Here is a 288,358-nt window from a genome sequence, read left to right on the forward strand (position 1 = left end):
TAAAAAGGCATAGACTGTACCCACTACATCACCAAAGGAGGGGTTACAAATAAAGGGGCACTATGCCAGCCAACAAGTGTGAAAGCTACTGTTGGGATTACAAGAAGAGTTGGAGTCAGTGTTAGGGTTAAAGGGAAGGATAGTGTAATAGTTAGTGTTATGATTACAAGGAGAGCTAGTTCAAAATAAATGTACAGTAAATGTATGTTAGTGTTCAATATCTGTGTTCCTTTATAATTACGAAGTTCCGTTCTGTTTTGTTTTCACCTTTTATTATAGTTTAATTAGTTCTGCTTAGAAGTATATTATCAGTTCTTTTTATGATGTACATTACCTACATTTTTACCCCATATTTGAGGATAGCTCAGATATCATTTTTTCCTTTCTCACATCTACCATTCTCTGTCACACATATCAAGATTGTATATATTAGTGTAAACTCCGAGAGCCTTTCCTGGAGCTGTGCTTGGAGCAGGCAGACTCTGCAGTTTCAATCAGCACTACATATTTTTTTTGGTCTGTTTTTATAGTTTTCTAAAGCCTTGATTTGTGAGCTGATCTGCAGGACATCTATAAATCTTATAGATAATAATAATGATGATAAATCCAAACTAGCATAGCCAGTAAGCTGAAAATAGCTTCTCGGCCCTTGTGTTCAGAAGACGTAGATCTATTTGTTATTGTTCTATGGCTGCAGACCATTCACAGAGCGTGGGGCTTGGAACACATGCCTGTTATTGTCAAGGTTTTCCTGGAAAGTAAGAGAGACTCACTATTTTCCTGTTACAGGAAGATAACATTGAGTGTTTTTTTCTTTTAGAATGGGGTGCAGTTTTCTAGAAATCTGGTTTTCATAATTTTATACTACATTTTGCATTGACCTACAAGCAATTGTTATTACAGATGCACCTTTTTTTTTTATACATTGTCTTATTTTTTTAGCCTTCAAGTTTTAGCCATGTTAAAAGGAATAGCTACTTATGAGTTTTTATGTTGTAGCGGCCATAACTTTTGCTGTGCGGTCTTGACTTGTTGGGCTTACCAGTTACCTTCTCTTGGCCTGCTCTTCCACGTCTAGGGGTTCCCAGGGTTGATACCTAACAACTTGAACACTGACACAGATGAAGTTCTCTTTAAAGGGTTTTATTTTGCAATAATAACTTCCAAACAACACAGTCTCTTAGGGAACAGAGGGCACGGGTGAAGAACTCAGGTACCTTGAACTGCAGGTCTAGCAAAGTCTCTAATTCCATCCAGAGAGTAGCCACTCACAGCTGGGTACTTCAAGGCTGAACAGATCTCTAGCCAGAGATCATGGCAGTCAGCACGTTGACTCAAAACTTGAAACAGTCCTGTGAATGTCGACAAGTTGTAACCAAAGGCGAACAGGAACCTTTTCCTCAGTACCTGGAACGTTTCCCGTCTCCTCAATGGTACTAGAAAAGTGTGAATTCGTCAATGTCCTTCCCAACTCAGTAACCAGGAACTTCCCAGGATGCCACTTGCTGGTCCTCCTCCGAAGAGTCCTCCCCCGGTTACTTCGAGGAGCTGTGGTGCCCCTCCAAGCCAAGAGCACACCCGGACACCTTGAATCCTCCCTCATTTACTGCGCCTCGGACCAGCCGAGTCCGAGACTTGGGAACAGGCGGATCCCTGCCCCAGACCAGACGGGGCCTTCAACAGGAACATGTTGTGGGATGTCGAAAACCCCATGACTGGGACCCCTCACGGGGCTACCCCGGTCCTGGAACCAGAACAGACCACACGGGTCTCACAAACTCTTCTCCTCAAAACACATGACCCACACCTCTTAACCAGTTGCCGACCGCCGCACGACGATGTACGTCGACAGCATGGCACGGGCAGGCATATTGGCGTACATGTACGTCCCTTGCCTCCCGCGGGTCGGGGGCCCGATCGGGCCCCCGCCCGGTGCCTGCGGCGGTCGGTTTTCGTCCGGGAGCGATCCGGGACGAGGGGGCAGCCATTCATTCATGGCCACCCCCACGCGATCGCTCCCGACGAATAGGAATCCCCCGTGACATCACTTCCTCTCCTGTAATGTAAACACAGGAGAGGAAGTGATGTATTCTCTCCTCCGTGTCGGTATTTTTCGTTCCGACACGGAGGAGAGCGGATCGGTGAGTTGCACCAACACTCTACACACACAGTAGAACATGCCAGGCACACTCACACCCCCCCTTTACCCCCCGATCACCCCCCCCAATTACCCCTGCCCCCCAGTCACAGTGACACCAATGTCATTTTTTTTTTTTTTTTTGTTTTTTTGCATTGGTGTCATTTGTGACTGTAATAACTGTTAGGGCAGTTAGGGTTAGCCCCCTTTAGTTCTAATGTACCCCCCTAACCCCCCCAATAAAGGTTTAACCCCGTGATCACCCCCCGTCGCCAGTGTCACTAAGGCTGGGTTCACATTGCAGCGGTTTATGAGAACGAATGTGATTCGCACCGCACTGCAGTGCAAATCACATCCGATCTCTGTGCGATTCGAGTTCAGCCATTCGCCGCACCCGCCACACCCGCCGCAAATTCGCACGGGACCCTTTTTTTGGCCCGCAGCAGAATCGGATCGCATGGGTGTTCACACCATGCGATCCGAGTTTGCAGATCGCACTGCGATATGCGAACTGATCTGGGGGTGTCAGTAACATTTCACTGACACTCCCAGCAGTCCGCATAGGGCAGTGTGAACTGCCGCCGGGAGGCATGCGATGCGGGAACCTGCCGCGGATTCGCGGCGTTTCCGCATCGCTCCAGTGTGAACCCAGCCTAATAAGCGATCATTTTTCTGATCGCCGTATTAGTGTCACAGGTGACGCTAGTTAGGCAGGTAGGTATTTAGGTTCGCCGCAGCTTTTTATAGCGCCAGGGACCCCCATATACTACCGCATAAAGCCCCCTGATTGCCCCCTAGTTAACCCTTTCACCAGTGATCACCATATAACTGTTACAGGTGACGCTGGTTGGTTAGTTATTTTTTTATAGTTTCAGGGCACCCGCCATTTATTACCTAATAAAGGTTTAACCCCCTGATCACCCGGCGGGTGTCATTTGTGACTAATAACTGTTAGGGCAGTTAGGGTTAGCCCCCTTTAGTTCTAAGGTACCCCCCTAACCCCCCCAATAAAGGTTTAACCCCGTGATCACCCCCCGTCGCCAGTGTCACTAAGGCTGGGTTCACATTGCAGCGGTTTATGAGAACGGATGTGATTCGCACCGCACTGCAGTGCAAATCACATCCGATCTCTGTGCGATTCGAGTTCAGCTATACAGATAGTATGGCTGAATTCGTGTCGCACCCGCCGCACCCGCCGCAAACTCGCACGGGACCCTTTTTTTGGTCCGCAGCAGAATCGGATCGCATGGGTGTTCACACCATGCGATCCAAGTTTGCAGATCGCACTGCGATATGCGAACTGATCTGGGGGTGTCATTAACATTTCACTGACACTCCCAGCAGTTCGCATAGGGCAGTGTGAACTGCCGCCGGGAGGCATGCGATGCGGGAACCCGCCGCGCATTCGTGGCGTTCCCGCATCGCTCCAGTGTGAACCCAGCCTAATAAGCGATCGTTTTTCTGATCGCTGTATTAGTGTCACAGGTGACGCTAGTTAGGCAGGTAGGTATTTAGGTTCGCCGCAGCTTTTTATAGCGCCAGGGACCCCCATATACTACCGCATAAAGCCCCCTGATTGCCCCCTAGTTAACCCTTTCACCAGTGATCACCATATAACTGTTACAGGTGACGCTGGTTGGTTAGTTATTTTTTTATAGTTTCAGGGCACCCGCCATTTATTACCTAGTCTCACTAGTGTACCCCTAAATTTAGGGGTGTCTACTTTCCAAAATGGGGTCATTTGGGGGGGGTTTGTGCCATCTTGGCATTTTATGGCCTTCAAAACTGTAACGCCCTTAGAAAGCCTGAAGGCGGTGCTTGGTTTTCGGGGCCCCGTACGCGGCTAGGCTCCCAAAAAGTCCCACATATGTGGTATCCCCGTACTCAGGAGAAGCAGCAGAATTTATTTTGGGGTGTCATTTCACATATGCCCATGGCATGCGTGAGCAATATATCATTTAGTGACAACTTTGTGGAAAAAAAAAAAAAAAAAGTTTGTAATTTTCCCGCAACTTGTGGCAAAATATAAAATATTCCATGGACTCAACATGCCTCTCAGCAAATAGCTTGGGGTGTCTACTTTCTAAAATGGGGTCATTTGTGGGGGTTTTGTGCCATCTTGGCATTTTATGGCCTTCAAAACTGTAATAGGTAGTGAGAAGTGAACTCAAAAATTTACGCCCTTAGAAAGCCTGAAGGCGGTGCTTGGTTTTCGGGGCCCCGTACGCGGCTAGGCTCCCAGAAAGTCCCACATATGTGGTATCCCCGTACTCAGGAGAAGCAGCAGAATTTATTTTGGGGTGTCATTTCACATATGCCCATGGCATGCATGAGCAATATATCATTTAGTGACAACTTTGTGAAAAAAAAAAAAAAAAAAAAAAAGTTTGTAATTTTCCCGCAACTTGTGGCAAAATATAAAATATTCCATGAACTCAACATGCCTCTCAGCAAATAGCTTGGGGTGTCTACTTTCTAAAATGGGGTCATTTGTGGGGGTTTTGTGCCATCTTGGCATTTTATGGCCTTCAAAACTGTAATAGGTAGTGAGAAGTGAACTCAAAAATTTACGCCCTTAGAAAGCCTGAAGGCGGTGCTTGGTTTTCGGGGCCCCGTACGCGGCTAGGCTCCCAAAAAGTCCCACATATGTGGTATCCCCGTACTCAGGAGAAGCAGCAGAATTTATTTTGGGGTGTCATTTCACATATGCCCATAGCATGTGTGAGCAATATATCATTTAGTGACAACTTTGTGTAAAAAAAAAAAAAAAAATTTTTTTTTGTCATTATTCAATCGCTTGAGGCAAAAAAATAAAATATTCAATGGGCTCAACATGCCTCTTATCAATTTCCTTAGGGGGTCTACTTTCCAAAATGGGGTCATTTGGGGGGGTTTTGTACTGCCCTGCCAATTTAGCACCTCAAGAAATGAGATAGGCAGTCGTAAACTAAAAGCTGTGTAAATTCCAGAAAACGTACCTTAGTTTGTAGATGTGACAACTTTTGCGCAAACCAATAAATATACAATTATTGACTTTTTTTTTACCAAAGACATGTGGCTGAATACATTTTGGCCTAAATGTATGACTAAAATTGAGTTTATTGGATTTTTCTAATAACAAAAAGTAGAAAATATCATTTTTTTTCAAAATTTCCGGTCTTTTTACGTTTATATCGCAAAAAATAAAAATCGCAGAGGCAATCAAATACCATCAAAAGAAAGCTCTATTTGTGGGAAGAAAAGGACGCAAATTTTGTTTGGGTACAACATTGCATGACCGCGCAATTACCAGTTAAAGCAGCGCAGTGCCAAAGTGTAAAAAGACCTCTGGTCATTTACCAGCAAAATGGTCCGGTCTGAAAGTGGTTAAGTACCCCTTCCCAGACCCCTCAGCGGGCCCCGGCACTCCCACTGATTTGTTCCGAGAAGGCTGATACCTAAACATCCAACCAGGCCTCACCATACACATGACCAGGCAGAACTTCCAAACACAGCCTGGCCAGACTGGTGTCAAGGCCTACCTACACAATTAACCCTCAGAACCCCTAATGTTCTGAGGCAAAAACTAAATTTACATGCGTATGACATTTTGTCCAAAATGTCATCCGCTACAATATGTACCACTTGGAGCCAGTAGATGGTGAGCTCCAATAAGAACAGCAGATTAATGAATGACCATAAAAAGCTACATTTGTGAAATGGACTTGAATGTAAGAAGGGAGAAAACTACATACCTTTACCTCTTTCTCCTATGAGAGATAGATCTTCCTATATTGGTTATACAGTGCCTTGAAAAAGTATTCATAACCCTTGACATTTTCCACATTTTGTTTCAACCAAAAACTTAAATGTATTTTTTGGGGATTTTATGTGATAGACCAACACAAAGTAGCACATAATTGTGAATTGGAAGGAAAATGATATACAATGATTATTACAAATAAATATCTGAAAAATGTGGTGTGCGTTTGTATTCAACCCCCTTTACTCTAATACCCCTAACTAAAATCTAGTGGAACCAGTTGCCTTCAGAAATTATGAAATGGTAAATAAAGTCGACCTGTATGTAATATAATATCAGTATAAATACAGCTGTTCTGTGAAGCCCTCAGAGGTTTGTTAGAGAACCTTATTGAACAAACAGCATCATGAAGGCCAAGGAACACACCAGGCAGGTCAGGGATAGCGTTCTGAAGACGTTTAACTGCTTCCCTACCTTTCTATTGTCATTTGACATGATTTGACATCCGCAGGAACATTCTGTTCCTCTGGGCAGGCGTCATATGACGTCCTTGGCTTCCCGGAGGTATAGAGCCACGTCACTTGGGGGCCAATGCGTGTGCCCGTTGGCTGCGATGTCCACCGGACACCTGTGATTGCTGGTGACAGAACAGAAACATGGATCTGTGTATGTAAACACACAGATCCATGCCCTGTCAGGGGAGAGGAGACAGATCGTGTGTTCCTAGTATATAGGAACACCGATCGGTCTCCTTCCCTAGTCAGTTCCCTCCGCCCACAGTTAGGCCGCGTACACACGAGAGGATTGTCCGTCCAACTTAGTCCGCTGAAACGTGTTTCAGCGGACAATCCGCTCGTGTGTGGGCTTCAGCTGACTTTTTCAGCGGACAGTCTGGCGGACTAAGTTTTTCGGAATTTCCGTAATATTGTCCGTCCAAACTTGGTTTCAGCGGACAATCCGCTCGTGAGTAGGCTAGTTCGACGGACTAAGTATGGCGCATGCTCAGAAAGGATTTACACGGCCGAAGGTTGCATTGCAGTGTATTGGACGTCGAATTTCTAGTCCCGTCGTACGTGCCGTACACGTCATCGCGCAAGCTTTCAGCGGACTGTCTGTTCGTCGTGTGTGGTCAAGTCCGTTCATTCAAAAGTAGGACGGACTGTCTGTCGGATTGTCTGATGAACTTAGTTGGCCAGACAATCCGCCCGTGTGTACGCGGCCTTAGAATCACTCCCTAGGTAACACATTTAACCCCTTGATCGCCCCTAGTGTTAACTCCATCCCTGCCAGTGACATACAGTAATCTGTGCATATGATCGCTGTATAAGTGTCACTGGTCCAAAAATAGTGTTAAAAGTGTCTGATCTGTCTGCCGCAATGTTGAAGTCACGATAAAAATTGCAGATCGCTGCCATTACTAGTAAAAAAAAAAATTATAAAAATGGCATTCATTTTTTGTAGGCGCTATATTGATTGGTATATTGGTATATTGGTATATTGGTATATATTGGTATATATTGGTATATTGGTATATTGATTGGTTTGCGCTATTTTGCGCAAACCAATCAATATACGCTTATTGCGATATTTTTTTTTACCAAAAATATGTAGAAGAATACATATTGGCCTAAACTGAGGAAAAAATGTGTATATATATATATATATATATTTATTATAGCAAAAGGAAAAAAATATAGTGTTTTCTTTCAAAATTGACACTATTTTTTTGTTTATAGCGCAAAAAATAAAAACCGCAGAGGTAATCAAATACCACCAAAAGAAAGCTCTATTTGTGGGGAAAATTAAAAAAAAATGTCATTTGGGTATAGCATTGAATGACCACGCAATTGTCATTCAAAATGTTACAGCGCTGAAAGCTGAAAATTGGCCTGGGCAGGAAGGGGGTGAAAATGCCCAGTGGTTAAAGCAGGGTTAGGTTAGCTTTGAACATCTCACAGAGCACTACTCAATTAATCTTCCAAAAATGGAAAGCGTATGGTACAACTGCAAACCTACTAAGACATGGCCATCCACCTAAACTGACAGGCTGGGCAAGTAGAGCATTAATCAGAGAAGCAGCCAAGAGGCCCATGGTAACTGTGGAGGAGCTGCAGAGATCCACAGCTCAGGTGGGAGAATCTGTCCACAGGACAACTATACACACGGTTGGACTTTCCAACGGAAAATGTGCGATTGGATCTTGTTGTTGGAAAATCCAATCATGTGTGGGCTCCATCTGACTTTTTCCCTCGGAATTTCTGATACACAAAGTTTGAGAGCTGGATCTAAAATTTTACGACAACAAAATCCGATCATTTAAATTCCGATTGTGTGTAAATAATTCAGACGGACAAAGTGCTCAGAATAAATTACCAGAAAGCTATTGGCCTGTTTATAGTCCCGTTGTACGTGTTCTACGTCACCGCGTTCAGAATGACCAGATTTTCCGACAACTTTTTGAGAGCACGTGTATGGACCAAAATCCGTCGGAAAAAATCAGATGGATTTTGTCATCGGAAAGTCCGACTGTGTGTACAGGGCATTAGTCTTGCACTCCACAAATCTGGCCTTTATGGAAGAGTGGCAAGAAGAAAGCCATAGTTAAAAGAAGGCCCATTTGCAGTTTGCAAGAAGCCATCTGGGGGACACAGCAACCATGTGGAAGAAGGTGCTCTGGTCAGATGAGACTAAAATGAACTTTTTGGCCTAAAAGCAAAACGCTATGTGTGGTGGAAAGCTAATACTGCATATAACCCTGAACACATCATCCCCAGCTTGAAGCATGGCAGTGGCAACATCATGTTGTGGGGATGTTTTTCTTCATCAGGGACAGGGAAGCTGGTCAGAGTTGATGGGAAGATGGATGGAGCCAAATGTACACACGGTCGGACATTCCGACAACAAAATCCGTCAGATTTTGTCCGATGCATTTTGTCCAAAACTGGTGTTGCATACACACGGTCGGACAAAGTTGTCAGAAAATCTGATTGTTCGTAACGTGATGACGTTATTTCGTTACGACAGGACTACGTTCAGGCTAGTAGCCAATAGCTTTGATCTAGGAATGTGACCTGAGCATGCATGGCACTTTGTCCGATCGGAATTCTCTACAAATGTTCGGACAAAGTTCGATCGGATCATGTTGTCGGAAAATTTTATAGCCCAGCTCTAAAACGTTGTCGGTCGGATATTCCGACGGAAACAGTCGGAATGTCCAACCGTGTGTACAAGAGAACCTGTTAGAGCAGGGGTAGGCACGTGAAGCCCTTTTTGTCGGCACTCGACCCCCCCCCCCCCCCATCAGCAGAGCAACGCAGGGAAGTGTCAGTATACCTTCCACATGACCATTAAGTATACATTCGCATACATACATATTATATGTGTTCTTCACGTGTGTACATATGTATGCAATTTCCACGAGTATATACATATCAGTAATCCGACATGAGCTTGGATGTATGTATATGTTGCTCATATGCCCATGCATTTGCTATACATGTGCACGCGCATACTATCTCGATCCCCTCTACCTTTCCTATTCTTCATCTGCCTACATCACAACTTCACATGTCCATAGAACTACCCTTTCTTTCTTTCTATCCGGTCCATTTATCATATTTCCTTCTATCAATTAATATTATGAATTCTCTCCACTAATTTCCATTCATTCAACTAATGAACCTTTCCCCATAATAATGTACTATAATTAATTAGCATTATTATACATTTCCATGCCACCTAACATGCACCATGTGCATTGCAGTGATCAGCACACCATCTGCTTTTCCCCCATTTCCCCTACACAAGCCGCGTTGTATTCCAGTGATGTCATCCTCCTTCGCCTGTACAACATCTTGCACCTCAAGCCTCATATTGATGCACACTCCACCGCGGCCGGCAGAGAACCATCTAGCGGTGTGCAAGAAGACTGCAGATCGCACACTAACAGGAGAAAAAGGGACTCCGTTGAAGACACCCCCATTGTTGGGACTATACAATGCCTGTTTTTAACTCCTAAAATGTAAGTTGCCATTACTACTCTTTACTTTATATTAAACATGTAAAAAATCTGCACCCAGAGGCACCTCTCCTACCCTTCTTGTTTTCTAAGTGTCAGTGAGACACTAATGCCTTCCAATTTCAGAATTCCCCACGCTGCACCTGAGGGGGAGGCACTGTTCCCCCACACATTGTAAAAGATGGGAAACATTGTTTGGTTCTCTAACTTTACTGTAGCTGTGATCGTCAGCTTTTGTGATGGGGAAGAGATTGGGTGCAGTGTCGCCTGGGGGGGGGGGGGGGGGGGTGGTCCCTGTTTCCAGGAGGAGGAAGACTATCATTGGCCATTGCTGAAGCCAATCACAGTCCTGCTAGCCCTGTCGACCACCTGGAGGCAGATGGCTCGCTTGGTTGCCACCACCAATGTCAGAAAGAAGGGATTTCACTGTGATGGAGAAAAACACAATCAGGTGACAGTTTGTGGAATTATTGTTGAGCTTCTGGGATCTTTGTTGAAATTATTCCTGAACCTTTGCATCACTTACTACTGGACCCCTGCACTCTGTGTAACTTTAAAGGAGAAGTCCAGCCTGAGCTTTTTAGGCTGGGCTTCTCCTAAGGGTCACAGGAGTGCAATTAGTTTTGCACTCCTGTGACCTGTTTTCAGCGGAGAGAGGTCTGAAATCCGCTCTCTACTGATGTCACTGCCATGGGTCGAGGCAGCGCGTCATCATGACTTCCCAAGTTTGGATCCACCGGCTGCCTTGATTGAGGCAGTCTCAGCGAGCCACTGAGATGGCCTTTTGCCGCCCCTCCACAGCTCATCGCTCCAATGAGGGTGGAGAAGCAGAACAGGAGCAATGATGACAGTCAGTATCGCTGTGCTCGGGGAGGAGTGAGAACAGAGCCATCGGCGGTGTTCGGTGGCTGGGTTCCCAATGCAGAGACGACGAAGGACAGCTTCAGCATCAGTCTGATGCTCCATCCACCGAGGTAAGTATGATTAGCAGAAAAAAAAAAACATACTTCTCTTTTAAGCCACAGCCAGTGTTCAGCGCAATCAAAATCCCACCCAACCACTTTTTCTCAGCTGCGGGGGCCCAACTTATGATCCTGCACACAGGCCCAATGCTTTCAGAAAATTCCCCTGATCTGAGCTCATCATTGCGCATCCATTCCATATGCTTGTATGTGACATCACATACATCACATAAAAGCACGTGGGCTGGATACGAGAGGTGGATCAGCAGGATGAGTGTGCCAGGAAAGGTAGATGTGTCTCATCTCTGCTTCCTTTCATCACTCTGCATATCATAGATGAGAAGAGGGTACAGCGGTGGGGAAAATGAGCAGGAGGGGTTCAGAGGTGGAACAGAAGAGCAGGAGCGTACTGCGGTGGGGAAGATGTGCAGGGAGGTACAGTGGTGGAAGAGATGAGAAGGGGGTTCAGCAGGGAGGTACAGTGATGGGACAGGTGAGCAGGTGGTTACAGTGGTGGGACAGATGAGCAGGGGGGTTCAGTGTTGGGGCAGAGGAGAAAGGAGGTACATTTGTGGGACAGATGAGTGTGTTGCATGTAAACCCTAGGGTATGCATATAAGGTATACTCGGTGGGAACTAATATATATGCCCATATCATAGGTAGCACCACTGACCCCACATTTTGTAAGTTTTTTTATGTCTAGAGCTCCTCTAGGGGCGCTTTATCTTTGGGGAGGCAGCCACCGCGATTGTTGACCTAAGCGCTGCTTTGTGTTTTGGTAGATGTGCAAAGGTGTGAAGAGGAGAAAGGAGGTACATCGGTGGAAGCAGAGGGTTACAGTGGTGGGGCAGAAGAGCAGGAGGAACAGAGTTGGGACAGATGTGCAGGAGTTACAATCATGGGGCAGATGAGAAAGGGGGTTACAGTGGTGGAGCAGATGAGCAGGGGGGAACAGTGGTGGGGCAGATGGGCAGGGGGTTACAGTGGTAAAACAGATTTGCAGGGGTGACAGTGATCTGAGCTGTGGAGTTGCAGGAATTGGGGCTAATCTGAGTCGTGAGAGTGTACAGGATGTTCATTTTTCACTGCTAAAGTAGTTTACAGCATTTACTTTATAAAAAATCCTTTTCGTGATTGAGAATGTGAAGTTTTTTTTTGTTATAAAAATCGGAACACTCAATTTCTTTTGAAACATTTTTCAGCACACTGTGCTCAAAAGGTTGCCTACCCCTGGGTTAGAGTCTGCAAAGGACTTGAGACTGGGGTGGAGGTTCACCTTTGAGCAGGACAATGACCCTAAACATACAGCCAGAGCTACAATGGAATGGTTTAGATCAAAGCATATTCATGTGTTAGAATGACCCAGTCAAAGTCCAGACCTAAATCCAACTGAGAATCTGTGGCAAGACTGGAAAATTGCTGTTAATAGAGGCTCTCCATCCAAGCTGACAGAGCTTGAGCTATTATTCAATGAAGAATGGGCAAAAATGTCCCTCTCTAGATGTGCAAAGCTGGTAGAGACATCCCCAAAAAGACTTGTAGCTGTAATTGCAGTGAAAGGTGGTTCTACAAAGTATTGACTCGGGGGGTAAGGATGAGCCGAACACCCCCCCTGTTTGGTTCGCACCAGAACCTGTGAACAGACCTAAACTTCGTGTGAACTTTAGAACCCTATTAAAGTATATGGGACTCGAACGTTCAAAATCGAAAGTGCTAATTTTAAAGGCTAATATGCAAGTTACTGTCCTAAAAAGTGTTTGGGGACCTGGGTCCTGCCCTAGGGGACATTGATCAATGCAAAAAAAAGTTTTAAAAACTGCAGTTTTTTCGGGAGCAGTGATTTTAATAATGATTAAAGTGAAACAACAAAAGTGTAATATTCCTTTAAATTTCGTACCTGGGGGGTGTCTATAGTATGCCTGTGAAGGGGCGCATGTTTCCTGTGCTTAGAACTGTCCCTGCACAAAGTGTAATTTCTGCAGAAAAAAGGTCCTTTAAAATCACTCGTGGCTATAATGAATTGTCGGCTTCCGTAATACAGAGAACACTCATTGAAAGTCATTGATCAAATTTTTTTTTTAAAAGTGCGGGGTTCCCCCAAATTCAATTACCAGGCCCTTCAGGTCTGGTATGGATATTAAGGGGAACCCCGTGTCAAATTAAAACAAAATTGACGTGGGGTTCCCCCTAAATATCCATATCAGACCCTTTATCCGAGCATGCAATCTGGCAAGCCGCAGGAAAAGAGGGGGGAGACGAGAGAGTGCCCCCCCTCCTGAACCGTACCAGGCCACATGCCCTCAACATTTGGAGGATGCTTTGGGGGTCTGTGACCCCTCAAAGCACCATATCCCCATGTTGATGGGGACAAGGGCCTCATCCCCACAACCCTGGCCGGTGGTTGTGGGGGTCTGCGGGCAGAGGGCTTATCAGAATCTGGAAGCCCCCTTTAACAAGGGGACCCCAGATCCCGACCCCCCCTGTTTGAAATGGTAAGGGGTACAAAAGTACCCCTACCCTTTCACAAAGAAAGTGTAAAAAATTGTTAAATAATACAAACACACTTTTGAAAAATTCCTTTATAAAAAAGAAAAAAAAAGAAAAAAAAGGATTCCAGCGGCGGTAATCCACTCTTGCTATCCAGCGACGGTTGATCATCTCTCGGGGGTCCAGCCATGGCTGATCTGATCCAGCGACGGGTGATTTCTTAATCCAGCGCAGCGAAACCATCCATCCATCTTCTGTCTCCACTGAGGAGACACTGCGGGGATCCCGGCGGCTGACGTTTCTTATATGAGGAGGGTGGGGCCACCTGTCACCTGACCCCGCCCCTCTCTGACGCTAGTGAGGGGCTTCCCCAATGACATATGGGTGACCCCGCCCCCCTTTGATGTAACGGAAACCTGCGTTACATCAGAGGGGGCGGGGTCACAAGGACACAGCGATCACAGATGCCTGCGGATGCATGCCACAGAGGGTACACGATCACGGAAGGACATCACATGACGCCCTCCCAGCAATGCACGACCACGCTGTAGCCTTCATTTGGTTATAGTGTGGTCGTGAAGAGGTTAAAGTGAATGTGAAGGTAAAAATTTTTTTTTTTAATAACAAACATGTCTATACTTATCTGCTCTGTGCAATGGAATTGCACAGAATGACCATGGTCCTCCTCTTCTCGGGTTCCTCATGGGCGGTCCTGGCCCCTCCTCTTTGTCCAGTACCCCCATAGGAAGTCACTTCTCATTGGAGCACTCATGCATGCTTGCACCCCAGCCCTGCTGCTGTTCATTGGAACAGACAACGAGACTCAGCCCAGCCCCCCACTCCCTCGTCACTGGCTTTGATTGACAGCACTGGAAGCCAAAGCCTTCCAGTGCCCCAGCAAAGCCAGCGAGACCTGGAAGTCAGGGGAGAGAAGAGCTGCAGAAGTGCACAGCGCTGGATGGAATGAGGGCTCAGGTACATAAAAGTGGCTTTGAGGGGGGATGCTAATGCCTAAACATGTTTTACTTTAATGCAAGGAATGAACCACTTTAAGCTTCCAGTGTGCATGAGGCCTAAGGTATCCCCCAAGCATATTATTTAACCATCTCCCGCCCACTGTATAGTAAAATGACGGAGGGCGGGCTCCCCTCTCGTTCTGGGACAACGTTATATGACGTCGTCCCAGTCTGACCGTTCTTGCATGCCCACGGGGGTGCGCAGCACGGCAATTGTGGGCACGCAGCATGATGATAGCGGGCGCACCTTGTCCGAGGGACCCCGATCCCGGTAAAGAGACGATGACACGGCTCATTACCCATGTTATCGGCTGAGCCAAATCACAGCTGATCACTTGTAAACACAGAAGTGCTGGTAATCGGCACTCCTCACCTCACACTGAATGAGGGTGTGGAGGGGAGAGCCGATCAGCGGCATCTCCTCGCAGGGGAGACCTGTACAGGTAATCCAGGTAATCAGGGATATAATACAATAAGTACCACCAAAGGAAAGCTCTATTTGTGTGAAAAAATTGATAAAAAATTTGGGTACAGTGTTGCATGATGGCGCAATTGTCATTCAAAGTGTGACAGTGCTAGAAGCTGAAAATTGACCTTGGCAGGAAGGGGGTAAAAGTGCCCAGTACTGAAGCAGTTAACCAGTTCCTGACCAGCGCACGACCATGTACATTGTCAGAATGGCACGGGCAGGCAAACTGGCATACAGGTATGTCCAGTTGAAATTGCCGCTCTGCCATCGTGTGCACGCCGGTCGGGGCCCCTGTGAGTCCGGTCGCGGGTCCCGCGGACTCGATCACCGTGGGGATACCCACAATCGTCTCGCGGGGAGGCTGAACGGGGAGATGCCGATGTAAACAGCATCTCCCTATTCTGCCTAGCAACAAGTGACACTGATCTCTGCTCCCTGTGATTGGAGCAGAGATCAGTGTTCACTAAGACATAGCCCAGCCCCCCACAGTTAGTGACACGCCCCTAGGACACACTTAACCCCTACACTGCCACCCCTGGTTAACCCCTTCCCTGCCAGTTTCATTTACATAGGAATCAGTGCATTTGTACTGATTGCTGTATAAACAACAATGGTCCCAAAAATGTGTCAAAAATGTCCGATGTGTCTGCCATAATGTCGCAGTCACAACAAAAATCGATGATCGCCGCCATTACTAGTAAAAAAAAAAAATATGAATAAAAATGCCATAAAACTATACCCTATTTTGTAAACGCTATAAATTTTGTGCAAACCAATCAATAATCGCTTATTGCATATTTTTTTACCAAAAATATGTAGAAGAATACATATCGGCCTAAAGTGAGGGAAAAAAACGTTTTTTTTTATATATTTTTGGGGGATATTTATTATAGCAAAAAGTAAAAAAATAATGTGTTTTTTTTTCAAAATTGACTCTCTTTTTTTGTTTATATCGCAAAAAATAAAAAACGCAGGGGTGATCAAATACCACCAAAAGAAAGCTCTATTTGTGGGAAAAAAAGAACGTCAATTTAGTTTGGGAGCCACGTCGCACGACCACGCAATTGTCAGTTAAAGCGACGCAGTGCCGAATCGCAAAAAGTGGTCTGGTCTTAAGCCAGCAAAATGGTCCGGTCTGAAAGTGGTTAAAGCAAGGGTCTCCAAACTTTTCAAACAAAGGGCCAGTTTATTGTCCTTCAGACTTTAGGAGGGCCATATTGTGCCCACTGGGGGTACAAAATGCCTCGGGGCCAGACATCAGTGAAAATAAATCAGCCCTCGTGATTGGTGGTCAATAGGAGGAGTAGTGGTGCCCCTATTAGTAGGAGAAATAGTATTCCATCATTGGTATCGGTGGAAGAAATAGTGCCCCATTGTTGGTCAGTGGGAGGATTAGTGCCCCAAGGGCTGGATAAAGGCTAGCAAAGGGCCACATCTGGCCCTTGGGCTGCAGTTTGGAGTCCCCTGAGTTAAAGGAATTATATATTTTCAATGCTGCCCTTGAAGCCGCATGGAAAGGCCATCTCCCTGCTATACACGGTCCAGTCCAAAGTGGCAGGTAACAACAAAATCGTGTGATATGAGGAACAATTGCAGGTAAAAAAATTAAGTTGTCTCTGTCACCATTGTCTGCAGCTAACAACTTGTACTCATCATGCAAATTGACTACCCATTGTTTTAATTCTGTTGAGCATGTGTCAAGTTTTTCATTGGGTTCTGGAATGTCAGTTTCATCCTCAAACTCTTCAGCGGCAGAGTCACACATCTACAATTCTTTTCTTTAGTTTATCGGCTTTTCCTCACTCGCGTCTGACAGATGTCTGACAGATGTCTGACAGATGTCCTCTGACAGTGGGGGTCTGTGCTGTTTATCAGTGCAGCCCCCCTCGGATGCCCACTAAGGGCCACCAGGACCACCAGGGATGGCCACCACTGATGACCATCAGGATGGCATCCCTGGTGGCAATGTGTGCCCACACATGATGCCAATCAATGCCCACCAGCAATACCTGCCAGTGCCTCCTAATCAGTGCCATCTATCAGTGTCAATCTGTGCCACTCATCAGTGCCCATCCACGCCCATCTGTGTCACCTATGAGTGCCCGTCTGTGTCACCTATGAGTGCCCATCTGTACCACCTATGAGTGCCCATCGGTGCTGGCTATGAGTGCCCATCAGTGCTGCATATCAGAGCCACCTATCAGTGCCACATATCAGTGCCCATCATCAGTGCCCCCTCATCCGTGCTCATCAGTGCCATCTTATCAGTGTCCAGCAGTTCAGCCTCATCAGTGCCCATCAGTGGAGGAGAAAATGTACTTATTTACAAAATTTTATAACAGAAACTAAGAAAAACGTTTTTTTTTTCACAATTTTCTGTCTTTTTTTATTTGTTTTAGCAAAAAATAAAAACTGCAGAGGTGATCAAATACTACCAAAATAAAGCTTTATTTGTGGGAAGAAAATGATAAAAAAATTGTTTGGTTACAGCGTAGCATGACCGCGCAATTGCCATTTAAACAGCGACAGCGCTGAAAGCTGAAAATTGGCTTGGGTGCGAAGGGGGGAAGTGCCCTGTATTGAAGTGGTTAAACAACAAGGCACCAATTGTTCTTTGCCCTCTATATATTTTATCCAGAAAACCAATAGATAAGTACGACTTGGAATTCTCCATTACATTTTTTCAAGCATACATGAAAATCATAGTTCTTTTTTTCACATGCACTCTCATTTTGTATGTGAAAAAATTGTTTTAGACTGTTGAAGAAGTGCTGTGTGTGAAAGAGAAATGGTTAGCACGTGATTCTCACATGTGGAGGGGGTTTGATCAAATATAATGTACAATATCTCCAAAACCAAACCAGCACAAATGTTATTTTTTTCACAAATTAGCACAAATGAATTGTGTATTTTATTAACCACTTGGGATCCGCGCTATTGCAAAATGACGGCAATAGCGCGGACCCACATTTTCGGGACTACGTCTATTGACGTAGTCCCGGTTACGAGCGGCCTGCGCGCCCCCTGAGGGGCGCGCGCGGCGCGCTCTGTGATCGGCGAGTCCGTGAGACTCGCCTGATCACCGATCCGTGTAAGGGGTCGATCCCGACCCCTTATCACGTGATCAGCTGTCAGCCAATGACAGCTGATCATGTGATAAAACGGAGCCGGTAATCGGCTAGTATTCCTCCTCGCGCTGACAGCGCGAGGAGAAAAAAAAAAAGCCGATCGCCGGCGGCCGTGTTCGGGACATCAGTCCCGATCACGGCCAGCAATTTAAAAGGACACCTGCCCCCTGCCAGTGCCCACCTGCCACCCGCAGTGCCATCCTGAAATAAAGTAAGTGCCCCCTGTCAGTGCCACCCAGCAGTGCCCATAGTGCCCACAGTGCCACCCAGCAGTGCCCACAGTGCCACCCAGCAGTGCCCACAGTGCCACCCACAGTGCCACCCACAGTGCCACCCAAAATCTGCCTCAGGTGCTGCACCCCAGTGCCGCCCATCAGTGCCCAGCAGTGCCGCCCATCAGTGCCCAGCAGTGCCGCCCATCAGTGCCCAGCAGTGCCACCTATCAGAGCCACCTATCAGTGCCACCTATCAGTGCCCATCAGTCCCATCTATCTGTGGTACCTATCAGTGCCCATCCGTGCCACCCATCCGTGCCACTTATCCGTGCCACCCATCCGTGCCATCTTATCTGTGCCCATCTTTGCCCATCAGTGCCGCCTTATCTGTGCCCATCGGTGCCGCCTTATCTGTGCCTATTAGTGCCGCCTTAACTATGCCTATCAGTGCCCACCAGTGCAGCCTATCAGTGCCCACCAATGCAGCCCATCAGTGCCCACCAATGCAGCCCATCAGTGCCCACCAATGCAGCCTATCAGTGCCCACCAATGCAGCCTATCAGTGCCGCCTAATCAGCGCACTTCAATGAAGGAGAAAAATGACCCGTTTGCAAAATTTTATAACAAACTATTAAAACATGATTTTTTTTTTTTTTTTTTTGCATCTTTTTTTGTTTGTTTAGCAAAAAATAAAACTCCGAGCTGTAACTAAATACCACCAAAAGAAAGCTCTATTTGTGGGAAAAAAATGATAAAAAATTCATTTGGGTACAGTGTTGTATGACCGCGTAATTGTCACTCAAAGTGCATCAGCGCTGAAAGCTGAAAATTGGTCTGGGACTGAGGGGGGTTTAAGTGCCCAGTAAGCAAGTGGTTAAGGCCCGTACACACGATCGGACTTTTTGAGAAAAAACATGCAAATTAGCTGTTTTAAGGAAACATCCGACTGTGTGTACGCTCCATCGGACAAACTTTTTCGGTTTTCATCGGACAAATGTTGGCCTTTGCGAACAGACAAACTTTTCAACAACATAAGTCCGATGGAGCAAAGTCCAATCATGTGTACAGAAAACCATCGGACTTTACAAACACGCATTCTCAGAACCAATGCAAAAGATCAGACAACAATACAGAAGTTGACCAAAGGTGGTGGTAAAGAGCAGAAAAAACAAGTGATTTGGTGAAAGTTGGCTGAAAAAGTTTGATCACGTGTATGCTTAACAAGTTCACGGCCAACGCCCTTTGTACAGAAATCCACTGGAAAGTTTGTTTAACCACTTGCTTACTGGGCACTTAAACCCCCCTCAGTCCCAGAGCAATTTTCAGCTTTCAGCGCTGATGCACTTTGAATGACAATTGCGCGGTCATACAACACTGTACCCAAATGAAATTTTTATCATTTTTTCCCCACAAATAGAGCTTTCTTTTGGTGGTATTTAGTTACAGCTCGGAGTTTTATTTTTTGCTAAACAAACAAAAAAAGATGCAAAAAAAAATAAAAATAAAATCATGTTTAAAAGTTTGTGATAAAATTTTGCAAACGGGTCATTTTTCTCCTTCATTGAAGTGCGCTGATGAGGTGGCACTGATAGGCTGCACTGGTGGGCACTGATGGGCTGCATTGGTGGGCACTGATAGGCTGCATTGGTGGGCACTTATAGGCTGCACTGGTGGGCACTGATAGGCATAGTTAAGCGGGCACAAATAGGCACAGATAAGGTAGCACCGATGGGCACAGATAAGGCAGCACTGATGGGCAAAGATGGGCACATAAGATGGCACGGATGGGTGGCACAGATGGGTGGCACGGATGGGTGGCACGGATGGGTGGCATGGATGGGCACTGATAGGTACCACTGATAGATGGGACTGATGGGCACTGATAGGTGGCACTGATAGGTGGCTCTGATAGGTGGCACTGCTGGGCACTGGTAGATGACACTGATGGGCACGGATATGTGGCACGGGTGCAAGCACCTTTGTTAAGGCAGATTGTGGGCACTGCTGGGTGGCACTGTGGGCACTGCTGGGTGGCACTGCTGGGTGGCACTGTGGGCACTGCTGGGTGGCACTGACGGGGGGCACTTACTTTTTTTTATTGTTGCACTGGCAGGGGGCAGGTGGGCACTGACAGGGTTGCAGGTGGGCACTAGCAGTGCTGGCCATGATCGGGACTGATGTCCCGATCACGGCCGCCGGTGATCGGCTTTTTTTTTTCTCCTCGCGCTGACAGCGCGAGGAGGAATAATAGCCGATTACCGGCTCTGTTATATCACATGATCAGCTGTCATTGGCTGACAGCTGATCACGTGATAAGGGGTCGGGATCGACCCCTTGCACGGATCGGTGATCAGGCGAGTCTCGTAGACTCGCCGATCACAGAGCGCGCCCCTCAGGGGGCACGCAGGCCGCTCGTGCACGGGACGACGTCAATAGACGTAGTCCCGGAAAAGGAGATCCGCGCTGTAGCCGTCAATTGACTATAGCGCGGATCTCAAGTGGTTAAAGTCCGATCATGTGTATAAGACAATTAAAAAATCAAAGCAGCACACATAATCATTTTAACAGCACAAACTGGTACAAACGCAGCACTAACCAACTGACCCAGTTTCATGTGTAGGGGAACTGAGTGACCTTTAATAAATAGTAAATAACTTAAAGTGACACTAAGGCCGCGTACACAAGCGGGGACTGTTCGCTCAACTTTGTCCGTCAAACAGTTTCAGCGGACAGTCCGCTCAAAATTAGCATGGACGGACTTGCCCACACACGACGAACGAACAGTCCGCTGAAACCGTGCGCGATGACGTGAACAGCACGTACGACGGGACTAGAAAACGACGTCCTATACACTGCAATGCAAACTTCGGCGTGTAAATCCTTTCTGAGCATGCGCGGAACTTAGTTTGACGAACAAGCCTACACACGGGGGGACTGTTCGCTGAAACAAAGTTTCAGCGGACAGTTTTTCGGAATTTCCGAAAAACTTTGTTCAGCAGACTGTCCGCTGAAACTGTCCGCTGAAAGCCCACACACGAGCGGACTGTCCGCCGAAACACTGTTCAGCGGACAAAGTTGAGCGAACAGTCCCCGCGTGTGTACGCGGCCTTAGGCTCGGTTCACACAGGGGCGACTTGTCCAGGCGAGTTCGCCGCCTGACAAGTCGCCCCCGTTCTGTACTACTGAACCGTTCTAATAGGAGCGTCTCGAGTCGCTCCGACTTAGAAAAAAGGTTCCTGTACTACTTTTGCGGCGACTTCGGGCGACTTGCATTGACTTCTATACAGAAGTCGTTTTGCAAGTCGCCGCTGAGGTCGCGGCAGGTCGCGGCGCTGCAAGTCGTGCCGCGTCCTGTGTGAACCGAGCCTAAAGGTTTTTTTTTTTTTTTTTAAATAACAAACATATGCTTACCTCCACTGTGCAGCTCATTTTGCACATTTTGGCCTCGAGCATCCTCTTCTAGGGTCCCTCAGTGGCTCTCTCGGCTCCTCCCTGCATCAGATAACCCACTGGGAGAAGTGCTCTCCTGGGGGGTTACCTTGCGGGCACGCTCCCGAGTCCAGCATTCGGCGTCCATAGACGCCAAATGCAGGACTCTGCTCCACGTCATTGGATTTGATTGAAAGCAGTGGGAGGCTGGAGCCAATGGCTGCGCTGCTATCAATTTATCCAATCAACAGCCGAGAACCCCCTAGCAGAGAGCTGGCACTTTCCCGTGGGACAGGTTCGAGAGTTTAGGTAAGCAAAATGGGGGGAAGGGGGTCTGGGGGCCGGTCACTGACAGGTGTTTTTTCACCTTAATGCATACTATGCATTAAGGTGAAAAAAACACAAACCTTTACAACCCTTTTAAAAATAAAAAGCGATATAACTGAGATTTAAACAGCACAAACCAGCACAAAGGAGGCACCAACCAGCCCGGTTTCATGTCTTTTGTCTCTTGTAGGTGGATTGGGTGACCTTTGGTGACCTCTATTAACCACTTCAGCCCGGAAGATTTTACCCCCTTTCTGTCGATTTAACTGGCAATTGCGTAGTCGTGCAACGTTGCACCCAAACAAAATTGATGTCCCTTTTTTGCGCTATAAACAAGCGACAATTTTGAAAAAAATATTTTTTTTTTACTTTTTGTTATAATAAATATCCCCCAAAAATATTTAAAAAAAAACAATTTTTTTCCTCAGTTTAGGCTGATATTTATTCATCTACAATATAGGGGATAGTTTTATGGCATTTGAATTGATTTTTTTTTACTAGTAATAGTGGTGATCTGCAATTTTTTTTTGGGACTGCAACATTATGGCGGACACGTCGGACAATTTTGACACATTTTTGGGACCATTGCCAGTGCTATGAAAATGCATTGATTACTGTAAAAATGTCACTGGCAGTGAAGGGGTTAACACTAGGGGGCGATCAAGGGGTTAATGTGTTCCCTAGTGTGTGTTATAACTGAAGGGGGGAGTAGACTATGTAGGGGAGATGACAGATTGCTGTTCATACTCTGTATGAACAGACGATCTGTCTGTTCTCCCCCTCAGAGAACCGGAAACTGTGTGATTACACACACAGATCCTGGTTCTCGGGGTGTGCCCCGAGCGATCCCGATAGCCCGGCAGTGATCGTGACCGCCAGGCACTCGCATCGGCTCTGTGGGCAAGCAGGTGGTGTGCATGCGCCCCCTAGTGGCCAAATATGTTGCCGACATAAAATGATGGTGTTTCGCGCAGCCGAGCCATGTTGCCGCAGTACAACTGCGGTGGCTGGTCGACAAGCGGTTAAATTAACAATAACTGAAAAACAAAAGGAGATAGAATGGAGAGTAAAATGGCACAAACCAGCACAAACGTGGCACTAACCAACCAGCAAATTTTGTAGGGGTTGTCAGGGAAGGCTTGCCTATTGCACAAATGATGTCTCCCGGGGCATACATAAGCCAAGCTTTGTGCCAGCTCATCTGCCACCAGCTGGTTCTGCTGCCACATCCACCTGCTGACTGCTGCCACCACACAGTCTAATGGACTGATCACAGGCACTCATACCTCGATGTGCTCCCATGGCTGCTGTCTCACTATCTGTGTGGGGTGATATCATTGTCTAGAAAAAAAACAGCTGCTATTATCTTAAAAATTAAAGCAGCGCAAATTTTAATTTTTATGACACAAAAAAGCACAAATGTAACACTAACAAATGGTAAGTTTGTTTTTAAAGCAGAGGTCCACCCTAAAGTGGACCTTCCGCTCATTGGAACCCTCCCCCCCTCCGGCGCCACAATTGGCACCTTTCAGGGGGGAGGGGGGTGCAGGTACCTGTACAGTACAGGTATCTGCACCCACTTGCGGCGTAGATTCTGCAGAAGGTACGCCCCTTTCCGCAGAATCTACGCCCCTTTCCGAAGGTCCCCCGCTGCCTGCTGGGAAACACACAGATCCCAGAGACAGCAGGGACCATCCTTATTGCGCGGCGTGACTCGCGCATGCGCAGCAGGGAACCGGGAAATGAAGCCGAAAGGCTCCACTTCCTGATTCCCATACCCAAGATGGCGGCGGCAGCACCCGAGAGACGATCGAGAGATCGGCTTCGGGTGCCGACATCGCCGGCGTGCTGGGCGGGTAAGTGTCATTATTTTAAAATTTGTAGCTGCTGGCTTTTAAAAAAAAAAAAAACGGCGGACTCCCGGCGGACTCCTGCTTTAAGATTTAATACCATGGGGTGCAAAGTGGGTGGGTGTTTTATCAAATAAAAACAAGCTGTTATAACTAAAAAACCATAACAGCACAAATAAAAATTTTAGCAGCACAAACCACACAAATGCGGCACTAACCAATCAGCACGATTTCATGTCTTTTAGGTGTTCTAGGGGGACTGAGTGACCTTTGGTGACCTTTAATAAATCATTAATAACACGAAAATGATAAAGGATAGAACAGAGATTTAAATGGCACAAACCAGCCCAAATGTAGCACTAACCAACCAGCCTGGTTTTGTGTCATTTGGCTGTTGTAGGGGGGCTGGGTGATGTCATAGTCTACAAAAAAACAATTGCTAATATTGTAAAAATAAAAGTAGCTCAAATGTAAATTTTTATGGCAAAAAACAACACAAATGTAGCACTAAAGAAACACACTTGAGTTTTTATTTGTGCTGATTGTAGGGGGGGGCAAAATCGGTGGGGTTTGATTTAAAAAAAAACTGGTATAACTTAAAAGCCATACCAGTACATAACAGAGCTAGAATGGTCTGTGCAGTGTCTCCTCCTCCACACTCCAGTGATTTACACACCAAGGGACTGCTCAAGCATGTGGGAGCACCATCTGTTGGGGGAGTGGAGGATCAGGTAAGTACAACTGTTTCTCCTCTCCCCTACACACATTGAGCAACTGAAGTGGTTGTAAAGCATCTAGGTTTTTCACCTTAATGCATTAAGGTAAAAAAACCTTCTGTGATGCAGCTCCCCCACAGATCCCCTCTTTTTTCTTACCTGAGCCCGATCTGATCCAATTTAGCAATGTGCATGAGCACAGCGGTTCCAGCCACTGTCTCTCTCCTTATTGGACAGATTGATAGCACCGGGAGCTAATCAAGTCCAGTGATGTGGGGGGCAAAAGCAGGACTCGGGAGTGTGCCCGCACGGGTGCCCCTCTGGAAATTTCTGTGGGGGCACCCGATGAAGAGAAGGAGCTCTGGTGGGGCACCCCAGAAGAGGAAACGATTGCACAGAGCAGGTAATTATAGTGTAGCACTTACCCCTGAAGGAGCGGCTGAATTTTTCTGGGCTTACCGATTACCTCCACCAGCTCGTACTCGTTGTCCTTGTCTAGGAGTTCCCAAGGTTGATGACCCAGTAATTGTAGAGACCGACACTTGAATTCCTTGTCAGGATTTTTATTTGCATAAAACAGTTGAACAAACTCAGTCTGTAAGTTGGGAATAGAGGGTATCAGGATAAGGTTTAGCTCAGGTGCTTGGAACTGCTGATAAAAGTCTCCCTCTGTATATAATCCAGGGAACAGCCACTCGCAACTGGACTCTAACTGTCGGATAAATCCTTGAGCTTGGATTTAGCAGCCAACAGGTAATTCTAGCTTTGCAAAGTCTCTCACACAGACTTGGTTGAAGAACTTAGTTGTAACCGGAAGGATAGAAGTAGGAACTTTTCTTACTGTACCAGAATCTTTCAGCCGCTCCGGCGATACCGTAAGAAATGCGGATTCAATCAATGTCCATGGCAGTTCAGCTTCCAGGCTCTTACTGAGCAGCCAGCCTTGTGCGTGGCTCTCCTACTGAAGAGTCCTCCCCTGGTCGCATATAGAATTGCTGGGCCTCTCCAAACCCGAGACGGCACCGGAACACCTTAGAATCCTCCTTCCAGTTACTGCGCCTTCGGACTAGCCAGTTCCGAGGCTTGGAAACGGATGGATCCGCACCCTAGGCCATGAGGTCCCCCTTGGGCTGGTCAGGAGGACCAGGACCACGGAGTCAGCAACAACTTCTGGACCAGAACACAGAATCCCGTGACTTCAGCACCTTAAGTACCCTCTCCCGGAATACACAGCGAGACAAACACCCACTGATTGGCTCAGAGAGAGAGAGATTGGTACCCAATGCGTCCAACCAGACTGCATTCTAAGGCCTCTCACAGGTGCGAACTCCACCTATGACCAGGCAGAACCTTAATACAGCCCATCCAAACAAATGCAAAAGCATAATTTAGAACAATTAGCCTCAAAACTTAACTATAGTTTTGGGCAAAAACTGAATTTACAGACATAGTGCGTACTCATTAGGAGTACCGGCGCTACAATAGGTATGTTTGTTATTTTTATGTAAAAAAATAAATAAAAGGGGTTTACAACCCCTTTAACCCTTGCAGTGTGGCCGCAGCCACACTGTAAGGGAATTTTTTTTGTTTCCCAGCATTAGGCTTTAAAGAGGAAGTAAACCCTGATGGGTTTACTTCCTCTTTTTTTCCCTGCAAAGGTAAAGCATAATGGACTACTATGCATCGCATAGTAGCTCATTATGTGTCACTTACCTGACACAGGAGCTAGCGAAGTCGCCGCTGATCCCTGTAGTCCGCCGCGTCCATCTTGCTGGTGGCGTCTCGCAGCTCCGACCAATGACAGCGGCGAAGCCGCGATGACGTCACTCCCGCGCATGCGCACGGGAGTCGCGCCTCGCAGCTCCGCCGCTGTCATACGGCGAGGCCGCGATGACGTCACTCCCGCGCATGCGCACGGGAGTCGACAAATTTGGCAAATCCATTCTTGGACTTGCCGCATTTAGTGCGCATGCGCGCCGCTGTCTACGGCGCATGCGCCGTAGACAGCGGTGCCCATTTTCGGGCAAATATCTCCTAAACCATATAGGTTTAGGAGATATTACTTGGACCTACAGGTAAGCCTTAATCTAGGCTTACCTGTAGGTCAAAGTTGTTTGGAAGGGTTTACTTCCATTTTAAATTTAAAGCTCTTTGAACATTATAACCAACACTATGCAATGAGAGATAGTCTTACTGAAGTAAATTTATTGGCTGTTGACATTCCCTACTCTCTCTAACAAGCGGCAGAAAGCTTTTCTTGCAGCAGTGCTGCCTCTGAGGACACATGGCAGGGAGAATATGATGTAATCTCTGCTATAGACTGCAAGCATTTCATCTCACAGTCTGTAGTGTTAGTAAGAACGCCAGGCCACCAGATTTCATTAAAGGACATGGTAAGTGTCCTTATGTTCTTATACAGCTTTGCTACTGAGCAAACATAGTGGTAGTCTGCTAGCAGCTTGATAAATCTGAAATTCAAAATGCTAATTGAGATTTTCCAATCCAAATAAGTCTGCAATACATAATAGCACATTATAACATTGCCTTTTAAAGTGGAGGGCCACCCTAAAAAAAAAAAAAAAAAAAAAGAGCATTAATATTCTTAAAATTTTTTGAAAAAAAAACATTTGAAAAAAAAAAGTTTTACCTTGCCAGAAATCCCTGTTGCTAGGCAGTCTTCCTAATCTGCCTTCTTCCTGCTCCTCGTGATCTTCGGTCTTCTCTCCTCCTCCGCATTGTCTTCTGGGTAATGGGGCACGCTGTGTTCTGGGAACTGTATGTTCCCTAACACAGCGCGTCTAGGGTTGCCACCTTTTCTTCAAGCCAAACCCGAACACTTTAGCAGCACCATTTTTTTTTAGTGGAGTATTCACTATAGGATTGGACGGTGTCAGTAGGGCAGTGGACGGTGTCAGTAGGGCAGTGGACTGTGTCAGTAGGGCAGTGGACGGTGTCAGTAGGGCAGTGGACGGTGTCAGCAGAGCAGAGAACGGTGTCAGCAGAGCAGAGAACGGTGTCAGTAAGGCAGTGAAAGGTGTCAGTAGAGCAGTGGACGGTGTCAGTAGAGCAGTGGACGGTGTCAGTAGAGCAGTGGACGGTGTCAGTAGAGAAGAGGACAGTGTCAATAGAGCAGAGGACGGTGTCAATAGAGCAGAGGACGGTGTCAGTAGAGCAGAGGACGGTGTCAGTGGAGCAGTGGACGGTGTCAGTGTAGCAGTGGACGGTGTCAGTGTAGCAGTGGACGGTGTCAGTAGAGAAGAGGACGGTGTCAATAGAGCAGAGGACGGTGTCAATAGAGCAGAGGACGGTGTCAGTGGAGCAGTGGACGGTGTCAGTGGAGCAGAGGACGGTGTCAGTGGAGCAGAGGACGGTGTCAGTGGAGCAGAGGACGGTGTCAGTAGAGCAGTGGACGGTGTCAGTAGAGCAGAGGACGGTGTCAGTAGAGCAGTGGACCGTGTCAGTAGAGCAGTGGACCATGTCAGTAGAGCAGTGGACGGTGTCAGTAGAGCAGAGGACGGTGTCAGTAGAGCAGAGGACGGTGTGAGCAGAGCAGTGGACGGTGTCAGTAGAGCAGTGGACGGTGTCAGTAGGGCAGTGGACGGTGTCAGTAGGGCAGTGGAAGGTGTCAGTAGAGCAGAGGACGGTGTCAGTAGAGCAGAGGACGGTGTCAGTAGGGCAAGGGACGGTGTCAGTAGGGCAGAGGATGGTGTCAGTAGGGCAGAGGATGGTGTCAGTAGGGCAGAGGATGGTGTCAGTAGGGGAGAGGATGGTGTCAGTAGGGGAGAGGATGGTGTCAGTAGAGCAGAGGACGGTGTCAGTAGGGGAGAGGACGGTGTCAGTAGGGGAGAGGACGGTGTCAGTAGAGCAGAGGACGGTGTCAGTAGAGCAGAGGACGGTGTCAGTAGAGCAGAGGACGGTGTCAGTAGAGCAGAGGACGGTGTCAGTAGGGGAGAGGACGGTGTCAGTAGGGGAGAGGATGGTGTCAGTAGAGCAGAGGACGGTGTCAGTAGGGGAGAGGACGGTGTCAGTAGGGGAGAGGACGGTGTCAGTAGAGCAGAGGACGGTGTCAGTAGAGCAGAGGACGGTGTCAGTAGGGGAGAGGACGGTGTCAGTAGGGGAGAGGACGGTGTCAGTAGGGGAGAGGACGGTGTCAGTAGGGGAGAGGACGGTGTCAGTAGAGCAGAGGACGGTGTCAGTAGAGCAGAGGACGGTGTCAGTAGGGGAGAGGATGGTGTCAGTAGAGCAGTGGACGGTGTCAGTTTTCTTTTTTTTTTTTTACAAATTTATTTATTTTTACCTTTTTTAACAGTCTTGTTGGGGGGGGCTGCTTTGGTGAAATATAAGGAGACTAAACAGACCCCTGATAGCTCACTTTTGAAACAGAGAAAGGGACAGAGGGTGGATTCTCAGTTCCTTTCTCTGAAGCACAATACACATAGTAAATTGGAACAAATCGACTTTTTCTGATTCCCTCAATCTCTGTGATTGGTCCCCTGCAGCTTCCGTGAAAGTTGTGACAGGCTGACAGATACTCCATCATCCTCATTGTACCATACAGGGTTAATGTTCCTGTATTGTATGCAGTGATGCTGAGGCTTAGGGAGGAGGAGGAGAGCAGTGCAGCTGGGACATGGAAACATAGAAGTAAAAGTGGTCATTTATGCTGTTTATGCTCGTGACAATGTCAGGAATAAACTGGGACTTTTCAGCTTCTACATAGAAGTATTCCACATTATCAAAAAGAATCATTTTTAATCAGATATAGTGTGTGTGTGTGTGTGTGTAATACGGGGAGCCTGAAAAGTCCCAATATATTCCTGACATAGCCAAGATTTTTACTTTCTCATTCAGTAAAGCGGCACTGCAAGGATTACAGCACCGGATCACACAGTTTGGAGGGCAAAACAGGTTGGGACTCACGGGAGGAGAATATGCAGTCCTCTGTTCTCTTCAGTCTGCCCCCCCAGGATGAGCCCGATGTCTGTTGGGCAGGAGGAAGCAGTGATCAGGCTGCAGTCGGTGTAGGGTCGCTTGCTCCGCCCACCTGTAGAGGAGCTCTGTTAAAGCCGATCCAGCCTGAGAGGAGCCTGTGCCCTGGAGAAAGGGTGTGCTGCTGCCATAGAAAGGAAACTGGCAGTAGACATGGGGTAGCCTCGTTCCTGCTTTCGAATTCTTCAGCTGCCACCCCTTGTCTGGGACCTTCCACCGGCTCCCTCCTGCATGCAATCAGCAGCAGGCAGTGTGGGCTGACTGAAGTTCTTCGGATCCGCCCTGCACTCAGCATTAGTGAGAAGGCGGGGGAGGGGAGACACATCACCCACAGAGCAGTATCATCACTCTCGGGCAGTCCGGTCTGAATGATGTGTACGGGTCTGGAGCAGATAAAAACCCGTACACATCATTTAAAAACTGGACTGTCCGGGTGAAACCCGTACAGGTGGCAACCCTAAGCGTGTCCCATTCACAAAGCGCAGCGTAACTCGCGCATGCGCAGTAGGAAACGGGCAGTAAAGCCGCAAGGCTCCACTGCCTGTTTCCCTTAGTGAGGATGGCAGCGCTGGGACCCGAGAGCCGAGGGACATGTAAGCCTTGGTGGCCGACATCGCAGGCACCCTGGAAAGGTAAGTCTCCTTATTAAAAGTCAGCAGCTACTTTTGTGTTAGCTGCTGACTTTTAAAAAAAATTTTTACGGCTGAAACACGGCTTTAACCAAAAATTATACTTATCAATGGGATACCTGAGTCTGGGATAAGATGCATAACCATCTTCATGAAATAAAAGTGATTGTAAACCTTTATTTTTATTTTTTAACCACTTACAGACCGGAAGGATTTTCCCACAGGCCATTTTTTGCGATACGGCACTGCGCTGATTAACTCACAATTGCATGTTCATGCGACGCTCTACATAAACAAAATGTATGTCCTTTTTTTCCCACAAATAGAGCTTTCTTTTGGGGGTATTTTATCACCTCTGAGGTGTTTATTTTTTGTGCTATAAACAAAAAAAGAACAACAACTTTAAAAAAAAAACAATATCCAAAAAAAAATATATATATATTTCTTCATCAGTTTAGGCCAATATGTATTCTTCTACATATTTTGAAGAAAATTGCAATAAGCGTATATTGATTGGTTTGCGCAAAAGTTATAGTGTCTACAAAATAGGGGATATATTTATGGCATTTTTATTATTTATTTTTTTAACCAGTAATGGCGGCGATCTGCAATTTTTAGCAGGACTGCAACATTGAGGCGGATAGATCGGACACTTTTATGGGACCAGTGACAGTTATACAGCAATCAGAGCTAAAAATAGCCACTGATTACTGTGTAAATTTCACTGGCGGGTAAGGGGTTAACGCTAGGGGGCAATCAAGGGTTTAAGTGTTCCCTAGGGAGGTATTTCTAACTGTGAGGGAGTGTACTGACTGGAGGAGGAGAGAGATCACTGTTTCTGATCACTTGATATCTCCAGAACGGGGATTTGTTTGTTTACATACACAGATCCCCATTCTGGCTCACTGTGGAGTGATCGTGGGTGGCTGGCGGACAATTTGCCCACCGGCCACCCGCCATGCGCATCGGCTCTGGCAGGGCGCCCCTTATAGCTTCTTAAAGCGGCCGACGTATTATGATGGTGATTCGTGCAGCCGTGTCAACCTGCCACAGTACAACTGGGGTGGCTGGTCAGCAAGTAGTTAAATAACATATTATACTTAGGTCAAGCCCCATTAGTGCCCAGCAGTGCTACCTATCAATGCTGCCCATCGGTGCCGCCTATCAGTTTTCATCAGTGCCCATCAGTGTTGCATATCAGTGCCCATCAGAGCAGCCTATCAGTGCTGTACATCAGTATAACCCCATCATATTTGCAAAATTTTATAACAAAAACTAAGGAAAACTTTATTTGTTATTTTTTATGCAGCGATACCCCCGAAGGAGCTTCTTTTGTTTGTTCAGTCCGTTACACTGCCTCTCAACCCCAATAACAGCCTCAGCCCCCTCTGGCAATAGTGTAAGTGCAATGACCAATGGGAAACATTATGATAAAACACAGAAATTGTCTTTACTGCAGTATTTCTGTGGAAGAATAACATACAGTAACTGTATATATTCAAGTAATCAACTAGAGAGCAATAACTGAGATTTAGTAATAATGGACTACTATGCATCGCATAGTAGCCCATTATTTGTCACTTACCTGACACAGGAGCCAGCGATGTCACTGCTGTCCCCTGTAGCACGAAGTGTCCATCTTCTTCCGGGTTTACCAACCTGGCGGAATGTGCGGAATTTACCTGGCGGAATTTACCAAAATTACCAACCTGGCGGAATGTGCAATCTGCATCACTTCCTGTGATGTGGAATCAGCTGTATCTCCAAACCGAGTGCACTGCTCATGCGCAACGCGTCATTGGCTGACGTCGGTGCACAGAGGAATTTTCTTTGCTTATATTACTTGGCAGAGTAGAGGACTAGATTCTTAGTAACATAAATGTTGTAAGTGTTAGTTGCTTTCTGCCGTGCGAATGCGCAGTAGTCCATCAAGCATTTTGCCAGGCAAATTTTTCAGTGCACCGGCCACTGAAGGGATATATGACGCGTTGCGTGTGCGCAGTGCATTCGGTTTGGGGATACAGCTGATTCCACATCACAGGAAGTGATGCAGGTTGCACATTCTGCCAGGTTGGTAATTTTGTCATAACACAGGCAGAAAGAAGAAGAGCAGAGGAATGACCCTCTTTGTGTCAGGCCTCTCTCTCCTGTCCCCTGACACCACAGGCCCAAACACTTTATTCAAATGAAATCAACATGCAATGGCTTAATCCTAGATAAGCTGTCCCACACACACCCACTGCATATACAGAGTTCTGAACATGTGTGTGCAGGTCCATATGGCTCTGGCACCTTCAGTCCTTTTTGAAGAAAAGATAACGTTAGTGCACTTAACCTCCTGGATAGCAGGGCCAAACAACACAACTGGCCCAGATTATCAAGTGAAGCAGGCAGGATCTTTTGAAGCAAGGTGAGAGGACAATGATGTCTGTATAAAATGTCCCCAGAAATGGATAGTCTTATGTTTTATCCCTGTGGCGCTACAAGTGTCAGCAAGATGTCTGCCAGCAATGATGTCTGTATACAGTGTTTGTTTAACTCTTTCTGTGGTGCAGTGTCCCTGTTTCCTGTGAATGGGCAAAAGCCCTCTCGACAATCCTGTGATCAAGGCCCAAACAAAACATCCTAGAACAGGCATGCTCTCCTGGCGACCCAACTGGTCACCTCACATTGGAACGCTTCACCGTTGGTGCAGGTGTGCCTGGATGTGCACCTGGGATCCCCTTCCCTCAGTCTGGATGTCCTGACTGGCGGTGGAAGCCTGAATTGTGTGGTGAAATCTCCTGAGAGACAGCATATCTCCCTCAAGTCTGATCTCTTCCTCCACCTCGTGCTGACTGACTTCTCCTCAGGAAATCAAAATCAAAATGGAGTCTCTCCTTTCCTGCCAGCAGAGCATGCTGGAATTTGTAGTCCTGCCTCTTTAAAAGTCAGTGAGGCCACTCTGTTCTGAGTCCTTCTTAGCTGCTGCGGCTTGTTAAGGTCTCATTCATTGGCATCTGTAACTGTGCCTTTAATTGGCTCTCTTCCTCCTGCCAATAGGAACACAGGGCAGGGTGCAGAGTGAGCAGATGCCTGTGTTAAAGTGGTTGTAAACCCTTACAACCAACTTTGACCTACAGGTAAGCCTAGATTAAGGCTTACCTGTAGGTCCAAGAAATATCTCCTAAACCTACACGGTTTAGAAGATATTTGCCGAAAGACTGAGCGCGCCGCAATCAACGATGATATGCCGCGAGTGACGTCATCGCGGCTTCACCGAATGACAGCAGCGGAGCAGCGAGACCCACCGAGAAGATGGATGCGCCGGAATACAGGGGACAGCTGTGACTTTGCTGGCTCCTGTGTCAGGTAAGTGACACATAATGGACTACTATGCGATGCATAGTAGTCCATTATGCTTTACCTTTGCAGGGAATGAAAGAGGAAGTAAACCCATCAGGGTTTACTTCCTCTTTAACCTCCTCGCGCCCGCCCTATGGCCGAATTACGGCCGTAGAGCAGGCGCATTCGTCTGGGCGGTCGTCCCTGGACGGCCCGATGTTTACTTCCGCAATGCGCGCCCCCGCGGGCGCGCATCGCGGAAGCTCTGTGTTCGCCGTGTCCCCCGGGGACAGGCAAACACAGATCGCTGTAAACGGCCAATCACAGCGGCCGTTTACAGCGTGATCGGCGTGTCCAATGGGAGATGATCTCATATGTAAACATATGAGATCATCTCTCGGCGCCGCTCTCCTTCCTCGCACTGTCTGTGCGAGGAGGGGAGAGGGGAGAGATGAACGGCTGCAGCGGCAGCCGTTCTGCCTGTGGGGGGAAAAAAAAAAAGTAAAAAAAATAAAATAAAGTGCCATCCGCCCCCAGCAGTGCCATCCGCCCCAATGCCATCTGCCCCAATGCCATCTGCCCCAGTGCCATCTGCCCCAGTGCCATCTGCCCCAGTGCCATCCGCCCCAGTGCCATCCACCTCAGTGCTACCTGCCCCCAGTGCCATCCACCCCAGTGCTACCTGCCCCCAGTGCCATCCACCCCAGTGCTACCTGCCCCCAGTGCCATCCACCCCAGTGCTACCTGCCCCCAGTGCTACCTGCCCCCAGTGCCCCCTGCCCCCAGTGCCACCTGCCCCCAGTGCCACGTGTCGTCAGTGCCACGTGTCGTCAGTGCCACATAGTGCCATCCGTCATCAGTGCCACGTATCAGTGCCATTTGTCATCAGTGCCACGTATCAGTGCCATTTGTCATCAGTGCCACCTGTCAGTGTCACGTGCCATCTGTTGTCAGTGTCACGTGTCATCAATGCCACTTATCAGTGCCATCTGTCATCAGTGTCACGCGTCATCGGTGCCATGTATTAGTGCCATCTGTCATCGGTGGCACATATTAGTGCCACGTATTAGTGCCATCTGTCATCAGTGCCACGTTTCAGTGCCACGTATTAGTGCCACGTGTCATCAGTGCCACGTATAAGTGCCACCCGTCATCAGTGCCACATATTAGTGCCATCTGTCATCAGTGCCACATATTAGTGCCATCTGTCAGTGCCACCTGTCATCAGTGCCACGTATAAGTGCCATCATTGCCACGTATCAGTGCCATCTGTCATCAGTGTCACGTGTCATTGTCCTGGTGCTTCAAAAGTGTAATAAATAGTCAACAAGTTAGATGTGTAATTTATGTTCCTAGAACACATGATGGCGCTACCTGCATGTTGGGCCTCTCTATGTGGCCAGGCTGTGAAAAAGTCCCACACATGTGGTATTGTAATACTCAGGAGGAGTAGCAGAATTTTTTGGGGGGTGTCATTTGTGGTATACACATGCCACATGAGAGAAATAACCTATTACAATGACAATTTTGTGGAGAAAAAAAAAAAATGAAAAATCTTAATTTTGCAAAGAATTGTGGGAAAAAAATGACAACATCAAAAAGCTCACTATACCTCTTACTAAATACCTTGGAATGTCTACTTTCCAAAAAGGGGTCATTTGGGGGGTATTTGCACTTTCCTGACTTGTTCGGGTCACAAGAAGCGAGATAGGCCACCAGTACATCAGATGTGATCAATTTTGTGCGATTCGCACCACAGCTTGTAGACTCTCTAACTTTCACAAAGACCAAATAATATCCACTAATTTGGGTTATTTTTACCAAAGACATGTAGCAGTATAAATTGTGACCAAAATTTATGAAGAAAAATTAATAATTTGCATAATTCTGTCACAGAAACAAAGAAATATGCGTTTTTTTTCCAAATTTTCGGTCTTTTTTCATTTATAGCGCAAAAAATAAAAACCCCAGAGGTGATAAAATACCACCAAAAGAAAGCTCTATTTGTGGGAAAAAAAGGACAAAAAATTCATTTGGGTACAGTGCTGCATGACTGAGTAATTGTCATTCAAAGTGTGAGAGCACCGAAAGCTGAAAATTGGTCTGGGCAGGAAGGTGTTTAAGTGCCCTGTAAGCAAGTGGTTAATATGCAGTGAGTGAAGTGAAAAGGGAGGGGTAAATCCCTCTCTCTCAGAAACTGACAGGCAGTTCTCCCTCTGGGAAAAGCTTGTGTACGCACGACGGCCAGCTTGGCGGGGTCGTGGGAGAAACGAGACACCCGCTACATTTAATTTTCAATATTTTTTTGTTTGTTTAGCAAAAAATAAGAAACCCAGTGGTTATTAGATACCAACAAATGAAAGCTCTATTTGTGTGGAAAAAATGATAAAAATGTAATTTGGGTACAGTGTTGCATGACCGCATAGCTCCCAACTGTCCCTGATTTCGAGGGACTGTCCCTCTTTCCTCCTCATTTGTCCCTCATTTTGGTCTGAGCCATATAGTTCTATATAAAATTCACTATTTATCTTTCAAAAAGTGTTCCCCATTGCAAAACCTTTCACCCAATTTCTAAATTACTGCATTTTGTGAATTTCAAAAGCCAATATAAAGGAATGATAGTGGTATAAAAAAAAAAGCACTTGTGGGTTTAACTAATTAAAAATAATTCTCCTTTAACTAGATGCTGACCGCCAGCCGTCAAATGACGGCCAGGCGGCGCACCTATTGTGGCGGGAGGCCGTCATATGACGGCCTCCCGTTTAAACAGGGAATGCGCGCGATCGTGCACGCGCTTTCCTGTTTCTTCGGTGTCGGCGTGTCACGGAGACACCGCTCGCCACCGAAGGGGGTGAATAGCCATTGGTTATGGCTGTTTACCACATGATCGCCCGTGATGAAGTCACGGCCGATCACAGATGGTCACACCCCGACTGTGCACGGCGCATGCGTGCGATCGTGAGCGCGCTGCGCGTGCACGTCGGTGGCGGCGTGTTCCCCGGGAACACTGCTCGTCACCGACGCTGGTAAACAGCCATTGGTCGGCTGTGATCCTTTCACAGCCGATCACTAAAATGTAAACAAACCGCAGTAACGAGATGTTACCGGGTTGTTCTCCTCCTCACACACCGATCGTGTGTGAGGAGGAGATTGCGGTAACATCTTGTTAACGCCTAATGTACACCAATCACACTGATTGCCTGCCTGCCCCCCCCCCAATAAAGAGGACCTGTCACCACCCCTCATAGTACCTGTCAATCACAGTCCATCAGAGTACCTGTCACAGTCCATCAGAGTATTTGAGTACCTGTCACAGTCCATCAGAGTATTTGAGTACCTGTCCCAGCCCATCAGAGTACCCAAGTACCTGTCACAGCCCATCAGAGTACCCAAGTACCTGTCCCAGCCCATCAGAGTACCCGAGTACCTGTCACAGCCCATCAGAGTACCCGAGTACCTGTCCCAGCCCATCTGAGTACCCGAGTACCTGTCACAGCCCATCAGAGTACCCGAGTACCTGTCACAGCCCATTAGAGTACCGAGTACCTGTCCCAGCCCATCTGAGTACCCGATTACCTGTCCCAGCCCATCTGAGTACCAGAGTACCTGTCACAGCCCATCTGAGTACCCGAGTACCTGTCACAGCCCATCAGAGTACCAGAGTACCTGTCACAGCCCATCTGAGTACCCGAGTACCTGTCACAGCCCATCAGAGTACCCGAGTACCTGTCACAGCCCATCAGAGTACCCGAGTACCTGTCACGGCACATCAGAGTACCCGAGTACCTGTCACGGCCCATCAGGGAACCCGAGTACCTGTCATGGCCCATTAGGGAACCCGAGTACCTGTCACGGCCCATCAGGGAACCCGAGTACCTGTCACGGCCCATCAGGGTACCGAGTACCTGTCACAGTCCATTAGAGTACCGAGTACCTGTCACAGTCCATCAGGGTACCCGAGTACCTGTCACGGCACATCAGAGTACCCGAGTACCTGTCACGGCCCATCAGGGAACCCGAGTACCTGTCATGGCCCATTAGGGAACCCGAGTACCTGTCACGGCCCATCAGGGAACCCGAGTACCTGTCACGGCCCATCAGGGTACCGAGTACCTGTCACAGTCCATTAGAGTACCGAGTACCTGTCACAGTCCATCAGGGTACCCGAGTACCTGTCACAGCCCATCTGAGTACCCGAGTACCTGTCACAGTCCATCAGGGTACCCGAGTACCTGTCACAGTCCATTAGAGTACGAGTACCTGTCACAGTCCATTAGAGTACTGAGTACCTGTCACAGTCCATCAGGGTACCCGAGTACCTGTCACAGCCCATCTGAGTACACGAGTACCTGTTCCAGTCCATCTGAGTACCCGATTACCTGTCCCAGCCCATCTGAGTACCAGAGTACCTGTCACAGCCCATCTGAGTACCCGAGTACCTGTCACAGCCCATCAGAGTACCAGAGTACCTGTCACAGCCCATCTGAGTACCCGAGTACCTGTCACAGCCCATCAGAGTACCCGAGTACCTGTCACAGCCCATCAGAGTACCCGAGTACCTGTCACGGCACATCAGAGTACCCGAGTACCTGTCACGGCCCATCAGGGAACCCGAGTACCTGTCATGGCCCATTAGGGAACCCGAGTACCTGTCACGGCCCATCAGGGAACCCGAGTACCTGTCACGGCCCATCAGGGTACCGAGTACCTGTCACAGTCCATTAGAGTACCGAGTACCTGTCACAGTCCATCAGGGTACCCGAGTACCTGTCACGGCACATCAGAGTACCCGAGTACCTGTCACGGCCCATCAGGGAACCCGAGTACCTGTCATGGCCCATTAGGGAACCCGAGTACCTGTCACGGCCCATCAGGGAACCCGAGTACCTGTCACGGCCCATCAGGGTACCGAGTACCTGTCACAGTCCATTAGAGTACCGAGTACCTGTCACAGTCCATCAGGGTACCCGAGTACCTGTCACAGCCCATCTGAGTACCCGAGTACCTGTCACAGTCCATCAGGGTACCCGAGTACCTGTCACAGTCCATTAGAGTACGAGTACCTGTCACAGTCCATTAGAGTACTGAGTACCTGTCACAGTCCATCAGGGTACCCGAGTACCTGTCACAGCCCATCTGAGTACACGAGTACCTGTTCCAGTCCATCTGAGTACCCGAGTACCTGTCACAGTCCATCTGTGTACCAGAGTACCTGTCACAGTCCATCTGAGTACCCGATAACCTGTCACAGTTCATCTGAGTACCCGAGTACCTGTCACAGTCCATATGAGTACCTGTCACCACCCTTCAGAGTACCCAAATACCAGTCACCAAACCATCAGAGTACCTGTCACCAGGCCATCAGAGTACCCGAGTACCTGTCACCAGGCCATCAGAGTACCTGAGTACCTGTCACCAGGCCATCAGAGTACCCGAGTACCTGTCACCAGGCCATCAGAGTACCCGAGTACCTGTCACCAGGCCATCAGAGTACCCGAGTACCTGTCACCAGGCCATCAGAGTACCCGAGTACCTGTCACCAGGCCATCAGAGTACCCGAGTACCTGTCACCAGGCCATCAGAGTACCCGAGTACCTGTCACCAGGCCACAAGAGTACCTGTCAGGAATCCGCCCGTTCCGTGCGATCGGCTCTCCGTGCGAGCACGCGCGCTCGTACCGCGGGTCGTCGTGGGCACGAGCGTCTTCCGACGCGCGCGGGTGCACGTCATTCGTATGTGCGCGCGGTACACGCACGCACGGGCGAGCGTTAGCACGATTGGCGCCAGTGGCCCTTTTTAAAGGCACAGCTGCTGGGGTTCTGTGCTGTCTCGTCTGCAGCTTGTACCCGAGTTACCTGCTATTCTGTTTGAACCTTATCTGATACCTGACCCGGCTCCGTCTGACCTTGCTGATCTCTCCTGCTCCGACCCCGGCTTGTTTGACCCTTCTTGGACTGATTCTTGTTGCCGAACCTCTGCTTGTACCTGATTCCTCTGCTGGCTCCTGCTTGTTCCTGTGTCTGTTACTTCTCATCCTGAGATCCAGCCATCCTGATCCCACAGTCCGTGGTCTTCTTCCAGCTGCCTTCTTGCTACAGAGAGCTCCGCTCCAAGAGGATCCTCATCTACCTGGCATCTGCTGCTGCACCTGGCTGGACTCTCCTACCCCGCTGCGCTCCGGTCTCCCTGTTCCCATTCCAGTGAGACCAGAACCAGAGCTGTAAGAGAGGTCCCCTTCCACTAAGTCAGACTCTCCATCTGAAGATCCTAACAGTACGAGACAGCCATGTCTGAGTCTGCAGAAGGGGCCTCTGCTTTGAAGGAGATCTGCTCCCACCTTGCGGCCCTCACCCAGGCCGTGAAGTCTCTGCAGGATGGCTACACCAGGTTGGAAGAGCGTGTCCAGCATCTCTCTACCCCGGGTTCACCAGACGGCACACCTCAGCCTCCTCCTGTTCAGCCAGCCGCCCATTCGGCAATTGTGATGCTTCCACCTGAGCCTAGGGTTCCCATTCCGGAGAGGTTTTCGGGGGACCGCTCCAAGTTCCGGGCTTTCCGCAACGGCTGCCAGCTATACTTTGCCCTCCAACCCAGGACTTTCTCTCTGGAGGCAACTAAGGTGGGGTTTGTTGTCTCTCTCCTGCAAGAGGAACCTCAATCCTGGGCCCACCACCTTCTGGAGAATGACAGTCCCCTTATTCAGACCCTCTCCACCTTCTTCGAAGGGATGGCGCAACTCTACGACGACCCGCAGCGGGCTGCCACCGCCGAATCTGCATTAACTGCGCTCCAGCAGGGCCGTAGGACGGCCGAGGACTATGTCTCGGACTTTAGACGCTGGAGCGCAGATACTCAGTGGAACGAGTCGGCCCTAAGACACCAATTTCGCATGGGCCTGTCTGAGGCCCTCAAGGATGAGTTGGCCCGTGTTGGAACCCCTGACGCCTTAGAGGACTTAATTGCTCTGGCCATTCAAATCGACCAAAGGCTTCGCGAGCGCAGGGCCGAACGCTCTTCCCAACCTCTGAGACCTGCCTGGATGACCGCCAGAACCCCGTCTTCCACACCTTTCTTCTCTCCTCCCCCCCAAAGGGGGCCTGCCAGCGTTTCTCCTGCTCCTGAGGAACCTATGCAGCTTGGATTACTCTGACCCACCCTGTCTCTGGAGGAGCGAGCCCGCCGCCGACAGATGAACTTGTGTCTATACTGTGGCGGCTCCGGACATTATGTGGCCAACTGTCCCGTTAAGTCACGTAAGTGCCTCTCTTCCGTGTCTCGCAGTTCCTTAAACCTGCCTTCCAACTCTCTCCATGTTGCCCTTCTGCTCTCGTTTCAGCTTCCGGAAAGAACGATCCGCGTCAACGCCATCCTTGACTCCGGAGCCTGCGGTTGCTTCATTGACGCTGCTTTCACCAACCAACATTCCATCCCACTCCAGAAAAAGTCTCATGGACTCTCTATCTTTTTGGCCGATGGTTCCCAGATTAAGTCCGGTCGAGTCACCCAGGAGACCCTTCCACTACCCACCTCCACCTCCTGCCGACATACAGAACTGTTAATTCTTGATGTCATTTCATCCCCACTCTTTCCTGTGATTCTGGGCATCCCATGGCTGCAGGCCCACAATCCCTCCATTGACTGGACCTCTGGGGAGGTGAGGTTCCTCTCCCCTTACTGCCAGGACCACTGCCTTCCTGGGTCTTCTGTACAATCCGGAACACTTCGCTGCCTAGACCCAGACCTGGACTTATGTCAATCAGTCCCCGAGCCTTACCATGAGTTTCTGGATGTTTTCAGTAAACGGGGGGCTGATTCCTTACCCCCGCATCGCCCCTACGACTGTCCCATTGAGCTCCTTCCTGGGGCAGAGATCCCGTTTGGACGTGTCTACCCTCTATCCGAGAAGGAACAAGAGGCTCTGAAGGCATACATCTCCGAGAACCTCAAGAAGGGGTTCATCCGTCACTCCACGTCTCCTGCCGGGGCTGGAATATTTTTTGTTACTAAAAAAGATCAGACCCTTCGACCTTGTGTGGACTATCGGGAGCTGAACAGAGTCACGATTAAAAACCGCTATCCCCTACCTCTGATTCCAGAACTCTTCCAAAAACTGAGGTCAGCTACTATTTTTACTAAGTAGGATTTGAGAGGAGCCTATAACTTGGTCCGCATACGAGCAGGTGACGAGTGGAAAACTGCGTTCCGGACTCGCTTTGGGCACTACGAGTACCTGGTGATGCCTTTCGGGTTGTGTAACGCCCCAGCCACCTTCCAGCACTTAATTAATGATGTCTTCCGGGACTTCTTGGACATCTTCGTCATCGTATACCTTGATGACATCCTGATCTTCTCCAGGTCCCTGGAACAGCACCGGGGACACGTCGGCAGAGTACTGCTTCGGCTCCGGCAACATGAACTCTACGCCAAAGCCGAGAAATGTAAATTCGAGCAACAGGAGATCCAATTCCTCGGCCTTGAAATCTCTCCAGCAGGCATCAGGATGGACCCGTAAAAGGTCACCGCTGTCCTTGAATGGCCAGCCCCCACTGACAAAAAAGGCATCCAACGCTTTGTGGGGTTCGCTAACTTTTATAGAAAATTCATTAAAGGATTCTCTGCCATTATCTCCCCCATTACCCAGCTCACCAAGCAAAATACGCGCTTCCTTTGGGGTCCTGAAGCCCAGGCCGCCTTCAGGAGACTCAAGGACTTGTTCACCTCTGCTCCTATCCTCAGTCACCCGGATCCATCTAGACCTTATATTCTGGAGGTAGATGCCTCTGAGGTAGCAGTAGGGGCGGTGGTCTCCCAGCGCTTAGGTAAAGATGACCTGATGCACCCCGTGGGGTTCTTTTCCCGAAAACTCTCTCCGGCGGAGAGGAATTATGATGTGGGCGACCGGGAATTACTTGCCATTAAGTCTGCTTTGGAGGAGTGGAGATACTTACTCGAGGGGGCGGCACACCCCGTGCTCATCTACACGGACCACAAGAACCTCGAGTACCTCCGTACCGCTAAACGCCTAAAACCTCGACAGGCTCGCTGGGCCCTCTTTTTCTCCCGGTTCTGTTTTCACATAACCTATCGCCCTGGATCAAGAAACGTTAAGCCAGATGCACTCTCCCGTATGTTTGACAGCCCCAAGGACACCGCACCCCCGGATACCATCCTCCCTGCTAACACCTTTCTACTCATCCAACCAGACCTAGTGTCTCTGCTAAAGAGTGCTTCCTCCACATCTTCCTGTCCCCCGGGAATCTCACTTGCATCCAGAGAAGGCCTGCTTTGGAAGGACAACCTGATCTTCGTCCCTGAAGATGTGAGAGTTAAGGTCTTGGGTCTCCTCCATGACCATCCGCTCGCTGGGCACTTTGGTGTCCGCAAGACCTTGGAACTGGTACAGCGCTCCTTCTGGTGGCCAGGCATGAGGGAGTTCTGCAAGCAGTATGTAAATTCTTGCCCCGTATGCAGTCGGAATAAGGTCCCCAGAAATCGGGCTTGGGGGCTGCTTAAACCTCTTCCCGCACCCGACCGCCCTTGGCGGATGATTACTATGGATTTTATTGTGGAACTTCCCCCTTCTGAGAACTGCACTGCCATCTTTGTAGTTTGTGACCGTCTGTCTAAGATGGCCCACTTCCTACCCTTAAAGGGAACCCCTTCCGCGACCGAGACTGCCCATATTTTTATCAAAGAAATAATCAGGCTCCACGGGGTACCCACCAATATTGTATCTGATAGAGGGGTTCAGTTCACCTCCCGTTTCTGGCGAGCCCTATGTGAAGCTTTGAAAATAGAATTGGCCCTGTCCTCTGCCTATCACCCACAGACCAATGGGCAAACGGAACGCACCAACCAAACCCTCAAGCAATATATTAGATGTTTCTCTTCCTTTGTCCAGGACGATTGGGTCTCCCTGTTACCACTGGCGGAATTCGCCTACAACAATGCCAGCCATGCTACCACTGGGCAGTCCCCGTTTTTTGCCAATTACGGTTTTAACCTGTCTTTTCTCCCCGATATCCTTACAGAGTCTCATGTTCCAGCAGTACAGGACACGGTATCCTTTCTCCAGCAGAATAACCGGACCCTGCAGGAGGTCATAACCAAGGCTCAGGCTGACAGCAAGAGGAGCTTTGATCGAGGAAGAAGGGGAGAATTGATCCTTCAAGTCGGGGACCAGGTATGGCTGTCTTCTTCTAATTTAAAATTAGCATGTCCCTCCAGGAAGTTGGCACCCAAGTTTCTGGGCCCGTTTCCTGTTAAGAGGAAAATTAACGAGGTGTCTTATGAATTGTCTCTACCTGATTCCATGAGAATACATCCAGTCTTTCATGTAGCTTTACTCAAGCCTGCTGTACCTGATCCCTTCCCTGGTAGGGAGACAAGGCCACCTGACCCTGTGCTGATTGATGGCAGTGAGGAATTTGAAGTGGAGGCCATTCTGGATTTCAGAAGACGACGGGGACAAGGTCAGTTTCTAATTAAATGGAAGGGCTATGGCCCGGAGAATAACTCTTGGGAACCTGCTTCTAACGTACATGCTGATAGACTAATCCAGGCCTTCTTTGCTGCACACCCGGAGAAAAGAGCCACTAGGGGCACCCGGAGGTTGCCCCTTGTGGGGGGGCAATGTCAGGAATCCGCCCGTTCCGTGCGATCGGCTCTCCGTGCGCGCACGCGCGCTCGTACCGCGGGTCGTCGTGGGCACGAGCGTCTTCCGACGCGCGCGGGTGCACGTCGTTCGTATGTGCGCGCGGTACACGCACGCACGGGCGAGCGTTAGCACGATTGGCGCCAGTGGCCCTTTTTAAAGGCACAGCTGCTGGGGTTCTGTGCTGTCTCGTCTGCAGCTTGTACCCGAGTTACCTGCTATTCTGTTTGAACCTTATCTGATACCTGACCCGGCTCCGTCTGACCTTGCTGATCTCTCCTGCTCCGACCCCGGCTTGTTTGACCCTTCTTGGACTGATTCTTGTTGCCGAACCTCTGCTTGTACCTGATTCCTCTGCTGGCTCCTGCTTGTTCCTGTGTCTGTTACTTCTCATCCTGAGATCCAGCCATCCTGATCCCACAGTCCGTGGTCTTCTTCCAGCTGCCTTCTTGCTACAGAGAGCTCCGCTCCAAGAGGATCCTCATCTACCTGGCATCTGCTGCTGCACCTGGCTGGACTCTCCTACCCCGCTGTGCTCCGGTCTCCCTGTTCCCATTCCAGTGAGACCAGAACCAGAGCTGTAAGAGAGGTCCCCTTCCACTAAGTCAGACTCTCCCTCTGAAGATCCTAACAGTACCCGAGTACCTGTCACCAGGCCATCAGAGTACCAGAGTACCTATCTCCAGCCCATCAGAGTACCCAAGTACCTATTTGCAGCCCATGTCTCATAGAATATACGTTGGGGTGTTTGCTTTCCAAAATGGGGTCATTTTGTGGGTAATTTCACTGTCGTGGTGGTCCAGGACCTTTAAAAGTGTAATAGGTAGGAATGAAATGAGATGTGTCATTTATGCTCCTAGAACGCCTGAACGTACTACTTCAATGTTCGGCCTCTCTATGTGGCCAGGCTGTGTAAAAGTCCTACACATGTAGTATTGCCATACTCGGGAGGAGTAGTAGAATGTATTTTGGGGTGTAATTTTTGCTATATACATGCTATGTGTTAGAAATATCTTATAAATTGACAATTTTGTGTAAAAAAAAATGCGTTTTAATTTTTTTCCACATATTCCAAAAACTTCTGGAAAAAAAATAACCATTCAAAAGACTCATTATGCCTCACAGATTATATGTTGGGGTGTTTGCTTTCCAAAATGGGGTCATTTTATGGGAAATTCCATTGTCCTGGTACTCCAGGGCCTTCAAAAGTGTAATAGGTGGTTGAGAAATGAGATGCGTCATTTTTGCTCGTAGAACGTCTGAAGGTACTACATCAATGTTAGTGCTCTGTATGTGGCCAGGCTGTGTAAAAGTCTCACACATGTGGTATTGCCGTACTTGGGAAGAGTAGCAGAATGTATTTGGGGGTGTAATTTGTTGTATGCATATGCTGTGTGTGAGAAATAACCTGATATGGCAATTTTGTAAAAAAAAATAATAATAATAAAAAAATCTTAATTTTGCAAAGAATTGTGGGAAAAAATTACAACTTAAAAAAACTCACCATGCTACTTACTTAATACCTTGGAATGTATACTTTGTAAAAAGGGGTCATTTGGGGGGTATTTGTACTTTCCTGACTTGTTAGTGTCTCAAGAAATGAGACTCACCTGATGTACTGAAGGCCTGATCAGAAGTTATCAATTTTCAGCGATTGGCACCATAGTTTGTAGACTCTATAACTTTCACAAAGACCAAATAATATATACTAATGTGGGTTATTTTTACCAAAGATATGTAGCAGAATACATTTTGGCCAAAATTTATGAAGAAAAATTACTAATTAGCAAAAATGTATGACAGAAACAAAGAAAAAGGCATTTTTTTCACAAAATTTACGTTTTATTTTATTTATAGCACAAAAAATAAAAAACCCACTAGTGATTAAATACCACTAAAAGAAAATGGTGTTGCGCTACCTGAAAAGGTTAAGCTAAACTATACTAAACTAAAAATAAAGTGCCTTATGCTTATATAAATAATACCAGTGTTACTAAATGGCACACTCCCGAGAGCGATGTCTCCTTCTATTAGGTGGTATCTCCTCCTTTTAGGTGAATGTAATAAAAAACTCCCAATATTATACAATTAGGTATTATACACGGAAAATGTAAAACTGATCCAAATATGTGAAGTGTCTCCAGCAGATTAACCCGTGAATAATCAATGAAATAAAGTGTCCAATATGTTACAAATAGTCAAACAATAAAGTGTCATGTGCTTTAAATATTCAAGTGAATATCTCCAAGATAATAAACTCAAAGAATTCTTCTTATATTAAAACGTGCAAAACACAATGCATGCTTAAACCAAAAAACTAAATAATAAAGTCTTTATGTGAAATTAAATGGAATAAAGTGACCAGTGGCTATTTATTCAGTGCTCCTCTTAGTAAGAAGGATAAAATGGTAAAGTCTTTATGTGAGCTGAAATGGGTAAAGTGACCAGTGGCTTATTCAGTGCTTCTCAAAAACAGGTGCCAGCAACCGTGTCTTTAATTCTTATATCTCCAGTGTTCACGGCACACCAGGTAAAGTGGCCCCTTACCTTACTGCTGTAAGGTAAACAGCAAAACAACCAAGCAGCAAGGTCCAGGGGTTGTGACCTAATTCCTGGCAGGTGAGTACTGGCCCCATCGGCTGGAATTTTGCACCTCAAATAGTTTCCACATGGATCTTAAGCCTCAATATTATCCACAAAGGTCTCATAGAAAAGAGAGAGGTATGCTCCGATGGTGAAGTATGTACATAAATTTATTTAAAAATGTATTGAAAAGGTACTCACAAACAGGTAGTAAAACACAGCTTTAAAAACGAACGAGCGTTCCGCTCGTGTTGTGAACGTCACTTCCGGTATCCTACTTCCTCCTATTCCGACGCGTATCGTCACCAGTCACGTGACTTCCTCAGGGACGTCACATGTGTTTTTCACATCTGTTCACTAGTATTAATTCTGGCTTAGTACTGCAAGCCTGTAACAGGAAGTGCTGCTACTGTCAGGTTTTCCAGGTAAAAAACAGCAATAGATTCACAAAAAAATATGTTTTGAAAAAGTGTATACACAGTGAGGCTGATGCCAAACATACTTAAAAATACATGCACTTTTATGTTATATAGACAAATCTAAGCGAGTGATTTTATATTCAAAAAAGCAAAAGCCTTGAAGCTGCATCTGCTCTAAGCTCTTCAATAAATGAAAGCCCCAACGAGGAGTCAGACTTGCCTTGTGACTAATGTGAAATTCATGCCAGTTCCTTCTTACATAAGAGATCTGCACACACTGATATAACAGATGGATGACATAATAAACACACCAAGAAATAACATTGTAATACTGCTAACGCAATTCTGAGGGAAATGTCACTTTTACAATTTGATGCTTTATCTAGCATTGTCTGAACCAGGCTTTCTCAACCTTTTAACCCTAGAGGAACCCCAAAAATTATTTTCAAGTCTTGAGGAACCCTTACTAAAACCAATACATCAGGGGTCAATAGAACAATGCCCCTTATACTGGTGGCCAATAGGAAGATTGTCCCCTTAAAATGGTGCTGAGAATGCCATCCTTAAAGACAGCTAAAAATATATTTTGTGTCATGCTGCTGGCTTTGCTAAGTGATGGTGAACCTTGATCTCTGTAGGCATCATCAAAAAGGTGGTTCATCAGTCACAGCTCAAGGAACCCCTAGCAACCTCTGGAGGAACCCCAGGGTTCCACGGAAGCCTGGTTGAGAATGGATGGTCTGGACGATGCAAGACTTGTTTTTGACACTTGATATATAAGGAGGATTGTCATTGTAAGATCTCAAATGTCTATATTTGTACATCTACATGCTCGCAACCTCGTCTGGACTAGGTTGTTGTGCCTCTTGCAAGCACAATATGCAAGAGTGGGCCAGTGAAAATCATAAGAAGCACACAATGAAAAATGCATATTAATTCCAAATTTGCATGATGCCTTTAACAACATTAGCATGATGATTTCATTTGTACTGTAAACATGATAACATCATCACACTATCCCCCTTGTCTACTTGCCAGTGTCACTGGTCTTCTGGACTTCAGAAAAAGCCACTATTTTTAGTTATACATAATTTTATTATTGCACACCAGTCATACATCACTGAATTCACAGGCGTTGTCTCCTGATTATTGATAGTATCAGGTGACCCTGATCAAGACATACTTTTAGTGCTACACATTTATTCTACATGTCGTTTTACAATTAGTCTTATTGTTGTGTTGGCTGCTCATGATTGAGGTTGGCACAGTCATTTTACCATTTTTTATATACTAACTGTGGAACCTAAGGGGTTGATCCTCTGCATTGTGTAAAATGGCTGTTTGATCCTGTCTTCTCTGATCCTCCCCTTCTTGCATTGCCCCCAGAACATGTCCGGATAAGACAGAGTTACTGGAGTCAGGCTGCACATGCTCTGTTTGTTGTGTTTTGCTAGAGAGTTTTTTTATTCTTGGGAGAGTGCATGTGATCAGCACAGGGCAATCAGCACTGTCCAGACAGAGGGTCTGGGGTCCTGCATCCTGATTGGACAGCCAGTGCAGTATGAAAACTCCTCCTACAAGCTTTAACCATGCACTGATAGAAGTAACAAGATTGCTATATACTGCTGATGAAAAAATATTGCATTTCCATGTTCTGTGTAGTGGGAGCCGGGATATAGTAAATGCCAGGGTCCTCGGTTTTGTAACACTTTAAGTAAAGTGACACTCCCTGGGCTGCATATCTGTCAATTTCTCCTTCTCAAACTTAAATATGGCAGTGGGTGGAGTCACAGGGAGGTAGGTGTTCCTCGGAGACAACCCTGAAGGGGACTCACATCACTATGGATTTGTGAGAGAGACACGAAAAAGTAATTGACACCCCTCGAGCTGCATACCTGTCAATGTTTCCTTCTTAAACTTTGGGTATATAAGGCAGTGGGTGGAGTTACAGCGAGTGAGATGCACCACAAGGACACCCCTGGAGGGGACTCCCATCACTGTGGATAAACTGTCAGAGGGACATTGCGTTTTTGAAGTACCAAGCTCCTTATGCTGGGATACCCTATTGTATGGGCAAGTGAAAGGAAGTGAGGATTCTGTGGTTGTCTCCCTGTGTTATTCATAGTGATGAGGTAGGTGATCAATAACACTCTGACTATTTCTGCTCTCGGGTTAGGAGAGACTTCAGGTCCGAGGGTCTGGTGATTTAGAGTCATCAGTAGGGACCATGCTCTGTGCATAGTGGGTGGAAATTGTCTGTGTCTGTTCCTGCAGAATTCCTGGCCGGGGGTCAAAGCTCCCCCTTAGACCGTGCCTGGTTAAGGAGGAGAATCCTTTGTACTAAGCTGACCTCTTTATTCTGAACCTTAAAAGGGTTGCCTCAAGTTTCGTTAAGGGCCGGTTCACACAGCGATGCGCGGCGAGGCGTCTCCGACTTGCCTCGCCGCGACCTGCACGGACCTCAGCGGCGACTTGCAGAGGACTTCTGCATAGAAGTCAATGCAAGTCGCCCCCGAAGTCGCCCCGAAGTAGTACAGGAACCTTTTTTCTGAGTCGGGGCGACTCGAGTCGCTCCTCTCAGAACGGTTCCATAGCACTGAATGGGGGCGACTTGCGGGAGCGAGGCGAGGCGAGCCGTGTCGCCTCGCCTCGCGTCGCAGTGTGAACCGGCCCTAACAGTGCTCCAAAGAAGATCTGCTTTTATGTACTAGATATAATTCTTAAGAAACCCAACAGGATAAACATAAAAGATGCTAATGTTGACTTGTTTTCCAAAGTACAGACTCCTGGACTGTCATCCTCATCTTCCATCCTTCACTATTTGGTTAGCTTGACTTGGAAAAGGTATATGAATATAAGATGTTGTAAAAGCTGGCCATAGATGTTCGAATCTTGGTTCAGCAGGAAAATTGGGCAGGCTGAATGTACCCAAGTTGATCGATCAACTTGGGTACAACCAGCCTGTGGGATTTTACATGAGATTATTGCTAGCGGCTGCTATCACAATGGCTTCACGGGAGGGATTCCTCTGTCAACACTGTCTGTGTTGATGGGTGAATTGAGCAAATTTCTTTCCTGCAACCTGTCTATGGCCGGTCTTATCAAGTACCAAAGCAATGATGAGGATTATAAATTCTAAATGTTGCACCTTCAAATACAATTCAGCAATAGTGGGTACTATATTTCTTTCCTGAACGATTCCTTTATTTAGGTTTGATCTCCTAAGTAAGATACATTTTGAAGTGAATTTGTAAAGTTAAATCTAATCAATACAAATAACCAAAAGAGAAAATGGTAAAGGTTGTGATATCAAATAACACAAAAAAGGCGTGCTCATAACTCAGGATCTCAGCAAAGGTGAGGTAACTTGGGCTAGCTGACATGTAGATTTCTCTTGTTGAGCCCATGGTTTGAATGAGAGAAATTGCTTACAATAATTCCTCCATCCAAGTTAAAGTGGAGGGCCACCCTAAAAAAAAAAAAACAACATTAATATTCGTAAAAAAAAAAAAAAAAACATTTGAAAATAAAAAAATGTTTTCCCTTACCAGAAATCCCTGTTGCCAGGCAGTCTACCTAATCTGCCTCTTCCTACTCCGCAGTGATCTTTGGTCTTCTCTCTTCCTTACGTTGTCTTCTGGGTAATGGGGCGCGCTTTGTTATGGGAACCGTGTGTTTCCTAACACAGCGCATCCCATTCACAAAGCACCGCACGACTCGCGCATGCGCAGTGGGAAACAGGCAGTGAAGCTGCAAGGCTCCACTGCCTGTTTCCCTTACTGAGGAATGTGGCGCCTGGACCCGAGAGCCGAGGGACAGGTCGGTCTCGGGCAGCTGACATCGCAGGCGCACTGGAAGGGTAAGTGTCCTTATTAAAAGTCAGCAGCTACTTTTTTTTAGCTGCTGACTTTTAACAAAAAATTCCCAGCTGGAACACCCCTTTAAACAACGTGGATGGACGAATCTCCCTTGCTGGCTATTGTATCCTGACAGTCACTGCTCCAGCAGCTGTCAGAATACCCAAATAGTGACTGCGGCTGATAATTTTCCACCCAACGCCTTTGATTTTCAAATTGATTGCCGAGCAGGGTGTTGTCGAGAGAACCACCCACTGCTTGGATTTTGGCCAATTCAACAAAAACCAACTGCAATTCAAGCCATGTATGGCTGGCATGAGCGTGCCACAGACAGATAAATGTCTTTCGGAGAACAATGGACAGGCATGCTGGATTTTTACATGCAATTATTGGCAGCAACTATAGCTGCTAGCAATTCTCCTGCCAGGGACAGCTTCCCAAGTCACCCCACTAGGAGGACACAATAGCTCTGTGGGAGTCAGTGTTGATGGGGAAATCAAACAATTTTCTGGGTTTCAGGAAAGAAAATCACATCATCTATGGCCAGCATTAGGGTTTACAAAAGAACAGCACGATTTTAGGTCCAAATATTTCTTTTTAATCAGAACAACTAAATGTGTTTAGTTACACTAAGCAATGATTCACAAAATAAATCACACACCTGTGTAGCCCCCAAATCATTACAACTCATGGTTCTCTTACCTTTAGCAAGTCTTTCCTTCTATGTGCTCCCTCCAAAAAAATGAACTGACCCTCTAGTAATTTGTACTTTACAGAAACATACCTCCCAACTTTTTGAGATAGGAATGAGGGACACCTATTAGCAAAAGTATGTAGGCATTGGACACACCCCTTAAAGGAGAATTATACAAAAAAAAATGACAGTCCCTCAAAATCAAGGACAGTTGGGAACTATGCAGAAAGACCCCCGTGTTAATAATACTAGGACCCACCCAGGTAGCTATAGCTTAAAACTAGGCTCCTTTGGTAGCTCCCCTTCCCCTATAGTAAGACTCTAATGCTTGTTTATTCTAAAGCCAAACATCGATGGAGCGAAATTCGGCCAGTTCTGCCATTAACAAATTTTCAGCAATCTATTGGCAGTCTGGTTGTACTGAAATTGATCTATTGATCGACTTTAGTACAACCAGCCTGTTATTTTTTTTAATGCTTCTGATTTTTTTGAGTACTACTGATTTTAGGCACAATACGGATAATAGAGAACAACTGAGCATGTGCAGGCAGGGTGAGTGTCAGGATGGGCATGCCAGTGGACAAGATGTGCATCGTCACAGGCTAATCCACGTTCCCTCTCATAGATGTAGGAATTTGGCACATGCTAATACTTATGCGCATGTGCACATAAATGCACGCATCCTTGTGCATACACGTGCACGTTGGCGCACTCACATACGCCCATGACAGATAAAGGTGTCAAATGGGCTATTTAAACAGAGCCAGTGCTCAGGTTAAGTGCTGCATTGTCTTCAGCCTTCTGTGTCCTGAGAACTTTTGACCCTGTTTCCAGTTACTGAACTGATTCGTCTGACTACTCCCTGAACTGTACTGACCACAGCATGCCTCCTGACCACCGCTTCTGCCTGCTCCATTTGCTACTGTTCCACTGATCAGCTCCTGACTCAGTTTGTAACTTGAGCACACTCTTGCCTGGGTCACTGTACCTGATCAGTATTGCCTGTGTATGACCCGGCTTGCCTGACTCTGCTATTCCTCCTGCTGTCACCAGGAGGACCTACCTCTCTACTGGCTGTGCCTGCTTACTGATTGTCTTTTACCAGTATATGTCTGGCCTGCCTACTATTGCCAGTATCAGCCTGCTTTGGTGCTGCTCACCAACTGCCACCCTGCCTGCTTTATTGAAGACCTCTGGCGACTACTCTGCCTGGTGTAGACACCTGCTCTGCGAGCAAGACATACGGGCACACCGCGCATTCAAATGCTCAGTTTTAACATGGGGGCTACTGTCACTGTCAGTTCAGGGGCAGTGAGGCTGCAACACTGTTTAACTTTTTTTTTTAATCTTTATTTGAAGTGTTACAAGTGTTACAAAGTATAGATCTCTAACATATACAGGTCCCACAAGCTTGTTAGTAACGATCTCACTCGCTTTGGACTATCTTGAGCACATGGTATGCTGTGGATGCCATTTTCTCTATAGGAACATATAAATAAGGGCCCCTCTCGGAGCTTTAAGACTCCTTGGTGTACTCTAGGACCATCTGTATATAATATCTGCAGCCTGGGAAATCTGTACTCTGTAGGACTTTTTAGTGTTTGGATAATCTTAAGCACATGACATGCTGTGGACACCATTTTTTTTGTAGGAACATATTAACAAAGACCCCTCTCAGAGTTGTAAAGTTCTTTGGTGTATTCTAGGACCATCTGTATATACTATCTACAGCCGGAGGAATCTGTATCCTTGAGGCTTCTTGTATTGGTCCTTTCTTTCACTATCCTGGCCTCCTTATCCCTGTGGTCCTCCCACGGGTCAGGCAGGGGGACCTGGTAGAAGTGTAATTTCGTGTCCCAGTCAGGGAATGTATGTGCACGTTTCTGGTCCTAGACATTTATACAGCTCATATTAATGTCCTAGGAAGGGGAAAACTCGCGAAACATGTAGACAGGAGCGATTTTGTCTAGTATAGAATAAAATCCTTTCTGATGTTGTCCATTTGAAATTGGGTTTTATATGACTTATAGACTAGAGTATGTTTTTATGGACCATAATGTGTTGATCCTATCAATTTGTCACGGATTAGGTACCTTTTAAAGTCCCATTTTTCTTATTTATATTTTGATTAATTATACTTACTCCGGGATGATACCAACCAGTGCCCTTTACTGCAAATGAGCATTGAATTGTGGATCTTTATTATTTTGATAAATATCGAACTTCACACTCTCTTCTAGCTTCTGAGGATACTAAATAAATTATATCCATGCAGGCCATTGAAAGAAAAAGTCTACTCAACATCAAATGAGATTTTCCTCTGTAAACTGAAAACAGACCTGTTTATCACACCCTGCGCTTCAAAACAAAAAGTTTCTGCCACTTGTCACTATCTCATATGGTTGCTTGGGTTTTCATTTAATGGCACTCTTTACATTCTCCTGGCTGATCGGTCAGTCCATTACAATCTAACGGTGATCATAGATCACTGTTCTGTAGCTCATTTCTATAAAGCAAATTGCATTTTAACCTCATTAGCTACTTAATGACTCCCCGCTGCCATGAATATATAAAATACGAAATGAATTAAGGCAAGCTACTATTGTTATTTACATAGCATCATCCTCTCCTATGCTGTTGTAATTAGTAAGAGGTACAAACAAGGAGAGTAATACAAGTAATATAAGTGATTAAAAATGCTCCAAATGACAATTAATTAGCAAGGCATCTACGTCAATATGATACAATATAAACATACATAATATGAGTGTTGAAGTAGTCTTTAAATTTGTAGCTAGGGTATAGCCATAGGTGGTCCAGAGAGTAAAACTGCCTCTGGGCCTATTTGATCCTGGGATCAATGCAGATGTTCAAGTAGTCTATTTAAATGTATCTAGGGTATAGTTGTACAGACTGCAGAGAGTACAATTGCCCCTGGGCCCATTAAATCCTTGGATCAGTACAAGTCTTCAAGCATTCTTTAGAATTTAATCTAGGGAATAACTTTAGAGCAGGGGTATTAAATTAATATTCAAGGAGGTCCAGTCGGTAAAAAAAATCTTCTTCCAGCAGCAGTCTGAGTCTCATGACCGAGATCCTTTACATCACAGCCTGTACTTAGAAGGATTTGTGAACACATGTCAGACTGACTACAGGAGATACATGCATGCTGTGCGAGAGCACGGCATCCTGCATCTCCAAGAAGAAAACTCCAATACACAAACTGACAACACCAGCATGGATCTGCTTCCCTGCTTGGTGTGGTCAGATTGCTAAAGCGGGAAGCAGCAATTGGCAGGATCACAGCAATCAAAGACATGAAAACAGCAGATGGTTTATTTACTGATAGTCACAAGAAAGAACAGATACTTACTGTATAAAAAACAACATTTTGGGTTAACAGACACTTTAAAATCACATTCATTTTCATTCATCCCATCATTGAGTGGCGTGACACGCTGACTTGCCTCATGTGAAATGGTACCAGAAGGGATATCGATTGGTGTTCGCGATCGGCCGACGCTTGCCCAGTTTGATGATATGCCCGATGTTCTTTCATGTTTCTAAGTGCATCTCTTGTTTTATATTTTTGTTTTAATAAATGATTTTACACTATTTGGAGCATCTTTTCCTCCCTATGGTGAACCTTCCTTGATCCTACAATGCTACACATCTGAGTCCCGCTTCAAACAGCGTTTTCCCCTGCTGGATGGTTTATGACTGGCGTATCTCCTAACCTGTCCTACGTAAAAGTGTTCCATTTGGAGGGCTCAAGTTTGATCCATTTTCAGACCCATTTTGCGATTAAGCGCTCCCTACCGGGACGTCTGGTAAGGGGCTATTATTACTTGTCTGGTGGAGGTGCACCTGGTTTTACTTCACGTTGATTGAAAAGTTTTACGATTGAATAGATCCCTTCTACACAGGGTGTTTCTCCAGTTGGACTTTTAATGGACTTTATGTTATCACATACATTTTCAGTACTGTTTGATTCTACTTTATATGTTTCTTGTTTTTGAATCGCTGACTTAGAATTGTACATTTTTTCCTTTTGGTTCACAACCTATGAGGGGCAATATATATGTTTACTGTATTTAGTTATAAGTAATGCCTTATGGTTTATTTAGTCATTAGTTTGGTGTGTTAGAATAATAGATCACAAGATACACTTCTTTAAGGTAGAGTGGTTTACATCCTAATAGAAGTATTAGGGATTGCGCAGTTCTCTTCTTTTTCTTTGTCTTTATATGTATATTTCACTTTGGGTATATATTAGAATTGCTGCATCACACATTTTCGTTAAGTATACACTGTAGCGCAGATTTCCTCTTCCTTTTTTCACTTTAAAATCACAGTCCACTCCCATGTCAAATTCTTAAGTTTACATCAGTGAGCTCAGTCCCCCCTTACATCACAGCCCCTCTCACATCATAGTTCCCCCACTTTACATTACAACCCCCTGTCATATCACAGCACCCCTCCTTTACATCACAGTCCCCCCCTTTACATCACATCCCCCCCTCACATCCCAGTCCCCCTTTACATCAGTGTCTTCTCCTTCACATCACAGCCTCCCCCTCCCATACCAATCCTCTTTTCACACCACAGACAACCATTCACATCTTCACATCACAGCCCCCCCCCCCCCCCCACACACACATCACAGCCCCCTTCACATGAATGAAAAACATTTTTTTTTTATTAATCTGCATTACTTATGTAGCAGCGGGCTCCTGAAGAGCACGCGCTATGTTTTTCAAAGTTAAAACTTTGCCCAAGCTACAGTTTGGTTTGGGTCTATTTGCCTAAATTAGACTTCTGTGTCAGTTTGACTGGGCTGTGAGATGTTCAGCAAGGCCACAGGGGACACTGTCTCTTGTGGCAGGCGTGGAACTATGGTCTGGTCAGGTGCTTAGGTTATTCTCTTTCGGAGCCAGGTCAGTGGGAGTAGCCCTCTCGATGTGCCCTCTGAGAAAGGGTATTTAAGATACGGACGTCACGTGGTTTGGGGTTTTCCGGTCCAGTATGATGTGCTGACTACTTGGTCCTGGTCCTCCTGACCAGCCCCAAGGAAGGATATGGCCTGAGGTCTGGATCCACCCGACTTTAATTCCTTGGGGCTGGCTAGCAGGAGGCAGGGAAACTAAAGGAGGATTCTAAGGTGGCCCGGTTCGGGAGAGACCCATTGTACTTCAAGCATTCCAGGGGAGGACTCTTTAGAAGAACACCACGTGTGAGTTTGGTTTTCTTAACAAGAGCCTGGAAGGGCTGAAGTAACTGAGAGAATCCGGTCTTGAGGATATCACCAAGTAGGCTGAAAGATCCAGGTATCCTACGGGTGTTCTACAGCTTAGTTTCCTACGTGTTCTGCAACAACATCTGTGATAGAGACTTTGTTCCTGAGTAAGCACCTTGTTGGCTGCTAGGCCTTGTGAGAGAGGGACTGTCCAACCTGAGTGTTCATCCAGCTGCGAATGGCTATTCTCTGGATGCAGTCAAAGTAAGCAAGTTCCTTAACATTCATAGACTTTGACATTGAGAGTACCTGAATTCCTTTCCGACTCTCTAATCCTAAGTTAAAGACTGTTCAATGGTTGAAGTTTGCAAATAAAATCCATTCAACTGGATCTATTGTCAGTCTCAAGTTACTGGGCCATCTACCACCGGACATCCCCTAGACATGTCACAAGGAGAACGGAAGGTAATGGTAAGCCCAAAAATAACCAGCAGTTCCTTCGGGGGTTAGTGCTACACTTATATGTCCGCCTCTTTTCCTAATATCCTGGCATTTGTGTTTTTTACTAGAATTATGTTTCATATACTCCACACCTACCCCTGATGAAGGAGTGTACAATTTCTCCGAAACGCGTAGGGTAATGAGTGTTTGCGTTCACCTTATTGTGTATGGGTGCTCAACTCAGCATTACAGACATAGTTTTCTTATTTATTTTTAATTGTTTTGTACTATACCGCTCTCATTCTTTTTGTGATTATTTATATACAGATTTTGTATAAATAAAAATACAGTTTTGTACTCTATTATATGGTTGTACGTGCCTCCAAAGTCCACCAGTAGGGATTTTCTTCTTTTTTTGTACTTCACATGACAGTCCTTCTTTTAAATCAGTGACCTCAGCCCCCAAATCACATAATTTTCCTCTTTACATCATAGCCCCCCATTTAAATCAATGATCTCAGTCCTCCCCTTCACATCACAGTCCCCCCCCCCCCCCCCCCAAAGACACATCACTGTCTCCCCTGCACACAGTCACCAGGTCACATCACAACCCTCCTTCACATCACATCCCCCCCCTCATCAGTGTTCTACGTACCCTGTCACAAAGTCCCTCGTTCATAGCAGCATGGCAGAGGGTGGGAGGAGGAGCAGGTCTCAACAGAGCAAAGGGGCTACCCAACTGAGTATGTTGAGAAGCGCTTCATTGGTTGCTAGATTGGGAGGCAATCTTAGGAAGCAGAGAGTGACGGTGGTGGTAGAGGGATGCTAGTTGCCAGGCTGTTTTTGGAATTTAATACTTTCTGAAAAACTGACCCAGAATAAGCTTTCAGATCAAGATGTCAGAGCGAATAATGAACACCTAATTTACATATTTGTTTGGGGTCAGCAACTCCGTGAGTATGAAGTCACTGGACCAAAATGATTGCCATGGGCCTGGTATTTGCTAAAGCGGAGTGTTAGCCTCCATACTTCCTCTGACTTTTTTCTACCACGACATTTAACACGACAGTAAGTGCTCATGCACACGGACGTTTTAAAAAACTGGCTGCAAAGCTAGCTCCGATGCCTGGAAAAATCGTTGTTAAAAACGTGATTTTTACCACGTTTTGCATTGGCGTTTTTGCACGTTTTTTAGCGTTAGCGTTAAGTAGCGTTTTTTAAGAAACACATCTCTTGGCTATAGCACTCAGAAAACAAAGAAAATATGTTGCGCGTTTATGCGCGTTTTTGCGCGTTTTTGCGCGTTTTCCCGCGATTCGCATTTTTACAGCTCTAGCTCCACGCCACGGAACGCACTGGTCCTGGGTTTTTTTTACAGCTTAAAAACGCCTATGCCATTTGCAGCTCAAAAACGCCTAGGTGGGCATGAAGCCATAGACTAACATGGACAGCCGTTTTTAAGCTGCAAAAAAAGCTCAAAAAAGTGGCTGTAAAAACGTCCGTGTGCATGATTCCAAAAGGCTTGTGTCTCTATTATGTATAATAAATGAATTGTTTCACAAAAGTGGAGGTACCATTTAACTTTAACAAATAGGCTTCTAAGAGGAAATACAAGGAAAACACGAGGCAGGTAGAATATTTCCATGGGTCTTTGTGTAAGTATTTGTTATCTTACTGACATGTAGAGTAGTCTGATTCGCTTTGTTGACAGATGGCTCTTTCGTGCATTATGTCTACAGCATTGTAAGTGTATGAAAAGACGCCCTTAACTTTTCTAGGAAGTATTTGGAAAATGCTTAGTAAGCAGGATACATTTCTCATGTCTAGACACGTCAGATGTTAAACAACGTCATAAGTAATAAAGTCTTTCTGAATAAAGTTCATGTTATATATGTACAAAAAACAGTCTGATCTGGACAATCAAAGAATGAAGCGTATAGGCAGAGAATGAATAAGTAATGTCAGGGATTAGAGCATTAGCTTGAAAACAGGCAAATATTTACTCTCTGAAATATATACATGCAGATTTGTCTAGCCTGCAGACAGATACACAATTCATAAATCAGGATTGCCAGCTGATTAAAGAGATTATAAAGTGTATGTAAAGTCAAAACTTTTAGATAAATTTGGATAGCGTAGAAAACCTCCATCAGGTTTTATTGCTGTCTGTGCTCCTGCTTGCCGCTGCTAACGGCAATAGCGCCTGTAAAATGCCTCTCCTGTCCCTCCCAGCGCTGCGCTGGCAGGATGCTAAAAAAAAGTCTTGCAAGCAGCTTCTTTGAGGTGCTTTAGGAGCAGTGAATACACCACTCTTAAAGTGCCCCTGCCCATTGAAATCAATGGGCAGTACTGCCGAAGTGCCGGCAAGGCACTGCTGCAGTGAGCGCCTTTAACCCTTTTTTGGCCGTGGGAGTTAAAAGTGCCCCGCTAGCGGCCGAAAAGCGTCGCTAAAACTACGGTAAAGCGCTGCTAAAAATAGTGGCGCGTTACCGCTGATGCCCCAGTGTGAAAGTATCCTTTGTATAAACTTGTGTGCATGTTATCAGGCCAAAATCACCAGGGTATGTAAACTTTTAATTTAGGGTCGAAGAGACATGTCGGAAAAGTTTTGGATGATCAGCAGCTGCTACCATCAGTTCGCCCACGCAACAGTTTGCACAGCGCTGTACAACGTTAGGGCAAAAACAGTACAGTTAAAATACAATTCAATGCAGGAGGAATCATTGGGCCCTGCTCATTAGAGCTTACAATCTAAAAGATTCTGACAGTGGCAGGAAGCGATTGGCGGAAGCGATTCCTCCATCTTTTTATTTTTTTACAAGAACAGAATGTTCCTTTATTGAAGCATTGAGGCATGGTATAAGCAATTCCTCCATCTATTTCCAGGCCATAGTGTCCCTCTCTGAATACACAGTTGTTCTTGTAAGTATTAAAGCGGTTGTATACCCGCTGAATTTTTTATTTTTTTTGTTTACCTGCAAAGGAAAAGGCATAATGAGCTAGTATGCACCGCATACTAGCTCATTATGAAATACTTACCTTAGAACGAGGCTCTGACATCTGTTCCGATCCACGCCGAGGGAGCTGACATGTTCCCTTGGCCTTTCTTCCAGGTATCATGACTCCGGCGCTGTGAGTGGCCAGAGCCGCGATATCGTCACTCCCGCGCATGCGTGCGGGAGATTTCTCTCCGGCAGTGTCTGGCGTCTGCCGGGCTTCCGGCCGGGAATCCCATGTGTGCATGCGCCGCTGCAGTCAGTGACGCATTGCAAGGGGAATATCTCCTAAACCGTACAGGTTTAGGAGATATTTTTTTTACCTACAGGTAAGCCTTATTGTAGGCTTTCCTGTAGGTAAAAGTCCCCAATTTGGCTATACAACCACTTTAAGTTAGTGTATGCCACTAATATATACCAAACTTCTTAGGACAACTGCCAGACCTTATAGCAAATTACTTATATCATTACAGATCTAGTTCATGTGCCTGCTCCTAAAGAGTGAATTAATTCACAAAACCCGTCAAGCTTTCCTCCTGCCGTGTTTCTCCCTCTCAATACATGTGAATCAGCATTTTCTGGTTATCTGTTTTTCTTTATTTTATGGTTTAAGATCCCATTTTATGTAACTGTACCCAATTACTACATTTATTGATTCTGATGCCCTACAGAGAGGGTGGTGGGTTACCTACCCACCTCTCCCTCCACTGTTCTGTAACACCTAGGTTTCATATGATTGTATATATATTAACTTTATTGGGATTTGAACCGTTGTTATCACTAACATGCTCTAATAATAATTTTTCTTGTAAAATACTGTTATATAATAAACTCTGAGCTTTTTATTATAACTGCATGCTTCATGTAAAGTCCCACCTGCTCTGTCCTCTTTTCCTCCATCTACCTAGTTTATGTGACTGGAGGAATTTGTTCCCACTTGCTGAACAATAAAAAATGAACCTTGTACTGTCAGCTTTATATATTTCATTTATTCAGCTTGCAGACTGAACAAAATGAATGCAACAGAGTCACTTTTCCACATTTTACAGCGTGGATGGATGAAGCTCCAGCTGCGGCTATTGTCCTGCCGGCATGCGCAACTGTCAGATCATGCAATTGGATGCAGCCACTGTTCAGCTGACAATTTTTTAATTGAAGAATCTAGGTGGGAGGGGACTGACAGGATAAACCACTGAACACATTTTTACTTTTTCCTGATGAATTTGAACAGCGTATGGCCAGCTTTAGAGAGGATTTCCTTTCACTTCGTGAAGTTTTCCTCTTAATGTTTGTTATTGTGTCTTTGGAACAGGAAGTGAAGTAAAACGGCAAAAAAAAAAAAATGTCTGACTGGTCTTAAACATTCCTTTTTTCTCCAAAGCTAAGAGAGTTTTGGCTTTACATACAATATAAGCAAATGTTCAGCAGAATCAGTTAGCTATTCTTCTGAGTTCATCTGCATCAAAAATAAAATAATAATTAGGTTGTAAAATTCAACAATCTGAAACCATCTATTGGATCCCAAAATAAAACTGAACAAAAAAAAGTAGATTTCTCTCTCCAAAGCTGTAATGGTTGCAAAATGTTATATTATTATAACTATTATCCACTTGCTTACTGGGCACTTAAAAACCCTTCCTGCCCAGCCCAATTTTCAGCTTTCGGTGCTCTCACACTTTGAATGACAATTACTCAGTCATGCAACACTGTACCCAAATTAATTTTTTGTCCTTTTTTCCCACAAATAGAGCTTTCTTTTGGTGGTATTTGATCACCTCTGGGGTTTTTATTTTTTGCGCTATAAATGAAAAAAGACCAAACATTTTGAAAAGAAACGCATGTTTCTTTGTTTCTGTGACAAAATTATGCAAATTATAAATTTTTCTTCATAAATTTTGGCCACAATTTATACTGCTATATGTCTTTGGTAAAAATAACCTAAATTAGTGGATATTATTTGGTCGTTGTGAAAGTTAGAGAGTCCACAAGCTGTGGTGCGAATCATACAAAATTGATCACATCTGATGTACTGGTGGCCTATCTAATTTCTTCCGACACGAACAAGTCAAGAAAGTACAAATACCCCCCAAATGACCCCTTTTTGGAAAGTAGATATTCCAAGGTATTTTGTAAGAGGCATTGTGAGCTTTTTGATGTTGTCATTTTTTTCCCACAATTCTTTGCAAAATTAAGATTTTTTTGATTTTTTTTTCCACAAAATTGTCATTGTAATAGGTTATTTTTCTCACATGGCATGTGTATACCACAAATGACACCCCCAAAAAAATTCTGCTACTCCTCCTGAGTATTACAATACCACATGTGTGGGACTTTTTCACAGCCTGGCCCAACATGCAGGGAGCACCGTCACATGTTCTAGGAGCATAAATTACACATCTAACTTGTTGACTACCTATTACACTTTTGAAGGCCCTGGAGCACCAGGACAATGACACGTGACACTGATGGCAGATGGCACTGATACGTGGCAATGATGACACTTATACGTGGCACTGATGACACGTGGCACTGATGACAGATGGCACTAATATGTGGCACTGATGACAGATGGCACTTATACGTGGCACTGATGACACGTGGCACTAATACGTGGCACCGATGACAGATGGCTCTAATATGTGGCACCGATGACAGATGGCACTAATACGTGGCACCGATGACGTGTGACACTGATGACAGATGGCACTGATAAGTGGCATTGATGACACGTGACACTGACAACAGATGTACGTGACACTGACAGGTGGCACTGATGACAAATGGCACTGATACGTGGCACTGATGACAGATGGCACTAATATGTGGCACTGATGACAGATGGCACTAATATGCAGGCACTGATGACAGATGGCACTTATACGCGGCACTGATGACAGATGGCACTGAGGACAAATGGCACTGACAACAGGTGGCACTGGGGACAGATAGCACTAACAGGTGGCACTGGGGACAGATAGCACTAACAGGTGGCACTGGGGGCAGGTAGCACTGGGGTGGATGGCACTTTTTTTAACTTTTTTTTTTTTACTTACGGCCGCTGCAGCCGTTCATCTCTCCCTTCTCACACGCTGTCTGTGTGAGGAGGGAGAGCGGTACTGAGAGATGATCATCTCTCAATGGATAGGCCGATCGCGCTGTAAACGGCCGCTGTGATTGGCCGTTTACAGCGATCTGTGACTGGCTGTGTCCGGGGGACACGGCCAGCACAGAACTTCCCATTGCGGAAGTAAACAGGAGGACGTCCAGGGACGGCCTCCCGGCAGATAGCATCCGCTCTGTAGCCGTCTTTTGGCTATAGGGCGTGCACGAAGAGGTTATAATTGGGCTTTATCTGTCTCACACGATTGAAAGTCATAGGGGAGCCATGCTACAATTGTACCTGCTTTTGCTATTGCTTTATTTTTAGGGGTTGACATATAAAGCACAGGAAGGGTTATGAAAACTGAGCTGTTTTTAGATTAACTTTTGAGCCACGGAGAACATCTAAGCTGTAACTGTAATTTGTTTCTTAAATTGCATTAAAGTATTCTAACACTGGCAGCTGGTGAAGTTTTAGGATGGGTGGGCGCCAGACCCCGCACTTCCTTTTTGACCCCTTCCACTTCTCATAAGCCCCACCCCTTATGGAATCCACCCACTCCGCCACCTGTATTCCACTTGCTTCCACCCATAGTGTCATGAGTATACAGCTCAGCATCACAGGGCAGAGTATACAGCCCCAGCATTACAGGACAGAGTATACAGCCCCAGCATCACAGGACAGAGTATACAGCTCAGCATTAGAGATCAGGGTATACAGCTCAGCATTACAGATCAAGGTATACAGCTCAGCCTCACAGATTGGAGTATATAGCGCAGCATTACAGATCAAGGTATATAGCTAAGCCTCACAGATCAGGGTATATAGCTCAGCATTACAGATCAGGGTTACACCTCAGCATTACAGATCAGGGTGCTACGAAGGCTGTTACAGCAGCACGTAGACTAGGCCACCAGAATTGTTGGGAAATGGCCCAAAAGAGTTGATTCTTCCCAGGGTGGCCAGCAGCCTTGGGAGAATGGTAAGTCTGGAGCAGGCCAGTACGGAGACTCTCTGAGACAAAGCAGCAGTCACAAGGTTTCTCATGAGGAGCATGAACCTGGGCAGCAAGAAATTTGTCACCCAAAGTGAGACTGGTGTAAACCGTAGCCAGAACACGACCAGGAGGAATCACAGGAACCGGAACCGACTCCATCTTGGAAGTGGAGGAAAATTGTCATGACAAAGCATCAGCCTTTACATTCTTAGTACTGGGTAAGAATGAGACAATGTAATTGAAACTAGACAAGAAAAGAGCCCATTGCGCCCTTCTGGGAGAGAGGCATTTAGCCTCAGACAAGAATGTAAGATTCTTATGGTCATTAAGAATAAGAACCAGCACAGTGGTACCTTTGAGGAGATGTCTCCACTCTTTCAGGGCTAAAATGATTGCTAACAGCTCTCTGTCACCAATCTCGTAATTGCACTCCGCAGGTGATCATTTCTTGGAAAAGTAGCCACAATGATGCATAGCGCTCTCAAAAGTAGGACGTTAGGACAGAAGGGCACCAACTCCAGTCTCAGAAGCATCAACCTCAAGGACAAAAAGGTAACGTAGGATCAGGATGTGCCAACACAGGAGCAGAAACAAAGGCAGCCTTGAGACTCTCAAAAGCCTTAATGGACTCCGGAGACCAACTCTGTGGGTTACGGTCCTTTCTGGTCATATCAGTCAGGGGCTTGACCAGAGACGAGAAGTTACGTATACATTTCCGATAATAGTTTGCAAAGCCAAGAAAGTGCTGCAGAAGCCGTAAACCCATGGGTCGGGGCCACTGTAGGACTGTTGAAAGTTTCTCTGGGTCCATTGAAAAACCAGCAGTGGAAATTACATAACCCAGTAATTTAACCTGTTCACGATGGAATTCACACTTCTCCAATTTACAATAGAGATTGTTTTCTATTAGTTTCTGAAGCACACAACAGACATCTGTGTGGTGGCTCTCCAGGGAAAATATGAGGATATCGTCGAGTTAAACCACCACACATAACTGCAACAAATCTCGACGAAGGCATTCTTAATTGTGAAACGATTGAGACCCCTATAATCAATACAAGGTCTTAGTTCACCACTCTTCTTCTTCACAAAGAAGAAACCAGCACCAGCAGGACTGACAAAGGGTAAACCCGGCCACGAGGGGGTATGGCACCAGGTTGAAGGTCAATAGCGCAATCATACGAAGGTGTGGAGGCAAACTCCCGGCTTGACCTTTGTCAAAGAAATCGCTAAAATCGTGGTACTCCTCCAGCAGGGATGAGAGTGGAGAGGTGCACAGGACCTTGGCTACCTTCTGGAAGCATGTCTGCATTGTGGCGACCAGGAGAGAACCTCAGCACGGAGCCAATCAAAAGAAGGGTTGTGCCTCTGTAACTGTCACGTACCTAGTAGTTGAGCCCGGAATGCAGGGAGCGGCCCCTCGTATCCCCTGGCTAATGAACCCCTGGAGATGGAGACAGGTATTCAAAAGTTCAGAGGGCACAAGTGCCTGACGGATGGAGACCGGTCCGGATAAGCAGCAGGACACCGACAGCGAGTAGGTAGAGCTGGCGGTACTTGACTAAAGTATGCAGGCACAAGTGGATAGACTGGCAGGCAGGTGGACGTCAGGAAGTACAGGAAACCCAACGGGTAAGCAGGAACAGCAGGGTCAGGTGCAGGCTGGGTCAGCAGGGATCGATCAGCGAGGTACAAGAGGATGAGGCAGAGACGTGGTCAGACAAGCAGAGGTCGTAGGCAGGCAGCAACGGATCAGGGTCAAGGAACAAGCCGGGTATCAGGAACCAAAGTAACGGGTGCAGGTACAGAAAGCAAGGTCACGGACACGCTGTAGACTGGACAGCACAGATGGGATGGAGCAAGTGCCTTAAGAAGTCCTTAGGGCGCCAAAACGGTCGTACGACGGGTCAGCGTGCCCCCGCGAGTAGACGTGCGCCCGTTCGTGACCCCACGTGCACGCGTGCGCTCATTCATGTTGACGCGAGTGCGTTCGTTCGCTTTAGCGCGTGTCAAGGGGAAACGACGGGTTCTCAACGGCAGGCTTCTGCGGGTAAGTCTCCTGTGTACGACCGGAACGCCAGGGTGATCGTGACATGACAGTAACCAAGGATAACCAGCAGTAACTTAGGTGAGGAAATAATTGGAATTGGATTATCTCATGGTGAAGAGCCCCTACGGCCATGGACAACGGAACAATCTCATGAGTCACATGGGCAGGCCGTCAAGAGCCTCAAGTGGAGTGTCACGCAACTGCAGTGGAATTGAGTGCTTCGATACAAAGGCAGCATCAATGAACAGGCCTGCAGCTCCAGAGTTGATTAGAGCCTGTATCTCGATGCACGACTCAGCCCAAGAAGGGGTAACCGAAACCAGGATCTTATCCTTCTGGATAACTGGGGACGAACAGGGCCACCTAAGGTCTGTCCGTGACAGAACCTCAAGGTTCGGGCGTTCCCTGTATGGGTAGGACAAGACTTCAAAAAGGGACCTGCCTGGCCACAATCTCTCCCTCCTCCTCAGGGTTCTCTCATCCGCAGAAAGACGCATGAAGCCCAAGTGCATGGGTTCAACTTCACAGACCGCCGTGGTACCAGGAGGCATGGGAGGTGAGGGAGGCAAGGGTGGGACTGCAAAGTTCGGGGACAAATGTACAGAGGATTCTGCAAGTGCTCCTTAAAAGGGAGTTTTTCTTTGAGTCTGAAGTCAATGAGGATGGCAAATGTGATCAACTTCTCCAGTTCAGTGGGTATATCTCAGGCTGCTATCTCATCCTTGCTGGTATCTAAGAGACCATGAGAAAAAGCAACCACGTTGTTCCAAGCAACCTCTACTGTCAGAGTACGGAATTCAATGACGTAATCGGCAACAGTTCTCTTACTCTGATGGACATGAGGCACTTGGCAGCAGAAGCGGAACGTGCGGGAACGTCAAATACCCTTTTAATAGAAGCCACAAACTCAAAGTAACTTAAGACAACAGGTTTTTGCGCCTCCCATAGAGGGTTTGCCTAGGCCAAGGCTCTCTCAGAAAGAAAAGATATCACAAAACCTATTTTGCTTCTGTCCGTGGGAAACACCTGGGCAGCATCTCAAAGTATATCTCAACCTGGTTGAGAAACCCTCTGCATTGAACTGAAGCAGAGCGGAACCAGACACACCTCTTATAGAGGTAATACTCAAGGCTGATGCCTGCACAGAGACTGGAGCAGCAGAGATGGCCTGCAACACAGGTACCGGAGCAGCCACAGTGGGAGATTCCAGGTGAGCCCTGCAACTAAGGAGCGTTTGTAACACCATGGCAAACTGATCAATGTGGTGATCCTGCTCATCCAATCTGTAAAAAATATTACCAACAATTGGTATTGACTGCATCTTCTGAATTCATGGCCTTTGCCTACTGTCAGGAACCATGAATCAGACTGAGACAGAAGTACAGTTAAATCACACTTGTTTATTAATAATAATAATAAGAAGAAGAAAAAAGGTAAACAGAGTAAACGTAGTCAAAACATAGCCAGAGTTCAGGAACCAGAACGGATAGTCTGACAAGCCAAAACTTCAGGGAGCCAGAGATGAGAGCAGTAGAACAGCAAGCAGGATCAGGAGCCAGAAGGAATGTCAGCCAAGCAAGTCTTTAACAGGAACACAGGAGAGCATCTCTAGAGATGTGACCACAGTTACTGGTCTTGTATCCACCTTCCTGAATAGGCTATGTACAGCACAGTGATGATATCACTGCTACCTTTACAAAGTAATAACTGTATTTGAAAAGGCATTTGATACACACAAAGTGGATTTACAGTGGGTATAGAAAAGAATCACGCCACTTAAATAATCACATTTTGTTGCTTTGCAGGCTCAAATGAAGACAGACAGTTTTTGTTTTATCCAGCTGTATTTACTAGTTCAGCTTATAACATCCAAGTGAAAGATATAACACCAATATGTCAGAAAAAAATGAATAAATCAAAAACAGAATCACTCTCACATCACATCACCTTTTGCGTTAATTCCAGCCTTTAGTCTGTTGGGATTTGTCTCTACTAACTTTGCACATCTAGCTTTTGCAATGTTTGCCCACTTTTCTTTGCAGAACTGCTCAAGTTCAGTTAAATTTGATGGTGATCATTTGTGGACTGCAGTCTTCAAGTTATTTCACAGATTTTCAATGTAGTTTAAGTCTGGAATCTGACTAGGCCATGCAAGGGCATTCACTTTTTTCTCCTTCAACCGCTGTGTGGTCATTTTTGCTGTGTGCTGTGGGTCATTGCCATGTTGGTAAAGGTAAACCTTCCCATTGACAACTTTCCAGCAGAAGGCAGCAGATTGCCCTTAAGAATTTGACAGTATCCATTTTTTCTTCTATCCTGACAAGTGCCTGCTGCAGAAAAACACCCCCATAACAGGATATTACCAACTCCATGCTTTACTGTAGGAATTGTGTTATTTGGATGGCGAGCTGTATTGGATTTCTGCCAAACATATTGTTTGCTGTTGAGGCCAAATAGTTAAATTTTAGTCTCATCTGACCACCTTAAAACGCACCTTGAAGATTCTGAGGCCACATGGAAAAAGGTGTTATGGTCAGAGCCTATAGGAGAGAAGCAGCCAGGTGCAATAGCCAGGTAGCTATCTAAAAGGGACAACTTAGAGCCATTCAAGCCACCAAAGCTGGCTTACACCTCTCTTTGGGGACTCTAGTAAGGAGCCAGGTCACATGCTTTGGCATTACTTTGGCATTTAGATGAGACTAAAATTTTATTATTTGGCCTCAACACCAAACGATATGTCTGTCAGAAAGCCAGAGAAGAGAGAGAGAGAGTGGTTGAGGAAGCCTCACACCCCTTCAGCCTTAGGAAGGCCGGGTTTACGCATATGTGAATTGGATGCGGGTTTTCACCCCCCCCCCCCCCCACATCCAATTCACATGATAGGCAAATGTGACTGACTCTCAATGGAGCCAGTTCACACATGTCTGAGGCGGCCATGGTCCGGATTGAAAAAGGGTCTGATGAGTGTTTGGGTCTGATTCAGGTGCAAATTCAGGCAAAAATTCAGACCTGAATTTCATCTGATCCATTGAAGAGACACGCACTCGACCCCAGGCATGACCCCGTGGCCGCCCATATGTCAACCTAGCCTTAACTAGGCTTAGCTGAGTCACCCTGGGAGCCATTGGGATCTGTCCAGCAGAAGGCCTGTTCAGCAGTCACCACATGAGCTACAGGGACTGAGTGAGTAGCTTCAAACTTATACCCCAGAGCCTATAGGAGAGAAGCAGCCAGGTGCAATAGCCAGGTAGCTATCTAAAAGGGACAGCTTAGAGCCATTCAAGCCACCAAAGCTGGCTTACACCTCTCTTTGGGGACTCTAGTAAGGAGCCAGGTCACATGCTTTGGCATTACTGTGAGGAGGGGGAGTACCTGCAGTCAGAAGAAAGAATTGTCTTTTACCAGTTGGGCTGTACGGTTGTCCCACAGGAACACATCCTTGTGATATTTTCTGGAAGCAAGAGACAGTTTGTTGCATGTCTTCAAGTTCTACTATATTACAGTTCTGGGCATCCCATACCACCCTTTCCCCATCCAAGTCGGTTCCCCTAATAGAAAAACAAAACAAAGCCCTTGAACTGGTTTCTGTCTGCAGAGTACATGCTGAAAATACCTGTTGCCTGGCTGTGCATGCAAAGGGGGATCCAAAATCCAGCAGCCCCAAGAGGGTAACACTACACATTATTTTCTCGTTTGATTTCCCCAGGTTTGTGAAAGGTTTGCTCTAAAGTGAGCCATTGCTTTGTCAGAGGAAAACAGTGGATTTACCTAAATCCCCCCCCTCCCCAACCACCCATACTCACTTTTCTTTCATTAACCCCCTAATCCATTTGACTGCTGAGAACAAAGAAAGAAAGCCCTGTTCAAGCTTTAGGCTGGACATAAGGCTGGTACACACAGGCTGAATATTGAGCAGTTCCACAAAAAAAAATCAGCCAACATTCGGCCACTGTGTACAGTACCTTCCCATCAAAAGCTGGCCTAACATCCAGCTTTTGTCGAACAGGCAAACTGGAAAACTAGCAGCCAGTTGGCATCTGATCAGTGCTGACAGCCAATGGCATCCCCCCCCCCCCCCCCATCAGAACACAATAACACAGTGGGGAGATCGCTGTACTAACATTGCTTAGTTTGTACAGCGACCTCCTCCGTTTTTTTTTTTTAATTCAGCCCACTGGGCTGAACAAAAAGTAAAGCTCACAGTATGTACCAGGCATAATACTAGTAGATTATTCATTAAAAAATATTTGTTTTAAAAACATTTGTTCCATGTTCGTTTTCGACCACAGTGACGAGAAAATTTGAAGGAGCAGGATAGAAAAATTTTCTTGAATGAGCAAATTTCTAATCGTGTATGTGGTCTTCATTAGGGAAACTAAATTCACTGAAAAATCAACTGTTAAAAGCAAAACAAGCTTTGAAGTACTCCAGTCATCGAATGTACAAAGAATTTTCATACCAATATTCTTTCAAAAATCTACTAGTGTATAGCCAGCTTAAGTTGGCAAGATATGGACTCTCTTCAGATCCCCAAGTCAAAGCACTGGGTGCCTGAGCAGCCAATAGCTAAATTCAGTGCTGTCACATGCTCCCATGCCTTGAAATTCCAGGTATTTCTTTTTGCTCCTGGCAGCCTAACAGAGTGACAGTGGAGTAAGGTAAGGAAGGTAGGTGCAGCCAGAGTCTGGACAAGGGCTGGGCACAAGGGTGGCAGCCCTGGGCACTGCTGTACCATGTGAGGTGGGGGAGCGCTGCAAGGAGATTTGGGGGGGAGGGGATTTGTGTTGGAAGGGGGGATTTGGGAGGGATAAGTATTGTTTTAGGAAGGGAAAATCAAGGGGTAAGTGTGCTAAGAGTGGTTATTTAGGGGATTTGTGTTGGGAGGAGGGATGAAGAAGAAGAAGATTTGTGCTGGGGGGGATTGGGGGGAAATTTGTGCTGGGAGGGAGGATTGGAGTGAGTGGGGGGGGGGAGAGGTGTACTCAGAGGGGAACACGTTTTAGAGGTAGAGATTTTGTGCTAGGAGGGGTGATTTTTTTGGGGTGGGGGGCATTTATGATGGGGGATTTGGGAGATGGGGGGAAAAAGATTTGTTCTTTGAAGGGGGATACAGCAGGGGGGAAGATTTGTACTGCGGCATGGAGGGGGGAATTTATGCTTAGGGGTGTAAGCATGCAGATTAGTGCCCTGGGCTCTAGATGACCTTGTCCCAGCACTGGCTGCAGCTGAGAAGGGTGGTAGGTAAAGCTAAACTGTGCAAAGGAAATTAAACACTGTGGACCTATTCATACCAGCCCGGTCCAGTGCCATACATTTAATGTATGCTTGTAACATGTGTTACATTCAATTCTTATGAATGGGTTACCTAATGCACCCCAATGGACCAAAAATTGTGAACAGACAGCATCATGAAGGCCAAGGAACACACCAGACAGGTCAGGGATAAAGTTGTGGAGAAGTTTAAAGCAGGGTTTGGTTATAAAAAAAATATACCAAGCTTTGAACATCTCACGGAGCACTGTTAAATCCATCATCTGAAAATGGAAAGAGAATGGCACAACTGCAAACCTACCAAGACATGGCCATCCACCTAAACTGACAGGCCGGGCAAGGAGAGCATTAATTAGAGAAGCAGCCAAGAGGCCCATGGTAACTCTGGAGGAGCTGCAGAGATCCACAGCTCAGGTGGGAGAATCTGTCCACAGGATAACTATTAGTCATGCACTCCACAAATCTGGCCTTTATGGAAGAGTGGTAAGAAGAAAGTCATTGTTGAAAGAACGCCATAAGAAGTCCTTTTTGTAATTTGTTAGAAGCCATGTGGGGGACACAGCAAACATGTGGAAGAAAGTGCTCTGTTCAAATGAGACCAAAATCTTTTTGGCCTAAAAACTGTGTGGCAGAAAACTAACACTGCGCATCACCCTGAACAGACCACTATGAAACATGGCGGTGGCAGCATGATATTGTGGGGATGCTTTTCTTCAGCAGGGACAGGGAAGCTGGTCAGAGTTGATGTGAAGATGGGTGGAGCCAAATACAGGACAATCTTAGAAGAAAACCTGTAAAGCCTCATACACACTATCAGATTTTCTGCTGGTTTTTGTCTTCAGATTTACCAAAACCATATAATATGAGGTCAAACCTTAGGAGTTTCAATTTGTATGCAATCAGGCAGGCCCTTGCACTACATGGTTTTGGTAAATCTGAAGAAAAAAAACAGCAAAAAATCTGATAGTGTGTCTGGGGCTTTAGAGTTTACAAGAGACTTGAGACTGGGGTGGAGGTTCACCTTCCAGCAGGACAACGACCCTAAACATACAGCCAGAGCTACAATGGAATGGTTTAGATCAAATACATACATAGATTTATATGTTAGAATGGCCCAGTCTAGACCTAAATCCAATTGAAAATCTGTGGCAAGACCTGAAAATTGCTGTTCACAGATGCTCTCCATCCAATCAGACTTGCAGCTGTAATTGCAGTGAACGGTGGTTCTACAAAATATTGACTGAGGGGGGCTGAATACAGTTGCAGGCCACACTTTTCACATATTTATTTGTAAAAAAAACTTTGAAAATCATTTATCATTTTACTTCCACTTCACACTTATGTGCCACTTTGTGTTGGTCTATCACATAAAATCACAATAAAATATATTAAAGTTTTTTGGTTGTAACATGACAAAATGTGGACAATTTCAAGGTGTGTGAATACTTTTCAAGGCACTGTAGGTGGCACTCACTACATGAAAGGAGATTTTTCAAGTAAGCTCATGGTGGATTGTCAAAAATAACTATTTGTATTGCTATTACATTGCTCATGTTTTAAAAAAAGAAAGTGTATACCGTGACTATAACTCTGCAAGCTATAATGGCACCCAAATGCGATGTGATGCATTTCTGACATAATTGTTGCACAGTAGAGCGGCACGATTAATGGTGGAGAATCATTATCGCCATTCTCCACCCCCCACAATCTCAATCCTGGATTTGAACGATTCTTATAGGGTTAAAATAAGAAATTGTCATCTTACATGAGGTTGCCTGTATTGGAGCGGAGGGGAAGTCGTTGGCTGCAACGGAGCCAGCGTGGAATGCAAATGGCGGAGAGTCTCTCTCTCTCTCTCTCTCTCTCTCTCTCTCTCTCTCTCTCTCTCTCTCTCTCTCTCTCTCTCTCTCTCTCTCTCTCTCTCTCTCTCTCTCTCTCTCTCTCTCTCTATATATATATATATATATATATATATATATATATATATATATATATATATATATATATATATATATATATATATTCTGGATCTAAAAAAAAATTGTTAAAGTGTAATAAAACAATAAAAAATTAATTTAACTGCCCCCATCCCAGCGGGCTATGCAAGTCTCGCCTGCATATGTAAATGACGTCCAAACCACACATGTGAGATATAACCGCAAAGGTTAGAGCAAGAACAATAATTCTAGCACTAGACATCCTGTCTAACTCTAAACAGGTAACCTGTAAAATAAAGAAATAAATAAAATTGAACCAGTCGCCTATGGAGATTTTGAAGTACTGAAGTTTGGCGCCATACCACGAGTGTCACAATATTAAAGCACGACATGTGAGGTATCTATTTACTCAGCGACGGCGTAAAATCATCTGTTACATTATACAAAAAAAAAAACAGACTAACTTTACTGTTTTGTTTTTTTATTTTTTTATTAATGAAAATGTTGTCCCCACCCCCCCAAAAAAAAATAGCATTTGAAAAATTACCACGCAAATACCTTGTGACATAAAAAAAAAAGTTCCAACAGGCAGCATATTATTCCCTAGAATGTCAGCTAAATATATATATATATATATATATATATATATATATATATATATATATATATATATATATATATATATATATAATGTTTGGGGATTCTGAGTAATTTTCTAGCAAAAAAAAAATTATGATTTTTAAATGTTTTACAGTTTCTTTTCTAAAAAAAAAAAATCGTGATTCTCATTTTTTCCAGACTCATGCAACTCTATCGTAAAAATTGTGAAATGCTTGTCGTCCAAAAAGGAGCAGAAGCTTCTTTTTGGACGACAAACGCGCATAGGACAGGCCATTGAAGTGAATGTGCTGGCCTATGTGACACACAGAATTGCAGGAAAAATCATTCCCGCTACAATGATATGTGAGCGGAGCCTAAGAATCTGCAATTTAACTAGTTTGAGCCCTGTAAGATTTTACCCCCTTTATGGCCAGGCCATATTTTGCTATTCAGTACTGTGCTACTTTAACTGGCAATTTCTCAGTCATGCAATGCTGTACCCAAATTAAATGAATATAAAAATTTTTTCACACAAATGGAGTTTTCTTTTGGTGGTATTTGATCACCACTGAATTTTTTTATTGTATAAATGAAAAAAAAAAAAACTTTTTTTACTTTCTGTTATAAAACATATCCAATAAAAAAAAATTGCCTAAAATCTATTCTGCTACATGTCCTTGGTAAGAAAAAAAAAAGTGTATATTAATTGGTTTGCGTGAAAGTTATATGCCTACAAACTATGGAATAGATACTGGAATTTTCTTCTTATTATTATTTTTATTTGATTATTATTCACGATTTATATAGCGCCAACAGTTTACACAGCGCTTTACAATGTAAATTATTTTTATACTAGTAATTGTGGTGATCAGCGACTATACTAATGACATTGGCTGAGAAGGGATTAACATCTCAGATGATCAAAAGGTTAATTGCGTGCCTAACAAGTGTTAATGTGTACTGTGTGCTGCTTTTGACTACACATCGATTTGTTTATTTTCCCTGATTTGCAGGGGAAAACAACATAGCGATCATTCCCTCTGTTTAGAGCCCTGTGTTGTTTATCAACACATGGCTCTAAGCTGTCATTCGACAAAGCCGATCAGCAGGTCCCAGCAATGAATCACTGTGTGGGATCTGTTGATAAACTCGCACTGTGTCAAATCACAGGGGAATAGATGAGCTGTACACCCAAAACCTGGTAACAGGCAGCAATGTAAAGGTACATCACTGTGCCTGTAGCTGCCGCCCCTCCGCAGTATATGTACTGTGGTGGTTTGAAGGAATAATAAATGTTTGCTATTTGGGTTTAACCACCTGTCGATCGTGATATAGCCAAATGACAGCTACAGTGTGATCATTCAGTTCTAAGAGGGGGTCTATTGACGTCATCCCAGAACCATACCCTCTGCAGGCGCACTGCACTGCGCATCCAGCACACTCTGTGATCACTGTGTCCTTTGGAGAGGAGAGCCGTTAACCAGCCAGTGTGAAAGAGAACATCTACCCTGATAATCAGGGCACTAATTATCCTGATGTCCTCCTGATTATCAGTACCAATCAGCCTATCAGTGCCTCCTCATCAGTGCAGCCTCATCAGCGCACATCAGTGTAGGAGAAAAATAATTTCTTGGCAAAATTAAGAAATGTTTTTTTTTTTACATTTTCTGTCTTTTTTCGTTTGTTTAGCAAAAAATGAAAAACCTTAGTGGTGATTAAATACCACCAAAAGAAAGCTCTATTTGTGTGGAAAAAAAATTATAAAATCATAAAAATGTACAGCACCGTGTACAGAGCATGACCGCAAAATTGTCATTCAAAGTGCGACAGCACTGAAAGATGAAAACTAGCCTGGGCAGGAAAGGTGTGAAAGTGCCAAGTAGGCAAATGGTTAAAGTGTTTTTTACCCCAACATTTCATATGCCTGATATGTGACTGCTGTTCAATACATGCCAACAATCCTGATTTTCCCGGGACATTCCCGGTATTCGGATCCTTGTCCCGGTCTTACCGTGTCCCGGGAAAAATCATGGGAAATTGGCTTTGTCCCAACTCCCGGTGTATCGCCAGAGCTGCCGCTAGAGGTCCAGGGCCGGCACTGGTGATTTTCTCTGCCTCCATTTTACAGAAGACCAGCTCTTGTAAAGACCGAGGGGAAGAAACAAGAGGCGGAGCCCAGGCGGCTGCCAAAAGAAATGGAGCTGCTGCCAACCCACCACCCTGCAGCTTGCAACCCTGACCTGAGTTGGGGAAAGGCTGCAGGGCGGGGGGTTGGTGGCAGCTCCATTTCTATTGGCAGCCGCTTTCATTGCCACAGGGGCTTCGCCTCTTGCTTCTTCCCCTCGGCCTCCATGAAAGCTGGTCTTCTCTGTAAAATGGCGGTAGACATCAAATCACCAGTGCCAGCCCCTGGTGACATGCTGCATCTGGTGACATGCTGATCTGGTGACAAGCTGCATCTGGTGACAAGTGATGTGCTTCATCTGGTGGCAAGTGATATGGCAGGTGACAAGCTGCATCTGGTGGCAGGCGATATGACAGGTACCAAGTTGCATTTGGTGGCAGGCGACATGGCAAGTGACAATCCACATCTCATGGCAGACAAAGTGGCAAGTTGCATATGGTGGCAGACGACATGGAAAGTGACAAGCTGCATCTGGGGGCAAGTGACGCGCTCAGGGCTCCCACTGATTCTGCATTATGGTGACTTGAGTTGAACTATTTCATTTTATATTACAATGTAATAATAGAAATAATGTGCTTAAATCATCCTGACACCATAACAACCATGGTGCCGTGATGATTGAAGCGTTAACACCAGGTATTTGGAGTATCTTATCTGCCTATTGTTAAACTTTCTGGAATACACATATTGCTATTGTGGTGTAAGATCTGGGCCTGCTGTCCCTCCATCTCTCCTTCTATCCTTCCTTCTCTCTCCTTCCCTCCCTATCTCTTTCTCTCTCTCCCTCTCTTTCTTTCTGCCTTTCTCCCTCCATCCCTCATTCATCTCAGACTCTAACCACACCACCTTTAATTACTTATGGACCAGGTCTATTTTTCAGACTTGGTGTTTACAAGTTAAAAATCTGTTGTTTTTTTTTTGCTAGAAAATGACTTAGAACCACCAAACATTATATATATATATTTTTTTTCAGACACCCTAGAGAATAAAATGGCGGTCGTTGCAATACTTTATGTCACACCATAATTGCGCAGCAGTCTTACACATTTTTAAATTAAAAAATAAGACAGCAGTAAAATTAGCCCAGTATTTTTTTATATTGTGAAAGATAATGTTAAGCTGAGTAAATTGATACCCAACATGTCACACTTCAAAATTGCGCCTGCTGGTGGAATGGCGACAAACTTTTACCCTTAAAAAATCTCTATAGAGTACGTTTAAAAATATCTACAGGTTACAAGTTTTGAGTTACAGAGGAGGTCTAGTGCTAGAATTATTGCTCTCACTCTAGCGATCATGGCGATGCCTCACATGTGTAGTTTTAACACAATTTTTCATATGCGGGCACAACTTACGTATGCGTTTGCTTCTGCATGTGAGTTCGGCGGGACAGGGTGCTTTAATTTTTATTTTTTATTAGTTATTTTACTTTTTATTTTTTATTTTGACACTGTCCTTTTAAAAAAAATATATATATTTGGGTCACTTTCATTCCTATTACGATGAATGTAAGCATCCTTTATAATAAAAAAAAAGCATGACAGGACCTCTTAAATGTGAGATCTGGGGTCAAAAGACCTCCGATCTAACATTTGCACTAAAATGCAATAAAAAAAAAAAAAATTTTAAAATTGAAATGTCATTTAGTTTAAGATCATTGGGCGGCAGTGACATTTGACGTTCTGCCATCCAATGGTGTGGAGCCGAGTGGGGGCCATCTTTCCCTCACTCAGCTCCATGCCTGTCAGATCATCCCTGTCACTACCAACAACGGGTCTGGTAAGTGGCTGAGACCACCAGAGCGCGTTGGGGGGGGCCCTTTCCCGCCCTTGATAAAAGTAATCTTGAGGCGAATCTGCTGCACAGGCCACTTTTATCTGAAAGAGGACTGCCCGTCATTTAAGAAGCTCTCTGCTGCCAGATCAACGGTATTCCTCTTCAAACAGCCAATGTAAAATGACCGTGGGCGGTCCGTAAGTTGCCACGCCCAATATTTAGCTTAAACCACACCTACAAATGAATGCCCCGTCCCCTAATTATAATAAGACCCCGCCTACAGACAAAAGAGTGCTCCTAGAAATTGTTGGATAATGGCAACTATGCTGTTCCATGTATTTGTATGAAACGGTATTCTGTTCTCTTTGTATTACTTCCTTTGTGTGAAAACCCTGTTCTTGCCAGTCCTTCTGCTTTCCTATTTAAAACTGACCACACTAAGCAGGAGAGCACAGTGTTCTCAGTTCTCTACCTGTGTTGGGAACTCAGTCTGCTCTCCTTCAACAATCAGACTTGTCCTGACATGTCCCCATTATAGCCTTTCACTGGGAAGCTCAGTGTGCTGCTGGTTCTCCTCCTCCCCAGCTCTTATAAAGCTGAGAACAGAGGGAACGGAGGGAATGTGATCACTTATAAACAATGTAATAAAAAATGGAAAAACAGGTACTTATAATATATTTTATATCTATACACAAATGTTTTGCCTTCCATTTCTATTTTAAACTGAATAGGTTGTTTTACAACAGGCATCACTAAATGGTGGACCGCGCTCCGACTCTGGACCGAGTCAATGTCCTATCCGGACCACCACGGTGCTAATGGTTCTCCCCAAAGCTGTCCCTGTCATCTCTGTCATTCTCATTCTGAAAGAACCATCAGTGGAAGTTGGGACAGCTCTTGATGGAGGAAGGGGGCCGTCCCAGTTAACAAGCAGTTGATTGGTTGCTAGGATGCAGGGCAGTCGTAGCAGCCAATCACTAGCTTGCAGTTCCCACCCTCTGGCCAAACCTGCTGTGCCTCCTCCATGTCTGTGTAAGGTAGGACACAAGGAAGAGGCCCCAACCCCCCCCCCCCCTTTTTTTTTTTGCACTGCATCAAGCTGCATGGTGCTGCAGCAGCATGTGGATAGGTGCAATGAAAATGTACTGTGGGGGTGCTATTAAGATTTAATGGCACCCCCACGCATCTGCTAAAGTGCAGCGCATTTCTCTGTGATTCAGAAACGCATGCGATTTCGCACCCATTACCCAGTCGCAAAGACATGAACCTAGCCTGAAGAGAGAGGAGGGCTGGGATAGGAAGAATCTGACTCATAGCACACACATGCCATTCGGATCTCTGCTGGGAGAACATTTTACTGACTGGACCTCGTGAATTTTAATTCAATACCCCCGTTTTACAAGTTGATCGTTTACAATCACTTTAATACCACTTTAAGCCATTCACTTAGTTATGAGTATCTAAAACAAACGTGATTGGTATGAGTTTCAATGTTGCTGTTTGTAAATTTTGTAGCACTTGTATTTGTGTGTTTATACAAACTTTGTGACTATTTTGATAACATCATTGTGCTAACTGTGTCATTTCAGAGGTGTTTTTGTATTGGTTACACAACATCATGATTACAGTGCTTATCCTAAACGCAGCATCTGGGGGAGATAAGGAGGAACAAAGCCATGCAAAGTGTTTGGCAAAGCAGCATCTGCTGTGTGTGTGTCTTATCCCCAGTGATCCCTCTGCTGTGTGTCTTATCCCCAGTGATCCCTCTGCTGTGTCTTATCCCCAGTGATCCCTCTGCTGTGTGTCTTATCCCCAATGATCCCTCTGCTGTGTCTTATCCCCAGTGATCCCTCTGCTGTGTGTCTTATCCCCAATGATCCCTCTGCTGTGTCTTATCCCCAGTGATCCCTCTGCTGTGTGTCTTATCCCCAGTGATCCCTCTGATGTGTCTTATCCCCAGTGATCCCTCTGCTGTGTGTCTTATCCCCAGTGATCCCTCTGCTGTGTGTCTTACCCCCAGTGATCCCTCTGCTGTGTGTCTTATCCCCAGTGATCCCTCTACTGTGTGTCGTATCCCCAGTGATCCCTCTGCTGTGTGTCTTATCCCCAGTGATCCCTCTGCTGTGTGTCTTATCCCCAGTGATCCCTCTGCTGTGTGTCTTATCCCCAGTGATCCCTCTACTGTGTGTTGTATCCCCAGTGATCCCTCTGCTGTGTCTTATCCCCGGTGATCCCTCTGTTGTGTTTTATCCCCGGTGATCCCTCTGCTGTGTGTCTTACCCCCAGTGATCCCTCTGCTGTGTCTTATCCCCAGTATTCTCTCTGCTGTGTCTTATCCCCGGAGATCCCTCTGCTGTGTCTCTTATCCCCAGTGATCCCTCTGCTGTGTCTTATCCCCAGAGATCCCTCTGCTGTGTCCTATCCCCAGAGATCCCTCTGCTGTGTCTCTTATCCCCAGTGATCGCCCTGCTGTGTCTCTTATCCCCGGTGATCCCTCTGCTGTGTCTCTTATCCTCAGTGACCCCTCTGCTGTGTCTCTTATCCCCGGTGATCCCTCTGCTGTGTCTCTTATCCCCGGTGATCTCTCTGCTGTGTCTATTATCCCTGGTGATCCCTCTGCTGTGTGTTTTAGCCCCGGTGATCTCTCTGCTGTGTGTCTTATCCCTGGTGATCCCTCTGCTGTGTCTCTTATCCCCGGTGATCCCTCTGCTGTGTCTCTTATCCCCGGTGATCCCTCTGCTGTGTGTCTTATCCCGGTGATCCCTCTGCTGCAGGCATGTACTGGCTATTGGGACTACCGGGAGTTTCCCGGTGGGCCGATGGCTCAGTGGGCCACTCTGATGTAAGGGGGCTGCTCATGGGACACTCTGATGTAAGGGGGTGCTGATGGGACATTCTGATGTAAGGGGGTGCTGATGGGACATTCTGATGTAAGGGGGCTGGTAATGGGACACTCTGATGTAAGGGGTGCTGATGGGACACTCTGATGTAAGGGGTGCTGATGGGACACTCTGTTGTCAGGGGGCTGGTGATGGGACACTCTGATGTAAGGGGTGCTGCTGGGACACTCTGATGTAAGGGGGCTGGTAATGGGACACTCTGATGTAAGGGGTGTTCTGATGGGACACTCTGTTGTAAGTTGTCTGGTGATGGGACACTCTGATGTAAGGGGGTGCTGATGGGACACTCAAAATGTAAGTGGGCCAGTCTGGATGAAGTCCAGGGCCAAATTTCTGTCCCAGTCCAGCCCTGCTCTGCTGTGTGTCTTATCCCCGGTGATCCCTCTGCTGTGTCTTATCCCGGTAATCCCTCTGCTGTGTGTCTTATCCCCAGTGATCCCTCTGCTGCACAACTGGGCTGCTCATCTAATCACATTAAAGCATAACACAGGCTAGCCAGCCCCCTCGCATCTCTATACATGTACAGGCAGCCCCATGTCACCTCTCTGCCCCAGGGTGGCAAATCGCCCTGGCAGGGATTCATTGTTCCCAGTGTGACCAGCACTCATTGTCATTGCTGATGAATAAATGAATAGAGAACTCAAGTCTGGTGCGATTCCCCCCTTTCTCATGTTGCCTGCCACTTCCCAAGTTGCAAGAAATCCAAGGGGCCAATGGGCTCAGCATAAACAAGGCTGCGATTGGCTGCAGGGGTCAGCTAGCCCCCTGATTGGTTGCCAGGTTTGTCTGGTTGGCAGGCTGTGCTTCCTTCGCACACCCCAAGCTCTGCAGATCTTGCTCGCTGGGAGCCAGGAGGGAGAGGGTGACTTGTAGACTCATCGAGCCAGGATGTGGCTTCTCGGTGACGTCACTCACAGATGTTCCCGCAGGCCACGCCCCCACGTGGGACTGAGCCTCAGTCACATAGTGCAATAGGAGGGAGAGCCGGGCACCGCTCACCGGCCATCGGGGGACTGGAGCTGTCAATGTCAGGGCTGTCCCTCTCTCACTGTCACTCAGATGGATTTCTCTTTCTATGCAAGTTGGGTGTGATCTGTATGGAGCAAGTGCAATCCGGAGTCAGCTAATCCGGAGCCGATCTGTGTGTGGTGGGGCTGGAGGAGCGAGGGAATAGAAAGGAAGAGCCGGGAAAACATCCACTCCTCTTCCATCATGTCCTCCGTGGCTTTCGTGGATCACTTCGCAGCAGAGTGCCTTGTATCGATGTCCAGCCGGGCCATTGTCCACAGTGCTGGGCATGGGGGGCACGGGAGTGAGCCCCCCGCCCCCGGAGACCCCCCACCCGAGGACAAGGCTGGCAAGGAGAACGCCTCCCTCTTCGTGGTGGCCCGGATCCTGGCCGATCTCAACCAACAAGTCCCCGGGGGGCCCACCGAGGAGAAGGGGAGCCCGGAGACCGACACCCCACCAATACAACCGGAGAGCAGACAAAGGGGGAGACGGGGCAAGAGCAGAGCTGACCCCGAATCACCCCTCAAGAGGCACCGATGTCCTTATCCCGGCTGTGACAAGGTCTATGGCAAGTCCTCCCATCTCAAGGCTCATCTCAGGACACACACAGGTCAGTGCCGGGACACCCCCACAAAACACGGGGCTATCCCCATATATACAGGGGGGGGGCTATCCCCATATATACAGGGGGGGGGGCTATCCCCATATATACAGGGAGGGGGGCTATCCCCATATATACAGGGGGGGGCTATCCCCATATATACAGGGGGGGGGCTATCCCCATATATACAGGGGGGGGCTATCCCCATATATACAGGGGGGGCTATCCCCATATATACAGGGGGGGCTGCCCCCGTATATACAGGGGGGGGCTATCCCCATATATACAGGGGGGGGGCTATCCCCATATATACAGGGAGGGGGGCTATCCCCATATATACAGGGAGGGAGGCTATCCCCATATATACAGGGGGGGGCTATCCCCATATATACAGGGGGGGGCTATCCCCATATATACAGGGGGGGCTATCCCCATATATACAGGGGGGGGCTATCCCCATATATACAGGGGGGGGCTATCCCCATATATACAGGGGGGGGGCTGCCCCGTATATACAGGGGGGGGGGGCTGCCCCCGTATATACAGGGGGGGGCTGCCCCCGTATATACAGGGAGGGGGGCTATCCCCATATATACAGGGAGGGGGGCTATCCCCATATATACAGGGAGGGGGGCTATCCCCATATATACAGGGAGGGGGGCTATCCCCATATATACAGGGGGGGGCTATCCCCATATATACAGGAGGGGGGCTATCCCCATATATACAGGAGGGGGGCTATCCCCATATATACAGGAGGGGGGCTATCCCCATATATACAGGAGGGGGGCTATCCCCATATATACAGGAGGGGGGCTATCCCCATATATATAGGAGGGAGGCTATCCCCATATATACAGGAGGGAGGCTATCCCCATATATATAGGAGGATGGCTATCCCCATATATACAGGGAGGGGGGGCTATCCCCGTATATATGGGAGGGCTATCCCCATATATACAGGGGGTGCTATCCCGTATACAGGGGGGCTATCCTCATCTTTATTATATACAGGGGGGCTATCATTATAAACTGTCATTATATACAGAGGGCTATCCTCATCATTATTATATACAGGACTTTCCCCATCATTTATATATTATATTATAGGACTAGCCTCATCAATATATATATATATATATATATATATATATATATATATATATATATATATATATATATATATATATAGGGATATGCTCCCCATTCCATACAATGAACATACCTCTGAGCCATGAAACACAGGACTATCCTCATCATTGTATATATGGGACTATTAGGACTATCTTCATTTAGTAGACCATACTGTCCTCTGAGCCAGGCACCAAACAGGGCTATCCTCATGAGTTTATACACAGGATTATCCTGGGATATGCTCCCCATTCCATACAATGAACATACCTCTGAGCTATGCAACCCCCGGGGCTGCCCTCATCATTATATTTAGGGGGCTATTCTCACCTTGTGCTGTCTCCTGAGCCAGGCACTAAACAGGACTATCCTCATCGCTATATACGCACACGGGACTATCCTCATCGCTATATACGCACACAGGACTATCCTATTCACTATATGCACACACGGGACTATCCTCTTCGCTATATACGCACACGGGGCTATCCTCTTCGCTATATACGCACACGGGGCTATCCTCAGCGCTATATACGCACACGGGGCTATCCTCAGCGCTATATACGCACACGGGGCTATCCTCAGCGCTATATACGCACACGGGGCTATCCTCAGCGCTATATACGCACACGGGGCTATCCTCAGCGCTATATACGCACACGGGGCTATCCTCAGCGCTATATACGCACACAGGACTATCCTATTCGCTATATGCACACACGGGACTATCCTCTTCGCTATATACGCACACGGGGCTATCCTCAGCGCTATATACGCACACGGGGCTATCCTCAGCGCTATATACGCACACGGGGCTATCCTCAGCGATATATACGCACACGGGGCTATCCTCAGCGCTATATACGCACACGGGGCTATCCTCAGCGCTATATACGCACACGGGGCTATCCTCAGCGCTATATACGCACACGGGGCTATCCTCAGGGCTATATACGCACACGGGGCTATCCTCAGGGCTATACACACACCCATTCTATAGACAGTCCAGTGATGTATCCCCCGTCCATGCGGCACACCTGGCTGTCCTCATTACACACACGAGGTTTTTCTCCCATTACATGACACAGACGGAGCCATGCGGTGCTCTGGGCTCTGCTCATTCATCATCAATGCATGGACTGTATACCGTCCTCCCTCCTATAGACAAAGAATCAGCCAGAGCAAGACTGATCACACCCCTCCCCCTCCTCTGCCAGGCAGGTGTGATCTCCGGCACTGATCGGGGGATGTAGTGCGGACCCCTCAGATATGGGGGGGGGGGGGGCTGTACTGCGGGCTCCTCCGAGCAAGGGGTGCAATGATTCGGGGGGGGGGATTAATGTAGGTAGGTGCAATGAGTGGGGTGGGTGCAGTGCTTGGGGGGGATCAGATGACTCGGGTGGGTGTAATGATTGTTGGGGGTGACATGGCTGGGTGCAATGATTGGGGTGTGTTGGGTGGGCAATGACTGGGGGCCTCAGTGAGTGGGGTGTGTGCAGAGCCATGGGGGATTCAGTGACGGGGGGGTGCAATGAGTGGGATTCAGTGACCTGGCTGGGTGAATTCGGGGGCTCAGTGTGTGTGCAATCACTGGGGGGAGGTGTGTGGGCGTCTTGAGGGATTCAGTGACCTGGCCGGGCGCAGTGTCTTTTGGGGGCGAGGGGTCCCCGATGATGAGCGTCACGGGCGGTTGATCGGGTGTCGGTGGGCGTGTCCGGTGACATTAGTACATAGCTGGCTGTAGAAGTTGATGAGCCGGTGGGAGGAGCCGTGCGGTCCCGGGTGGGTGGGGGCCCGAGCCCACCTCAGATGACCCCTGTGTGTGCTCTCCGCTCGGTGTATGTAGCGGGAGGATTGCGGGGGTCCCGCTGGCGGAGGACCCCCCGGCTCCCATACACATGGACACACCGGGGATGACAGCACATAACATTGCACAAGAACCTTTTCTGAGCTCTTTGTTATAGCCGACACGCCCCTCTGTGCCACGCCCACACCCTGGCATGCTCCTCCTTACCGACACGCCCACTCCACTCTAGACAGGCTCACACCCCCCCCAGTCACACGACCTCGCCCTGTGCAGGGCAGCCCACTCTTCTGGCCAGCAACAGACATCACTAACGGATCGCAGACTGATCTGTGTGTGACAGCTGCCCTGCCTCCCCCATAATAGAGAGCATGGTAGGGCCAGGTACACAGGTCATGTCACCTGTGCTGCTCACAGGCACTACAGCAATTCTCACACTGATCAGTACAGATAATATGTACTTCTGTTGGCTTGTAAGGCTCACCTACACACATTACAATCTGATTGTACAACCTCCTTTAGATTGGCCATCAATTATAATGTAACACCTGATTTAATTAAATATGCATGATATACATTTTTTTCAGGTGTGTCCTTATATATAGCCTTGGTAACTCTGAAGGAGATTGTACAATCAGATTGCATGGTGTATGGCCAGATAATACATATTACAGTGATCAATGAAATCCTACCTGTGTCATTGTGTAGCTGCACTCCATTGTACTGGAAATAATATGTGTCTGATGATCTCAGAGGACCTGTATGATGTAATCATTTCTATAGGAGGGGGACATATGGAAGTGGTTTTGTTATTACTGTCAGATCTGACGACACACCTAAACATAACAAAGATTTCACTCACAGCACTTAAAAATAATTGAATTAAGATAAATACTTCTGGAGGTCCCAGGACACTGAAAAACGAGCGAGGAACCGAAATCCAGGATGGGGGACCTTAAATAACCGACCGGCATTCCATAGTAAAATACAAGTGGCCTTTATTATGGCGTCTTGTACAGCAACGCAATCCTTTACTGATGTCTATACTCAGGAGTGTTATGACAGCAAGATCCTGATTCAGGCCTCATGCACACCGGACCTTTCTCTGACTCTCCTAGACGCCTTTCTTCCTGGCTGCTGTGTGTTGTCAGGATAAACGTGTAATGCGTTTAGGCACATCGAGCGATTGGGCAAAATAATAATTTATTATGGCCATTTGAAATGAATTAATGAAGTGCTAAACACACCTTTAGACCCGTTAACATGAGTTTACACGTGTCTAAGCATGTTTGTGCCAAGTGCCGCTGTTCCTGCTGAGGGTACACGCTGGCTGTGGGTTCTGCCAGTAAACACAGATGAGTGTAAGGACACATAGGCTAACATGAAGGTGTTTATCCTCCCTGGCGGTATGATTATGTCAGATTTTTGCGTCTCAAAGCGGTACAATTATTTTGCATAGAAATTTGGCATTTTATATTGTAGGCCTGTAATTCATAGCAATAATACACTTAAATCTGTCCAAACAGAGTCTAGTAGACATTCCTGGTATGATAAAGTTTGAAACACAAAATCATAAATGATAATATAATAGATATAAAAAAAATAATAAAATGAATTTCCCCACAAATCGCTATCGCTCAGTTCTGCAAGTGTTCTAATTTATTATCGCTGTTTTCTAGCTGGTATAAAACCACTTTTGATGTAAAGGGACGGTTTTGGTTGCTATGGACAATCTCCAGTTTCCAGGCAGAAAGAACAACTATTCATAATATAAAACGACATGCAGGGCACTGGACAAAGCATGAGGGACAAAAGGGATGTGAAATAATTTCATTTAGCAATGCAGATTACAGTGTATTGTATGTGCTATGATTTAAAAAAAAAAATTGAATTTGCCGCTGGGCTCCGCCCTCACGTTTCATGACACTCGCAGGGAACGGAGCCCGGCACACAGAGGCATTGGGCGGAGGACAGATCCTGCAGACACAGCAGGGACAAGGTAAGTAGTTTCATAGTTAGTACGGTTGAATAAAGACACCAGTCCATCCAGTTCAACCTGAGTGAGTGTCTACAATTGTCCCTATCCCTGTACATTGCACACTCGCATCACTCCCTACCCTCAAGGAGCCACAATCCAAGGTCCCCATTCATATACTAGGGCCAATTTTGGACAGAAGCCAATTAACCTACCTGCATGTCTTTGGATTGTGGGAGGAAACCAGAGTACCTGGAGGAAACCCACGCAGGCACAGGGAGAACATGCAAACTCCAGGCAGGTAGCGTCATGGTTGGGATTTGAACCAGCGACCCTTCTTACTGCTAGGTGAGAGTGCTAACCACTACACCACTGTGTCTCTCCTCCCTGAAGTACACTGCACCAGGATCCTGCAATGCAATCCTGAGTCTGGCTCGGGATTACCGCTAATGGTACTGAAATTTCACCCCAAGCCGCACTCGGGAAAACCACCAGGGAGGTTAAAGGCAGAAAAAAAACCTCCCAGACTCCCCTAAGAGCAGCAACAACAATGTCCTGTGTGTATGAGGCCTTATGTTCTGTAAAGACTTTGACCCCTTTCACACTGAGGTAGTTATCAGGTGTTTTAGCGCTAGAAATGGCGCCTGTAAAGCACCCTGAAAACCGCCTACCATTCATTTCAGTGTGACTTTTCACACTGGGGCTGTGCACTTTCCGGACGTTAGGAAAAGTCTTGCAAGCAGCATCTTTGGGGCAGTTTGGGATCACTGTATTTAGCACTGTTGAAATGAATGGGTAGTGCTTCCAATTTGGGGTTAAGAGCACCCCACTAGCAGCCAAAAAGAGCCGCTTAAAACAAGCAGCGCTTTAGGGCCAATGCGGCCACGGCCCCAATGTAAAAGGGCTCTTTGTGTATACAGGGCCAAGCCACGCTGTCTGTCTCTATAGACACACACAGCTCAGCTTGGGATCAATTAATTGAACTGATGTCCAAAAGCTAAACTCGCCCAGCATTAATGCACGTTTACACACGTCAAGAGGTTTTTATTTTTCTGCTAAAACAGCTCTTTTATTTTGTAAGATGCAGAATTCCTTAAAGTGTAAGTTCATAAAGGTATACACCCTCCCTATCACCCCACTCCCCGCTGCACCTAACTCTGTGGATGATTGCCTTTCCCTACCACCTGGGGGAGGGGTCAGAGGATTTGAAAGCTGTGGTCTTCTTCCCCTTCTTTCTTTAGGGACGCCGGGGCATTTTAGAGCAATTGTGATCGGTCAGAGCTGGCACATGACCGAGAACCGAGAGGTTGGAGAAGGTGTAGCGTGTTAGTTCACCTTTTCATTTTTTGTGAAAAGGATGAGCTTACATTTTAAGGGCTTGTTTACATTTTTTACTGCCCCCTTCTAGCTGCAGGGGACGACAGGGGAGTAGGCTTCCAAAAATGACCCCTGCAACCGTCCTGCAAGCAATGCACGTGGTTGCAGTACAGAGTGTTGGCATTTTGAGGATAAAGCGAGTGGCACATTGCCTCCTCACTGCCTGTCAGAGGCCCCCGAAAAGCAGTCTATGGTGAATCACTTTTCAGAGGAGCAGCCTGCTCTGCTACTGGTGTAGATCCAGATTTATCCAACTGGCCTTTGTATAAATCACAGCCAGTGTGTAGCAGAAGTCTTGGAACCCTGGTTCACTTTGCAGTGATTTGGCATGTTAAATCGGCGGCTATTGCCGGCAACGGCCCTCTCCGAATCAGTGCGGCGCTGCACCGATCCCCAAAAGTAGTTTCTGTACTACTTTTGGAGACTTCGGGATGCGATTTCAGTAGAAATCTGTGCTGAAACCCGCACAGATGTCTCTGAAATCGCCCCGAAGTCGCGACTAAAATGTGGGAATGAAATCGTGCAAATTCAGCGGAACTCACATGATTTCATTCCTGCTGTCAGTGTGAACCTAGGCTAAAGATACTAGATGCTTCTTCATATGAGTAATTTATTGGTGACAAAATAGTTGATGCCGAATCCACAAAGATCTAACGCGTTTTCGGCTGAAGTCTTCCTCAGCTTGTAGCATGATGCCATTGTGCACTTTTATTTATTACATTCAGTACATTGCCATAGTACATTGGGAGCTCTATACAAGATCTGAGTCTTTGGTGTGTTCAAAGATAACGTAGGAAGACAGACTGTACTAATATGAACGCTTTATGGGTGAACCACCCACACCTTATAAGCAGGGGCACCATGCTACGTTCCAATGACAGTGTGATCTCACACTCCCTCCATCCTCATTCATGCCAATGCTTTGGACCCATATCATCGTCTTACCCTTACCACCATACCCCTCTAATTGTTGTCCTATCTCCCTCCCACAGCCAAGTTTCATCAACTCTGCAACTACATTGCCACAACCTTAATGCTGCCTAAGGTGGTCATGATTGCAACTCCCCCACCTGGGGCCAAAGATGGGATGTCTGATAGGTGGAGTGGCCAGGCAGAGCTGAGATACTGAGGTGCACTGAGAACAGTGGGGTTGATTTACTAAAGAAAATCCACTTTGCACTACCAGTGCAGTCACTGTAGATCTGAGGGGAAGATCTGAAATGAGGGGAAGCTCTGCTGATTTCTATTATCCAATCATGTACAAGCAACAATGCTTTTTAATTTCCTTGCATGCCCCTATCAGATATACAGCGGCTGCACTTTCATGTGCATTAGCAGTGCACTTGTAGTACATGGTGGATTTGCCTTTAGTAAATAAACCCCACTGTGTCCTAATTGCCCTCACCCACCATACGGGCCACCTCAGTTTGTCCCATTGGGGGCACAGTTCTGACAACAGCCTTGTCTAATTAATAGAGAAGGGTAAGAACCTCCTTCAGATCGAATTGCCAAAGAAAGCCTTCCTATGGAGATTTCCCTTCATTTACTCTACCAGTGGCCTCATTGTCCTCAGGGACAGGAAGTGAGGGAAAGCTCTCCAACGTGGCCACAGAGTAAAAATAGAAAAAAAAGACCTTTCCCACTAAAAACAAAAAAGAAAACATTGGGGGTTATTTACAAAAGGCAAGTGCACTTGGAAGTAAAGTCGCTGTAGATCCGAGGGGGAAGTGCAAGGAAAATAAAAAACAGCATTTTAGCTTGCACATGATTGGATGATAAAATCAGCAGAGCTTCCCCTCATGTCAGATCTACCCCTTAGATTTACAGCAATTGCACTTGCAGTGCAAAGTAGATTTGCCTTTAGTAAACAACCCCCATTGTCTGGAGATACACTTTAAAAGTTAAAATGCATCATCTTCTTTTTTTTTTTTTATGAAAGCGTTACGCTTCATGTAACAGACCTTATCAAAATGTGTTAACGTGGTAATAAACCCCAAAACTATCATGTCATTTATTGCAGTTCACCAATTCTTAAATGTGATGGCTGCATTTGTTTTCTTCTTAAGGTCCCCTTTCACATTGGCTTTTCGATCAGGTCCGCCTGTAAGTTTTTCAGATGGAAATGATCGGACGCTCCATTCACTCCTATGGAGCGGCGAATGTCAGCGGTGACCTGTCTGACCTAGTATGCCCGTGTGAATGATGCCTACTCGCACTAGTGTACGCTGTAGTATGCCCGTGTGAATGATGCCTACTCGCACTAGTGTACGCTGTAGTATGCCCGTGTGAATGATGCCTACTCGCACTAGTGTACGCTGTAGTATGCCCGTGTGAATGATGCCTACTCGCACTCGCGTACGCTGTAGTATGCCCGTGTGAATGATGCCTACTCGCACTAGTGTACGCTGTAGTATGCCCATGTGAATGATGCCTACTCGCACTAGCGTACGCTGTAGTATGCCCGTGTGAATGATGCCTACTCGCACTAGTGTACGCTGTAGTATGCCCATGTGAATGATGCCTACTCGCACTCGCGTACGCTGTAGTATGCCCGTGTGAATGATGCCTACTCGCACTAGTGTACGCTGTAGTATGCCCGTGTGAATGATGCCTACTCGCACTAGTGTACGCTGTAGTATGCCCGTGTGAATGATGCCTACTCGCACTAGCGTACGCTGTAGTATGCCCGTGTGAATGATGCCTACTCGCACTAGCGTACGCTGTAGTATGCCCGTGTGAATGATGCCTAATCGCACTAGTGTACGCTGTAGTATGCCCGTGTGGTAAACACTACATTAATAATAAAAAAATACATGTGCTGACTTAAATATACTTAAACATACTATATGTGCTGACTGCTATATTTATATAACTTTCTTTGTTGGGCCGAGACAGCATTTTGTCCGGCTTCACGTATTGCGACCAATGCAATGTGTTTAGAAAGCGGTTGTTATGTGTTGCTTTGCATATTTGGTTTATGGAGTGAAAGTTTTATGTGGTAGCGGAGTTATGCTTTGCTGTGCAGTGGCATCAATACATCTTTTATAGTCGGGTCATCACATAAAAACGCGACTAACATTATGTCAGGCTTGGTTCATCCCGGCGACCTCACACCGTGCACTGGCATGCCTAGGTGGAACCTCACTAAAAGGAATTCTGTTTGCTTGGTTAATACTGTTGTCCAAACCCAACTGCCAGACTTCCCAAGTGGTGCAAAAATAGACTTTGAATGTAGCGTAGTTAATAAAGGTGACCTCAACAAGAAAATAGCTCTATATTTGGCCTAAATACGACTTGGCACATGGCCCGCTTGAGGGTGCTGGCCCCACCGGCATTAGAATTGTTCAGGCACCACCTTCTCTATTCTCAAATTACTTCTTTCTACCATAGTCAAAATGAAGCAGAACAGGGCCGCGCATTGTTGGAAGCTTTAACCTCATTTGATTCTTTTTGTGACATTCCATTCGCCCGGCTGTACAAAAATAAACAGGATTACAGTACAACAGGCTTAAGTAATTCCAGCACGAGTGGCAGGTTAAATACGTTTATTGTATTCGTCCTTTTTTTCTGCCGGCAATATAAATCTTGATGCTTTCTACCAATTTAAATTTGATGCAACCGTCAGTAATAGCGTAGAGTAATAAATGCTGATTTCTTGTTGAATGGCGGGGATTATTGTAAATGCATTCTCAAACTCATGAATTAGCGAGTGCTGGTATTGATTACTGTCAGCAATGAATGCCTTCTAGTGAACTGTGCTGAAAGTATACCTGTCACTATGATAAAAGGTACTTGGCAGGCTCCACAATTATGTTGCAGGAACTGAGAGGTGCCTTTACATAAGTTTACCTGCTGCCCGATGTGCCCCAAAACCAGAAGTGCTACAATGGGCAAGTTTTAATACTTTCTAGTAGTGGCCTGCCCCCTCCACCTTCCATATAGTGCTACTGACCAGTAAGGCCACCCAACATAGTGATAGGCCAATGGCAAACGCCTACAGGAAAGAGGTGACAGGCCAGTTCAAGTACCAGTGAGTGTCAAAAGTCTTAGTTCAAAGGTATGTGTTGGCACTGGTCATTGCATTTATTACAGTTTAGGAGCCTGGTTAATGCGAATGCGTTTATGGTATGGACAGGCTTATGTTAAGGGCTTATTCACAATAGGTGAGTGGAGTGGAGTCCAGGGTCGGGACAAGGAGTGGGCAAGAGGGTAGGATGCCCCAGGCACAGAACTGACGGGAGTAGTGACAGTGGCTTCATTGCTCCTGTCAGCCCAGCACTGGAAGCAGCAAAGTGAGGAGGAGAGATCCGGGAGATGGTGCGGGCTTTGTTCTGTATTCAGAAGGCAGCAGTGGTGTCCACTGGAATACAGGATCCGTGCTCTGGTGGGAAAGAGGAGGGGGAGATAGATCACCCACACAAGCGAGTGCTAGAGGAGGAGAGAGCCAGAGATGGTGGGGAAAAGTTCTATCTCCCCCCTCCAGCTCCTCCTTCCTACCAGTGCAGCACCATTGTACACAGCTTTTCTAAATGCATTGTTTTTTTTGCTATGCATTTTCGCTGAGATCTATTATTATTATTTGCAATACCTGCCACTTCATAGAGATCCAAATGCCTCTTAGGCTTCATTTACACAGGTAGGAGCGGTTTTCCAGATGCTTTAACTGTGGTTTTACTGCCCCCAGGGCTGGTGCAAAGATTTTTGATACCCTAGACAAAACCTAATTTTGCCGCCCCCATTGGCTCTACCCCTGACTCCACCCCCTTTGCCCTGCCTATGTGACAGCGCTATACAGGAAGCTTTGACTCTGCTTCCTCTGGCGCTGGGACTCCATTGCTGTGATGCGCTTCTAATTACACCACCAGTGGGACGGAGCAGCCGACTGGGACTGAGTTAGTCACATGCTGCAGCCTGCAGAGCATGCAGACGTGGAGGAAATTCAGCAGCCGGGTGCCCCTAGGCAGCAGTGCGTCCTGGGCAGCTGTCTAGTTTGCCAAGTGGTAGCACGGGCCCTGACTGCCCCTACCCCCCAAACGCCACCTGAACCTAACCTGGGCATGCAGCCGCTCAGGGCTGTACATACCATTGGCACAATGCTGTGCTTCCTGGGTGCAGTAAAAATGAAACAGCATGTTGCATTTGGCAGGCGTTACCGCTACCAAGCGCAACTAATGCAAATCTACAGGACCACACCACAACCACCCCATAGCTGAGAGCAATGCAGGTGATTGCGGCACTGTAGTGCAACATTTACAGGGTTGATTCAGGTGGTGGGGAGGACACGGGAGGACACATAATGCCAGTAAAATGCCCCTCTTGAAGAGGGATCCAGTGCAACCACAGCTACTTAATGCATTGAAAATGAATTATTTCTTGTGCCTAGTGGGTTTGGATCTGTCTGCTGTTTGGATGCATTTTTAGAAGTACAGTCAGATACATGTAAAATGCTCAGGAACCATATTCCTACGTACTTACCCTTCAATTACCTAGAGAAGAGTTATTTCTTTTTAATTTTATTTTTATTTTTTTTTGAACCACACAATGTGCTGTATAAAAAAGTGAGGATTACAGTATATTATTATTTGCCTTGGGTGAAAATCCAAAGAAAGTCCAAGGATTCAAACAATAAACTTGGACGCTGAATATATTTGACATGTGGTTTTTGTTCTGTTTTAGAATTAAATCATATGTTTTATTTCTTCCAATTCTACATCAGCTGTTTTGGAAAAGTGAAAAGGCCTGGCAGAGCCGGGAGAAAAATGAAATCCCTCTCCGCATTTAGATACATGTGTTAAAAATAAAATATCATAGGTTGCTCTCTATTATTACCACTTTTTTTTTTTTTAACAGTTGTGTTATGTTTGATGCGATGACGTGACTTTCCAGATAAAGATCTTGTATTGTTAGGATACAATGAGGGTCATTTGAGTGCAAAATCGTATGCAGACACTTACATCCTGCTCTGCAGACTCAGCAAGTCCCCATGAGCCTCCATTAGGAGTAAAAGCATAAAAAGTTCAATGTCCTTCCTATGCTAGCTGAAATGGAAAAGTGATCTCATGTATTTACTGCCACAAAACGTAACAGACAAACGTGTATCGACAGTTGGGCGAACATAGTAGTGCAGAAATGCTAAATATCCTTATTGAACCCAAGCATGCAAAAATATCTTTCTTGTATGCAGGTGTGACCAGAAAATAACATATTTTTTTTTTTTTATAAGAATAACATTATATATATCATACAGCCATAAGATTATGCCCAATAATCTTTAATGTGATACTAAAGTCTTGTTTTTTTATCTTTAAAAATAATAAACATGCTATACCTACCTGGTTTGCACAGAGCAGCCCAGATCCTCCTCTTCTCAGGTCCCACTACGGTGCTCCTGGCCCCTTCCTCCTGTCGAGTGCCCCCACAGCAAGCAGCTTGCTATGGGGCATCGGAGCCGAGCCACTGCTCCCAGTGTCCATTCTCTCTCTCTCTCTCTCTCTCTCTCTCTCTCTCTCTCTCTCTCTCTCTCTCTCTCTCTCTCTCTCTCTCTCTCTCTCTCTCTCTCTCTCTCTCTCTCTCTCTCTCTCTCTCTCTCTTCTCTCTCTCTCTCTCTCTCTCTCTCTCTCTCTCTCTCTCTCTCTCTCTCTCTCTCTCTCCTCTCTCTCTCTCTCTCTCTCTCTCTCTCTCTCTCTCTCTCCCCTTCCTAAATGGCTAACCGACATTGACAGCAGCGGGAGCCAATGGCGCTACTGCTGGGTTCTCAAACAATCAGGAGGGAGAGTCCCAGACTGCCAAGGCATTGGTGCCCATCGCTGATTGAGATGGGGCTCAGGTAAGTATTAGGGGGGCTGCTACACACAGAAGGTTATTTTTATTTTTTATCTTGATGCATAGAATGCATTAAGATAAAAAGCCTTCTGCTTTTACAACCACTTTAAGCCCCATACACATGGGCCGAATATCGGGCAGTATCGGACGGTAAACAGAAACCCGGCTGACATTCGGCCCGTAGATGCAGCAGCCTGTCCAACAGTGGCTGGCCAAATGTTCGGCTCCTGAAAAAGGCACCAAAGTTTATTGTGTTGAAAGCGGAAAAAAATGTACAAGCATAAGGATTTGAGCAACTTTGATAATTTTGTATTGTATTGACTAGACGACTGGGTCAGAGCAACACCAAAATTGCATCTCTTGTGGGATGTTCACAGTCTGCAGTGGTGATAACTGACCAAAAGTGGTCCAAGGCTCATTGATGCACATGGGGGGGGGGGGGGGGGTGGGGCAAGGCTGGCCCATGTAGTCTAATCCAATATAAGAGCTACATTAGCTTAACAAAAAAAAAATGAAAGAAAATACTGGTTCCGATAGATGTCAGAACACAGAGTACATTGCAGTTTGTTTTGTATGGGGCTGCACAGCCATAGATTAGCCAGGGTGTCCATGATGACCCGGGTCCACAGCCAAAAGTGCCTGCAATGGGCAAAACTGGTCTATGGAGCAATGGAAGAAGGTGGCCTGCTCAGATGGAATTAAGAATGGTTTGAGCAACACAGCATTTAGTTCAAGGTGTTGACTTAGCTTCTAAATTCTCCAGATGTCAATCCAATGGAGAATCTGTGGGATATGCTGGAAAAACAGTTCTGATCTATGGAGGCCTAACCTTGTAATATATAGGCCTTAAAGTATCTGCTACTAACGGCTTGGTGCCAAATACCACATCATACATTCACAGTGGTCTAGTGGCATCCATGGCTCAACGGGTCATGGCAGCAAAAGGAAAGGGGAGACCTACTCAATATAAAAAAAAAATAAAAAAAAAAAAAATATATATATATATATATATATATAATATATATATATATATAATATATATAGTGTATAATACAACCACAGCCAATACTTTTTTTTTTTTTTATTTTTTTTTAGCTTTATATGCATATGATTTTTAAAGAGAAGTAAGACCTCTTTCAACTGAGCCGTCCCGGGCATTTTAGCGATGCTATTCAGCCACTAGTGGGGTGGTTTTAACCCCCCACTAGCGGCTAAAAAAGGGGTTAAATCCGCCCGCAAAACATTGCTGCAGCGGCGCTTTGCCGGCAGTATAATGGCGCCGCCCCATTGTTTTCAATGGGCAAGAGTGGTGGAGGAGCAGTGTTTTTAGCACCGCTGCAAAGAAGCTGCTGGCAGGACTATTAGTACTTGCCTAGATGGATGCATCATGGGTTCAATGGTGCATCTGTCCCCCCCCCCCCCCCCCCCCCGCGCCTCTGCACTGAGAAATTAGCGATCGAACATGGCCGATGGCTCGGTTTTCACAGCTCCGTGAGCAGAGAGCAGCTGACTGTCAGTCACCGCTGTCTGCTCCGCCCGCTGCTCGCTCATTGGAGTGCTGGGCTGTGGTGGGGGCGGGGCGGATAGCTCAGGGTCGTTTAGAATACACTTTCTTGTCACATGTGAAATTCCATTAAGGTAATTTCCCAACAGCAGCAAAGAACAATAATTCAATATTGAAAAGAGAAAATGGCTGGAGTTAGGATTTTAAGTGGAACACCAGTAAACATTGCACAGGATTTTGACTGGTCCAGAGAAGTTATGTGTAATGATTTGCCATCTTTGCCTAGATGGTTGCTGGGAATGCTAAAAATGTCAGCTGTATTCTGCCCAATACGAGCGTTAGACATGAGCTTCGGCTGCTTAGACTTACAGCTCCCGCTATGTGATGATAGTGGGTCACTCACTCTTCACTATGTCCATTCACAAAATGTCTTGTATTAGTTTCATTGAATACAAGGCATTCTGTGAATGGATGAGAGAAGGGGCAAGTAAACCTTGATAGAATTGGGGGAAAAAAGGCAAGATTACCATGTAATTTCTTTAATAATACTTGCACTAAGAAAATTTAGTACTGTACATTGGGGTTGAGCACTTACAAAAGAATGTTTTTATAATTCATTTTTAAAATTTTTGTCTGGAGGGTGGAGAAACACTACGTTTTGTCTATAAGGGCACACATTGCACTTGCAATTGTGAAAACCTTTTAAAGACAAGTATTATGTATACTGCAATCCACCATATCTGGGGCACTATCAGCGTTACAGTTGTGCTCATAAGTTTACATACCCTGGCAGAATTTGATTTCTTGGGCATTTTTCAGAGAATATGAACGATAACACAAAAACTTTTCTTTCACTCATGGTTAGTGTTTGGCTGAAGCCATTTATTATCAATCAACTGTGCATACTCCCTTTTTTTTATATTTTTTTTTAAATCCTAATGACAACAGAAACTACCCAAATTACCCTGATCAAAAGTTTACATACCCTGGTGATTTTGCCCTGATAACATACACACACGTTGACACAAAGGAGTTTTGATTGGCTATTAAAGGTAACCAGTGTGAAAGAAAAGTTTTTGTGCTATCATTCATATTTTCTGAAAAATGGCCAAGAAATCATAAATTCTGCCAGGGTATGTAAACTTTTATGAGCACAACTGTACCTCTTTTACCCTCCATATCAATATCTCACACTTAGCCCAATGCTCCAGATGCCAACAGTGTTTTCTTTTTCATTTGTTTTTGTACCATATACTGGTTGATCCATATCGCTCACCATATGCAATGTTATCTGCTCCTGTATGCTGTTCTATAGCAATGATGCATTTTTTTTTAATTAGACAATAAAATTATCACTGACAGGTTGACAGCTTGCACTCTGTGAAAAGAAAAAAGAAAGATCAATCAGACTCCTGAAGGATTCACTGATGTTGATTTACTAACTTGACATTTACTTATTTTTTTTATTTGTATTTTAATGAGAAGCACGTTATATATTGTGCAGAACGACACAAAGAAATTCCACACACAGTCACCCTTGCATAGATTACATGCCTATCTATACAAGTGGTATAATTCAGTAGAAACGCAGCCAAATGTCTGCAGTGCATGTTTTCTACAGCACATAGCCACGTGGCTAAAATAGCAGCCACATCCTCACTATCAACCTATGGAAGGCGTAATATACATTAAGTACATTTCTAGTTAACAGGAATGTACTGTATAGCCTTTCCAATAGGTGTAAAATAGATCATCATCAGGCATATAACAAGATCAATTTGTGTTAATTTAATATATACTGTTTCCATGTATAGTCTGTAATTCATATGAACATGGAGGAAGCCATATTTGCTCATTGCATATATCGGCTTTGCTTCTTGCTTGCCGTTCTATGCAATAGTTGTTCTGTCATGCTCTTTCTTGCAGTGCAAATCCACTGAGTCTACAGACATACTGAAAACAATGTACTCCCTGTGTGGCTGATATTTTATCTTAAAGCGGAGGTCCACCCTAAAGTGGACCTTCCGCTCATCGGAACCCTCCGCCCCTCCGGCGCCACAATTGGCACCTTTCAGGGGGGAGGGGGGTGCAGATACCCTGTACAGTACAGGTATCTGCACCCACTTCCGGGATAGCTCTCTGCGGAAAGGGGCGTAGATTACGCCCCTTTCCGCAAGTGCCCGCCCCTTTCCGCAAGTGCCTCGCTGCCTGCTGGGAAACACACAGATCCCAGAGGCAGCGGGGACCGTCCTTATTGCGCAGCGCGACTCGCGCATGCGCAGTAGGGAACCGGGAAATGAAGCCGAAAGGCTCCATTTCCTGATTCCCATACCCAAGATGGCGGCGGCAGCACCCGAGAGACGATCTAGAGATCGGCTTCGGGTGCCGACATCGCGGGCGCGCTGGACAGGTAAGTGTCACTATTTTAAAAGTCAGCAGCTGCAGTATTTGTAGCTGCTGGCTTTTAAAAAAAAAAAAAAACGTGGAGTCCCGGCGGACTCCCGCTTTAAAAGAGAAGTAAGGCATTTAAAATAAACCAATCATTTATAATCAATTAGATGGATGCAGCATTGATCCGATTCGGAATCTGTCCCCCACCGGCTCTGCAATGAGAACTGAGCGATCAAACACCACTGATCGCTCAGTTCTCTTTCTGCTCTGAGAAGAGAGCTGGGACAGTCAGTCAGCATCTCTCTGCTCTGCCCCTCCAGCGCTCAATGGAGCTCTGGGCTGTGGAGGGGCTGACTCAGGCTTTCGGCGGATCGCTGATAGTCTGAGCTGGGTGCCAGTCCAAGCATCTGGGTGGATTCCGACCATATGGTCAGGATCTCGCCCGAGCCTGAACCGGCTGAGTGACATGTGTAGACGCACACAGTCCAGCTCAGGAGCAAGTACACAGGTTTGCATTTAGAGGCTATCTATGGTGGCGCACCAAGAAGAGGAAGAACTTGGAAAGCTAGTGGAGGACCACAAAAGAGGAGGTTTGGGGTGCTCTGTGCAATACCACTGCACAGAGCAGGTAAGTGTAACATGTTTGTTTGATCGTGTGTACGCCGCATAAAATAACAATCGGGTGGAAAAGTCCGGCAAACTCAAGTCCGCCGGACAATCCCCCCGTGTGTAGCCTCCGGAGGACTTTTTTTACCCCGCCACCTGGTATGGACTTAAAGGGGAACCCCAACGCCGAAAAAAACAGCGTGGGGGTCCCCCCCAGGTCCACATCAGACCCTTGTCTGAGCACGCTACCCAGCCGGCCAAGAAAGGGGGGACGAGCGAGCGCCCCCCCTCCTGAGCCGTACCAGGCCGCGCGGCCCCCTCCACCCCAAAGCACCTTGTCCCCATGTTGATGAGGACAAGGGCCTCTTCCCGAAAACAACCCTGGCCGTTGGTTGTCGGGGTCTGCGGGTGGGGGGCTTATTGGAATCCAAGAACCCCCTTTAATAAGGGGGCCCCTGGATACCGGCCCCCCACCCTATGTGAATGAGTATGGGGTACAATGTACCCCTACCCATTCACCTGTAAAAAAAAAAGTTAAAAAAAAAACACAACACACAAGGGTTAAAATAGTTTATTGCACAGCTCCGGGGGTCTTCCGTCTTCGGGGGTCTTCGCCGCCGCCCTCTTCTTCCGACTTTTTAAACTATTTTAACCCTTGTGTGTTGTGTTTTATTTTTACTTTTTTCCACAGGTGAATGGGTAGGGGTACATTGTACCCCATACTCATTCACATAGGGTGGGGGGCCGGTATCCGGGGGCCCCCTTCTTAAAGGGGGCTCCCAGATTCCGATAAGCCCCCCGCCCGCAGACTCCGACAACCAACGGCCAGGGTTGTCGGGAAGAGGCCCTTGTCCTCATCAACATGGGGACAAGGTGCTTTGGGGTGGGGGGGGCGCGCGGCCTCCCCTTCCCCAAGGCACCCCCCATGTTGAGGGCACGCGGCCTGGTACGGCTCAGGAGGGGGGCGCTCGCTCGTCTCCCCCTTTCCTGGCCGGCCGGGTAGCGTGCTCGGACAAGGGTCTGATGTGGACCGGGGGGGACCCCCACGCCATTTTTTTTCGGCGTTGGGGTTCCCCTTTAAGTCCATACCAGGTGGTGGGGCCAGCGGCGTCTCCTTCACGGGCCCCGCCTACCTGGAGACGCGCTCAAAATGAGCGGACTTTCCTCCGCGTGTGTGGGCGAGTCCGTTCATTTCAAAAGTACAGCGGATAGTCCGGCGGACTTAGTGTGCCGTATTAGTCCGCTGAAAAGGTACCGTGTGCGGGCAAGTAGCCCGTTTGGACAGTCCGCCGGACTAAGTCCGCCGGATAGTCCGCTACGTGTGTACGCAGCATTAGAAAACATGAGGCTCTACAACCACTTTAACATATGTATTATGAAAAATATATTTCAATATTCTTATTCTTATATCTAGCTTTATCTGGTGATCTGCCTTGAAGGTTCTTTTAGGCTGGGTTCACACTGCTGCGATGCGGGAACGCTGCAAATCCGCTGCGGGTTCCCGCATCGCATGCCTCCCGGCAGCAGTTCACACTGCCCTATGCAAACTGCTGGGAGTGTCAGTGAAAAGTTAATGACACCCCCAGATCAGTTCGCATATCGCAGTGCGATCTGCAAACTCGGACAGGAATCGGATGCATGGTGTGAACACCCATGTGATCCGATTCTGCTGCGGACCAAAAATAGGGTCCTGTGCGAGTTTGGGCCGGATGCGATGCAAATTCAGCCATACTATCTGTATGGCTGAACTCGCATCGCACAGGGATCGGATGTGATTTGCACTGCAGCGCGGTGCGAATCACATCTGATCTCGTCACCGCAGCAGTGGGAACCCAGCCTTAAAGCCGATATCCAGGTTTCTAATCACTTTAAATAACTGGCCCAAACAAACTATTTCCATCACTAACATGTGAGCCTGCTGGGTGTGCTGTATAAAACGGTATGTAGCTGAGGCTACATACAGTATACAGCACTGTGTTCTAGGTGCGAGAGGAGGCCTTCCTGCCTCATACCCCGAACGAAATAGCATTGGTCTGAGAGGGACTCAACCATTCATAGGCAGCTTTGTATTCCATCAGTGAATAAAAAGCTTCCTTTGACTGGCTGAGTCGGAGATTGTGAATTCCAGGGATTAAAAGAGGCATGGTATAAAGTCAGATCAAAGTAGTTTTTAATTCTATATTTCAGTATTTGTAATAAATATATAATTGAATTAAGTGGAGTCTGTTATATTTGCATTATAATTGAACCTCAAATGGTTTGTAGATCATTTATAATATATATTGCTCCCACCACTAGAAATTGGAAATATTATGATTCCCTTTTATAACGCCATCTCACTGTACATTCAAAACCGCATTTTAAACTAATTGATTTTACATTTTCCTGAGCTTCATATGTTTTCAGTCCCCAATGAATACAATTTTCCCTCCATTTTATGGCTTCTTAGATTTGACACCAATTTTCCCGTTCCCTCGAGAAAGCTAAAATGGTGGTGTGACGGTATTTAGTAGTGTCCGTGGTTGCACTTACTGATGGCCTTGAATATGGCAAAATGATTATGTCGTGTGAGCTACGGTAATGTGAAGGTATTATCGTACATCTTCATGAGCTGAACAATTCTGATCATGTGGAAGATCCCTAAGGAGGGAAACCTACAAATGGCTGCTTTCTTTTACACATAATTGTTTTGCCAGCTCCATTGACAGTGATATGGGTCAAGTGAAGACACTTGTTCTCTGCCAAGTTTAGGCGCTGCCAACTTTACTTCCTCCGTTCCTATTATTTGTAGAGTCTTACTGAAAGCAGACCTCATCTTAGATTAAACGGAGGATTAGGTTTTACTCCAGCCTGGCGCAGTATCAAGTCGTCTGCCAGATATATTATACTGGAGACGCCGTCATTGTGTCTCCATCCTCCTGATCGCCATGTTCAGCAGGTGGACGTGTGAAGGGTCTTTGCCATTTTAATGCTGCTCCTTTTTTGTATTTATTCTTGAATAAAGGACCACAGAGACATAATCCTTTTAGTGCCAGTATATCGGTTGACTCATAAATCAGATCATAATAGAACTGCTTCTTCCTTTCCAAAGGAAAACCACAGCCAAGTCTGAAAATCGCATGCTGTTCCATTGGGAGCGATTCATCAACCCCCATTACATGTTAATGCGGTCTTAAATCCTATTGACATGAATGGCAGTTTCAGGCAAAATGGCAGCATTGCGTCTTAATGGAATTTGAAGAAATCCTCCCTAGATTCAACACAATAGTTCTGCCATTTGCTAGTCTCCCATGGCGGACAAGCTGGTGTGATAGACAGATGCAATGGGCAGATGCCATCCTTCTGACATTAAATATTGCATCGGTTAGATCTTTCTGCAAAATGAGAAAACAACATTAACAATTGAATTTGTTGTATAAAGAGGAGTTCTAAACTCTTTGACATTTATCCAAATATGGACCAAAAATTACAAAATTATGAACAAACTGAACCTCAAAGTGATATTACAGGCTTTCTTTTTGGAAAAAAATATAATAATAACTAGAAAAGCTAAAATTTCTGGGGAATTTGTGTGAAGTGTTGTTGCCTCCACCTACTGGAGTGGGCGGAGTAACTGGGGGGGGTCATAATGTTTTGGCTGGTCATGGGGTTGTCCGCTTTTGTCACCTCCCACTCTAGTTTTGAAAATTTCGCCATTCATTCCTATAGGACAAATTTTGCCGCAAAAACGCCAATATTTCGTGAACCATTTGGTGAAACGTTCCACAAAGTAATTCTACACCAATCGGGAACAATTCGCACATTTTGGTATATTGCTGTCTATTTAGTGTAAAAGCTCTGGGAGGAGTTAGGGTGGTAAATTTGGCTATAATAATATATATGTGAGATAACAGTAAGTGCTCTTGCTATGCAAGAACACTTAATAAACATGTCACTCATCTGCTCTGTGCAGTGGTTTTGGAATGGGATCCCCCCTATTCTCAGGTCCTTTGTCGGTGTTCTTGGCCCATCCCTCCTGCCGAGTGCCCCCAGAGCAAGAAGCTTGCAATGGGGGCACCCAAGCAGGCTCGTTCCCGAGCCGTGGCTTTGCGTGTCTATTCACACACAGAGCTGCTACTCAGCCCTGCCCCCTCTCTCTCCTCATTAGATAACTGCCTGCTGTTGACTCGTGTGCACATCGCTGGATCAAGAGGGGGCTCAGATGAGTACGGGGGGGGGGTGCTGTACACGGGGAAGGTTTCTTACCTTCATGCATAGAAGGTAAAAAAAAAAAAAAAGTGAGCCTTTAGAACTACTTTTAACTGCTTCAGCCCCAGAAGATTTTACCCCCTTCTTAACCAGAGCACTTTTTGCGCTGCACTGCATCGCTTTAACTGACAATTGCGCGGTCTTGCAACGTTGCACCCAAACAAAATTGATGTCCTTTTTTTTTCCCCCACAAATAGAGCTTTTGGTGGTATTTGATCACCTCTGCATTTTTTTTATTTTTTGCGCTATAAAAAAAAACGTAAATTTTGAAAAATAAGCTATTTTTTTTACTTTTTGCTATAATAAATATCTCCCAAAAAAACACATTTTTCCTTAGTTTAGGCCGATATGTATTCTTCTACATATTTTTGGTAAAAAAAATAAATAAATCGCAATAAGCGCATATTGATTGGTTTGCGCAAAAGATATATCTTCTACAAATAAGGAGATTTTATGGAATTTTTATTAGAATTTTTTTGGCGCCGATCTGCGTTTTTTTTTTTTTTTTTTTTTTTTATCGTGACTGTGACATTATGGCAGACACATCGGACACTTTTAACACTATTTATAGACCATTGTCATTCATACAGCAATCAGTGCTATAAAAATACACTGAATACTGTGTGTAACTGACACTGGCAGAGAAGGGGTTAAACACTAGGGGGCAATGAAGGGATTAAGTGTGTCCTAGGGAGTGATTCTAACTGCGGGGGGGATGGGTTACAACCCACATGACAGCGATCACTGCTTCCGATGACAGGGAGCAGTGGTCTCAGTCATGTCACAAGGCAGAACGGGGAAATGCCTTGTTTACATAGGCATCTCCCTGTTCTGCGACTCTTTGAAATGATTGCCGTGAGAGTGGTGGACATTGAGTCCGCCAGTCACGCTTTATGCTAGCCCAGCCAATTAAAGGGGACATACAGGTACACCCATTTGCCCACCACTGCCATTGTGCCGACGTATATCGGTGTGCAGCGGTCGGCAAGCGTTAAAAGCTGAAGTTAACCTGCTTATCTTATACCTTTCCTGGTTCCTTCTTTTCCCCCTCATCAGCATACTAATACATTTAAAAAAAAATACATTTTCCATTTTCATTACATTTATTTTGAACCCATAATGATATCACTGGTTCTATGTACTTCTCAGTGCAATGCAGGCGGATGATGGCTGGTGGGAGAGGCTGGGTGCTGTATGTATGTTTCTGAAAACATCACAGCTCCCTGCCTTAGTAAGAGCTGATAACATGCAAAGGACTGGCTCTTGGGAGGAGTTGTACATATAAAATCATGCCTTGATAGGTGGATGCCAGTCTGGAGGGGTGGGCATTCCTAAGCAGGCAGTATTTGCATGCAGACTGCCCTAGGTAATGCTCTCATGTGCTGCTGAGCCTCCATGATTGAAAAAAACCTGAAATTGAATATATGAAAGGTGCAGGCCGGATAGTAAGGCTGGTTAGGAATGGGGCAGGTACTAACTGACTTCATGATTTAAATGCTCAGTTACTTACCTTATCCCTCACTTCCCTGCAAGCTACCACTCTTCTCTATTCTCCAGCATTGTGGGTTGTAGGTGGGTCCTTGGCATCCTCGCCTACAATGTGGAGCTTCTGGCCCTGCATTGCATGTGATGACATCAGAGGACAACCAACGGACGGAGCACCGAAGTACACAGAGAGCAGGAGCCTGTGGGAGCGAAGGATAAGGTAAGTAAAAGTGCTTTCTAATGGTACCCTAGGCCAAAACAAACATTTACCTTTGCTGTGCGAAGTGAGCCCCACTTCAAGGGTGGTTCTTTTATCTCCCCGGGTTTTTGCTTTAAGTGAGAATTATATAATTCAAACATCTTAATTGGACATCCTCTTATAATGGCCTTAGTCATGTCCCTGTGCTATAAAGCTTCTCTCTCTGGAGAATAATTAGAACAGACAACCCCAGGACATGCTTATTACCACAGTACGTCTGTATAATTGCACTGCAACAATGCTCTTTTCCTTGACACATATACAAAAGTGTAAATATATTTTCAGTTCTTCATCTCTGTGCTGCCTATGGTGTTAATGTGAGGTGGTCTATATAGTAACCAGAAAATTCTGACCATCTGTACTCACTGGGAAGAAAGAATCTGCAATTTTGTCTAACTGTATTAGAACTACAAGTCCCAGTAAAATTAGCCTTCTAATTTTAAAACTGAAAAAACCGAACTACGGTGCATCTCGGCATCACAAACCAAAACCTTTTTATACAATTAATTTTTAGTATTCAGAGCAAACCCCCCATCCATCCATGTCTCTATGCTTTCATTTGCAGAGAAATCACTTTGAAAAATACCCTCCATAGCATTTCTGGCAGTGGCCATCTTGAATAAGATGATTCAGATGGCAGATAATTCATGTAGCATTTACAGCACTTCCTGGAATCCATCTGCACTTAACTGAGGCAGGAGAGTGTGCTTGGCTGATAAAGCCCCTCCTCTCCCCCTGAAGATGGGATGGGATATATGACATCATTTGCCTAGGGCGGAAACTAGAAAGTAACATGTAAAAAAAAAAGTTTTAAAACATGATATAGTTTCCTAGCTATTTACTAATATTAGCAGTGTAAGGCCCCTTTCACACATGCGGATGGTATGTCCGTATTTCATCCATCCGTTTGCGGATGAAATACGGGCCATACATTCATCCCTATGGGATAGCGGGTGTCTGCGGATGAGCATCCGGAGACACCCGCTATTGTCCGCCTCCGCTATGGTCCGATTCTGCAGACGGAGGAAAATCCTATTTTTCTGTCCGTCTGCAGAGCGGATCGGATGAACACGGACACACGGTCCGTGCTCGTCCGATCCCCATAGAGGAAAGCGGAGAGCTGACAGGGCGGTCCCTGCACAGTGTGCGGAGACCGCCCTGTCCGCAGCCGGCTCAGCGGGGACAACGGAGCGATCCCCGCTGAGCGAGCGGATCATCACGGGGCGGATCTTTACTGATCCGCCCCGTGTGAAAGAGGCCTAAGGATTAAAAATAGTCAGTGTTGATTGAAAAAGTGAAGTTCCACTTTAAACAAAGTAGAGCAATGCTGGAGCGGTTACCAATGGCAGCCCATAACATTCCCAGCATTATTTGCTGCGTTTGATATATGAAGCTTAATTGGATGAATTCCAGATATGGATTTTATAGTATAGTTACACTGGTCCAGCTTGTACATATACATATGCCACACCTGTGGGATTCCGGGAAAGCTGGAAATCACTGTAGTAGCCTCCACTACTGTAGTCATTGTTGCTATTTTTTAGGTCCCATGCCAAACGGCTGCTCTGCTGCATTTTGAGTAGTCTCTTGCTCAGCACGGGCTAATTGCATTTTTCTCAATGAGCACAAGGCATTCTCTGGAGTGGGTGGAGATCACGACAGTACCGCCTCGCCTCTGCACCTTGTCCAATCAGAGAATGCCCTGCATTCATAGAGGAAAAATTCAAGACGTTCTGTGGATGGTGCCTGTGCTGAGCCGGCAATCCCCTGTAGTAAATAAACAGCAGAGATTTCCAGCTTCCAAAGGGATCCCGCAGGTATGGTATATGCATAATTTCATTGGTCCAAGCTGGACCAATGTAACTATGCTATAAAATCCCTAACTGTAACTCAGCATTAAATAAACAGTTACATTCCCGGCATGCCAGGAATGTAACTGTCACATTGGTTGTGCTCTCAACCAAACTGTTAAACCATCCAATGGCTGGTGTCATAACTGATCACATGTGCAACAACATGGCAGTTGAAGATTAAACAGAGGTCAAGATGGCAGCTTCCTTGGCTGAAAATGATAGGAGGGTTTACTTCCACTTTAAGTTTCCATTTCCCTATTAGTAAATCACCTGCTCTAAGCTAAAACAGTATTACAATATTACATATTTGGTTTTGGGTTACATACTGTACCTCTTAATGTGTAGCTGAAACACATATATAGGATTTTTTTTTTTTTTAGCTGTAAAAGGATTTGTAATCCAGCTAGACAGCACAGCTTGGTCAAGAACAAACCCCTAGCCTGCTGATTGGACAATGTCCTTATGGACCTTGCTTTGTGCACTGGTGCTCATTCATGTTGGAACAGGAAGGTGCCATCCCCAAACTGTTCCCACAAAGTTGGGAGCATTAAATTGTCCAAAATGTTTTGGTATGCTGACACCTCAAGAGTTTCCTTCACTGGAACTATGGGGCCAAGCTCAACCCCTGGAAAAACAACCCCACACTATAATCCCCCCTCCACCAAATAATTTGGGCCAGTGCACGAAGCAAGGTCCATAAAGACATGGATGAGCAAGTTTAGGGTGGAGGAATTTGACTGGCCTGACCTCAACCCAATAGAACACCTTTTGGGATAAATTAGAGCGCACACTGCGAGCCAGGCCTTCTCAGCCAATAGCAGTACCTGAGCTCACAAATGCACTTCTGGAAGAATGGTCAAACATTCCCATAGACACCCTCCTAAACCTTGTGGACAGCCTTCCCAGAAGAGTTGAAGCTGTTATCGCTGCACAGGGTGGGCCAACTCAATATTGAACGTTAATGACACCCCAGTCTTAGTCCGTAGAGTTCATGTGTGTGTAAAGGCAGGTGTCACAATACTTATGACAATATAGCGTATTTTATTAATATATTTGATCAATTTTGTATATCTGCTGGCCTATGCCTATTAATTCTTCCAATAGAATCCTTTATGAGTCAACTTGTTATGATATTTTTGCATCTTATAATTTAGGTGTAAAAATGACCAACAGTATGCTTGGTTCACGTCAACTACAATTCAAGGATTTTTTTGAATCTTTGTTAAATGAAACTGAAACAATATTTAATCCTTCTATTAAACATTAATCGTTTTCTTTCAGTCTTTATTCCATTGCGTATTCCATTGTAATTCCTTTTTTCATTGATATATATATATATATACACACAAAAAAATGCATTAAAAATGAATCTGTTCAACCCTCATTATTCATCTGCTCGATTGTTACTGCTGTGTAAAAAAATTAGAACAAGTATGATGCAAACTACAACATATTTCACTTTTTTAAATATGAAAAAATACAAAGGAAATAAAATATAATGCTAATGTCCATGTGGATATGCAAACAAAAATAGGATATTGCAGTTTTCCTGCTATTTGAAAGAAAAAAGGATTACAAATGAATTAAAGACTGAAGTAAAAGGGTCTTTTAACATGCTTGGAGGTAATAAATCTTTTTCCTAATATTATAAAGTGCTTTCCACTTTTCAAAGGTGAAGTAGAAGAATGGGGTCCTTACTTCTGCACCCATACTTTTCAAGCTGTTTAGAGACCATCTTGCAACCTTCTAACTATTCCTGAGTTTTCTATATTTTATATATTGCTACACTGTGCAGAATGGACTCTCCAAGGCTAACCATATATACACACAATAGGATACTTTCACACCAAGCCGCCCATAGCGTCGGATTTGCAGCACATTTCGGCCGCTAGCGGGGAGATTTTACCCCCCGCTAGCGGCCGAGAAAGGGTTAAAACCACCTGCAATATGCCACAATAGCAGCGTTTTGCCGGTGGTATTGCAGTGCTGCCCCATTGATTTCAATGGGGAGCAGCGGTAAACGCACCGCCCCTTCACCGCTCCAAAGAAGCTGCTGGCAGGACTTTTCCTGCTGTCCTGCCAGCGCACCGCTCCAGTGTGAAAGCCCTCAGGCTTTCACACTGGAGACAACGGAGCAGCAGTTTAAGGGCGGATTGCAGGTGCTATTTCTAACGCTATAATGCCTGCAAAAACGCCCTCGGTATGAAAGGGGTCTTAAAGTACAGCTAAAGACAAAACTTTTTTGGATAGTGTGGAGAGGGATTAGAACACCTGTCAGTTTTTATTGCTGTGTGTGTCCGTTACTCTCTCCATTTGTCCTGTTTACCATTATCCTTAACCGGTTCTCGACCGGCACACGCCGATGTACGTTGGCAGAATGGCACGGCTGGACAAATGGGCGTACCTGTACATCCCTTTAAATTTGCCGCCGTGCCATCATGTGCACGTCGCCGGCCGGGACCTCCGTGAGTCGAGTCGTGGGTCCCCCGGACTGCCTCATGGAGAGGAGGAACAGGGAGATGCTAATGTAAACAAGCATCTCCCTGTTCTGCCTAGTGACAGTGTCACTGATCTCTGCTTCCTGTGACTGGGAGCAGACATCAGTGACATATCACACATAGCCACGCCCCCCCAGTTAGAATCACTCCCCAGGACATGGTTAACCCCTCCACTGCCAGTGTAATTTACACAGGAATCAGTGCATTTGTATAGCACTGATTGGTGTATAAATGACAATGGTCCCAAAAATGGCCGATGTGTTCACCATAATGTTGCAGTCACGATAAAAATCGCTGATCGCCGCCATTACTAGTAAAAAAAAATTTTTTTTATAAAAATGCCATGCAACGATCCTCTATTTTTTAACCGCTATAACATTTGTGCAAACCAATCAATAAACGCTTATTGATATGTAGAAGAATACAGATCGGCCTTAACTGAGAATTTTTTTTTTTATATATATATTTTTGGGGGATATTTCATATAGCAAAATATAAAAAAAAATGCTTTTTTTTTTTTTCAAAATTGTAGTTCTTTTTGTTTATAGCGCAAAAATAAAAAACACAGAGTTGATTAAATACCACCAAAAGAAAGCTCTATTTGGGGGGAAAAAAGGACGCTAATTTTGTTTGGGAGCCACGTCGCACGACTGCGCAATTGTCAGTTAAAGCGATGCAGTGCCGAAACGCAAAAAGTGCGCTGGTCTTTGGCCAGCAAAATGGTCTGGGGGTTAAGTGGTTAAAAGTGAGAGGAAAACAAAATTTTCGGTTGCCCTCAGAAAAGTAATAGAGGAGGAAGTCTTCCACTACTTCTGGTGGCCTGGGGGTCCCCAAGGAATTCCCCTAATTTGCAGAAATTTCCTCTTTCCTGTTTTGGCTATGGGACAGGAAGCGATGGAAAATCGCCACAATGGGACACAGATGGCGAAAAAAATCTGAAGGGTCATAAACCTCCCTTACTCTATCCAAAATGAACAAAATAAAGTTTTGCCTATAGTTCTACTTTAAGATGTCCACAATTTGAAATTGTGTGAACTGTTACAAAAGTGTTCCTCGCAACTTACATGAATGTGTAGTACCGTGAGTTGTCTGCTTTCGTAAAAGTGATGTTTTTGCAACTACAGGATCCGACTACCGCCATGGACACTTTAGTGGTTGATTTGGGGCCTGGGGGCAGAGTTTTAGGGGCTCGACTCTGGGCTTGAACTCTGCTGTTGGCATCATTCTAGTGCAGTCACATTTACGTACAGTGGTGTGAAAAAGTGTTTGCCCCCGTCCTCATTTCCTGTTCCTTTGCATGTTTGTCACACTTAAGTGTTTCGGAACATCAAACCAATTTAAACAATAGTCAAGGACAACACAAGTAAACACAAAATGCAATTTGTAAATGAAGGTGTTTATTATTAAAGGTGAAAAAAAATCCAAACCATCATGGCCCTGTGTGAAAAAGTGATTGCCCCCTAAACCTAATAACTGGTTGGGCCACCCTTAGCAGCAACAACTGCAACCAAGCGTTTGCGATAACGTGCAATGAGGCTTTTACAGCGTCCTGGAGGAATTTTGGCCCACTCATCTTTGCAGAATTGTCCTAATTCAGTTACATTAGAGGGTTTTCGAGCATGAACGGCCTTTTTAAGGTCATACCACAACATCTCAATAGGATTCAGGTCAGGACTTTGGCTAGGCCACTCCAAAGTCTTCATTTTGTTTTTCTTCAGCCATTCGGTGGTGGACTTGCTGGTGTGTTTAGGATCATTGTCCTGCTGCAGAACCCAAGTTCGTTTCAGCTTGAGTACACGAACAGATGGTCGGACATTCTCCTTCAGGATCTCTTGGTAGACAGCAGAATTCATAGTTCTTTTTATCACGGCAAGTCTTCCAGGTCCTGAAGCAGCAAAACAGCCCCAGACCATCACACTACCACCACCATATTTTACTGTTGGTATAATGTTCTTTTTATGAAATGCAGTGTTCCTTCTACGCCAGATATACTTGGACACACACCTTCCAAAGAGTTCCACTTTTGTCTCATCGGTCCACAGAATGTTGTCCCAAAAGTCTTGGGGATCATCAAGATGTGTTGTGGAGAAATTGAGACGAGCTTTGATGTTCTTTTTGCTCAGCAGTGGTTTTCTCCTTGGAACTCTGCCATGCAGGCCATTTTTGCCCAGTCTTTTCCTGATGGTGGAGGCATGAACGCTGACCTTAACTGAGGCAAGTGAGGCCTGCAGTTCCTTGGACGTTGTTGTGGGGTCTTTTGTGACCTCTTGGATGAGTCGTCGCTGCGCTCTTGGGGTAATTTTGGGCGGCCGGCCACTCCTGGGAAGGTTCACCACTGTTCCATGTCTTCGCCATTTGTGGATAATGGCTCTCACTGTGGTTCGCTGGATTCCCAAAGCTTTGGAAATGGCTTTATAACCCTTTCCAGACTGATAGATCTCAATTACTTTCTTTCTCAATTGTTCCTGAATTTCTTTGGGTCTCGGCATGATGTGTAGCTTTTAAGGATCTTCTGGTGGACCTTACTGTGTCAAGCAGCTCCTATTTAAGTGATGCCTTGATTGTGAACAGGTGTGGCAATAATCAGGCCTGGGTGTGGCTAGAGAGATTGAACTCAGGTGTGGACAACCACAGTTATAGTATGTTTTAACAAGGGGGGCAATCACTTTTTCACACAGGGCCATGATGGTTTGGATTTTTTTTCACCTTTAATAATAAACACCTTCATTTACAAATTGCATTTTGTGTTTACTTGTGTTGTCCTTGACTATTGTTTAAATTGGTTTGATGTTCCGAAACACTTAAGTGTGACAAACATGCAAAGGAACAGGAAATGAGGAAGGGGGCAAACACTTTTTCACACCACTGTATAAGGATGTCTAACCACACACAAACAAGACATGGGATTGCACTCTGTACCCTTGCCATAAATTGGCTGTGGCCAAATCAAATTATCATTCGCAAAATTGCTTAGCCTTAATGACTCAAGCAAATTACATTTCATCAACTTTATAATAACTAGTCCCCCTTAGATGCTAGGTGATATTCCACATAAATTGCACGCAATCGGGGCGGGGGGTATGGGGGTTCTCCTCTTAATCCGAACCTTTGACTGGGTGCCAGAATTCTCGGACAGTGGGTCCTTTATATAATGAGCCCCACTGCTTCCAGAGAAATCCAAATCTCATTGACCCATTCCTACCTGCCCTCAGGTGAGCAGGAACATTTAAAGGGCCATCATCCCTTAAATTACATTGTATATTACAATCAATTCTAACCCGTTTAAACACCCGAGGAAAGGTAGAGGCAACCCCATGAAGGTGTGCTCAAAATAATTGTGCCCCCCTTTTACATTCTTCTCCTACATACCACCAAAGTAAACGGGCCATTTTTTCTCCTGCCGACTATTAACATAAGTTAGCCGTCCACTTACACTAACCACTAATGTCAGAATGGCTTTTCTTCTGCCACCGGTTGGTCACCAATACAAAGGGGCTCGTCTTCTCCACTTACCCCCAATATAAGCGGTATGTCTTCTGCCCTGACCAAAAACATAAGGGGGAATGTCATCGGTGACCATGAATGTAGGGGGCCTTTCTCCTCTGACCAATGTAAAGGGGACTTTTATTAGGGGTGGGGGGGTCTATCCTCTCATTCTCAGTGTAAAGAAGTGAAAAAACAGTGGGTACAGAAAAGAATCGCCCGCTTTAAAAAGATTTTTTGCTTTGCAGTCTGAAATAAAGACAGTTTTTGTTTTGCCCAGCTATATTTACTACTGTAACTTATAACATCCTAGTGAAAGATATGACACCAACTTAAAAAAAAAATCAAAAACAGAATCACTGAGTTGGAAAAAGGATCGCCTCCCTTATGTCAGTATTTCGTTGAACCGTGCTTTGCTTTAACGACAGCCTTTAGTCTGTTGGGATATGTCTCTACTAACTTTGCACATCTAGACTTTGCAATATTTGCCCAGTCTTCTTTGTAGAACTGCTGAAGCTCAGTTAAATTTGATGGTGACTGTTTGTGGACTGCAGTCTTCAAGTCGTTCCACAGATTTTCAATGGGGTTTAGGTCTGGGCTCTGACTAGGCCATGCCAGGACTCAGGCGATCACAGCGCGCGCCCCTTGCAGGCGGCCAGCTTGCAAAGTGGGTGACATCTATTGACACCCTGGAAGGAGTTAACCGAAAGTAGGCCCTATCACAACACAGTCACGTTTACAAAATGGCCATCTTGTAAAAGAATTTATATACTTTTCCTGTTCACCAGCCTGTGTATTGAAAATGTTTGCTACCATTATGGTTCTTCCTGCTGTCTTGTACATCAGTACAGTGGCTTCAGTAGGGATCAAGTACCTAATTCATACAACACTCAAATACTTCCATCGGCCTGAGGAGCAGCAGCTGGAAAGGTAAGTATATTCATACTTCTTTTACAGGTGTGCAGATTGGCACAAGTGATTCTGTGGTGACAAGGCCACTTTAAAGCGGGGTTCCACCCTAAAGTGGAACTTCCGCTGATCGGAACCCTCCCCCCCCCCCTCCGGTGTCACAATTGGCACCTTACAGGGGGGAGGGGGGTGGAGATACCTGTCAAAGACAGGTATTTACATCCACTTCCGGGCATAGACTCCTGTGGGAGTCTATGCCATTTCCTGTCCTGCCGCGCTGTCTGCTGGGACACACACGGGTCCCAGTGACAGCGCGGACAATTCCTATTGCGCTGCGCGACTCGCGCATGCGCAGTAGGGAGCCAGGAAGTGAGGCCGATTCGCTTCACTTCCTGATTCCCTCACCTAGAATGGTGGCGGCAGCAGCCGAGAGCCGAGCGATCGATCGGCCTCGGCTGCCGGCATCGCTGGAACCCGGGACAGGTGAGTGTCCATTTTATTAAAAGTCAGCAGCTGTAGTATTTATAGCTGCTGGCTTTTAATATTTTTTTTTTTTTTTTTAGGTGGAATCCCTCTTTAAAATTATTTACTTTTACCTTGTGCGATAAATATTGGAATCTATGCACGTGTATCCAGCAAGCATATGATTTTTGCAATTGAGAAACAATTATTCTTACAATGCTCTGACAGAGGAACTGAGAATTGCTTTATGTCTGCAGGAAGCCTAGAATGCAATTAAAAAAGGCGTAGAAGGTTGGTAGAACACAGCTGGTTTGCAAACACTGACTATCATAGTAGACGGGGGTTATTAGCAGCTAGATGCATAGATATTGCTGAAGATCTTAATAACCTGTCATTGGCACAGCAGCTTTGATTTGGACATTGAGACATTTGCAAGATGCGGCATCAGTTGGTTAGTAATACAGGTGATGGACCACAGTAAAATACATGTTAAACCATTAGATTGTAAGCTCTAACGAGCAAGGCCCTCTGATTCCTCTTGTACCAAATTGTAATGTAACTGTAATGTCTGCCCTCATGTTGTAAAGCGCTGAGCAAACTGTTGGCGCTATATAAAACCTGTATAATATAATAATAATAATTCCTGGGGTAAATGACTATCCGGTTTCTATAGAACAGCATGCACACTGTCCACATCGCATGCGTTGTACATTGTCTTACATTTCTAAGGGGTTTCATTTTTCTTCATCCGTTACACTGTACAAAGGGGACACAACTTTGAAATGTACGAGACTTCCTAAAATATTTCCTGGCACAAATGTTCTCACGTGTTGGTTCCTCTTTCTAGTGTTTGCAAATGTTCTACTTTTCTGTCAGAACCTACGCAATCCTTATTGCACAATTTCTTTTGCTGACCAATCTTTTAGATACCATTCAGAGTACTTTAATGGACATGTACTGAAAGTAAACTGCCATTGCTACTTTACCTGGCTGTCTGTGGTTTCAGTACTTTGAAGAAAACTTTTAATAAAGGTTGTAAATCCCCTCCTCCCCCCATTCCCCAATAAGCCTTTTCAAATCTCATATTTACCTGTACCTGACCTGAGGGGGTCTTCCCAGCACAGCCAACTGGGATTTGCAAAGCCTTCAGACTCTACACATCCTGCTCATGCATGCCTTCATCTCTATTCATATCTCAATTCAAGCCTCCACCTGGCTCTGTAAATAACTTAATTATTATGTTCAGCCCTCATTAAAGGGACCACAATCCTATACCCACAGCTGATCCAGAGGAAGGCAAAAAAAAACAATAAGTGTCGATTCACACTGAGGCAGTACGACTTGCAGCGCGACTGCCTCAGGCGACCTGGCCACGACAGCTGCGGCGACTTGCAAAACAACTTCTCTATAGAAGTCAATGCAAGTCACCCCCAAAGTCGTACAGCAACCTTTTTCTAAGTCGGAGCAACTTGTGTCGCTCTGATTAGAACGGTTCCATTGTACAAAATGGGACGCGACTTGTCAGGCGGCTAAAGTCGCCCCAGTGTAAACAGGCACTCAAGCATGATCCAATTTTCTCCAGTGGGCAAAAAAAATAACTTCCTGATCCCCAGGAGGCAATCGGATATACCTGCATCAATTACCCCTAGTATTTATACCTTTTTAAATGTAAGACCCCTTGCACACTGAGGTGCTTTTCAGGCGCTTTCACATGAAAAAAAGCGCCTGAGCTCGCGAAAACCTATTTCCATTAAAACCAATGAATACTTTCAAATTGTGGCAGTGCGCTGGCAGGGCGGTGAAAAAACACCCCTCTCCATTGAAATGAATTGAAAGCTCTTCAAAAGTGCCTGAAAAGCTCTTTAGAAGCGCTCTTTGTTTTACTGGCAGTTTACAAGCGCCTCAGTGTGAATGGTGCCTTTAGCATTCTATTATATTTTTAATGCATTCAGGAATGCATCCAGCTCTTTTTCAGTCATCTACTAAGCTGGCCAGAACTAGATTTCAAAGCAGTCTATTCTACATTTTTACAGCTCTTAGGCCCCTTTCACACTGAGGTGCTTCTAAACTGCCCCTTTTCAGGCGCTTTGGAAGAGCGTTCCATTCATTTCAGTGCACTGCCCCAGTGTGAAAGTATTCATTGATTTTAATTGAAATAGTTTTTCGTGAGCTTTTCAGGCGCTTTTTTTTTTTTTGCGTGGAAGCGCCTGAAAAGCACCTCAGTGTGAAAGAGAGGTCTAAGGCTCCATAGCTTAACCACTTTCAGACCGGACCATTTTGCTGGCTTAAGACCAGACCACTTTTTGCAATTCGGCACTGCGTCGCTTTAACTGACAATTGCACGGTCGTGCGCTGTGGCTCACAAACAAAATTGATGTCCTTTTCCACCCACAAATAGAGCTTTCTTTTGGTGGTATTCGATCACCCCTGGGGTTTTTATTTTTTGCGCTATAAACAAAAAAAAACAACCATTTTGAAAAAAACGCATTATTTTTTACTTTTTGCTATAATATCCCCCAAAAATATATAAAAATTTTTTTTTTTTTTCCTCAGTTTAGGCCGATACGTATTCTTCTACATATTTTTGGTAAAAAAAATCGCAATAAGCGATTATTGATTGGTTTGCACAAAATTTATAGCGTTTACAAAATAGGGGATAGTTTTATGGCATTTTTATTAATTTATTTTTTCTAGTAATGGCGGCGATCAGCAATTTTTATTGTGATTGCGTCATTATGGCGGACACATCGGACATTTTTGACACTTTTTTGGGACCATTGTCAGTTATACAGCAATCAGTGCTATACAAATGCAGTGATTCCTGTGTAAATGACACTGGCAGTGAAGGGGTTAACCAGGGGGTGGCAGTGTAGGGGTTAAGTGTGTCCTAGGGGCGTGTTACTAATTTTGGGGGTCGTGGCTGTGTGTTAGTGAACACTGATCTCTGTTCCAATCACAGGGAGCAGAGATCAGTGTCACTTGTTGCTAGGCAGAACGGGGCGGTGCTGTTTACTTCCACATCTCCCCGTTCAGCCTCCTGTGAGACGATCGCGGGTATCCCCGTGGTGATCGAGTCTGCGGGGCCCACGACCGGACTCATGGGGTCGCGATGGCACGGCGGCAATTTTAAATGAAAGTACCTGTATGCCAATTTGCCTCTCCATGCCATTCTGCCGACGTACATCGTCGTGTGCTGGTCGTGAAGCGGATACAAATCACTGCTTCTACAGGAGCTTTGTGTTTTTTGACTATGGAAGCAACTCAATGTTATTCTATGTATCCACACACATTAGGAGGATTACAGGCATATTTTAGGCTCACTGATAAGACCCCTTTCACACTGGAGGTGTTTTTCAGGCACTTTAGCACTAAAAATGGTGCCTGTAAAGCGTTTGAAAAATGCCTCATCTGCAATCCCAGTGTGAAAGCCTGAGTGCTTTAACACTGGGGCGCTGCGCTGGCAAGACGTTAAAAAGTTAAAGTCCTGCACGCAGCATCTTTGAGTTGCTTTAAAAGTGGTGTATACACCGCTTTTAAAGCACCCCTGCCCATTGAAATCAGTGGGCAGCGGCACTTTTGCGGGTGCTTTAACCCTTTATTCAGGCAATAGTGGGGGTTAGAAGCTCCCCACTAGCTCCTCTGAAACAGTAAAGCACCACTAAAACTAGCGGCGTTTTACTAGTTTCCCCGAAAATAAGACCCAGCGTGATTGACGGTGTTGGCTGCAATATAAGCCCTACCCCCCAAATAAGCCCTACCTTGTTTTTCCGAAAATAAGCTCTACCCTAAAAATAAGACCTACAAGGACTTTAACTAGGGCTTATTTGGGAGATAGGGCTTATATTGCAGCCAGCACCGACAATCACGCTAGGTCTTATTTTCGGGGAAACAGGGTATCAGCGTGAAAGTGCCCTTAGGGGCAGCAAAAATAATCCTTCTGGTTTGCGTTTCTGAGTGGAGCTTTCTGGCAAAAGCAAACACAAAATTCTCCTAAACTTGCCTAAACTCTGTACAGAAACGCTCTATGAGTGAGTGTTTTTTTCTGACAAGGGAACTGGCGTTTTTTTAAGCCCAGTGTGCATGGAGCCTAACTGTGAAGAAGCCTTTCCATATGGAGAGTTTAAATCTCTTTTCCTCTAGACGTAAAGAGTGCCCCCTTGTCCTCTGTAATGACCTGAAAGTGAATAACTCAACACCCACTATATGGACCACTTATGTATTTATACATTTTGATCATATATCATATCCCCCCTTTATCACCTCTACTGGAGAGAATAAATCCAGTTCCTCTAATCTTCCCTCATAGCTGAGCTCCTCCATGCCTCTTATCAGTGTGGTTGCCCTTCTCTACCCTTGTCTTTTCTCCAGTTCTCAGATATCCTTTTTGCAAACAGGTGCGAAACCTGAACTGCATATTATAGAGGAGGTCTTATTGATTTGTAGAGGGGCAAAAAGAGGTCTCTCTCGCTGTCTGGAGTCTATAACTCTCTTAATACAGGAAAGGATTTTGCTAGCTTTAGAAACTGCAGCTTGGCATTGCATGCTATCAGTGTTACTAGACCCACAACAGTAAAAATCAGTCAGTATATGCAGTAAAGCATGCTTGTTATACTCACTGTGGAACCTAAGGTGATAATCCTCTGCATTGTGTAAAAAGGCTGTTTGATCCTGTCTTCTCTGATCCTCCCCTTATTTTATTGTCCCTAATCCATCTGCTGATTTAACAGTGCCTTGGAGGCAACTGCACATGCTGAGTTTAGTGTGTATTGCTAGAGAGTTTTTCTGGGGTCATGCAGCCTCATATGACAGAGGCGAATGAAAACTCCTCCTATAAGCTTTAACCAAACACTCATAGAAGTCACAAGACTGCTATGTACAGCTGATGAAAAGGTATTTATCAGTTTATATTTACTAAAATAATTGCATTTACATGTTCTGTGTACTGTGGGAGACCAGATATAGTGAATGCAGGGTCCTGAGTTTAGTAACACTTTACATCTCCAATGTACCAGAGCACCCAAGACTGTAGAGCTGCTTCTTGTTGCATGAAAAAGTACATTATGCTGGGTTGAACGAAAAAAATAAAACTTAATGTGTGTACCAGGCTTTTGCGTGTGTTTTTCTTTTTTTTTTTTTGCATGTTTTTGTACCTTACAACATCCTCCTCTCAGTAACCTCAGGCCTCTGAAAACAATAGAGGATTTAAAGTGTTACTAAACCCAGGACCCTGCATTTCCTATATCTGGTCTTCCACAGTACACAGAATGTGGAAATGCAATGTTTTCATTATCCCCTGATTGTCATATGAGGCTGCAGGACCCCTGACCCTCTGCCTGGACAGTGCTGATTGGCCCTGTGTTGATCACATGCACACTCTCCCAAGAAAAGAAAAAACCTCTGTAGTAATACACACCAAACTGACCATGTGCAGCTTGTCCCCTAGGCTTTATTTAATCATGAGATGGTTTGGGGACTGCAGAAGAAGAGGATCAGAGAAGACAGGATCAAACAGCCATTTCACACAATGCAGAGGACTAACCCCTTATGTTCTACAGTGAGTATAACAAGCATGCTTCGCTGCATATGCACACTGATTTTACTATTGTGGGTTTAGTAACACTTTTTAAAGCGAACCTTCAGTAATTTTTCATCTTTCCATCTATTAATTCCTCTGACCTTGTTGTTTTAACTTAAGATAGTAAAACCTTTATCTTTTCTGCCAGTAAATACTTTATACGGCCCACTTTATTTCTTGTCTGGTAAAAAGCCTAGGCTTATGACGTCATGCACAGCTCGCTCTCTCACTCGTGAGAGTTTTCCAGGAGGGGGAGTCATAAGAGCGCCAATGAGGACTGCAGAGCTGGAGGTGTGTCTCTGTGTAAATCCAGGAAGTGAACAGGCAGCAGCTTCATCTGCCCACAGATAAAATGGCTGCAGCCAGACTCAATGAAGTGAGCTTTCTGCAGCAGGTTCGGCAAGCACAGAATTCCTGTGTGTGTGTGTGTGTATGTATGTATGTGTATATATAATATATTAATAATATGCAAAGTGGCTGGAGGGAAACTTCAGAATGGCAAAGATGTTTTTATTACAAATTATATGAGCAGACTGCAGTTACTCCTTAAGACTGACTGTGTGGGATGTGGAGACTTTTATCTGCCCATTGAACCTTTATGACCCCAGTGATGCCTATTAAAAGAACCACAGCAAGCGATAGAGGGTTTGGAAGTTGGCATAATGGGCATGGCACAAAAGTTCCAATAGCACAAGACGCCACAAAAAAAACAACAACATATGATATCACAGATGAAACCGCTTTCCATTGTTCAAAAAATAAATAAATGCCCAAGCACGCAAACCTTTTCAAAATGATCAGAAAACCCTTGTGAAAACTCATGTAATGGCATATAAAGTTAATGTAGGCAGTTCAGGGAGGGGGGCATGGATGGCTATAATTGAGGCCTAGCACATTCTTATGTAATTACATCATTTTTATATTTACTTAATTTTTTAAATAAAAATAACATTGAAAAGAATATACATTCCATTCAGTAAACACCTCAGCAATTTATATGGAATAGTATAGTGTTTATGGAATCCAGACGTAGATGAATCCTTATTATTTAGTATACATACAGCACTGACTTATAACCATGCAAAGGAGACAAAGAAAATCAAAGTCAAAAAGAAAGGAAATGTTAGGAGGTTTTTTCTCAAAGCAATGTAGGCCAGTTTTCTTTGCACACACTCTTATCTGGGCAGTATGTACCATCTCAGTGGTGTATTGTGCTGTTGGAGGTTAAGCCGTGAACCACACCCTTCACCCAGTGATATGAGGAGAACTGGAGTAAACAGCTGTTTTCAGTTACATGTGGTAAGCATGTGAAACCTTATACACGTCAGTATTTGTTAAGCTATACACTGAGTACAGCATGGGGCCTGTTTCAATGTATCAACAAAAGATGCCGTCTGTACAGAATGAGGCCTCACTTAGAAAAACGAGTGTAAAGGATACAAGAGTTGTAGGCCTCGTGCAGGTTAGAGCATGTGAAAATAACAAGGATACCAAAGGCAGGATAAAAAGTGAGTGAGGATTTATCAGTTGTGGCATATAGGGGCCTCCTTCCCAGCTCTTATGTAAGCACCTGTTTGAAAATATAACTATAACCCAGGGGTCTGCAAACCCCTCAATACAAGAGCCCCACCTTATATTTTATAAATGAATTCATAGAATGAAAAATCACCCATAATAGCCATCCTTGGGCCTCATGCACACTGGATGTTTTTTTCAGCTACTCCTAGGGGCAGCTTGTGTTTTTCTAGGGGCATCTTGCCCCCACATGGTAGCCTTTCTATCCACACGGGGCCATCTTTGATATTGATTGGACCCTGGGCAAAGGTTTTCTTGCCCCCTTCCCACATGCAATTTTGCCCTTCACCCCAACATCCCAAAAAACAAAGGTACACATAGACTTAACTAAAAAAACTTGAATAATGTAAAGATAAACAACTTGTCCACACTCACTGATTGGTTCTCAGAGGTTACTGCACATCCTTACTGCTCACTGATCCATTGCCAGAGGTTACTGCACTTCCTTGCCACTCGCCCATTGGTTGCAAGAGGTTACAGCCCATCCTTGCTGCTCACTGGTTACTAGAGGTTACTGCACATGCCTACTGCTCACCTATTTGTTTCTAGAGGTTACTACACAATCCTTACAGCTCACAGATTGGTTGCTAGAGGTTACTGCATATCCTTACTGCTCCCTTTTTAATAGAGGTTACTGCACATCATTGCCGCTCACTGATTGGTTGCTAGAGGTTACTGTGCACCAATACCGTTCACCGATTTGGTTTGCTAGAGGTTACGGTGCATCATTACTGCTCAGTCATTGGTTGCTAACTACACACTTTTATTGTTCACTGATTGCTTGCAACTCCGTGTCCCCGTCTGCAAGCCACTCCGGTCCTGCCGCTGCTTCATTAATCCCCCTGCAGCTGCTGACAGGAGAAGGAGGAGGGAGAAGAATCCATCAGCTCTGTGTTTTTGATCTCCTTGCTGCTTACTGGAGAAGGGTGGTGAGCAGGGGAACACAGAGAGCCAATCTGCTACACTCCCTGTCACATCCGCTTTGTTCCTGCCACTCCTGACAGAGAGAAGCGAGATGAGCGGGCTCTAGCACATGCAGCTCACAGCTGTGCTTCTGCTGTATTAATCCAGCTGGAAAAGAAATTCGGGGGTCGGCTGCACCAGGAAAACAACGCAGGCTCAAGGGGCAGCTGCTTTGGGCCACACAACAATGACTGGGCACGATGGCCATAATAAACTTCTATTCCGTCCAATTAAATGAATTAAAGCCGAAGTGCTTGACTCCTAAAAATGCTTTAAACATCCCTAAATGTGTTACACACCTTTACAAGCGTCAGGCAATTTTTCTCCTGTAACAGTGATGCCAGGAGGAAAGGCTTTTCGGGGACGTCCTGTGTGCATGAGGCCTTACATGATCTGTGTCCCTATCAGAACCCCCCTTTCGTCAGAGTTATCATTAGAATCCCCACTTATATCAGGATCCAAATCAGAATTCCCCCTTACATCAGGGTCTCATCAGATTCCCCCTTACATTAGGGTCCACATAGTCCTGTGCTGGCACCTGAAGAGGGTTGGAGAATGGGGGGGGAGTTTGGAGCAAAGACCATAGGCAGCCTCTGATGACCATAATCCTTAATCTGTACACACTGAGGATTTACACACAGATTGAAGGGGCAGGGTAAAAAAATCGGTGGCCAAACAGTGACTGCATACTATCGGGTGCTGGCACTGTGTGGGTATTCAGATGGCCATGGACACTGCAACTGTCTGAAGGCAATGGCAAGCAGGGCAGATCATTCCATTCTCATTGTTTGGTGTGGATGTGCGGCTGGCCATACATTATACAACTTTCCTTTTTAGATTTACCAAACCATATAATATGAGGTCAAACCTAAACACTTTCAGTTTGTATACAATCAAGCAGGCCCTTGCACTACATAGTTGAAGGTAAATCTCTAAAGGAAATTGAATAAGAAAATTGTATAATGTATGGCCAGCTTAATAGTCTATTAGGAATCTATGTACTGTATGTATGGCTAGCATTAGAAATTGATTTGACAGTCTGTATTTTTGGATTGACGTGCTGAATATAATAAGACCAAATAAATTGGCAGAATCCCCCGGAGAGGAGTCATTATATCACATTCGCTTTTTATAGGCTTCAGTGCAGTAAGGTTTGTGCAGTTCTGTCGGGTCATCATCAATTTCTTTGCATCCAATGTGGCATTATGGCAAAATCAATGTACTGAGTTAACCACAAACCGCAATTGTGCTTGTGAGACCATAATATTTGTCACAGAGAATGATTTCTGACCCATTTAGGAATTGTTAAAAATGATCTATACTATTTTGGACTTGGCACCTGTCGTGTATCACATGAAAAATTCGCCAAGAGTCTGAACATCAAACAGTCCCTGAGGTTGAAGATGAAAGCAATGCATTCCTCTTCATTCTCTGAACTCTAGTCATAATGACCCAAGGTGCGGTCAAAAAAGATTTCTTGCAGTGGTCAGAATTTATTTGGACAGAAACATAGCGCACAGTGTTGGAAAACATTTCATTTGGCTTGTCCATCAAACAACCTACATCACAATGATGGTGATGGAGTTAAGAGCAATTTATTTTGTTTTTGGCTGGGTAGAAATTCACACAAAACGAATATAGCTTTGAAGGACCCTTTTGTATGTGTAAACTGGTAAACTTCAGGGTGACTTAGACTCCTTTCACACTTTTCAGGCACTTTCACACAAAAAAAAAGCGCCTGAAAAGCTCACGAAAACCTATTTTCATTAAAATCGATGAATGCTTTCACACAGGGGCAGTGCGCTGGCAGGGTGGTGAAAAAAATGCCCCTATCCTGTCGAATAGTACACAGGACAACCACAGTACACAGGACAACCACATTCCGAAAATAGCAGAAGATGAACGGCGCCTGCGCCGTGAGTCCAGGTTCTAGCCCCACCATCCAAGTGGACATAGAGTTAGAATAAAAAGAGCCGAGCGCAGCGAGCCCGCGAGAGGCCCTCTAATATGTGCAGCCCTATGTCCACTTGGATGGTGGGGCTTGCACCTCGACTCACGGCGCAGGCGCCGTTCATCTTCAGAGATTTTCTGAATCTCCTTCTGCTCCGTACTGCGCAAGCGCTGTGCCTGCGCAGTACGGGGCGGACACTTTTAGATGGACAGATACTATATGTCAGAACACATTGAAATGAATGGAAAGCGCTTCAAAAGCGCCTGCAAAGCTCTTCAAATGTGCTTAGTGTTTTTACTGGCAGTTTACAAGTGCCTCAGTGTGAAAGGGGCCTTAAGCCTAGTATGAGCTGACTATCAGCCCGTGTGTACGGCAGCTGGTGCGACAAAGGGGCATGACCGAAAAAGGTCTGCCAACCAGCTCCCAATCGGCGCTGTCAGCCAGTGACCTGACACATCTGGGTAGAGGGTGCGTGTGCGCTGCCGGCGATCCGGTCGTGCTGTGATTAAACACAGCAAATGTCGATCACCAGGTGCTGGCCAATGGATTACTGCTGGGCACCCGGTGATCACCATGAATTTATGCAGGACAGGGCTTTGCCTGTCGGCGAGGAAGTAACATTTTCTTTCCCCACAAAGCAGGGAATAAGACCTATTACTATGCCTAGTGAAAGCACCACTGGCTAGGCACACATTCAACTCTTTGATTGCCTTAGATGTTTAAAGAGGAAGTAAACCCTGATGGGTTTACTTCCTCTTTCATTCCCTGCAAAGGTAAAGCATAATGGACTACTATGCATTGCATAGTAGCCCATTATGTGTCACTTACCTGACACAGGAGCCAGCAAAGTCACCGCTGTCCCCTGTAGTCCGAAGCATCAATCTTCTCGGTGGGTCTTGCAGCTCCGCCGCTGTCATTCGGCGAAGCCGCGATGACGTCACCCCCGCGCATGCGCACGGGAGCCGAGACGCGCGGCATTGCGCGGCATCTTCGTTATCGAAGATGCCACGCTCAGTGCGCCTGCGCGCCGCTGTCTACGGCGCATGCGCCGTAGAGAGCGGTGCCCGTCTTCGGGCAAATATCTCCCAAATCTATACGGTTTAGGAGATATTTCTTAGACCTACAGGTAAGCCTTAATCTAGGCTTACCTGTAGGTCAAAGTGCTTTGTAAGGGTTTACAACCACTTTAACTCCTTCCCAGTCAGTGTCATTAGTTCTGTAATAGTGCATATTTTTAGCACTGATCACTGTATTCATGTCACTGGTTCCCAAAGAGTGTCAGTTAGTGTCTGAATGTCCGCTGCAATATCACAGTCCTGCTGGAAGTCGCTGATTGCCACCATTACTAGTTAAGAAAAAAAAGATTAATAAATATAAATTCCAGTATATATCCCAGAGTTAGTAGACGCTATAACTTTTGTGCAAACCAAAAAAAAAAACCTTCTGACTTTACAATCCCTTTTAATATTACTTTAAATTCTATTGGCGGTTGATTGCTTCTCACCATATTGTGCTTAAAAATATGCCGCATCCTGTACTTTTTTTCAGCGCACACCATTGCAGTTGTGTGGTGTGACCAGTTATAATGGGGAATAAAGATTTTTGCTGGTCGCAGCCCAACCTATCTGGTGTGAAGGGCCCCCAGGATGTACATTCTCACTGAAGCTGCTTGTGGGCTAAATTCATTGGCTTACAAACAGCTGACATAAGGTAAATCAATTGAAATGTATGACTTGAGCGCTGCTGCAGGGTTTCCTTGATGGCATTTCTAACTCGCTGATTGGTTTCATTTCTTGCCTGGAATTACTTTTTAACCTTGTGAAAAAGGTGAAGAAAATACAGTTGCAGTTTATATAACGTGTGCACTTCAATACACAAAATAATATCCACCCAAATAAATGGCCAAATGCGTAGATATCCCAGACATTGAGAACCCTGTGCAACCTACACAGAGGAAATCCCGTGTTTGCATTGAAGGGAATTCTAGCGCATTCTAGGTTTTTACTACAGGCAGGTTATTCAAGGACACCTTTTATGAATCCTTGCCGAGTGCTTACTTCAAATTTCCCCAGAGAACTTATTTGGAAACAATGAAAGCTACTCACACCGAGCTCTGGTTCCTAGCAAACATTCCATTGTGTTTGTTGCTGAAATAACTTTTATTCCTAGTGTGACATCACTTTGTGACCCGTAAAAGACCCGTAAAATCGCTGCGTGCTGATTTATTTAGGCTTTCTCTGCAAAGCTGCTAGAGTTCATATGGTGGTCGGGACTATGCTTACCTTTTTGTTTTGTTTTTTAGTAAAATTGCTACTGTGCCTATCACCAAACAATAACGTGGAAAACACGGCAAAACTCTTCAACATATTGTGTTGCTTTTCCTGGCACATGTTACTGTATTGTTAATGTTAAAACTAATGTTAAATGCACACTGGATCTGCATTTTAAAGCAGAAAACAGCTAGATACACCCTTAAAATATGTATATGTAAACGGTTTTATCTGCCAGTAGATTTGTTATTCTGCTCAACCAGTCCTGAGATTGAGGTACCCCTGCCAGACAGCACACCTCCGTTCTGCATTCTTTAAAATCTTTCTGCAGACTACATTACAACTGAGCATGACCCACTTGACCCATACCACTCTATAAATGGAGAGTGAAATGAAAACAGTGTTTTTTTATTTTAGTTTTTTTGTTTGTTGTTACTTTACTACCTTGTCCTCTCAGGAAACTCTGTTGGATACACAGCACAGTGCATTACAGTATAGCCTGATTGGCTGCTTGTGCTGCAGCTTCCTCTCCTTGTATGTTATGCAAAGGATTGCAAAAATTATTCATACTGGTTCTATGTGAAAATAATGTGTTTTTATTTTTTTAACTGCTTCAGCCCCAGAAGATTTGACCCTCTTCCTGACCAGAACACTTTTTGTGATTCGGGACTGTGTCGCTTTAACTGACAATTGCGTGGTCCGTGCAACGTTGCACCCAAATGAAATTGGCGTCCTTTTTTTTTCTCCACAAATAGAGCTTTCTTTTGGTGGTATTTGATCACCCCTGTGTTTGTTTGTTTGTTTTTTTTGCGCTATAAACAAAAAAAAGCGTCAATTTTGAAAAAACACATTATTTCTTTTTGGTTTTAATAAATATCCCCCAAAAATATATAAAAAAAACTTTTTTTTTTTCATCAGTTTAGGCCGATATGTATTCTTCTACATATTTTTGGTAAAAAAATAAAATAAAATTGCAATAAGCATACATTGATTGGTTTGCACAAATGTTATAGCATCTACAAAATAGGGGATAGTTTTATGGCATTTTTAATTTGTTTTTATTAGTAATGGTGGCGATCTGCGTTTTTTTTTTATTTTATCAGGATTGCGACATTGCGGTGGACACATCGGACACTTTTGACACTATTTTGGGACCATTGTCCTTTATACAGCGATCAGTGCTATAAAAATGCACTGATTACTGTGTAAATGACACTGGCAGTGAAGGGGTTAACCACTAAGGGGAGATGACGGGGTTAAGTGCGTCTTAGGGAGTGATTCTAACTGTGGGAGGGATGGGCTTCAAGTCACATGACAGTGATCACTGCTCCCGACAAGGCAGAACGGGCAAATGCCTTGTTTACATAGAGACACTCGGGAACGGAGTGTCTCCGAGCGTCACCGGTGCCCCTGCACCTCTGGTCAAATGCGGTACTGCACACCCCAGAGGCTTGAATCCCGCTCGTCTTGCAAGATGACACCAAGTCAGGATTTAAGAAAAAAAAAAAACAGCTCGTATTGCAAAACGCTCGTAAACCACGCTATTCACAATCCGAGGTTTTACTATGTGTATCTTTAGCTATTTGCCTGAAGTTCGTTTGTTAAGGCTGTATGTATTTCAGAGATAATGTAAACCTTTGCTGCAATTGACTTGAATTGATGTGCAGGTCACAAGAAATGTAAAAAATTGCTATATTTACTCTTCATTCTAATGTGTTTGAGTACAACACATGGTGTGAACAAAGCCCACTAATTGTTACACATTATTACACATTAACTGCATTTGCATCGGTGAATGCATCTGGTGTGAGTGAATCCTAAGGGCCTATTCATGTCTTGGCATCTGCCTGTGGTATAACCCACATTTGCCTGCCACAGGAAGACACACAGGTGCCCATTGATATCTCTATAGCTCTTGTGAAAAAAAAGGAAAATTTATATCAAATACTTACCGTAATTTTCCTTTCCTGATGGGCTCCATGGCAGCATACGTGTGGGTTAGCCCCGCCTCCATAATTACCCAATAGGACCTCTACTCCCATAAATCTTTGCTCCAAGCTGCTATCCGTGTTCCGTAACTAGCCTACTCCAACATTTGGGAGGGAACTCCTGCTGCCATGGAGCCCATCAGGAAAGGAAAATTACGGTAAGTATTTGATATAAATTTTCCTTTTTCCTGACAGGCTCCATGGCAGCATACGTGTGGGAAATAACTCGCCAAACACACCCGGGTGGGCTAAAAATGTTGAGCAAAGAAACTAGAATTTTATTTTTCATTGTCCACTGACAATACTTGTAAACCAAAATTAACAGAAGAGAGCGCAGCTGGCTCTACACAATAATGGGAAACAAAGGTATTAATTGAAGACCAGGAAGCTGCTCTGCAGATCACTTCTGGTGCGACATGTCGAACTGCTGCCCAAGAGGTCGACATGCCCCGAGTTGAATGAGCCGTCACTGCCTCAGGAGGAACCATGCCCTTTGCCTTGTATGCCCTTTGAATCGTTTGGACCACCCAAGATGAGATTGATCTAACTGATGCTCGCATCCCTTTATTTTTTCCATGAAGAAGGACAAAAAGAAAGTCTGTTCGTCTGAACGAGGCTGTAGCGTCCAGATATTGTTTCAAGGTGCGACCAACATCCAGGGGATGAATCTCTTGGTTGTCTGACATTCTAAACGTAGGTAGCACGATCTCCTGATTTTCGTGAAATACTGATGTGACTTTTGGATTTGACCCAAGCATAGGGATCAGGACCACTCTGTCCGGAAAGAAAGTTAGAAATGGTTCAACTGACCCAAGATTCCTAATTTCCGACACTCTTTTGGCTGAAGTTATTGCCACCAAAAACACCGTCTTGATAGTGAGATCTCCTAAAGACAGGGGAACGTCCAAACTTTTCCCAAGATCAGAAAGAAAGTCCAGTACTAATGGAAGGTCCCATTTGGGAAACCTGGGCCTTCTTTGTGGCCTAAGCCTGATGGCTCCTTTAAAGAATTGTTGTATTAATGTATGATTCGCCCACGAAACTCCTGTAAAGGCTGAAATGGCTGAAACTTGTACTCTAAGAGAACTAACTGCCAGAGACAAGTCTAACCCTGACTGAAGGAAAGACAAGATATCTTGAACTGCCGGAGAATTATATGAATTTGACCTAGAAGACATGTGGCCCATAAATCTGGCCCATATACGCTCGTACACTTTATTGGTACTCTTCCGTCTGGCACTAAGAAGGGTTGGAATCGCTTCTTCTGGGCAACCTAGAGCTTCTAGCCTTCCCCTCTCAAGAACCATGCCCTGAGGTGTAGACAGGATGGGCACGGGTGTAACAGTGTGCCTTGAGACAGTAGATCTGGCCTGAGAGGCAGGGGAACTGGGTCCTGATAGCTGAGGAGCAACAGCAGAGGAAACCAAGGCCTGTTGGGCCAGAATGGTATTATCGCAATGATTTCCACCTTCTCCCCTCTGAGCCTGCGAAGGAACTGTAGGATTACAGGAACTGGAGGGAAGGCGTAGGCTCTCTGGAACTTCCAACAATCCGTGAGAGCATCTATCCCGAACGCCTGAGGATCCCTGAACCTCGAGTAGTATCTGTGCATCTTGCGATTGTACGGCGAAGCGAACAGATCGACCTCTGGAGATACTCCCAGAGTCAGAAGCCACTCGAAGACATCCCTGTGAAGGGACCACTCGTTGTTGTCTATTTTGACCCTTGACAGATAATCTGCTTGAACATTCTGGACCCCTGGGATGTATACAGCAGAAATGTTGACCACATTCTTCTGAGCCCAGTTCATTATCGGTTCTACTTCTCGTAGTAGAGACCCACTGCGAGTCCCTCCTTGTTTCTTTATATAGGCCACCGCAGTTGTGTTGTCCAGTCTTAACATTACTGATGACCCTGCCACCAGATGGCGAAATGCTATGAGTGCTTGAAAGGCTGCTCTCAACTCCAGGATGTTGGAGACTACATACAGCGACGGGAACGACCACCTTCCTTGAGCTACTTCCGTAAGGCAATGAGCGCCCCAACCTTTGTTGCTGGCATCTGAGGTTATTATTACCCAGGAAATGGGGACTATCGAATGATGGTTGCGTAGATTCTTCCCTTGAAGCCACCAGAGGAGAGACATCCTCATCGCTGGTGTAAGGAGTATGCGCTGTGTTTGATTGGACGAGTCCCACTGTTGCAGAAACCCTTTCTGGAAGGGACGAGTGTGCCACTGGGCCCACTTCACCATAGGGATGGTGGACGTCATTGTGCCGATCACTTTCAAGCATTGTAGAGCCGAAAGATGAGATGATTCCCAAGCCTTGTGAATCCTGTCCCGGATAACACAGATTTTTTCCTCTGGCAGAGAGATAGTGCCTTTTAATGTGTCGAACTGAGCCCCTAGAAACACGATCACTTGAGTTGGAACCAGATGGCTCTTCTCTAGGTTCAGGAGCCAACCAAACGTCTGTAGAGTGGAGATGACTAAACTCTTGTGTTCCAGAATTTGATCTCTGTCTTGAGATAATAGGAGCAAATCGTCCAGATAATGATGGAGACGAACTCCTTTGACTCGTAAAAGAGCTACTATCGCTAGGAGGACCTTGGAGAAGACCCGAGGAGATGTTGTCAACCCGAATGGGAGACAGGTAAACTGGAGGTGTTGATCGCCAACTGCGAAACGGAGAAATTGCTGGAAATCCCTTGCTACTGGCACGTGAAAGTATGCGTCCTTCAGATCGATTGAGATTAACCAACCCCCTAGCTGCACCGACTGTTGGATTGTAAGAAGAGACTCCATTTTGAACTTTTCCTTGCGAATGAAGGAATTGAGGAAGGTCAAATCTATCACTGGCCTCCATGCGCCATTTCTTTTCTGAACCATAAATAGAGGAGAATACATGCCTTCGCCACGTTCGTCTTCTGGCACTGGCACGGCTGCGCCTTGATCCAGCAAACAACTTACGTAGGTCAATAGGACCTGTTTCTTTTCCTCCGAGCCTGGAATCGTTGTGGGAATGAACCTTAATCTCGGAGTGTTGATGAAAGTCCACTTGTGACCCGAGGAAACCGTCTTGACGGTCCAATAATCTTGAATTGAGGCCGCCCAAACATGTCGGTAGTGAAGAAGGCGAGCCCCCACCTGACATGATTGAGCGGGCCCAATTTCAAAAAGATTTGGTAGAATCTTGATTACCTGCGGAAGCCCCCTTTGAGGTTTTCTTAAGGGAGGATTGTCTGGACCTCCAAGATCTAGAGAACTCCCTGCCGGGTCTATAACTGCGCGCTTCTCTAGCGCGATCCGAGGTCTGCCTTCTTGGAAAGATACGTTTTTGGTTTTGAAGACGTCTGTCTTGAGGGAGGAACCCAGACCTCCCACCTGTGGCCCGGGATATGGCGCTATCTAGTTTATTACCAAACAAGGAGGTTCCCTCAAATGGTATACGACACCATGCCTGCTTAGATGTTGGATCCGCCAACCAGGGACGGAGCCACAAAGCACGGCGTGCCGAGACTGCTGCCAACATAGCCCGAGACAGAAGGCGGGTAATGTCAATAGATGCCTCCCCCAAAAAGGCTGATGCCATTCTGATCTCCTGAATGGGAGAGTCTTTAGCCGTATTCACCGAGATACCTCTCAAGAACTCTTCAACATTGTCGGCCCATGTTTCAATAGCCTTTGAGACTGCGGCTAAAGCCAAAGTTGGTTTACAAGCCATCCCTGAAGTTAGATATATTCTTTTCAGATCTGAGTCAATTCTTCTCTCTAACGGATCTTTGAAAGATACCGTGTCCTCCAAAGGGAGAGTCACGTATTTTACTAAACGCATAAGTGCTGCGTCTACCAGAGGAGCTGATTCAAGGTGCTTCACATCATCCTCCTTAAAGGGGTACAATTTAGACACCTTTGATTGCATGGAGCTCTTCCTATCAATCTTGCTCCACTCTTCAGTAATGATTTCTCCCAATTCAGATAGGAAAGGAAAATGTTGCCGTTCCTTTTTGAGTTGTTTGAAAAACTTTCTTTGTTTGGGGAGGGGAGAAGTAGTGGGTTCTTCCCATTTTAAAGCTTCTTTCACTGCCTTGACAAGAGCAGGTACTAAAGCATAATCAAATCCTACTCCTGGATCCTCTGGATCCGATTCGCTGTCAGACAAGAGCACAGAGTGGTGGCTTGGTTGAGAAGATTCCCCAGTCTCTTGTAAGAGCCCTTCACCACCTGAAGGACATAATGGGTCTGAGGGGGATTCCATAGCGTGATGAGCTTCCCTCTGCTGCAGGGATTCCTTTACCACCCTTCTCACCATAGATTCTAAGCGTTGATCCGCACCATCTCTTTCATCTGCGACTTTAGAGAAGCAATGATCACAGAGCGATTTGTCTGATGGGATGGGCATCTTACAGCCCCAACATGAATTAACTGGTCCTCTGCTTGAGTGCGAGTGACCACTGCGTTGTTCAGATCTGGAAGACCTACGGTAACCAGACTTTGATGATGATTTGCGGTGGTGCGATTTTGACGATCCACTGCGACTATGCGCACTGTAATGCGGTTCAGACCTAGAAGGGCTATAAGGAAATATACAAGAAAAGAGAGAGATACAGACCAGGCTGGTATCAAATGCTAAGGAATACTCCACAAATACACAGCAATCCAGCCATGCACATACCTGTTACAAGCGGGCAGGTCACTGGTAGGCAGTGAGGCATCCATGACTAAAAACGCTGACTGTAACAACAATAAACCCTCATAAGCAGCCATACAAAACACAGGAGCAACAATACATCAGAGCAGATCATAACCTACCTTACACCAACCAGAGAATGGCCCCGGGAAGTTGCTGAATCTCCTGCAATCATTCCCAAATCCTGACATCTCTCACTGTGTTTTAAATATGGCGCCCATGACGTCATCAGCGGCGTCAGACGCGAGATGCCCGCGCGCATGCGCGGGAACCAAGCCTCGCTTTGGATATGGGTCTGCGCATGCGCAGAACGCAGCGCTGGACCCGGAAACAGGGGGAGAAAGGCTGCTGGAACGCGGAAGCGTCAGCGCCTATACACAAGAACCAGCTGGCATATGAAAAGACACAGGTAGAAAAGAAAACACATAAACACTGCTGCCATGAAAAACGGAATTTTTACAGCTCACCACTCCACCAACGATCGTCTGGCCGAACAGGTTCAAGCACACACCACCGATCCACCGGGCAGATAATGGCCACCTTACATAGCAGGTAATAAGCCGTGCGCACTTATCTTCGGATAAACAAAGTCTTCAGCGCTACTCTGCCATACACTCCATACCCATGCTTAACAGACAGGGCCTATCGGAGGAACAAAAAGCTTGATAGTCAGCCGACTTGATCGTAGTGAAGATCTCTTCAGATAGGAAACACCTGTCCTATGGAGGAGGACAAAAAAGGAACACGGATAGCAGCTTGGAGCAAAGATTTATGGGAGTAGAGGTCCTATTGGGTAATTATGGAGGCGGGGCTAACCCACACGTATGCTGCCATGGAGCCTGTCAGGAAAGAAAATGTTCCTGTAGAATTTTCCTGTAGTAACATGCATTAGGAAGACACACAGGAATGAAGGATATTGCTGGTGTGTTATGATAACATTACTGCACAAACTAGGGTGCCCTTCATTGTAAATGAGATTCTAATGCACCACTGCAGTGCAGTGCCAATGTACTGGCGCTCCAGCTCACCCCAATGCACACGTTCTACATTGGGGTATGGTGCGCTAAAAAAAAAGTACTTGTTTCATGCTGTAAATGATTGAGAGCTGCCTTAAAGCGGACCTTCCGGTATTTTTTCAACTTTCCATCTATTGAATCTTCTGCCCTTGTTGTTTTTTAACTTTGGATAGTAAAACGTTTTTTTTTTTTTTTATTCTGCCAGTAAATACCTTGTACAGCCCAAGTCCTGTTTCTTGTCTGGTCATTAGCCTAGGCTTATGACAGGCACAGCGCTCTCTCTCTCTCTCTCACTCTCATGAGAGTTTGCCAGGAAGGGAGGGGGGGAAGAGTCATAAGAGGGCCAATGAAAGCTGCAGAGCTGGAGGCATGCCTCTGTGTGTCTGTGTAAATACAGTAAGTGACCAGGCAGCAGCTTCAGCTGCCCACAGTTAAAATGATTGCAGCGAGACTCAGTGGAGGGAGATTTCTGCAGCATATTTGGCAAATACAGACTCACAATATATATAAAATATGCAAAGTGGTTGGGGGGAAGCTTCAGAATGGCAAAGATGTTTTTATTACAAATGATGCGAGCAGACTGCAGTTCCTCTTTAAAGTGTTTACTTAACCCACAACAGTAAAATCAGTCTTTATATGCAGTAAAGCATGCTTGTTCTACTCACTGTAGAACCTATGGGGTTAATCCTATGCATTGTGTAAAAAGGCTGTTTGATCCTGTCTTCTCTGATCTTCCCCTTCTTCCACTGTCCCCAAGCCATCTGCTGATATAGCACAGAGCTTAGGAGGCACTCTGCACATGCTCAGTTTGGTGTGCATTGCTAAAGTGTTTTTTTTTGTGTGAGGGAGCATGTGATGTCCAGGCAGAGGTTTAGGGGCCATGCAGCCTCATAGAACAATCAAAGGAGAATGAAAACTCCTCCTACACATTTTAAAGGGATTGTAAAGTCAGAAGGTTTCTTATCATAATGCATTATATGTGCAGCAGACCCCCTAATACTTACCTAAGCTCCCTCTGGCTCCAGCGATGTTGGAGGGATGTCTCGGCCATCCGGGACCCCCTTCCTCTTTGGCTGAGACCGGAACTCTTAAGGCCTCAGCATACCAAGACATTTTGGACAATTTAATGCTCCCAACTTTGTGGGAACAGTTTGGGGATGACCCCTTCCTGTTCCAACATGACTGAGCACCAGTGCACAAAGCAAGGTCCATAAAGACATGGATGAGTGCGTTTGGGGTGGAGAAACTTGACTGGCCGGGAACACCATAGAGCACCTTTGGGATGAATTAGGCTGCTTTCACACTGGGGTGGTATTCAGGCGTTACAGCGCTAAAAATAGCGCCTGTGTAGCGCCTGAAAAAAAACGGCCCCTTTCTCTCCAGTGTGAAAGCCGGAGGGCTTTCACACTGGAGCGATGCGCTGGCAGGACGGTGAAAAAGGTCCTGCTAGCCGCATCTTTGGAGCGGTGAAGGAGCGGTGTATTCACCGCTCCTAAACCGCTCCTACCCATTGAAATCAATGGGACACCGCGGCAATACCGCCGGCAAAGCGCTTTGCGGGCGGGTTTAACCCTTTTTGCGGCCGCTAGCGGGGGTTAAAACCACCCCGCTAGCGCCCGCAGACCGCCGCTAAAACGACGGTAAAGCGCCGCTAAAAATAGCGGCACTTTACCGCCGACGCCGCTCCCGCTGCAGTGTGAAAGCAGCCTTAGAGCGGAGACTGTGTGCCAGGCCTTCTCATCCCCATCAGTGCCTGACCTCACAAATGTGCTTCTGGAAGAATGGTCAAACATTCCCATAGACACACTAAACCTTGTGGACAGCCTTCCCAGAAGAGTTGAAGCTGTTATAGCTGCAAAGGGTGGGCCAACTCAATATTGAACCCTACAGAATAAGACTGGGATGCCATTACATTTCATGTGCGTGTAAAGGCAGGCGTCCCAATACTTTTGGTAATATAATGTATATGGAGACACAATAACTGAAATCTCATAGCAGATTTAATATGTTTAAGTCAATGTCAAAAGTTATTTTCAATATTCTTAAATCGGATAGTCTCAAAAAATAATACAATAGCGACATTACTGTGAATGTGAACCAGAAAGAAATGATTCTAAAGCCTTTCTGAATTTTTGTCCTACACCAGACAGGGCAGGGCTGTACCTAGACTCCAGCTGGTCCCTTATTATTAACCCCTGCCACATATACAAGCGCCTCTCCCTATATTCCAAACATGGGAGAATGGGAGCGTGGTCCCCCATACATAGAGAGCCTACAGCAATCCCAACATCTGGGCCTGGGGGACGTACTTTATACTACACTCCTCCAGAGCTGACGACCAAAATGTTTTTTGACCCTAAAATGCAAACGCACTGCATGTTAGTGTAAAAATGTCATCCCTGGAGTCAGACATTCTCCTGGCAGGAGGCCCACCCTGGGGGGAGCAACACAAATGAACAGGATTGCAGAGTCATGCACTGACAGACACTGCAATCTGTGCAATGAGTGTAGCATGAAGAGAAGCTTCCCCACTGTGTGTGTGTGTGTGTGTGTGTGTGGCCATTTAGCTCAATAAAGTTTTTGTATACCAGGTGCCAGGCAGCAATTGTGGATGATCGGTATTCGCTGCCCATTTCCCCCTTTGATACCTGTGTGTACAGCGTCTGAAACTCAAGCTAACCATAAAACGATCAAATTTTGCTTGATTGTAAAGAAATTCTGAAAACCTGTTCAGAGGGAATTTTACAGATTTCTGGGAGGCCATATGTTGCCTCCTGGATGCCTGTTTTTAACCCACAGCACCCATGTGCATTAGACGCGGTTGTGGCGTGGCCCTATTTACTTGAATGGATTGCATTTTTTTTTTTTTTTTGTAGTTCCTTTATTTTCCAGAAAAAGTCAGGCTACAAAAGGTAAGTAATGAAATTAGCTAAGTTTTATATCATATTGGTTTATGATGCATAGACTAAAAATAAGGCTCAAGATAATTCCACATAACACAATAATGTCTGAGATGCAGCCATAGAAAATAGCGAAGACCGGTACATCAAAATCCAAAAGTACTGCGATATAGAACCGTGATGGGGACATCTTCGGAGTTATGCAGATGTCGGGGCAAAAGGTGAAATTGCAAAACAGGTTGTTCCATGCAATAAGACGGGGCGTTGCCCAAGAGAATGTGAAATGAGGCTGAAACAAATTGGTAGCTTCAAGGGAAAAGGAAGGCAAAGTCACAAATAAGAATGGGAAGAGAGGGAGGGATAAAGGGGGTAAGGAGGATGGAAAGGGATGGTAAGGAGAGGGGGATGGGAAGAAAGGTGGAAAGGGGGGGAGGGGAGAGTGGGTAGATCAGTCAGAGTGAGCAAATACATTAAGTTAAGCCTCAGTATACACAAAATAACGCTACGGTCTCCATGTCTCAGTGAATGATTCCTCGCGCCTTCTGCCTGCCATGTTGGGTTAAGGTGGGTGGTGTAAAACCACAGCTTAGTCACTCATTTTTGTACCATGAGTTACTGTTCAGGTGGATCTGACGCCATGGTAGGTTAAGGTGGGAGGTCGGGGGGGTGGTAAAACTTCCCTGACGGCAGACTGTGTCTCGCCTCCTTGATTCAATCCTTAATCTCCCTCCAGCCTTTCTTTGCCTCTGTCAGCTGTTCAGGCTCCCTACTGGCCTTGGTCAGTCCACCCCTGTGCCATACACTGCCCTCCTTACCTTCGAGTGCGGACGCTGACTAGAGACAGGAAGCAGAGCTCGAGTTGAGGGGCGGCGCTGTAACGAGCCGCTCTGTATGGAGGTCGTTTCCTCCTGCTGAGAGCACTTACAAAGGGTGTCATGGGTCGCTAATACACCAGCGGTCCTAGTGATGATTGCAAAGAAGATTGGGGGGTGGGGGGTAGAAGTTCAGCATGCAGGAATTCCCTGCTGACCAGAATCCTCACTGGGTGCAATGTGTGAGAGCACACGTTGCTCCCACTGATGGTACTCGCACCGAGTGGACCCCATTGCCGGAACATGTGCTGGGACTCTAGCCCAGATCCACGGGACCCCGGGACTTACTTGAAATCTCGGGATGGTCCCGCGGAATCTGGGATGGTTGGGAGATATGCATATGGAATATCATTTTTGTACTGGTGTATGTGTATACACAATTTGGCTGTAAAATTATTGCGTGTGCATATTATTTGTTCCCTGTGTGCATATATTTGTGCTAGCCACATATGCATGGATTCCTCTTATTCAGGATCTAATAGATTCCTCCATCCAGGCTGTCAGCTATTTCATGCAGATAGCACCCATTAGGTGTTACTCTGTTGGCATGGAAGTGCATAATGAGTACCCCTTTTTGTACTGGTGTATATAAACTTTATACCACATATAAATGTATATTTGCTGTTGCATATACAGGATTGTTCTTTTTATTACAGTATTTTTGTAGAAGTGCATATCATGCTGGTGTGTTGATATACCACTATATATTATTGACTTTTGATACGACCTGGGACATGGTTATTTGTAAAATCGGGCACTATTTTTTCTTTGCATCATATACTGCAGTTGCTATGCAGTTACTATAACTAAAACCAAAAAGTTTCTGTATAAAGTCTGAGAGTATAAAGTACTTCATCAAACAAGCATGTTAGTTTTCTGCTCTTTCTGGCTTATCTGCTTTAATGGTTAGGCCTCATGTACACTGCTGCCGCTAAATGGACTGCTTCATCTGCTCCTGAACTCTCCTCTGTTATCACAGGGTCGATTAGACCCCTTTCACACTGGGGAGCTTTGCAGGCGCTACAATGCTAAAAACAGCGCCTGCAAAGCGCGCTGAAACAGCCGCTGCTGTGTCTCCAGTTGGAAATCCCCGAGGGCTTTCCCACTGGAGCGGTGCGCTGGCAGGTCAGTAAAAAAAAAAGTCCTGCTAGCAGCATCTTTGGAGCAATGTATACAACGCTCCTTCACGCTCCTGCCCATTGAAATCAATGGGCGAGCTTGGCTATGCCGCCGGCAAAACTGTGGTTTTAACCCTTTCTCAGCCGCTAGGGGGGTAAAACTGTCCCACTAGTGGCCGAATACCGCCACTAAAACGACGATAAAGCGATGCTAAAAATAGCGCTGTTTTACCGCCGTTGCCGGTCCCGCCCAACTGTGAAAGGGGCCTTATAGTCATTTCTAGGCAGTTGAGTTTATAGGCCTGTCAAGTTAAATCGTTCAGGAGAGGTTGTAAAAATTTCCTGTGTCTTAGGCTTCTGTTAAGCATTTGTAAGAAGTATTTTGAATTCCTACAGTCTATAGTAACCTATAACCTGTACAGATATTATGCAATCCTCTCTGGCTGCCTAATCTAACGTAATAGGTAATACCCACATAGATGGCAAAACGATAACACCCTGATCAGTAACTTTTACCTGTAACTGTGTGAGCAAGGTAGATGAAATGGTTGTGGTCTCCAGATCTCCAAACTGAAACCGCTTGTCATCATGTACAGTGTTATCAATATGACTAATGTTTTATTTGTATGTGGGAGAGCCTGCCTTTGCAGGTGCCATCATACTTGCATGCAAGCTCAGTACAGGACACGCTGGTTCAAATGTGGGTGAAATCATGGCAGCAACACTTTCTTTGTATGTCGTGTTGAAAGAAGTAATGGAAATTATGAATTTAGGAAGAGTCATTGTTGAAAATATTGCAAACTTCATTTTTTTTTAAATCTGTAGTTAATTAGTGTTGTGTTTGTTCTCTTTCATATAAATGTCAAAAAGATCTTTTATTTTAAACTATCCAAAATAAGATGTTTTAATGGCCAGATTCCTGCGTATTCCCATGCAGTGGGTTTTAACATCCCATTAATTTGAACGGGCTGCAATATGCACTTGACCATGGAAAAAGTAGTGCCTGCGCTACTTTTAAAAACCTTTAAAATTCACACTTTACCAAACCGCATGGTACAATGCAGTATCATGCAATTTAGTACCCACAAATGCAGGGAGTTTGCAATCTGCATTTGGGGTACCATTAGCAATACATTGGCACCTGCATGCAGATTGCAAGGACAGCGTGTCTACCCATTGTATGGGAAATGCACACAGAATGCACCTTTCTCGCACTGAGTTCTGGTGTGAACCGGCCCTTATATCTACTGACACTATGTCCCTTTACACTAGTGACTTCCTTTATCCATGACCCTAGATGACCCCTGTAATAGAAATTCAGCACAAGCCTCAATTTTCAGATGAAGTGTTTTTTTTTATCAGCTTTTACTAATATAATTTTGAGTTTCACTCCTCACATCACATTTCCCTTGCAGGTTTAGGGCCCATTCACACTGTATGAGTTGGGCTGCCCAATGTAGTCCCAACGCCTAGAACAGGTAATTTTCCTTGAGTCCTATGACTTCAGTTCGCAACAAGGCACTGCAGCCATATGCACTGTGAAATAAAAAAAATAGAACATGCTCGCTCCCACTTTTTTTTATTTTTTTTTCCGAGCGCAGCATGTTGAGGTCTGCGGTGCATAAAGATGAATAAAATTTAATTTTCTTTCATTTTAAAAAAGTTGGGAAAAAAAGAAACAAAAAAGTTATAGTACGATGCATCATTAAAACACATTGGCACCTCTTCCTTCCCAGCACACACTGGTGGCTGTGGTATAACACAGCCAATGATGTGAATGAGCCTTTAAAGTGAACCTGTGCTTTCTCATACAGGGCAATTCAACAGGTTCATTAAACTGCCCCCCATCCCAGCTGCAAATACTGATCTTCTAATATCTCCCCTGCTACCCCCACTAGAGATTAAAGCTAGGTAAACGCAGATCAAAATTTGAATGCTTGAGCAGGAACTGTTTGAATATTGATCCCTTTGTAGCCCCCTCTGTTCAACAGAAGCCAGTCATTAGATCATCTTTTATATAACGGTCCTGCTGGAAAACCAGGATTCGATCAGCTGCTGCAACCAATGGCAGCAGGGGGTAAAAGCGCTGCTGGGCCTGTCATATGCAGGCCTCAAGAATGCAGACTGCTAAGACTACTTTAACATTTTGATTTTATTGAAAAAGCTGCAAACACGGAATAAATAAAGGCTGAGACCACATGAAAAACAATAGACGTGCATTCGTTTTCGTCCGAATGCATTTTCCTCTGAATTTCGGGTATTTTCGTTATCGTTTTAACAAACGATAACGAACATGCAGAATCCGAAAACCGGAAGATCCGACATAAACAAATGCTTTATTTTCCTTTTCGTTGCGACAACAATTCAATATAGATAGGAGAATCAACATGACGCTGACAATAGGGATCTGTGTCCATCAAACCTGTGGTCAAATGTGCCTAACCTTGGCTCTATTAGTCCAAGATTATTCTACATAGAGAGAAAAGATTCAACACTATAGAGACAATAGCAAAAAAAGTTTGAATGTGCCTAAACTTAGCTCTATTAGTCCAGGATTATTCTACATAGAGAGAAAAGATTCAACATGAAGATTCGACGAAGCAGTCGCCTCGAGAGGACATTTATGGTCAAATGCTCCACCCATAGGCTATAGAAGAATTCTAATGTTGGTTAATAATAATTAAAGGGGTTGTAAAGGTAAATGTTTTTTCACCTTAATGCATTCTATGCATTAAGGTGAAAAAACATCTCACACTGCCGGCGCCCCCAGTCCCCCCGTTTTACTTACCTGACCCCTCGAAAATCCCGCGCTCGCCCCCGCCGTCCTCTTCGCCGCTCAGCCTGGCCGCTGATTGGCTGGAGTGGATGGATTGAAAGCAGCGCAGCCATTGGCTCGTGCTGCTGTCAATCACATCCAATGACGCAGCGCGCCGGGGGGCGGGGCCTTGTGATACAGCGAGCGGCTATAGCCGCCGGCTGTATCACGGGAGCGCGCCCGCAGTGCTTCTCACCAATGCGAGGGAGCTCGCATTAACGTGAGAAGCACCTGCGGGAGGAAGCAGAGACAGCCGCCGAGGGACCCCAGAAGAGCAGGTTCGGGGCCACTCTGTGCAAAACGAGCTGCACAGTGGAGGTAAGTATGACATGTTTGTTATTTTAAAAAAATAAAAATTTTTACTTTACAACCCCTTTAATATAATTATTACTAGTGTCATACATTAGAATTCTACTATAGCTTGTAGGTGGAACAATCGGCCGGAAATGTACGATCGCGGCGTCCAGTTTAGCTGCTCCGTCTAATCTTCTTAGAACATTCGACAGACACCATAAGCCTCCAATGACAGATTCGACCTTAATTATTTCTGATTTTCGGACGAATGCATTTTTTAACAAAATAAATAAAAACGAATTTCGGGAGTAACTAAATTTATTTTTTGGACGAAATTCCGAAAACAAAATATTTTGATGTGCACATGTCTAAAAAAAACAACATAAAACATACAAAATTATATATTTTCCTATCAAAAGTTAGCCTTATGGAGATTTTTCTTTAGATTAGATCTGTCAGATCAACAAAATTCATCAACAAATTTGCATTGTGAGGACCTACCTAAACAAGCCATTTAAAGTAATATCTACTCAAGTAGATTATCAAGCTATACAATTGTTGGTAAATGTTGATGATGTGACAGATGAAATTTGTAACAAAATTTGACTTTTTTTCGACTTTTTCAACTGGCTCCACAGTAGACAAATTAAGTAGCTTTGGCCTTCCTTTCTTATCTTTTTTAAAATTAAAATCGGCCTATTTGTTTTTCGATGACCAGGCCATCTGGTTTGGAAGACAGACTATAGAAAGTGGGAGAATGCCCCAGACAGACCCAGAACACACTAGAGGAATTCTATTTCCCAGTTGGAGCTCAATTCTTTGGCTAAGCAGAGGGTTTTTACAAGCAAGTGCAGGCCGGGGATTCTGAGTATCCACAGTCACTACTGAAACGGATTACTTTGAAGAAAATTTAAAGAGTTGGCAGTTCATGGAGAGATCAAGCACTGGAGGCGACTACTTTTTTCTAATCAAATTAATTCAGAGACTGGATGTAAATGTTGTATACAGTCCAAAAACTGTAGCTTGATCAGTGCATGCTTCATTCATACGTACCGTATATACTCGAGTATAAGCCGAGATTTTCAGCCCCTTTTTTTAGGCTGAAAGTGCCCCCCTCGGCTTATACTCGAGTCACCGCCGTCTGCCTACCTGATCAGCGTGTCGTGCAGACAGACGGCGGCCATTCCACTGTTCAAAAGCCGCGCCTCCCTGTCTGTGATAGGCGGAATACTCAATTTCCCAGCAGTCAGTGTTCCGCCTATCACGGACATCCACTCATCCTCATACTACGGACGAGGATGAGAGGATGTCTGTGATAGGCGGAACACTGACTGCTGGAAAATTGAGTGTTCCGCCTATCACAGACAGGGAGGCGCAGCTTTTGAACAGTGGAATGTCCGCCGTCTGTCACAGACGAGGAGGAGAATTGGGGCTTTTGAATCCTGGCATGTTTTTATGACATGCTGATCGGTGCAAAATGGCACACAGAGGCTGCAGAAGGACACAGAGGCTGCAGAAGGACACAGAGGCTGCAGAAGGACACAGAGGCTGCAGATTGGCACATGGAGGCATGCACAGGACACAGGTAGGTACACAGGGAGGTATGCAGCTGCAGATGGGCATTGTTGACCCTCTTTTCCACTCTTTTAAGCTGTAACAGTAGCTGCTGCATGTCTCATCTTCGGCTTATACACGAGTCAATAAGTTTTCCCATTTTTTTTGTGGTAAATTAGGGGCCTCGGCTTATATTCGGATCGACCTATACTCGAGTATATACGGTATGTTATACTCAAAAGTTCTTGTTGGAAGTCCAAGCCTTATACACTGGTCTTCTAAAAACTTGGTTTTGGTTTTTAAAACACAACGAAAAAAAATGTGATGGATGGATGCTTAGCAAAACGGGATACATCATGCATTTGGTTGGGGGTGGTATAGGTGCTACAATCCCAGGGCTAGTGGTGCCTGTTCCTGACATTCCCCCCCCCCCCCCATGAAAACGTATTTAGTGTATGCTGATGAACCAACATTTGTGTTCTTCTAGTAGGAGCCACAGTGACGCCATTGTAGTAATTCCCATAGTGCACTGTATGTAGTGCACCTGACCCAAGCTTCTCAATCACAGCTCCCGTACCTATCAGAAGCTGCGGCATAAGTAGTGGTAGATGCAAGAGCCTCATTGCTGATGATATGGTATCTATATATTTTTTATTTTTTTACATCAGTGATTATGGAACCAAAGGTGTTTATTCAAGCCCTACATAAGGTACAATTTTACCTTAGATGGCTGGTGGATAATACCTGAGATTTTGTCAGAATTTGGTGACAGTCATGCAGTTTAAGACCTATAAAAGACTTTGAGCCACCATTGTTATGGTAGAAGAAAGATGTCCCTTTTCATATCCTGACGTTCCTCCCAAATTACCAGAGATGTCCCCTTCCTTCCTGACTGCCAATGTAAGAGGGCAATGACCACCAATGTAAATGGAAATGGTCGCCAACTTACTGATCACGCTAATGTGCTGCAAACTGTAGATGTAATAAAGTTTAAAAGTGGTTTCCCAAGACCAAGAAAAAAAAAAAAAGTTTCTTGTTGAAATAGGCTGGTCTAGACAAATAAGGACATTCTTTGGGAAAGTAATATTTGAAAATGTGAAGGTATTTGTGGGTTGGGATCCTTCTGCAAATACTGAGGAACACTCTATTCTAGCAAATAAACTGGAATGTGTCAACAAAATCCAGGCGTGCCTATAGGTCTGTTTTTATTTCTCGCAGTTGTTTGGGGTTTTTATTTTTACCTAGGAATGCATACTTTTTAAATACACAGACTCCATTGAGAAAGACTCGAGTCATATTTGGCATCGTTCTCTGCAACAACATTTGCCTTAATGTAAAGACCCCAATATTTCATGTTCTGAACCAAAGGAAATAAGCTGTGGAAATCAAAGACGCAGCCAGAGGTTTACCTTACATGAACCCACTTTTCCACCCTGTTCCAATATTCGAACGTTTTATTTAAACAGCTGGGCTGTCTGGAAGTTGGCACTTTACACCTGCTAAGCTCAAACGGTGGATTTTGGGAAGGAAAACCACAATTTCACCACAGATGTTGGTGTCGAATAGCCAAAATGAACAAATCGCTATATATTTTTAACATCTGAGATAGAGGGAGAAGCACAAGGAAAAAAAAAAGAAGATAATGAGCTGCATTGTATCAGGCACATACGGACATATGCTGTGAATTAGTTCTCCATAGTTACAGTAAGGGAGATTAGCTTACTGGATGGTGTCCCTCTATGAGCGTATGTATTGTATAGTGGAGGAATGACTTATTCTAGCCTGATTCTATCCCCAAAACTTTAGTATAACTACATTTTCATGTTGCATGAACTTAATTCACTTTAAGAAAATACAGATTTACCGTACTTTGTACAAACATTTGTATAGATACTGCTACAGATAAAATGGTTATGAATTGTCAATGGACAATAAAGTAGAAGTTGAAGTGGTCCTAAACCCAGGACCCCGCATTCACTTGATCTGTGTACTGTGGGAGACCAGAACATGGAAATGCAATCATTTTAGTAAATATAAACTGATACATTTTATTATCAGCAGTATAGAGCAGTCTTGTGACTTCTATTAGTGTCTGGTCAAGCACTGGTTTAAAGTTTGTAGGAGGAGTTTTCATTCTTCTCTTACTGTTCTATGAGGCTGCATGACCCCTGACCCTCTGGACAGTTCTGATTGGCTCTGTGCTGATCAACATGCGCCCTCTCCAAAAAAAATCAAAAAAATCTCTGCAGCAATACACACCAAACTGGGCATGTGCAGAGTGCCCCCAAGGTTCTATACTTTTAGGAAATGGATTGGGGGCAGTAAAAAAGGGGAGGATTATAGAAGACGGGATTAAACAGCCATTTTACACAATACTGTGGATTCCTCTTGTGTCTCCTGGACAGGAAGAGAATCTCTCCAATTGGAACACAAACCGCAATGAAAAGCACTTATTTTAGTATAGTGGGTTAGAATTTCTGACATATATGTTGCTGTAGTTGGCAATATTTCCTTTCTATCTGTCACTAGGACAGGAAGTAAGGCTCATTTCAGACAAGTCAGACTCCATGAACTGATCCCTGAAGATCGGAGCAAATCGGGACAGATGACACATTTGTGTGTACCCAGTTTTTGCAGAGAGGACATGGTGAGACCTCACTCTGCTCTATGTGTGGCCAGGGGTAGACAGACTCCGCTGTCCATTTACACCTAGCTGCCTCTGATCCAGTCTGCCAAAATGGATAAAGGACACAGGTCCATTTACACCCGCCTGTCCATAGGAATGCATGGACCTAATCGGGCCCCCCTGAAAAACTGAGAGGTGGACCTGATCAGAACAGCTGTGTGAAAGGGGCCTTTGTAAAATCAATTTCAGATTGTATAATCCAGTACCCTCCTAACAGCCTATTAGCCTTGGGACACTGGGTGCTAAAACGACATCAAAATGAATGGCACCTTCATTAGTTATTACAGTGGCTCCCAACCTCAGCCCTTAAAGGAGTTGTAAAGGCAGAAGGTTTTTTTATCCTAATGCATTCTATGCATTAAGATAAAAAAACCTTCTGTGTGCACCACCTAATTACTTACCTGAGCCCCATCTCTCTCCAGCGGTGTCCACAAGTGTCTTAGCCACCCGGGACTCTCCTCCTGATTGGCTGAGATACAGCAGTGGCACCATTGGTTCCCGTGGCTGGCAATCAAAGTCAGTTAGCCAATCAAGGGAGTGAGGGGAAGGAAATGGGTCTGGGGCTCTGTGTCTAAATGGACACACAGAGCTGTGACTTGGCTCGGGTGCCCCCATAGGAAGCTGCTTGCTGTGTAGGCACTCAACAGGAGGGAGGGGCCAAGAGAGCCAAAGAGGGAACTGAGAATAGGAGGATCTGGGCTGATGTGTGCAAAAACAACTGCACATAGGAGGTAAGTATAACATGCTTGTTGTATAAAAAACAAAACAAAAAAAGACAAGATTTTAAAACTGAACTAAGGCCAGCCATAGACAGAGCAAATTTTGCTCAAGTTCACCATCAGCACAGACAGTGCTGACAGGGGAATCCCTCCTGGCGAGCTGTCCCAGCTGGGAGAAGACAGTGATCGTTACTAGTGGCTATAACAACCACTAGCAATAATCGCATGTGAAATCTGTCAGACTGGTTGCACCCAAGTTGACTGATCGATCAACTTGGTACATTCAGAGTGCCCATATATGGTTTGAATTTCAGCTGGTGCCTGCTGAACTGACCGAGATTTAAACTGTCTATGTCCGGCTTAAATCCTCCTGTCCTTTACAACCAAGGAAGCGGCCATCTTAGCCTCGGTTTGATCTACAGTTGCCATGGTGCTGTACATGTGGTTAGTTACGGCTATCAAGACATTTGATGGCTTGATAGCTCAGTTGAGCACAAGCACCTGTGACCGTTCTCATTCATGGCATGCCTTGAATGTAACAGTTTTGGAATACAGTTAAAATCAATGGGTTTAGTTCCGCTTCAAGTAACCCCGACAGGTCATGTTCTGGGAATTTCTCTTAGATAAAATAGCTGTCACTGAAATGGATTTAAAGCACCTGTGCAAGGTAAAGGAAATCTGAAAACATAACCTTTTGGGGGTATTTGAGGACTGAGGTTGGGAACCATTGAGTTTATTTGTGAAAGAAGCAGTCAGTTTGTAGATTAATATTGATTTACACTCTGAGGCCCCATTATGACAGTGCAACAACAAAAAAATTCCTATTTATCTAGATCCGTGTTCTGGTGAAGCTTTTACGTATCTCGTCATTTTGGACACCGACCACAATTCAAATCAGTTCTGTATTGCAGTGTTGACTGTATCACAAGGCTGGACCTAAAGGTGCACGCTCCTGTACCTAGCTACAATTAGACCCCTTTCACACTGGGGTGTTTTGCAGGCGCTATAGCGTTAAAAATAGGGTTTGCAAACTGCCCTAAAACAGATGCTCCATTCACTTCAGTGTGAAAGCCCAAGGTTTTTCACACTGGAGCGTTGTGCTATCAAAAACAGGAGGAAGATCTGGACAGCTGCACTCAAAAAAACTTTTTTTTGCCTTTTATTCAAAAATTCTTGTGAACAAAAATACAAGCCACAGCAGGAACAGACAAAACGTTTTTTTGAGTGCGGCTGTCCAGATCTTCTTCCTGTTTTTGATTGCTATATGCATTGCCGGCACCTGGGCTTCCAAGCTGGATGAGAAGGTTATCTACTGTCGCTTGACCTACCTGGAGCGGTGATATCTCTCTGTGAAGCAGTGCGCTGGCATCAGAAAAAGTCCTGCCAGCAGCTTCTTAGGAGCTATGAACTCACCGCTCCTTCCCATTGAAATCAATGGGGCAGCGCTGTCATACCGCTGTCAAAACACCACTGCAGCTGCGTTTTGTGGGCGAATTTAACCCCTTTTCGGCCGCCAGGGGGGGTTAAAACCTGCTGGTGGCCGAATAGCGCTGCTAAAACAACGGTAAAGTGGTGCTAAAAATAGCACCGCTTTACCGCTGACGCTAGTGGCAGCACCGTGCGAAAGGGGTCTTAAGCTTTGTGGTGGCTTTCTGTGCATGCCTAGGTGGCTTTCAGGAGTGCAGAGTCACCTGGTGAGTCCCTGCCCATTTCCTTAGACCTGGCAAAGACCTGTGGCATGTGAAAAAAGGTATTTATGATTTAAAAAATGATTTTTGTTCCAGTTGTTTAAGAGGTGTGGGAGGTAAGGGAGGCAAAAGAGAGGAAGTGCTATGTGTGGGTGAAAATTTACTTTAATTACAAATGCTGTGGCAAGTAAAGTCATTCAGCTGTGACATGTGCTAAAGAATATTAACATTTTTGAAAACAATAAAGCAGATTCCAGAGTCTCCCAATGTAGTGATTGTACATGCTGTAAAGGAATACAATATTAAAATCAATGTATTTTTTGATGCTACGTACACTATACTGTGTGTGTGTGTGTGTGTGTGTAGATATATATAGATATATATAGATATATATATATATATAATTAATTATACTTGCCTGTGTGGTTTTCTTTAGAATGAAAGGAGAGGTCATATTGTTATTTCTGAAAGTGGTGTGCTGCTGAGTAACTGAAACATGAAGAAACTGAAGACAAAACAAAGTATTGGCGAGGGGAAAGCTGAGTAGTCTGGGCATGTCCTGCTCTCCTCATAAGCTGCAAATGTCATGTTTTGCTAAGGGTAAGAGAGTGAGACATGCCAGGAGTCTTTCTTGTGGGTTCTAATTTACAGTACACCGAGAAATGTGTCATCCTGAAATTGTGATTGTAGTTATTGGCATATCTCATTACAGCCCTGGTTTCGCTCAAGCTGTTATGACGTTTTTCTTTGGATTATCTGTAAGAAACTCGAGTAAATGACTTTGCTGATGAGCTTGTAATAACGTATGTTCATGATGACTTTATTGCACAACCTTAGGAGTGCTGCCATGAGTCAGATTTCTTTGTCCCCTGAATCTGAATACAATTCTTGGCCCCCAACTGCTTTTCATTTGAGTGTGGACTGTCCCTCTTTCGGAAAACAAATCTCTCTCTCTTTACAACTAAGTTCACACTAGTCCATTCCCTGAAAAATTATCCGGAGTGTGGCTAAGCAGCCGCTGTCAGGCGTTCAGGAGATGATCCTGATGCCTCTTGAATGCCCTTTTATTTAAATTGTGTTTTTACAATGGGATTAATGTGGCACGACCTTGAGCCCAAGTGTTTGGCTTATAGTTGCAGTTGCAGCTCCATGCAGCACAGTGGCTAAGTGGTTGGCACTTCTGTCTAGCAGCACTAGGGTTGTCAAATTACAACCACTACATTACCTGCCTGGAGTTTGTATATTCTCCCTGTGCCTGCATGGGTTTCCCCTGAGTACTCTTGTATCCCCCCACACTCCAAAGACATGCTGGTAGGTTACTTGTATCCTATCTAAATTGGTACTAATATGTGTATGTATGAATGTGAGTTAGGGACCTTAGATTGTAAGCTCCTTGAGGGCAGGGACTTGTGTGAATGTACAATATGTACGTAAGTGCTGCGTACATTGGCTGGCTATTTAGGTACCTGAAATAAATCAATTTGGCTGAGATTGGCAGGCGGTGCCATCTGTCAACTCAACAAGTTATTTTAAATTTGCTGCAACACAAAGCATCATGGACCCTGTAGGTGGTAAAACATAGGCTTTGTATCACCATACCTGGCTGCCCGTTTGAAAGCAGTCTCTATTTTAAATGTCCCTCCTTTTTTTTTATAGATGTCTATAACAAAATGTATTTACCCAAAAGTGGTAAGGCTGGGTTCACACTGGTATGACACAACAGTCATACAACTGTGGATCCTACTTTGCCCTGAAACTTGAAGTCCGACTTCCATGCAACTTCAATAAACGGGATCTGACTTTGACCCTGACAATACGAGGCCCTTTGAGTCTTGTATGAATCTTTAGAGGAAGTCCCATGCCAAATTAAAAAAGAAAACAGCATAGGGTTCCCCCTCCATGACCATACCAGACCCTTCAATCTGGTATGTATTTTAAGGGGAATCCACACGGCGTGAGGTCCTCCCAAAATCCATACCCGACCCTTATCCGAGCAAGCAGCCCAGCAGGTTAGGAAACGGGGTGGGGACGAGCGGTGCTATGGCTCCGGCTGCTGTCAATCAAATGCAGTGATGTGTGAGCGGGGGGGGCTTGGCTGAGTCCTGCTGTCTATGTCAATGGACACAGCAGCAGGACTTGGGAGCGTGCCCATACGAGTGCCCCCATGGAATGCGGCTCTCTGTGGGGGAACTTGAGAAGAGGAGGAGCCAGGAGCACCACTGGGGGATCCCAGAAGAGGACGAAGATAGAGGACCACTCTGTGCAAAACCCTTGCCCAGAGGAGATAAGCATGACATGTTTTTTTTTTTTTTTTTTTTTTTTTTAAACAAACCTATAGTATCACTTTAATTATGCCCAAAAAGACTGATTCTGCCAACCTTTCATTTAGCTTTTGTACAATTCCATGTATGCTGCTCCAGGCACGTTACTGTAACACCCTCTTTTAATTTCTATTACATTGGTTTCAATGACTCATAATTTTTATAAGAGCATTGCCATGGAAGAAACTGGCTTACTTGGAATTACTGTTCCATAACAGTTGTACAGTCTTACGTTACATCATTTTATTAGACTATAATAGATTAAAACACACAGTTGACAACATTTTAAAATGATTTCCATAAAACACTGTATTGTCCAGCAGTAGACAGCCTGTTGAGAAATAGATTAGAGATTCAAATCTGTAACTGAAATGATGAGCTCCAGCATCTTGTAACTCCTCTTCATAGCCCCTCCTGCAATACCAATTTAGATTAACATAAACTGTTCAGCAAAAATAATGGGGTTGATTTACTAAAGGCAAATAGACTGTGCACCTTCCAAAGTCCACAGCTTAGTAAATGAGGTGAAGCTTTACATTGCAGAAAATACCCAATCGCATGCAAGAAAATGTAAAGAAGAAAACCAATTTTGCTTGCATGTGATTGGATGATGGAGCTTCTGTACATTTATTAAACTCTGGAGCAACTGCTCTTGCAGAATGCAGCTGCAAAGTGCACATTCCATTTGCCCTTAGTAAATCAGCCCCATTGTGTTGTGTTTTGGTTCTTTCACTCTTCTTCCCTAAGGCCAGCCATAGACTGAGCAAATTTCTTTCCTGCAGCCACAGACAGTTGGCGGAATTCCTCTTGCCGAGCCTATTGTGTTTTCCCAGCAGAAAGGGGGGTCAGGGGGAAGCCGTCCCCGGCTGGGAGAACATAGTAATTATTGCTAACGGCTATAACAGCCGCTGGCAATAATCGCATTTAAAATCCGTCAGGTTGGTTTATACCAGAGTTTTAACCAAGTTGCTTTTGCTTATCAGACGATGTTTTCCCGGAAATTGCACATGCCATCATAAACTTTGATACTGTACCTCGTGACACCGCAAATAAATTGGCAACTTCAGTCACAGAGGCGCCAGCTAAGCGGGCACCAACAATTTGCCCTCTTTGAAACACAGTAGGCTCTGACACGACTCTGTATTACTAGCAGTGCACGCAGTAATGACGAAAGTGAGGTTTCCCACCTGTTGGCTGGGTGTCTCATCACACGGCGGAAGGAAAAGAATGTTACATCACTTCCGCTTTCAACAGGAAACAGGTCGTCACTTTCACACCTGCAAATCATGTAGAGTTTCCATATTTTTGTCCAACCCCTGTACTTTGGCATTTATTAAAACGGCTATTGTACACTTTTTGTACAGAGGTGACATCGCTGGCTCCTGTGTCAGGTAAGTGACACATAATGGGCTACTATATGATGCATAGTAGTCCATTATGCTTTACCTTTGCAGTAGTCCATTATGCTTTACCATCAGGGTTTAATTCCTCTTTAAGACTGTTTGTTTTAAAGGTTTGATATATGTTGGTCTGCTATACATAGAGCCAAATAAAGTTTAAATAGAAAATAGAAAAAAAACTATTTCAAGACAAAAAAAAATCACTTCAACTATGGGAAGCCTATGTTTAGGACTGTAGTTTAAATGATGGTTATGTATAATTATGTATTGGCAAGTTGATATGAAAGGTGGGTGTGAAAACGGGACAGCTGTGTTTTTATACACAACTAATACACGTATAATTTTCAGAAGTTGAAAACCATATTGTTCATAAAAACACATGCTTTTTGCCTGTGATGGAAAATACAGCAGAATTCATGACAGTGCAGCTGGAGAGGGCGAGCTCGGAGGGTGGATACATAATGTTACAGTGGGTGGTTGAGCTAAACTTCTCAATGAATAACAAATGATCTGCTATAAAATAAAGAATACTTTGTTGCTGATGATTGGTATACAATGTCAATCCTTCTCACTGTATCTGAGCCATTTTCTAGGCCCAAAACCCATGGGCATTTCTCATCTTTCTGTTCTCTAATCCATTTCTCCAATCCAATATGTGTTTAGAATTGTTCCAGGCATTATCTGGGCGCGTGTGCGACCACTTGTGTTCTTATGTGTTGGTTCCATCATCCATTAAAGTGTTACTAAACCCACAACGGTAAAATCAGTGTGTATATGCCATAAAGCATGCTTGTTATACTCAAAGTGGAAGCTAAGGGGTTTATTCTCTGCATTGTGTATAAAGGCTGTGTGATCCTATCTTCTCGCATCCTCCTCTTCTTTAACTTCAATCTATCTCCTGATAGAACAGAGCATTAGGGGACAAGCTGCACATGCTCAGTTTGGTGTGTATTGCTAGAGAGTTTTTTTTTTTTCTTGGGAGAGTACATGTAATCAGCACACGGCCAATCCGCACTGTCCAGAGGATCAGGGGGAAATAAAAACTCCTCCTACAAGCTTTAACCAGATACTGATGCTTCTCATGAGAAAAGGTATTTAGCAGTTTATATTTACTAAAATAATTGCATTTTCATATTCTGTGGGTGACCAGATATAGTAAATCCAGGGTCCTGGGTTTAGTAACATTTTAAGATGAATTAAACGACCCTTTCACCTCCTGGCATGTATTACCTTCATATGACCTTATTATCGTATATAGTTCAAACTTTAAAGGAAAGCTGTCATGAGGGAAATACAAGGGACGGAGTAATCTCGAAAAATGCACTTTGCCTTGCTTTCTTATCCTCTAGCATTAATACTTTTTAAAGCTGTGATACCGTACATGTGTAAATTGATTGGTTCCTCCGTCCATGGTTACATAGTTAGTAAGGTTGAATAAAGACACCAGTCCAACCTGAGTGAGTGTCTACAATTGTCCCTATCCCTGTACATTGCACACTCACATTGGTCCCTACCCTCAAGGAGCCCACAATCCAAGGTCCCCATTCATATACTAGGGCCAATTTTGGACAGAAGCCAATTGACCTACCTGCATGTCTTTGGCGTGTGGGAGGTAACCGGAGGAAACCGGCACAGGCAGAACATGCAAACTCCAGGCAGGTAGTGTCATGGTTGGGATTTGAACCAGCGACCCTTTTTACTGCTAGGCATGAGTGCTAACCACTACACCACTGTGCCGCCCTAAATTGGTTGACGGCATCTATAGAGGATTCCCTGTTTCCGGCTATTGTATGCAGTGGCTGCTGAATATCAAGACAGTGCCTACATGAGATTAAAAGCAAGCAGTGTTTACCAACAGAAGCTGATCAAAAGATCGACTTTTTATTATCAGAGTTGTGTCTACAGGGTCACCTAAGGCTCAAATGTCAGCCAAGTCAGCAGGAATCATCTATCTATGGCCACATTATTTTTTTAACAGGTAATCTATGGCTACCTTAATTCACATCCCAGTAGTAAGTATGCATATGAGGGATTCTGATTTACTCTCACCCCACACATGTTACATGCTGTGTGACCTGGCATTCAAATCAGAGACAGGAAACTGCTTTCAAAAGGAGCCCAACAATAGCATTGTCCATGTTTCTGATATGACAAATTTACTTGATAAAAGAGGAAGTAGTAGCTATGTTAGGAGGACACTAGGCATTGCAAAACAACTTGAATTGTCTTTGCCAACACTACTTTTTAGACTTCAGTAGAAGTGCCATCCTGCAGTTCCCATTGTGACATTTTACTAGAAATGAGTGGACTTGTCCAACAGCTCTAGCATGACATCCACCAAACTACAGATAACTATAGAGGAGCTGATTGGACCATCAATGAACATCTTCAAGCTGAACTCCAGGGAAAGGAGAAATGCTTATTTGCAATGGGAATAACTGCACACTGTAAGGGTTAAATGCTCATTTATTTTGTACACACGAGCGGACTTTTCGTCAGCAAAGGTCCGACAGGACAAATCCGCCGGACAATTCGATCGTGTGTGGGCTTCATCGGACCTTTGCTGTCTAAAATTCAGACGGACTTTAGATTTAGAACATGTTTCAAATCTTTCCGATGGACTCAAGTCTGGTCGAAACATCTGTTTGTTTGTATGCTAGTCCGACGGGCAAAAAACGACGCTAGGGCAGCTATTGTCTACAGGCTATGAACTTCCTTATTCTAGTCCAGTCGTACGTCATCATGGTCTAATCCGTCGGATATTGTGTGGCCAAGTCCGTTCATTCGGAAAGACTGTCAGAACTCTGCTGAAAAGTCCATCGAGAAGACCAACGGACCTAGTCTGCCAGAAAGTCCGGTTGTGTGTACACGGCATAGGGGACCACAAAAAGCAGTTTTACTCGCCCATTCCTCCTTTCTCCAGAGATTCTCTCTAGGCTGTAAGGCTTCATGTACACAGAATGTTTTTACAATCTCTCCTGAACAATTTAACTTGACGGATTGTAACCCACGTTTAAAACATCTGTTTTGCTGCGTTTTATATGCTGCGTTTAGCGTTATTTGCATTTAGAAGCATTTGAAAATAAAATTACCGTATATACTCGAGTATAAGCCGAGATTTTCAGCCCCTTTTTTAGGGCTGAAAGTGCCCCCCTCGGCTTATACTCGAGTCACCGCCGTCTGTCTACACGATCAGCGTGTCGTGCAGACAGACGGCGGCCATTCCATTATTCAAAAGCCGCGCCTCCCTGTCTGTGATAGGCGGAACACTCAATTTCCCAGCAGTCAGTGGTCCGCCTATCACGGACATCCGCTCATCCTCATACTACGGACGAGGATGAGAGGATGTCCGTGATAGGCGGAACACTGACTGCTGGGAAATTGAGTGTTCCGCCTATCGCAGACGGAGGCGCGGCTTTTGAACAGTGGAATGGCCGCCGTCTGTCACAGACGAGAAGAGGTGCGGCGATCCTGGCATGTTTTTACATGCAGATCGCTGCAGAAGGACAAAGGCACAGGACAAAGGCACAGGTATGGATGGACACACACACAGGGATGGACGGACACACACACAGGGATGGACGGACACACACACAGGGATGGACGGACACACACACAGGGATGGACGGACACACACACAGGGGTGGACGGACACACACACAGGGGTGGACGGACACACACACAGGGGTGGACGGACACACACACAGGGGTGGACGGACACACACACAGGGGTGGACGGACACACACACAGGGGTGGACGGACACACAGGGGTGGATGGACACACAGGGATGGACAGGCATGTCTCACCCTCGGCTTATACACGAGTCAATACGTTTTCCCATTTTTTTTTGTGGTAAATTAGGGGCCTCGGCTTATATTCGGATCGACCTATACTCGAGTATATACGGTAAAAAAATTCTCAAAATTGAAAAACGCCTGTAAACGAAATGTGGCTAAAAGCGAGTTACCATGTTTAGCCGCGTTTAGAAGCCTCTTGAAGCGCCTCTACACGAGGCTTCTGAACCCTTTTTTTTGCGTTCCAAAAAGAGCCTCTAAACTCAACTGTGCAGAAACTACTGAGTTTAACGACCCTGTGTACTGATAAGATTACACGGAGAGTTCAGGAGCAGTTGAAAAAAAATGCCCAACTGCTCCTAAACATCCATTTACCAGCAGCAGTGTACATGAGGCCTAAGGCTGGTCTCCACAGGCTCTTTTCCCCTATACTCCAGCGGTAACAGATCCTCTGATGTCATCAAATCCAATGCAGAAGTCCCTGCATAGGACGTGAAGACGCCAAGGGACAATCCACTGCTGGAGGAGAGAGCTGGCTACGGGAAAGTGGAGGATTGGGTAAGTAAAACTGCTTTTTGTGGCCCTCTAGACATAAACAAGCATTTATCTCTTGCAGGGGGCAGACCCACTGAAAGGGAGCATTTGTTTTTTTTTCACCAGAGATGGGTTTAAACCTTTATATATATTATATACACTAAATATATTAGTACGCACAAAAGCACCGTAAACTATTAAAGTGTTTCTAAATGCAACTTTTTAAAATTAAAATAATAAAGGTTATGCTTGCAGTACCTGCTCTATGCAATGGTATTGCGCAGAGCAGCCCCTTCCTCCTCTTCTGGGGTCCTCTGCCAGCTCTCCCCACTCCTTCTCTTCTGTGTCTGCCCACATAGTAAGCCACGTGCTATGGGGGCAGACATGCGGCCTTGCCCCCCTCCTATCTGCTCACAGGATTTGACTGGCAGCAGTGTGAGCCAATGTCCAGAATGAAGGATTTTGGGGATAAGTGAAGAAGGATGGGGGACAGCAAGTGTAAAAACATTTTTTGTACCTTTTTTTTTTTTTTTTAATAACAGACATATCATACTTACCTCCACTGTGCAGCTTGTTTTGCACAGAGTAACCCGGAACCTCATTTTCTGGGGTCCCCCGGCGGCTCTCATGGCTCCTCCTCACATCACATAACCCCCTAGGCGAGGCTCTCTCCCGAAGGGGGTTACCTTGCGGGCGCGTGCACCGTGTCCAGCATTCAGCCTCCATAGCCACCAAATGTATGACTCGGCCCTGGACCCCACGTCATTGGATTTGATTGACAGCAGCAGGAGCCAATGGCTGCGCTAGTATCGATCTGTCTAATCAAAGATGAGAACCCCAGGCAAAGAGACAGTGTTTCCTTGCCGGGTCAAGTTCCAGAGCTCAGGTAAGTAATATAAGGGGGCTGGGGGGCCGGTCACTGCCAGGTGTTTTTTCACCTTAATGCATAGGATGCATTAAGGTGAAAAAACACGAGGGTTTACAACCCCTTTTAAGTAAAAAATGTTTTGGCTTTAGAACCATATTAAGGTCCTAGTGAGTCGGTTCAAAAAGAATAGTACTGCCTCACCACAACCTTAATGGTTGAACCTTGACAAGCCCTACACCATAGAGCCAGTACAGCTATATCTTGCACTGATTAGTGTTAAGCTTGAAACGGCTGTATGAAATTATGGCTATATCTGTGCCATATATCAGCAGGTCTGGATGCCCAAAAGACATTTAATTAAAATTATTTGTATGATCCCACCCACTTACCCATAGGCGGAGACTGAGCTTGTTGTTTTTGAGTTTTGTTCATGTCATGAGGACATGTAAAAAACGAATTAAGAATACAGTAACGCAGCCAGGATACACTACCCCCTACACTTCCCCTCCCCCAGCTTCTCTCTGTAACACTATAGTCAGTGTATGACCGCCAGCTGGCAATCATTACCCATTGAAAAATGAGTACTGTATTCGCTTTTTTAGCAGCAGTCAAAGTTTAATGAACGGTGTCAGTTGAATACCAATTCAGATGCACTAGTATTCATTTAAAATGTAGTGAGAGTCAATTGACCATCCAGTTTATTTGTATATGAAACGGGATACAAATTCGCCAAAGAGGGGCATGTGTCTAAAATTTTTCTGCATGGTCTCCCGATTTCAGTTTATCCAGAACCAAATGTGCATTCCACAAATTAAAAGGTTACAGTATGATCTTCGCCGTCTTCACGTGGAATCACCAGATGTCACATTAGGAGTCCTCCTCTAGTATTGTAGGCCTGAGAAGATGGTACTAATCAAGTTTTAAAAAGAAAATCTGTCTTCAATAAAAGAGCGGATCTGTCATGAAAGAGATATGACATACTTCTTTCTGCCATTGCCAGCTTATTTTAGGAGTTGAGAGTTCTCTGGCTGTCATGCTCATTTTCTGGCTTCACTCTTTAATCATTTACAGATCCACCACAGATGTGCAGGTAGGGAGCTCAGACTACCCTGGCATGCTTCTTCTGGATCCGTGATTCAGCAAGTAGTAAAAATAGTTCCACTATTTGATAACACATGGCAATGTGCTTTCTCCATTGCAGCGCCGTTCATTGTGAATGGGCTATGCAGTGCGTGCCATTTTTGCCTTGCCTTGTGGGTTGCTATTTGGGTGCAACCAGTTTTAATTTATCAACCGCAATTCATTTTTTTTCTTATAAAATATACTTTGAAGAATTTAAAGGAAACTATGGTCAGGGCATACGCCTTCGTTTTATAACAGCAGCATTGTTAATAGCAATACATGCAATAGTTATTTTTGAAAATCCAATATAGACCTACTTGGTAAATCTACTTTAACCACTTGCTTACTGGACACTTAACCTGTTAGCGTGAGGAAAAAAAAGATTACCGAGCTTTTGTTTACATCATGTGATCAACTGTCATTGGCTGACAGCTGATCACATGGTAAGGGGTCGGTCCCAGCCCCTTACGCGGATCACCCGTCTCAGTGACGGCACACGCTGTGGGAGCGTGCAAAGGGGAGGGTGTCCTATGACGGCCTCCCGGAAATTGAGGTCCGCGCTTTTCTTGCGTGATGATGAATAAATAGCCCAAATCCTTTTCTGATCTGGCTGATCTTGTTTGGAGTATCACTGAAATCGCCAATAGACCTAAGGGGGTCTTTCTTTGAGGTGAGCAAGCATTGCACACTGAGGTGGTGGTGAATATTTTTAGCACATATATCCTGCAGAGAGTATCACGGATAATGGAGTGATTTTTATTCACGTTAGATCAGCATTCAAGAATTATTTCCGTGTGTGTGAACTTTTGCATATGTTTCTATTTGGTCACTGTTCTATTCACTAATTTACTGGAGGTTATTATTAATTCTACATTTGAAGTTTAGCGCACTATTTGGTATATAGTTATCACAATAGTTTTGTGTTGTCAACGACACTGTCAAACCATCAGATGGCTGGTATCATAACTCAGTGGTTCTCAACCTCAGTCCTCAGGTACCCCCAACGGGCCATGTTTTTAGGGTTTCCTTTACTTTTCACAGCTGCTTTAAATCAAGGACATGGTATTGATAAGAGCTATTTTATTTAAGGGAAGTTCCCAAAACATGGCCCGTTGGGGGTACTTGAGGACTGAGGTTGAGAACCACTGTCGTAACTGATCACATGTGCAGCATCATGGCAGTTTCAGGTCAAACAGATGCTAAGATGGCAGCTTCCTTGGTCAAAAAATAATAGGAGGGTTTAGTTCCACTTTAAGTTTTTCACAAAACAATTCAATGAACCATAATATGTTAAAGCAGTGGTCATAAACCCTTTCCTCAGGGCCCACTAACAGGCCAGGTTTGCAAGATAACTGAAATACATCACAGGTGATATCATTTGCTGCTCAGTGATTGCAGTATTCTAGTCTGCATCTCCCCAAGGTAATACATAAAACCTGGCCTGTTAGTGGGCCCTGAGGACAGGGTTGATAACCACTGTATTAAAGTATACCTTTTCTAAGAGTAATACAAGGGCTGACATTTCTGACTTCATTCTAAAAATGCAGGTTGTCAGGGTGTTATACTAACCATCACTGGCCCGGAACAAGTATACATATTGGGAAAATAAAGGTACATTTTTAAGCCATTATGAACCTCAGTGACTCAAAATATTGTAGCCAAATGATCAACATAATAGCCAGACAATATTCAGAATGAGAAATGGGAGTCTTAGTTTTCTTTCGATAAAGATGGGGTCCCATGGACATGCATGTCATATGGTAATGCACATATTTAGGTGTGAATCAAAGTGGGCCAGAACTCAAAACTTGAGCATTTGCTATGTCACAGAAAACATCTAGAAATGTTAACTGTACAAAAACAGTGCCCTAAAGATGTACCTTTTTTGTCTTGAATTACTCCTGAAATACAGCAGTGCATTCCTGGCATATTAGTGTGCCCAGGCACTCTTGTGTCTACAGGTTCATAGCTGTTAATCTGCACTGTGAGATGAAAAGAACTGTTGCCTCAGACAGGTTAGACTTAGTGATGCTCATTATCCTCCTTGCTGGAGGCTCTAACATTAGGAAGAAAAGCCTTGCCTCTATTAAGATGACTGCCTCTATACACTGGTGCAGAATAAAGCAATGTAAGTCAGTATTGGGGCAAAAATTAGCTTCAGCAAATTTACAGGGAATGCAGGTGACTAGTCCTTTGCCCTCTTCATCTATTTTGGTCACAGCTTTTAGAGTTTTGTTCCTTTTTTATCCAGCTGCTGCTTTTGATTTAATATACTTAGGTGGGAACCCCCCTTACTTTCTGCATATTTAAAGTGGAGCTCCGCTTGTTCGCGCCCTCCACTGCCACATATGGCACTTTTGTTGGGGGGGGGGGGGGGGGGACGGAAACCTGTCGAAGCCAGGTACCTGCTCCCACTTCTGTCTAAGATCACTGCACAATAATATGACAATCTATATGATATTTCCGGCCCCTCCTCTTTTCTCCCACTGCTTTCTGGAGACACACAGGTCCTAGAAGACAGCGGGACCATTCAGAAAGTGCAGCACGACTTGCGAATGTGCAGTAGGAGACAGGCTGTGAAGCTGTAAGGAGGATAGCTGGACAGGTAAGTGTCCCTATCGTAAAAGCCAGCAGCTACAGTATTTGTAGCTGATGACTTTTAGATTTTTTTAATACAAGCTGTAACTCTGCTTTACGCAGCAATAGGTCCGTCTCCCGCTGCTGTTTACATTTACTCTGAGAGCAACTCAATACACATTGTATTTCCACATAATTATTTGAATGAGCAATCCATAATATAAGATTTCACCAGTAGGTGGCAGTGTAGGATAGACCTTAAATCACAACTTCTGTGGGTGGAAAAAGTCCAAAGCAGAGGATGATTCTAAATCTCATTTTCTTCTTCCATACATATGACAGATAGATAAGACACAATATTTGTGAATATATAGTGTATGGAATATGTGTAGGCAAAACTTGCCATTTCATCATATTGATCAATTCGGAAGCTCCATGTAGGTCTATATGTAAGGGGATTCATGGTTCCTTAGATGTTGGTGTCAAACTGCAAGTTCCCACCCCACTTATGCCCATCTACTGCTGCTAATGCCCTCTGCTATATTGTGCATGCTGCTGGCTGTAGGCCTGCTCACGACATTCCCAGCCGTAGGACTTTATATTTAGGCGTAAAGGAATGTCCACACTCAGAATGCATTTTTGTGACATCTGAGGTCACAATAATTGCACAGAATTCTTCAGTGCTGAACGCCATACACAGGAAAAGACATTCTATAATTGTTGTTTTGGGCGCAGAATGGCAGCACATCATTTTGTAAGCCACCTTCCTTTTAACACCTGCTTTCCTTGGAAGCACCACCGAGTTGGGACCACTTTCCCCCATGTATACTAAGTCCACAGCATTCAGCTTCTTCCACCAAGTAGAATCAAGGGACCCTCATGAGTGTATCAGACTCTCCAAATGTCCTTTCAATAGCTCTGCCTAGCCAGGCACGCTCATCCTCTAGGTGTCACCAGTACTCGCATCAGAGGAGTCTAGCCTGGCCTAAAAGTCCTCTTGCACCCTGCTCTAGACCAACAGAAGACTGTAAAATTAGCTACAGCTTGCCTGGGACTTCAGCCATACAGAGGGTTAGTTAGAGCAGTAGCCAATTACTTATTAACAGCTATGGGGTGTTTGGCTCCCACATCCCACAAGGCCCCTCCCATCTTGACACTTATATGGGCACTAACCACACCCATGACATCACTTGGGGAGGGAAGTCTCTGTAAAAGGGGAGCTTTCACCAGCCTATAACTTTCTCCCTTGTATACATAATGGGAACAGAGCCATCTAGTGGCAGACAAACTAACTGCACCTGCTACCATATGGGCAGGCGGCGGTAAATGTACTTGTGTCCATTTACTTATCTGCCAGATCGTGATAAAGACAAAAGCATCTGTTACCAATTTTCTGAACCTAAACTTGATGAATTGGAGGTAGGCTGATGTGAACGGACACAATTCCATTTACAGCACCCACTCATATAAGGCCATTTTGGGTCAGCCACAATCCACTGTCAAATTCTAAAAAGACACGGATGTCACAAAACTGACATCCGTCCTGTTCTGCTCTGATTCAGTAGGGGATCTGCTCAATAGCATGGAGTGGCCATGTGTTAAAGGACCCTCGAACACAAGAATCGCATTATATATAGAGGTCGACCGATATATCGGCCGGCCGATATATCGGCCGATATTTGCCGTTTTTTAAATAATCGGCATCGGCCGATTTGAGCTGATAAAAAGCCGATTTAGAACTACAGCGGGACTTTTCTATTACAGAAGTCATTTCAGTCAGTGCGAGTTGCCTGAGTCGTCATAGCAACCCTTTCCTCCTCTCTGGGCAGGCTGCCAAGAAAAGAACTAAATGATACAATGTTTACACTTGAATGAATGAAGTCATCTCTGTGTGTAGAAGTTCTCAGTTTAACCATTTAAAGACTAAATCTTTTCTGACACTTGTTGCTTACAAGTAAAAATCTTGTATTTTCTGCCAGAAAATCACTTAGACCCCCCAAAAATGATATATATTTTTTTAGCAGAGATCCTAGGGAATAAAATGGCGGTTGTTGCAATATTTTATGTCACACGGCATTTGCACAGAGGTCTTTCAAATGCATTTTTTTAGGAAAAAAATACACTATTTAAAAAATAAAAATAAAATAAAAACAGTAAAGTTAGCCCATTTTTTTTTCGTCCAAAAGTTTTGACTACCTGTTTTTATTTAATATATAGGTTTTTTTTTTTAATCTAAATCATACATACAAGTAAACTGATTGGGGGTTTTGTTTTGTTTAATAAATGTTTAAATGTAAGAAATTTTCTGTATCACTTATGAAGTTGCTTTCACACTGGAGCGGGGAGGCGTTGATGGTAAAACGTAAGTTTTAGCGGCTCTTTACCATCATTTTAGCGGTGCTATTTGGCTAGTGGGGCACATATAACCCAGCTAGCGGCCAAAGGAAGAGGTTAAATGCGCCCATGAAGCACTGCTGCCAAATCGCATTGCATGTGCTTCGGCAGTGGTGCCCATTCATATCAATGGGCAGGAGTGGTGGAGGAGCGGTATACACCACTCCAAACGTGCTGCTTGCAGGACTTTTTTTTTTAAGATCCTGCCAGCGCATTGCCTCAGTGTGAAAGCAGGCCGTCTTTCACACAGACTGCAGGGGAGCCATTTTACAGGCGCTATTTTTAGCCCAAAAGCGCCTGAAAAACGCCCCAGTGGGAATGGATCAAGGGGGATTAAAAAATAAAAGAAAAAATAAAAAAGGAAAAAAATAAATAAATAAAAAAAAATCGGCCTAACATATCGGCCCAAAAAAAATCGGCATCATATATCGGCTATCGGCCGCCATGATTTCTAAATATCGGCATCGGCATCGGCCAGAGAAAAACCCATATCGGTCGACCTCTAATTATATATTCATCTCTGGATGATGGTATAGGGTCCTGGCGAAACTGTCCCTGATATACCCAATGGTCTCTGTGGAGTGCTGGTAAGGATGCAATCAGAAGATATGTTCCTTCATCCATGATGGAAATGCCCTCATGTCAGGTAATTTTGGAAAAAGGTGAAGTATATGATTCAGGTCACACAATATTCTCTTCTAAACAATTCCCTGGTGGCCTTTTTTATGCCACCCTAGGGGTCTGTTGGAGCCTTCAAAAGATCCCCCTTCCACACCACAATAGGTGAAAAGAGCCTGATACCATTATTGTAATTACAAAGCAGGGTCCCCGCACTGAGAGACTGGCTTCTCAGATAGGGTTCAGACCAGGGACGTACCGATACCAGTTTTTTAAGACCGAATACGAGTACCAATACTTTTTCTCAAGTACCTACCGATACCTATTTTTAGTGTCATGTGACATTTTTATAAGGGCTCATTCACATCATACATACATGAAAACTGATGAGAAAACTACACAGATTTCACTTGCAGAGACATCAGTTTCACATCAGTTTTGGGTTTCAGTGAGTTTTTACAACCTGTTCACATATAAAAAAAAGAGTCCTGTGAGATTTCAGTCTGGTTCTGTTGTGATTTCAAATCTCATACAGTAAAACCTTGGTTTGAGATCATTTTGCAAGTCAAGCAAAATATTTTAATACGTTTTGACTTGATATACAAGTAGCGTCAAGTCACAACTAAGTATAAAAGATAAGCGAGGCGTCTAAGTGTAGCAATACAGTTGCATTTAATGAAGGTACAATGTTTAGAAACATGGATGATTATAACAGGCACATCTAAGTATGCAGGCATCCAAGGTAAATATGTCCACATAGACCATCCTCCGCACTGCCATTGATGTCGTCCCTTCCACGAGAGGTTCAAACCTCGCTTCCGGAACGCTCTACTGCAGGGTTGTCTACTCAATCACGATTGCAGACAGCTTTACCCCGGATTCCTGCATACTTAATGTGCCTCTTTTAATCATCAACCATGTGAGTTGCTAAATGTTGTACCTTCATTAAATGTAACCAAATTGCTACACTTAGAAGCGCCTCTCTTCTCTTTTATACTCTGTAACTCCTGCTGGATTTTGCTTCTAATCCTCTTGTGGAGGCTTCCATTTGTGGATGGACATTTTATGGTTACACAACCTATCACATTGCTATGATCTTTTTAGATCTTTTTATATGGACTATAAACTGAAAGACCTATGAATAAATGGTTGTGGAAGGAATCATCTGAGTTTCCATTATTTCTTATGGGGAAATTTGCTTTGTTTTCTTGTATTAAAAGAGGTATGGACTCCAGAGAAAGAGAGATTTTTTTTCCCCTATTCAAATCATTAGTCAGACCTCATCTTAAATATGCAGTTCAGTTTTGGGTTCCTCTTCTCGAAAAGGTTATCGGGGGACCTGGAGAAAGTGCAGAGAAGGGCAACCAAACTGTTAAGAGGCATGGAGGAACTCGGCTATGAGGAAATATTATTCTCTCTTGAGAAGAGAAGAATAAGGGGGGATATGATCAACATGTTCAAATATATTAAGGGTCCATATAGTGAACTTGGTGTTGAGTTTACTTTACGGTCAACACAAAGGACAAGGGGGCACTCTTTACATCTAGAGAAAAAGAGGTTTCATCTCCAAATACGAAAAGGTTTCTTCACAGTAAGAGCTGTGAAAATGTGGAATAGACTCCCTGCAGAGGTGGTTCTGGCCTGCTTAGTGGATTGCTTTAAGAGGCCTGGATATTTTCCTAAGTGTACATAATATAACTGGGTACTGACATTTATAGGTAAAGTTGATCCGGGGAAAATCCAATTGCCTCTCGGGGGATCAGGAAGGAATTTTTTCCCCTACTGTAGCAAATTGCAGCATGCTCTACTGTTTTTTTTTTTGCCTTCCTCTGGATCAGCTGTGGGTATAGAATTGGGTAATTTTGGATTGTACGATATTTTTTATTTATTTATTTTTTTATGTTTGAACTGGATGGTGTCTCTTTTTCAACTAGACTATGTAACTATATACAAGTGTTTTGGATTACAAGCATGCTTTTGGAATGAATTATCCTCGCAATCCAAGGTTTTATTGTATATTACAACTCGCATTGGAATTGCACCCGAACCGCTGATCGAAATCGCACCAAGTCTGGCTTTAAAATCGCACTGCAAACCGGTCCGCACATATGTGAACTGAGTCTCAAGCTATCGGTTTTAGTATCTGAGCATTTGTATGAGTGCAAGTACTGGTGCAAATGGTTAGTATCGGCTCTGATATCGGTATCAGTGCAACACTAGTTCAGACCACTATGGAGGCTGAGGAATAGGTGCAGCACTGCTATTAGCTATTCTAGAAGTCTTGGGTGTTGTGGATTGAATTTACTTCCTCTACACAATATAAGTCAATCATGATTATTATGGTTCCCGGTCTGTTTGGTAGATTTTTATATAGCTAGATAGTGTTTCTTACTGATTCCCTTCTGTATTCTTCCTCTTTTTGCCTTGAGGTATCTGCTTTTCTTGTGTTCCTGATTATATATCATGGGCGTGGATTAATAATGGGTTATCACTTTGACCTACAGATCTTTATAATGTATCTGTATCTACAATAGAAGTATTTGACTTCTATTGTAATTCCTGTAAGGTAGGTTCAATTTGGTGACCCCTGTTTGGAAATAATTTCTTGGTGCGTTTATTAATGAAATAGAGATTTGACGAACCCTTGAATACAAAGTGGCGTGATATTTGGCTATCTACAGTTAACAACATGGAATAAAATTTGGTCAGCGCGGTACACATCATTTTTTTAATTTTTTTTTATCCTTTTTAAGGGTTAATTATGAAGCAAAAGAACTATTCAGCAGTGCAAACATCTGCTTAAATCTATGTACACTTTTCCAGCCTGTAATAATAAGAATACAGTATAAACATTTGTTCGCCTTGACACATGTACTTCTAGAAGTATTTATAGAACCACTGAAAAAAGATGAAGCCAGGGCTTTGTTGACAGACCATGGACTCATGCAAAGCACAATTTAAGGCTTTCTTTTTGTTTTTATTCTTGATTGAACCGTTTCACTGCGAGGAAAGGCGCCCCACCCTTGTCTGCATTACCCTCCCCCACACACTGCAGTAATTCTAACAGTTCCATCTGTCTGTCTAGTCCTTTCCCTGCAGAAAAGCAAAACTAAACATACTTGTATAGAATGGGGGGGGTAGAGCGAGAACAGACATTGAAATGTTTTGTTGATGTTACACATTCACCATTGTAGGGAACAGCCAGTTTAGCAGGTTATGTTTTTTCTGCAAGATTCTTGTCCTTATTGCCAATATGTGCTCAAATTATATTGATTTATTTTATACACTTTCATTGTCTGACAGCTTGCAAAGCTTTGAAAGTATATTTTTATTGTACTTGTCGTAGTTGTTTTTGCTCTTCTCAATTTATTTACCTGGTGCCCTTTTTATATGTTGTGTTTTTTTTTGTTTTGTTTTGTTTTTTTAATCGGTTGATAAACAACGTAAAATCAAAAGTGTTACCTGCTGTCTCAATTATAGGGATGTTTGGAACTTGGTAGTACCCTACTAAAGCTGGCCATACACCGAAATTCGGAAACTTCAGCAGAGACCGTACAAATTTCCATCCATGTATGGGCAGGGAGGTCATCTAAAAGTCGATCTACCAATCAACCAGCCTTTTAGATTTTCTGCGCTCAAGCTATAGCCTGCCCTATAGCACTGACCAGTGTATTTTGACAGTGGGGAAGCCTCCCCGCCGTCAGAATACAAAGGCTGCCTGGGGAGGATTCCCCCATCCACCTCGAATGTGTGGATGGGAGAATTGGGTCTATATCGGTGATTCTCAACCAGGGTTCTTCCAGAGGTTGCTCCTTCAGCATTGGGCAATTTCTGCCTCTCAGATAAGTTCCCACTGACACCATTGATCTTTTTGGCTATCTGTAAGGAGGTAATTCTTCCCAATGACCACAAGTGTAAGGACCATTCTTCCCACCGACCATCACACTAATGTATCATGAGTTGTAGATTTCTAATTTTTAGCAGGGGTTCCCCGAGACTGGAGAACTATTTCAAGGGTTCCTCTGTGTTGAAAAGGTTGAGAAAGGCTGGTCTATATTTTCAGTAAACCTGCTGGTTGAACAAAAAAAAAAAATGAATCATAAATGGCACATGTGTCAAACACAAGGCCGAATCTGACCCACCAGGGCATTTCAGGTGGCCCTCGCACCCAGAAAATTTTCAGCGAAACATAGCAGAACTCCATTCTGGAACTTCCCCTCCGCTCCCTGCTCACCATTGTCACTTGTAAACACAGAAGCCTTCTGTTTTTACAAGGACAACTTTCCTATTAGCTGCTCACCGCTCTCTCAGATCCTTGCCTACCCTGCACACATTCGTGTCAGGGCATGGCAGGGACAGATGCCCACCAATGATCTCTCTGCAAGCAAGAGAGAGATGCAAAGCTGCCTATGCTGCCAGGAGGTACTAGAGCCCAGTCAGGTAGGTGAGACGTGAGGAAGCTTTTGGGGGGAGAGAAATGTGTGCAGAGGTGGAGAATGATGCAGAGGTCAGAGCTTCAAAGGAGGGGGGGGACGGAGATGTGCACAGACTGTGAAAGAGAGCTGAACCTGCATCTTTGTGCCTAAGTACACCCCTTAACCCTGCACCCGTATTTAGCGCACTCCTCAACCCTGCACACAGCGCACCCCTAAACCCTGCACCCTCTACACCTTGCTCTCCTGAATCCTGCACTCTCTACACCTTGCTCTCCTGAATCCTGCACTCTCTACACCTTGCTCTCCTGAACCCTGCACTCTGTACACCTTGCTCTCCTGGACTCTGCACCCTGTACGTATTACACTCCTAAACTCTGCATAAATAGTCTTTATACAACTGATACAACTTGCCCTTTGAAGGCAACCATAATGCTCATGCGGCCCACAATGAAATTGCGTTTGACACTCCATATCTATCTAAGACCTAACAGATCACAAATGAGTATATGACACTCTAGTCTGAGTGCATTGTATCTAATTCGTGGGTGCTCCACTTGTGGCCCTCCAGCTATTGCAAAACTACAAGTCCCATGAGGCATTGCAAGGCTGACTGATGGGACTTGTAGTTCCACAACAGCTAGAGGCCCACAGGTTGAGCACCCATGATCTAAACACATAATCTAATAGGTGTTGCATCTGCAAGTCAAAGATCCTGCCTGCCAATTTCCCAGAAACATTTAAGGCCACTTCTGTGGTCATAGATCCGTGTCTTATATGGGAGTGTTTTTTAGCCTCTGCTTTCCATTGCTGTAAGGCACCCCAGCTTAGATCCACATCCTACCCATCAGATTTTTGCCAGTAAATAATACGTTGTACCTTTATCCAAGGGTTTAAGGCCTCATGCACACCGAGTATTTGCTCGGCTTCTCTAAACGCCGTTTCTCCTAGCTGGAGAAAAACGTCTTAAAATGTGGTAAAAGCCGTGTTTTACACACGCGTTTATGCACGTTCGTGCATTTGGCTTTAGTGTATTCTATTGGTTGGAATACAATTTTTTTTTTCCAGAATAAAAGGAGAAGGGATTTTATTTTTTATTTTTATTAATTTATGTTGCAGAAGAGACTTACCAAGTGTCTACTACTAAAAAAAAAATCTACCCACTAGCAATTTTAAATTAAAGTATTATAGTCTTTCCCTCGACCATTGCTTAGAACATTAGCAGTTCTTTTGCATACTTACATCCATTATTCCCTAGAATACTGCTCTCTCCCTATTTTATAAAGGTTTATCAACATCCAACACACTGTATTTTTCACACGTGCCCTCTGGCTTCATTTAGTAAGGTAATGTGTGATAAACCACAGTAGCCAATCAGAAACTGTTACACTGATCTGATTAAACTGAAACATGCTGCTACGACTTACTTCACATTACACATCATCAGTGCTCTAACCACTGACTTATTTAATATGTCTCATTGTGTTTTTCTAAAGCTCACATAAAGATGAAAGGAAAGCAAATTTCCACTTAGACAGCCAAATTGGAATTACATTTACTTTCTTTTTATTTGTTACATTATCTTATTCACATAGCATAATTAAAAAAAAAATGCTGAATGCACTTTTGCTCTTTTATGAAACATCCCCATTTTTCCCTGCTATGCTATAATTAACCCAGTCTGTATTGTGCTGACAGATCTCATTATCAGTTGTAAACTAGATTGAACACTGTCTATCCTAACAAAGGGTTAAAGATCTGGTAGCTGCATTAGATGTTAATGAAAGAAAGCTCAGTGTGTCCCTCTTTGTCAGTGTGGCCAGACTAAAGCCCCATACACCAGTGGGCCAATGTCGGGAGTGTATGTCAAGGTCTGTCTGACCAAAGCTGGCCATTTGGCCGGCATTTGTTGGACAAGCATGCTGGAAAACCAGCAGCTGAATGACTCCCAATCAGCTCAGCGGGGGAGATCGCTGTACTAACTTTCGCATAGTGAGTACAGCGGCTCCCATAGATCAGGTTTTTTTTCGTCCAACCCAACTTGTAGTGTGTTCCAGGTTTAAAGGGGTTGTAAAGGTTTGTTTTTTATTTTCTAAATAGGTTTTTTTAAGCTAGTGCATTATTGGTTCACTTATCTTTTCCTTCCTTTCTAAATGTTTTTTTTTCTTTGTCTGAATTTCTCACTTCCGGTTCCTCCTCAGTTAGCTGTTCTAGCTGACTAAACACCACTCGGATAATGGTGTAAAGTTTACAGAGGAGAAACAGGAAGTGAGAAATTCAGAAAAAGAAAAAAAACATTTAGAAGGGAAATCGAAGGAAAAGGGAAGTGAACCAACAATGCACTAGCTTAAAGGAACCTATTTAGAAAATAAAAAACAAAGCTTTACAACCCCTTTAAGGCCTGCCATAGATTCAAACCATTACTGGGCAGGCTAAATGTAGCAAGTTTGATCAATCAACTTGGGTACAACCAGCCTGCTGAATTCACTTGCGACTATCGCAAGCGGCTGCTACCGATAATCACTGTCTCCTTCCAGCAAGGATGGCTTCTATGCTGCATACTAGCACATTATGAGAGACTTAGCCAAAAACTGATCCCTCCACTTTCACCGCTGACAGGGCTTCCATCTTCACCCAGTCTTCCTTCTGGGTTTGATCGAGCCACGATGAAGTCACTCCCATGTATGCTCACAGAAACCACGGCCGTAGCACAGGGCTGATGCATGCGTCAGTGATGCCACTGGCTGCGGAAGTAGTAAATATCTCCAAAACAGTGCATGTTTAGGAGATATTCCTTGTACCCAAAGGTAAGCTTCATTATAAGTTTACCTGTAGGTACAAGTGAGCAAGTGGTGTTTACTATCGCTTTGAGTTAAAACAGATGTATGATCATTTACGTAATGTAATGATAGTCTTTGGTCAGGTACCTCATACTTGCCAACTGTCCTGAATTTCCCGGGACAGTCCCGCGTTTTATCTAAATGTCCCGCCTTAGTTGCGTCCTGCGGTTCGTCCTGGTTTGTTCAGTGGCTGGCTGGACGTACAGCAAAAAAATGTTGACAACTATGATACCTTCGCTGTTATAGTAACTGCCTGGTATAGCTTGTCTCACACAGACAAATAAAAAGTGTATATATATACAGATGGTTTATAACATTGAACATAGCATTAACATCATTATGGAAATGAGCCAGTGTGTTTTGCTGATACATTTTTTGCAGCAGCATTGCTTTTTGAATATCACAGACCAACAGGTGAATAGCTATAGCCATGCCATAATCATCCAAAAAAGCTACTTATGTTCCCTGGAGCTATGGCAAGAAGTAATGGAAGTTCTGACCCCTTATGTCTGCCATACAGCCTCCAGAATCAGCCTCAGCAAATGAAGGTCTAGGTCTGCGATCGGCTTAGTGTTTCTGCCATTTGCTCATCCAAGAATAAAATTGCTCTTTGCAGTTATGACATCATTATATCACCTGGCTGATGAAGTCTCCAGTAATACAGAAACATTTGATGACCTCATTATGGATACTGCAGCTGATTAGAGAAACAGCTGAAAGCTCTAGTCATCAGTAGCGCTCATTATTTTTTAATTAATCACATTGCCAAAATTTTATTGCTAGCAGCCGTCCTTTAGTTCTGTGAAAGCCTTCCGTGTGTTTTCTTATTGTTGAAGCTGCTGCAGGCTTTGTCCCTAGGACATACTGTAAGCTGTATTCTGAATCTAGCATAATGTGCCATTTGTATGCATTGTACTTGGTGGAGGGAGGACAATCAGTCTGGGGTGCACAATATGGTGAGTGAGTCTTGTTCATAGACACAGTGGAATAGAAAACAGAAATTGGATTTGTGATTTATTTCATGTAATTGTATCCGGTGTGTAAATTTTCCTCCTAACCATACTCACGTGTCCATTACCATTTTTATATTTATGAGACTTGATGCCTCTAAGTAATGTAAGTGTCTCTTTGTGCCAATTGCTATTTTTTAACAGATTCCATTTTTTTTTTTTTTTTTTTTTTTTTTTTTTTATTAAAAATCTCAGTATACACAATATTCATTGAGCTGATAATCACTGCATTATGTCTGTATATGGCAATACTCTTATCCCTTCAGATATAAAGTATTATGTGTGAGAAGATCCTCTTATCTGGCACGACCACAGGCATGCAAATCCTTTGTATGACACTTGTCCAGCCATGTTAGACTCAAATGATAGAGAAAGATAAACTGAGTAGAATAATACCCCAGGGGGTCACATATGGTCTACTGAGAGCCACACCTGCTTGAGCATAAAACCCCCTTCCCCCAGTGCTCTCCTATGAAAATTAGATGTTAAATCTGACAAATCCTCCTCTGGCCTGGCCTCAGTCAGGCACTTCACCAGCACAGCGTTTCAGCAGTGCTATGAATATGCGAGGTGTTAGAGCCCCTTAACGGAAAGGTCTTGCCTTTTTGTTAGCAGGTAACAGCCCTGTAATTATAGACCCTTGAGTTTAGCTTTTAAATAGATAGGCGGTGGAGTGAAGGCAGGAGAGGTTGGCCCATGGAGTGAGCAGATGGGTTCCAGTGAATGGGTTACAGGAACCCTAGTTAGAAATGGGTTCCATTTGATAGCTAGATATTCCAGGGAAAAACGGGTTAGGAGGGACCTCTTGGAAGAGACTTTAGTGAGCACTGGAATACCCTAAGAAAGGAAAGATGTTTGTTTTTTGGAAAAGCATTGTTAAACCGCTATGATGGCGGTCAGTGGCGGGATATTCATGTGGTCAGTCCTCCACACTGTAACGTAGAGGGACACTATGATATAAAGGGGATTGCACTGTACAAGGGCAATGTTTACAGTATAATGATGATATAATTACAGTGCAGTGCCCTATATATCAGTGCTCCTTTACATTATAGTGCCCCTAGTAATCAAGGTGCCCCTTGCAGTCACCCCCTTCCTTTTTTCTCTAATCACAGTGCCCTCTTTTACATTTATGCTTCCCATAAACAGTCCTACCTTTGGCAGGGCAGAGGCAGGATTTAGCCCGTGTGTCTTCTCCAGGGTCGCTGCCGATCTGGATCATACCAATAAGTGGGCGATTACCCACTTGTTGTTATGAAAAGACTCCTGATCTCTGTGTAGCTCTCCAGCTCCTCTCACTCCATTGCTCTGCTGTTAGAATGACATCATTGGTGGGGTGGGATAGCAGGGAGAGGAAACGCAGGCATGGCCGCTTAGCGGGTGGTGAGCAGTGACCGTGGTCTGTGTTAGCCCTCTCCAGACTGTGGCCGCTACTTACCTCCCGCTGTGCCGGCTTGGTGAACAGGACATGGACCAGTACTGGTCTGTGGCCCGTGGGTTGGAGACCCCTGCATTATCTAGATCTTGTGACCTAGTGGCGCCTGGTGTGCCCTTTGGCCAGCCCAGGCCCAGCGACAGCCAGAAAACAAACATTTTCAGAAAGTGGTCAGCAAGGCTAACCTCCTTATTTCTTTCAATACAGATTTATGGGTATATACGAAGATGCTTATAGATGTCTCTGTGCTTTTTCTTTTATTAGAGAAGAATAGACTTGTCAAATGTGCAGAGAGTACACAATCAATATTCCACAATTAGAGCAAGGTACAGTACAGTGTGCGGTGCAGTGTAGAGCAGCAAACGCAGAAAGTGTGATCCAAAGACACACCTACTGCAAAAACAAGGAACCATGCTCAAGTCAACAGCAAAAGTCCAGACCTATCTGGCCTAAAAGGTTTGCAGAAAAGGCCAAGGTCATACCGAGCTGTAGCTTCATGGGCCCACATGAAAAGCAACATGACCCTCATGACCCCCATGATGGCTTTGCACTTTTAAGTGGAGTCAGTTACAGTTACATTTAGTGAAGTGGGGAAATAGAGAAATACAGCTCCGATAAACTGAAACCACATCCTTCTCTAGGCAGCGGCAGTGTCTGACGCTACACAAAATCAAACGGGTAGTATGAATTTAGAACAGCTGGCGTATACCTGCCATGCCACAAACTCTGCTTTCCTGGCATTTCACCCTGTTTACATGTATAACTAAAAAGAACCGGATAGCTGTTACCCAAGACTGTGTCAAGTGTTTGCTTAGGTTTTATAATTAAGGGCTTAATCAACGTCATAAAGTACAAAATGTGCAGTCAGCAAATCACAATGTTTGCTAAAGGTGTAGTCACTTAAAACTTTTGAAGTGTTCCAAAAATATGTCTGAAATAACAAAATGTATTATTTTAAATGAGGAAATTCTACATTTTATAAATAATGTCAGGTAGGAAAATATGTTCTGAGAGTTTAAAGTGGAATTTCAGCCAAAGAGCACAGAGAGGTAAAACTTCGGTCAGATTTTTATTACTGTCCATCTTGCACACTGGACGTTTTTATAGCAGCTGTTTTTAGCTTAAGATGTTTTTTTTCTATTGTCAATAAAATCCCCATCATGTTATCCTATGTGTCCATGCACACATAGGCTGTTATCAGCAGTTTTTGGCCGGGGCGTTTTTTTTTTTTTGGCTTTAACCACTTAAGGACCGAGCTTCTTTCTGAGATTTGGTGTTTGCAAGTTTAAAACAGGTTTTTGGTTTTTTTTTGCTAGAAAATTACTTAGAACCCCCAAACATTATATATATTTTTTTCCAACACCCTAAAGAATAAAATGGAGGTTGTTGCAATACTTTGTCACACCGTATTTGCGCAGAGATCTTACAAGCACACTTTTTTGGGGGGAAAAATACACTTTTTTTGAGTTAAAAAATAAGAAAACATAGGCGATGTTTAAAAAAATTCTATAGTCCAAAAAAAAATTCTATAGTTTAGACTTACAGAGGAGGTCTAGGGCTAGAACTATTGCTCTCGCTCTATTGATCACGGCGATACCTCACATGTGTGGTTTGAACACCGTTTTCATATGCAGACGCTGCACACGTATGCATTCGCTTCTGCAAGTGAGCTTGTTTAAAACATTTTTCATTTTTTTCTTATTTATTTTACATTTTATTTTATTTTTTACACTGTTCTTTTACAAAAAAAATTGTGTCAATTTTATTCCTATTACAAGGAATGTAAACATCCCTTGTAATAAAAAAAAGCATGACAGGACCTCTTAAATATGAAATCTGAGGTCAAAAAGACCTCAGATCTCATATTTACACAAAAATGCAATAATAATAAAAATAGTTTTTTAATGTACCGTATATACTCGAGTATAGGCCGACCCGAATATAAGCCGAGGCCCCCAATTTACCCCCAAAAAACTGGAAAAAATTATTGACTCGTGTATAAGCCGAGGGTGAGACATGCCTGTCCATCCCTGTGTGTCCGTCCATCCCTGTGGGTCCATCCATCCCTGTGTGTGTCCATGCATCCGTGTGTGTGTGTGTGTGTGTGTGTGTGTGTGTGTGTCCATGCATCCGTGTGTGTGTGTGTGTGTGTCCATGCATCCGTGTGTGTGTGTGTGTCCATGCATCCGTGTGTGTGTGTGTGTGTGTCCATGCATCCCTGTGTGTGTGTGTGTGTGTGTGTGTGTGTGTGTGTGTCCATGCATCCGTGTGTGTGTGTGTCCATCCATCCCTGTGTGTGTGTGTGTGTGTGTGTGTGTGCATGCATCTGTGTGTGTGTGTGTGTGTGTGTGTGTCCGTGCAGCCTACCTGTGTCCAGCCTGCCTGTGTCCGTCCAGCCTGCGTCCGTCCAGCCTGCGTCCCGTCCAGCCTGCGTCCCGTCCAGCCTGCGTCCCGTCCCGGCCCGTCCCGTCCCGAGCCGAGTCTCCGTCCTTCAGCTCTTCGTCGGCGGCCATTCTAGGATTCAAAAGCCGCGCCTCCGTCGGTGATAGGCGGAACACTCAATTTCCCACTGACTGCTGGGAAATTGAGTGTTCCGCCTATCGGATGTCCGTGATAGGCGGAACACTCAATTTCCCAGCAGTCAGTGGTCCGCCTATCATGGACGTCCGCTCATCCTCATACTACGGACGAGGATGAGAGGATGTCCATGATAGGCGGAACACAGACTGCTGGGAAATTCAGTGTTCCGCCTATCACCGACGGAGGCGCGGCCTTTGAATCCTAGAATGGCCGCTGTCTGTCTGCTCGACACGCTGATCGGGCAGACAGACAGCGATGACTCGAGTATAAGCCGAGGGGGGCACTTTCAGCCTCAAAAAAGAGGCTGAAAATCTCGGCTTATACTCGAGTATATACGGTAATTTGAAGAAAAAAAATAAAAAACGTCCCTTTAAGAGCTCTGCAGTGCTATGGAGATGGGTGAGGGCCATCTTCCCCTCACTCGTCTCTATGCCAAACCAGGGACAGGACCCAATCGCCTCCGCCGCTGCTGACGGCTCTGGTAAGCGGCGGGAGGGGGGGCCCCTCTCCCGCCACCGATAAAAGTGATCTTGTGGCTAATCCGCCGCAGAGACCACTTTTACCTTAAAGCGGACCATGCACTGAAGAAGAGTATACCGGGGTTATGGCAGCTAGCCATAAAAAACAAAACCAGTGGGTTCAGAGAGGAGTTTTTCAGCTATTCTCACCTGTAAAAACGCTCTAACATCAAAAAACGCTGATAAACGTGGCTCACCAGTGTTTTTTTTAAATGTTTTTCATCCATTGAAAAAAACGCTATTGGAAATTTTTTTTGAAAAACTCACAGCAAAGCTATTACCCTTTTTTATAGCGTTTTTTCCAGTCCAGTGTGCATGAGGCTTATAAGTGAGTTTTTCATCATTTTTGCAATAGTGTTTTTTAGCGTTTTTCCATGTTAGTGTTTTTTTGCATTCAGATTAGGGAATCAGGAAGAGAAGCATTGTGGCTTCACTTCCCGGTTCCCTAATCTGAATGTACGAGTCGCGCAGCGCAATCGATAATGGTCCGCGCTGTCTCTGGGACCCATGTGTGTCCCAGCAGACAGCGCGGCGGGACAGGAAAAGGCATAGACTCCCGTGGGAGTCTATGCCCGGAAGTGGGTGCAAATACCTGTCATAGACAGGTATCTGCACCCCCCTGAAAGGTGCCAACTGTGACACCGGAGGGGGGGAGGGTTCCGATGAGCGGAAGTGCCACTTTAAGGTGGAACCCCGCTTTAACTTGCAGTATCCACATTAAGCATAACTCATGAATTGTTAGCAATATTTCAGAAGTTATCAATGCAATGCCAATATAAGTCTTTAAATACCTTCCTGAAAGCAAAGGGCTGAATACGTTTTGTCTTAGATACCTTAAACATCTATGATTTGTTAAATGTTCATCTGTAGCACATAACCTTGTTCTTATTTAAAGCCAATCTTGAAGTGATTTGTTTATAGAGGTTCCAAAGTTGCTGTATTCCTTTAAGCCAGCCATAGACCGTTTGAATCTCGACCGGCTCAGCATGAACCGGCTGAGATTCAAACAATGTAGGGGCAGGCTGAATGTACCCAAGTTGATCGATCAATTTAGGTACAACCAGGCTGCCGTATTTTACATGCAATTCTTGCTAGAGGCTGTTAGAACACAATGACTCTTCGGGAGGGATTCCCCTGTCAACACTGTCTATGTGGATGGGGTAATCGAGTAAATTTATTTCCTGCAACCCATCCTGCAGGAAAGAAATACACTGTGTCTATAGCCAGCTTTAGTCCTATTTATTGGGCCACCCCACCCTCCTCGGACCAGGTATTATGGAATGGTTCATCAGGTTATGTCCTGATGGCGTCTTAGCATAACATAGGTAATCAGGTTGGGTTACAGCTGTCTGTCCATACTGTGTCAGTGGCCAGTAGGCCTAAGGGGACCTGCAATGTGAAAGTGAAAAAATAAATAATTTGTGGATTGGAGTAACATGAGCTCAGAAATATGCTATCTTTCTGTACATTGTAGGTGAGGTCATATTACTCCAACTTGAGGCAAGCTATAGTCTAGCATGCGATTTGTATGTTTGGGAGGATAATATGGCTGCTGCCCCTAGCAGTCCTGTCCACCTAAACCCAGGCCTGCGTGTTCTGGTAGCATATCCAGGCTTGAAAATAAAAACTTTGGGTACTTTCACACTACACGGGTTACCCGTGCTTTGCCATAGACTTCAATTAGATTGGACGATTTTGGTGCCTTTTCTGATAGCACACCAAAAGTCCTGCATACTGCATCTTTGGTGCGCTTTCAGAAACGCACCTAAAACACCTGTTCTAATAGAAGTCTAAGGGTAGCATGGGTAGCCCACATGCAAATCGCAGGTAGCCTGCCTTGCACCCACGCTGCGGGCACACTGCAGTGGGGCAGTGTGAAGGGGGCCTTATTCAGTGTACAAGTATGGAATGTGTATCTCAATATTCAAAAGCTCAAAAAGAAAAATGTTCTCTCTTTTCAGTAAAAATACCATCCTAAACTAAAATGGCCAAAGTTTGCATTTGGCTAAACTTAAAGCATACCTTCACTATTTTTTCCAACTTTCCATGTATTAAATCTTCTGCCCTTGTTGTTTTAACTTTGGTTAGGTTAGTAGAAACATTTTTTTCTGCCAGTAAATACCTTATACAGCCCACTTCCTATTTCTTGTCTGGTAAAAAGCCTAGGCTTATGACATCATGCACAGCTCTCTCACTCTCATGAGAGTTTGCCAGGAAGGAGGGGGGGGGGGGGTGAGTCATAAGAGGGCCAATGAGAGTTGCAGGGCTGGAGGCGTGTCTGTGTAAATCCAGGAAGTGAACAGGCGGCAGCTTCAGCTGCCCACAGTTGAAATGCTTGCAGCCAGACTTAGTGGAGAGAGATGTCTGATATCTGCAGAATATTTGGCAAGTACAGAATCACAGTACATATAAAATAATATGCAAAGTGGTTGGAGGGAAGCTTCAGAATTGCAAAGATGTTTTTATTACAAATTTATATGAGCAGACTGCAGTTCCTCTTTAAGAACACTGGTAAAGATTTTGGGAAAACAAGTGTTTTTTTTTTTTTTGTTTTTTTTTATGTTCAGGGTAGCTTGCGTTATTTGAATTACAGAAAAAATGTAGGCTTTTAAAATACGTTCTATTAGATTGCACACCTTTATTGCCCTGTATACTACTGTCATTGTACTTAATGTATGTCTTTCCAAACCCACCTGTCTTACCCAAAAACATGTACATTTGCCTTCACTAACCTTTTTTCTTTTTCTGTTATTCACAGGTGAGAAGCCTTTCGAATGCAGTTGGGAAGAATGCAACAAGAAGTTTGCTAGGTCAGACGAGCTTGCTAGACACTACCGCACTCATACCGGAGAGAAGAAATTCTGCTGTCCAATTTGTGAAAAGCGCTTTATGCGCAGTGACCACCTGACCAAGCATGCCCGCCGCCATGCCAATTTCCAGCCCAGCATGCTTAAAGGGCGAGGGGGTGCCAGCTCTAGAAACGGATCTGTCAGCGACTACAGCCGCTCCGACGCATCTAGTCCTGCTATTAGCCCAGCAAGCTCCCCTTAAGTCTACTTGCACTGGACATTAGCACTTTTCCTCTGCTAATGTGGAATACTTTGGGAAATGAACTTTTTCTTACCTGCATTTAACGTTTTTTTATTTTATGTTTTTGATTTGTAAGTGGTTTAAGACGACTTATTTTAAACTAACAGAACAAATACCAGTTACCAATATAAGGAACACGTCCTTTCTACTTTTTCCTGGCTGCCTTTCGCTTGGATTTCCAGAATTCTCTTAACAAATCTATTTTGGATTTCCAAAATTTTACAGGTGATTCTATCTTGGATCTTCAGAATTCAGTACTTCCTCCGTTTTCTACCTCCAGATTTCATGAAATCTTCTGCTTTTGTATAGAAAATACATATATCTCTATAAAACCATAACCCCCCTACACTAAATGTCACAGAACTATACAAGTCTGTCCTGGATCAGACCTCCTTAAATTCATCTCTTGTGTATTTGGGAAAATCTCCTAAACCCGTCTCTTGCAGTCATATTCCTCAATTGCTATACATCATGTTTGTCTCCAGTTCATCAAAAGATAAAATATACTTCCAAAAGGACAACAAGCAAATAAACTACTTTCTTCACCTCAGGACACAAAAAAAAAAAACTTGCACAACAAAAGCATTTATCTACAGCTTACAGTTCAACAATGTTGAATCTCACCTCCTCTTCAATACTCCCCTCTCTCAGGGATTGGTTTTTAGGTTATAAGAGTACAATGAAGTCAAATTCTTACTGCAGCCTTATCCTTTGTGAGGTTCTACTCTCAATTTTTCTTTTATTTTTTTTCTTTGCACTCAAAATTTGCTTTGGTAATGGGCACAATGCGAAGTCTTGGAACGTGGTGCCCGTATAGTGCTGTGGTAATTCTGGTTTTGTTGCGGTCGTTTTTTTAAAATTCTTTTTTAATGATTTCAATGTATATATTATTCCTAGCCATGTCAAATATGTACACACGTGCGCAAAACAAACACATGCACGCACACAAACACACACACACGCGCACACACATACATATAAGCTTGTGTGAATGGTGTTGTTCAGCTTTGTGGCTATTTTAAGTATCAGTATAAGTTTAGTATTTTCTTTGATTATACTTGCGCGTAATGCTCAAGGGCTGTACTGTAAACTCTACAATGAGCATTCTATTCATTTCAATTTAGGATGGATTCAGTGCACTTTCTTTCTTTGTATCAGGTCATGAAATTAAAGAGCCTCTTACCGAGTCACTGTTGATAAGTGCCTGAGAAAGCAGCACTACCTGCGGTCAAGCCACTATGGTTGCCATTGATCAGAAAGTTAACAGGCTGTCACAAAATTTAAACCAAATTACTATACCTGTTTGCTGACACTACTGAACGGCGTGTATGATTATAATTGAATTCTAGGCAGCTATGTCTACATGCTATCATGTGTGAATATCACTATTTAACGTACCTTAGAAATGGCTTCTGTAAAAATGCTTAAAGCTGAACTCTTAGCATACAACTAAGTACACAGATAAAATACAAATATGTATCTGTTTTACATGTCAAAGGATTTATTGTCCATCCAGCACTGAGATATTTCCCATCCCTACCACACAGCATAGCTGGGCCACTTTCTCTATTACAGTTATATTCTGTAGAATGGATACAATGGTGTCCTCTCTCCATCCCCACCCTGCTGACAGGCTGTAAAAGAGTAGTAGCAGACTGATTAGGTTATCTCTTTACTCACTTATGCCTGTTTTTTGTTTTTTTTGATCAATCCAGCGGGTTGAACAAAAAAAAACTGACCGCTCTGGTTGGAGCCGCTACTGACGATCCAACGTTAGTATAGCAATCTCCCCCGCTGAGCTGTTGTGTTCTGACAGCGGGAAGCCTCCTGCCAGAACACTCCCATTTAGCCGCCTCCACTGTTGGCTGAGAGCGCTGATTGGGAGCCAGTCAGCTGTTGGTTTTCCACCATGCTCGTCCGACAAAAGATGGCTAAACGGACAGCTTCTGTCGGACTGAGTGCTTCACACAGGCCAAATGTTGGTCATTTTTTATTGAACCGGCCATTATCACCGGACACTCGGCCTGTGTGTATGGGGCTTAACGCAGTTTTTTTTTGTCAGATTATATGCGGCTAGCCTAATTATTATCCAGTCCTGCCCTTCCAATTCCCAGTCTTCTGTACTGGGGATTGTAAGTGGCTGATACCAAGTCAATTACAAGGATTTTACACTAGTTGGAGTTAAACAAATACATGTAATAAACTTTATTGACTACCTAGCTGCATTTATTTGTGTATTTTATATTTGCCTGGAGTTCAGCCTTAACTTATGCAAATTTAACCAAAGCTTCACTCAAACATATTGGCTTAGCCTGGTGTGAAAGGTGAACAGGGTGCTTCTTGTGTCATTTTATATATTTATAGACCCATTTGTGTAAACCTCCACCATCAACCTTCCCCTATTGCTGTTAAATTGCCAGAGTTATCAGTTAAGCTCTTTCTGATACACCATCAGGCACAGCAGTAGAACGGGTAGAAGGTCAATGGGGAAAGGTCACAATGGCAGATTTTCACAGTAGACATAAGTATTTATAACTTCATTGATTCAAATAATTGTTAGACTTGAAAATCGCTGAAAATGTGTCAAAGTACTGACAACCTTTAAACCACTGAAAATGGCAATTTCCATTGTAGCTCACCTATTCAAGGGTTTGATAATTAAACATTTGCTCTGTGAGCCTGTGTAATTCATAGGTTCTAATTTTAATTGCACCATTTTGTTAAACATATCCTTTATTATTTGACCGAAATCCCATTAGTACATTTGTCTTTGTCACATAGTGCTGCTTGCTCACCAATTTATTCAGATGTGTCTAGGAAGGTGGTACTTCTTCACTATATGGTATGTTTGCATACTGATGCAGCCAGACTAACTTGCCATGGTAAGTGGTGCATTGTGGGGCATGGCCTGCATTCAGTATTTTGCGTTCATGAAGAGGAGCAGAAGTCTAACTACATCTGTATCAAATGTTTTTATGCATAAAACTATCAGCTTCACTACTAATAGGGTATTGCACTTTGGGTTTTTGAGCGTGTTTGTGTATTTCTATATAATATCTATAAATATATAAATCTATACATATAAGAAACAGTAAACTGCAATACGGTTTTGTAGCAGGATCTATAAAGCCACAATTTTCATTTTTCTGGTTTTCATTAAAGTACAGCTTTGTACCACTCTGTAGTGTTACATCAGGATCTTACATTAGGGTAGGTTTGGAAGATTATAGAAACATTTTAAGAACTATACCTAATGTGAAGTGCTCTTAAGGGATTCTAACTACTTTCTGTGTTGGAAATGTACAGTATGTGTGTATCATGTGTTACAGGGTACAAAGCACATACAGTCTTGTTTAATGTATCAGTGCACAAGGCAGAGATGATTTGCAAAGTACAATAACCTATGATGTCAGACATTATTCATGTCAATTGTGGCTCTGATTAGTTGCTGTAGGTTATTGCATTTTCCCATCATCGTTAAATAAACGCTCTGTGGTGTCAACTACAAAGGGCACTGTGCAATACACAACTTTATTCTCCAAGTAAAAGGTTCATGTTGAAGTATAATGCTTTAAAATAATCGACTGCATATGAACTAGTTGTAACTTAGATGTAAATGCATGTTGCAGACAGAGGGAAAGTTGAACAACACAACATCGGACCCACCCAGAAGCACATGGGGGCTTCATAAAATATAGCTGCGTTTTTCTTATATAAAACTTAAAGTGTGTCTGTGCCAAGTCTAGGTATTTACATATTCTAAATAAGCATCAAAAGCACGTTAAAACAAGACCTCATTTATCTCTGTATCTATAGGCATTATAGTGAAATGAATCATTAAAGTTCAGAGACATACCACAGCTTATCTCCATTTATGTTCCATGGCAGTCTACCAGCCCTCTAAGGGAAACACACAGCAGATATTTGTAAGCTACTAGAAACCAACTAAAACCTGACTTTAGAGCCTTTATTGTCCTTCATCGTTGAAGAATCTGTGAGGATGAATTGCAGGCAGTCCCCGGGTTAGAAACAAGATTCTGTAGGTTGGTTCTTAAGTTGAATTTGTATGCAAGTTTGAACAGGTACATTTTTTTAAGTGGAACTCCAGCCAAAAAAAATTTTTTTTATATTTTTTGGATAGCATAGGGAAGGAATAACAAGCCTGTAATGTTGTTCCTGGGGCAATTGGATTTTGAAAATTTTGGGTTGTCATGGAAATAAAGTTTGGTGATAAACCTTGAGTGGAGACTCCTTTTCCCCATGATAACTCCTTACGGGAGTAAATTTCCCTTGCTAGGGGTAGATTTCCTCTCACTTCCTGTTTCTCCCTCTGTTCTTAATTTCAAGTTGTTCATAACTCGAATGTTCTTAACTCGGAGACTGCCTGTAATTCACAGAACGTGCAGCTGGGGAGATGAGTGATGGATTGTTTAATGCTTTTTATTGCTTGTTACAAATATGCAAACACTATAATGTCCATAAGCTAGGCACAGGTGCACTTTACGTTAATTTGACTAGATCTTCTGATTTTGATATAGATGCAATATTTGTGGAATATTAAAAGTTCAATGATATCCCATTTTTAGAGTTGCTCTACAAAATTGCCCCTACAAATAGGATTTTCACTTAAAAGAGAACTTCAGTCTTGCTACAAATTACTAGCACATATACACATTTCAGATTCAAGCACTTGGTATTCATGTTTATTATGAACTGTGGAACTTGGGTACTGAAGGCTATAAATCTTTTTACAGCAACTGCAGCTTTGAAATGAAAACATTTATTGAGCGCTATCGTACGCTATTGTATTGACTTGCAATGTATGTATTGTCAAATCTTTATCCACAGCACACATTAGTAAAGTAGTCTTGTAGATAGGATTCCATTTTTGCTACAGGCCAAAGAATCCTGGAGAAGCTTTCTATTCCAAACAGTGGATCCACACACAGTTAGATAGACACAGGTACAGTTACATAGGGCAGCGTTCATTAGAGAATATTTTCAGTAGTACTTTGTTTGAAGTTCTCTTTTAAATGATATTTTTAAAGATGATGAATTTTGAAGATAGCTCTTGTCTGCCAACACAGCTTTCAAGTATTCTGTTTGTCTCTCTCTCTCTCTCTCTAAGTGTCACGCCACCCCCAGTACATTGCAGAAGTAAGGAAAAGGGAATGACTGACCAAATTTGACTTAAAGTGGTTGTAAACCCTCAAAAAACAAAAAAAACAACAACCTGGAAGACAAAGGCATAATAAGCTAGTATGCATCACATACTATCTCATCATGAAATACTTACCTTAGATCGAAGCTGTTGCAGCAGTCCCCATACACCGCTGTGACCTGGCGACATGTCTCCCAGAGTTATTTCCGGGTTCACGGGCTCCAGGGTTGTGACTGGCCGGACCCGCGTTGACTTCATGCATGCAGGAGCCGCTGGTAACAATACAGCTACTGAAGAAACTGTATAAGCGAGCTGTTTGTTCAGGTCGCTTGTGCCAATGACGTCGGCACATGTGGATACAGTAAATATCTCCTAAACGGTGCAAGTTTAGGAGATTTTCACGTTGCCTACAGGTAAGCCTCATTATGGGCTTACCTGTAGGTAAAAGTGGTAGTATAGGGTTTACAACCGCTTTAATTTGATCAGTAAAAACCGTGGTGTTTGGGGTTATAGTGAATATTAGGGTCACTAGTTCTACAGTAGCAAAATAATTGTGTAAAGTGATCAGTAAATATATTTATGAACCAATTCAATCTAAGTTTCAACCGCTGCCAATGACACAAGATTTTACTGTGCAGTGATATTTAGTAATTTTGGCCTAAAACAACTCAGCTGTCCTGTTTATAGGGCCTATTCGATTTCCATCACTGCACGATAAGAACAGGAAAACAGATGTAAGTACCACAAGAACCATTTGAACGGTTTAAGTGTTTACCTTCCAGCATATGAAGGGCCATGCTTTGGGGGTGATTCTTGATTACCTTAATATGTGCCCCAGAAGCAATCTTTTTCCTTCATTCTCCAATTTAGGGCAGTATACTAGATTACCTGTACAAGTTACATAAGCTGTTGTAATAAAGATTGTGCAATGCTAGGGCTGTTAATGGGTATGTATCACAGACACCAAGATTTGTGTAGTTAGCTAGACTAACTGCAAATGGTCGTATGGTTGGCATTTCTTGATCAGCAGGAGATGTTGTAAGGACCCAATCTGCCTGTTGGGTGCACCATTGCACAGTATGTTGTCGGAAGACCGTAGAGCAAAGAAACTATCTATATCTTTATTGTTTTGTTATGACTGTTCTTCAGAGTGGACAATATATTATTTTTATCTGGTAATAATAATAAAAGAAAACAATTAGAGCATTTTCAGAGAGATATTTTACATAGTAACAGTAAATATCGAACACTCGGGCATTGATACATTGCATTCCATAGAGTTTCTTTTTTGGGCATTTTGGTTCCATTTTTATTTATCTAGACATTTTGGTGCAATTTCACTTTTAAGTTTCTCTTTATGTTATGCAGATTTTGTTTTATTATTATAAAATTTGTTGCTGGTTTTTTATGCTATTGAATATGTTTTAAATTAATTTTGTTTCCTTTTTTATTCTTATTTTTCAGCAGTATTCTCCTGCTTAAGGTTTCAGTTTGTTTTGTCTCTTTAAAAAAAAAAAAAAAAAAAAAGGGAACTTGGTGTATTAGTGAAAAGCAATGAACCATGTTAGTCACTAATAAGTGTAACTAACTATAACATTCCAGCAGACAGGGAATATTGAATGCATAAATATATGTATGCATTTTGTGTATTTTTAAGTAGATTATTTTTTTTTTTTTACGAACATTTTGGATTAGTTACGCATTGATGCAGCATGTGTAGCATTTTATGAGTTTTATTGGTTAATTTTTTAACTAATTCTTTGGGGGTTGTTTTACAATATTGTATATATTAAAATTCATTCCTTTCTTTTTACTGAAGCTGCCAGTAGCTGTTCCACAAGACTTGTATTTTTACATTGTATACAGTTGTAAGGGGAAAAAAAGGTTGTTGCAATAGGCACGGTGATTAGAGCAGTTTATGTGAAATGTATAGAGGATTTTATCAAATATATATCCATTTGTTCATGCAGATGTCAAGAAATAAATAGTTCTATATTATAGGAAAAATATAGGGTACATCTATCCTTTAACAGTAGGATGCCAGCTTAGATATTTAAACATGTCTAGACAGCCACTCCCAAAGCACAGTACATATACTGTATACTGTATGTCACATTTATTAGATGCATTAACTATAATAAACCCTGTCAGATGTTATCTTTGGCATGGCCAATATTGCCCATATCCATTTACTTATCAGATTCCTGACACATTGATTCCAGCACTGCTAAGTAAACCAAGACCTCCTACTGTTCTTATCTGTTAATCCAAAAAATACAGGAATTGATGAACATTTAAAACTCGAGATCTTACTAAAGGGCATTTTAACATGGGCAGATTAGTAAGTAGTATCAACTAGGTCACTGTCCCATTATTCAACAGAAAATACACAGAATAAGTAACCAGATATACAAAGATAGAGACAGAATAAACCTGGTTTAAGCACTTTGAATTACTTACAAAAATGAATAAAAACCTACTATAGCTATTGATTATTTAACTATCATACAGCAACTCAACATATGCAAATTAGCAGGTTGCATCCCATCACAGACTTATTCCCCACATCTCCATATTGTAGAATTAGATAATTTGCTCCCCTCAACTTATAATGCCATGGATATCCTTACCATTGACCACATGAGATCACATTTGAGAGCATCAAGAATTTAAGCATAGACCAATGGATATCCATGAATATCTATTAACCTTAAACTGTTTTTCCTTTAGATCTAGGCTAGCAGGTCAAATTTTGTCTTAAAGCTGGTCTGTTTATTTTAATATGCAATAATATCTGAATTAATTGCATCCCCTCATTTACATAAAGACAGAAAAGATGGAAAGACCAATATTGTGAAAGAAGGAAAAGCTTGAAATTGTTATTGCCTCTTCTAAAAACATTACTTTAATAAGAAACCATAAAATGTTAAACTTGTATGGTTTATAAATTACTTTAATAGTTAATAGACTACTTAAATTAACAATAAGAGTCAAGAAAATGAGGGGTTCTTGCAGCATTGTTGGGGTATCCGTAAATAATGCATCGAAAAGCTAGAAAAAAAAGTGCCCATATTTACCTGTAGTTCAAGTCAAATTCCAGCTATTGTTTTTGTATTACAGGTTAAAAATGTGAGCAAGCATTGTAACTGAAAACAAAGATAATTTTTTATCTCTATATATTCTTAGAGTAATCTGCCATTAATAGTCTAGTCAACATTTGTGGGTATATCTGTGGTTCACAGTAATGTTACAACAGTACGAATATTACCAATTGTTCAAATCTTTACTAAAGTCTAAAAGAACATAAAGATGTGCTTTTAAGACAAAAAAAACCCTTTAATTGATCTTCAGAAATCTTTTGTGCTTTCATGTTGCAAGAAATTCTCAGAACGTGTTTTTGCTCGCATAAATGACAAATCCATAAAAATCACACTTCTTTATGTGATATTTCCATGTCACTTTGTATCTTTAACTCCCTTGGTACTAACTTAACTACAAAACAAACATAAAAGCTAGTCATTATATTTTCTCATTAATCAGATTTCTTCTGTGCGGATCCAGCTCTTCAAACTCTAAATTCGTATTGTGTTGTTGGGTGGATGGTAATGACTGAAGAGAGACAACACAGAAATCGGGGTTGTATAAATAAGGCAACCCATCTATTACTTTGTGCTAAAAATCAAGAAACCAAACTGAGTATCATTTGCAACATTCAAGCAGATATATGTTTTAGCTTTCAAGCTTTAGCAACCACATGCAAGTGTTGAGCTGGCCATAGATAGTGCGATTAACTTGGCCATAGATGGTTGCAGAAACTAAAATCGTTTGATTCCTCCATCCACATTGACTGTGAAGTTCCTCCCGTGAAGCTATTGTGCTCTCCTGGTGGACCCCCCCCCCCTATATATTGATTATATGTGATGTTTATCACATGAAAATCCGACATGCTGGTTGTACCCAAGTTGAGCGATGCATCGACTTGCATACAACCTGCCCATGGATGCCCAGGGTTCCCTGCTGAACTGGCTGAGATTCGAACCATCTATGGCCGGCATTAGGGGTGCTCTGTTATTATTTTTTTTACAATTACCTGTAGTGATTTTCCACCATGCTGGAAAATCTGTTTGACCAATCAGCCTTTCTTTTTTCACCACAGAAATTAATAAACTAAGGTATACTTACTAAAACATTTACATTTGTCTCCTATTTCCCCACCTATGTGAATTAGGAAACATTACAATTTCATGTTTCTAGAGAAATAGTACCAGGCTTCTATTTAACAACCACATGGAACAACAAAATTCTACGTTCTTGTTAAATCACTCAGAAAATTCAGAAAACAGCCAGCAAGTAGTAATAGCTAAAGTAAAATCTTCTAGAATCTCACATGGATTTAGTATAGTGGTATTTTTCTGAGGACTGATTCACACTTTAGCATCTTGTTGCAGTGCGTTAACACGCTTTATTGTGCATTGTATTAAGATACCCTATTCATTATGATTGGGGCCTCCAAGGCACCACAAAGGAACAAAAACACATATTGCTCTTTTAGCAATGCAGTGTACCACAATGCAAGGTATGTGCAGTGCATTGTGCATTGTACTCTGCTGTACAGGGTCTTGAGGTACCATTCACAATGAATGGCACCACATATAGAGCATGTGTGTTGTCACAGTGCTCAACTGATAATGGTTTCTGAGGGTTATTTATGAACCAAAGATGCATCGCAAATTTTGTTTCCATAAATTTCATAATATGTATACACACACAAATGATTATTACATCCTATTCATTTATTGTTTCATACCGTGCTGCAAAGTTGGAAAAAAATATTGTGATTGGTTGCTGATTACAATAATCGTTTTTTTTATTTCAGACACTTTCAATAGGGCTGTTTTAGGGATCCTTTTCCATGAAACTGTGCAATTTCATATAGGGCTATAGCTTCCAGAGGCTATGAATTTGTGGAAAGTGTATGCCTAAGTTGTAACCGAAAATGTAATTTGTTTGTAATTATTACAATTATAGTTAGTAGAAGATGTTTAGTTCACTTACCCATTGCCCATAAGGCCCCTTTCACACATGCTGATGATATGTCCGTATTTCATCCATCTGTTTGCGGATGAAATACGGGCATACATTCATCCCTATGGGATAGCGACCCTATGGGATGAACATCCGCAGACACCCGATTTCCTCCGCCTCCGCAACAGTCCGATCCTGCAGACGGAGGAAAATCCTATTTTTCTATCCGTCTGCAGAGCGGATCGGATGAACACGGACACGCGGTCCGTGCTCATCCAATCCCCATAGAGGAGAGCGGAGAGCTGACAGAGCGGTCCCCGCACAGTGTGCGGAGACCGCCCTGTCCGCAGCCGGCTCAGCGGGGACAACGGAGCGATCCCCGCTGAGCGAGCGGATCATCACGGGGCGGATCATTACTGATCCGCCCCGTGTGAAAGAGGCCTTAGCGTAAAAAAAAACTATGTTTTTTTTTTAAATCCCAAATATTTTAGTTGAAGAAATACCCAGATATTTATAGTATCTACAGGTCGTTCGCGAATTGGCGAACAATATAGGGCCTGGATATAAAGATTAGCAGACTGATTGCTTTTCCTTTTGCCACAGCTGCCACTTTTGTTTGACATTTCTTTAAAGATTTTTAATAATAATAATTCAAAAAGAAATATGTTATTAATTTAACAAGCTGAAAAAAAAAACTAGGACGAGCAGAGTTGTTGCCCGTAATGATGAGTCTTTTTCATTCTTTGGGAAAATAAAAGTCTCTATGGGCAACACAGTTGCTTTTGCTCACAATTTTGTTTTCTATATTTTTTTTTATAAAAAGCCATAGTGAACAGATTGTGAAAATCAAGCATAAGGAATTAAATTAATTCAATTGTAATTGTTTTTAACATTTAATTTTGAAAGGATTGTAATTTTCCAAACAAAAATCAGATTCACTGTTAGAAATTCATTTGTTTGAGAACATTTTCAATCCTCTTCCTTCAAATTTTCTCATCAATACAGTTGAAATCGAAAATTGATTTGACCCCACTAATGATTAGTAAATAAAATTAATGTCCCCGACAAAGGTTTTCAAAATAAATTTGTCTAGTTAATGGCTAGTTCTAACTCTCCAGAAAGAATGTCTTATACTGTAATTAACTAGCCCATACATTCCGCCCTTAACAATGCGCCTCTTTAAAATGTTCGTTATTATTGTGCTGCAAAACATAATATCCGTTTGCCTTTGACTACAAAATAAAAACATTTCGATCTACCTAGTTCCACAAGAGGGCCAAAACTTAAGCATCGTCTACATGGCATGGTTTGATGCACTAGAAGAATTATGCTCTCTGGGTACATAATCCCAATAGTTCAAGTAAATGAGGATGTGGCATATATATTTATGGCATTTATATATATTTTTTTTTAGGTGATTCTTTTTTTATTTTGTTGCAACATTAACTGCCTTCTATTAAATAGCAGTAATGTTCACAATCCATTGCCTGAATTTTGAGGGACTATTCGTTTTATAGCCCCTTCTGTATGTAATGCTCAAAAGCTGGTTTTGTCCTCAAACGACCTTGCCACCTGAGAAATAGTCTCAAGAGGGCCCTGTCTGATGTCACAGTAGCTGCTATCTGACTTGTGCTTACCTATCTGTATAATTAGATTGATTACCAATCAATGAATTGGTTGGCCCCTTACAGGAAAGAAAACCAATCAAAAAACTGAGAAGCTCCTTTGAGTTGGGTCTATGTAAGTAAAGGCAGTTGGTGCCTCATTTCATTCCTAACAAAGCTGTTTACCTGGAGAACGTCCTTAGCTGGCTGGAGATACTTCTATTAAAGTATTTTTATTATCAAAGATAATATACCATATTACCTGCTTGATAAACATTGAGTAGTTAACTTAAAGCCTGGTACACACTGAGGTTTATTTTCCATTCAACCCAGCAGGTTAAAAAAAAAAACTGTCAGCTCCGGATGGAGAGCGCTGTTTGGTGGTTGTTCGGCTGCTTTTAGCATGCTCTTTCCAAAAAAGCCGACCTAATGCCCGGCTTCTGTCAGACCGGCTGGCATACACATGGGGCGAATGTCGGACGGTTTTTATTAAACTGGTTGATGTCACCTTCCATTCACCCCATGTGTATGGGGCTTTATTACACTAAAAATTTGAAGAAACAGGACTATGTTTAACTAGGTCATGACAGTACCTTTTATAGTATAAAATTCTACTACTTGGGCCACATTTTGCATATTAAAAAAAAGACCTTTTGTGCCTTGCATGTTAAGTGTGACCAGTTTGGTTTTGGATATACAGTAATTGTTTGCTTTACTAAGTATACAACCGAAGCACAGCATCTTCACAGCTATTCAACAATCTGAATCTGAAATAAGTCATGCATTCTGATGCATACAATGAACAGTTGAAGGAACAAAGAGTGGGTGTTTGCAGTCATAACTATGTTTTGACTGTGAATATGCTTTCTACCTGTTGATATTATATTAATACCCCTAAGTTAACTTCTAAAGGCTTTCCTATCGAGACTGGTTTCTCAGCTGTATGGGCATTAATGCTAACAATTAGTTAAAAATACTCTATTAATAAACACTCTAGGAGAACTGTAGAATAATCACTGTTAACTTAACTGCATTTGGTGGATGAAAGGCATTACTTGATTGGTTGCTGTGGTTGTAGTATAAAAGTTTCATGAAAGTTCATATTAGTGATTGGGCCTTACTACTACCATAAAAAAAGGGTTCAGTGTTTTGCCCAGATAGATAAAACTGTAATGTACGCCATAATTCCTCTCAATGAAAACTCCCCTTTTAGCACTGTGCATCTTGCATGATATGGTTTAAACTTGAATTTTTACATATATCCTTGAATTTCTGCCTTCCAATTAGTTAAGTTTATAATTCTGCCATTTAAAAATGTATTTGTAAAGAAAAAAAGGTTATCCTAAGTTAGGAGTTTTTTGTATAGTAATAACTTACAATGTTTTGCATGTATTATTAAATTTTCATATTTTTTATTAATTTGATATAAAAAAATATACAGGATTTTCACAAATTATACATTTTTGTAAACAATTTTATGTGTGGTTTTCATTCTTAGTTTAACTGTTTATCCATTTAATAAAGCATTCTTTTTTTACCCAGTCAGACTAAACTATCACAAATGGTCTTGTTTTTTTTTTCATCCTTTGACATTTGTTTATCATTTTATTCATTTATTATTATAAAACATGGCACATAAAAGGCTAATTCCTGCCAAACTGTTCTACCAAAGCTGTACAATACAAGCGCTATTCCTGTTATTCCATTTGGACAAGATTTAATTGCGGTAGTCAAGGCTCCACCTCCTTATGAATTTTTCAATAATTTGTCATATTTATATTCTGAAATCTGATTCAGTTTTGGGTAGAATTAGCCTTTAAAATTCTTCACAAAGTATCCATCCTTTTTGACATTTTAGAAATGCCATCTTTTTATTTATAGCATATCCCATAATGTTCTGCAGTGGAGGAGAATAGAAACTTGTGAGAACATAAAATTGTGAGGCAAGTAAGGAGCAGGTTAAAGTGACCCGGTCACAAAAAAAAGAGATCTTGTAAAGCAAAGCAATAGTTACAGTACCTAGTCCAGCATTCATTTAAGGAGTCTTCACTGCTGCGCTGCAGAGCTACCTGAGGAATCTTCGAATCTGACACACTTGTAGGTAGGCATTCCCCATTGTGCTCTACTAGAGCTGTAGGGGCTGGCGGGATGAACCACGGAGCATGGTGGGGGTCAGAGGCAAAAGAGTGTGTGTTTAATATCAAGATTATTCAGGTGATTTTGCATTGCAGTATGGCTAAGATCCCATGAACAGATCAGGTTGGTATTACCTGGTTTCCATTTCAGGATTTTTAGGTTTTTGTTTTTTTTGTTTAGCAAAAGGGTCATCTAAAATAAGTTGTAATATTAGCAAGAAAAAAAATAATTTTTACTATACTTTTTCAACCTAGAGTATGTCTCACAAGAACCATTGACATTCTCTGGGTTTGGTTTTGTTTATAAATTCAATAATTTAATTTGGTCAAGGAATGCATTTCATTTTACAGCAAAAAAAAAAAAAAAACAGTGATCACTTTTACTCAGCCATGATCTAAATAAAAGTCCATTTCATTGCCTCTTAACTTGATGGAGAGTTTGTAGTAAACATGAGTTTGCCAAGCCAGCAAAAAATGAAAATGTGTCTTTAATAAAAGCATGGCCTTGAATACATCTGAAAACATATGACTGTGCCTTGCCCTATACCGGCTTGCTAATGTGAAGACTTGCTGCAAGCAGAGTCAATTACAATTTAATTACATAAAAATATTTGTACCCATTCTCAGTATATAATACTGATCAATAAAGCATTTTTACTTTAACTTAATAGCAAACATTTCAAATATCCAAAGGCAAACATTATACGTAGTACGGACACGTGCCCTTTTGGCTTTGGGCCAGTCTTATATATAAATGTAAGCCTTGGCAGACATCCAAAGTCAAGTTTAGAGTTTTTCAAATATGATAAGCACGTGTTGGAATACAAATCAAGCCATAGTATGGTCAGGACCATTTTTGGATTCAGCAAACTAGGTGGTCACCTAAAGTGCCAGTAGCTGAAGAGAGGGCACACAGGTGAAATGATAAATAGTAGTCTCAAATTTGGAGGGCAGACAATATTTGTAAATATTTATTTGTGAAATTTCACACTCTGTGTGCTAATTTGACTTAAGTCTGACGTTGTTTGAAAAATGCAGATATGATACCTAAACCTCCACACAGTGAGGTTGATTTACTAAAACTAGAGAGTGCAAAATCTGGTGCAGTTCTGCATAGAAACCAATCGGCTTCCAGCTTTTTTGTCAAAGCATAATTGAACAAACTGAAGTTAGAAGCTGATTGCCTGCCATACACATCTGCACCAGATTTTGCACTCTCAGGTTTTAGAAATCAACTCCATAGTGATTACTTGTATGGGAGGAAGACTTCAGTGCAAAGTAGCTGAATATACTAAAAAGGAAGGAAGGTCTATGGAAGAGGGATGAACAGACACAAAGTAGAGTGGATTAGTCATTAACATACAGTGTACGAACACCCTACCTTTTGCAGTATAATATTGCGGACACATGATATTTGGGATATGATAGAAGAACATATAGGAGGTCAGAAAATATGGATATAGGAGAGTGATATATAAGGGTCTTTGATGCTATTCCAAGGATGTGAAGGACTGAAGGGATCTATATGAGAGGGGTAGACATATAGTATATGAGAGCCACTGCACTAAAATATATTACTGGTGGTGATGTCCTTGTTTGGTAGTGGCATAAGGAGGCAGTGCAAAAGAAGTGTCTGGCCTAGGGCATCAAATTGTTCAGAAATTGCTCTAACAGAGAGACCTGTGCCCCCCACACAACATTTAAAGGGTAAGTTTAACTTTCCTCAAACATTTAATATTCATTCCCTTTAACCTCTGTAGAAGCAACTTAATTAAAGAAACCAGCAGTAATCTGCAGTACAAAGGCATTTCCCATCTTGCCAGCCCAGGGCTGCTGCAGAGTTTAACAGCTTTGCTGGAATTAATTGGAATCAAATATAATAATAAGATAATAAAATATAATAATAAATATGCACCAATATGAAAACAGGGTCTTGACAGACTAGCCATTATTCCTTATGAGCCAGACACATGATTAGCCTGTCCATCATAGAGTATGCACCCAATTCTTAGGAAACCAATATGCACTGGATAGGGTTCATAACTACTGATCTAGTCTCAGGCAATGACAATCGCCAACATTATATTGTGTTTTTGCTGCAAAGGCCATGGGAAACTGGAAAAATGAGTTCTGGCTCCTAATGTATTTCTCTTCAATGCAAAAGATGATGTAGCAATATTATACAGATAAGTTAACATGAGAAAATGGCCCATAAATTAGATCTGATTGATAGCTTTAAAAATAACATGAACTACCGTATTTGCCGGCGTATAAGACAACTGGGCGTATAAGACGACCCCCTATTTTTCAAGTGAAAACATAGGTTTTGGGCAATACTCGTGGTATAAGACTACCCCCCTTCTGAGGCAACAACATTTAAAAAAAACATTAGAATGATTAAAAAATACAAAGCAAGAATGCCAACTACTCATCTGCCTTGCTGTGTTATGTCATAAAGTAAATCAAACAATAATAGCACAAACAGATCTATTGAATGCCACAACACTGGAAAGTAGAATTTTTCACTAACCAAACCTATACCACTTTTGGGTTACATTCTATGGGAATTGTCTACCAAAATGCATTTAATAACCCCCCCTGTCATATGTCCCAGATTTACCTGTCCCTCTTGGGTGCCTGGGACCTCAAAGGCAAACAGCAGGATGTATAGTAGTAGGAGATCAGTGAATGGATTTACCCAGGGAAGTATGGTGAGCGGTGTATTATTTTAATGAATACAACTCCTGCTTGGATTGGCAGAGGCTGTAGCATTGTCAGCCCTTGTCTCTCTCTCTCTCTCTTAATAGAATACATCGCTCGCTGGGATTGGCTCAACGGCGTATACTGTTTGTAGCTGCAGCCACATACAGTATTAGCAGACATTTGGGGGCTGACATCCATCGGGCAGCATTGTATACCTGTATACCCGGCGTATAAGACGACCCCCGATTTTTGGGCATTTTTTTTAAGTGTAAAAGGTACTCTTATACGCCAGCAAATACAGTAATCTAATTTCACAAAATAGAAGTGGTATCTAGTATGATATCCAGTTCAGTAATGAGTATTGTTATATATATATATATATATATATATATCTCATATTAGATACAACCTCCTCACAAAAATAAATTTTTGGTTAATATGAATAACATTGATTCTAACAGGTACTGAAATATAGTATCTGGCTTACTGCAGCATTGTGGGATTCTATAAATACAATGCACAATAATGTCACTGGTTTGTACATTTCAATGTTCTGCACCTAATTCATTCACCAATCATTCAATTGAATTTCTCCACATTTTAATCATGCAGTGATATCATTTCTAAACTGTGGCATGTACGTTTTATGGAATATATGTTTTATGCATTTGAAATCAGTTGAGTATCATTGATAGTGGTAATTAAGCCAACTTCCCTTGTTTTATCTAGGATATGTATGAAAGTCTGTACCACCCGAAGCTGATATTTCACTTGTGGCTGGATTCTAAATTACACTGGCTTTTTAAATCTCCTAGGACTTCACAGCAGTATCTGGCAATTCCCATACTCTACTTCTATGGAGTATTGGTTAATTCCCCTTATCTGCTATTGAGACTATTGTTTCGCATTCTGCTTGCACCCGTAATACAACACAGATAAAATTTGAACTTAAGCCTCATACACACGATCAGATTGTTGGGCAACCAAGCGTCTGATTTTTGTCCAAAGGGTGTGTGCCAAGAACTCGTCTTGCATACTAATGGTGCACAATTATCGGCCAACAAACACTAACGTAGTGACATACTACAAGGAATTTCAGCTCTTGAGTGCCACCCTTTGGTCCCCTTCTGCTAATTTCATGTTTGGTGAGCTTTGGTTGAGAGAATGCATGTTTGTACTTTCGACTTTTGTGTGATGGACTTGTGTACTGACATCAGACAATCTGACAACAGACTGTTGTCCGCCAAAAATTTATTCGCATGTCATCCAGCATTTGTTGGCAAAAAATTGGACAACAATTGTCAAAAGGAGCGTACTAACGGTCAGATTTTAGGCCAACAGTCTGTCAACAGACTGCCAACAATATGATCGTGTGTACGAGGCTTTAGCGTGAAACCAGCACATAATAGAAGGAACAGGTGGATGAAGACATAATTTCATTTTTTAAACAGTCAGAAGGATAAAATACCAATAAAGATGATTTATTTTAGGTGGATTTCTTAGCTGGATTTACACCTTTGCATCTTATGCTTGAAAATGTTTCCGTTTAATTCAGTTAAGACACATGTCAATGTACATCATGATGCACGTTATGCCATGGTTAGGGATGCACCAATACTTGTTTTTTAAGAGCGAGTACTGATACTTGTGCTCGAGTACTGTTACTTGTGCTCAAGTACTTGCCAATGCCAATTACTGATACCGTGTGGTGCAGTGTGGTTTGAACCCATGCTTTAAATGGCACTGCAAAGAATGGCATGTGATTTTAAAAGGAATGTGGTACAATTTCTGTTAGAATCATATGCAGTTTCCGGCACCGCTCCTGTGTGAAGCTAGGCTGAAGTCACTATGACAAGCTTGGTTCCACACAGAAGCCTTGAGGGAAACCGCATGTGATTCGGACAGGAATCACACTGCATTCTTGTTCGAATACAGTGCCTTGAAAAAGTATTCATGCTCCTTGAAATGTTCCACATTTTGTCATGTTACAATCAAAAACGTAAATGTGTTGGTCTATCACATAAAAATCCCAATAAAACACAAGTGGCACATAATTGTGAAGTGGAAGAAAAATGATAAATGATTTTCATAATGTTTTACAAATAAATATCTGAAAAGTGTGGCGTGCATTTGATTCAGCCCCCATTACTCTGAAACCCCTAACTAAAATCTGGTGGAACCAATTGCCTTCAGAAGTCACCTAATTAGTAAATAGACCTGTGTGTAATTTAATCTCAATATAAATACAGCTGTTCTGTGAAACCTTAGTGAACAAACAGGATCATGAAGACCAAGGAACTCACCAGACAGGCCAGGGATAAAGTTGTGGAGAAGTTTAAAGCAGGGTTAGGTTATAAAAAAATAAAAACCCAAGCTTTGAACATCTGAGGATGCACTGTTTAATCCATGATCCAAAAACGAAACCTAAACTGAGCAAGGAGAGCCTTAATCAGAAAAGCAGCCAAGAGGCCCATGGTAACATTGGAGGAGCTGCTGAGATCCACAGTTCAGGTGGGAGAATCTGTCCACAGGACAACTATTAGTCGTGCACTCCACAAATCTGGCCTTTATGGGAGAGTGGCAAGAAGAAAGCCATAAGTCCAATTTGCAGTTTGGGAGAAGCCATATGGGGGACACAGCAAACATGTGGAAGAAGGTACTCTGGTGAGATGGGACCAAAATTCAACTTTTTGGCCTAAAAGCAAAATGCTATGTGTGGCGGAAAACTAACGCTGCACATCATCCTGAACACACCATCCCCACCATGAAACATGGTGGTGGCAGCATCATGTTGTGGGGGTTATGCTTTTCTTCAGCAGGGACAGGGAAGCTGGCCAAAGTTGTGGATGAAGCCAAATGCAGGGCAATCTTAGAAGAAAACCTGTTATGCCCCGTACACACATTCAGACTTTCCGACGAAAAATGTGCGATCGGATCGTGTTGTTGGAAAAGTGTGGGCTCCATCAAACTTTTTCCGTCAAAATTACCAACAGACAAAGTTTGAGAGCAGGATCTAAAAGTTTCCGACAACAAAATCCGATCATTTAAATTCCAATTGTGTGTAGACAATTCTGATGGACAAAGTGCCACGCCACGCCAATGCACGGGACATTTTTTACAGTCTCTCCTGAACGATTTAACTTGACAGATAGTAACCACGTTTAAAACGTCCATTTTGCCGTGTTTACAAGCCGCATTTAGATACGTTTAGCCGCGTTTGCGTTTAGAAGCACTTGAAAAATGGAAAACGTCTGCAAACTAAACGTGGCTAAACGCGAATTACCGCGTTTATAACTGCTTGGTGCTTGAAATGCCTCTAAACTCAACGTCTGAACTCATTTTTTTGCTTTCCAAAAAAGGCATCTAAACTCTGCCTAAAAACGACATTAAACAAATCTGTGTACATGTACAGATAAGATAACATTGGATGAGTTCAGGGGCAGCTGAAAAAAGCAGCCAACTGTCTCTGAATGTCAGTTTACCAGCAAATACTCCAGTCTCTGCTGTGGAGCTCTGCAGCTCCTCCAGGGTTACCTTAGGTCTCTGTGCTGCCTCTCTGATTAATGCTCTCCTTGTCCGATCCGTGAGTTTTGGTGTGTGGGCGACTCTTAGCAGGTTTGCTGTTGTGCCATGTTCTTTCCATTTGGTTATGATAGATTTGATGGTGCTCCTAGGGATCATCAAGGATTTGGATATTTTTTTTATAACCTAATTCTGACTTGTACTTCTCAACAACATTGTCCCTTACTTGTTTGGAGAGTTCCTTGGTCTTCATGGCAGTGTTTGGTTAGTGGTGCCTCTTGTTAGGTGTTGCAGCCTCTGGGGCCTTTCAAAAAGATGTGTATATGTCATGACAGATCATGTAACACTTAGATTGCACACAGGTGGACATCATTTCATTAATTTTGTGACTTCTGAAGGTAATTGGTTGCACCGGAGCTTTTTATGGGCTTCATAACAAAGGGGGTGAATACATACGCACATGCCAATTATTTATTTTTTTCTGAAAAATAGTTTTATGTATTTTCTAATTTCACTTCACCAACTTAGACTATTGTGTTCTGATCCATCATATAATTCAGATAAAAAAAAAAATATTGAACTAAAGGCTATAATATAACAAAAAAGGTAAAAAGCCGGGGGGGGGGGGGGGGGGGGGCGGGGTGAATCATTTTTCAAGGCACTGTATCTTGTATGGCTAAACATGCCACTATGAATTCAACTCTCTTAAGGAAAAGCATGAGCAGTGGTATGTGTCTTTTTAAACCACTGGCTGCATAGCATTGTGTTGACAGCATCCTTTTGTGTGTAGCAATGGGTGGTGGGTGAGGAGCAATTATGTAGGGCACACAAAACTATTTGTATGTTGCTGGCAATTAGTTATGCTCTCTAGTAACAAATGCTTAAAACAAAAATCCGCAAGAGCAAAATTTTCTTCTTAAATTAAAACAAAAAATATTATTATTATTTTTTTTTAACCAAATTACAGCTTAATATTTTTTTTTCTTCAAAATAGTAGGAAAAGAACAGATGGTTAAAAAAGTGACTATCAATTAATAAAGAAAATCTTTACGTAGATTTAGAAAGTGTGTATACCTTGCATATATATATACAGGTTATTTTTCTGGCCATAGATTCTTACAATATCAGCAGCTTGCACATAATAAAACTGAATATACTGAGATTTTATATCATATATCTTAAATAAAATGAGGACTATAATTTGGGTTGGTTGGCACAGACAATTTTTTATCATGGCGCAAGGCCAAAATAAATAGCCCTTTTTTCTATGGTGTGCTGGGATAAAATAGGACAAGTGGTTTTTTCGCTCAGAGCAGCTCATTGCAACATACTGTAATTTGCAGCACATGGTAAAAGCATATAGATCCAAAAAAAAGTTAAGAATGCACTTCAGCACTTGTTAATAACACATTGCAGTGCAATGTAAAAAATACATGCAAGCTTGTGTATGATATACGCATGTTTATATATGTGCTATGGTGTGAATATATTACCAAAAGTATTGGGACACTTGCCTTTACACACACATGAACTTTAATGGCATCCCAGTCTTCATCCATAGGGTTCAATTTTGAGTTGGCCCACCCTCTGCAGCTATAACAGCTTCAGCTCTTCTGGAAAGGCTGTCCACATGGTTTTAGAGTGTACAAAAAGAAGAGGTGCCTCTAAGCGTAGGAGTATGGGACAATTTAATGACTTGAGACAAATGGTAACTCACAAAGGTAGGATAAAAACAGGCACATCTGTAGGCAGAGGAAGATATCCTCTCAGCTGCATGTGTATTGTTCCTCCCTGGTAAGGAAGTCAGCTGTAGATGGAATCCGTTCCCAAACGAGGCTTGGAGCACAGAGGAGGACATGTTTCAGAGTGTGCGTACTGCGAATGGCCCCACAGTCATGCTCCTTTTTCAAGCTAGCTAGATGGCTTAAAAAAGGAGCGTGACTTGGGGTCATTCGCAGTATGCACACTCTGAAATGCGTCGCATTCCAGTGACGTCATCACCGCACACTGTTCTCCTCTGTGCTCCAAGCCTTGTTTTGGAACTGATTCCATCTACAGCTGAATTCCTTACCAGCGGGGAATGATACACACGGCGGGAGCCGGCGGCTGAGAGAGACACTTACTGATGAGAACTCATCGGGATATCTTCCTCTGCCTACAGATGTACCTGTTTTTATCCTACCTCTGTGAGTTGCCATTTGTCTTAAGTTATTAAATTGTCCCATACTCTTACACTTAGAGGCGCCTCTTCTTTTTGTTTTCTTCAGCTGTTCTTCGGAACCTGCTTCTGTTTCTACCAGACGGCTGCCCTTAGTGTATGGACTTTTAGTGTTTTACATCATTTTAAATCATTTGTTTGTTACATGGAATACTCATTAAAGATTGATTCATTTCCTTATATGCACCTTATATCGCTATAGACTATTGGTTGTGCACCCCTAATTTGTGTTTGTAAAAGGATAAGGAGTGTGTTTATGGGAATGTATGACCATTCTTTCAGAAGTGCATTTGTGAGGTTATGTACTGATGTGGACAAGAAGGCCTAGTTTGCATTCTCTGCTCTAATTCATCCCTAAGGTGTTCTATCGGGTTGAGGTCAGGACTCTGCGAAGGCCAGTCAAGTTCCTCCATCCCAAACTCGCTCATCCATGTATTTATAGACCTTGCTTTGTGCACTGTTCCAGTCATTTGGTGGAGGGCAGATTATGGTGTGGGGTTGTTTTTCAGGGGCTGGGCTTGGCCCCATAGTTCCAATGAAGGGAACACTTAAGGCGTCACCATACCAAGACATTTTAAACTATTTCATGCTCCCAACTTTGTGGGAACAGTTTGGGTAGGGCCCCATTCTGTTCCAAAATTACTGCACATCAGTGCACAAAGCAAGGTCCATAAAAACATGGATGAGTGAGTTTGGGGTGTAGGAACTTGACTGCCCTCAACCCGTTAGAACGCCTTTGGAATGAATTAGAGCAGACACTGCGAGCCAGGTGTTATCCTCCACATCAGTGCCTAACCTTACAAATGCACTTCTTGAAGAATGGTCCTAAACACCTCCTACAGGGTAGGCCGACTCAATATTGAACCCTACGGACTAAGACTAAGATGGCATTAAAGTTCATGTGCATGTAAAGGCAGGTGTATCAATACTTTTGGTAATAAAGTGTATGTTCACTTTGAATATCCAATCGTGTGCAGGAGAGCTTAAAAAAAATATTTTGCTTGTCAACATTTTGAATGATTGGATGGTTGACGTGAAATCGGCTTCACTTTATTCAATAAGCCAAATGGACTAGTTATACTGCATTAGGGAGTTTAACCACATCATCTTGGCACATATATATACTGTTCAAATTACTGCACACTGTAATGCATACTGGCAGGTGAAATACAGTGGATTATAGCCATTAATGTTCCTTTAGCAGCTTTGCTGGTGTTCAGCCACTCGCCAGTGAAAGCACCAATTTCAATCAATTCCATAACAGCATTGAGGACCTCATGTAGTAAAACAGTTCATAATGTTGGAACGATCCTCACTTTGTACTCCAGTTCATGTAATACAACACATTCAAATATTTTACTAGGGAACTGACAAACATGGTCTTTGGTTAAACTACGAATGAACACAAGACAAAACGAATTTATGTACCAGTTCTATAATCCCACTTACTAAACATGATGACCCTTGTTCTGTTTAGAATGAACAAAGGCGTTAAACTTGTTATAGAAAAGGTTATTGAACAATAACGAAGGAGAAGTGGGTCCTGCTCTCTGACACTTTGCACATGTTCAAAAAGATATCTGTTTTCATAGATACACGTCTGAGCTTTTCAATGTGCTTCTGGATTCTACACCTCCTCTATGTTCACATGCATTATGTAGACATTTTTACACTATCATTTTTTACGTAGTACCCTTTTCTAATATTTTGAAAGATATAAACTTTGAAAATACATATACATTTTGTAAAAACACGTGCATACATTTTACAAGCTTTTTTTCCCCATTACTACAAAGGTTGTGAAAGTGCCTGTAAAAATGCATTTTCTTACCATACTCTGCTTGGTGAACATACTGTAGGTCCAGTGAGAAAAAATATATATTGGATTGTCCATACATTTTGCCTATTTTTTGAAATACAAAAAAATAAATGGGGGGGGGGGGGCAGAGGCAGCGTGATTGAGCCTATAAAATATCTGTCTTTTTCAATAAAGCATGGCAAGGAGAAAAGTAAGCACTTGATATCTGTTCAGTAAAAGGTGGCCCTTGATCATTTGTTATGGGTTACTGCACATTGTACATAGCTTGTTGGCTCTTAGCATACGTGTGATTGTGAATATATATGTATCTCAAATATACAAAGGATAATAGTTGGATCATTTCCTAACAAACAGCCAAAACTGTAAATGGCCAGCTTTATGCATCCTGTTTACAACATTACAAAACTCTTTACAATGATGAAATGAATTACAAGTTTCTTACTGTGCAGTTCTTTTCAATTCCAAAACAGGGTAAACTTTGATACAACATAGATAACTTCAGAGACAGTAATTTATTTACACCTAAATAGTATTACAAGCAAAACATATAAAACAAAATGTCTGTATTTTTTCATGGCATATATGTTATTTAAGATTTACAGAGTGATCATTTCATATAAATATTCATAATAAAATTTAAGACAATCAATGACTTTACATGTAACATATATACTGTACGTAGCAGTCCCCCGTAGGAAATGGAACGCTGCTACTAACACCTCCGATGAAGTCAATTTACACTTTAGCACAGACTACCTCAATCAGCACTTCAAACAGTCAGTACCGATCATGTCAATAACAGATCTAAAATAGTTTCAGATTATGATCTATTGGGATCATTATATATTGAAGATTAAAAGAAGGCAATAATACAAAGGAGATAGAGAAAAAGCAGTCATTTGATGGATAATGATGGTGAAGTTCGAGTATTTGTAATTTTTATGGAAGTGAAAATATTACAGATTTGGAAAATCTGTATTCTGTTGGTGTTGCACGGTAGAGTATAGTTGTATGTAGTATAGTTACATGAATTCAGAATGGCTTTGTTACGAATAATGCATATCACTTTGATATTATTAAATGTAGAAAGTAAGCTCTTCAGCTGTGTATTCGGAAATAGGAACGAGTTGATGTTGAAGGTTTAGCTGCAGTGCGCAGAAATGAAATGTAATCCGTGGAAAGTGTTTAGTGGTCAGGTTATTGGTGTAAAATATGGAAACACAGGTCAGTTATTTCATTTGTTAATACTGTCTATTGGTTCACAGACCCTTTGCAGTGCTTGGTCAACAAGCAGAGAATGGAGCAGAAATATTATTGTGCACTGACCAAAATGTTTTAACCAATCAGTTTTTTAGGTGAAGTAATTTTAATAAAGCATTTGATGACTTACACTAAATTGTCAAAAGTATTGGGATGCCTGCCTTTACACGCACATGAACTTTAATGGCATCCCAGCTCTTCTGATCAATCGAGTTGAGGTCAGGACTGAATGAATGAATGAATGAAATACTTGTATAGCGCACAATGCGAACTGAATTGCCTCTAGGACTCTGTGCAGGCCAGTCAAGTTCCTTCATCCCAAACTCACTCATCCACACTATATTGCCAAAAGTATTGGGCCACCCCTCCGAATCATTTGGCGAAGGGGAATTATGCTGTGGAGTTGTTTTTTAGCTGTTGGGTTTGGCCCCTTAGTTCCAGTGAAGGGAACTCTTAAGGCCTCAGTATACTAAGACATTTTGGACAATTTCATGCTCCCAACTTTGTGGGAACAGTTTGGGGATGGCCCCTTCCTGTTCCAACATGACTGCGCATCATTGCACAAAGCAAGGTCCAAAAAGACATGGATGAGTGAGTTTGGGGTGGAGGAACTTGACTGGCCTTCTCGTTCACATCAATGCCTGACCTCACAAATGCACTTCTGGAAGAATGGTCAAGCATTCCCATAGGCACACTCCTAAACCTTGTGGACAGCCTTCCCAGAAGAGTTGAAGCTGTTATAGCTGCAAAGGGTGGGCTAACTCAATATTGAACCCTACGGACTAAGACTGGGAAGCCATTAAAGTTCCTATACGTGTAAAGGCAGGCATGCCAATACTTTTGGCAATATAGAGTATCGGTGTGTTGTTACTCCTCCTTTGTCCAGTCTGCAAGGCTGGGAGGTAACAACTACTTAATTGTAACAGAAAAAGTAGTTATCACAAAAGTGGATGGGCAAAAGCACAAATTCCCTGCCAGATAAGTTCACTAATGTATATTTCAACTGTCAATTAAGCCGTTTGTCTGGAGTTCAGTCTGCGGTAGAAAAAAACAATTCAAACGGCGGTACAAAAAACAATTGCAGAATTAAGTTGGCTTTATACCTATAAATGTTTGTTAACAATGTGGTGTAAATATGCTCTATGGCGTATATGCACACACAGACAGTAAACGGTGCAACTGTCCCATTACCACACCAAATATGCATGCTATGTTACAGTGTGTTGGAAAAAGATTGTCAGGTGCATTTTTTGGTGTGTGTACTTTCATTGCAAACTTGTAGGAAATTAATGAGCAGATTTAGCACTTGATATCACAGTAAAAAATGCATGTCATTGTAAGCTACAGTGTGTGAATGGGCCTTTATAGTTTGAATTGGTTATCGGGGAGCAATAGAAACAACTGGTATGAAATGCAGCTCCAATTCTAGTCTACCAAATACACTCTCCAGCAATTTGAAAGGTAGATAACTGCATTCAAAAAAAGAAATGCTATCGCAGTACAGCTTCATACATTGAGGCTGTGATGTACATTTAAGATTGGGAAGTAATCTGCACACAATACAAAACTAGAGTTATGCTCTGTCAAATCCCTGCATGCTGAATTATATAAATTTAAGGGAAAGGCAGAATTGTAGTTTTTGGTTATGCAAGTTAATAGTTATTCACATCATTGCATTTTAATGTTCACAGCTGTATTAAATTACATCTTTATTGCTATTCTGACGTTTTTCTTGTGCTTCACATTCTGTAATCATAAATATGTATATTACTGGCAGAGACTGCTGCATTGTGAAGTGTAGTAACTGTGTCATGACCTAATCCCTGGCAGTATTAGCTTTTTTAGCTTCTTGGCTATAGTTGGCACGTAATGGCAAAGTAGATGTCGTTTCCTTTGCAAAATCCAGTTCTGCATTAACACCTCCTAAAGTTTGACCTAAAATAAACTTCGCCTTCCAGCTCTGAAAGTAAATGTGCTCGACTCATTTTACACTTTCTATGTGGGTTTGGTGGTTTGATTATGTGCGTTAGGGTGCAGTATAACCATTCATTTATCATGGAGCCTGCTAAAAACAAACCATGTAACTAAAATATATTACATTTTTATTCAGTAGCATAATTCCTCAGCAAGCGTACCCGTAGACCTTGAACAGTGGGGTATAATTCTAGATCAGGGGTCTCCAAACTTTCCAAACAAAGGCACAGTTTACAGTCCTTTAGATTATGGGGGGGGGGGGGACTGTGCCCAGTGGGAGTGGGAAATGCCCCAGCATCAGCAGGAGTAGACAATGTCTCAGGCTTGGTGGTAAGTGAGAGTAAAACAAATTAGATAGCATTTGTGGTCAGTAGCAGGAGTAGTGCCTCATCATTGGTATTAATGGGAGGAATAGTGCCTCATCACTGGTGTCAGTGGAAGGAATAGGGATTCCCATCATTGGTATCAATGGCAGGAATTCTGCCCCACTGTTGGTGTCAGTGGAAAGAATGGTGCCTCGTTGTTGGTGTCAGTGGGAGGAATAGTTCCTTAAATCGGGGTGAAGAATAGTTTTCCAAGGGCCAGGTAAAGGCAAGTAAAGGATCACATTTGGCAAGTGAGCCACAGTTAGGAGACTCCTGTTCTAGATGTTATGGTTAGATAGTTGCTTCATGTGACTGCATTGAGACTCAACAGCACAGAGGACCCAGAACTGTGTGGGTGCAGGTTGACATGTCCAGAAAACAGAATACATACATGTACTATATGTACTGCAGTAAACAAATAATTCTATAGCTCAGAAACCTCTTTCACTAAATATCCTGTAGTGGTTGGTATAATTCTAGAATGACACAGGTATTGGTTGAAAGATTACTTTAAGGGTGTAGATGAAGAACCATGGGGCTCTGTGAGAATTTGGCTTTTAGGTCATTTTTTTTTTAAAGTCACATCTTACAAATAAATGTAATAGCTAGCCTCTAAGTCAGAGAAAATATAGGTTATCTTGAAAAACAAAATTACCAGTATATCATACATTCAAAAACAAGGAAACAATGATATACCCCTGCTGAACCCTGTCCTAGATCTGTTCTTATTTTTGGCAGAAAATGCAATAAGCACAGTTGCCATGAGTAAAAGGAAATTGCGATTTGAAGAGGCAGCAATTTGGTCTTCCATAATTATAAATCAAATTAAAAAACTGAACTGCCTATCAGGAAGCCAATCTGACAAAAATCCAGAAGGGCAGAGGTGCCTAGATGTACCTTTTTAATTTTATGGACTGCCCTTGGAGCTCCAGAACCCAGGAATTTAGGAATAATATAGGTTGGCGCTGTGGCACACTTCCTGTAATGTGAGCCTCTCTATTGGTTTGGTTTGTAAGATTCATGAAAAACCATTCAGGGATGCACGGATGGGTAAGCTCATTTCCAAACTGAGTGCTGTTATCTTCTGGAACCTAAGGAATTCATTATGTTTGCTTTAACTTCTGGAACCTAATAAACAAATTATGGAAAATAAAACTTTTACGTTTTCAAGGCATCAAAGTTTATACTATGTATATTTGACACTTCGTATATTCACTTTTTCTCTTTTTTTTTAAACTTTGCAGCTTTCAGAAATCTCATCTTTAGTAAAGTTTATTGCAAACTTTGCTGAATTCTCATTATTTATAATGTTGAGAAGTCAGTCATTTGAGAGAGGTTCTTAGCCTTCCCTATTGCATCCATAAGTAGAAAAAAAAAGTTTTTGCTGCAATTCCATTTTAATTAACTCACCCCAGACCTTTAATCATCATCACCATCTCATCCACATCTTCTGTAAAACTTAAAAAGGTGACTGATCGTCTTGAACTCTTGGGTCTTTAAGATCTATATTATATAGGTCTCTACCTCCCTATTAACTATCTTTTGTGAGGCTTAAACTTTCCAATTTTACTATTCTGAAATGTAAGTTTAAGAAACCTATTTGCACCTTTGATTCTTTTTTTTATAAATAGGCCCCTTTATAACAGGTTAATGACCTGTCATGTAGGACAGGTTTGCTTTAAATTAGGTGGAAGCAGAATGGTAAAGGGAAGGACAAAAATGGGGTGGTATAGAAGGAAATAAATACATTTTAGTTCTGAAAGTTCACTTTTACTTATATGTAATTTAAAATGGTTCCTTAAATCAACTATGTCTGTGAATTTCATTATAAAAACATTCTCCAAAAATTATGGGTAGCTCAGAATTGCCTTTGTTTCCATTTGACAATCAAAAATTAGCTCCTTATATACTATTTTGCCAAAGAAAGCTTGCTTTTCCCCATCTTCCCTATATAATACACAAACACAAAAAAAAAAATTCTCTACTAGTAAGTGGGATTTGGCACACTTGTTTCTCAAGTAGCAGGTTTGTGTCACTCTTCCGTAGTTTACCTGCACAGTCAAGTTTTGACAAGTCATCCTTTTCAGACACTTTCCAGGTTTCAGTCTATTGAAAACCAGACACTGAAAAGAGATACAGAACAGAACGTGAGCTCAGTTAACAAAGCAGTCTGGCTGGCACTGCCCTGAATGCTACTGTGTTTCATTAGAATTCCCAATTCAACAGGGCATAGCCTTCTATTCAGTGATAAATGGGTTATATGCACTGATGGATATACTTTCTCGAGTTCTAGCTAAATGGCTATTATAAAATATGCTATACTGCAGGGGAATTGTAGGCAGATATTAATACCCCCAATTAACTTAATTATGAATTCATTAAATATCTATACATGCATTTTTAAATAGTACCTTGATCTGTCTTCATTTCAGCTTCCTATATTTCCCATCACAGCAGGGTTCAGGCTGGGAAAAGAAGTAGCAGCAATGTAAATCATAAATCAATCAGGCTTTACTACAGGTCACAGTGCACAGGGAACTGGCTGGAAGGAGGGGAGGGAGTATAGTTGACCTGATTGGTGTATTTCTGCTCCTTTACTATTCAGTCCCAGGCTGGGACAGACTTTGACTAAGCTGTGTTGCTTTAGTAGATAAAAATTAGGTCAGAATCGGGCTATACCCACTGACGGGGATGCATGGATTAGAAACATGACTAAACTGAAACACACATTTTTTGTGTGACAATAAGACAGTTCATACATTTTTATCTGTTCTGCTTCAAATGCCACTTTATGTATTGACATACCCCCTTGGACCCAGTCTGTCCAGACAGTATGGCCACCTGCTGACCTGGCACCATCCACCAGTAGCTTAACTCTTCAATAACACACAGAAATTTAATTCAACACAATTTCAGTAATTATGGTCTTTTGAAGTGTAAAAAAAACAATGACTTTCCTGAGCCCTGTCTCTGCAAATAACTAACACTGGCAGAGGGAACATGGAAGACATAGGGTGGGTCTAGGTAAGATTAAACTATCTAGCTGTAAAGGGGAAGTGAGGGGAAGACAGAAGAAGATATCAAAATCAAATTAGTAAAAAGTTGTAGTGGCCCAAAACCACCACTAAATGTAGGCATAGTACAGAAAAATTATAACTTTGTAAAGTTCCATAAAAAAAATACATGAATGTGGGGGAAAGACAGTATCAACTGTGACTATATCTGTCCACAATTCCACTTTAACTACCATCTAATCCAAAGTGTTTTTTATTTATAAAGTTACACATTAACCAAATATAACTTTGACACTATGTGACATAAAAAGATATTACAAGGGGGGCTTGGGATGGCCAAGCACATTATATAATACTACCTACCTCCATGCTGTCAATGGAGGTAGGTAGTACCTTCAGAACTCTGTTTGAACCATGTTTTTGAGATTTTTTATTGGTGTAAATGGGAAATTATACAATATAAAAGCAGAAGGTGCTGGAGGAGGACTAGAGCAGAAGTGCTCCAATCACCACCCCCTCTGACAGGATGATCACAGTGGTGGAGTTTTCCTTAAAAAAAAGCCATCTTCAACTGATATTTCCATTATTAAACAATTTGGATGAGCTTAAAGTATAACTAGAGGCAATTTTTTTTTAGTTTTGGAGTTTTGGATAGAGGGGAGAGGGATTAGATTGTTTTTTTTCCCTGTCTGTGACCCTGTTTATCATTTGATATATTCCGAAACATGTTGGGATCTTCCAGTTGATTGCGGTTTGGTGTCCCACTACTCAAATCAACCACACACCTCTGACATCAGCTTTGTATTGTATGGTTACCAATGTGTATTTTTTTATTATTGGAACTTTTAAGTTTATGCTTACCTTTTATCTTTAAAATTTGTTATAAAATTCAGTATTTTTATATATACTTTTTTTTACTCTTTTTGCCTGGTGTGACCCTTGCCTATAAGTCCCGGAGGAACCCTTTGTGTGCTTTGGTCTTGCTATATGGGATGTGGCAATTGGTCTCCAGCTTCTATCTCAATCAGCTACCCTCTAATATAAATCCATGCCCCTGTTTAGGAGATTCAACCTCTCTGTCCTGTTAACATTATCCTTGAAAGTAAAAGAAAATACCACATTTTGTCCCCAGAAAAGTAATAGCAGGAAATTCTTCCAATAGGGACACAGGTTCTGGTGACCTGGGGGTTCCCAAGGAATTCTCTTAGTTTACAGGAATTTCCTCTCACTTCCTGTTTGGCTATGGGACAGGAAGTGAAGGGAAATCTCCAAAATGGGACACAGATGGCGAAAAGAAAAATCTGAGAGGGGTTATAACTATAGCTTGTTCTATTCAAAATGAAAAAAAAAAGTTTTGCCTATAGTACTACTTTAATCGCCCACTGTTTTTTTTTTTTTTTTTTTTTTTACATATATATTTTAAGTATTAAAAAGGCAAGATTTTCTCAATCAAGTTCCCAAGACACTCACTCTTTATACTGGGGCAGAGGAAATCTATCTTCCTTTTTCATTCTTATTAAAGAGGAAAGTGTGGAATATTTTTAGATGTTGCATTATCATTTTAAGTGCTTACTTTCAAATATATATTACACAATTTTTACAAAATGTACTTGCTTATTCTCATTTTATTATTATATGGTCATATTTTGTTATGGTATTAAAAGTAGATTTTTACATTGGCAACAAGAGAAAGCTATCCCTCTATCATATCTGCTTAACAACTGGTGAGATATCAGCCAAACAGGGGTTGTATTGTTCAGCTGACTCATACTGTAGATTGCATTCTAAGAAGGAACAGTAGAAATTTAACTATTATGGAGCAATGTATAGGAAGCAGAGTTTGTCTATGTAATGAAGAAATAAGTTGGCTTTTATATGCATATATTATTAAAAAGGAGAAAGTATAAAAATAATATTGAAATATTTCTATTAAAATAGAAACAACTAATTTTAAAACATTACCACACATTGATAATTGTATTTACATCAAACTGATTAATTTTATATGCTATCTAAAAACATTGATCCATTCCCTTAATATAAAAAAAGATCGAAAATCCAAAGCATGCAGACCCGTTGTAGGAGACTACTAGGGCAAAAATCTCTCCATGTGAGTTCACAAGAGATAAAAATAGCTGCTGTTGGATACAGTATAACACATTCATTTCTACTAAGATGGAAATGTCAGTTGGTAATATAAAAAAAATATATCACACATTTACCTATTTTCTTTACACATACACATTTTGCGGCACATAAAATCACAAAAAGACTATGGGGACATTTATAACACCAATGCAAGCTAAAAACAGGGCCATTTTTGAGCTATGATTAGTTTTTGAATATTTTTAGATTTTACCAGGTAAATAAACTGCAAAAGTGTTTTTAAGTGCATTTATTAAAGCACAAAAAGAGAGGAGCATTTCTATAATGTCCCTCGTTACTTCACCTATAAATTGGCAGAACAAAGCTTAAGAAATATTTATTTTCTAACAATATATTGTGCAAAACTTTCTATAGCACTCTACAATAAGGTCCGTTTGAAGCTATTTTCTATAAAGCTTTAAATTTAACATAAGCGTTTTTCGAGAAGATTGGAAAACTCTTGTAGAGAAACTGGAACAGATGAAGGTCTAGGGTTTGTCATAACAATGTGATGCTTAAACAATATGTTCATACTAGGAAGCAGCTAATCAATGGTTATTATTGATTTATCTTGTACATATTGTTGCACGTGAAGTCATATACTGCATTCCAACAAACAAAGATTATATACAGTACCCCGAAGCAGCTGGCCTTATTTATGATCGCTGCAGCACTTACTGAACTAGCACTTTAGTGGCTAATATCCCTAAGGCATAAATCACTTAACTTAAATCGTAACTCCACTTTTGTTGAGAAAAAAAACATTGCCCTCTGGGTGATCTATGTACATTACAAGGATTTTAACAAACTTTGTAGCAGATTCCTACCTTATATTATTCTGAAGAAATCACTGTTTGTTGTTCTGTCCCCCTGTGCTCAATGAGTCTAATGGGAGTGGTTTCATAATTATCAATCTGCTGCAGCAAAGCACAAATGAGGAAATTTGCTGGGCCTGCATCCCTTTAGACGTGTTCCTATTGGGAGTATCTCACCACAAATTACGTTTTTGTTGCAGGGATATCTGATATCTGACTTGTATCTTAGTGCAGACTTCTGGGAAAATCAGTGAGCCAATCACACCAGCAGGAAATTATGTTTCTGGGGGGTGTTCTGTACACATTCTGTGTGTGTGCAGAACACCCCCAGGTAGCCATTTTGCATTGCATTTTCAGGAAAATTACAGAGCTGCAAATTGAAAAGGAAAGGTAATCTTTAATAACATTCAATTAAAATATGACTTGTGTCGCAATTGTAAACGCTATATTATTTTTTATTTATTTGCTATTTTTTCCACACAAAGGGGGAGTTACCTTTTAAGTTAGGTACTTCAATTTACTTAAAACAGATAGAAAAAAGGACTGCTAGTGATATAAATTTGTGATGCCTGTTTCCATGCTTTGTATGGGCCAAATGCAGGAACTAATTTCAAGCAGATATGAAACTCATTTGTCCATTTTTTTTATGTCATGAATTTCTAATATTATTGGATTTCTATTATTGTTGGAAATTTTGGTATTGTGTTTGCAACTTTTAAAAAGGTATTAAAAGGCTAGTAACTACAATTAGTCTTCCTCTATTATATTTTTTTTTGTTTTGTTTTTTTTACAAATATCAGGTACAGTTCTTTAGAAGACTCATGCATCTTCCAAGTAATTCTACTATTTGTTGGCAGAACCAATGGAATTGTTCAGATGGTGAACATTGAATTATTATCTTTGCAAACTGTACATGCAAACAAACAAAATAGTGGTCACATTTTTTACACACTGCAGTAGACATTCTATGGGTCAAAATATGCATACACAGAAACAGAAAGAAAAGAAATAAAGAAAGGTGTGGCACATACCTGTAAATCCATTGGAATGGTTAGACCTGAAAGATGCAGAACTGGCATGCATTGAATGCACACATTCCACAAGCTTTAATAGATGAGACAATATATTGACCCCACATACTCAGATATGGTTACCACAGAGGTGCATGTACCATCTCAGGCATCCTACAATTAATCATAGATAATAAGAAGCTTACTAAGACCAATGGTCCTGTTACCTAAACACGCATACCTAAATGGTCAAATTTACTGTCATAATTGTCCTCAGGTGGGGAAATATTGTATGAAGGATGCCCAACTGTTACTATGGTAGACATGGAAACACTCAATTATATAAAAGAATACAAAATATGAATGAGACCATCAGTTGCTCCTCCCAACCAATCCATGCTGGTGTCCCTACTACAAATAATTATATGCAAAAATAATAGAATTGTGGATTCAGATGTAGGACAATAAAGCTGCTATGATATTTCAACACTTTACAGCAATTGGCTAAAATGTTTGCATTCGTTTTCAGAATACAGTGGAACCTTGGATTACAAGCAAAATCCATTCCAGGAGAAATGCTTGTAATCCAAAGCACTCACATATCAAAGCAAGTTTTCCCATAGAAGTCAATAGAAACAAAGATAATTTGTTCCACTTTGACTTCTGTTGCATGCAATACCGCATGTGTCCAGAGGTGGGGGGCGCCTTGGAAATACTCGAACAGCGTATTTCCGAGTGATTCTGAGTATTTCCGAATGACTCCGAACTGTTCTGGGTGTTATCTGCGTTTTTTGCGAGACAACACTCACAAACCAAGTCAGAATTTAAAAAAGAAAGTTGCTCGTCTTTCAAAACGTTCGTTACCCACGTTACTCGTAAACCAAGGTTCCACTGTATACATTTTCAAGCAGATCATGATATGATGAGATGATATGCAAATAGTAATCTGCTACAACCAAACAGAAACTGCAGTATTCTGAAATACTTTGGGTTGCTATTGCTCTTTTCACAACTTTTAATAACTACCGTATATACTCGAGTATAGGCCGACCCGAATATAAGCCGAGGCCCCCAATTTACCCCCAAAAAAACTGGCAAACTTATTGACTCGTGTATAAGCCGAGGGTGAGACATCCCTGTGTGTGTGTCCGTCCATCCCTGTGTGTCCGTCCATCCCTGTGTGTCCGTCCATCCATCCCTGTGTGTGTGTGTGTCCATCCATCCATCCATCCCTGTGTGTGTGTGTCTCCATCCATCCATCCATCCATCCCTGTGTGTGTGTGTCTCCATCCATCCATCCATCCATCCATCCCTGTGTGTGTGTGTCTCCATCCATCCATCCATCCATCCCTGTGTGTGTCTCCAACCGTGTGTGTGTGTGTGTGTGTGTGTGTGTGTGTGTGTGTGTGTGTGTGTGTGTGTGTCCAGCCTACCTTTGTCCCGAGCCTCCGTCCCGTGCCTTGCCTCCTTGCCTCCGTCCCGTGCCGTGCCTTGCCTCCTTGCATCCGTCCCGTGTCGTGCCTTGCCTTGCCCCCGTCCCGTCCCGTCCCGTGCCGTGCCGTCCCGTGCCCTCTTCGTCGGCGGCCATTGTAAAGTTCAAAAGCTGCGCCGCCGCCTTCGCCTGTGATAGGCGGAACACTGAATTTCCCAGCAGCCTGTGTTCCGCCTATCACAGACGTCGTATCATCCTCGTCCGTAGTACGAGGATGATACGACGTCCGTGATAGGCGGAACACAGGCTGCTGGGAAATTCAGTGTTCCGCCTATCACAGGCGAAGGCGGAGCCGGAGGTGCGGCTTTTGAATCAGAATGGCCGCTGTCTGTCTGCTCGACACGCTGATCGAGCGGGCAGACAGCGATGACTCGAGTATAAGCCGAGGGGGGCACTTTCAGCCTCAAAAAAGAGGCTGAAAATCTCGGCTTATACTCGAGTATATACGGTAATAATAAGTCCAGCTGTACATGTGAAGGTATTTTCAAACAAATAGGAACAGAGATAAAAGATAATATATTAAATTTTTATGGAATAGTATCACTTGGAAAGCTCATGACTATACCTTTTAAGACTTACATAGATAAAGATAGTCTAAAGCCTTTATTGCCAATAATGATCTGAGCTTCTAAATGACTGTTCTAGTAATAACATTTGACCCCATTACAGCCCATAGTTGAAACCTATGCTTTCATCAGCAATGATTTAATTAATGGCCAAAGTTTATGGCTTCCTCAGCAAACTTGTTTTTCACAAGTCAGGATTTTGTATTATAGAGAAAATTACGTTTTTGATTTGAAAATGACAACATGCATTAAATAGAAATTTGCCTATATAAAGGAAAACGAATGCTGCTCATAGCAGACGAAAGCTATTGGCTTTATAGTCCCGTCGTACGTGTTATACGTCACCGCATTCTGAAGGATCAGATTTTCCAAACAAATTTGTGAGATCATGTGTATGCAAGACAAGTTTGGGCCAACACCCGTCGGAAAAAATCTGATGGATTTTGTTGTCGGAATGTCTGACCGTGTGTATGGGGCATTAGAAAGCTTCCAAATAACAGATGGGCTGGTTAAACTTGAGTCAGAATTCATCAATTGTCAAATGCAGGGTCCTCCATCAAATCCAGCAAGACAAATCTTACACGGTTTATTAGGTCGATATCAGTGCACCCAATATGCATATTTTGTATGTATGTACTGTCTAGACAATGTAAAGGTAGATTTATGTAAGTCTTCCTGTCTGTTTTTTAGAATCAATAATGTTGAGTATTACAGTTGTACAGATGTGACCCTTCATCCAATGTAATTATTTTTAATGTTTTTTGTACTTTATAGACTATATATTGTGAAAATGTTCAATGCTAATAAAAATTGAAGAATTAATTGCTATATATATTGTTCTGTCTGCATGTATTTTAACGTTTTGAAGTAACATTTCTAATAAAGGAGATAGTGATAAATTAAATAGCGTTTTGTAAGTTTATAGATAATTATTTTGTCACACTCCCAGGTGCATGCAGCACATATACTGAAGAGTACATTTGCCACAAAGAAAATCATGATTACCCATACTGGAAGATTTAATAAATCAGGTTCATCAAATTGAATACTCACCTTTGCGTAATTTTCCTTTCCTGGTACATCTTCATGGCAGCATACAATGGGTGGTTGCTCTACCCCCACAACCTGATAAGACTGGATAACTATAAATCAAAGACAGACCCAGCTCGTAGCATTCTCTGTAATGCAGCGTACACACGATCAAATAATCTGGTGTGTGGGCTCCGGCTGACTTTTTTTCCCCAAAAGTCCGGCGGACTAAGAAAGTAGTTTTGCACCAAAATATGTCCGCAGGCCATGTGTGCTAGTCCGCTATACTTTTGAAATGAACGGACTTTCCCGCGCACAGAGAAAAGTCCGTTCATTTTGAGCGCGGCTCCAGGTCACCTGGTATGGACTTAAAGGGGAAGCCCTATGCCGAAAAAACGGTGTGGGGGTCCCCCCTTGGTCCATATCAGACCCTTATCCGAGCACGCAACCCGGCCGGTCAGGAAAGGGGGTGGGGACAAGCGAGCGCCCCCTCTCCTGAGCCGTATCAGGCCGCGTGCCCTCAACATGGGGGGGTGCTTTGGGGAAGGGGGGGCCGCGCGATACAAAGCCTGCAACTCTGACACCTTTTTCACAAAGGTAGTAGCAACCAGAAATACGATATTCCGGGTTAGATTGCAGAGTGCAGCCCATTCTGTAGGACAGAAATGAGGCCTTAATAGAGTTGAAGACCATAGGCAACTCACAATTAGGGAACAATGATTTCCTGGCAGGTCCTTTACTTCATGAAAGCCTTAAAAGAATTGTATCACTATAGTTAAGGGCTCCTTAAACCCCTGTAGGTGTGGACAAGGCTGAACTTTGAACTTTTTAAATGTATTTAAACCTAGGCCCTGTCCAGCCTCAGTTGTAAGAACTGTGGAACCTCAGCTGGTTTAGGTGATAAAGGACTCCAGGCTTTTAATCTGTGAGATCTGCAAATATTTCCCATATTCTCTGGTAAATCTAAGCCCTTGTACACACGATCGGAGATTCAGAGGGAATGTGTCAGATCGGAGCATTTTGTCAGATATTCCGACTGTGTGTGGTCTGCATCGGACTGTTTCCGTCGGAATATCTGTCGGACCAAATTTTCCAACTTGCCGGAAATATTTTCCGACAAAATGCTCCGATCGGACATACTCCGATCATGTGTAGAGAATTCCGATTGAACAAAGTGCCACGCATGCTCAGATCAAATTCCTACATCAAAGCTATTGGCTACTAGCCTGAACGTAGTCCCATCGTAACGAAATTACGTCATCACGTTCTGAAAGATCGGATTTTCTGACAACTTTGTCCAACTGTGTGTATGCAACAGTTTCGGACAAGATCCGTCGGACAAAATTATTCATGGAGAGCTCTCTGGCTTGACACAAGTTAGCCATTACCTGCACTGAGCACCCTTGACTTGGTAGCCTCAACCTCTCAACTTCCATGCCATCAAATGTAGTCTCATGGGGCTGGATGGCAAAACTGGCCATGAGAGAGCAGATCTGTTGACATTGGCACAGGCAGTAGTGACTTAATACTTAACTGATAGACACCAGAGTCTCTTCAACCAAAATGGTTAATTACAATTATCGATACTGGAAGTTCCACTGGCAATCTAAGTATCTAAGCACAGTACAACTCTTGTCCCGCTAATAAAAGGAGTGAATGGCAAAAGGGCTTTGAAGGCTGCTCTCAGTTAGAGAGCATTCAACACTAAGCCTCGTAAGCTAACCATCTCATGACCTTGAGCAGCCTGCTCTTTGAAATGCGTCCCCCAACCTTTCTGGCTGGAATCTGATGTGATAATGGATCATTCAATAACAACAAATGGTCAATTAGGAAGAACCAAGGATACTCAGGCACTGTTTTGCTGGAAGAGACTTTGCTTCCAAAGCCCCTTTTACATTTTACTATCAGAGGATGGATCATCCCTCCCAAGTATCTTATTCTTTGGGCTGGGCAGAGGAAGCTCTAATTCCAATTAATTAGCAATCAGGATTTTGTAGATTGTGTAGCAGAGCATCCCAATGCTGGATAAGCAAGCATCTGCCAATTGCTAGAACAGTGTTTCTCAACTCCAGTCCTCAAGGCACCCCAACAGGTCATGTTTCAGGCTTTCCATTATTTGGCACAGGTAATTTGATCAGTTTCACTGCCTTAGGAATTACCTCAGTCATTTCATCTGAGGGAAATCCTGAAAACATGACCTGTTGGGGCGCCTTGAGGACTGGAGTTGAGAAACACTGGGCTGGAAGGATGCTGTCCTTATAGTATATAGTTACATAGTCAGGTAGACACAAGTCCATCTAGTTCAACCATAATTTTTTTTATAAAAAAATTAATAAAAATATCATACGATCCCATACACCCAATCCTATACCTACAGTTGATCCAGAGAAAGGCGAAAAAAAACCTAGAAAAGCAGGATCCAATTTGCTACAGCAGGGGAAAAAATTCCTTCCTGATCCCAGAGAGGCAATCCAATTTTCCCTGGATCAACTTTACCTATAAATGTTAGTATCCAGTTATATTATGTATATTTAGGAAAGAATCCAGGTCTTTCTTAAAGCAATCTACTGAGCTGGCCAGAACCATCTATGGAGGGAGTCTATTCCATATTTTCACAGCTCTTACTGTGAAGAAACCTTTCCGTATTTAGAGATGAAATCTCTTTTCTTCTAGATGTCCTCTTGTTCTCAGTGTTGACCGTAAAGTGAAAAACTCAACACCAGGTTCACTATATAGACCCCTTATATATTTATACATGGTGATCTTATCCCCCCTTAATTTCCTCTTCTCAAGAGCGACTAAATTCAGTTCCTCTAATCTTTGCTCATAGCTGAGCGCCTCCATGCCTCTTATCAGTTTGGTTGCCCTTCTCTGCACTTTCTCTAGTTCACGATATTTTTTTTTTTGAGAACTGGTGCCCAAAACTGAACTGCATATTCCAGATGAGGTCTTACTAATGATTTGTACAGGGGTAAAATTATATCTCTCTCTCTGGAGACCATACTTCTCTTAATACAAGAAATTACTTTGTTTGCTTTGGAAACCGCAGCTTGGCATTGCATGCTATTATTGAGCTTATGATCTACCAAAACCCCTAGATCCTTCTCCACCATTGATTCCCCCAGTTGTACTCCCCCCGGTATGTATGATGCATGCATATTCTTAGCCTCCAAGTGCATAACTTTACATTTATCAACATTAAAGTGGTTCTGCACCTAAAAAAAAAAATACTAAAAGCCAGCAGCTACTAATATTGCAGCTGCTGACTTTTAATAAAATCACACTTACCTGTCCCAGGGTCCAGCGATGTTGGCGGCAGATGACGAGCGATCGCTCGTCTCGCTGCTGCCCACGCCGCCATCCTCTGTCAGGGAATCGGGAAGTGAAGCATCGCGGCTTCAATGCCCGGTTCCCTACTGCACGTGCGCAAATCGCGCTGCACGTCTCTTCTGGTCCCCCGCTGTGTCCTGGGAACTGTGTGTTTCCCAGAACACAACGGGGGGGGGGCGTCTGCAGGGGTCTGCGGCGGCCTGCCCGGAAGTGGGTGCAGATACCTGGATTATCCAGGTAACTGCACCCCCCTCCCCCCTGAAATGTGCCGATTATGGCACCGGAGCGGGGGAGGGAACAGATTAGCGGAACTTCTCCTTTAGGGTGAAGAACCGCTTTAATCCTCGTCTGCCACATAGTCGCCCAATTAGACAGTGCATTGAGGTCGGCTTGTAAATTTGAGACATCCTGTAAGGTCGTTATTCCACTGCATAGCTTAGTATCATCTGCAAGGACAAAAATGTTACTTTTAATCCCAGACCCAATATCATTTATAAAGATATTAAAAAGTAATGGTCCCACTGAACCTTGGGGTACACCACTGACAGGGGCTGCCTGTTCATTGTGGGTGCACGGGCGCCGCCCCCCCAATCCCTGCTGCCACCTCTCTATCCATGCGCCTACCCCCTTTCAGGACGCTGGACGCATGGACTCCTATGGCAGCATGGGAGGGGGTGTTTTTTTTTTTAAGCACCTGATTAGAGCTTGAGGCTCAACTAGGCTTCAAAAAAGGGTGGGCTCGGGGGGCAGAGAGTGCACCCTGATCCCACCCTGTTGTTTGATCATAGTGAATACATTTTTGCTTTTTTTAACACCACAGTGCCTTCCTGCCAATCAGGAGGCAGGCCAGTGAGACCTGTTTCCCAATTGGCCAAAGTGCAGGGCATGCTATTGGATGTGCTGGGCTTCCTCCCGCAAGGTACTGCCGGTGTGTGCTTTACTTACACCCTGCGGAATGGAGGAGAAGATGCACTGGAACCATGGAGGATGCAGGAGCTGTCGCCTGCCCATCCCACAGCTCGCTGCCATCACCCAGATGAGGTAAGTGCTGGACTGATGGCGGGTGACTGGGGGGGTCACAGTGGCTGCATATGGTGGGCACAGAAGCTGCATATGATGGGCACAAAAGCTGCATATAATTGGCACAGAAGTTGCATATGGTGGGCACAGAAGCTGCACATGATGGGGACAGAGGCTGCATATGATGGGCATAGAAGCTGCATATAATGAGCACAGAGGCTGCATATGATGGGCACAGAGGCTGCATAGGGTGGGCTCAGAAGTTGCATATGATGGGCACATAGGCTGCATATGATGCGTACAGAAGCTGCATATGGTGGACACAGAAGCTGCATATGGTGCGCATAGAGGCCGCATTTGATGGCCACAGAGGTTGCATATGATGGGCACAATGGCTGCATATGATGGGCACAGTGGTTGCATATGGTGGGCACAGTGGCTGCAATTGATGGCACAGTGAGGTTGCAATTGATGTTTTTTTGGTGTTTTTTCAGAATTTTTCAGTTTGTTTGCGCCCCCCCCTCCCAAAATTTGGAGCACCAGCCGCCACTGACCACTAGTAACCTAAAACCATTCAGAGTAAGAATCATTAACCGCTACTCTCTGAATTCTGTCTTTTAGACAGTTTTCTATCCATTTACATACTGATATTTCCAAGCCTGTAGACTTTACCACATGAGCCGTGTGTGGGGAAATGTGTCAAACGCTTTTGCAAAATCCAAGTATACCATGTCCACCACCACCCCTCTGTGCAAGGTTTTACTTACCTCCTCATAAAAAAGAAATCAGGTTTGTTTGACAACTTCTGTCTTTCATGAATCCATGCTGTCTGTTGCTTAAAATATTTTTTTACAGCAAGAACTCATCTATGTGGTATTTTATTAAACTCTCCAGTATCTTCCCAACTATAAAAGATAAACTAACAAGTCTATAGTTACTTGGTAAAGACTTTGTTCCCTTTTTAAATATAGGCACCACATTGGCCATATGCCAATCCAGTGGTACTATTACCATCATTAATGTGTCCCTGAAAATGAGATACAAGGGCTTTGAAATTACAGAGCTCAATTCTTTTAGGATCTGTGGGTGGATGCCATCTAGTCCAGGTGCTTTATCCACCTTTATTCTGTCTATATATTTCTGGACCACATCCCTTTTGAGCCATTGTGGATCATTTGGGGCTGTGTCACTACAACCCCCATTATGGACATAAGCTCCCCCCATCCTCCTTTGTATACACAAAGCTGAAGAAAGTATTCAATAAATTTGCCTTCTCTTTGTCCCCAGTCACCCATTCTAGATTATTTTGTAAAGGGCCTACATGCTCAGACCTGACCTTTTTACTATTAATATATTTGAAGAATTTTTTACGGGTTTGTCTTACTATATTTTGCAATCTGTCGTTTCGCTTTTTTGCAAGTTTTTGCATCCTTGATTTCCTTTTTACATATTCTGTTATGTTCTTTGTAACATTTAAACAACACTAGTGTTCCTTCATTTTTATATTTTTTTAAAAGCTCTTTTCTTATTGATTATAGCTTTTTTAACTTTGGCTGTGAGCCACATAGGTTTTATTTTTAGCATTTTAAACTAATTGCCCATGGGAATATACCTTGCAGTGAGTTCACAGTCACTTCGAAGAATTCCCATTTCTGTTCTGTGCTCATTGATGCCAATATTCCCTCCCAGTCCAAGTCCTGGAGAGTAGCCCTCATTCTTGTGAAAATGTGTTCTCTTGAATTTAAGTGTTGTTATCTTTCCCGTATGTGTTTTTTGCTTACAGCTAACATCAAATTAAATTATGTTATAGTCACTGCTACCAAGATATTCCTTTATATGAACATTGGTAATAAGCTCAGTTTGCATGGTTTGAGATTGCCAGGTCCAACAGAGTATCATTCCTATTTGGGGGCTCAATAAATTGGACCATAAAATTGTCCTATAATAAGTTTATACATGTTTTCCCTTTAACTGTCCCAGCAGTGCCATTACTCCAGTCAATTTACGTGTAATTAAAAATTCCTCATTATTATCACCGTCCCAGCCCTTGCAGCCCTTTCCATCTGTGCAAGGAGCTGAGTCTCCACCTCCTCATTAACATTGTGTGGTCTATAACAAATAGTGATGGACGAACTTCCGACGGGACGTTTCGCGAAAGCGAAATGCGAACGGACCCAAACGTTCGCGAAACCGAACGTTCGCCGCGGGCCCCATTGACTTCAATGGGAGGCGAACTTTGCAAACCTTCATGTCGAATTTGCGGCCACGTGGTAATTATTAGGGGGTAAAACGTAGTCCCACCATCTGGACAATGACATAATACATGTATGAGGTGAATTTGGGATCGATAACTACAAGCATTTTTATTTTATTTGGGAAATTGTTCTAACAATTCAGGACTATGGAGCTAATGAAGGCAATGGAGGAGAGGGAAGGTCAGGGACCAGGGTAGGCAAAGAAGAGGGTGCAGGAGATGATCACCAGCAGCGTGACATACCGGAATGACACATGCACCGTGATAGAGGCATCTGACAGCAGCACCGTAATACAGAGCACTGACAGCAGCACCGTGACATACAGCGCTGACAGCAGCACCGTGACATACAGCGCTGACAGCAGCACCGTGACATACAGCGCTGACAGCAGCACCGTGACATACAGCGCTGACAGCAGCACCGTGACATACAGCGCTGACAGCAGCACCGTGACATACAGCGCTGACAGCAGCACCGTGACATACAGCGCTGACAGCAGCACCGTGACATACAGCACTGACAGCAGCACCGTAAGCAGCCCCAGGAGGAAGTCAGCACAGCACAGGGATGGTGTGATCCCCTCATAATAAGAACCCCCAGGAGGAAGTCAGCACAGCACAGGGATAGTGTGATCCCTTCATAATAAGAACCCCCAGGAGGAAGTCAGCACAGCACAGGGATATCATAAGCAGCCCCAGTAGAAATATGACACCGCTCAACCTCTTCAAAGAGGAGGGTAGGGGCATATAGTACGGTGTGCTTTTTTGGGTCAAGGAAGTGAGCAGACTGTACGTCAGTCCCTATACCGCTGAAGGACTGCTGCAGTATAGGGCAGCGGTCAGCAGTGGTGCACGTCAACCCTATCTATTGTGGACCTATAGCGGTCCTTACAGAACAGCAGACTGTACCGCACTCAAGCCTATGTACCGTAGCACCCTATACCAAGTTACCAGTCCTTATAAGAACTTTTGTGGACCAAGCAGGTTGTGTATTAGTGTTTAGCAGACTGTACGTCAGTCCCTATACCGCTGAAGGACTGCTGCAGTATAGGGCAGCGGTCAGCAGTGGTGCACGTCAACCCTATCTATTGTGGACCGATAGCGGTCCTTACAGAACAGCAGACTGTACCGCACTCAAGCCTATGTACCGTAGCACCCTATACCAAGTTACCAGTCCTTATAAGAACTTTTGTGGACCAAGCAGGTTGTGTATTAGTGTTTAGCAGACTGTACGTCAGTCCCTATACCGCTGAAGGACTGCTGCAGTATAGGGCAGCGGTCAGCAGTGGTGCACGTCAACCCTATCTATTGTGGACCGATAGCGGTCCTTACAGAACAGCAGACTGTACCGCACTCAAGCCTATGTACCGTAGCACCCTATACCAAGTTACCAGTCCTTATAAGAACTTTTGTGGACCAAGCAGGTTGTGTATTAGTGTTTAGCAGACTGTACGTCAGTCCCTATACCGCTGAAGGACTGCTGCAGTATAGGGCAGCGGTCAGCAGTGGTGCACGTCAACCCTATCTATTGTGGACCGATAGCGGTCCTTACAGAACAGCAGACTGTACCGCACTCAAGCCTATGTACCGTAGCACCCTATACCAAGTTACCAGTCCTTATAAGAACTTTTGTGGAACAAGCAGGTTGTGTGTTAGTGATTAGCAGACTGTACGTCAGTCCCTATACCGCTGAAGGACTGCTGCAGTATAGGGCAGCGGTCAGCAGTGGTGCACGTCAACCCTATCTATTGTGGACCGATAGCGGTCCTTACAGAACAGCAGACTGTACCGCACTCAAGCCTATGTACCGTAGCACCCTATACCAAGTTACCAGTCCTTATAAGAACTTTTGTGGAACAAGTGAGTTGTGAATGTTTAGCAGACTGCAGCAGAAGGGCAGCAGTCAAGTATAATATCCTTTCTATATTTGGAAGAAAGAATATTATACATGTACAAGCCTATTACTGTACCACTGATACCAGTCCTGAAAAGAACCTTTGTGGAACTAATAATAACAGCAAGTCTTTAAAATTACCCTCACTGCCTGACAACACTGCTTCCTTCCTGTCCCTATACAAATTGGCAAAAAAAGAGAACGATTAGTGGTTACTGGAACAGCTCTTTTGTGGACCTTGATAGTAACAGCTAATGATGATGATGATGATGATGATGATGAAAGACTAATCTGGCTGTCCCTGTAGCATACACCGTCCTTTCCCTTTCTCTAAACTAACAAAAGACACTCAGGCTGCTGCAAGAATCAGCAGCACAGCAAACCTATCAACACCTAACACCTATACCAGTCCTGAAAAGAACTTTTGTGTACCAAATAGCTAGTGGTTTATCTCTCCCTACTCCACACAGGAACCTGTCCCTATCGTAACAGAAGAAAGAATGTAAAATGGCCACCGGATCGGGTGTATTTATAGGTTAGGGGGAATGTCCAAGTGTCCATGTGCTGTCATGTCTCAATTGGCTGTCCTGTATCACATGATAAACGTGTCACCAAAGGTTAAAGTTCTTGTATACATTAAACACGTAAGTCCGCCGCGGCGAACGACGGAAAAAGGCGTTCGAACGTGCGGACCGCGAATGTCGGAAATTCGCCGCGAAACGACCGCCGGGCGAAACGTTCGTCCATCACTAATAACAAACTCCAATGATTAACTTTGAACTCCGCACATCTATATGCAGTTCCACCCATAATGCTTCAGACTCATCACACTCTCCATCAACCAGGCCCTCTTTCACACTCGCTTTGAGATCACTTCTCACATAGTGACAGACCCTGCCACCTTTCCTTTTTACCCTATCTCTCCGAAATAGTGCAAAGGCAGGAATATTAATAGCCCAGTCATGTGAAGGATGAATCCAAGTTTCAGCAATACCGATTACATCATTGCTCTCCTCATGCAACAGAGTTTCCAACTCACCTATTTTGCTTGGCAGACTTCCGACATTGGTGAACAAACACTTTAATGCATTATTACATTTTGCTCTGGTGTTTTTCATATCTTGTTTAGTAGTACAAATGGCACTATAATTTCCAATGGTTTATTGCAACATGGAAACTTTCTTGTCACCTGCCATAACCCTCCCCCCATCGATCCCCATTCCACCCTCCATTAATGTATGACCCTTAACTGACCTGTCTGCCCGATGGAATTCTAGTTCACCCTTCCCCCTTAATCCTAGTTTGAATACTCCTCCAGCCTTCCCATAAACTTCTCCCCCAGCACAGCAGACCCCCTTCCATTCAGGTGCAAACCATCTTTAGCATATAATTTGCACCCCAATGAAAAGTCAGCCCAGTGCTCTAGAAACCCAAATCCCTCCCCCCTACACTAGGTCTTTAGCCATGCATTCAGATCCCTAACCTCCCCCTGCCTTTCCTGTGTTGCACATGGCACAGGCAATATTTCGGAGAATATCACCTTGGAGGTCCTTCCCTTCAACTTGTAGCCTAGTTCATTAAAATTGTTTCATAAGGAGCCTCCACCTTCCATGTATTCTGTCATTAATTCCAACGTGGTGTATTCTTATCCCCCTCACTATTGCAGACAGTAGGACCTTTGTAAATGTGGACCTGTGTGAATGTCCTAGGGGAGGTGGACAGACCAATGTGGAGGCACCGAAACAGGTAGTGGAACTGAAATGCAGGATGGATTGGGACAAGTAGGCGTCTGATAAACCTACAGAGAGCATCTCCCAGATTTATCAATAATAAAATGGATTGGAGGTTCTCTATCTTGCACAACTCCAACTTTCTATGCTTGTGGAGTTTTTTCAAGTTTAGCACTGGGCACAGATTGCCTGATTTAAATTTTTATTTTTTTACCAGGAACAGAGGCGAACTGAATCCTCATCTCCTCTGGACACTGGGAACCTTCAGGATCGCTTGTTTTTATTTCATTCAGCTACAAACTGGACCAGAATGTTTTGCTTTTCCATCAAATCCGGTAGCTTGGCTGGCTGAAAGGGATCAGAAGGTGGACATCTCTTAAACCAATGTCAGGGCTTCAACAATAGGGATAGTCCCGATGTTCGAATCGAGCAAAAGTTTGACTGGAACATCAGGTGTTCGTTTGTTCATAAACTAACCGAACATATGGGGCGTTTGCAGCAAATTCGAGCGCTGCTGAATGCCCCATAATGCACTGTGTGATTGTAGTGCATTGACGGCTGCTGATTGGCCAAAGCATGCACCTGGCCTACATGCTTTGTCCAATCACAGCACGATCTGCTGTAAAAGCCATGATTGGTCAAAGGCAGGGTGCCTTTGGCCAATCATAGCTCAGGGGGCTAAGTCCGTGAAGCACCTTATCCCCATGTTGATGGGCACAAGAGCCTCTTCTCGACGACCTTGGGCATTGGTTGTCGGGGTCTGCGGGCATGGGGCTTATCGGAACCTGGAAAGGGGCCCCTAGATCCCACCCCCCTATATAAACGGGTATTAGGTATATTGTAATAATTCAATAAAGGATTTTTTTTTTAAACTGTCTATTGTGGTTTTTACTTGTTGACACTTTTTTGGTGAATGGGTAGGAGTACAATGTAACCGATATCCAATCACATAGTGGGGTGGGATCTTGGGGCCCCCCTTGATATTTAAAGGAATATTTCATTTTTATTGTTTCACTTTAACTACTGAGCCCCGGGAAGGATTTGCCCCCTTAATGACCAGGCCATTCTTTGCGATATGGCACTGCGTCATTTTAACTGACAATTTTTTTCCCCACAAATAAAGCTTTTTTGGTGGTATTTGATCACCTCTGCGGTTTTTATTTTTTGCGCTATAAACAAAAAAAAAGAGTGCCAATTTTGAAAAAAAGCTAAATTTTTAACTTTTTGCTATAATAAATATCCCTCCAAAAAATACATATTTTTTTATAAAAAAAATTGCAATAAGCGTATATTGAGTGGTTGCACAAAAGTTATAATGTCTACAAATTAGATGCTATATTTATAGCATTTTTATTATATATTTTTTTTTTACTAGGCATTGCGGTGGACAGATTGGACATTTTTGACACATTTTTGGGACCATTGACATTTATACAGCAATCAGTGTAAAAATGCACTGATTACTGAGTAAATGTCACTGGCAGGGAAGGGGTTAACACTAGGGGGCGATTGAGGGTTTAAATGTGTTCCCTCGTGTGTGTTTCTCAGGCCGCGTACACACGGGCGGACTGTTCGCCCAACCTTGTCCGCTGAACAGTGTTTGGGCGGACAGTCCGCTCGTGTGTGGGCTTTCAGCGGACAGTTTCAGCGGACAGTTGGACGGACAAAGTCTTTCGGAAATTCCGAAAAACTGTCCGCTGAAACTGTGTTTGAGCGAACAGTCCGCCCGTGTGTGGGCTTGTCCGCTGTACTTTCGAAATGAGCGGACTGTTCCCGCTCGGAAAGTCCGCCCATTTCGAGCGCGTGTACAGGTAGGCGGGGCCCGCGAAGGAGACGTCGCGGGCTCCGCCGCCTGGAATGGGCTTAAAGGGGAACCCCAACGCCGAAAAAAATCGGCGTGGGGGTTCCCCCCAAGTCCACACCAGACCCTTGTCCGAGCACGCTACCCGGCCGGCCAGGAAAGGGGGGCGAGCGAGCGCGCCCCCCCTCCTGAGCCGTACCAGGCCGCGTGCCCTCAACATGGGGGGTGCCTTGGGGAAGGGGGGGCCGCGCGGCCCCCCCACCCCAAAGCACCTTGTCCCCATGTTGATGAGGACAAGGGCCTCTTCCCGACAACCCTGGCCGTTGGTTGTCGGGGTCTGCGGGCGGGGGGCTTATCGGAATCCGGGAGCCCCCTTTAAGAAGGGGGCCCCCGGATACCGGCCCCCCACCCTATGTGAATGAGTATGGGGTACAATGTACCCCTACCCATTCACCTGTGAACTAAAGTACAATAAAAAACACAACACAGAGAAAAAATATTTTATTGCACAGCTCCGGGGGTCTTCGGGGGTCTTCTCGCCGGACTCCTCCGCTATGTGTGTGTAGCTCTTTTGCTAGCGGAGGAGTCCGGCTTTCTTCCTCCCCGCCGCCGGCCTCTTCTCCCGACTTCGGGGGTCTTGTCCCCCTCTTCGGTTCTTCTGCCGGGCCACCGCGCCTGGTCCGGTGGCCCGGTCTTCTGTCGCCGTCTTCCGTTCTTCTGTCGCCGCCTTCGGTTCTTCTGCCGGGCCACCGCGCCTTCTTGTAGCTCTTTTACAGGCGGTGGCCCGGTCTTCTGTCGCCGCTGTCGTCGCCGTCGCCGCCGCCGCCTTCCGTTCTTGTTCTTCTTCTTGTTCTTCTTCTTCTTCTCCTGGAGATGTTGACTCGACGATCTCTCCGGCCGGAATGCCAGAGCCGCGCTGTGCGGTCACTTATATAGTGACAATGGGGCGGTGTCACATGGTATATGTCACATGGGTTGGTCACATGGTGACCCCGCCCCCTTACGATGTCATAGTCCCCATGTGACATCAACCCATGTGACCAACCCATGTGACATATACCATGTGACACCGCCCCATTGTCACTATATAAGTGGCAGCGGAGCGTGTCCCTGGCATTCCGGCCGGAGAGCTCGTCGAGTCAACATCTCCAGGAGAAGAAGAAGAAGAACAAGAAGAAGAACAAGAACGGAAGGCGGCGGCGGCGACGGCGACGACAGCGGCGACAGAAGACCGGGCCACCGCCTGTAAAAGAGCTACAAGAAGGCGCGGTGGCCCGGCAGAAGAACCGAAGGCGGCGACAGAAGAACGGAAGACGGCGACAGAAGACCGGGCCACCGGACCAGGCGCGGTGGCCCGGCAGAAGAACCGAAGAGGGGGACAAGACCCCCGAAGTCGGGAGAAGAGGCCGGCGGCGGGGAGGAAGAAAGCCGGACTCCTCCGCTAGCAAAAGAGCTACACACACATAGCGGAGGAGTCCGGCGAGAAGACCCCCGGAGCTGTGCAATAAAATATTTTTTCTCTGTGTTGTGTTTTTTATTGTACTTTAGTTCACAGGTGAATGGGTAGGGGTACATTGTACCCCATACTCATTCACATAGGGTGGGGGGCCGGTATCCGGGGGCCCCCTTCTTAAAGGGGGCTCCCGGATTCCGATAAGCCCCCCGCCCGCAGACCCCGACAACCAACGGCCAGGGTTGTCGGGAAGAGGCCCTTGTCCTCATCAACATGGGGACAAGGTGCTTTGGGGTGGGGGGGCCGCGCGGCCCCCCCTTCCCCAAGGCACCCCCCATGTTGAGGGCACGCGGCCTGGTACGGCTCAGGAGGGGGGGCGCGCTCGCTCGCCCCCCTTTCCTGGCCGGCCGGGTAGCGTGCTCGGACAAGGGTCTGGTGTGGGCTTGGGGGGAACCCCCACGCCGATTTTTTTCGGCGTTGGGGTTCCCCTTTAAGCCCATTCCAGGCGGCGGAGCCTACCTGTACACGCGCTCGAAATGGGCGGATTTGCCTCCGCCTTACGTGGGCGAGTCCGTTCATTTCAAAAGTTGAGCGAACTGTTTGCCCAACCTTGTTCGTCAAACAGTCCGCTCGTGTGTGGGCAAGTCCGCTCATGCAAATTTTGAGCGGACTGTTTGATGAAACTGTTTGACGAACAAGGTTGGGCGAATATCCGCCCTGACCTGCCAGTGGTCACCCTTGGGATGGCTGTATCCAGACTACTCACAAATAGATTGGATCTGTCGTCCAGTGTCTTGCACCAGTTGGATTTTAAGGTGGGATTTGATGACCATGGCTATAGCCATAATGCCCTGCTTGCCATGACCAGGCAACATCGTTCTTGAAGAACTTCAAGTGACGTCTACTGATGCCTCTGCTACAGAGTCTCCTGCCAATTTCAGCTTTTACAAAGCCCAGAAGGGCTTCGTTAATATTAACTGTCCAGCTCAATATTGCTCTGCCTAATTCTGCAATTGTTATTGTTGATCTGCAGGCACCTGCAGATGCTACAGTACGTAAGGGCACTTCAGATCTAGATCCTATTTTCGGACTAGAGCTTCCTTGAACAAAACCACAAGGTGATGTGTCTTGCCAGTTGCATCCACCATCAGAGACAACAGCAGCAGATTGGCCTGTGGCTCTTTCAGGGGATACAGTTTTGACAACTGTTCATACAGGCCTTTTTCTCTGGCCCCTGACATTTTTCTTGGATTACCTCATCCAGTCCTTCAATGAAGGGAAATTAGTACTTTCTAACCTTGTAGAGTTTCCTCCACTTCACTCCAGGCAATTGCATCCTTAACTGCCCTTGCAAAACGCTGTATTAGGCAAAAGTCAAAGCCTGTAACCCATTTAATGTCTTTGTCCTCTGACAAGCTCTCCAATTCGGACACCACCTGCTGGCTCTGGTTGGAACTGCAAAGCAATTCAGCCACAGACTAAGGAGCAGAGTTTTCATGCATCGACTCCTTGGCCAATTCTTTAATCAAACCTGGTACTTCCCAGACATCTTCTTTGTTAGTTGCCACTTCCTCCAAGTGGACAAGCATGTCAGGCAATGACTTTCCACCACAAACGCAGCAACAATTAGGGCTGGTAACCTGTGGTGTTTGTAGATGGGGAGCAATATTAAAGAGAGGTGAGAGGTGAGAAGATGAACTTCATCAACATTGCCCCTATGTCTGCACCTAAATGATGACTGTTCTGGCCTTTAGAGGGTTACCTCCATCTTAAAGTCCTTGCAGGGCTGTATGCCACTTGCTACAGGCAGACTTGACATACCAGGTTGTCAGGCAATGACTTTCCACCACAAACGCAGCAAATACTAGTCATGGTAACCTGTGATGTTTGTAGACAGAGAGCAATGATAATGAGAGGTGAAATGATGACCTTGATCCACATTGCCTGGATGTCTGCTCTTAGATAGCGACTTGTCTTGACCTTTAGAGGACACCTTCAGTCTTGAGGTCTTTACAAAGCTGTAGATATTGGCTCTCTTTTTCTCAGTATCTTCACTACTTACCTAATCCCTTTTTCTTACAAGCAATAGGTGGTCTACCTGGGCAGCATTCCCTATAGAAAGAGCAAAGCAGCAGACTGAAATGAAAAACAGCATGACACAGTGATCCCAGAGCAATACTGAGAAAGATATAAGAAAAGCCCAGGTGAATGCCATAAAAAAGGGAAAACATACCAGCAAACAATGACCACATAAGCATCCAGAATGCATAAGTAGAGAACACCACCTTGTGTTGCCCAAAAGTGCCTTAATAATTTAAAACTGGTACCCTTGGCCATTAGTGATGATATTAGCACCTGAGCATGCTCAGATCACAGTCTATGGGCTCCCAGCACCATCTAGGAAAAGGACAAGCCAGGAAACTGGCCACAGTGGCCGCATCACTTCCTGCCATCAATGCCCAGGAGAAGCTGAACCATGCCCTCCAGACCAGAATGGGGCTCCAATCATATAGCTCATGTAGAGGCTGTACAGGAAGGACTTCCACCCAGGAGAGGTTGAACCTGGCTGAGGCAACAAGCGGTAAGGAATACCTTACGACTCCAGTCCTGATCAGGTGAGGACGAAAAGGAGAATGCTGCGAGCGGGGTCTGCCTTTAATTTATAGTTAACTAGTCCTATCAGGTTGTGGGGGCAGAGCCACAACCTATTGTATGCTGACATGATGAGCCAGGAAAATATGATGTGCAGTAAGGCCATGGACCATGGTTACTCCTCTCACAATAACGTCTAAAGACATGTGCAAGCCATGGAAATATGAGTAGAACAAACACATAATAAAAACAAAAAATTCTCCCTTGCACTGGGGCTACCTCTACACTGGAAGAGTTTAAGGGCCGGTTCACACTGCAGGCGAGGCGAGGCGACACCGACTTGCCTCGCCGCGACCTGCCGCGACCTGCCGCGACCTCAGCGGCAACTTGCAGATGACTTCTGTATAGAAGTCAATGCAAGTCGCCCCGAGGTCGCCCAGAAGTAGTACAGGAACCTTTTTTCTGAGTCGGAGCGACTCGAGTCGCTCCTCTCAGAACGGTTCCATTGTACAGAACGGGGGCGACTTGCGAGAGCGAGGCGAGTCGTGTCGCCTCGCCTCGCATCACCCGCAGTGTGAACCGGCTCTAATGTGTGTTTAGACCTAGTGAAAAAAATAAACAGTTTTACTTACTGATCCCCTGTTCCCACAGGCTACTTCTGTACTGTAAGACTAGTTCCTGCAGTCTCTTCTCCCCTATGCCCCTGCAGTTGCAGGTCCTCTGACATCATCAAGACCAATGCAGGGTCCATTATCCTGCAATGTGCTTGAGTAAAAAGAAATAGTCTGAATAGTCTGAGAAATAGGCTGATGCTGGAGTAGCAGCTAAGGCTGCTGTGGGAGAGGCAGGTCAGGTAAGTAAAACTATTTTGCCCATCCCCTAGACCTAATTGCGCATGTAACTTTTGCAATGTGGGGGTAGTCCCAGCGCAAGGGAGGATTTTTATTTTCCACGGACTTGGACTTAAATAAAAATTTGTGAGAACCCGGGGTATTTTAAAATGAGCACACGATTAAAAAATACACTGGGGCTGTAAAAAGAAACAGGTTTCCAAATGTGAAATGTACTGGATTTGTTTTTCATGGTTTAAATGTTGAATGGGATAGTAATTGGTTTAATGATAATACATAAAGTTCCAATAAAAAAGTAAGGTTTATTAATTAGCTGAAAGGAATACTTTTTGTAGTTTGAATCGTTAATAGTGTGGCTCCAGCCCCTCATAACAACCTTTTGGGTAAAACATGTGGAACAGAGCTTGAAGCCTGTAATGTCATATTCCATACCCGGTTGGAGGTGTGAGGAATTTTATTAGGCATTTTTACATTTCCTGTTTTTATGGAGAAAAACATGTTAGTTGCACTATCAAGTCTTTTATTTTTTTACATTTCCACTGCGGATTCCTTGTGGATTACTTGGAGGTCACTAAAGAATCGAGAATATTACTTGGATTGGCTCACCTGTTGATGAAAATTCAGGGGAACCGGAGTATTGGTTTCAGAAGTGCTTACTGCCTTTATCAAAATGATGAAGTCAAAGGATCTGGTAAGTGCATTGGGATTCTTGATTGCGATCTCAATTATCATCCCATCTGACTCTTCATGACGAGATCGAGCAGAGCCTAGCTGAAAATATTATTGACACCAGGTTAAATTCAGGTACTTACACTACTTGAATTTAAATAAATACATTATGTATCAATAAATACAGATTTGCATTCACTTGTGTTTTTTAATTCTTTTCTGAAGTATAGCTTTAGTATTTACATTTAAACATCCCCTTATTAACAGCATATTCTTCATTCATGGTGCTGTCACTTTAATTTCATGCTTCATGTCAGAACGGGAAGAAAAATGCTTGAAAAGGCACATGAAGGTGAAAATGAGAAAAATACTTATACAAGGTTACATGAATGTAACCTTCATAATTATTTCCCTGCCATGTGCACCTATTGCGCTAAATGTGTTTCACAATGCAGCAGTAAAATGCTTTACTGTTTACAGCCTCTTGTATGAGGTGTTCTCTGACACCATCATTTAATACTCAGGTCTGCCATAGGAGTGGAATGTCTTGTAATACATCATTCATTTCAGAGCTATTGCATGGCCCTAAATGCTACCCATAGGCTGCAATAGTAAAGGCAGGCTCCAGAATGCAAATTAACTATTAGGGAACATTTCATTAAAGAAACTGTTCTCTTTCCTCTGCACCTTGTCCCACCATCCCAACCAATTGCTAGGTTAGTTTAAAATGAATCTTCAAAATGCCCATGATACTCATCTGAATCTTCAAAATGCCCAAGATACTCATCTGAATCCATGTCACATGATGCCCAAAGTGTTGAGTCTTTTTTCTTCTTTGAGTGTCCGTGTCACTGCTCAGGTGATGTGGAAACTTCCTATTGGCAGCCCAGTAGCAGTTGGTTGGTCTACTGCAACTCTGGATTTCCTTTGACGTCTTTCATAGAAGCAGCTTCTGGGAAGGGACATAGATGACATTGTTTGCATACAAGTTTAATTATTATTTTGATAAAAAAAATGTGAAAAAATAAACTAAAAGAAAAATAGGTATGTATATATATATAGCATTTAGTATTTAGTACTACTTTAGTAGTATAGCATTTTAGTGTACTAGATAGCTAGCTAGTAGTAGTTAGTCAGGTTTAACAGGTTCTTCAATGTTAAAAACATTTTACAGCTTAGCCAAGTAGCTTCTTCAAGTTCTAATGAGTGTCATACCATATGGAAGAAGTGGCTTGGATAAGCTGCAAAATGTATTTAACATTACAGAACAGGCCCAGTTAAATATGAATAACAACGTCTAGCTGTACCATGAACTGGAAAAATGACAAACCTTTAGAGATATACTAGGTTTAATAAGTCAAAGTAATAACTCTGTAAAAAATTACTATAGAAAATGGGAAGCAAGGGACCCTGAGGCTAAAAGAGACCTAAAGACTTAATACAATGGAGTAAAAACAGTGCAGCCAATGGATGATGGTTGCAGCTCCTCTTTAACCGAGTCTTGAGAAAACTCTTTCAATTTCTAGCTCACAAAGCTTTTTAAAACATTTGGCTTTAGAGCAATTGTTGGGTATGTTATCAATGATCCAACCTTTAGGCCAATAGTTGACCGCCCCCCCCCCCCCCCCATGTTTCTTTGAAATATCTCGGGACACTGTAACTTGAACCTCTCTGTTCAATAGCCCCGAGTTGCACACTGAACCGGGCTCTAAATTGTTTGCGCTACTTACAATATGGCACATAGGCACATGAGACAATATATAGCAAATTTGATCAAGCAATTGTAGAACGTAGAAATTAGAAAACTTTACCATTGGCCATAAAAGATTATTTGCTGTGTTGTACAGATTGTCATGTGAGACATTTCAACTTCCGGAGCTGGAACATACCCAGCAAATTACTGAAGAAGAATTCTAACAGGGCTAGTATTCTTCTGTTTCTTAAGTTTACTTGGAGCTACATGGCTCTTGATGTTGAAAGCTCTCCGATAAGTGAATTTAGGTGTTTTAAGATGACATGGCCCCAGAGTTGGGTCCTGTAGAAGGATACCCCAGTGTCTGATAAAGCTCCTTAGCATAATTTTAGCAATGAAATTGGGTAATGAATCTAATGGGTATTAGGTCTGAACTAGGTTTGGAGCATTTGGTTATAACAGGAGTATGTATATATGGGACAAAAGCTTCATCAATGACTTCCCGTGGGTAACCTTTTTCTACAACTTTTAGCTTAAGGACATTACTCTGTTCGATGTAATCTATATTAAGGGTGCAATTTCTGTAAAGTCAGTTAATTTGACTTCTAGGAATGTTCTGGAATAGACATACATGTTTCCTGCGGTAATTTAAAAATGTTTTTTGGAAATGATTTGAGAACTTGAAAAACACAATTCTAAATCCAGGAAGACCAAAGACATGGTATCTACCACATGTGTAAATGATAATCCATCACAATAGGTGATAAAATCTGCTGTGGGGGAGGGGGCATCCCAGATGATGAGGATGTAATTTACTTTCAATAGATTTTTATTGAAATAACAATGAAATACATAACAACAGCAGATCTGTGCTCAAAGTGATAGCTGACAACAATGAGTTTCACATAGATAGAGAGCAAAGCATAAGGTTTGCTAAAACAAGTCTAGTATAGTTGAGATGACTAAGGTAGGCATACAAACTGGTATACAAAGAGTATCACGAGAGATATCTGCAGGGGTACATAGCAACACTTGGGATTAAGAACCCATAATACTAGCAGCTAAACCGTAGTGGAATACCACTCGTGTCCGACACCCCAAATGGGATCACACTGTGTCGGACACCTGAAGGTTCAGACCCAAAAAACAAAAAAAAACAAAGAAAAAAGAATACCATAAGCCTGCAAATAACCTATCAACTGATCTAGGTAGGAAAAAAACAAAAAAAAACCCTTTGCCAAAGCGAGTGAAAATAACTCGTATCAGGTAATTAAAGAGCTGTTTGAGCTAAAGAAAGGCAATTGCCCTGAGAAAGTCATGTAACACATTTAGCATGGTAATGTTGTACTCTTATAGAGTATAGAAACCCAATGTTGAACCTAGATACGGTAGCAAAGAGAGCACTAGATATAGAAAAACAGTAAAGAGAAAGAAAAGATGAAGAATAGAGAGGAAAAGGAAAAGTAGAGATAGTAAGGAACAGTTGAGATAGAAGAAACTATCGAAATGGACCGCTCTCACCTGGCTCACGAACGTTGCTCAGGAGAATGAAGACATTTGGTGGTGTATCTGATCCACGGATCCCATGTCGCTGAGTGTTTATCTACCTTGTCAAGGAAGATGCTCACTATCTTTTCTTGAACCATGATCCATGATATTTTCCTTTTTACCAATCCCAAGGAAACAGTGGGCTGCTTCCAGGCCCTGGCAATGGTAAGTTTGGTACCAATGAGAATAAATCTAATGAGATGTTGTGTTAATTTTGGAACACCCTGTAGAGGGAAATTTAGAAGGGCTATTTGAGGCGTTTTGTGGATAGGCAAGGTTGTGATCTTCCGGATAATATGGAATACCTTATTCCATAGATTTCTAATTTTGGGGCACTCCCACCAAATGTGTACCATCGAGCCAATGTGACCACATTCGCGGAAACAGAGGGGAGAAGCGTGTGGGTATATTTTGGCTAGTCTCAGAGGAACCATATACAGTGGTGTGAAAAAGTGTTCTCATTTCCTGTTCCTTTGCATGTTTGTCACACTTAAGTGTTTCGGAACATCAAACCAATTTAAACAATAGTCAAGGACAACACAAGTAAACACAAAATGCAATTTGTAAATGAAGGTGTTTATTATTAAAGGTGAAAAAAAATCCAAACCATCATGGCCCTGTGTGAAAAAGTGATTGGCCCCCTTGTTAAAACATACTATAACTGTGGTTGTCCACACCTGAGTTCAATTTCTCTAGCCACACCCAGGCCTGACTATTGCCACACCTGTTCACAATCAAGGCATCACTTAAATAGGAGCTGCTTGACACAGTAAGGTCCACCAGAAGATCCTTAAAAGCTACACATCATGCCGAGACCCAAAGAAATTCAGGAACAATTGAGAAAGAAAGTAATTGAGATCTATCAGTCTGGAAAGGGTTATAAAGCCATTTCCAAAGCTTTGGGAATCCAGCGAACCACAGTGAGAGCCATTATCCACAAATGGCGAAGACATGGAACAGTGGTGAACCTTCCCAGGAGTGGCCGGCCGCCCAAAATTACCCCAAGAGAGCAGCGACGACTCATCCAAGAGGTCACAAAAGACCCCACAACAACGTCCAAGGAACTGCAGGCCTCACTTGCCTCAGTTAAGGTCAGCGTTCATGCCTCCACCATCAGGAAAAGACTGGGCAAAAATGGCCTGCATGGCAGAGTTCCAAGGAGAAAACCACTGCTGAGCAAAAAGAACATCAAAGCTCGTCTCAATTTCTCCACAACACATCTTGATGATCCCCAAGACTTTTGGGACAACATTTTGTGGACCGATGAGACAAAAGTGGAACTCTTTGGAAGGTGTGTGTCCAAGTATATCTGGCGTAGAAGGAACACTGCATTTCAGAAAAAGAACATTATACCAACAGTAAAATATGGTGGTGGTAGTGTGATGGTCTGGGGCTGTTTTGCTGCTTCAGGACCTGGAAGACTTGCCGTGATAAAAGGAACTATGAATTCTGCTGTCTACCAAGAGATCCTGAAGGAGAATGTCCGACCATCTGTTCGTGTACTCAAGCTGAAACGAACTTGGGTTCTGCAGCAGGACAATGATCCTAAACACACCAGCAAGTCCACCACCGAATGGCTGAAAAAAAACAAAATGAAGACTTTGGAGTGGCCTAGCCAAAGTCCTGACCTGAATCCTATTGAGATGTTGTGGTATGACCTTAAAAAGGCCGTTCATGCTCGAAAACCCTCTAATGTAACTGAATTAGGACAATTCTGCAAAGATGAGTGGGCCAAAATTCCCCCAGGACGCTGTAAAAGCCTCATTGCACGTTATCGCAAACGCTTGGTTGCAGTTGTTGCTGCTAAGGGTGGCCCAACCAGTTATTAGGTTTAGGGGGCAATCACTTTTTCACACAGGGCCATGATGGTTTGGATTTTTTTTCACCTTTAATAATAAACACCTTCATTTACAAATTGCATTTTGTGTTTACTTGTGTTGTCCTTGACTATTGTTTAAATTGGTTTGATGTTCCGAAACACTTAAGTGTGACAAACATGCAAAGGAACAGGAAATGAGGAAGGGGGCAAACACTTTTTCACACCACTGTACCACCTCATAAGAACCTTTAAGTTAGCTTCAATAAGAGTTGTATTGAGTAAGCCTTTAGCTGCCGCACGAGTTGCCATGTGCCAATCGCCTAAAGACCATTGCTGCTGGAGATCATTTTCCCATTCCCGCATAAAAAGCGTTTTAGATTCTGTTTGGGCAAGCGCACGATAAATCACAGAAATCCCCCCTCTCTGCTCCATGGCCTGGCCACCCCAAAGTTCATATTCAGTAATTGAGAGAGGACAATCCTAGAGATTTGAGGAAATGAGAGATTTGTTGGAATCTGAATTTTTCCGAGACTGGCATGTGCAGTTTCCTTAGACAATGACTTAGAGAAAAAGGACCTGAGGGGGAGACTAGGTGGCCAATCCTATAAATGCCCTTATCGAGCCACCAACGAAATGCCTTAATGTCCTGGCCCGGAGGAAATAGAGGGTTCCTAAAAACGTGAGAGAGGGGCTTCCAGTTGGAGGTAATATGTGGATTTGCTTTCATGGAGTCCCAGAGAGCAATTGAGTGTGAGAGTGTAGGTGCTAGTATGGCTGGTCTGATCTTAGGTGCACACCAAAGAAGATAGTCAAGTGTAAAGTTGGGAACTGCCTGTCTTTCCATATTTACCCAATCCGGGTGAGCGATTTTTAAATAAACCGTAGATAATTGGGAGAGTTGTGCCGCCTTATAATACCAGAGAATGTTGGGGACTCCAAGACCCCCTTGATTTTTCATACGGAACATAGTTTCCTTCGATAGTCTGTGGCTTTTGGATCCCCAAATAAATTTCATAATTCTGGCCTGAAAGATACGGATACGATCCTTAGGTACCAGGATAGGTAGAGACCGAAAAAGATACAGGATACGTGGGAGAAGAGTCATTTTAACTGAATTCACCCTACCTAACCAAGATAATTTAAGTGAGTCCCAAAAGACGAGATCTTCCTCCAATTTGCGAAAAGTCGAGGGAAAGTTAGCATTGTATAATCTGTCAATGGATGCCGTCAGGTGTATTCCTAAGTAAGGGAGGGAAGAGTCTGACCATGTGAACTTGAAGCTAGATTTTAGTCGGGAGACAAGTGATAATGGAAGGTTAATGTTAAGCGCAGAGGATTTCGCATAATTGACCTTAAGGCCCGAGAGTTCACCAAAATCATTGAGAAGTCTGCAGAGAACTGGGAGCGATGTGGTAGGATGAGTAATAAAAAGCAGAACGTCATCCGCAAACAAGGCACATTTATGAGTTTGAGGGCCACACCGTACACCTGTAATGTCTGGGTTCGCTCTAATCGCTACTGCCAGAGTCTCAATGATCATGGCAAAGAGCAGGGGCGATAAGGGGCATCCTTGTCTCGTGCCCCTGAGAATCGGGAAAGGGCTGGAATAGTAACCCTGCATCTTAATTTGGGCTTCTGGGTTTGAGTAGAGAGCGTGAATGATATTCATAAATGACTTACCAAATCCCCATCTTTCCAGGGTAGAAAACAGGAAAGACCAGGAAACCGAGTCAAACGCTTTCATAAGATCAAGAGAAAGGAGACAACCCTGTTGGGGGGGTCCCCCATCCCACTTCGAACCCAGGAGCGAAATTACGTCCACTGCCCTCCTAATCTGATCCGGTCCCTGTCTTCCCGGGATAAAGCCCACTTGGTCAGCGTGAATATAAAGACTGATGAAGTTAGAGAGTCGATTAGCTAGGAGTTTCGTTAGGATTTTAAGATCATTATTTATCAAGGATATCGGTCTATAATTAGCAACACAACTGGGATCTTTTCCCGGTTTAGGTATGACCGTAACGAAAGCTGAGTTCAGGGCTTTATCCAGGGAAGAACCAGACCGGAGGTGATTAAAGAAGCGTGCTAAGTAAGGGGCTAAGACATGAGAAAAGTGTTTATAGTAATGAACAGAGAACCCATCCGGCCCAGGAGCAGAGTTGGTCTTTAGATTTTTGATGACCCCTTCTATTTCCTCAGCCGAAATTGGCGCATCCATTTCATCCCTATGGCGACCTTTTAAATTAGGTATTTGTATCGATTGTAGAAAAGAATGGACATCACCCGGAGATGAGCTGTCAACCTTGCTACCGTAAAGAGAGAGATAAAAGTCGTGGAAAGCGGCCAAAATTTTACGGGGATTCTGAGAGGGAGACCCGTCTTTCATTCTTATCTTGGGAAGAGAAAACAGTCTGGTTTTGGGGGTTAGTCTTTTAGCAAGTAATGTGCCTAATCTGTTACTTTGATGATAGAAGCGTCCCCCTTCCCATCTGAGATCTTTTTCCGCTACAGCTGTTAGTGCAAGGTTTAGATTGGTGCGGGTAGCATTAAGCTGGTCAGCAGTGAGTTTAGAGGGATGAGCTTTATTTAATTTGCTTAAGGAGGAGAATTCCCTCTCAAGCCTGTCTATGTCTAATTTGCGAGCCTTGCGAAGTCTAGAGGAGATTTGAATAAAGGTACCCCTAATGGTGGCCTTATGAGCCGCCCAGAGCGACGAGGGGGAGATGTCGTCCACGTCATTGAGGTGGAAATAATCCTGTATGTGTTTCTCTATCTCAGTCACATGCACCGGGTTACTAAGTATGGAAGCATTCAGTCGCCAATGAAATCCCGATCGCGGGAGTGAGCCACCCTGGAGAGAGAGAAGAACTGCGGAGTGATCCGACAAAGCAGAGTCTTTAATAATTGCCCTTTGAACCAGCGGAATATGTTGTTGGAGGACAAAAAAGTGATCAATTCTAGCGAAGGTTTGGTGAGGACTAGAATAATGAGTATAGTCCAGAGTTCTAGGATTAAGTTCCCTCCATATATCGACTAGACCATAATGAAACAGTTGTCTAGCAACTTTCAGACTCTGCTTGGTCGGACGGACCCTGTCCTTTCCTGGGGGACGTGATTTGTCAACACCACAGTCGAACGCAAGGTTAGAGTCCCCACCATAAATGACAATACCTTCTGTTATTGGGGCTAGGGTATTGAACATGGATTGAAAAAACTTCGCTTGTCCTTTATTCGGTGCATAGTAGGAAATAAGAGAATAAATTTGATCATCTATGAGAACCTTAACAAGTAGGAATCTGCCTCCAGGGTCTCTAAAAATGGAGACTTCCGAAAACTGAACCCCACGTGCAAAGAAAATACCCACCCCTTTCGTTTTATTGTCAGCGTTGGCTAAGAAAAATTTGGGAAATTTGGCATGAATGAAAGATGGTTGGTACGATTTAGGGAAGTGTGTTTCTTGAAGGAATAAGATATCAATTTTTTGGCCGTAATATTGTTGGAAATTTTTTTTACGTTTGACCGGGGAATTAAGGCCTTGGGCGTTATGAGAAGCTAGGCGTAGTGAAGTGCTATTACTGGGGGGATTAGCCATGGAGCAGAGAGGTACCGAAGGCAGGAAATCTCTGTAAGCCTACCTTCGCGCTATATGCCAGATGCGAGTTCCAGAGAATCCATGAGATCCACCAAGCGTCATTTCGTGTGTCACAGGTGAGGGGGTCCATTTCTAGAGCTGCAAAAAGGGAAGAAGAGAAGGGGTAAAGAGAGAGAGAATAAAAAGAAGAGATAAAAATAAAAGAAAAACAGTGGATCCGAGACGGAGGAAAGGACAGAATCCCTCCGCCCGAAGCCACCAACCACATAGTCCCCCCAAAGGAGGAATGTCCCATCCTAGGTAAGAACACTCCACTAGGGAATCTCTCACCCAGGATAGAGTGAGTGCGCAGGAGGTACGCCCCAACCCCCACAACACCAATGAATAAGCTTGCATTAAAATAGAGAAAAACCGAACACCAATAATCAACTTTTTAAATACTAAAGACCAAATAATGCAAATTAAAGGCCTGAGATAAGGCCTGCACTAAGGTGTAATAATGTCCAATGGGCAAAAACCCCAAAAAAATAAATAAATAAATAAATAAATTTTTCAAAAAGTTTTCAACTGGCCCTGAGGCCCATGGTCAGAGTGAACTCTGCCCAAAAAATCGTATGACAAAAATAGGAACCCGGAAGAGGAGAGTCTCAAAATCATGGAGGAAGTCCATCCTTTGCTTTCTTGTGCTTGGGCGAGACCCAGAGGGAGGTGAGCGGGCTAGATGGTGGTGGTCGCTTGGACATCCCAGAAGAGGAGGTCTGCATGGGTGAAGGAGGATCCGTGGGAATAAGACCCAGCTTTCGTAGCAAATGTTCCCCGTCCTGCAGTGAAGAGAAGCGATAAGGTTTACCATTAAAGTCAAATTTCAGACCAAATTTCAGACCAGGAACATCCACCAGTATTTGATATTCTTCTGCGTCAGGATCGTTAGCAAAGGCTTGAGGGAACGCCGCTTTTGAATGGTGGAGGGAGAGATATCTGCGTAAATTTGTATTTGATGACCCATTAACTGAATTTGAGGCAAAGACCGGGCCCTCTTCATAACCTCTTCCTTAACGCTGAAGTAGTGCGGTTTGACTACAATATCGCGCGGGAGTCCATCCTTGCGGGGAGGGCCCAGAGCTCTATGTGCACGGTCTAATTCCAATCTGTGTGATCTTATGTCAGGTATAAGGGACTTGATAAGAGAATGCACTGCATCATGCACATCAGTGACGGACTCAGGTAGTCCTCTGACGCAAAAGTTCAGTCTGCGCGATCTATTTTCCAAATCATCAATTTTGGCGTACGCCCCTTCGAGTTGCTCATGTAATTCTTGAAATCGATCAGTATTCTGGTTCACCCGGTCAACTGTGGCGTCCAATTTGAGTTCAATATGTTCAATTCGGTTCCCCAGCATATGAAGATCAGCTTTGATATCAGAAGTGATTACAGATGCAGTCTGTGCTAGCCCTATGTCAAGCATTTCAGCAAATTTAGAGAAGAGCACTGACATGTCCTGTGCCTGAGGAGACTGGGATGGCTGAGGGATGAGCAGGGCTGCCTCCTTGTAAGATAAAGTATTCTGAATCCTGCCTGTGTGTTCCCCTCCAGGGGAAAGCCCCTGAATTTCCTCCAGTGTCTGATTAAGCAGGGAGACAGTGGTAGCAGGGGATAAAGGCCCTCCCTGGGATAAGTGTGAGAGACCCTCTCCGCATACCTCCTCATGCAGTCTGTCACGCCAGGGAGATGAGCCTGAGGAGCCTGTGTGAGCCTCGTGAGGCGGCCGCTCCGCCGCCATCTTGGATTTTTCGGCCGCTCCCGGGATTCCCTCAAAACGGGAGTTTAAACTCCTCCTGACGGCCCCCCCGTACATTAAAAAGTGCCCCCGTGTCAGCGGGCACCTCCGCAGGTACTTTGGTCCCGATCCGCTGCGGTGTTCGGCCGCTAAGTGTGCGGGCTGGCTGGGGCGGTGCGGAGCCCTGTGTTCAAGCGTCCATCACAGGGCGCCGCGCATGCGCACTCCTCATGAGGATGTAATTTATATACATTTCACAAAATACAATTTGATGGGTGTATGGATTATGATTATGAATGTAATTAATATCCCAAAGGCCCATGGTCATGTTGGCCTATAGAATGAGGCTCATCAGATTGTAGATTTCAATCGCATGTGTGATTTAATCACTTTAAGCTTTATGTAGATGATCAACCCAATCTCCACTCAGATCTCCTCAGATTCAAATAGATGACAGCTCTCTCCACATGTAGAGATAAAATCAACACAAAGCCTCCAATAGTGTAAAAACCTCTAGGGTACCAATTTTAATGAAAAAGTAATGCGCCTACATCACAAGTAAACACAAATCGCTTTTGGTATATATTATATACATGCCGAGTGCCTGCATGCTGCGTCTCCAACCCCTCCTCACTCACGCTCACAGATAACACTCTCAGCGTCAAAATTCAGTTGCTCTGTAGCCTCGCCCCTAACATGTTTCATTACTTCCGACTTGATCACAGGGGGTGGCTGCACGGCACAGCAACTGAGCTTAAATAGCCCGCTCATTACTTTACAAGGGGGTGAAAGTTCCCAGCATTGATGCAGGGAATATGAATGGGATTAAATATAGACTTTGGTCTAAAATGGGTGTGGTGGATGGGAGGGATGTGATGGGTAAAAATAAAGGGTGGCAATTTCTTGTGAATAAAAAAAGGGGGGGGGGCTCCATAGGAGTGGTATCCATAGCAGTTTGTAAACTATTGTTGTACAACTTTTTTAGGCCTCATTCCCACGAGGCAGATCTGCTCAGCTCTGTCCGCCAGCTCAGCAGATCTCTCCATTGATCTCCATTGAGCCGGCGGATGACAGATCCATCTCTGCTCACTGAGCGGGGAAGCGCCTGTCAGAGCGCCGCCGATTCTATGGAGGGATCGGACGAAAGCGGACAGCATGTCTGTTTTCATCAGATCTCATCTGATCCGCCAGGACGGATGCGAATGTATCGCCATATGTTTGATTTTAGCGGATCGGATGTCAGCGGACATGGCAACCGCTGACATCCGTCGCTCCATAAACCTGTATGGAGCATCCGTTCAGGTCCACCTAAAGAACTGACAGGTCCGTTCATGTGAAATGGGCCTTACAGTTAGGTTTATGATCTTTGAAAAGAGTAAATGGAATTCAGTGAGGTGGAAGATGTAAACTTATTATTAGTATTATTATTATTTTTATTATTCAGGATTTATATAGTGCCAACAGTTTATGCAGTGCTTTACAATATAAGGGGGGACAGTACAATTATGATACAGTTTAATATAGAAGGAATGAGAAGGCCCTGCTCATGGAGCTTACAATCTAAAGGGATGTGTCTTCTTCAGAGAGGGAGAAAGGTGATGAGTAAAAAATGTTTAATCTGTCAAATCTACAGGTGGGACATTTGGAAATGTCTTTCTTGTGGAGCTGTGAACTATGAATGGAGCACCTTTTTGGGAAAAGCATGTTTTTGTTTTAGTTTTTATGTGGCCCTCATTGATGTTAGGTTTGGGGTTTAGACAAATACTGTAAGTGGGGCAGATAGGGGCCTGGCCTATAGAGTGATCTTTATTGCAAGTACATTTGCCACATATCAGCCATCCATCCATGTCCTCATCCCCCTATTGGCCCTCACACCTTCTAGTTTCAAGCTTTGGGCAAATGCATAGCCATGCACACCCAACATCAGCATGTGATGTCATCTGCTGAGCAGAGTCTGGAACTGAACAGCTTGCATTCCAGAAAGATTCATCTCATGCCTGTCATACAGCAGCTTCCTTGTTTTACTCTGCCAACCCTGGTCAATTCCCTGGCAAACTCTGCAGTTACTGGCAGCTTCCTTGACAAACTCTGCTGAACAGAAGGTGGATGTATAAAATATATATGCTGATTACCCTACTTAATGCAATGAGTGCATACATGTTTTAATTACATTTTTATTTACTAATAAATAGCTGCACTTAATGATAGTTTCCTCTCTCTTTTATGTATTGTAGGTAAATAAGTCACACTGAAGCCTTTTATAGTTTATGTGCCAACAATTCTAATTCCGCGTACACATGATCGGACATTCCGACAACAAAATCCATGGGATTTTTTTCAGATGGATGTTGGTTCAAACTTTTTTTGCATACACATGGTCACACATTGTTGTCGGAAATTCTAAATGTCAAGAATGCGGTGACGTACGATGAGCTGAGAAAATTGAGTTCAATAGCCAGTGCGGCTCTTCTGCTCGATTCCGAGCATGCGTAGAACTTTGTGCTTCAAAATTGTGTACACACGATCGGAATTTCTGACAACGGATTTTGTTGTCGGAAAATGTGAGATCCAGATCTCAAATTTTGTGTGTCGGAAATTCCGATGGAAAATGTCCAATGGAGCCTACACACAGTCAGAATTTCCGTCAAAAAGCTCCCATCGAACATTTTCCTTCAGAAAATCTGACTGTGTGTACGTGGCCTAACAGACCATATTCTCTCAATAGGCTAAACTGAGCTAAATTGTTTTTCTTCACTTGCCCCCTAATCCAGGTTGCCATTGCCAATGCCACTGATTCCTACATACAACCATCAGTAATTGACAAAACAATTATACATTTGTATATGTCTCAGAAGACTCATTGATTCCAACATACAACCATCGGTAATTGACAAAACAATTATACATTTGTATATGTCTCAGAAGAAAAATACCAAACTAATGGCTTACTTTTTTTGATAAGATTTTCTGCATCCAGCAACACTGCCTGTGGCCTTCTTGACCTGAAATCATTATGCAGAGCGGGTCTTGCAAACAGCACCCTCTAGTGGTGGCAGAGAGCATCTTGTTTACTATAAACATGGATGACGCAAATGGATGACAGCAAAGGAGTAGGCCATGTTGCTAGAAACAGTTTCTACCTTAAGAAAATGTAACCCATTGATATATGAGATGGCACTGAGTCTACACAGATGGTAATACAGTAAATATGCATAATATGAAGGGAAAGTGCAGTTTTACTTTAAGTAACTACTCATCACATACTCAAATGTGGTAATTTAAAGGACATTTAGACCAGGAATACTTTTTACCATGTTTTCTTTGGCTAGATTAATTTATGTGACTCTTGTCATATGTAAATACATTTTTCCAGTTGCAGATTGTATGGCTCACATAAGTCAATGATCTCATTTTAAATCAGTTCCTTTCATGTAGAGCCTTGTGTTCAATGCACAATATCAATTTAACAGATATGTGTTATAGGTTGGGACAAAATCCAAGCTAATTTTTGAGCAACATTAATACATTGATAGGCTCATTCTGGTGTGCCAGAAACAATGTCTATTTATTTCTTGCATCAGCTCATTCATTGATGCTTTTAAATGACACTATAGACCTCTCTGGCGGTTACACACTGAAGCTTAGCTTTTAATGATCCACAAGAAATTTTTGTTGAGGAAACATTTACTAATCAGTTTAATTGCACTTACAAATGAATATGGATGAATTCCATTAGGGCAGTAGTGCTATTACTGATCCTTTCTGCTGGTGATGTCATTGGAGATGTTCAGTATACTCTGCTCTCGTTTATAGGCTACCTTAATGGATGTGTGAGGTAAACATGGAAGCTCAGTTAACCTTCTCGTTGCTTTGCTGATATCTGATATACTTCAATGTTCATAGCACATCATACATTGTAATCCTTATAGCTCACCTAAAACTATATTAGGGTTAGGGATAATCGAACAGTTTTGGCCCAAGCATAAGTTTGGGCTGAACATTGGTTGTTCGGACATTTGGCGAACACCGAACAAAATTCGAAAACTGTGGAACACAATTTAAGTCTATGGAACACTAACATGAAAAATCACAAGTGCTAACTTTAAAGGCTTATATGCAAGTTATTGTCATAAAAAGTGTTTAGGGACCTGGGTCCTGTCCCAGGGGACATGTATCAATGCAAAAAAAAAGTTTTGAAAACTGACGTTTTTTTGAGAGCAGTGATTTTAATAATGCTTAAAGTGAAACAATAAAAATTTAATATTCCTTTAAATATCTTGCCTGGGGGGTGTCTATAGTATGCCTGTAAAGTGGCACAGTTTTCCCGTGTTTAGAACAGTACCACAGCAAAATGACATTTCTAAAGGAAAAAAGTAATTTAAAATTGATTGCAGGTATAATTAATTGTCGCTTTGTGATGTCAGAGGAAGGCGATGTCACCTGTTTATGTTACCGAGTGGCCCCGCCCTCAGCTATATAAGAGCTGTCAACAAGAAGAAGCATCACTCGGCGGGCGCCTCCCATGGAGGCGAAGCTGTTGTGGGTTTTTTTTTCGGTTCGTCACGCAGCGTGATAGTAGATGAATGGGACACCGCAGGACATTTTTATTTTTTAAGATAGGACTTATCCCAAAGTGTCTCCTGTCATTTTTTACTATTTTTGACACTTTCTTTTGTGAAATGGTAGGGGTACAAGGGGGCTTCCAGATTTCGATAAGACCCCCACAACCACCGGGCAAGGGTTGTGGGGATGAGTCCCTTGTCCCCATCACAACATGGATACAAGGTGCTTTGGGGGGCTACTCCAAAAGCATCCTCCCCATGTTGAGGGCATGTGGCCTGGTACGGTTCAGAAGGGGGCGCTCTCTTGTCTGCCCCTCTTTTCCTGCAGCCTGCCAGGTTCTGTGCTCAGATAAGGGTCTGGTATGGATTTTGGGGGGACCCCTAGGCAATTTTTTTAACATTTTGGTGCAGGGTTCCCCTTAAAATCCATACCAGACCTAAGGGGTCTGGTATGGATTTTAGTGGGGACCCCTACACAATTTTTTTACATTTTTGGTTTGGGGTTCTCCTTAATATTCTAGTATTCTGGTATTGGACTGGGGGGGAACCCATGGGATTTTTTTCTCAATGTGTTTTATCTATTTTGCTGAGACATGACAATTCATTACAGCCGCGATCAGATTTAAATTACTTTTTTCCTTTAGAAATGTCATTTTTCTGTGTGGTACTGTTATAAACACGGGAAAAATGCACCACTTTACAGGCATACTATAGACACCCCCAGGCACGATATTTAAAGGAATATTTCATTTTTATTGTTTCACTTTAAGCATTATTAAAATCACTGCTCCCGAAAAAACGGATGTTTTTAAAACTTGTTTTTGCATTGATATATGTCCCCTGGGGCAAGACCTGGGTCCCCAAACACTTTTTATGACAATAACTTGCATATAAGCCTTTAATATGAGCACTTTTGATTTTTCATGTTCGTGTCCCATAGACTTTAACGGTGTTCATTTGTTCATCCCAATTTTTTTGGGCTGTTCGGATGTTCTGATGCGAACTGAACCGAGGGGGGGGGGGTATGTTTGGCTCATCCTTAATTATGGTGTGTGTTTGTAGCAGAGAGAGCTATGAACATCATGCAACTCAAAGCTAAAAAGGCCAGAGCACAGATGAGATTAATGAATAAGTTCTGGTTAACAGGTAAGATGTGGACCTAGGAATGGAGACTTTATCTTATTTGAAGCTCTATAAAGCTTCTGGGTAACAGGATATGAACCAGAACCTATTATCTAGTATGTTCAAAATCTGAACAGGCTAAAAGAAGCGCATAACTATACCTGAACCCTTTTACTATACTCACAGGTGAAGCCCCGCCCCATGCAGCAGATTCCCCACATGGTGGTTCCAAGTCTCTTTAGGACCACAAATAACACTGTCAGAATGGTGAGCAGGAGGAGATTCAGGAAGATCTGTTCCCTGAGCTGCTCTGCAGACTGTGAATTTGAAATCGCTTAGCTTTGAGAATTTATGATTTCAAAGGTGCCAGAATCCCAGCTAGAAAGCTGGGTGCACAGTGGTTCAAGGGCAGTCTGTGATTGGCTGTTGCAGATGGCAGGGGAAGCAGTAAGGCCACGTACACACGCGGGGACTGTTCGCTCAACTTTGTCCGCTGAACAGTGTTTCGGCGGACAGTCCGCTCGTGTGTGGGCTTTCAGCGGACAGTTTCAGCGGACAGTCTGCTGAACAAAGTTTTTCGGAAATTCCGAAAAACTGTCCGCTGAAACTTTGTTTCAGCGAACAGTCCCCTCGTGTGTAGGCTTGTTCGTCAAACTAAGTTCCGCGCATGCTCAGAAAGGATTTACACGCCGAGGTTTGCATTGCAGTGTATAGGACGTCGTTTTCTAGTCCCGTCGTACGTGCCTTTCACGTCATCGCGCACGGTTTCAGCGGACTGTTCGTTCGTCGTGTGTGGGCAAGTCCGTCCATGCTAATTTTGAGCGGACTGTCCGCTGAAACTGTTTGACGGACAAAGTTGAGCGAACAGTCCCCGCGTGTGTACGCGGCCTCAAGGTCTAAAGCGCCCCTGATGATTCCATAAAGAGTGCCTGTCACCTGCCCCAATGCTCTCATGTAGGGGGATCTTATGTGATATCAAAGAATTGAAAAATAAGTAAAATTAAAAAAGTGTAAAAAAAATCAAATATAATAAAATAATCAGAAAATTGTGTTTGTGTGCACCATATTTGTTTTAATGTATTTTTACTGAAAAACATAGACTTATATATGATATATAATTTAAACATTTTTCACTTACCAAGGTAGTGATGTGAAAGTGATTATAATAATAACAAGTGAAGAAGAAAAAATATATAAACTATGAAATTATATATATATATATATATATATATATATATATATATATATATATATATATATATATATATATAAATAAATAATGTAAAAAAAATTGTGTGAAAAATATTTTATAAAAATAAATATATATATATATATAAGAGGGCCAGTATGGTGGCCCGTAATTATGGGAGGAGCCCGGAGGGTATATAATCAGACCACCCACAGCGGTCTGTGTCGGTTCCAGTGCAAGGTACTGCACATCAAGGGGCTGACTCTTCTCAGCTCCCTCACGGTCGTCTATCTGTGTGTCCAATCGTAGGTGCACTTCGGCTTCTTCATTCGTGATCTTCGTCGGCGGTTCCCGCTCATGGTCGCAGATAAGTAGTATCCGAATCTTTTCATATCATGTGCAAACTTGCGGCTTATCATGCTTACTATTCTGCACCCCTTTCGCAAAACCTACCTCTGAGTTGTTGACACTCATGTCCCGACGTTGTTCGGCACAGCCGAGTCGCTGTCGGTTGTTCTCCAATATCACTCGCCATAGGCTTCACTGGTTATAAAATTCACTGTTCTCATCCTTTTTTGAGATAAACAGGTATTGTTTGTATGGGTTTCTGTGGCTGATTGAGGTGTAATTAAACCCACCTGATGTCTTTCCTGCACTTGACTAGCCTGGGGGGATGGGTAGTTGATAGGTGTTTGGTTTCACAGTAAGGAATGGCATACACTCTACAACCAATTCGTATCAGATACTCCTTACTGCCAATTTATATCAGATTCATCTCATACATTTTTGAGCTGATTCGTGTCAAATGCATTGCAGAGGCTGACTCTGCCAACTCACTGCATGTCCACGTAGTTGTACCTTCGAGATCGGTCGTATATCTTCATCGATTGTCCCACGCTCGGACCGCTACACACTCGCTGTCGCAGGTAGGACTTTGTCGTTACCGCTCTTCTAAACTCCAATAGTTACCTTATCATGTTCGTTTATCATGTTCGTTTTGCAAAGTCGCACTTACGCCACCGTAAGTCTATGTCATCTTTCATGTATTTCATCCTTTCTACCCAACGCGGGTTTACTCAAGCCGATCACTTCATGGTCGATGCGGTCAAATCCGACATTCAAGCCCCTTACTCACCTCGCATCTACGGCCGATTCGAAATCTAGTCGCAACTTCGCTTCTATGTTTCGGATCCTCGGTAATCACAAGCCCCTTCAACCGTCATCACCATTTAGTTGATTCGAACCCAGCCATATCATCGGCACTACGGTCAGATCTGTCATACGAGCCCCGTAGTCACCTCGTATCTACGGCCGATTTGAAATCTAGTCGCAACTTCGCTTCTATGTTTCGGATCCTTGGCAGTCACAAGCCCCTTCAACCGCCATCACCATTTAGTCGATTCAAACCCAGCCATATCATCTGCAACACGGGCAGATCTGTCATACGAGCCCTGTAGTCACCTCGCATCTACGGCTGTTTCGAATCTAGTCGCAACTTCGCTTCTATGTTTCGGATCATTGACAATTACCAGCCTCTTCAACCACCATCACAATTCAATCAATCCGAACCCAGCCATATCCTCAGCAATACGGTCGGATCCCATATACGAGCCTCTCAGTCGCATCTACGGAGGATTCGAGTCTAGTCGCAGCGTCGGCGCAACGATTCCAGTCCTTGCCAAACTCAACTCTAACAACCAAGCCGAATCCTGTTGCATCACCGACTCAAATGAGTCAAATCTTTCGCAGACTATTCCATAGCTATAGCCCGGTTCAAACTAGTCACATCGACTGTACGAATTCAGCGGTACTTACATTTGACCTTCTCAGTCTATCCATACATGATTGTACACAATTCTCTCCACCAATTTGCTCAGTATTGCGCACGGTCATTCCTACATAATCACATTTCCTCTATAACCTTTCTTTCGCCTTTCAACAAAGCTGCGTTCTTGCAATCGCTGCAAGTCTTTCTGCATTTGGCTCAAAACTGCCAATCGTCTCCAGTAGCAACACTGCTGTTCACCTCATACCTACACACTTATAAATCCGCAAAACATTGCTTTCACCTTTCAAATAAAGCTGCTTCCTTGCAATCGCTGCGAGCATCGATGCAATGGCTCAATACGGCCACTCATCTCTAGTAGCAAAACGGCTGCTCTCCTCATTCCTACACACTTATAATTAAATTTATAGATTCAAATAAAGCTGCTTTCTTGCAAATCGCTGCAAGCATCTCTGCAATAGCTTAATACGGCCACTCATCGTCTCCAGTAGCAACACAGCTGTTCACCTCATTCATTCATTCATTCATTCATTCTCACCTCATAATTCAATTTATAATTCAAATAAGGCCGCTTCCTTGCAATCGCTGCAAGCATTTCAGCAAATGGCTCAAACTGCCACTCATCGTCTCCAGTAGCAACACGGCTGCTCATCGTTTTCTCTGTCGCTTTCCCCTTTTAGGCCAGTTAGAACACCAGTTAGTCCACCCTGCACCAGGTTTGGACAGTATCTCCCAAAAAAAAAAAAAAAAAAAACCCATTGTCGAGGGCTTGCATCTTCACCAGGGGGCCAGCTTTGCCCCAAACAGCTCTTTGCAATCCCCATCGTCAAAACGAAATTCTCATGTCACCTTACTACAGGCTCCCGGTCAACTCCGTTCTCGACCACCAACCAGTCGACTTCACAACTAGGGCATAAAGTCAGGTGTGTAGTTCAATGGGATTCCCCCTTTCTCTTAAACACTCTTTCACTACATATTTTTACTTCACATACAGAATTTGACCTGCTCCTGAGGCGTTAGCAACTGTCACATACTTCTGTGCACTTCACTCTGTTTTCGAAGCACAAGCCTTCAATACACAGACAAGGTCGCCTAATCTCCATACTTGCTGGCAGTGCAAGCATTAGTAGACCGAACCCACGTCAATTAACTACAGATCGCAACATTCCTACTTAGTATACCAGACTTCAGCTACCCACCCCAGTCCGCCCTGGGGCGCTCTGGTTCATTAGTCTGTGCCGAGCACAGACTGACACCCGAGCTATCGGTTACCTAGCCAGTCACCTCCTGGCTCACCTCGGTTGTTATGCATTCTTTTGAGTTTTCTAAAGTCACACTCAACAGCGCTCGAGCGCAAACCATCTGTCACTATGGCTGTCGTTCCTTGTCCTATTCTTCTTGTTTCCTTCCGCCTTTCATCTTATCTACCCAACGCAACTATCCCCTCCTACCTTTGCAACTTACCTCAAACATACGCACCCCACTTGCTTTTAGTTGACGCCATGTTGCAGGCAGACAGCTCACTGTCTTTGCCTCAGCCCTGCCATCACCCTTTACGGGCTCAGCAAGCGGCGGTTTACAGTCTCACAAGAGCTTGGACCAATAAAAAACAAAAAAAACAAAACAAAAAAAAGAATAATAAAAAAAATAAAAAAAATAAACTCATAGCAGAATGGTGTCGCAGGAGTAAATCCTACCCTGCTGCAGCCAGGAAACCAAGCCTTTAGGCTACTGTTTCCACCGCCAGTGGCAGCCCTTCCAGGCACCACTTCAGTCTATCTTCTTTGCGACTACTCAGCTGCACTCCTGGGTAACCACACTGTCAGCAGCAGTCGCCGAAGTCCAAGCAGAGTGACAGCCCTGGAGGTACGACCAGCCATGCCCCTACCAGCTCCAGTCACCACCGTCATTCCCGTACCTTCACTTACAGATACACCCAACTTCTGCACCATCGTCTTCCATGCACACCTTGTCCTAGCAGGGCATCTAGGAGGACATCTTGGATGACAACGACGTTAACTTAGCATCCCTCCTCATAGCAGTACACAACTTGGTCTAGAACAAATCATATTCGCAGGGAGATGTCTCCGTCATCCTGAAGGCCAGAGACCCTTTACTTAATCGCAAGCTCACTGTCACAGAGTTTGTGCGGGCCTTGGGGACAGTCAGAGACATGCTAGGCAGAGCAACCCCAACAGGAGGGTAGAATTGGACCCGTAACTGCACACAGCAGGTCACAAGTACGCAGGGTGCCCATCCTTTGACTATCACTGCTCATTTTCAGCCAAGGCAGCAGCCAGACTCAAGGGGATCTTTTACCTCCCATCTTTTAGTGTTTCTCTTCCAGGCAAAGACCCTGACTAAATCCTTAAATTAAGATGTGCCAGCTATAGCAGATCTGCCCATGAGAGTCGAATTTCTCACAAATTGGAATGGCATGCCAATGTGTATTCCCTCAGCATCTCTCTCTTCATCTCAGGTAGTCATGGTCACCGCAGCCTCCACAGGTCCTCGCCTCAATTTTGGCCAAATTGGGTTTATAGGGCCATGGCCGTCAGAAATCCTCTTGATTCCTGGGTTCAGTTAGTCCTCCTCTTTGTTCGACCTCTACCCTATTGTCGCAGCAGCTCAAGTCTGGTGCAACAACTGGGCAGGACAAACAGTGACGTTCGCCACAGACAACCAAGCTACAGCCAGTATTATAAATAAAGGAGGTCCTAGTAGCTGGCCATCGTGGCCTTCCTGTGCAGGCTGGTGCCACTATCCCCACAGCACCAATCTAACGTCCTATGCATCCACATCCCAGACAAACGCAATAATCTGGCCGACGCACTACCCGTTAACTTTGCTTCGTTATTTTTTGCAGGAACCTTTCCAAACTCTCAAAGCCTGGTGCCCCGTGTCCATCCTAGATCAATTTTTGGCCCATATGTTTGATCCCTCGCAGAACAGCCCATTACTACCGTTCTCGATTAGTACCCCAGGAAGCAACCAGTTCATTAGTCACGTCAGGTTCCTTTTGAGCAAATTAGGCCAGGACCTTGGTCATTTTCTTGGACATTCTTTTGCATTGGAGCAGCATCAGCAGCCTCACGAAACGGGGTCCCAGTCCACGTGATCAAAGATGGGCAGGCGGGAATCCACCTGCTTTACTCGATACATCTCCAATCCACAAGTGGAAATGTCCTGAGCCTTCAGAAACTTTGCCCCGTAGTGTCTTGTTGTACATAAATTAATAATTACCTCCCTACACCAAATCTTTTGCGGCCTTCTCTTGGCATATCGCCCAGCAGAGCAGGGCTCACCGCCCAGCTCACCAGGGCTTACCTTACAGCAGACCAAGGGCACAATTCAGGTCTATTTTATGTTGTTAGTCTTGTGACGTGTTTATGTGTTCTTTCATATCTCTTACAGCGGAGGGCTCCAACCATAAATAAGAGGGCCAGTATGGTGGCCCGTAATTATGGGAGGAGCCCGGAGGGTATATAATCAGACCACCCACAGCGGTCTGTGTCGGTTCCAGTGCAAGGTACCCACCCACCCATTTTTCCCTTCTCAGAGTACTTCACTTAAAACACGTTTCTCTACAGAAACATCCATTTACTTTCTTAAGGTATGCGGCCTTCTCTTGGCATATCGCCCAGCAGAGCAGGGCTCACCGCCCAGCTCACCAGGGCTTACCTTACAGCAGACCAAGGGCACAATTCAGGTCTATTTTATGTTGTTAGTCTTGTGACGTGTTTATGTGTTCTTTCATATCTCTTACAGCGGAGGGCTCCAACCATAATATATATATATATATATATATATATATATATATATATATATATATATATATATGATAAAAAAAATATGTGTAAGTGTTAGTGATGTAAACCTATTGATACACACGTGAAACCGCATTAGTGATATTGGTCCATCAATCAGTGGGAATCAATTAATAAAATAATCAAATAATTGTCTTGCATTTGCTGTATAATTTAGAAATCCCAAAGACAAAGCTTTAAATCAGGTGATGATAAATGTTCATATTAACTTCTGATGTGGGGCCATTGATATCTGCAATATTGCTAATAGGTGCTTTATATCCCAGTGGAGAAAAATAAAGCCAGGTGGCCCCTCAGCAGACAAGATGGACTCCAAATTATAGGGGTCAGACACGCCTGATATACACAATGATAACCTGTGATATTCCACTCAGTCTGCTCCAAACATTAGCCACTCTCCTCCGCCATTGTCTACAGGACAACTATTTGTCATGCACTCCACAAATCTGGCCTTTATGAATGAGTGGCAAGAAGAAAGCCATTGTTGCAAGAAAGCCATAAGAATTCCCGTTTGCAGTTTGCAAAAAGCCATATGAATGTAGCAAAACATGTGGAAGAAGGTGCTCTGGTTAATCAGACCAAAATTGAACTTTTTGGCCTAAAAGCAAACCACTATGTGTGGCAGAAAACGAACACTGTACATAACCCTGAACACACCATCCCCACCGTGAAACATAGTGGTGGTAGCATCATGTTGTGGGGATGCTTTTCTTCAGCAGGGACAGGGAAGCTGGTCAGAATTGATGGGAAAATGGATGGAGCCAAATACAGGGCAAGAAAACCTGTAATAGGCCCTTGTCCTCATCAACATGGGCGTGGGTGCTTTGGGGAAGGGGGGCGCCCTGCGGGCCCCCCACCCCAAAGCACCTTGTCCCCATGTTGATGAGGACAAGGGCCTCTTCCCGACAACCCTAGTTTATTAGGCAGCTTCGGGGGTCTTCTTTCGACTTCTCTGCACTTTCTGGTTCTTCTCCCACTCTCTGGCCTCTTCTCCCACTCTCCGGTTCTTCTGCTGGGCTCCTCCACTATCTTCTTCCAGCTCTTTTGATAACGTTGGCCCGGTCTTCTCCTTCGTCGTTGCTGTCATCGTCTTCTTCTTCTTCCTCGTTCTGTTCTTCCGATGTTGACACAATGCTCTCTCCTGCTGTAATGCTGTGGACACGCTGCATATAGACACACATATATATATATATATATATATATATATATACACATATATATATATATATATATATATATATATATATATATATATATATATATATATATATATGATTTTGGAAATATATATTTCCAAATCACAAGTCTGGCAACCAAAGTACTGTAATATTGAACAAAATTAAGTAACAATTTGATAAAGACCGAACTTGATATAAATCAGATCACATAGGTGATCTAAAGTAATGAATGTACCTGCTGGACTAAATAGCATAGACATATAAGGTATCTAACTGTTTTTTTTCTCCCATGCATTAGTGTATCCATGTTTTATGAAGCCATCTCCATTACATCCACAGTTCTGGACATTCTAACGCTGTGGGGTTGATTTACTAAAACTGGAGAGTGCAAAATTTGGTACAGCTGTGCATGGTGGCCAATCAACAAAAAAAATGGAAGCTGATTGGTTTCCATGCAGAGCTGCACCAGATTTTGCACTCTTCAGTTTTAGTAAATCAACCCCAGTGTATTTATCTGTATAGCAATAGAATAGATCACCAACTCCAGTCTAACAAATTTATATTCCTCTAGACAGAACAATCCCAACATTAATTAGGAGGTTTTCCAAATTCTGGTAAGTGCTGTTTATTACACTGCTTAACGTTTTATGACTCCTACCTGGCATAGAGTATATCTGCTATAAAGTATATCTAACTTTGGTCTAGTTTCTGTCTATTGAGCTGTAAACTGAAATGTGTTTTCTTTAAGGTTGTTTCAATTTGGTATGTGTTTTTTTAAGTATTTCAGGTCCTCCCCATAGCAGTTTTAGCGCTACAAGGTGGCACCTGTCCGCCAGATCATATATATATATATATATATATATATATATATATATATATATATATATATATATATATATATATATATATATGTGATCGGCTCTTCTGGGAAGGGGGGGCACATGTACTGCACTGGCGGCTTGCTCCCGCTGAGCCCAGTGCCAGGGGTGGATGCCGTAGATTCGATTTCATGATGATGATTATGCACCCACCCATGATCCAGCAGAGAGGCAGAAAGGTGGTCTGCTTAAGTAAACAAGGATGATCGCTGTTCTGACAGGAGTTAAGGCATGTGTCCTGTGTGTCTGCAAAGCAGGGACATGGATCCATGCCTTCCCCTAGTAAAAGTACCTCCCACACTGTAGTAAATCACAGGCTAGACTCACAGTTTATACTTTGATCACCCCAGCCATTAGTAAACTGACAGTGTATATTTCTAGCACTGATCACTGTATTAGTGTCATTTTTTGCAGTAATCAATGCAATTTTAATTGCACTGATTGCTGTATTAATGCCAATGGTCCCAAAAATGTGTCAAAATTATTCGGCAGGTCCGTCATAATGTCGCAGCCACAATAAAAATCGCCAAACGTCTGTCGCACTTATGCAGTCCCACTATAAGTCGCTGAGCATCACCATTGCTAGTTAAATTAATGAAAATCAATAAAAATATCCCATAGTTTGTAGATGCTATAACTTTTGTGCAAACCAATCAATGTACGCTTATTGGGATTTTTTTTTTTACCAAAATTTGTAGCAGAATACATATTGCCCTAAATTTATGCAGAAATTCGATTTTTTACATTTTTTTTCATTGGATATGTTTTATAGCAGAAAGTAAAAAATATTGTTTTTGTTTTCAAAATTGCCTGTCTTTTTTTGTTTATAGCACAAAAAATAAAACAATTCAGAGGTAATACATTTCCACCAAAACAAAGCTCAATTTGTGGAAAAAAGGATATCAATTTTATTTGGGTACTGTATGACCATGCAATTTTCAGTTAAAATAACACGGTGCTGTATCACAAAAAAGGGCCTTATCGTGAATGGGGGTAAATCTTCCAGAGGTCAAGTGGTTAAAATTGTCACTTTTCCATCACAGATCTAAGATTTAAATACTGTATAAATGTTTTTGTCACTGACTTGAGAACTTTAGAGAAATTTAAGTGAAAAAGTGTTTGGTACAACTTGCCCATTGTTCCCATTTAGTCATTTAGTTTACAATTCATAAAACCTCATTATCATCACACCTCTCACTATGTGTAGGTGAGAAAACTAGGTGAGACATATACACTGTCCACAATTCTGCCAGTCAGTGCCTAAAATATCATATCCCTCTGCTTAAGAAGGAGTACCGTATATACTCGAGTATAAGCCGAGATTTTCAGCCTCTTTTTTGAGGCTGAAAGTGCCCCCCTCGGCTTATACTCGAGTCATCGCTGTCTGCCCGCTCGATCAGCGTGTCGAGCAGACAGACAGCGGCCATTCTATAATTCAAAAGCCGCGCCTCCGGCTCCGCCTTCGCCTGTGATAGGCGGAACACTGAATTTCCCAGCAGCCTGTGTTCCGCCTATCACGGACATCGTATCATCCTCGTACTACGGACGAGGATGATACGATGTCCGTGATAGGCGGAACACAGGCTGCTGGGAAATTCAGTGTTCCGCCTATCACAGGCGAAGGCGGCGGCGCAGCTTTTGAATTTTACAATGGCCGCCGAGGCGCCGACGAAGAGGGCACGGGACGGAGGCAAGGCAAGGCACGGCACGGCACGGGACGGGACGGGACGGGACGGAGGCAAGGCACGGCGGCAAGGCACGGCACGGGACGGAGGCAAGGAGGCAAGGCACGGGACGGAGGCTCGGGACAAAGGCTCGGGACACAGGTAGGCTGGACACACACACACACACACACACACACACACACACACACACACACACACACACACACACACACACAGATGGAGACACACACACACACAGGGATGGATGGATACACACACACAGGGATGGATGGATGGATGGAGACACACACACACAGGGATGGATGGATGGAGACACACACACACAGGGATGGATGGATGGATGGATGGATGGAGACACACACACACAGGGATGGATGGATGGATGGACACACACACACACAGGGATGGATGGACGGACACACAGGGATGGACGGACACACAGGGATGGACGGACACACAGGGATGGACGGACACACACACAGGGATGGACAGGCATGTCTCACCCTCGGCTTATACACGAGTCAATAAGTTTGCCAGTTTTTTTGGGGGTAAATTGGGGGCCTCGGCTTATATTCGGGTCGGCCTATACTCGAGTATATACGGTACATTTTGCCAACATATATTGGGCATGTGACAGTCCATCAGCATTCCCTTATTGGGACCCTGACCGATGTATTACATATTTAAGTCTTGCAGAGCCAGAAACCATCTTGTAACCCTTGCATTGTCCCCTCTGTTCTGGTCTACCCACTATAGTGGAGAATCATCTGTAATCAATCAGAACTGTCTGCTCAAAAAGTAATACCTCAATCTAGCACCCACTCTATATGTCAGTCTATTTATTGAAACAATTTGCAAAGTAATTACAAACACATGTCTCTTGCATGTCACAAAAATATAACTCTAGCAGAAAAATTTCTAGCGCCCACTTTATTGCCAGACACTCCCATTCCACTACTGAATAGTTGCTCTCTGCAGGGGTTATTTTCTGGCTTAGGTATGCCACTGGATTTGCTTCCCTATTAATTTCCTGGAACCCGACTGTCTCCAATCTAACATCAGAGGCATAGTACAAGAAATTCTTAACTGAAGTTGGGGGTGGTTAACACTTGCCTCTTACACAATACTGCCTTTAGCTCTTGAAAAGCTTTCTCTTCCTCTTCATTCTATTTCACTATGATAGAATTGCACCTTTGGTGAGATCAATAAGTCAAGCTGCTATGATAGCAAAGTTAGGAATAAACCTCTGGTAGTATCTTACAATCTCTAGAAAGACTCTAACCTTTTTTTATTTTTTTAACCCTGGCTGTGGTCAACTTTTAATTGCTTTAGAGCTCATTTACACTTGCTTTGACTTCAACAAGGCTTCAACAAGGCTTCTGACAGGCTTTGGACAGGCTTTGCTAAAGCTTTCTGAACGCTGGTCAAACCTCCTGTCACTAAATAAAATAGTTAGCTTTACAGTCCTGGTTACACTTGCTGAGAAAGCCTGGGAAAAGGGCTCGACTACAGTGCCAGACTCCAGCGGAGGACGAGGAACTGTTGGTCAGGCAGAGGGACTATGTATGCAGTCGAAATGGATTCCCAGATGGTCCCAAATTCCAGAGATATTGTATGGCCTCCTCTGCCTTCATCCGCTGTGAGTACGATTATAAATGCTACTATTCCCATAATGCACAAAATGAAGATATTACATGGTTAAAAGACAAGATTTCTGACCTGGAAGACAGATCCAGGAGAAATAACATCAAAATCAGAGGCATCCCTGAGACTGTGCCACCAAACCAATTACAACAATTTGTACTGAGCCTATTTTCCACCTTGGCGCCAACACTGTCATCACAGGATCTAACGATCAATCGGATCCACAGATTGCCTAAGCCATCTTTTCTGGCTGCTGATGTGCCCAGGGATGTTCTTTTAAGAGTACACTTTTACACTTTTACAATTCAACTCCTACCTGATTTATCCAGACACACCCTTCAATGCCGCAGAAACCTGGCAACAATCACCAAAGCACTAAGAAACCATTGGATTCTACATAAATGGAAATACCCTGCTACACTTTCCATTACCATAATGGAATAACAATCACAGTGTCAACTCTAGAAGCAGGTCTGGCCACCTTATGCCAATAAGGCATACTTCCTGAATCCTCTTCTGCGCCTACCCAACCAATACCGCCGATGACCGTGGAACCAGATTGGCAGGTGGTATCATACAGAAAGCACACTAAAAAACATGGTGGTGACACATAACTCTTCCGCATTTCATCCAACCGAGCACAACCCCCCTGGTTAGAGGAAAGTTATCCATACCTTCCTTTTCCCTCTACATCAATTGCATTTACTGCACTCAAATCTAATAAAAGATCCTATTTTTTACTGTTACCTATGTTCAGGTTACTTTTTTTTGTACTGTTTTGTTTCTCTCTTCCCCTATACAGTATACAGCATGATGGAAAACACCCTTTAATCGCTTCTGGATGTAATCTCCACCCAAAGACGAAAACGGGCACGAAGGAGCCAACCAGAGAACACTACAATCCCGCGGTCCCAGTGAGTAGTAGCACTACATCATCGCACACTTCCATGACCTTACAACACGACTATCAATTGTCTGTCACTCAATGCTAGGGGCCTGAACCACCCCGCTAAACGTTTCTCTACGTGGAAGGAAGCACAAAGCTGACATACTCAGCATCCAGGAAACACATTTTCAAGCCTCCAACATTCCCAAATGCTCCCATAAAGACTACCCCTACATGTATATGGCATGTGCCCAGGAAAAGAAGAAAGGTGTTCTCCTAGCCATTCGAAGTTCCCTTGCTTTTCACCTAAAGGAATCCATCTTGGACTCACAAGGCAGGTTCATCATTGTTACATGTGACCCCAACACACAACCATATACATTGGTGGCATTATATGAACCGGACTCTCACCGACTTAGATTCTTACGGAAACTCTTTAAACGCATCGCCTCTGTGAGATACGGACAACTTTTGATATGTGGAGACTTTAACTTGACAATAGATCCTCACTTAGACACCAGTTCTCAGGTGACAGGCCATAATAACTCATTACGTCAACTGCTTCATTCAGAGGAACTGTACGATGTCTGGAGATGCCAACATGCCAGTGAAAAAGATTACACTTACTTCTCTCCAAGACATTGTACATATTCCTGTATTGATGTGTTCATGTCTGACAAGTGCCTGTTACAAAAGATATCCTCATCCAGGATACACGATATAACCTGGTCTGACCATGCTGCAATTACCATAACAATAGCATGCCTCCCCCTCTGTTCCCATCTGGCACTGTAACGTTAGCTTACTACAAGAGCCCACCACCTCTAAAATTGTCACTCAACACCTTAATGACTTCTTTCACACTAATATGCCTTCTTTGGACAACCCATACACCCTATGGAATGCTCATAAAGCATACATGAAAGGTATTTTGATTCAGATAGGTGCTGAGATACATAGATTAGAATCCCAGAACAAACGTGACACCAACCAGAACACGTTTATAACTCTTAGCAAATTACGGGAGGACTTAAGAAACCTATTAAATCAGCAATATGATAAAATTCTCCGCTGTCTAAAGCCTAATTCCAATGCAAAAACGAACAGAGCAGACAAACACCTGGCCAATAGGATAAAATAGCCCAAGCTAAATCCAGAATTACACATTTAATTCATCCCACCCTAAAGCACAAAATAACCAACCCCCAGGATATAGCAGACCAATTTGCTGACTATTATGGGGCTTTATACAACCTGAAGGATGACCTAAACACTCCCCAACCCTCGGAAGAGACCATCCAAGATTTCCTAATGAAACTAAACCTCCCAACCATCTCAGAAGCACACCTGCTTAAGCTTAATGTCCCGTTTACAAACAAGGAAATCAAACACACTATAACATCACTCCCCAATGGGAAATCTCCAGGCCTGGATGGTTTCTCCAATTAATATTTTAAAATCTTCAACAACATTTTATCTCCTCACTTACTACAAGTCTATACAAAAGCAGCCCTAGAGTCACCCCCCCCCCCCCCCCAAAGAGATGCTATCCGAGTTCTTAATATTCTGCACTATGCAGAACATACTCGAACGCCTTCTCTGCTGCTCTCCATAGATGCAGAGAAGGCGTTCGATAGAGTACAATGACAATGCATGTCATCCGTGTTACATAAATTTGGATTCCAGGGTAATATATTATCGGCTATTTTAGCCTTATACTCACAACCATCAGCGCAAGTATATACCTCTGACCTTTTCTCTAAATCATTCAACATTTCTAATGGAACTGGACAGGGCTGCCCACTTTCACTGACTATCTTCAATCTAATGATTGAACCCCTAGCAGAAATGATTCGGACACATCCTTCCATCTCTGGCTTTAAATTTCATTCTTCCCGACATGTAATAACTCTCTTTGCTGATGATGTGATCCTCATGATGACAGACCCAAAAAAACTCTCTCCCACATGCCCACCAAATATTATCACAATTCAGCACCATATCTTACTAAAAGGTTAACTATACGAAATCCCTGATTCTAGATCTTGGTTTAAACGCAGTGACCAAAAAGAGACCTACAAAAGAAATTTCCCTTCAAGTGGAGTTCAAAAGGAATCCCATATCTGGGCATTACCTTGACACATACTATTTCCTCCCTAGTTGCAGCCAACTTAACCCCACACATAACCAGGATAAAAGAACAGCTACGACACATATCACAAGATGAACTATCTTGGGCAGCTTTCAAGATGATCATACTCCCCCAAATTCTTTACCTGTTTAGGGCCATGCCTGTTCACATACTTAACCACTACTTCAAAACCCTGTCGAGTCTTTTTCATGATTTTCTATGGGACAACAAAAAAGCAAATTGATCAAACACAGATCAGTTGGAGGTGCAGGAGTGGTAGACATACACGACTACTTTTGGGCGGTCCATTTGGATCAACTTAAGTTTTGGCTCAGAGACAAGGACGTTCCACTTTGGACGGAAATTGAAACAGCACTAGCCCCAACCTCCAATGTAAGAACCCTACTAGATTGTGACTTATGGAAGCCGTGGGATATTTCTGTACTAACTGCACCTACCCAAGCATCGATCCTAGCTTGGAGACACCTACTCCGACAATTGGATATACAAACAGACCCACAACTAAATGACTACTCTCTACACATCCTAGAAGCTATAGATCCCAAAATATCCCCCAACTTCCTATCACAACAGGGTGTACAGTCTATCACAGATCTTATGCAGGATAACAAACCCAAAACAGTGGAAGCACTAATATCAGAATATGATCTCCCAAGAGAGCAAAATTTCACATGAGCTCGCATTGTTCACTTCCTAACTAAAACTCCCATCCCTACATTTAACATACACCCCACAGCACGAGAATTCTATACCTCACCAAAAATTATAAATAGAGGAATTTTTACTTTTTACAATATCCTCCAACAAAAACATACCTTTCAAAAAACCACATCAATGATCAAATGGGAAAAAGACCTGTACTCCACGATTTCTCCCTCACAATGGCAAAAAGCCTTTCGAACAATTCATCAAGCAACATATTGCACTATGCATTGGGAAATGACACTTAAAATTACACACAGATGGTACTACACACCATACCGGATGGCCAAATTCTCGAACTCTTCCTCCCCCAAGTGCTGGAGAAACTGCGACCAAATAGGTCACTTATTGCACACCCTTTGCGACTGCCCCAGCCTAACAAGCTTTTGGAAACAAGTATTTAAACTTTTTTCCTCAGTAACTGGCATATTAACAACACCTAATCCAAGCCTGCCACTTCTTAATATCGGTATAGATCTATACCCCTGCTCAGATAGAAGTGTAGTTACACACATCTTGCTTACAGCCCGCTCACTCATTCTTAGAAAATGGAAAACTAACATATCTCCCAATCTTTCTGAGGTGACCTCCTTAGTACAACAAAATTATATATATTAAAACAAACATTGTAGCCATCAACTCCCTAACTAGTGCAAAATTGAATAAACAATGGGAAATATGGACTAATAGGATAGCAAACTCATCTTCGCTTAATTAGACTATCCGACCTAAAACTAAAACATGACCTAATAGAAGATACTTCCGCTATTGACATAATGATGAAATCTGTATAATATATTTATAACTCCGGTTTTCCAACAACGATCCGACGTGCACCAATAGGTAATGAAGATATGAATACCCAACAATTGCACTAATGTCTAACAGTTGGTATCAATTTCTAATAGTTTTTTCTAATAGTCTGCTCTACCACCTATTAATTTGTACCATCACCTATTGGTCGATATGCATACCTCATGTTTGCATTCCTGTGTACCATATTTGTATAACCTTTTATACATTTGTATATCCTTGTATACAGGTTTGTATATTTTTCTTTCTGTATACCCTTTCTGTTATACCAATAAAAACTATTGATTTAAAAAATAATGTTCGGGTTGTGGGCATTCCAGAAAAAACTGAGGGAAATTATCCTATGAGGTTTGCTGAGTGCTGGCTCATGGACTTACTTGATAAAGAACATTTTCCATCATTATTTGCAGTAGAACGTGCCCATTGGATCTCTACTTGGTTACAGAAACCAGGAAATACTCCACGGCCTTTCTTAATTTGCCTTTTAAATTATAGAGATAAAGAGAACATTTTGCGAAGGGCAAGGGCTCTGAAAGATGTTTTATATATAAGGGATGTAAAATTATGTTCTTTCCTGATTTTTCGCCAGAGGTGCAGAAGCACAAGGCAAATTTTTAAGAGGTCAAGAAATGTTTGCAAATCTTCTGCTTAAAATATGCTATTTTGTATCCTGCTCGTTTACAGGTGGTTCATGAAGGCCATGTGCAATTTTTTGATTCTCCTCAGGATGTTCAATAATGGATGGATGCCCAATTTAAAACCTAGACCCATTTTTAAATGATGTATATCAAGTAAATGGGGAAAGGAAAGGAAAGAAAAAGGAAACGGGTTAAAAAAAGAGAATAAAAAGGAAAAGAAGGGGAAGAGAAGAACTGAAGGAAAAAGGGATAAGAAGATAAAGAACAAAGGAAAAAGATTAATATGACTCTTTCACTTTAATCAATGGTGTATAATCCTATATAAGCCGAGTTCCTGGCTTAGTCCACAGACAGCCACTAGATGTTGTTTTTTCTTTTTTTTGTGGCTTTCTCCCACATGGAACTGTTTGTGTTTTTTTTTTTTTTTGTTGTTTGTTGGTCAAGAGCTTTGCTGTTTATTTTCTTCAACTGTTGCTTGCTACTTATCAGGATATGCCTAAGTGGTGCCGATTGGTTGGTAAATAGATTAATTCTATTTTTGCAACTATGACAAATCAACCTATCCGTATTTTTTCATGGAACGTTAGGGGCCTAAATAATGCTTTAAAAAGACAATCTGTCTTTAATTATATTGCTTCTTTCCATCCTGCCCTTGTCTGTCTACAGGAGACACATGTTACATGAAATACGACTGGGTTTTTGAAACTTCACTTTGTTCAAGAATCTTATCATTCAGTTTATTACTCCCATTCAAGGGGGGTTTCTGTTTTGATTTACTCTAGTATATTGTTCTCCTGTAGTAGGACTATGGTGGACGAGAATGGGAAATATGTCTTCTTGCAATGTAGGATGAATGATCTTGAGTTAATATTTGCCGCTATATATATACCTCCTCCCTACAATGCAGAAGTGCTATGTCAGCTTTTTTTCTTTTGCAGGAGTTTCACCCCAATTACCAATTTTTGTGATGGGGACTTTAACAATGTAATAGATCTAGAAAAGGATAGGTGCCCAGCTCCGAGGTCTATGGCCCCAGAATGCCTTTCCCCTTTGATCGATTTTTTAAGGAACTAGGGCTGCATGATATGTGGAGGAGGCTGCACCCAGATGAATCTACCTATACATGTTATTCTAAGTCACACAACTCCATATCAATAATTTAGTTAGCTCTGTGTTCCACAGAACTAATTCCATGTTTAGTTGAAGTTAATATAGAATCTCGTGGAATTTCAGAGCATTCTCCTTTGCTAGTTACTCTACCATCTGGGCATCGGGCATCCAATATTCCTTGGCGGCTGAACCCTTTTTGGCTGGAGCTATTTCCCAGAGAAGACAGCGTTCACAAGCTTATTGAGGCTTTTCTGTCTGTTAATGTTGGCTCTGCTTCCTTACGGGTGGTATAGGATTCCCTTAAGGCTTATGTTCGTGATCTCTTAATCAAAAAAATTTTGTGGTATCGAAACTGCTTCTCATAGAGGGATGGAATGTGCGAAGGCTGCAACGTCTGCAGCAGAAGCAACCTATATTCAGTAAGCTTCTTTGAATAGCCAACAGGAGTGGCTATCATCTCAAAGAAGCTTGAATGAATTGTTGGAACGAAGGGCAAGGAATAAACAGTTTTTTCAGAAGAGATTGAGTTGGGCTGAGGGAGAGGCGAATGGTAGGGTTCTGGCTCAAATAGTGCCATCTCAGTCTAATCTTACTCATGTTTCAGCTTTGATGAATGGAGAGGTAGAGATTACTAATGAGACTAGCTCCATTCTACCCATCCTTCAGTTGTACAATCAGGATCTACATACCTCTAGAGTTGACTATACTCTGGATGAGTTGTCTACTTATCTGAATACTCTTAATCTCCCGGTTCTCTCAGTGGAAGATCAGGAAATTCTTAATGCTCCACTCACTTTACAAGAACTTGAAAATGCAGTAGCTAGTTTTTCTAACTCTAAAGCTCCAGGGATTGATGGTCTCCCTATTGAGATCTATAAAAAATATAATGAGGGGATGCTTCCAGCCCTTCTTAACACACTAAATGAGGCCTTTGGCATGGGACGGCTGCCAGACTCTATGATCGATGCTGCCGTTATAATAGTCATACCTAAGAAAGATAAAAATCCACTATATCCTGAATCCTATAGACCAATCTCTTTAATATCTACACATGTTAAAATTCTTGCTAAAGTACTCTCTATTAGGCTAAATAAGGTCATTAAGCTTATTATCTATTCAGACCCCACTGGATTTATGTCAAACATGTCAACGGCAACGAATATTAGACATGCCTATTAAATATGCAGGTTCCGGTCTCTCAATATTCAGACCGTGTTTTTTTTAACCCTGGATGCCATTAAGGCCTTCGACAATGTTGAGTGGACATACTTGTGGGCCATCTTTGAAAAGTTTGGTCTAGGCTCTATCTTCGGCCAATGGGTCCAGTTGTTATATACTGCTCCTAGGGCATCAATTAAGGTTAATGGCCTACAGTCTTCTAATTTTAGACTCTGTAGGGACACCAGGCAGGGGTGCCCATTGTCTCCCCTGATTTTTTCTATTGCCATAGAGCATCTGGCTTGCCTTATAAGGGCTTCTTCTGACGTTACTGGTATGATCAGAGGTGTTGCAGAGATTTCTTACATAATGCTCCTATTTGGCTACCCCTATGGATTTTTAATAAGTTTAAAAGTATATTTATGTGCTTAATATGGAAAAATAAAACTCCTCGCATTAAACTCGAAGTACTGCAACATTCCAAAAAATCAGGGGGACTAGCAGTTCCTAACCCAAGGATATATTTCCTTGCATCTCAATTACAGCACTATGCGGGATGGAATTCTGAGTGGGTAAATTCTCCTGCTCGAAGTCTATTCTCATATGTGTTTGATGGTCGCACTCACCTACCATTGCATGTAATTGAGTGGGCAAGGGGGGTGTTTAGCTTACTGCTATGCCCACTCTTCAGTTAATGTGCAAAATATGGGATACAGTAAAAAAATAGATGGGTATTTCTCATCCTACTAGATATACACCTATATGGGGTAATGATCGAATCCCGGAGCTTTTAATCCTGAAGGGTTTTCAGAGATGGGAAAAAGCTGGACTAACCACTCTAACTCAACTGTATAGGAATGGTCTCCTCAAAAGGAGCTGAGGGGAGAATTTCCTTTGCATTCGATTTGGTTTTATCAATTTCTCCAACTGTGTCATGCCCTAGGGGTCCAATTTTCCATGGGTAAGATAATATTCTCTCCCATTCTTGTTATAGTTAAGATAAAATGGATCAATTTATATTCAATTTTCCCATTCACTCTAAAGTTGGGTGCGAACAAGATATTGGCCCAATCTCTGATGAGGTTTGGGATAATATGCTTCGGTCCTCACCTCTTGTTTCTCTCTCTCTTCTCCATAGAACTCCTCAATTTTTGTATAATATAGGGTTGAGATCTGAGCCAAGTTGTGCTAGATGTGATAATACAAGTACACTGATACATCTTTTGTGGCTCTTCCCTAAACTCCTGAGATATTGGGCGGAGGTGGTTGGTACTCTTAATGGGCTTCTGGATGTTAATATCCCAGTTGGACCAATTGTGTGCCTACTGGGCTACCATGATTCTCGTATATATATATGCCTCCTATTGTTAATAGATGAACCCTTCTTGTGGTGTGCAAACAGATTGCTCTTAAATGGATCTCCCCCTATCCCCCTACTCTATCATATAGGATTTTTGATCTTAATAGGACTATCTCCTTTGAAAAACATACCTATTTCTTAAAGAACTTCATGAGGAAGTTTGATATTATCTGGTTTCAATGGCTTGAATCTATGTTATAAGTATAGATCACTCTGCACCATAAGTATTGCTCTATATGATGTACGGCTATGAGTGACCAAGTATGTACATATCCTTTTTTACTTTAGGTGGGCCCTTGGTCACACTTAGTCTATTCTATTTTGTAAGCATTGTTTATTATTTATATGCTTTATGCTCCAAGGTTTTGTGGGGCCTTTTGGGATGTTATTTATGTTTGTTGTTTTTAATGTATCAATATTAAAAATTTATAAAAATTATCTGATAAAGAAAAAAAATAAAATTACCACACCGGATCCAGGCTATGACCAACGCCATCGGTATCCAGCAATTTGGGCACAGCCGCTCCATTCCCTCAATCATCCCCAGGGCGAATCCTCAGTGATGCTCCAACCGGACACCGATAGTCGACCAGTGTCCTGCAGTTCAGGCAACCAAGACAGTGCGGGCAGCATACATCCACTCTCTGCCATCTTGCTCCTCTGCTGCGAGGTGTCTGTTGCTAGCAGGGAATGCTGGGTCTCTTTCTAGGACGTGGCACCACCCCCTTGCTTCCAGATGTGCTGGCGTCTGAAGAACTGATAGGCAGGCGCCTCCCTGAGCACACTGTTGTAACCCCTTTATAGCAAGGCTGGAGGTTGCAGGCATGCTGTATCTAACAGGATTTGTCAAGGCATGTCGCTTGACAGTGACTGTGCCCAAGCAACTAAAGGCAGGTGGTTGCTGGTAGCAACAATAAAGTGTGTAACCTATGCCTCACTGAAGGGAACACATTTAGCACAGTCCCACCCGCAGGTTTATCCCGATCACCCCACGCAACAGTAGACACTTCCAGGCACACTTTACTGTTCAAAGCAGGAATTTGGAGCAAGAGTTAAAAATAGCAGATCGCTGGACATATTTGTTAGGACGCCCGGCCATAGCAGAACGCTGGGCATACTTTTAATCCATGGGCACGGTCACCAGACATGGTTGCCATGGGTAACAACACATGGTAAACAGTTCCTGAGTTGAAAGATTAGCACATGTGTCTGCCCCAGTTGCGGTTGGGGCAACTGGGTAAGCAAGCAGCCACAAACTAACTTGAAGGCAACTCCACTGGTTGCTATGGGCAACAACACTTGCTACAATAACACTGAATGGCAGGCAGAATGCATAAGTCCTTTCCCAAGTTTTACTTCCTCAACTCCCCGGCTCGATCAATCTCAGTTTCTAGGGGCAACGGCTGTCGGGTTAGCTGTGAACAGGTGATCCTGGATGACCCAAATGTAGCCATGCCGCCGTAGGTGTTGCTGTATGTAGTGGTTCATCTGTCATCCTGCCCAGCCAGACATCCGTCTCACAGACACTCAGAGGCACAGAACAGTCCAAAAGCTTTACTTTGTTTTTGTTTTTTTATTGAGGGGATAGAACTTGGATGGGAAATGATGGGATCCCTAGGAAATTCAGTGCAACTTGCTTGGGATTTCTTTATCCACTCCAGTCTTCTCTCCAGCACAAACTCTTGCTTAAGACCTCTTATCCTTCACTCTTCCAGCACTTGCTGCACACCGTTACTTCTCTAGCACTTCACTTGTTGTAGACTGTTACTCAACCAGCACTTCCCTTGTTGCAGACTGTTACGCCTTTAGACTAGCTAGCACAACATGGTTAGGCCTGACACTACTTCAATGACCTCTCTCCACTGCCCTTCCCACAGTCCTCTCTTCTGGTTCTGCACCCATCTTAAACTGCAATCTCCCAGTTTTCTCAGGCGTGCCTCCTCAGTCCTTCCGACTGTGCTCACTCACCAGCCCTCCTAGCTGATACCAGTTGTCCCCCCTGGAGAATCTTAGAGAATCTTAGAAGTGTTCTCTCCTGCTGTCCTCTACTTGCTCTCTCATACACGTCTCCTTCCAGGATCTCTTCACTCCACCTGGATGAACCCGAACCCCAACCCAGGGTCACCCCACCCCAGACTGGGGAGCTCCCCGTGGGTCCCAATAACCTCCACACTCTCTCACTTCAGCTCTTCCACCTGAAAACTCCTCCCCAGCAGGGCTGACCACAGGTATTTGAGGAGGACTGCCCCCATTCCAATTCAAGTTGGGGATTGGTCAAGACTCATCAAGGTACCCCAGGCAGCCCCACCTCTCCCCTCTTCCCTTCCTTCCAGCATCTTCTATAAAGAAGAGGGAGGCGACAATGATGCCACCTGTGAGTCACCCAGCCCTGCCCTAGGCCACTTCCAGCCCAGAATGAAAACAAACAGGCCTAGCCACCAGCTAGGCCTGCCTAAATTTTCCTACTCTTCAGAAAAAATTCTCACTCTAGCACCTACCTAACTAGAGGGGGCTACACATACAAACAGTATCTTAAAAACCAAGTAGATGTAAGAGTAGCACAAATAAGAATTATGAAAAAAAAAACATTATATGTAACCTTCACCTTCTTAACCATTTTGCAATAAGATTTTAAAAAGACAAAAGTGACTGGCGCCCATTATGCTTTCTCATTCTCCCCAATTCAGTCATAGACTCAGCCCTGGGGTGAAATGCTAGCCCTTCCCCTGGTCTCTGGAGGTGCTATCCTGCCTTTGTAGTGTCAGAGGGCTGCTACATTGCTAAGATTTCTGTGAGACTAAGTGGGCCGCTAGGCTTCATTATAAAAGTCCCTAGTGGTCTACAGGGTTTTCAATGTGCCACATTATAGAAGGATTAGGTTTTAGTTCACCAGAGGACTTTATTTATTATAAGGCACAAGTGGGCAGGGGAGGCAGGATAAGGGTAAGGTTAGCCCCAAGATTCAAGTTACCTTAATTACCTCTTCTTAATTACCTTTAATTACTTCTGGACATTTGCTTAATTTAGCAAGCGAACCGCAGGGGAAAGGGGACTAAAAGTCAGTTGCTTCTTCATGGTTCATGAAAGAAGAAACCATTTCTCTTTTCTTATTTTTGGTGGTTTGTACAGTTGAAAAGTAGGTATGAGCTTGGCTCCGGTCCTAATTGAGTGTGACCTGAACTCGGAAGGCATCTGTTAGTTCCGGGGCAATGAGCTGTGGGTGGGGAATTTTCCACTCTACAGCTGCACATACACATAGTTACATAGTAGGTGTGGTTGAAAAAAGACACGTCCATCAAGTCCAACCCATGTGTGTGATTATATGTCAGTATTACATTGTATATCCCTGTATGTTGCGGTTGTTCAGGTGCTTATCTAATAGTTTCTTGAAACTATCAATGCTTCCCACTGAGACCACCGCACGTGGAAGGGAATTCCACATCCTTGCCGCTCTTAAAATAAAGAACCCTCTACGTAGTTTAAGGTTGAACCTTTTTTCTTATAGTGGCCACGAGTGTTGTTAAACTCCCTTCTGTGAAAAAAGTTTATCCCTATTGTGGGGTCACCAGTATAATATTTGTATATTGAAACCCTCTCAAGCCTCTCTTCTTCAGAGAGAATATGTTCAGTGCTCACAACCTTTCCTCATAACTAATGTCCTCCAGACCCTTTATTAGCTTTGTTGCCCTTCTTTGTACTCACTCCATTTCCAGTACATCCTTCCTGAGAACCGGCGCCCAGAACTGGACAGCATACTCTAGGTGCAGTCGGACCAGAGTCTTGTAGAGCGGGAGAATTATTGTTTTATCTCTGGAGTTAATCCCATTTTTAATGCATGCCAATATTCTGTTTGCTTTGTTAGCAATAGCTTGGCATTGCATGCCATTGCTGAGCCTATCATCTACTAGGACCCCCAGGTCCTTTTCCATTCTAGATTCCCCCAGAGGTTCTCCACTCTCCCTGCCACATGGGGCAAGGATGTTTGTGACATCACTAATATGGCGTGGCTAGGTTTGGACCAAACCCAAGCTCATTCCTATTGCACTAAAAATCACATGAAATAAGTGGCAGAGCATTAAACAGGGTACCAGTATTTAGGTATGCATGGGATAGTATAATACGTAGTTATATTAAAGTGATTAAAGTGAAGTCAGAAGATTTTTTATCTTAATGCATTTTATGCATTAAGATAAAAAGCCTTCTGTGTGCATCAGCCCTCTCAGCCCCTCTAATACTTACCGGAGCCCCATCTAGATCCAGCGATGTTGTAGGAGTGTCTCAGCTGCCCTGGACTCCGCTCCTCATTGGCTCATTGGCGCCATTGGCTCCCAAAACTGTCAAAGTGAGTCAGCCAATGAGGAGAGAGAGGAGGTGGGGCCTGAATGGACACATGGAGCTGTTTCTCGGTTTGGGTGCCCCCATAGCAAGCTGTGTGCTGTGGGAGCACTCAACAGGAGGGAGGGGCCAGGAGCACCAAAGAGGGACCCAAGAAGAGGAGGATCTGGGCAGCTCTGTGCAAAACCATTACACAGGGCAAGTTAGTATGGCATGTTTGTTATTTTTTAAACTAAAAAAAATTAGACTTTAGTATCACTTTAAGGCCTCATTATATTATACCTACTTTTTCATATCCTAAACTATGATTGTTGTATGCAAATGATACCCCTTTCAAAAATGTGTGAAAGATACTTATTCCCCTTCATGTTAAAAAGAAGTGTTCAAGCTCAACACTTCTTTTTATAGTAGACATGTAAACTGGTACATTTGGTATAACCTTGCTAAACAGCAAAACAAAATAAATTCTTTGTGCCGCACTAATTTAACATATTGTTTGTTGAATGTGCGTTGCTGTAACAGTGAACTAACATAATTTAACACTTAATTAGGGCAGTGCTGAATACTTAAATAGAGTAATTGAACACACTAATTAGGTTGAGCACAGCTTGCTTATATAATTTAACACATTAGGATGACCAGAAGTGCTAATATAGGATAGTTTAACATATGATTTAGGAAGCTTATTATAGCAATTCTGGTTGTTCTTTAACAAGTTTAACAGATTTTTCAAACAGTGCAAAAGCCTGTCCCGTATATCACACACGCACTGCTTATTATACACAAACCCCTAAATTGATATTCAATATCCCTACATAAAATAATTTTACATAATCCTGGCAGCTATGCTACACATATGCTATATTATTAAAAAAAAATATATAAAACAATATTAAAGCTACAACCAGGGATGGCCGAACGGTTCGCCCGGCGGTCGTTTTGCAGCGAATTTCGGCTGTTCGCGGTCCGCCAGATCGGCGGACTATTGGCGCCGTTCGCCCGGCGGACTTCTGTGTTTACTGTGTAAAAGAACTTTGACCTATGATGACACATCCATCATGGGGTACAGGCCAATTGAGACATTACAGCACATGGACACTTGGACATTCCCCCTAACTTATAAATAGACCCGATCCGGCGGCCATTTTACATTCTTTCGTATGTCACTATAGGGAGAGGTTGCTGTGTGGAGCAGGGAGAGACTGCAGTGACCCAAATCGCTAACTATTAGGTCCACAAAAGTTATTTTAAGGACTGGTATGGTATAGGTGTTAGGTGTAGTTCAGGATATAGGTTTGAGGCACTGCTGTGCTAGTGATTGTTGCAGCAGCCTGTCTTTTGTCAGTGTAGAGAGAGGGACAGGACGCTCTGTGCAGCAGGGACAGTCAGTTTAATCATTAGCTGTTACTATTAGGTCCACAAAAGTCCTTTTCAGGACTGGTATGGTAAAGTAGTACAGGATATAGTTTTGAGTGCTATTCAAGTTATTGTTCCAGCAGCCTGTGTTTTGTCAGTTTAAATAGGGACAGGCAGGAAGCTGTGTGTGGCAGTGAGGGACAGTCAGTTTAATCAGTAGCTGTTACTATTAGGTCCACAAAGGTTCTTTTCAGGACTGGTATGGTAATAGGCTTGTACACGTATAAAATTCTTTCTTCCAAATATAGAAAGAATATTATACTTGACTGCTGCCCTTCTGCTGCAGTAGTCCTTTATGAGTATAGGGACTGAGGTACAGTCTGCTAATCACAACCTACTAGTTCCACAAAGGACTGGTAAGGTATAGGGTGCTACAGTACATAGGGTTGAGTGAGGTACAGTCTGCTGTTCCTTAAGGACTGGTATAGGTCCACAATATATAGGGTTGAGGTGCACTACTGCTGACTGCTGCCCTATACTGCAGCATTCCTTTATCAGTATAGGGACTGAGGTACAGTTTGCTAATCATTCACAACCTACTAGTTCCACAAAGGTCCTTATAAGGACTGGTAAGGTCTAGGGTACTACAGTACATGGGGTTGAGTGAGGTACAGTCTGTTATTCCTTAAGGACTGGTATAGGTCCACAATATATAGGGTTGAGGTGCACTACTGCTGACTGCTGCCCTATACTGCAGCAGTCCTTTATCAGTATAGGGACTGAGAGTTTTGTCACAGGGTCATTTAAAAAATGACAGGCAGAGGAAGAGGCAGGCCCGTCCGCAGGGGTGGTAGCAACAGGCTTGAGCCAAAGTGGGAAGTTGCAGAAGGTGCGTTCAATTACTTTAAAGGACGCACCAGACTTGGTTGAGTGGCTCACTCAGCCTTAGGCCGCGTACACACGCGCGGACTGTTTGCCCAACCTTGTTCGTCAAACAGTTTCGGCAAACAGTCCGCTCAAAATTTGCATGAGCGGACTTGCCCACACACGAGCGGACTGTTTGACGAACAAGGTTGGGCAAACAGTTCGCTCAACTTTTGAAATGAACGGACTCGCCCACGTAAGGAGGAGGCAAATCCGCCCATTTCGAGCGCATGTACAGGTAGGCGGGGCCCGCGAAGGAGACGTCGCGGGCTCCGCCGCCTGGAATGGGCTTAAAGGGGAACCCCAACGCCGAAAAAAATCGGCGTGGGGGTTCCCCCAAAGTCCACACCAGACCCTTGTCCGAGCACGCTACCCGGCCGGCCAGGAAAGGGGGGCGAGCGAGCGCGCCCCCCCCTCCTGAGCCGTACCAGGCCGCGTGCCCTCAACATGGGGGGGTGCCTTGGGGAAGGGGGGACGACAGCGGCGACAGAAGACCGGGCCACCGCCTGTAAAAGAGCTACAAGAAGGCGCGGTGGCCCGGCAGAAGAACCGAAGAGGGGGACAAGACCCCCGAAGTCGGGAGAAGAGGCCGGCGGCGGGGAGGAAGAAAGCCGGACTCCTCCGCTAGTAAAAGAGCTACACACAGATAGCGGAGGAGTCCGGCGAGAAGACCCCCGAAGACGGAAGACCCCCGGAGCTGTGCAATAAAATATTTTTTCCCCTGTGTTGTGTTTTTTTTTGTACTTTATTTCACAGGTGAATGGGTAGGGGTACATTGTACCCCATACTCATTCACATAGGGTGGGGGGCCGGTATCCGGGGGCCCCCTTCTTAAAGGGGGCTCCCGGATTCCGATAAGCCCCCCGCCCGCAGACCCCGACAACCAACGGCCAGGGTTGTCGGGAAGAGGCCCTTGTCCTCATCAACATGGGGACAAGGTGCTTTGGGGTGGGGGGGCCGCGCGGCCCCCCCTTCCCCAAGGCACCCCCCATGTTGAGGGCACGCGGCCTGGTACGGCTCAGGAGGGGGGGCGCGCTCGCTCGCCCCCCTTTCCTGGCCGGCCGGGTAGCGTGCTCGGACAAGGGTCTGGTGTGGACTTTGGGGGAACCCCCACGCCGATTTTTTTCGGCGTTGGGGTTCCCCTTTAAGCCCATTCCAGGCGGCGGAGCCCGCGACGTCTCCTTCGCGGGCCCCGCCTACCTGTACACGCGCTCGAAATGGGCGGATTTGCCTCCTCCTTACGTGGGCGAGTCCGTTCATTTCAAAAGTTGAGCGAACTGTTTGCCCAACCTTGTTCGTCAAACAGTCCGCTCGTGTGTGGGCAAGTCCGCTCATGCAAATTTTGAGCGGACTGTTTGCCCAAACTGTTTGACGAACAAGGTTGGGCAAACAGTCCGCGCGTGTGTACGTGGCCTTACTCTTCTGCACCCTCCTCATCCTCTCGATCTGCACCCTCTTCTTCACTCTCTGCTATGTGCACCCCCAAAGACACTACCACCAACAACACCACCACCACCACCACCACATACCTTCCGCTTGAGTCACAGGAATTATTTTCCGATCCATATCAAGATATTTCTGATGCGCAGCCACTCTTGGCATTGGATCAGGAAGAGGAGGTAGCAAGAACCGCCACTCAGCAGTCTGACGACAGTACCCAGATCAGCCCAAGGAGGAGGTTGGTCCCCGGTGTTGCTGCCTACTCTGAGATCTCTACTTATAGCGGTGGGGAAGGTGACGTTGATGATGACGTGTCTAGTGATGTCACGTGGGTGCCCACAAGAGAGGAAGAGGAGGGGAGTTCAGAGGGAGCTATGGACCAGCAGATAGGGAGGAGAAGCAGGAATAACTTACATTGCACAGGAGGGACAAAGCAGACTGCTAATGTATCAGGAGCGAGGCATCGACCATGTACGGTCGCATCTGGCACTCCCAGGACGCCGGCACATGGCTCCGCAGTGTGTTTTTTTTTTTAACGTGTCCGCTGCTGACAATAGTGTTGCCATCTGCAATCTTTGCAGTCAACGTATTAGTCGCGGTAAGCCAAACACTCACCTAGGGACGACCGCCTTAAGAAGGCACATGAGCAGCCATCACCGAGCCCAGTGGGAGCAACGGAACACACAAAGCCACACTCCAGGCTCTCACCGTCCAGCCTCGTCTTCTACTTCTCCTTCTCCTCTCTCCTCACAATTGTCCTCCACTCCACCTTCCATCACGCCAAGCTCATGTTTTTCTGCAAAAAGGCAGGCTTCCGTGGGCCTAATGTTTGAGCGTAAAAAAATTATGATGCCGGATAATCCTCTTGCCCAACGGCTGATGGCTGGCTTGTCAGAACTGATAGTCCTCCAACTACTGCCATATAAACAGGTGGACTCGGAGGCCTTTTCGAAAATTTGGGGCCATTGGAACACCACAATGGAAGGTCCCAGGAAGGAAGTATTTCTGAGAGAAGGGCATCCCAGAGCTATATGGCCATGTTCAGCGGCAAGTGAATGTATCTCTGGCACACAGTGTCGGTGCCAAGATACATCTGACCACAGACACGTGGTCTAGCAAACACGGGCAGGGAAGGTATATCACTTTTACTGCCCACTGGGTGAACCTTCTGATGGCCGTCAAGCATGTAACCCGTGGCACCCGTGTAGATTTGGTTTTACTGCCATGGATTGCATGCAGGCCTGTCTCTTCTTCTCTTCCTCCTCCTACTCCATCCTCCTCCCTCTCCTCCTCGGCTGACTCCTCCTTTTCCGCTGCTAGCGTCTCTTCGGCTGCGCCGCCAAAGCTCCCCAGAAACTATTCGACATGCCAGGTGAGATGTTGCCATGCCGTGCTGCGTCTGTTGTGCCTGGAAGCCAAGAGCCACACTGGCCCGGAACTCCTTTCAGCTTTGCGTTCACAGGCAGATCAGTGGCTAACACTGCTCAATTTGACAGTTGGTAAAGTGGTGTGTGACAACGGTGCCAATCTGCTTAGCGCATTGAAACAGGGCAAAATTACGCACGTGCCATGCATGGCACACGTCTTAAACTTGGTCGTGCAGCGATTCGTTGTCAAATACCCTGGGTTCCAGGACATCTTGCGGCAGGCAAGGAAAATCTCGGCCCATTTCAGAAGATCTTACACGGCCATGGCTCGCCTTGCTGATATTCAGCGGCGACACAATCTGCCGGTCAGGCGTCTTATTTGCGATTGCCCGACGCGATGGAACTCAACCTTCTATATGCTTGATAGGCTGCTCCAGCAGAAACGTGCAGTTAACGTCTACCTGTATGAACTCTGCGGCAGAACAGGTTCTGGGGAGCTGGGGGTTTTTTCACCGCGCCAGTTGCTGCTCATGCGCGACGCATACAGACTTCTGCGGCCATTTGAGGAGATCACCAAACTGGTCAGTCGCAGCCATGGCGCCATCAGTGACATGGTACCTTATGCCTTCTTTATGGAGCGTGCATTGCATCATGTCATTGATCAAGCTGTGGAGGAGCAGGAGCGGGAAGATGAGGAAGTCGCAATACTAGATGAATTCCCAGGGGGGCTACTCTATCTGAGACAAGTGAACAACAAGAGTCTGAAGAGGAGTCAGAGGAGGATGGTGCCAGGGCGGATGAGGAGGAGCAAGAAGAGTATGCTTTAAACCTTTCTGGGATCCCTGTTGTTGTGCGTGGATGGGGAGAGGAGAATGAAGAGGACGACATTATCCTGGATGATGAGCAGGAGCCAGGCCACCACACCGCTTCCAGTTTAGTGCAAATGGGGGCCTTCATGCTCCAGTGTTTTAATAGGGACCCCCGTATAAAAAGCATAAGGGTCAAGGACCAGTACTGGGTGGCAACGTACTTAGACCCCCGGTACAAACACAAAATGGCGGAAATGTTACCGCTGTCACAGAGGGCTGTCAGAATGGAGCACTTCCAGGCCTTGCTTCGAGAAATGCTGCATTCTGCTTTTGTGTGCGCTGGCAGAGGAGCAATTCCCACTCCCAGAGAAGGAGTTACGGGTACCAATCCAACAGCGCCTGCAAGAAGAGGCCGGTTTGAAGATGTGTTGGTGACTTCTGATATGAGGTAATTCTTTCAGCCGACCCATCGACAGGTGTCATCCAGATCCAGCATCAGGGAACGCCTAGACCGCCAGGTGTCCGACTACATCGGGTTAACGGCCGATGTGGACGCTCTGAGGAGTGATGAACTCCTGGACTACTGGGTGGGCAGACTTGACCTCTGGCCAGAGCTTGCCCAATTTGCAATCGAACTGTTGGCTTGCCCCTCGTCCAGTGTCCTGTCCGAAAGGACGTTCAGCGCAGCAGGGGGGATCGTGACCGATAAGCGTACTCGCCTAGCTCACGACAGTGTTAACTACCTCAATGAACCCTAATGAATGAGGCATGGATCTCGGAGGAATTCAATACATGTGACCAGTAGACCATGTATATGTCTATAAACAATTTTTTTAATCGAGCACACAGACCTTCTTTCTTCATTTGGCTCACTTCCTTGTCCAAAAAAAGCACACCGTACTATATGCCTGTACCCTCCTGTTTAAAAAAGGTTGAGTGGTGTCATATTTCTACTGGGGCTGCTTATTATGAGGGCCTCCCACCATCCCTGTGCTGTGCTGACTTCCTTCTGGGGCTGCTCATTATGAGGGGCTCCCACCATCCCTGTGCTGACTTCCTCCTGGGGCTGTACCTCTGCTGTGCATATTATGAGGGGCTCCCACCCTCCCTGTGCTATGCTCATTATGAGGGGCTCCCACCATCCCTGTGCTATGCTCATTATGAGGGGCTCCCCCCATCCCTGTGCTGTGCTGACTTCCTCCTGGGGTTACTTATTATGAGGGGCTCCCACCAATCCCTGTGCTGTGCTGACTTCCTCCTGGGGCTGTACCTCTGCTGTGCATATTATGAGAGGCTCCCACCATTCCCTGTGCTATGCTCATTATGAGGGTCTCCCACCATCCCTGTGCTGTGCTGACTTCCTCCTGGGGCTGCTTATTATGAGTGGCTCCCACCATCCCTGTGCTATGCTGATGTCAGGACCTGGACTTGAACCTGGGACTTCAGCTGTGTCTGGCAGTGAATCTTCTCTGTGAGCTATCTGAGATGCTGGACTGTTCCTTGTCAGATCCTTTTGACAACCCTGCCTTGTACCTTGATTTCAGCTGAACCTTGAACTCTTTGCTCCTCCCATGAACTTCCTGATATAAGCCATGTCTCTGCACTTCCTCCTTGCCAGAATATTGTGCTATCTCCAGCCTGTATCTCGCTCCCGTCTTCTCTGCTGCCGCTTATATTTACTACTGCTCGTTATCGACCCTTGGCTTGTTCCACGACTACGCTTCTGCCTGATCCCAATCTGCAACAACTCGTTACCAAACTTTTGGCTTGCTTACTGACCACGCTTCTGTTTGATCCTTACCTGCTCATCCGCTACTGAACCCCGGCTTGCTCACCTCCTGGTGGGGCGATCCTGAGGACCGCGACCTGGTACTAACACGCAGCTAAATCCATCTCTACCATCTGGAGCTCTGGTGAAAACCGATTAGTACTTAGACTCCGCACCTCAGGTGAGCCTGTGTCATCTGCCGGGGGGACTGCCTGTGTTCCTATCCTGCTGGTTAGTGGTAGTCCTGCAACTGTGGTCTTCGAGCCTGACCCCTGATCTTGACAGAATATTCTGGCCCAAAACATGGAGGCCGCTATAGCAAATGCCGTGGCTCCGTTCAGGCAGCAAATTGCAGAGCTGCAGGAGTTCGGTGTCACTTACCAAGAAAAATTCTCCGTACTGGAAGGTGTGGTTAAGGAACAGCATGAAGAGATCCGTGCTCTAACAAAACAATTGCTGGATCTACGTTCCCGAGATGATACTAACGCACATATGCCTCACCCACCCAAGTTTAATGGCGACCGCCACCATTACAGAGGTTTTCTTAACCAGTGTCGCATCTATTTCCAAATGCGACCCACTGCATTCATTTCTGAAAGACAGAAGGTAATGTTTGTTATCAACCTCCTGACTGGGGAAGCTCTAGCCTGGGCCTCCCCCTATATCGAACAAGACAGTGCCATGCTGAATAATTTCCAGACTTTCAAGGATGCAATGAATCAAGTTTTTGATGATCCCAACCGCTGCGCTACGGATGAAGCAAAGTTGCATAGTTTACGGCAGGGTAAACGCTCTATTGCTGAATACACAGCTGAATTCAGACGCTGGATGGCAGATACCACTTGGAACCCAGCAGCGCAAAAAAGTCAGTTCCGCCAAGGCCTTTCTGAACAGGTAAAAGATGAGCTTGCCAGAGTAGAGACTCCTAATGATCTTGAAGCCTTCATCCAACTATGTATCAGAGTTGATCAGAGGCTTACAGAAAGGAGGAAGGAGAGGCTGGGAATGTTTGGAAGTAATGGTGGCATGCATTTCCCTGCTAGTCAATTTGTTCAGAAGGATCCAAGAGTTTCTCCAGATTCTGACACAGCTGAACCTATGCAGGTTGATGCAATTAAGAGATCCATTTCTTTTCAGGAGAAAGAAAGAAGACATTCGGAGAATCTCTGTCTATATTGTGGAGACTCTGGGCATTACACAGTTAACTGTCCTAACAAGGTTAGAACAATTGCGGCTACTGATGTGATCCTGCCTGAAAAAATCAACTCTATTACCCAGTCTATCTCCCCATTGATTCTTGAAGAAAATAAAGTAAATTCTCCACTGTCTCATTTTGTCATCCCTATTAAACCTATTTCTGAGGGCCGTGAAATCGCCTGCTCTGCTATGCTGGACTCTGGGGCTGGAGGAAACTATATGGACATAGAGTTTGCCCACCGCAATAACATTCCAGCCAGAAATACATCTGCTCCTATTGAGATGGAGACGGTTGATGGTTCACCCTTATCCTCAGGACCTGTTACCCATAAAACAGTTCCTCTGGTAACCCAGTTTGAGGCTGATCATCATGAGACCATCAGCTTTCAGTTGATTACATCACCCAAATTTCCCATCATTTTGGGCATTCCTTGGTTCTCCACTCACAATCCCTCTATCAACTGGGGAACACGGACCATAGATTTCATATCTTCCCACTGCAAGGAACACTGTAGGGAATCTTACCAAACAAGTTCTCCACTGGTCAAGGAATTGCAAGTTGGTGTGGTAACTACCCAGTCATATCACAACTTGCCTCCACAATACCATGCGTTCCGGGATGTCTGTGATAAGAAAAATGCAGCTAAATTACCTCCTCACCGCCCATACGATTGCCCCATTGAACTGCTCCCAGGGGCTGAAATACCTTTCGGCCGCCTTTTTAATCTGTCAGAACCTGAATTAAAAGTGCTCAGGGAGTGGCTTGATGAAAATTTAGAGAAGGGTTTTATTAGACACTCAACATTTCCTGCAGGAGCAGCCCTATTCTT

General features: G+C 43.9%; 1 protein-coding gene across 1 annotated transcript; it reads left to right on the top strand.

Annotated features, from left to right (window-relative positions):
* The first annotated feature begins 81,962 nt into the window (after positions 1-81,962).
* Positions 81,963-195,096, top strand: KLF13 (KLF transcription factor 13). Its single transcript, XM_077472756.1, has 2 exons — positions 81,963-82,756; positions 181,434-195,096. The coding sequence occupies exons 1-2, from the start codon at positions 82,348-82,350 to the stop codon at positions 181,724-181,726; spliced, it is 702 nt and encodes a 233-aa protein (XP_077328882.1). The 5' UTR covers positions 81,963-82,347; the 3' UTR covers positions 181,727-195,096.
* Positions 195,097-288,358: the final 93,262 nt, after the last annotated feature.

This window comes from Lithobates pipiens, unplaced genomic scaffold (assembly GCF_037356315.1).
Source record: "Lithobates pipiens isolate NorthernLeopardFrog02 unplaced genomic scaffold, aLitPip1_a1.2 Scaffold_8, whole genome shotgun sequence".
Classification (NCBI taxonomy): Eukaryota; Metazoa; Chordata; class Amphibia; order Anura; family Ranidae; genus Lithobates; species Lithobates pipiens.

Bases quoted from the DNA above. Each gene is read 5' to 3' on its own strand.
- KLF13 (XM_077472756.1), top strand. From the start codon at position 82,348: ATGTCCTCCGTGGCTTTCGTGGATCACTTCGCAGCAGAGTGCCTTGTA. The intron at 82,757-181,433 runs GTCAGTGCCGGG...TGTTATTCACAG, and splicing joins TCATCTCAGGACACACACAG to GTGAGAAGCCTTTCGAATGC.